The sequence below is a fragment of the Oreochromis niloticus genome, linkage group LG13, assembly GCF_001858045.2.
Source record: "Oreochromis niloticus isolate F11D_XX linkage group LG13, O_niloticus_UMD_NMBU, whole genome shotgun sequence".
NCBI lineage: Eukaryota > Metazoa > Chordata > Actinopteri > Cichliformes > Cichlidae > Oreochromis > Oreochromis niloticus.
Window position 1 is genome coordinate 27,866,163 of NC_031978.2, and position 238,150 is coordinate 28,104,312.

Consider the following 238,150-nt stretch of genomic DNA (forward strand, 5'->3'; position numbering starts at 1 on the left):
CTCGGTATCCAGCTGTAACTGTGGGGTCCAGGGTGCACTGATGCGAACCCCCAAGCCTCCTCTCTGTCTCTCTCCATCTCTGTCCCTGTTGCCTACCTGAATATCTACACGTAACGTTAAACGATCCATTTTGGGGGAAGAGGAAGACAGTTTTGGGGTTGCTTTGCATTACTTTGAATGAAAGAATTACCTTGAACGGTTTTAAATTCATCATTCAGACTGAATGATGAATTTAAAAAATTGCATTTATAAATTTCAGTCCTATAAGTGTCACTATATACCAAGTAGTACTGAAGAAATTTAAAATGAAATATTATGTGAAAAAAAGGACTCTCCGCAGTCCTGTGAAAACTACAGTAGATTACCCCATGATTTATGCAGAACCACAATGATTAACAAAAATTCACAGTAATCATTTTCTTTATGACCCACTATTCTTTACAACATTACTTCAGTTCACTGAGGTTTGTTGCAGCTTTCGTAAAGTCCCGCCACAGCATTTCATACAGGTTGAGGTCTGGACTTTGACCGGAGCATTACAACACCTCAAGTTATTATTCACTTTACAATAGAATAGAATAGAGTAGCCACTTTATTATCATTCACACACATCAGAACACAATTTTGGTGAATTTCTAATTCTAAAGGTATAATATGTATATATATATATATATATATATATATATATATATATATATATACATATGAAGAATCTAGGATATATGCATGTAAGAATATGATGAAAAATGTGTGTATATACATATTATTAGTTAAGAAAACCCAATATTTTCTAATAATTCCAGTTATTCTGCTGTTGATTTGCTGTTTGGGATTGTTGTCCTTTTGCCTGGTTCAGTCTGGCCCAAGCTTTAGCTGTCACACAGAGGGCATCACATTTGACTCTAGAATACTTTGATATACAGAGTGCAGTGATTGCATGGTTCCTATAGTATAGTTTAGTTTAATTTAGTGTCGCTTCATTAAAGACACACACGGGTCCATAACCAAACATCTCCACTTAATATCATTAAAGTGAGTTATTTTCATGTTTTGGTCCCTCCTAAAAATTAATTACATATGATGAATAAAGTCAAAGTTTCCATGGAAACATAAATTGTATTATCAGAACAGCCAAACTGTAATATAAAACTAACAAAAACAATAATGAATTGTGGTCATTAATATGTTGAAAAAATAATTCTTTTGAGTTTGATTCTTGTAGTTTCAAATGCTATTGTTTATTTTGTTATGTTACATATATCTTGTAAGTTTGTGGCATTGCTCATCTACAAAGCTACAGAGTTTAGCCTGAATATACAAACTGTTAATAATTATATCAATTTAAAAACTTCTCCCTACTTGTTTTTATTTACTTTTTTTTTTTTTAATTCAGAGGAGAAGTACTTTGCAAGTTGTCTGAAGGCATTTTGAAGACGTTTTGAGGTAAGTTTGGCACATCTTCTTGGTCAAACAAAGGTACATTAGCTACATGCTAACCCTCAGCATTCACAGACTATAGCTGGCATGTTAGCTTCAAGTGCCTGAAGCTAGGCCAGGTAAGCTAACATAATTGTAACGATGTTTTCGTATCAGCTGCTAAGTTCTGCTGCTACGTGGACTTCAGGCTGTTTGCTTAATCTGTGCGGCACTGAGGCCTGAATGGATCTTGATAAGATTAGCTGACTTGGCAAGGATTCAGAAAACTGATGTGCTGACATAAAACCTGTTAATTACAAATCTGGTGATAACAGCGATTTTTAGTGAATTTCAGAAAAAAACACTTAAGGAAATTTAATGCAAAAACAACTTTAAAGTTTAAAGTTAAAGTAAACTTCAAAGCTGCAGAGCAGAAAACAAGGCTGATTTCAATTTTACCTTAATACAGCTGATTTAATGAGTTAAATTACCTTATTTCAGTGTTCTTCTCAAATAATCACACCAACCACTTTTATCCATGGCTGCAGTCTGCTGCTGTTCTAGTTCCCGTAAGCGTAGGGATAAACCTACTGATGGGCTGGGAGGGGGTTCATGGAACAGTGCTGGTAGCCTCTTTTATTTATTCATTTATTATTAAATTAGCTATTTATTTATTCTATGTAGAAAAATTACACAAAAGGAGACAATGCACTGCAGTAAAACACAAACATCAGTTGGTTATAAACCTGTTTGGTATTCTTTAACAACCCTGGAGATACACTTACACTCCAAACAGAGGACTATCCGGAGCATTACCCGGTGCTCTGAGGTTGTTTTGGCCTTCTGTGAGCAGCTACCCTCGGGCAGTGATTTAAAGCAGGAGTGGGGAAAGTCTCAGAGCCACACGCCAGGCGCACTGCTTCACCTGCGACACCGTGAGCTTTGGTCACAGCGGCAGTCACCTGTGCGTACCCCAAAGACGAGCACAGCTGAGGCGGGCAGCCTGCCTCTCTGTCTCTGGCTGCCTGATTCGTTACTCTTGGTGTTTGACGATGAGATCGGAGTAAAGGTAGAGAACAAACAGAGATAATTTAATAATAACAAAAGTAAAACGCTGAAAAATGTGTGTGTGTAACGCATGAAGAAAACACTTGGTCTGCGTGTATATAGCTTTTTATTTTTTTAGTTGAAGTTTTTCTGTTTTAACTTCTGTTTAAAAGGTGTGCTCTAATCAGAGGTGTGGACTCGAGTCACATGACTTGGACTCGAGTCAGACTCGAGTCATTAATTTTATGACTTTAGACTTGACATGAAAAAAGGTTGTAAGACTTGTGACTTGACTTGGACTTTTACACCAGTGACTTGGGACTTGAATTGGACTTGAACCTGTTTACTTGAAAAGACTTGATATTTTACCCAAATCTAAAATTTAACATACATATTATATAAAAAGTGCGGACCATTAATTCACTTTATTCATTCATTCATTCTTACCACACTCCGTATGTATGTGAGCGTGGGCTGTAGCACAGCCAATCAAATTAACCAGATTTGAAAAAAACAAGAACAAAAACGCTCGAGCCAAAAATGCTCCCAAGAGTAATTTCTTTCGGGTACATAAACTACGAAGTAGTCAACAAAAAACGAAATGCAATATGCAAAACATGCAAGAAGAGAATCACAGACGGAGATGGAACAACTTCCAACTTTGTCCGACATTTGAAGTTGCATAAAGAATGGTAGGTGGTGCTTTTTTTTTTTTTTTTTTTTTGCTACGATGAGACAGCTGACTTAGCTAACTTCATCTTATTAGCAAATGTTCTTCGGGCTACGTTGATGATACTGTTTGGCTTTAACAGGTATGATATGTTTGTCATGCTATTTTAAATCCGGTCCTGCAAGCGCATCCAAGAATAACATGCAACTTGTTAGCTCAGAATTGTCGGTGAATGGTGAGCAGGGTCCGTTTCAGAAAGTGGGTTCTGTAGCTGTACTCAGTCTCTCTCCGTCTCCTCCCCATCATTAACCCCGTAGATTTAACCCAGTTTAGACTGACAAATATTTATTTTACCATCACATCACAATTCAAAATCACTGTGTTTAATTTGCAATTAGTGTATGGTCGTGTTTAACTTTTGCATGTCTGAGCCTGGGAAAAAATTTTTTTTGGGTTAGAAAATCTGGCCCACCTTAGTGTGTAATTGAGTAGTCCTGCTATACATGGCCTTTTTCTTCTGTCATTTATGTCAATACATCAAATAAAATACTTGGATCTTATATTATTAGCTGTTGTTTATTTGCAAAGGTTATTCTCAACAGGGATGCTAGACAAAAACGGCGTTTACTACAGACAGCCTAGCATACGCTCTCCACTTGCGAGTGAAAAAAGAAAAAGAAAAAACACCCCTTCCCTATTGGTGTTAGAGTTTACCATGTCAGCCAATCAAAAAAATGATAAGGCAACATGTGACATTTGGTTGTTTAGGGAGAAGGGGAAGTTTTTAGGAGTGACACCCGCGACGGAAAGCGGGCGAGCGAAAGAAAGAGAGAGAGAGTGTTTTCATATGTGAGACATTAGTGACGTTTAGCGTGTTTGGAGGCTGTAGTTAGTTTGTTGTGTAGTTATTGTTTTGTATTGTGTGTCGGTTAGACTGCTGAATTTCATATTTGATCTAAAAAAGCCGTCAAAGGCAGATTCCAGTGTAAACGCTGTCTCCACATAGAAAACTGGACTGTTGCACCTCCAGTTGTCAGACCTGCAGGGTTTAGGCCTGTGCTGTTCTCCTCTGTCTTATACTGAACACAAACTACATTTTTTGGACTGGCACAAATAATTTGTGTGCCTTCTTATTTGATGCAGCACACTTGATTGTTCTGTAAATAGATTTAAATGGTTATATAAAAAACGCCTGAGGCCTTGGCTGCATTTTTAGGTAAATAGTACCATATAACTTTGTTGTTTGCAAAACTTGTGCATAATTTTTAGAAATGTACAATTTCTATTTGCATTTCAAGTTATGAAAATGATTCGTTAAACATGTAAAAAAATATAACTTTTTTCTACTCGGATTCTGAATTTTTTGTCTGAATTTAGATCAACTGTGCTAATATAGTATACCAAAATGAAAAAAATAACTCAAATTTCAGATATTTGAGGTTGTGCTGTAAATAATGATACCAAACAAGGCAAGAAAAACATATTTTAAAAGTGAAATATAGAAGTAAAATCAAAAGTAGTCAAGAACGGCCAATTATACCCAGGACCCCAGAGGGTTAAAAAACAGACTTGAAAGGACTTGAAATTCAAAGTTTCGGACTTGGGACTTGACTCTGACTTGCTTGACTTTACTTGAGACTTGACTTGTGACTTGAGGATAAAGACTTGGGACTTACTTGAAACTTGCAAAACAATGACTTGGTCCCACCTCTGGCTCTAATCATCCTGCATGTGTATGCGCTATCATTTCTGCATCTCTGCTGAGTTTTTGCATTACCCCGAACACGTGAATAAATGAATTAACTTGAAAACTAAATTCCAGTTTATGGGTTGTCTCTATAGCTGCACATTGGTGCTGAAAATAACATTTAAAATGAAATATGTTAATAATAAATATAAATTCACAAATGATTATATAGATCTTTGGCACATTTAAGGATGGAGACTGTCTCCTTGTGCGTCACTAAAATGCAACTCATCTCTCTCTCTTTAATTTTTTTTAACTGCTAGACATCCAATAATCTCAGTAAAGCGATTTTCCTTTCCTGCCTCAATAATTACGGCAGCCCGGGTATTGTGAAGGCTAAATAACGCGCAGGGTAAAAGCAGCAAATGACCGGCCTGAATTACTGTTTCAGTCTTGTCCTGCTTATGTTAATTATACAGGTTATATAGAAAAATGACTGAGTCACGTTTACACCCAAAGGAGCTGCTCAGTCACAGAAATCCATGCCATGAAGCTTCCAGAGCAGTTTTTCCCTTCTTTTTGTTCTTGTTTTAAAATTAAAAAAATATTGTTACTTATTTCGTTTCTATTTTATTTTATTCATTTATTTTCGTTCTTAATGCCAGAGAAGACGTGGGACTCAACATGAAGTCATCAGCGCGACTTTTACGCACTGTGCGCGCTCGGCTCTCGGTGGCCCCGCTGTGTAACTTACAGGGTCTGCCACTTCACGGCTGAGTCCCGTGGCTCCTAAACGCTTCCACTTAGCAGTAACACCGCTTACAGCTGATCGCGGAATAACTAGGAGCGAACACATTTCATGAACTGACTCGTTGCAAAGGTGGGATCCTGCTACACAACTACGCTCAAGCTCAGCGAGCCCTTCAGAAAGACGCATTCTTCCACAAATGCTTGTCTTGAAAAGTCCAATGATAATAGAATATTACCCAAAACAAAACATAAAAATAATGCTAATAATAAATGAATACCAGTAATTAATGTCAGTTATAATAAACTAAACTCTTATAAAAATAAGAGTTTAGACTGAACATACAAATTGATCACCCTGAGGTAAGGTTAAAGGATTTTTGAGTGTCTTTAGACATGTGGTCTGATTCTCTAGTTGTTTTCAGTACTTGTTTATAGCTGCCATAATATTTCATTGCGATGAATTTAACATATAATATCTTTGAGACAAACAGTGAGTGTCAAGAAATGACAACACTCATGTTTTAAAACTAGAAACCATCACGTACAACAACAGTTATCAGCATAAACAGACACACTATATACATTAACTGGATTTGTATGGTGCATTGTGCTAAACTGGCTCTCCATTAACAAACCTTTGTGAATTTATCAGCCATATTCAAACCAAATTTAAATCAGTGCAGAGATGCACATAGAAGTGTTGAAGTTTTTTCTTATGTAAATTGTTCTTTTGTTCTTGCACATTTTACAGCTTTTACAGCAGAACGCATGCTGTTGTATCCAGAATGATATTTGCCTTTTTTTGAAATAAACAACGCCTTCACGGAAAACTACTGGTTACCCCTGTTGCCTCACAGCAGGGAGGTCCTGGGTTTGAACCCTGGCACCCTTTCTGTGTGGACCTTACACTGACAAAAAAAAATGCTAAGTTAATGTTGACTGTCTGGGCCGAAGACACTCTTGCCGAAGAGATTGTTGATGTCAAGAGTTCCACTTTCTGATTAAATAAAGGTCGATGCCTAAAAAATGTGCACGTTAGCCATGCTCTGTGCTTTAATGCACCTCCCATCATGGATGCTGGCTATTGAACTGCACTGATAACAAGTCAGATGTCCTTCTCCTCTTTTGCACAGAGAATTAAATGTTGATGATATATAAAAAAGGGACTTTTATATTATGATTGGTCAGATCTTATTACAGTTTTCCTCTTCCTTTCTCTTTTAAATTGTTGTTGCACTGTATGATTTTAGCCTTTATCAAAAAAGAACTGTGCTAATGTAACTACTTCTTCTAGAGAACCATGTGTGTTTTCTATACACTGCAGCCTGAAGACCCAGAAATCATAGACATAGACTGTTTATTTATTTAAAATCTTCTGCTCCAATTTTCTTTTTTTAAAAATTTGTTTTGCTGATATGAAATGTAAAAATTGCATAAAATTGTCATTTTTTAAAATATCATTTATATATTTATATAGAGAGCTCATGCTTATTCGAAAAAGTCATACTTTATTTTAGTATTCTGAAAGATTTCTGTACCCATTTTGAATTTTTAAAATGACCTCTGAGACTTCTGTACCTTTAGCATAACTCTACATTTAATTATTATTCAAATTGCAATCCCGTAATTCCCCCTGTAGATTTTTCTTCCAGTATTACGTTACATCAATTATACAGAAAGTAATAAAAGCTTGTATGTGTCTCTTGTGGAAATAAACAGAAAACCTGCAATAACGTAATAATCAATAGTCATAATCGTAGCATTAAGATTGCAGTGAATCGCTCCCCTACGCTGCAATGCACTTTTTTACGGTTTACCTTTTTGGAGGATATGCAATTTAATTGAAGTAATAAGCTGATCAGATGGCTGTTTGTGCAGCTCGCTGTAGGCAGCGGTATCAAACTAAGACTCTTTTCCGTTAGTTGAACAACCTGTAGGCTGATCAGCTGCTTAGCAGACTTTAATCACATCGTCATTGTGTGCAAACTCACCCATGGCGTTTATATTCAAAGACAGATCTGCGTTTCATTTTATTTAAAATAAAAATCGGATTTATTCCAGTTGGTAAAGTTGCTCTGCTCAAAACATTACCTCACACTGGTCATGATGGAAGGTCCCATTACTTTGCAGGACTTTGATAATGGATGTGTGATGGGATTTGGATATAGGACCCACAGATAAAAAAAACTAAGGGGGACTTAAAGGAGCCGGTCTCACACACCGAGACATTGATTCTGCTCCAGGAACAGATAACCACAAAAAAGAAAAACGTCGACGCCTGTATCAGATAACTCACAGAGACTTCAAAGCTGCATTGTGTTTTAATAATGCATACTACAGATCTGCGCACTTTGCTCTCTGGCACCGCGTTTCTTGATTTTAGAAGAATCAATAAAAGCTAGCTGCGTGAAAAATGGCCGAAGACTTAGGCAAACATTTGAGGGGGGATCCCCGTGCATAGTAAGTGCAAGAAGTAATATCTGATTTAGTTTAAAGACAGAAAATAGAGTTTGACGCATAAAGGTTAAAGGTCACTGCATCCACAGCTCAGTAAAGGCCTGGACATGTTAAACAATCTGCCCCCCCTCCCCACACACACACACACCCACCAATTACTGAGGCTACTGTTGGACCAGGACAGTTAATCAAGAAGGTCCCCTTTGTCTTTCCTCTTCTGATAACAGCTGTGCTGGTGTTTTGCATATGAAGAGCAGAGCAAAGACACTGACAAGCTTCAACTCAGACTGCTCTTTTCCAATTCGACAAAAGTGTTTGTTTGTTTTTCAAGATTGTTAATGTTTTGATTAATCATCAGGAGACTGTTTAAAACTAATCACATGACTCCCTGCTGTCATATTCGCATTAAAGACGAGTGGCTTCTAAAGTGGCCTCCTTTAAGTGAAAATATAACATATCTTTCTGCTGCACATTTCAATGCATCCACATTACTGGAATGAAACCACAGAGCACTAACACAAATAAAATATAACACTAACACAATAAAAATATATGCAAAAACACAAACGAATATATAAAAAATATATAACTGTGTATTGATTTATAAATATGTGCACAGAAAAGTTGCAGGCTAATCTTCGTGCTCTACCTTGCTCTGTATGTTTACTGTTTCTTGGGCGGCCATCATGTGCCGACAATCCCAAAACGCAAACAATCACATGCACGTCGTATTTTAATTAACTGGTTTCGACGATCAATCAATTTAGGTGATAATGGGTGGGGGCAGAGTCAAGGGGTGGGGTACTCTGAGTCAGCCATCCAGCTGCCGTGACATCACTGGGATCACCTGTGGAGGCCTCAGGTGACAGCTCATAAAAGGTGACCTGAGGTAAACAGGGGACACTCAGAGATACTTCGAGGGAAAGACGAGTGACCTCCATTCTCAACTGCTGCACATCCAGAGATCCATTCTAGCTGCTGCCATGTGGAACGACTCCTCTAATGGTAAGAGCTGCTCTCCAGGTTTGAAAACTTAGAAAAACTAAACTGTGTGTTTTCAGGTTTTTCTACCTGGGTCAAACAGTCCACCAGGTGCAAACAGCACTAAGTGTGGCGTGCTTTTTGCACGCTCAATCATCCAGGTTGACAATTTTTAAAATCCCAGAAAGTTGAATCTGTTCATTGAGACGCAACATTTCTCATCCAAGTGATATCTGGAGACTGATAGAGTCACTTAGATGAGTGAAGAAACATTTGTCCTGCTGGAAACACTGCATCCGGATGAACAGTCAGCTTCCTGGGACACTGCACAGTGACTCATACCAACAAGATCACAAGAAAACTATTAGCTGGATTACCACATTTTACATCTTTATGTAGCTGCAAAGATAGTACAGCAAGAAAATAGGTTGTATATCCCATCTGATCTGATGGAACAATCTGCTTTCTCTTCTTTGCACAGATGACGCCATTCCTGTGGCCTCCGGCAACGGCTCCTCTCGCACCGCCAGTCGCAGGAAGAGGACCAGCTTCTCCAAAGAACACGTGGAGCTGCTGTGCGCCACCTTCGAGACTGACCCGTACCCTGGAATCACCATCAGAGAGAGCCTGTCCCAGATCACAGGCCTGCCCGAGTCCCGCATCCAGGTAAATATTTGTTAATGAAGGAGCAAGATTAATATAATGATGAAATAAATACAGCTTGTAAGTTTAGATTAGGTTAGGATTCCCTTTTTTTAACATAAAATAACAATACTTTTGACATTATTCGACCTGCGAGCTGGTTAAAGACCCTCATGGACTTTGTACCTCTTCCACTGTTGCTGTGCGGGGACTTGATACCGCGCTCACTGTATGTCTTTATCTGTTGAGATAACACCAGCTGTTTTTATCAGGAGCTTATTTGAGGGAAGAGACACACTGACAGCTGATAGCTTCCGCTTAAAAGAGAAAGACGATTATTAACACAGCATAATAGAGTGCTTTAGCTGTACTGCTTTTAAATCTAAGCTCACGTATTTTTCCTTCATTTCCCGTCCAGGTGTGGTTTCAGAACCGAAGGGCTCGCACCCTAAAATCAAAAGGATCCAGCAAAGCTCAGAGCCCAGCGCAGTGTCCACAGGCTTGCCGCCACACACAGGCCTATGGACCTCAAATGCAGCAGGTGTTGAACAATGGACAGTTTCCTCCTGCCTTCAATGCCACCGGAGCGTATGGACAGTGTGGAGTCTCCTATGGGATTGAACCAGGAGGCTCAATGGGCAGTAACCCCAGCTCAAACCTGTGGGAGTACATGCCTCAGGCAGGCTGCCAAAACGCCACTGGGGTCCAGCATAGCTCACTGCCAGTGCTGGCAGTGCAAGATATTATGTGGGAGCTTGGTGAGGAATGGCTGGGAGGAAATGGACTGGACAATGGTGATCATGTGACTGATGCAAGCCAGATCCTGTTGAGGGGCACAGACAGGACTCCGCACGCACACACACACACTTGAAAAAAAATAATTAAAAATTAAAAAAATATTTGCCTCAACAAAAGGGCACTTTGGGCACCCATCAGGACAGGGGCGGGTGCTCAAGCCCCTTCCGACCCCCCCGGAATATCTATACGTAACGTTAAACGATCCATTTCTGGGGAAGAGGAAGACAGTTTTGGGGTTGCTTTGCACTACTTTGAATGAAAGAATTACCTTGAATGGTTTTAAATTCATCATTCAGACTGAATGATGAATTTAAAAAATTGCATTTATAAATTTCAGTCCTATAAGTGTCACTATATACCAAGTAGTACTGAAGAAATTTAAAATGAAATATTATGTGAAAAAAAGGACTCTCCGCAGTCCTGTGAAAACTACAGTAGATTACCCCATGATTTATGCAGAACCACAATGAATAACAAAAATTCACAGTAATCATTTTCTTTATGACCCACTATTCTTTACAACATTACTTCAGTTCACTGAGGTTTGTTGCAGCTTTCGTAAAGTCCCGCCACAGCATTTCATACAGGTTGAGGTCTGGACTTTGACCGGAGCATTACAACACCTCAAGCTATTATTTACTTTACAATAGAATAGAGTAGCCACTTTATTATCATTCAGAACCTCCACCAGTTAGTGCACATCAGAACACAATTTTGGTGCAGTTATTCTGCTGTTTGTCAGTTTTGGCCGGCGGTCATAGGTTCTGTCCAATAATATGATGCGAGACTGGAGTAAAATACATCCATGGATTGACACTTTATTAAAGAAGCATGATAACAGCACAAGAACACTAACAAAAAAACCCTCCAACTAAACAAAATGGCTTCCTTTTATACTCTACCTTATCAGACACCTCACCTTCACTACTGGAACTTCAACATTATGCACTCCATACTGTACATTAATGCCACTGTTTTGCACATACCAACCTCTGTATATTTTATATATCTTATTTTATTGTTTACTTTATTTCATTTGTAAAACATGTATATACACACTATACACACACACACACACACACACACACGTAGAAAAACATATTTAGTACACACGTTCAGTAATGTATATACCTTTATATATTGTACATATACTTATTACTTTTTAGATAAGCAAGATATAAAAATGGCTAGTTTTACGTTATTGTATTCTTGCACAACTGTGTTGCTTGTGAAGCTCGCACACAAGAATTTCACTCACATGTACTGTACCAGTGTACCTGCACACGTGACGTGACAATAAAAGTGATTTGATTTGATTTAATTTTGAGCATCCGGAATAGCCCAAGTATGGGGTTAACTAATCAACATGAAAACATAACCCTCCACACAAACAAACATGCAATAACATTAAAGCACATCACAAACATATACATATTTCCAACACATACTATAAACAAACCAATAACATAAGCTTCACCCATTACTATATAAATTAAAAACCCTCTTTATCCATACTCCCTAACCTGGCACACTGGTCTGCTCCAAGAGCTCTTAAACAGGTGATTGAGCCGCTTTCAATCTTTTGCTCCACATCCTGCACGAAGCGACCAGGACAGGTGAGTACCTTTATAAGTTCTCATTTCACACACATTTAGGTTATTGACAAATGATTAACTGCAAGCAGCTCTAACTTTGGCTCTTCTCTGACACAGGTAGGATGGCCAGTCCCACTGTCTCTTCACCATTACAAGCTGTCAACTTAATTGTATGTCAAAACCTAATAAAAGAATTCATAAGAACTAATGCATTTTTCTTTATTATACTAATTTAAATTCCCAATCCATCGATTAAATACTAACAATGCAAACAAGGTAATGGAACCTCTGGTCTCCATTACATTTCCTCCCCCCTTCTCCTTAAACTACTGTACTTCAATCTTCATACATACGTGAAAGACAGTCTGCAACACAGTTAGATTTCCCTGGACGATACTGCACTGTGAAATCACAAGGTTGCAATGACAGATACCATCTTGCAACACGCATGTTGGTCTCCTTCATCTTGTGCAGCCACTGAAGGGCACGGTGGTCTGTCTCCAGGGTGAAATGTCTGCCTAGAAGATAGTACCTCAGTGACTCCACTGCCCACTTCATAGCAAGACACTCCTTTTCCACGGTGGAGTATCTAGACTCTCTGTCCTGAAGCTTTCTGCTGAGGAAAACCACTGGGCGCCTCACTCCCTCCACCTCCTGCAGCAGCACGGCTCCTATGCCTACTCCAGAAGCATCTGTCTGCAGTGTGAAAGGCTGAGTGAAATCCGGGCTGTGCAGAACAGAATCACTTGTAATGGCTGACTTAAGGTCAATGAAAGCTCTGTCACCGTCTTCTGTCCACTTGACCTTATTCGGTGCCGACGCTTTTGTCAAATCCGTGAGAGGTGCTGCCCTCTCTGCAAAGTGGGGGATAAATTTACTGTACCAGCCCACTAAGCCTGTAAATGCCCGCACCTTCTTCCTTGTTGTAGGGACTGGATATGCATGGATTGCCTCCATTTTCCCCACCTGAGGCCTCACCTGTCCATGTCCAACCACATATCCAAGGTACTCCACCTGCGGCTGTGCGATCTCACACTTGTGAGGATTGATAGTAAGACCAGCAGATTTGATTAGCTTTAGAACACGTCGCAGGTGAGCCACATGCTGCTCCCAGGTCTGACTAAATATCACAACATCATCTAGGTATGCTGCAGCAAAGTCTGACACATCCCTCAAGACCTGGTCCATCAGCCGCTGAAACGTTGCTGGCGCCCCTTGGAGACCAAACGGCATCACCCTGAACTGAAACAACCCAAACAGGGTTTTGAAGGCCGTCAGTTCCTTTGCCTCTGGAGCTAGGGCCACCTGCCAGTAGCCCTTGCTTAGGTCAAGAGTGGTAATGAACTTACTTCTCCCCACCCTTTCCAAGAGCTCATCAATGCGAGGCATTGGATAGGGGTCAAACTTTGAGACAGAGTTGAGATATCTCAAGTCAATGCAAAACCTCAATGTTCCATCCTTTTTCGGGACCAGAACAATTGGGCTGCACCATTCACTCGCTGATGTTTCAATTATCCCAAGTGACAACATTAGGTCGATTTCTTTCTTCAGCTGTGGCACCAGGCGTTCAGGAATCCTATAGAATTTTCTACGGGGTGGAGCATTATCCCTCAGGTGGACTTTATGTTGTACCAGTTTTGTAAAACCAGGTTTTTCCTAGAACAAATTTGGATCCAGAAGAGCCCTCAAATCCCCCTGCTGGGAGGGCTTAAGATGGGTCAGTGACACTAAACTTGGCCCTGATTTGCCTGTAGGAAAAAACTGTTCTCCCTCCTCTTCATCCTTGACTGCCCGAACAAGACAATGCTGTTTTACCTGCTGCATAGACTGCGTGGTGGGCTGCTGCTGCTGCGTGGTGGGCTGCTGCTGCATGAATTCTTTTAACAAGTTAATATGGAAGACCTGATGTTTCTTCCTCCTGTCAGGCATGTACAGCTCATAGTTAACATTGCTGAGACGTTTTGTAATTTTGTAAGGGCCTTGCCACCTGGCTAGCAGTTTGCTGTCTGTTGTAGGAAGCAACAGCAACACCTGCTGTCCTGGTTGGAATGTCCTTTCCCTGGCCTTCTTATCATACCAGGTTTTCTGCTTGTTTTGAGCCACTTTCATATTTTGCTGTGCCAGTATTGTCATTTGTTCTAGTCTCTCTCTCATTTTCAGCACATAAGCTATTACATTATCTCCATCAGGCTCTGGATTCTCCCATTGTTCTTTCAGCAGGTCGAGTGGACCTCTCACCTGACGGCCATAAAGCAGTTCAAATGGTGAAAATCCTGTAGAGGCCTGTGGCACTTCGCGATAGGCAAACAACAAGTAAGGCAGCCACTGATCCCAGTCTGAGCCAGTCTCTGTTACAAATTTGCGCAGCATGTTCTTTAATGTCTGGTTAAAACGCTCCACCAGTCCATCTGACTGGGGGTGGTAAGGGGTGGTTTTAATACCTTTTATGCCAAATAATCTATATACCTGCTGCAGAAATTTAGACTGGAAATTTGTGCCACAGTCTGTCAGGACCTCTTTAGCTATACCTACTCTAGAAAACAACTGCAGGAGACAATTGGCAACCTGTCTCGCTTTCACTGATCTTAGGGGGAAAGCTTCAGGATAACGAGTGGCATAATCACAAATGACCAAGATGTAACGACTACCTGATGAGCTTCTTTCAAGGGGCCCCACTACATCCATTCCTATTCTTTCGAAAGGTGTATCTATGACAGGCAATGGCTGAAGATGGACACGGGCCACTCCTTTATTTAGGGTGAGTTGACATATCTGACACGACTTACAAAACTGCTGTAGTTGAGTGTACATGCCAGGCCACACAAAACGGCTTGCAATCCTATATAGAGATTTGTGAAAACCAAGATGGCCTGCCCAAGGTACAGAATGACCAAGTTCCATGACTTTGTGTCTTAGTGCCTGTGGTAATGCTATGGCTTCAGTCTTGCCTTTACACTCATAAAGGACACCCTTTCTCAGCACATAGGTTGCATCTGCCAACACATCTACTTTCCCTTGCACCTGTCCATCAACCTCAGACACCTTATCAAACCAGGATTTTAATGATGGATCTGCCTGCTGAAGTGAAGAGATATCTGGTGGGATATCAAGTTCCAGAGGGAGGTTGGGGCTCTGGTCTATTCCCTCTAACCTGGATGAACCCCTAAATTTGTCTCTTCGTCTTTGTGCTCGAGATTTAGCTGGTTTTGCTGGGCTTACTTCTAATTCTTCATCATAGAAAGGTAGCTCTTTCAACGGGTCATTTGCACTCTGAGCTCTTGTGGTGATCAAACTGGGGATTGCACTTTCTGGCTGTGCCTGCAGAATAATGTCTTGCTTCTGTAAGTTGTGATCCTGATCTACCTGAACTGTATGCACATGTCCCGGAACTTCATTAGACACCAAATCTAGCAGTGTAGGTATATCTAAGCCCAATATCACTGCATATGGTAGTCTGGGTGCTAAAGTCACTGGCAGGAGAAATGTCTGGCCACCTACAGTCAGATACACCTCAGCCATGGGATAATCCTTCTCATCACCATGTACACAGCTTATTTTAGTCCTTGTGTCACTCCATAGCTCTCTTGGTACTAGACTAGCCAAAACCACTGACTGAAAGCTCCCTGTATCTAAGAGTGCTTCTTCACGCTGACCATTAACAAGTACAGGTGCTGTTCTTACTGCTTCATGATCAGGACTTGGCAATGTGGGTCTGGGGGCTGAACACAAAAGGGATGGCCTACTTTGTGTTGTTGCTGGGCAGGTATACTGAGTGTGGCCTATTTGGTTACAGTGATAACATCTAACATCTGATTTTGAACCTGAATGTGACTTTTTAGTGTTGTTACTTTTACCAGAAACAAAATGTCTGCTTGCAGGATAACTTCTACTCTGGCCTATACCACCACTCCTTACACCCCCATCAGACTTACTTTGTCCAGTCACGAAGCTGTCCCGGCCAAAGGTGATTCCTCTCGATCCTGTTCTGGCAGAGATGAAGATTTCCGCTAGCTGTGAAGCCTCCTCTGCAGATTTGGGGGCACGTTCCCTGATCCACACCTCCAGATCTGGGTGCACCATCCTCAGAAACTGCTCCAAGATCATCAGTTCAGAAATGTCTTTCACTGTAGATTTTTCAGGTTTTGCCCATTTGTAAAACGTGTCTTTTAATCGCACATAAAGTTCTCTTGGAGTTTCACCGGGGTGAATATCCAGGGCTCGAAACCTTCTGTATGTGTCAGCAGTTATTTCATATTTAGCAAGAATAGCATCTTTTACTTTATCATAGACTTCCGAATCACCAATGTCCATTAGCACATAAGCACTACGTGCTTTACCTGTGAGCAGAGGTACAAGTCGAACAGCCCATTCTTCTCGAGGCCAACGGCAGACTTGAGCCATTCTCTCAAAAGTAGTGAGAAAATGCTCAATATCATCATCTGGAGTGAGTGGCAACAACTTGGGATCCCTCTGGTGAAATGGTTCCTGTCTTGGCAGAGACCACATCTGCTGACCAGTCAGACTAGGCCCCTCATCAGGTTCACCTCCCTCCTCGATTTGGTTGTCCTCTTGTTCCTGCTGCTGTTCTGTCATTTCTTTCACTTGAACTTGAATTTGCTGAAACTGGTGTTGCATACTTTTCCATCTTTGTTCTTGTCGGGCTGATTCTTTGTCCATTCTCTGGTCTCTTGTTGCTTGAGACTGCATCAATGATTTCACCAGAGCTGTCAGTTCATCCAGTCTATCGCCAGGTTTAGCTCCTGCTTTAGCCACTGGATCAGCTGTAGCACCTTCACCATCCTCTGCCACTTCATTACTGTCATTCTTCTTTCCATTTCTCGTCAACATATTTACCTCATTCATTAGAGGCAGCAGTCCTGACACCACTTGTCAGTTTTGGCCGGCGGTCATAGGTTCTGTCCAATAATATGATGCGAGACTGGAGTAAAATACATCCATGGATTGACACTTTATTAAAGAAGCATGATAACAGCACAAGAACACTAACAAAAAAAAACCCTCCAACTAAACAAAATGGCTTCCTTTTATACTCTACCTTATCAGGTGAGCATCCGGAATAGCCCAAGTATGGGGTTAACTAATCAACATGAAAACATAACCCTCCACACAAACAAACATGCAATAACATTAAAGCACATCACAAACATATACATATTTCCAACACATACTATAAACAAACCAATAACATAAGCTTCACCCATTACTATATAAATTAAAAACCCTCTTTATCCATACTCCCTAACCTGGCACACTGGTCTGCTCCAAGAGCTCTTAAACAGGTGATTGAGCCGCTTTCAATCTTTTGCTCCACATCCTGCACGAAGCGACCAGGACAGGTGAGTACCTTTATAAGTTCTCATTTCACACACATTTAGGTAGTGATGGGTAGATGAGGCCTCGTGAAGCGTTTCAGCACATTCCCCAAACTGTATTGATACTGTGTCGACTCAGTGTTGCTGTTTTGCTCCATACTGACACCTGCTGGACCTTAAATATCATTGCAGGCAACTTACTTGAGATTCACAACAGACACTGATTCAATGACCTAGTCATACTTGTACACTGTAAGGTATTGTACTGTCCATGGAATCATTTTATATCTTTTACATTTCAAATATTGTAGACATCTATAAAATATATTGTGAATGACACTAAGTGAAAATTAAAATGAAAGTAATGTGAATGTAATATTACCCATTTGACTCAGAGTTTATTATAAAATTCTATTCAGAAAAATAAGTTTATCCAATCTTTTTGCATTCAGTCTATTGCGTTTTTTTGACACCATTTCCCCAGCTTTGGAAAACTCACAGGGACAGATGAAGCTGGGGTACACAAAAACTGCAAAGCCAGGTGGAAAAGGTTCTGATTAGATGTCTTCCTATTCCCCCAGTACGTTAAAGGATCCTCTGATCTTGGAATGTTCCTCTCCAACACTCTCCACAATGCTAAGGGGTTGGCAGTCCTTTATAATGAAATTCAGGACTGCCTGGTCCAGAACAGTCTTCCTAGATGCTGATTTGAAAATAATAAAACACATATTAATAAAAAAAAAAAAAAAAAGATGATAAAGCTGTTCAGTGTCAATATAGGCCGACCTGTGTTCATTCTCGGTGTGTTTGTCTCCTCATTTTCATGTTTGGCTCTGTAATGCCTATACATTGAGGAGGTGCTTTTGTTTGTGTAAGAAACGCAGAACAGATGCGACATTTAACCTGCATAAAATGAAATAAATAATTTACACTTCAACTCGCATTGCTGTTTTTCCTATTCTGATAGATTACACTGAAACAAAGACAAACTATTACGTTATTTGCAGTTAAAAGATCAAAATGATCCCACACAGCAGAAACATTTCTTTTTCTTTCGGGCTCCGTTTTGTTATGGAGAGATGTGTTTTTTTGTTTGTTTGTTTTTATCTTTGCGAGAGTAATTTCGTGTTTTTTTTTTTTTCTTTTCTTTTTTTTTGTGGCGACTCATTCCGTTGGCAGATGTGGATGCGGTACTTTTTAAACACAGTTTGGCGCGTTGGCAATGAGCGATACAGCAGCTGTATTGATCACGTGACTTTTTCTTAAAGCGACGCACGCACCGATACAGGCATCGCTAGGTGAGCTTGATACATGTGTCGGTGCGTCAGTGTTGCAGGACCTATCACTACATTTAGGTTATTGACAAATGATTAACTGCAAGCAGCTCTAACTTTGGCTCTTCTCTGACACAGGTAGGATGGCCAGTCCCACTGTCTCTTCACCGTTACAAGCTGTCAACTTAATTGTATGTCAAAACCTAATAAAAGAATTCATAAGAACTAATGCGTTTTTCTTTATTATACTAATTTAAATTCCCAATCCATCGATTAAATACTAACAATGCAAACAAGGTAATGGAACCTCTGGTCTCCATTACACTGTTGATTTGCTGTTTGGGATTGTTGTCCTTTTGCTTGGTTCAGTCTGGCCCAAGCTTTAGCTGTCACACAGAGGGCATCACATTTGACTCTAGAATGCTTTGATATACAGAGTGCAGTGATTGCATGGTTCCTATAGTTTAGTTTAATTTAGTGTCGCTTCATTAAAGACACACACGGGTCCATAACCAAACATCTCCACTTAATATCATTAAAGTGAGTTATTTTCATGTTTTGGTCCCTCCTAAAAATTAATTACATATGCTGAATAAAGTCAAAGTTTCCATGGAAACATAAATTATATTATCAGAACAGCCAAACTGTAATATAAAACTAACAAACAATAATGAATTGTGGTCATTAATATGTTGAAAAAATAATTCTTTTGAGTTTGATTCTTGTAGTTTCAAATGCTATTGTTTATTTTGTTATGTTACATATATCTTGTAAGTTTGTGGCATTGCTCATCTACAAAGCTACAGAGTTTAGCCTGAATATACAAACTGTTAATAATTATATCAATTTAAAAACTTCTCCCTACTTGTTTTTATTTACTTATATTTTTTTTTAAATTCAGAGGAGAAGTACTTTGCAAGTTGTCTGAAGGCATTTTGAAGACGTTTTGAGGTAAGTTTGGCACATCTTCTTGGTCAAACAAAGGTACATTAGCTACATGCTAACCCTCAGCATTCACAGACTAGCTGGCATGTTAGCTTCAAGTGCCTGAAGCTAGGCGAGGTATGCTAACATAATTGTAACGATGTTTTCGTATCAGCTGCTAAGTTCTGCTGCTACGTGGACTTCAGACTGTTTGCTTAATCTGTGCAGCACTGAGGCCTGAATGGATCTTGATAAGATTAGCTGACTTGGCAAGGATTCAGAAAACTGATGTGCTGACTTTTAATGAACACTGTCTTGCCATTCTAAATCAGGTTGCTCCTTTCAAAAGCAGTTATTGCTCTCTTAATTCACGCACACCATGGTTAAATAATCAGACTCGTGGTCTTCGACGATCCTATCGAAAAGCAGAGCGTCTGTGGAAGTCCACTGGTCTGACTGTCCATCGTGAGCACTTTAAAGAACTACTTTACCTATATAATGAGTCAGTCAAAGAGGCTAGATCCTCTTACTTCAATAATCTTATAAATCGCCATAAAAATAATTCAAGAATGCTATTTGATACCATCAACAGTATTGTTTCTCCTCCAACCCAGCATGCTCTGTTGCTTTCTGATGATGATTGTAATACTTTCCTAAATTACTTTGTAAATAAGGTGATGGACTTGAAATCCAAAATTTCCTCAAGTACCTCCCCTTATGAAGACACCCCTTGCTGTCTTGGATCATTTACCTCCTTTTCTCCAATCACACTAAATGACTTAATTATAGTTTTAGGTAATATGAAATCCTCATCATGCTCTGTAGATATATTACCTCACTCTGTTCTCTCTGGGTCTATCACCAGCATTGGTCCCACTTTACTATCCATCATCAATTGTTCACTGAGGCAAGGCTGTGTTCCATCTTATTTTAAACATGCTGAGATAACTCCTCTGTTAAAAAAACAGAACCTTGATCCTAGCTCTACTAGTAATTACCGACCTATCTCAAAATTGCCATTTTTAAGTAAATTACTTGAAAAAATTGTTGAAAATCAGTTCAGGTCTCTATTATGTAAACTACACATCCTTGACCCTTTTCAGTCTGGCTTTCAAAAGCAGCACTCTACAGAGACTGCTCTCCTAAGAGTCTGTAATGATCTGTTAATGGCATCTGACGCAGGGAATTGTTCTGTGATCATCTTGCTTGATGTTAGTGCTGCCTTTGACACAATCGATCACAAAATCCTACTTAACAGGCTCAAAGTTCTGGCTGGTATATCTGGCTCTGCCCTAGACTGGTTTTCTTCCTACTTATCAGACAGGACCTTTTCTGTTAGGACTGACAGGTTCACCTCTGACATTGCTGCCCTGACCTGTGGTGTCCCACAGGGTTCAGTTTTAGGTCCATTACTATTTTCTTTTTATATGCTTCCTTTAGCTGGTATCATTCAATCTTTCAGCGACCTGTCTTATCATTTTTATGCTGATGACATTCAGCTCCATATGTCTTTTAAGTCTCACCAGCTGGATAGGCTGTCCACCCTAGTCCAGTGCTTAACCCAGGTTTCTGATTGGCTTTCAAGCAACTACCTTGTCCTAAATACTAACAAGACAGAGACCATGATCATAGCTCCTCCTGAGCTACATTCTAGAATCAGTCAGGTTCTTGCCTCCTTCTGTCCATCTGTCAAGTCAAATATTCGAAATCTCGGAGTAATATTTGACTCTTCTCTGGGCCTCGACTCTCAGGTAAAATCTTTGTCTCGTTCCTGTTTCTATCATTTAAGAAACATATCTAAACTGCGACATATGGTTTCCTCAGCTGAACTGCAAAAACTAATTCATGCATTTGTGTCATCACGCTTAGATTATTGTAATTCCCTGTTTACTAGCTTGGATAAATCATCTCTCTCTCGCCTCCAGGCAATACAAAACGCAGCAGCCAGACTAGTAACTCGTTCTACCAAGCGTGTTCACATCACTCCCATCTTATATTCTTTACATTGGCTCCCAATTGAGTTTAGAATTCGCTTTAAAATTCTTGTTTTAACATACAGAGCACTAAATGGCCAGGCCCCAGATTATTTATCCAAGCTTCTTATAAAATACACTTCTGCTCGTCATCTCCGCTCACAGACTCAGAGTCTCTTAGTTGTTCCCCGTACACGACTTAAGACAAAAGGGGACAGAGCCTTTCAGTCTGTTGCACCAAGGCTGTGGAACAATTTACCACTACAGTTACGTTTGCTTGACTCTGTGGATTGTTTTAAAAAACAGTTAAAAACCTTTCTGTTTAAACAAGCCTTTTGTTGATCTCTTCATATTTTATATTTTTACATTATTTACATGTGATCTTTTATATTGTGTACATTGTCTATTGATTTTATTGTTTATTTATGTACAGCGCTTTGTGATGGTCTCTGTGAAAAGCGCTTAATAAATAAAGTTTACTTACTTACTTACTTACTGACATAAAACCTGTTAATTACAAATCTGGTGATAACAGCGATTTTTTGTGAATTTCGGAAAAAAACACTTAAGGAAATTTAATGCAAAAACAACTTTAAAGTTTAAAGTTAAAGTAAACTTCAAAGCTGCAGAGCAGAAAACAAGGCTGATTTCAATTTTACCTTAATACAGCTGATTTAATGAGTTAAATTACCTTATTTCAGTGTTCTTCTCAAATAATCACACCAACCACTTTTATCCATGGCTGCAGTCTGCTGCTGTTCTAGTTCCCATAAGCGTAGGGATAAACCTACTGATGGGCTGGGAGGGGGTTCATGGATCAGTGCTGGTAGCCTCTTTTATTTATTCATTTATTATTAAATTAGCTATTTATTTATTCTATGTAGAAAAATTACACAAAAGGAGACAATGCACTGCAGTAAAACACAAACATCAGTTGGTTATAAACCTGTTTGGTATTCTTTAACAACCCTGGAGATACACTTACACTCCAAACAGGGGACTATCCGGAGCATTACCCGGTGCTCTGAGGTTGTTTTGGCCTCCTGTGAGCAGCTACCCCCGGGCAGTGATTTAAAGCAGGAGTGGGGAAAGTCTCAGAGCCACACGCCAGGCGCACTGCTTCACCTGCGACACCGTGAGCTTTGGTCACAGCGGCAGTCACCTGTGCGTACCCCAAAGACGAGCACAGCTGAGGCGGGCAGCCTGCCTCTCTGTCTCTGGCTGCCTGATTCGTTACTCTTGGTGTTTGACGATGAGATCGGAGTAAAGGTAGAGAACAAACAGAGATAATTTAATAATAACAAAAGTAAAACGCTGAAAAATGTGTGTGTGTGTGTGTGTAACGCATGAAGAAAACACTTGGTCTGCGTGTATATAGCTTTTTTATTTTTTTTAGTTGAAGTTTTTCTGTTTTAACTTCTGTTTAAAAGGTGTGCTCTAATCATCCTGCATGTGTATGCGCTCTCATTTCTGCATCTCTGCTGAGTTTTTGCATTACCCCGAACACGTGAATAAATGAATTAACTTGAAAACTAAATTCCAGTTTATGGGTTGTCTCTATAGCTGCACATTGGTGCTGAAAATAACATTTAAAATGAAATATGTTAATAATAAATATAAATTCACAAATGATTATATAGATCGTTGGCGCATTTAAGGATGGAGACTGTCTCCTTGTGCGTCACTAAAATGCAACTCATCTCTCTCTCTTTTAATTTTTTTTTAACTGCTAGACATCCAATAATCTCAGTAAAGCGATTTTCCTTTCCTGCCTCAATAATTACGGCAGCCCGGGTATTGTGAAGGCTAAATAACGCGCAGGGTAAAAGCAGCAAATGACCGGCCTGAATTACTGTTTCAGTCTTGTCCTGCTTATGTTAATTATACAGGTTATATAGAAAAATGACTGAGTCACGTTTACACCCAAAGGAGCTGCTCAGTCACAGAAATCCATGCCATGAAGCTTCCAGAGCAGTTTTTTCCCTTCTTTTTTGTTCTTGTTTTAAAATTAAAAAAAATATTGTTACTTATTTCGTTTCTATTTTATTTTATTCATTTATTTTCGTTCTTAATGCCAGAGAAGACGTGGGACTCAACATGAAGTCATCAGCGCGACTTTTACGCACTGTGCGCGCTCGGCTCTCGGTGGCCCCGCTGTGTAACTTACAGGGTCTGCCACTTCACGGCTAAGTCCCGTGGCTCCTAAACGCTTCCACTTAGCAGTAACACCGCTTACAGCTGATCGCGGAATAACTAGGAGCGAACACATTTCATGAACTGACTCGTTGCAAAGGTGGGATCCTGCTACACAACTACGCTCAAGCTCAGCGAGCCCTTCAGAAAGACGCATTCTTCCACAAATGCTTGTCTTGAAAAGTCCAATGATAATAGAATATTACCCAAAACAAAACATAAAAATAATGCTAATAATAAATGAATACCAGTAATTAATGTCAGTTATAATAAACTAAACTCTTATAAAAATAAGAGTTTAGACTGAACATACAAATTGATCACCCTGAGGTAAGGTTAAAGGATTTTTGAGTGTCTTTAGACATGTGGTCTGATTCTCTAGTTGTTTTCAGTACTTGTTTATAGCTGCCATAATATTTCATTGCGATGAATTTAACATATAATATCTTTGAGACAAACAGTGAGTGTCAAGAAATGACAACACTCATGTTTTAAAACTAGAAACCATCACGTACAACAACAGTTATCAGCATAAACAGACACACTATATGCATTAACTGGATTTGTATGGTGCATTGTGCTAAACTGGCTCTCCATTAACAAACCTTTGTGAATTTATCAGCCATATTCAAACCAAATTTAAATCAGTGCAGAGATGCACATAGAAGTGTTGAAGTTTTTTCTTTTGTAAATTGTTCTTTTGTTCTTGCACATTTTACAGCTTTTACAGCAGAACGCATGCTGTTGTATCCAGAATGATATTTGCCTTTTTTTGAAATAAACAACGCCTTCACGGAAAACTACTGGTTACCCCTGTTGCCTCACAGCAGGGAGGTCCTGGGTTTGAACCCTGGCACCCTTTCTGTGTGGACCTTACACTGACAAAAAAAAATGCTAAGTTAATGTTGACTGTCTGGGCCGAAGACACTCTTGCCGAAGAGATTGTTGATGTCAAGAGTTCCACTTTCTGATTAAATAAAGGTCGATGCCTAAAACATGTGCACGTTAGCCATGCTCTGTGCTTTAATGCACCTCCCATCATGGATGCTGGCTATTGAACTGCACTGATAACAAGTCAGATGTCCTTCTCCTCTTTTGCACAGAGAATTAAATGTTGATGATATATAAAAAAGGGACTTTTATATTATGATTGGTCAGATCTTATTACAGTTTTCCTCTTCCTTTCTCTTTTAAATTGTTGTTGCACTGTATGATTTTAGCCTTTATCAAAAAAGAACTGTGCTAATGTAACTACTTCTTCTAGAGAACCATGTGTGTTTTCTATACACTGCAGCCTGAAGACCCAGAAATCATAGACATAGACTGTTTATTTATTTAAAATCTTCTGCTCCAATTTTCTTTTTTCAAAAATTTGTTTTGCTGATATGAAATGTAAAAATTGCATAAAATTGTCATTTTTTAAAATATCATTTATATATTTATATAGAGAGCTCATGCTTATTCGAAAAAGTCATACTTTATTTTAGTATTCTGAAAGATTTCTGTACCCATTTTGAATTTTTAAAATGACCTGTGAGACTTCTGTACCTTTAGCATAACTCTACATTTAATTATTATTCAAATTGCAATCCCGTAATTCCCCCTGTAGATTTTTCTTCCAGTATTACGTTACATCAATTATACAGAAAGTAATAAAAGCTTGTATGTGTCTCTTGTGGAAATAAACAGAAAACCTGCAATAACGTAATAATCAATAGTCATAATCGTAGCATTAAGATTGCAGTGAATCGCTCCCCTACGCTGCAATGCACTTTTTTACGGTTTACCTTTTTGGAGGATATGCAATTTAATTGAAGTAATAAGCTGATCAGATGGCTGTTTGTGCAGCTCGCTGTAGGCAGCGGTATCAAACTAAGACTCTTTTCCATTAGTTGAACAACCTGTAGGCTGATCAGCTGCTTAGCAGACTTTAATCACATCGTCATTGTGTGCAAACTCACCCATGGCGTTTATATTCAAAGACAGATCTGCGTTTCATTTTATTTAAAAATAAAAATCGGATTTATTCCAGTTGGTAAAGTTGCTCTGCTCAAAACATTACCTCACACTGGTCATGATGGAAGGTCCCATTACTTTGCAGGACTTTGATAATGGATGTGTGATGGGATTTGGATATAGGACCCACAGATAAAAAAACTAAGGGGGACTTAAAGGAGCCGGTCTCACACACCGAGACATTGATTCTGCTCCAGGAACAGATAACCACAAAAAAGAAAAACGTCGACGCCTGTATCAGATAACTCACAGAGACTTCAAAGCTGCATTGTGTTTTAATAATGCATACTACAGATCTGCGCACTTTGCTCTCTGGCACCGCGTTTCTTGATTTTAGAAGAATCAATAAAAGCTAGCTGCGTGAAAAATGGCCGAAGACTTAGGCAAACATTTGAGGGGGGATCCCCGTGCATAGTAAGTGCAAGAAGTAATATCTGATTTAGTTTAAAGACAGAAAATAGAGTTTGACACATAAAGGTTAAAGGTCACTGCATCCACAGCTCAGTAAAGGCCTGGACATGTTAAACAATCTGCCCCCCCCCCCCACACACCAATTACTGAGGCTACTGTTGGACCAGGACAGTTAATCAAGAAGGTCCCCTTTGTCTTTCCTCTTCTGATAACAGCTGTGCTGGTGTTTTGCATATGAAGAGCAAAGCAAAGACACTGACAAGCTTCAACTCAGACTGCTCTTTTCCAATTCGACAAAAGTGTTTGTTTGTTTTTCAAGATTGTTAATGTTTTGATTAATCATCAGGAGACTGTTTAAAACTCATCACATGACTCCCTGCTGTCATATTCGCATTAAAGACGAGTGGCTTCTAAAGTGGCCTCCTTTAAGTGAAAATATAACATATCTTTCTGCTGCACATTTCAATGCATCCACATTACTGGAATGAAACCACAGAGCACTAACACAAATAAAATATAACACTAACACAATAAAAATATATACAAAAACACAAACGAATATATAAAAAATATATAACTGTGTATTGATATATAAATATGTGCAGAGAAAAGTTGCAGGCTAATCTTCGTGCTCTACCTTGCTCTGTACATTTACTGTTTCTTGGGCGGCCATCATGTGCCGACAATCCCAAAACGCAAACAATCACATGCACGTCGTATTTTAATTAACTGGTTTCGACGATCAATCAACTTAGGTGATAATGGGTACGTGGGTGGGGGCGGAGTCAAGGGGTGGGGGTACTCTGAGTTAGCCATCCAGCTGCCGTGACGTCACTGGGATCACCTGCGGAGGCCTCAGGTGACAGCTCATAAAAGGTGACCTGAGGTAAACAGGGGACACTCAGAGACACTTCGAGGGAAAGACGAGTGACCTCCATTCTCAACTGCTGCACATCCAGAGATCCATTCTAGCTGCTGCCATGTGGAACGACTCCTCTAATGGTAAGAGCTGCTCTCCAGGTTTGAAAACTTAGAAAAACTAAACTGTGTGTTTTCAGGTTTTTCTACCTGGGTCAAACAGTCCACCAGGTGCAAACAGCACTAAGTGTGGCGTGCTTTTTGCACGCTCAATCATCCAGGTTGACAATTCTTAAAATCCCAGAAAGTTGAATCTGTTCATTGAGACGCAGCATTTCTCATCCAAGTGATATCTGGAGACTGATAGAGTCACTTAGATGAGTGAAGAAACATTTGTTCTGCTGGAAACACTGCATCCGGATGAACAGTCAGCTTCCTGGGACACTACACAGTGACTCATACCAACAAGATCACAAGAACACTATTAGCTGGATTACCACATTTTACATCTTTATGTAGCTGCAAAGATAGTACAGCAAGAAAATAGGTTGTATATCCCGTCTGATCTGATGGAACAATCTGCTTTCTCTTCTTTGCACAGATGACGCCATTCCTGTGGCCTCCGGCAACGGCTCCTCTCGCACCGCCAGTCGCAGGAAGAGGACCAGCTTCTCCAAAGAACACGTGGAGCTGCTGCGCGCCACCTTCGAGATTGACCCGTACCCTGGAATCACCATCAGAGAGAGCCTGTCCCAGACCACAGGCCTGCCCAAGTCCCGCATCCAGGTAAATATTTGTTAATGAAGGAGCAAGATTAATATAATGATGAAATAAATACAGCTTGTAAGTTTAGATTAGGTTAGGATTTCCCTTTTTTTTAACATAAAATAACAATACTTTTGACATTATTCGACCTGCGAGCTGGTTAAAGACCCTCATGGACTTTGTACCTCTTCCACTGTTGCTGTGCGGGGACTTGATACCGCGCTCACTGTATGTCTTTATCTGTTGAGATAACACCAGCTGTTTTTATCAGGAGCTTATTTGAGGGAAGAGACACACTGACAGCTGATAGCTTCCGCTTAAAAGAGAAAGACGATTATTAACACAGCATAATAGAGTGCTTTAGCTGTACTGCTTGTAAATCTAAGCTCACGTATTTTTCCTTCATTTCCCGTCCAGGTGTGGTTTCAGAACCGAAGAGCTCGCACCCTAAAATAAAAAAGATCCAGCAAAGCCCAGTGGCATTTTCACAGCCCAGCGCACAGTCCACAGGCTCGCCGCCACACACAGGCCTTTGCACCTCAAATGCAGCAGGTGTTGAACAATGGACAGTTTCCTCCTGCCTTCAATGCCACCGGAGCGTATGGACAGTGTGGAGTCTCGTATGGGATTCAACCAGGAGGCTCAATGGGCAGTAACCCCAGCTCAAACCTGTGGGAGTACATGCCTCAGCCAGGCTGCCAAAACTCCACTGGGGTGCCTGCGTGGCATCAGCCTCCCATGGAGATGGTAAGCTACAACTCAAGCTCCAGCCAGGCAGCCTCCATGCACCCTAGTTCAGACATACACGAGCTCCTTCAAATATTCAAAGCAGACACTCCTGATTCTGGATACTTCAACAGCAGCCGAGAGAGCAGCCCAACGGGGTACCCGCCAGTGGTCCAGCATAGCTCACTGCCAGTGCTGTCATTGCAAGATATTATGTGGGAGCTGAATGAGGAATGGCTGGGAGGAAATGGACTGGACAACGGAGTCAGTGGCGGTCCTAGACTGTTTGGCGCCCTGGGCGAACACTCCCTCTGCCCCCCCAATTTTTTTTTTTTTGTTTGCCGATGCCCGTGATGCCGCCCCCCACCACGATGCCGCCCCGGGCAACCGCCCGTGTCACCCATATCTAAAAACCACTACTGAACGGAGTCACTGGAGAGGAGCCCCCTTACTTCTGATGGCTATGATGAGTATTTTTAATGGCTCAAGTGTTTGACGTATTTTCAAAATATTTTTTAAAAAGCCATGTTTTTGCAGTAATTACTGCACATTTTTAGGAGTTTTTTTTTTTTTTTTTGATTTTCTTCAAGTTTACTTAAAAAAGAAAAAAAAAAGAAACAAAAATCAGTCGTTATATTGCATAATACTGTTTTCTTGGCTTCCCCTTTCCAAGAATGTACTCTCAGCTAATTCATGACCAGAGATTTGGCTCTGCTCATATCCGCACAGCCGCTGCTGTCCAGATGTGACAGATTTGGTATCAAGCTGGGGAGGAAACTAGGTCACATTCTACAGCCAGTAGATGGTGCCTGTGAGTTGTAAATATGAGAAAAAGGGGATTTTCTTTCTGTGCAGAGACATTATGGAGAGTAATATAAAGACATGTTAAATCCTAATGAATGCTGAAATTAAATTTAATCTGTAATAAGACTTTATGTAAAAAATAATTTTAACAAAAATAATTTATAGATATAGAGATGTTATTGTATAATGTTTCCATTTTGATTGATTAATTTTAAGGATCTGATAACAGAGGATGTTGTTTGCTGTAAAGATTATGAAGCCCTGTGAGGTTAATTATTGGTTTGGGAAACAAAGATGTTGATACAATATATTTGATTCTGTTAAGCTTTGTTCTTATGTTGTATGGCTGACATATAGTGTATGATAATATAGAGAATATACAGTTATAAATATGATTCTGTTATTATGTTCGCATGTTTTGCCAATAAAGTTTATTCTAAATGAACGTTCACATTGCATCCATGACTCAAAACTTACAACATAGTACTGCAACATCATGGTGTCGTGATACAGTGATTCTTATTCTGTAATTTCTACTTTGTTTGTTTGTTTTGCCTTGAATTCAATTAAGTTTTAGTTTATTTTCTACATAATTATTTTTATTTTATATTAGTTTAGTTTTTCAAGTTCAACTTAAGCAAAGATTTTTTTTTTTTTTCACAGCTAGTTTAAGTTTTCAGTTTAGTTCCAGTTAACATAGTGAGTGGATAAAAATATGCACCCAGTTATTTGGGTTTAATTAGAGGCTTTTATATTTATCAGCTCTTTGGCTGTGCTGCCTTTCATTTCTTTTTTTCACCTGTGAGTGTCTTCTTGTTCATGGCAAGGAGGTTAACTTCTTTTCTACAGGGTGGGCCATTTATATGGATACACCGTAATAAAATGGGAATGGTTGGTGATATTAAAGTCCTGTTTGTGGCACATTAGTATATGTGAGGGGGCAAACTCCTCAAGATGGGTGGTGACCATGGTGGCCATTTCGAAGTCGGCCATCTTGGATACAACTTTTGTTTTTTCAATAGGAAGAAGGCCATGTGACACATCAAACTTATTGGTAATGTCACAAGAAAAACAATGGTGTGCTTGGTTTCAACGTAACTTTATTCTTTCATGAGTTATTTACAAGTTTCTGACCACTTATAAAATGTGTTCAATGTGCTGCCCATTGTGTTGGATTGTCAATGCTACCCTCTTCTCCCACTCTTCACACACTGATAGCAACACCACAGGAGAAATGCCAGCACAGGCATCCAGTATCCATAGTTTCAGGTGCTGCACATCTCTTATCTTCACACCATAGACAATTGCCTTCAGATGACCCCAAAGATAAAAGTCTAAGGGGGTCAGATCGGGAGACCTTGGGGGCCATTCAACTGGCCCACGACGACCAATCCACTTTCCAGGAAACTGTTCATCTAGGAATGCTCGGACCTGGCACCCATAATGTGGTGGTGCACCATCTCGCTGGAAAAACTCAGGGAACGTGCCAGCTTCAATGCATAAAGAGGGAAACACATCATCATGTAGCAATTTCAAATATCCAGTGGCCTTGAGGTTTCCATTGATGAAGAATGGACCCACTATCGTTGTACCCCATATACCACACCAAACCATTACTTTTGTTGTTCCAACAGTCTTGGAGGGATCCATCCAGTGTGGGTTAGTGTCAGACCAATAGCGGTGGTTTTGTTTGTTAACTTCACCATTCACATAAAAGTTTGCCTCATCACTGATCAAAATCTTCTGCATGAACTGAGGGTCCTGTTCCAATTTTTGTTTTGCCCATTCTGCAAATTCTGTGCGCCGATCTGGGTCATCCTCGTTGAGATGCTGCAGTAGCTGGAGTTTGTAAGGGTGCCATTTGTGAGTAGCTAATATCCGCCGAAGGGATGTTCGACTAATGCCACTCTGCAGTGACATGCGGCGAGTGCTACGCTGTGGGCTCTTGCTGAATGAAGCTAGGACAGCCACTGATGTTTCTTCATTAGTGACAGTTTTCTTGTGTCCACATTTTGGCAAATCCAACGCTGAACCAGTTTCACGAAACTTAGCAAGCAGTTTGCTAACTGTAGCATGGGAGATGGGTGGTCTCGTAGGGTGTCTTGCATTGAAATCTGCTGCAATGACCCGGTTACTGGGTTCACCAGATATCAACACAATTTCGATCCGCTCCTCACGTGTTAACCTCTTCGACATGTCAATGGCTGTGAACAAAAAGAAACTTGTAAATAACTCATGAAAGAATAAAGTTACGTTGAAACCAAGCACACCATTGTTTTTCTTGTGACATTACCAATAAGTTTGATGTGTCACATGGCCCTCTTCCTATTGAAAAAACAAAAGTTGTATCCAAGATGGCCGACTTCTAAATGGCCACCATGGTCACCACCCATCTTGAGGAGTTTGCCCCCTCACATATACTAATGTGCCACAAACAGGACTTTAATATCACCAACCATTCCCATTTTATTACGGTGTATCCATATAAATGGGCCACCCTGTAATTTAAAATTTTATACGTGATACAAGCAACCATGAAGTACTGAGTCTGGTGAAGGAATCAGTTCACATGGCTGCATTTTTTTAAACAAAAACATAGATATTTGTTGATTATCGTATCACAAGAGGAGATTAGTGTGACCACTTCAGTCAGTCTAAAATACAATCAATCCATCTTTTCCAGACTTATGGTGTTGAACAGATGAGAGAGAAGGGTTTTCTTTTTTTTGTAGAACATGGTGTCAGTGAACTTTGACTATCAGTTTTCCATCAAGTCATCCTTGAATCCAAGTGGAAATTTGTGCCAGATTGCCAGAATTTAGATTGATGCAGCTTTATTTTGCTTTATAAAAATATTCAAACATAAAGGCACTAATGACCAAAAACTCAAAAACTAGGGGCTAAAAACAAGGAAATAAAGCTAGGAAACTGGAAAACAAAGACGGGAACAGAGAGCTAGGAATTACCACAAGCATGGAGGAAATCACACAGCTATGTGGGACAAAGCAACAACAAGCAGAGGAAGACAACGGGCCTAAATACACAGAGGGGTAACGATGGACGTCATGGGGAATGCAGCTGGAACAGATCTAACATAATGAGACAGGGAGGAAGCAAAACTGAATGCACTGAACACGGGACAAGCAACTATCAAAATAAAACAGGAAATACGAGACACACACTAAGACGCGAACTGACTGAATACAGAGAGCAGAGGGAGCGAGAGACACGACTGGAACACAGATGAATAAACACGGAGACAGAACTTATCATACATGATAGACCTGACAGATCAAATACAGGGAACGCAGGAAGAAGACAGAGGCATCAAAGGGGAAATGCAAAAGGAACTAAACAATCTAATCAGAACTCATAAGCACAAGAAAACTAAAAATAAGTCACTCAGAGAAAATAACTAAACTCAGAATATAACTTCAATATTTATATCCTGATGATGTAGAAGTGAATCAAATATTATGGTGGTTAAACGTAGTACTGTTAAGTGCTTTAAATATGCAATATTCCGAATCTCCTCCTCCTGTGATTTCAAAAAGGAGTGTTTATACAGAAGTCTTTGAGGCAATTGTCTGCAGATCTGTGATGAGTTGATGGGCTTTATCTCTAGTTTCACATCTAATTTAATACAACATGAAGTTTATTTTGTAAATTATGTTCCCCCGTTAGAGCCAATCCGGTCAGTAAGTGATGACGTATGAACGCTGCTTCCGGGTCCAAACTACTCTGCATTTATTAAGGCTGTTGTGTTTTTAACATGTTTTAATGCTTTGTATCTTGTTGTATTTAATCTGAGCAAGCCCCTAAAAGAAGTCAGTGATCACTGTCAGCCTCTCTCAGTTTTTATTAGCACTATTCATTTTAAAGCTCAGTTTTTAAAACCTTATGATGTAACTACAGCCCAGGAAACTAGCGAGCTAACTCCCTGCTAGCTTCTAACACCGTTAAATTTCATATATTCTGTTTTCATGGATGTGGATGTTAAACTTAATTGTTACACCTGGTAGAGCAGCAACAGTGATCATTTGATTAAAGATGAAAGAATCTGAACAGTTTGTAACGCTCAGTGATGCCGCAGTGTTCGTTTGACGTTGGGATCTGAAGCGGAGTTTTGGCCCGGAATTCACTAATGATGTCACACTCAAAGATTGGATAAGGACAATAGAGCAGGGCATGCTTGTGGTTGGGCCTTCTCTGTAATTTATACACCACATCCCGTGGTGTATCCCTCAGTTTAGGAGTCAGCGGACAGCAAAACTGCTCCGCTTGAAGCTTCACACTGGGTAATCACTAACTAATGGGTAAACTTACGGTGGCTACATCAATATACAGTCTTTTTGAAACACAACATTTCAGGTTCTCCCTCAGAAACCTCTGGATGTTGCAGTAATATTTAATGTTGACAGCTGAACCCTGGGGGACCAATGCAGGCTACACTGTGAACTGTGCACTATGGATGTCGTTCTCCTGATCTGATGCGGTGGCGAGAGGTTTGGACTTTGTGGACTCAGTGAGGGATTTGAGGGAGACCTCTCTCATCACCCGTGTTAATCATAGATAGCTAAGTAAGATCATGTTGACGGGCTATAAGCTATCTGAAATGTCTTTTCTTGCATTTTGTTTGTTGCTTCTGTAGGAACAGTCCATAGTGCCACATTAATACTTAGCAGTGTCATTTTATATTTTCACAGAAAGCCACTCTGTTTACTTTCCCTGAGCTCCAGTGCCCCTAAAAGCCACTAAAGGTTAACCTGTCCGGTCAAGATAAATTTAATTTCATCATTTTATTGTCTCTGCATGAATGTTCTGTGATTTCCTCTGACCTGATGACCTGAACACATGTTTCTTTATCAAACACGCCATGGAAAAAGCCCAGGATAGTACACAGGATGTCAGGCTCGAGGCTTTGCACTGTTTTTCCTGCAACAGTGAAACGTGCGTATGTTGTTTGTACTGTTTTGGCCTCCTGCCTTCATCCTTAAGATGAGAGGAAGGGAGTTGTCCTTTTGTTAGAGTCTGGCGTGGGTTCCTGTCCCTTAGGATAAAAAAAAGACACACAATAGGCTAAGACGCAGGAGGCAACGTGGCTCTTCAGCCTGTTGTGGTCCCTAAAGATAGATCAGCAGAGGAAATGTTGCAGACTGTTAGTGCCGAGCAGGTGTTCACAAGCACATGATGCATAATAACAAGATGCAGACAGCTGAGAGTAAAGAATACTACCACTGAACCAACATAGGATTGAAAGCAGTTCTCTTTGTGTTTCTCTTTCAACAAATGGGCCCCCTCGAGTCCTCAGCAACAGACTCGGCTTATATGAAGAAGTGATATAAGGTGACCCTGAAATGACCAGCTTTTTAGGTTTTTAAGCTTAGTTCATTTTCTCTATTTGAACTATCCCTCTGTTTTTAGAATAATTTATCATCTTTTTAGCTCATCATTAATTCCCCCATCCCCATCAGACTTTAAGGAATCGCCGGTGCAAAGAACAGTAAGTCTTGGCATGGATATCAGTTGTCTATTCCCCGAAACAGTAGCTGATCATTAAGAAGCTAAGTCATCAGATCATAAGTGATGGGTTCCCAGATTGTTTCAGCTGTCCCCCTATCGGCATGTTTTGAGAGCCAGGAAAGAGCTATTATAAAAATATAATTCAAACTCGAGTCCGTCCTTGTGACTGACAGGATTAAACAGGATGAAATAGCAGTTCTGTCCACTTACACGAGTCATGAGGCCAAGCTAAAAGTTTTTGCCAGTTTGTTTGCATGTTTGGAAATGCCATTTTCCTTCCTTTTACTTAAATAGTCTTGAGAGGTCAGGCCATAAAACATCCTGAAGACGTCATATTATTCCAACAGAGCACTTCACTCTGAGGCTGCAGGTTTACTTGTGGTTCCTTAGAGTTTCTAAAAGTAAAATGGAGGCAGAGCTTTCGGCTATCAGGCTGCTCTCTTGTGGAAGCAGCTCCCAGTTTGGGTTCAGGAGACAGACACCCTCGGTACTTCTAAAATTAGACTTTAAACTTGCCTTTTTGATAAAGTTTATAGTTAGCGCTGGATCAGTGAAATCAGTGGAAATGATGCTTGCATTATATGTCATTAACTTTTGTTTCTTCGTAGTTTTTATCTTCTTTGTATCTCCTTCAGTGACAGACTGCTGCATCCCAGATGCATGAAGGAGGGTTTCCGCAGGTCCTTCCTCCCTGCAGACTGCGAAATCAAAACTGCTCCCAACAAACATAGATGTTTACATCAGCGCTGTAATTTGCGCTAATAGACCAAACAGCTACTACTGTTATAACTTGCACTTTACTTTTCTCAGTGTATATATACTAACTTATTGGAAGTTACATGTCTACTTTTTAATGCACAGCTACAATACACAATCTGCACTTTTCTAATTATTCTAAATATTCTTAACTATTTAAACATCTTTCAGTATCCTGCTCTGTTTGCACACTACAACCTGGGTTTGCCACTTATCTGTACTTTAATTTTAATAACTGTACAGCACTGTTTTGGTAACTATTGTCCATGATGTAAATATGTAAAAATTTTGCGTGTTTCTGTTCTGTGTCCTGTGTCCTATTCTGTTTGTATGTGTGTTTTTGTATATTGTGCTACTGTTACAACCAAATTTCCCCCTGTGGGACAATTAAAGGATTATTCTTTTCTATTCTATCCTATCTGTGCTCCTCCTGTCTTCTCCCTCCCTTCACACACTAGACCTGTTTTATTGCTGGAGGTTTCTTCCTGTTTATAAAGGAGTTCTTCCTCGCCACTGGTGCCAAATGATCATAGGAGACGCCATGACGACGGGTTATCTCTCTAATAATGTTGTCTTTGGAATAAAATATAAAGAGATGAATGTTTTTGTGACATTGCTTTACATAAATAAAATTATATTGAATTGAATTTAGCAGACGGTGCTTTGATACTCAGATTAGGTGTGCAACACAAGTTACCATGGCAATCTATCTGTTCCACGGCAAAAAGTGTATCAACTTGCTAATGTCATGATGGATGACACAGGGATTGTTCCATATCGAATAACAGTCCATGTATTTAGATTCCCCCAAAATGAACAACACCAGGATCACTCAGAATCACATCATCCAGCCTGTTTCATAATCACAACACTGCAAATGTGTCTACGATCAATCTTACTAGATGCTATTGCTATGACTGCCACTGCTCCATGTTTAGAAATGCAAGTGAGAAATGTTGTTGATGTTTGTTTTTCTTGATGAAAAAGCCGAGCTACATATTTCACATGATCCTTTGACAGCTCCCCCACACGCTGAATAAATTTATGAGTCAACCACCAACCATCAGATGTTTCTGTTAATCGGACCTTGTTTGGAAAAAAAATTATGGTGCTAATCATCTGTCTCTGTTTGCTGTAAATGACTGCTTGTTTCTTCTCTTTTACCCTTACAGTTAGAAGTGATTGCTTAACAGAAGCGGTTCCTCTAAACCTAAACTTGGTTCCACTCGGTGGTGTGCAACATCATGAGGTTTAGCATCAGTTTCAGGGTTAGGCTGCTTCCAGACACAGTGATTTCCACTCGTAATCAGCTGAGGTTTTCATGTGATGAGGGTTGTGGCCACATCTGAGGCTGGAAGTGTCTAAGACCAGCGTAACATGGCATGACCTACATTCATGTGAACATACTTATATGAGCAAGCTTGGTTAGTAAGACAGCTATAAACTGTAAAGGCACATATACATTATATGGCCAGAAGTATTTATGCACCCATACAAATCACTAAATTCAGATGTTCCAGTCATGGCCACAGGTGTATAAAATCAAACACCTAGGCATGCAGACTGCTTCTACAAACATTTGCTACCTGGATGCCACCTGTACAAAAAGTTTAGCCATGAAATTTCCTCGCAACTAAATATTCCACATTCAACTGTTAGTGGTATCATAATAAAACAGAAGTGATTGAGATCAACAGCAATTCAGCCCTGCAGCGATAGACCACCTTAAACCACAGAGTAGGGTCAGTGGATGCTGAGGTGCATAGTGAGCGGAACTTTCTGCAGAATCAGTCGCCACAGATCCCAACCTTGATGTGGCCTTAAGATTAGCTCAAGAAAGCTATGACCTCGAAAAACGTATTCATGCTTTCATTATCTCTAGACGGGACTATTGCAACTCTCTTTACGTGGGCCTCCAACACTCTCTCCTTTAGCGTCTGCAGTTAGCTCAAAATGCCGCTGCACGCCTCTTAACTGGTACTAGAATTCAATTCAATTCAATTCAATTCAATTTTATTTATATAGCGCCAAATCACAACAAAAGTCGCCTCAAGGCGCTTTATATTGTACAGTAGATAGCACAATAATAAATAGATACTAGAAGGTATGACCACATCACTCCAGTTCTAGCTAACTTACTCTGGCTCCCCGTTAAATACCGTATTGATTTTAAAACTCTTTTGATCACTTTTAAAATTTTAAATAACCTGGCGCCTAGCTACCTAACTGATCTCCTCCACTTGTCCAACCCCAAGAGAGCACTAAGATCTTTGAGTCAGTCGCTGTTAGCGCAACCAAGGTCTCGGTTAAAGACCAGAGGTGATCGAGCCTTTGCTATATCTGCACCTAGACTCTGGATTAATCCCCCAGCTGATATTCCCACATCTGAGTCTATCCAATCGTTCAAATCGCGCCTAAAAACTCACTTCTTTACTTTGGCTTTTGAATCAAACTAGTTAGACTTTCATCCGGGTTGCTCTGTGCTATGCAAATGTGTTGTTTGTTCCCTGTTTGCTTGTTATGCTCTGTCCCGAATTTTATCTGTCTTGTGGTCGACTGTGAAGCACTTTGATGAACATAGGTCTTTTAAAATGTGATATAGAAATAAACTTTGATTTTATTTTATTTAAACAGATTACCACAGACCACAGGCAGTGGAAACATGACACCAGGTAACATGGCCATGGCCATTCTCTGTCTGGTGATCAGATGAGTCTGGGTTTAGCAGTTGCCAAATGTGCCAAATATAAAGTTTGGTAGAGGGGGATTTATGGTGGTTATTTATGGTATGGGATTGTTTTTCAGGAGTTGTGCTCAGCCTCTTAGTTCCAGTCAAAGGAACTCTTAATATTCCAGCATGCCAAGACATTTTTGACAACTTCATGTTCCCAACTTTGTGGCAACAGTTTGGGGTTGGCCCCTTCCTGTTCCAGCATAACTGTGCACCAGTGCGCAAAGTAAGGTCCATAAAGACACGGATGAGCCAATTTGGTGTAGAAATACTTGACTGGCCTGCACAGAGTCCTGACTGGGCAGACATCATACTAAACTCTTTGGATTAAAAATGGGATGTCACTCAAGTTCATATGTGTGTGAAAGTATACAAGCAAATACTTTTGGCAGTAAAGTTTATGTGTAGATTTCTGCTAAACAAAACGGAAATAATATGCTGGAGCTTCACTCACCAAAACCTAAGCACACATTTCTTAGACTAGTGTACCACAAAGTTCCTCCTTATGATCTATAAGATAATGCCAGAAGGTGCAAACAGCAAAAACACAGTGGAAAATCTTCACTCTGTAGAATTGTTATGAAGGTAGAAATCAGCTCTACATAACAAAACCATTTTATTTTGCAGCAGGCTATAAACATGCTACTTGCTGAATATATGGGAGCCTAAGGGGAATGTCTTAAGTTTTTACTAGTCTGAAGTTGCCATTAGAGGAAGTGCAGTTTTTGGCACTTCCTTATTGGCTTCATTTCTGACTGTTGGAGGTTGCCACTTGAGACTTCTGGCCTCTTTGGTTTTTGTCTGTCTGCGGCATGCGTGCGATCCAAAGCAACACTGTTGTTCCCAGTAATTAATATTTACAGGGCACATATACAGAAGCTCACATCAAGCAATAAAACTGTGACCGTTTCTAAGAATGGCCTCATTTTACTCCTGCTCACCAGACACACACATGCATTCACAGGCGTTAACAGCTCCGATGTTGAGCAAACTGGGGGCCGACAGGCGTGTGAGTGATGGTCCTCAGCTGCCCTGGCAGTTCCAGGGATGGAGCCTAGCCTTCACTAAAAATATGGCCTGTAATTTAACCAAACCCTCCCAGGGAGTCCGAGCGGGCTACGCGCGCTAAATTAGGAGCTCATCTGAGCACTCTGTGATTGCACAGCACCACTCTCTCCTGTCTGCTGCCTCGCCTGCGCTTTACACGTCTCCACTGTGACTGATGTTGGTCAGTCACAGAGAGGGAGCATGTGCTCTTGTGAGTGTTTGTCTGCATGTGCACTATACCGTCTGAAAGATAGTATCAGGAAACTGGATAGGAGATGTGAGAGTGAAGAGTTCTAATATTTATTTGGCTTTATTAAAATAGAACAACAAACCACTGGCCAGCCAGTGGTTTGTTACAGACCGATGTAACACGACACAGCTGACTATGTACATTAAATGCATGTAATCATAATGTCATTTTGTCTGTTGGGAACACGGAGATTTACAGGCTTTATACTGACATGCAGAATTTAACAGTGGAGCATATTTTATTGCAGCCTGCACCTCTAAACTTGGCTCCTTACAGAAATAGAGAGTTGATATCAAATGTCATCCACACAGAAAATAAGGTCAGCAGCTCACTAATGAACTCCCCGGCAGCAAAGTCTTCAGGTACCTGCTAGCACTGACTTACTCTATGGCTTCCTGATCCACTGCATTAACACAATACGTGTCCTTCATGAAACGTCCTTAAAACATAATGGAAGGTTCACATGACCCCCCTCCCCCCCGGCAGGAATATAAAAGCACAGGAGAGGAAAAACATTATAAGCTCATTACAGACCGCAGGCAAAATGAACGATAACACATGGAGCTATTTCATTATTTATCATTTAAATAACTAGTTAACACTTTTATTTGCACTTTTTTCTTCATATTCACATTCAAGTCTGAAGATTATGTTCAAATCTGTCTCCCGTGTGTTTTCAAGGTAACCTGGTTCTCTTTCTGTTGTCTTGTATCGTGATTCCTGGCCTCTACAGGCCAACCTTTAAGAGATTTTTAGGGCTCCACTCACACGCCGCTCCACTTCATCCTCTTCTACGCCATCTTCACCTTACAGCAGCAGCAATGTTTGACACCACTGCTTATGGTACATTCACGCTGCAAGCAAAAGTACCCAAAATCTTTTTCCTGTTTTTTTTTTTTTTTTAATCTAAACAGCGCAGATCCTCTCTCTGAACTTCTGATCTTCTTTGATTCTCTTTTGGCCCACATCCACATGTGTCTTAAGTCAAATACAGACCTCATTCTGAACAATCAGATTACAGTTTATGCAGTTTCTACATCCTTTGCCTTGTCATGAGAAATAAAGGCAGACAAACTATGAAGGCTACAGTTTTTGAATTAGGAATGTGAAGAACAAATCTGTTTTTTCTCCAAAGACACACAGTTAGCAGAGTTAGGTTAACTGGTGATTCTAAATTGCCCATAGGTGTGAATGAGAGTGTGAACGGTGGTCTCCCAGCGTTAGCCCTGCGACAGACTGGCAAGTGTCCATGGTGTACCCACCTCCTCTTGCCTGGCTGGGATAGGTCAGAGTTGAAGGTCAGAGGACAGCTTTTCTGGAAATCACCTAGGATTTTTAAATTCATTCTACAGTTGCATGTTCTAGGAGGCAAACTGTAAATTCGAAATTTTCATTCAAATCTTCTCAATTGCTCAGAAGCATGATTGAAAGCTAAAGTTTGTTTTCATGGTGTCCTGTATCCCCCGTTGCAGTAACTGTTTAAACTGTTTCAGCTGCTGCCCTGACCGGTAATCATCTGTGGGTTTCAGTGGTGACGCGTCCATAAATCAGCACCTCTTCATGAGAGACACGTGTCTCACGTCAGTAAGTGGGACATATCTCAATATGTGGAAAGTGTGCACACGTGGTCACCCAAAACTCACAAACACATTGATGAACATGCCGAACATCAGTCAGCTTCAAACTGCTAAAGATCCATGATGATAAACTACATCGAACTTCATGCACTTGTTCTAATTTTGCAGTATGAAGACGCCATGTAGTAGCTACATCTGGTGGGTGCTTGGCTTGACTGGAGGCTCTAATTAACCTTGTCATTTAAAACCCACTGATATCTACAGGAAGTGAAATCATCACAGTGATTTCACGAATGCTCCCCCTCCCGCCACCATCCCAGCCCAACGCAGGGAGCGTTGCCTCCAATGTAACACCTTCAGCAGGAGTACTACATGTATGAGGTAATTGTTGTTTGGTCATGTGAGCCGCTGCAGCAGCTGTCAAATGTGATGATAGCAGGAGAATCCTCGGCACCGCCCCTTCAGCTGATTGGACGGCTCGTAGTCGCCTAGGGACCATCAACCAAGAGATCAGCTTATAGAGGGAAGAGGTGGGCGGTTATGAAGATTAGTTTTAACAACACACGGAGATTGAAGAATAGAAACTATTGATGTTGTAAAACTTTACAGTAAAGCCTCTGACCTCTGACCTCTGTCTGACTTCTGACATCTCAAGTTTAGCAAACTGGTGTTGTTGTGCTACTGTGACTTGTGCTTATTTGCTGACTCTATTATTATTATTTTTTTCTTTCACACAATCAGTTTCTAGATATGAGACGTTTCCTGCCAAACTGTGACTTTGCTGATTATAAATGTAGATTGTGTTTTCACTTGACGATGGTATCTGGTTTATGTGGTTATATTTTACTGCTGTTCTGCTGCTGCACTGCCTCATCTCACATTTATAAAGTCAGAAATAAAACTAAAGATATGGTGTGAACATGGACTGCAACAGCGCTATCAAATGTGTGGTCTAAGCGAGACGAGCTCTTCAAAACAAACTTGTCTCTTGTTGCCTCTTAAACTTTTAAGATTAAGAAGTCTTTACCTGACTCTGGGATTCCCCTTTGCTTTCTCCAGGTCCTGACTCTTTAAATGCCCACAAAGCAGAGACAAAATATGGAGAGACAAGAAAATAGGCTGCACATGTGCCTGCTCACTCCTTTTCACTTCAAAAAGAGTCGCTCCTTATTAAGATGGCTACGGGCGCACTAATTCAAGGAGACAGCCCACACCTGGCCAACTACATCGCAGAGGTCAAATCTGTGTGCCTCCTTCACTCCTTTCATAAACACATGCCTCCTCCTGTGGCGTCTCCATCTGCAGCTCCCCGGTCCCATCTCACATATCGCTTATTCCGTCCATCCCACACACACACACACACACACACACACACACACACACACACACACACACACAGCAGGACAGTAAGGATGGATCGTCTATTCATCCTCGCAGCCACAAAGTCATGTGAAAAGCAAACAGAGAGAGAGGGAGACGCCTAAATTTAGATGCTGAATGTTGACTTAGACTTAAGTTACACCATTTCTAAACTGACAGGCTGGGCATATTCTTTCATTTTATTAACAAGTGTTCAGTGACACATGCATGTCTGGCCAACATATATCACTACTGTCTTTATTTAAAGATTTATTGATACTTTAAAGGAGGTTTAATGTAATTTTCTTCCATGGACATCCTACTGTGAAGCTTATAAGCCAATAAACTTTGTACCAGCCTTGGACTGAGAAAGATTCAGATGGTGTGTGTGTGTGGAAACTAATGGTAAGTTTGTCTCAAAAGCAGGATATTGTTTTATTTCCTGTAACACCCCCTAACAGAAATCTAATGTTTGCACACAGGATCCTTCTAATGAAGCGTAAATGGCTAATTACTGTGTGATCCAGGCATTCACAGCAGGCGTACTGTACTTTATCCGGAGCCCCTTGGTTTTAAACCCAAGCCCCGCCTCTTCAGTAGGCTAAGCGCACCCACCTTATCCACCAGCGGCACAGTGCGCCAGGGAGCAAGAGCGCAGGCTGCACCGGGGAGCGGGCACGGTGGACATGCAGTACCGGCAGACTGCTTCTCCCATAAAACGCTTCCGATATTGGGTTTAAGGAGACAGCTTATTTGAAAACCGGCTTGGGCCGAGGGGATCTTATTCTTTCTGACAGTCGTACAAAAAAATAAAATTAAAAAAAGGAACTCACTGACATTTGGAAGAACCTGATGGGTGGTGGGGAGGAGGGGAGAACGATGCAGTTCCAGCCCGACTCGGTGAGCCGCGCAGTCCGCCTCCGACGCTGGTGATGCCCGCCGTGCGAGGATCACCGCCCAGCAGCAACAGCAGCAAGAGGAGGAACAGGAGGAGGAGGAGGAGGTCGGGATAACAAGGGCGTCAGGGGCCGATGATGTCGTTGGGAAGGTCGGGATCATGGCAAACGGAACCGGTACTATCATGTTAAAATGCGTCGTGGTCGGAGACGGTGCGGTGGGTAAAACGTGTCTGCTGATGAGCTATGCCAATGACGCCTTTCCAGAGGAGTATGTACCCACGGTCTTTGATCATTATGCAGGTAGGAACACAGTTCTGCTGCTCGCCTTTCTGTCTTTATTATCTCATTATAGCGTGACATGCTGAACTGCTGCCGCTCTGTGCTCACTGATAATTGGCCACATGCGAATCTAACAGAAGAGAGATTTTAGAGACCCCCCCACCCCACCCCACCACCCTTCCTCCAACTGCATTGCATCTGTTGCTATAACCAAAACCACTTGTTTGCCGTCTTCATAGCACAGAGGGGCTGGGACCCCCCCACTCACCAGCACTCCCCACCCTCACCCCTTGCTTCCTCCTCTAAACTGCTCTTTGTCATTTCCTTACAGTGAGCGTCAACGTCGGAGGAAAGCAGTACTTGTTGGGACTGTATGACACAGCTGGTCAGGTAAAGTTTATTTTTTCCTCTGGCTCTGTGCCAAGCACGTCAAGGACACGCACACACGCTCCAGCTCTATCTCGGTCTCCCCATGTGCTCCTGGGACCAATAACTATCCAACAGTGCCTTCGAAACGCCCACAGGCTTCATATTCAGGCCAGACACTAAGCTGCAACAGGTGATGGGTTTCGCACATGGCTTTAACTGCCAGAGTGTGCTGTGGCATGGACAGTGATGGTAGCGAAGGGGTTTCAATAGTTCTATTATGTGGAGAACAGGGCTCCTATGTCCAGTAGTGATGTCACAGGTTTGTTAATAGGGCTGCTTAATGCTTGGGCCTTTTCTTTACAATGTGCCATTCAGTGGGCAAGAGTTAAAACTGTAATACACACACACACACACAAAATAATGTTTCCACTCAGCAGAAGAGCCAGTGTACACACAGATGGAGGAAGCTATGTGAAACACACGGCACACAGAAGCTCACTGAGGTGTGTTTATGGGAAAGACCCTCCATTATTTGTTTTTAGTGTAAAAGTTATCATTTGGTTTTATGACGGTTTCGGTTTGATGTGAACAGCTAAGCGACAGCAGCTAAACAGGAAGCAGTTAGCACATCAACTCTTTACATATTAGTTATGTCAAAATTTGGTGCTTCCATCTTTGGGATTTGACTGTTTGCTTGTTTTCTTAGTCGTATTTCACACTATGACTGGATACGTATGCAAAGTCTTCATCAGTGTTTTTCATTATTGATTATAGGAGATAGTTATCAGCAGATTAGCTGAAAATGAAAATCAAGAACTGAAAAAGAATTATATTCAAACACAATCTGTCTACAGAAACATTTGCAGGTTGGATGCCTGTCTGAAATGTACTGACAGTGTAGTTTGGAGACTACATGAACCTGTGTGCTAGTGAAGCTACTCAGAGTCAGGTGTTCCAGTAAAGGTGATGGGAGGCGTTGGGTTGGAAAAAAGCTGAAAAAGGCTCCAAGAAGAATTTCTAAAGGCCACATTGGCAGGTACTACCAACCTCAAACTAAGCAAAAATTGTGCCTTTGAAACTAAAATAATATTTGTTATTCACTGGGAACTATTAGACCATTCCCAAAAGACTAATCAACAACTAATCAACCAGTTTTAACTGCTAAACGACTTGTCATTTGCTGGCTTTACCAGGAAGTTTGCAGTGGACTTTTATTTTTAAGTAGTTTCACAGTGAACTTTGACTGTTTGTTCTAACAGATTGCCATTTACATTTTCTGGAGAAATTATGCTTCGTCGATGGTAACTTGCAGACTCTACCTTACAGATTTAGGTGGCCCATCTACCTGCAGAGAGCATCTCTTGTCAAACGGGGGCAGTCAAAAATATGTCGTACAGCCGCTCTGTGGGCTGCTCTTGTGCTTTTGTCGGTCCATCAGTCAGCCACTGAAAAGAGCAAAGTTATAAACAGACAAAGAGCTGACGTCAACCTGAGTGTTTAAAAACAACACTGTCGCTGTCTGCGCTTTTCCTGCTGCTTCTCCTGTTCCCGACGAACTCCGCCGCTCCGTCTCTTTTCCGGCCCGCCTGTCGGCCGGTCAGCATTTGCTTGACACGCAGCATTATCCACATCGCGTACTGTGCAGTTGGGTTTTTGGAAGAACTCACAGGAGCACATTTGTGGTGGTTGAAATTCCCCCAAATATCTCCTCAGGTGGGCACAGCCACAGTAGCTTAACTTAAGCCTAGTTTAGTTGCCCAGTGCCTCATCTTTGGTAACATGTTCTTTTATTTTTGTTGTTCAGTGACGTTAGTGTTTGTTAGTGGTCCACTGATCCAACTTTTTCCTCCTCCGATTCAGTACAGATACCTTGGTTTAGAGTATCTGCTGATACACTGTTACATTAATAAGCATTTGATGATCTCTGCACCCTTAATAATGAGATTTGACACTTAAGTATATATGGTTCAGTATGGTTTGATGACAATTAGTGTGGGTTCTGGAATATTCCAAGGGTAGCCCTAGTAAATAATAATGTAGGCATTTATTGAATTGGTAAGAAAATAAAGCACAATAGGCTCAAAATACAACAAAGAAAAAAAAAATATCAACGTTATTCATCTTTATTGAATTGGACAAGGATTAGGCTTTCAGTGTGAGTCCACCTCCTTCCTACATGCACTCATGTCACGTTTGGAGCTGACAAACAGGTTAAGAGAATATTAATGAAGTTGGTGACCAAGTGTTGTTTTATCCCAAGTGCAGTAAAACCTTCCAAATAAGTGTTTTACAAACTGTGACAACAGTGAGAGTGAGCAAGTGATGTCATCATCATCTCTGGTTTTTTAGTTGTGCCAACTAACATGACTGCAGTTTCTCTTTAAACTAAAAACTTTTCCAAAAATATAAATGAAATCTTTTGATGTAACTACAGTGAAATACCTCGAAATACCTCCACACTGCTGAAAATGTGAACGTCTACACCATGACTACTATAAATTCTGTTACTTGCTTTGGTGGTGTTTCCCTCAAGAATCGAGAATCAATTCCTGAAAGCAAGATGTAACTGAAAGCACCAGGTCTTGCTTTAATCATTGTTCATGAATCCGGTTTATGAAAAACCCTGAATAACAAAAACAGTCACTCAACCAACCAGGAGCCAAAATAGCAGATTGCCTAACATTTGAAATAGGCTACTTTGGATGTGCAGTAACATGAGCATGGTGGAGGGAGCATCGTGAGTTAGGCTTTCTTTGCTACCTCAGAGTCTGGATGCCTCACAGTCATTTCGAGAATAAGGATTTAATAATTGTGCCATAAAATTTTAAAGAACAGTGTCAGGGTAGCAGTTAATGTCCTGAATCTTTGGAAAGGTTTGGTGAAAATACAAGATGACAACTGCACGAGTAAATCATCAAGCACAAAAAAATAAGGAAAGTAATGTTTTTAGGATTTACAGAGTCAGTTTTATGACATTACCTAATTAGGATGCCCTGGCATGACCTAGGGAGAGCTGTCCAGTCAAGACATCTAAGCAGTACTGATGAACTCGAAACAGTTTGTTAGCTCTAAAATTCCCCCATCATTGTGAAAGTCTTATTAGCAGCAACAGGAAATGTCTGATCGAGGTTCTCCAAATCGCTAAATTCATGAGATCACTTTCTTTTTCTATAGTCTGCACTTTGGACAGTGTTATTAGCTTAGTCAGATCATGTTTGTGAGTCAGATGACAATCATTATGTGTAATGCGCTCAGAAATCCCAATAATTTCAAATGGCAAAAGCTCTGAATGGGCCTCTCTCGTATCATTTCAGGCATTTCTATGGCTAAAGCAAAGGACTATAGGCACCCTGTAGATTTTAAACCTCCAGTAGTGCTTTAAAGCAAGAGTTTAATCAGTGTGTAACAGATTGGTTTATTTTGTGCATGTGCAAGAACCAGAAGCATGTGGACAACTGCATAGACCTTCCTGTGTAGGGTATGTCTCGTTCATGCTCATAAACAGTTGGCAGCTCAGAATAACCTAGCAATAGTTCAACAGCTGAGCAGTAGAAGAAGCAGCCATGCTTACTGTATATTGCACAACTCATAATACTCAAACACTGGCTGTGCAAATGAGGAGGAAGGAAATGGATTCAGCACTTCTGTAGACACAAGACTAACACACAGTGTGTTTTGGTGAGAAAAACTGAATCCACTCAACTATGATTTTCTTGCAATAAGGCCTTCTGGTCTAACTTCAGCTGCACTGCAGGACAGCGAACAGTCAGTCACCCAAGGTTAACCTCCCCCTACTTACAGCAACCTAAAACTACACTCTTGTCAGAAGCTGAATAGTTATTAACACTTTCGTCGTGACCTGTTCCGACGTGATCCATGCAGCAGAGAGACAAATGCAAAGCTCAGAAAGGTCAGCTTTGGCATATTTAGCTGGTTTCCTTCACAAACCCTGATTTACACATAAATCTGTGAGTGGGAAAAGATCGCAGACAGCCTCCATTTTTCTTCCCTGTCTTAAACAGCTACCTGTGGCTGCGCTATAATTTTCCCCCAAGAAAACAGATGGTAGAAGTGTTACTACTCACTTGTGAAAAGAGGAACACAACCTTTTGTCTATTCTGGCGTGTTTGATAGTGTGTGTGTGTGTGTGTGTGTGTGTGTGTGTGTGTGTCAGAGGAGGGTTTGTTTTCAGCTGATTCAGAGTGTCTCTGAAATGGAGAAGTTCTCCCAGATGTCTGCTGTGGGCGCCGCCGGCCTCCCAGAGTAGAGTTACTGCTCTTGAAAATGTGCCCCCGCCACCCCCTCACGTTTCTCCCGTGCCTCCGCCCCCGACTCGGCTGACCTCTTTATGTGGAGCACAAGGCCAGCTGGTAATGTTTATAGCTTCAGCGTCTGATCAAAGACTCGATGCCCCCAAAGAGAGGAAAGGGGGAGGAAAATAGTGTGTGTGAGACAGAAAGAGGAAGAGAGAGAGACAGATGCGGGAGGCTAATCAAATGTGTGGGGGGTGGGGGTGAAATAGCTTTGGTTAAATTCAGACGCCTCGGTTTCGTTTTCCTTTCCATTTCTCTCTTGTCGATGTAAAACTCGCCCTTCATTACGTCCACCTCTGTCCTGCGCTACACGTGTTCAGTTGGCTTCGATCTCTCTGCAATATTTATATTCCTGGCATTGGCTGAAGCTCCCATAATGCTTCGCTAATTCCCAACGCCTATCAGCAACCTTACGTACGCATTGGGGTCGGCGGTCGCGACTCTGTGCTGTCACGTCGGTGTCACATGTCACTCAGTGCCACATAATCACAGCTCGGCTCTGAGCCCAGTGCCGCTGCGCCGCGTCTGTTGTTGATATTGCTTCCCTGCCAGCTATTGTCTGCGTCTCTACTCCAAGCTCTGCCTATTGAATTATTCCATATGGAAGGTCTGTGAAGTCTGTTTCGCTGCAATGTGTCGAGGGAGCAGAGGGGAAAGTCTTTACTTATTCATTCATTCATTCATTCATTCTCCTGCTGCTGCTGCACTCAAGAAAATCTAGCACCACTGGCGAGGAGGAGCAGGAGGAAACAGGAAGTGGATGCTAAGTGCACTAGAGCCAATGGAAACGACTTTTAAGGACAGGAGCTCAGGAGCTGCGACCCCGAGGGATCCGGGTCTTACTACGCTATTGACTTCCGCTTTGTTGTTGGATTGTTGCTGATTTGCTCAGCATGTCAGATGCACTCTTTACTCAGCTGCACTTCCTGTAAACACTTTTAAACTTCCTGTCCAGGCTTTGGGTACAGTCTGATGAGTCTTTTTTGACTCAGCAACCCAAGGTGACCTAGTGACCCAATAGGGGTGAAAGGATGACAGGTGGGGATGCGGGTGGGGTTTGGAAGAGGGGAAACTGGTTTTACTCAGCCGTGAGCCGGTCACCAGCCAGCTGCTCCAACATAGAGTAACAGGAGTACTGTAGGCACGCCTCAGAAAGAGATTTTACACTTCAGAACAACTCTAGTGCTATTCTCTTGAATGGAGTCAACTAATTTACACACTGACTGACGATTGTGAGTGATTAATCAGTCAGTTTGCAACTAATGGATTCTCTTTTTAATAAAATATCAGAATAGTGAAAAAAGTTCATCACACTTTATAAAAATCCAAGGCTAAATACTGAAATGCTAGACTAGAGCCCGACCGATACAGGATTTTTAGAAGTGCTCTCTGGTGGAAAACTAGATCCAAAATGATCACTCATCACGTGATTGAATGGTGTTTGTTCCATTGCTTTACTTTAGAATTCGTTACATTTAGTTCTAAATGCTGCTGATAAAGTAGACTTGCTTTATTAATATTTACTTTGTTTGCACTGTGGCTCAGAAAGTTTTCCTCGATGATGAACGCGACTGCACGTTCAGGACTTCTTAGCTCTGTCCTGTCTTGTTTCAAATGTCACATCATATGAGGTTGACATAGTTGGAATTTTTGAACCAATGACAATAAAGGTCTCAAATCCTTTTTAGGTTTTTTTTTCTGCCTTTATTGGGATAGTACAGTGGAGAGAAGACAGGAAGGCTGGGAGAGGGGAAGACAGGAAGGCATACAGTAAGTCCCAGCAGGCCTCAGGGTCTGCAATAGCCTTTCATTGTATGGGTTGCTTGCTTTACCCGATGAGCTGTAGCAGCACCCAGAGGTCTTAAATCTTGAAAAAGAAAGTTCTTGTTGACCTTTTGGAAAAATTAGCAAGAGCTGGCTCATTAAATCACTTGGCTATGCTATTGAGACTGGTGCATGAAAAGGTGTTGATAAATGGAAAAAAAAAACACTGGATATTCTCTGTGGCTTTGAAACATGTGCTTGGACTTCGATTGAAATACCAGACTACAGCTTCTGACTTAGCAAAGGGTGTGTAATGCATTTTTCTGCCATTTGGATTGGCCTTTGAAGTCAGCACCAGGATTTACATTTTGAAATGATTTAACTCTCTTCTTGTCTTTCTGAAATGTGCCATGATGTGCAGCACAGCTGGCACCCATCTGGCTTGTTGCTTACAATGCCAAGATGGGTTTTTAGCAGCTTGCACACATGCATATGCCCTCTCTGAAAACAACATGAAAGATGCATAGCACTGATTCCCAGCATATACATAGTGTTGTGATCCCAATACGCCAACTTCTCTGGAGGCCTGCTGTGAGTGAGTAGGTGATGATTTTCAAGTTTAGAATGAAAACATCCATCTGTTTTCTTCTGCTCATCCAGTTCAGGGATGTGGGGATTAAGGATCCTGTCCTAGTTGTCATAGCGCAAGTGGTGTGGTTCACCTAGGACAGGTCACCAGTCACCAGGCTAACACCTGGACGCAGACACAGTTAATCTGACATGCATGTCTTTGGACTGTGGAAGGAAACTGGAGTACCCCAAGGCAGACACAGGGAGATGATGCAGAAAGGCCCATGCAAACCAGAGGGTTTGAATCTTCCTGATGTGGTTTGACAGTGTTAACCACTGCACCACAAAGCTGCTTATAGTGAATATCTGAAACTACAAAATAGAACACCAGACACCTAACCAGTTACAACATATTTGTGTAGTCAAATTATGGGTCCCAGTCAAAATAACACAAAAAACAACTTTGCAATTAGTGGTAATATGGATGGAGTCAGTTATTTTCGCGTACACAGGCGCTTGCACAGTGTTTAGTGTAGGAATCCACTGTTATGTTGTCACGCTTTCCCTTCCCGCCATGCAAATTTTTCCAACTCCCAGAATACCTGACCAGCGTTTGACTGAGGCACGTTGCCTTGAGCATGCTTGTTCCTACTGCAAATTGAGGACATGCTGTTACTCTTGAATTAAACAGCTGGGGCCTGTAGTTTAAGAAAATGATTGTGAAATGGTTGTTTGTGAATATTCGCAGCTGTGGATTCACGTGCATTTAGTCCTCTGGAGAATTTGTTTCCTTTTTTTGCTTTTTTGCAGCAGGAACAAAAACGGTCGAAATCAAAGCCAAACGATACAGAGCAGGATCGATTTATTGTTGATTTTGGTCTTGTGTCGAGGAAAATCTTTTCCATTTTAAAGCCAGTTGGCAAGTAGGACCTGAGATAACCTCCTGTGACATCATCGGGGACTTGACAAAGCTCGATATTAACATACAAGGAAATCATACAAACTGTTTTTACTGGCTGAGTAATGCTAAGATGAGTAAACTCATATTTATAGAGAAAGTCATTGGTATTCCCTTTGGTTCCTTCTCCAAATTTGTTCATTCATTTGAGTGAGTAAGCGCATGGATTAGTGGATTATCCCTTAAGGCCATTACCAAAATGCTCCATTATAAAAACACACTACATCCTGTGGTAAGGGATTTATATAAATTGGACTGTCAGTTTTATATATAAATGTTCATAAAATCTTTGTTGTTTCTTTCTTTGTTGTCTATTCACTGCTGTCATTAACATCTATTAATAGAAATGCTGAACAGCCAACTTTTTGAATGAACTATGACAGGATGCTCTCACTGTACAGACATGAATGGACAGAGTGCATTAGAGCTTCAATCCATGATTAATGATCATTAATCGCCATTAGTGGGAGTAGAAAAAGGCACCACCCCCTCCCTTTTTTTTTCTGTTTTCCTTTACTCTCGAGGTGAAATCTAGTTATTCGAAATGTGCAGCTTGGCAGATCCTAGTCTGAACTTTGTGATCAGAAGCGTCTCTGTATGGGCCTGCTTTCCCACCTGGCAGCCATGTTAGAGCAAGCGTCTCTGACACTGTTGATATAGGCGGTTTATAGAGCCCCGAGGAGGCGATGGAAGTAGAAAGGGAGAAAGATAGAAGAGAGAGAGAGTTGTGGAGATGGAGAGGAGGTGGGAATGACTCACTGATATAGCACTCATATGTCACTGAGTCAACAGAGCGCAGTCACACAGCCGAGCGCTCACAGTGGCTCATTGAAGGCGCTGAGTCTGGCCCTGATGGAAGTGTATGGGCATGTATAGAGAGACGCTGATAGAGTTTAATGTACACATGCACAAGCTGCTCCTGTTCCCTTTTTTTCCCCTCCATCATTCCTTTCCCGCTGATCATAATATTTACGGTACACTCCCGGCTAACTTGGACAGATCGTTGTGCAGCGTGTCTGCGATGCACTCATGAACTGCTGAACTAAACTAATAAAAATGTAGGACTTATTTTTAATGGAAACTTTTATCCAGAGCACCTTCACAGCAGCGATGGTGTAAACAGTTCTGTTCATTAAATCCGGGATTGAGCGCCGGTGACGTGTTGGACGATACACTGTGAAGACTCTGAATGGCTGCCGTGTGCTGAGGAAACTGTACAGAGATGGGTATCAAACAAGCTTCGGGCCTGTTTACAGTAAACTGCTGAGTGGCTTCCACTGGGTCTGCAGCTTGTGAGGAAATCGGATTCATTTGTGCAGGCAAAGGTTACAAACACACAGGAATAAGTACAGGTACAGTGTACTTGGTATCATGTGACACAAGAGGTGTATATATGGGACCAGAAGAGAGCTGCTGGATGATGTGGATGCAAATATTCTTTTTGGTGTCCCAAAGAAAAATAAATAATCTAAATGGACATAGTGTAGGATCTGATGGAGGTGGGCAATGTCCCCACCACCACCACCAAAAGTGAACATGTGAATTTCAGCCAGATATCTAGATCATATTTAGTTGCTATTTCAGAAATGCAGATGCCTATCTTTTTTTTAATAGACATTTCATTTGTTTGTGAACAGAACATCCACAGCCAACACACAGAGTATCAAAAATCTGTTTCTGCCATTAAAAATTAAACAAAAGGGCATCTTTTTCGAGACGTCTCTTCACTAACCTGATAAGATGCCTTTTCATCTTTCAGTTTTTAATCAATATTATCTGGCAAAGTCACCTTCAACATTTTTCAGTCTTTGCTGGCCGGGTAGAATCTCTCTTGTATTACTTTGAAGCAATCATATTGATAATCAAGCGCCTGATCAACTGGGTCCTCACCCTTAATGCAGTTACCTAGTTGCAGTTCAAACTGTTAAATACGTGGCTTTTGATGTGTGATTTTTAAATTGTTTAACTCATATTATTATACAGGGTGTATTTAGTCAAGTTTCAAGTCAAGTTTATTTATAAAGCACATTTAAAAACAACCAAGGCTGACCAAAGTGCTGTACAATAAAATACAAATATAAAATACTATAAAACACAGGTACATAAAATACCTCACTGATAAAACAATAGGTTAAACCTTGCTAAAAGCCAATGAAAAGAGGTGAGTTTTAAGAGCAGTTTTAAAAGTTCCTAGGCTTGTGGAGAATCTGATGTGAGGGGGTAGACTGTTCCACAGTTTGGGTGCAGCCACAGCAAAAGCCCTCTCTCCCCTAGTCTTTAATCTGTACCTGGGAACATCTAAAAGCATCAAGTCTGCTGACCTCAAAGATCTCCTGGGGCAGTAAATGCTAAGAAGCTCTGCCAGGTAAGGAGGTGCAGTACCGTTAAGAACCTTAAAAACCAGCAGTAAAATTTTAAAATCAATCCTAAAAGCAACTGGGAGCCAGTGGAGAGAGCAGAGGACCGGAGTGATGTGGTCTCTCTTTTTGGAACCGGTCAGCAGGCGAGCAGCAGCGTTCTGCACCAGTTGGAGGTGATGCAAACAGGAACGATCTAAACCAGCATAAAGGGAGTTACAGTAGTCCAGCCGTGAAGTAATAAAAGCATGGACCACCCTTTCTAGATCGTTCCTGCACAGGTAGGACTTGACTTTAGCTAAAATCCGTAGGTGATAAAAAGATCCCTTGACTACGGAGCTGATTTGTTTATCAAATTTAAAAGCACTGTCAAAAGTAACACCAAGGCTCTTAATGGAGGAAGTACATTCAGAAGTTAGGGGTCCCATAAAATCAAAGGAAGGGTTGGGGTCTTTAGGAAGCCCAAACACAATGACTTCAGTTTTACTTTCATTTAGATGTAGAAAGTTAAGAGCCATCCAAGTCTTAACGTCAGGAGAATAACAGGAGAATAACGGCTGCAGAGAGTCTTTACAGTCTAACCTCAGAGGGAGGTAGATCTGAATGTCATCAGCAAAAGAGTGGAAGGACACATTATGTTTGCGCAGCACATCGCCCAGAGGGAGCAAATACAGAATAAACAGCAGGGGGCCTAGAATGGAACCCTGAGGTACACCACAAGTTAAAGGAGCTCTGGGAGATGACAGTTCACCAAGGTGAACAGAGAAACTCCTGTTATCCAGGTAGGACTGGAAAAACTTTAAAACAGTACCTTTCAAACCGACACAGTGTTCTTCTTTAAAAGACTAATTCAAAGTGCTTTAATTCTGCAACCCTTCACAGGTAATAATCGAAACACGTACTGTTAGAAAGAGCGGATTCGTGACTTCAACATGGTTAAAAGTTGGTAGCAGTGACTCCAGACATGCTCGCCAAAGTATGAGATGGGGCGATCGTGGCTCAAGAGTTGGGAGCTCGCCTTGTAATTGGAAGGTTGCCGGTTCGAGCCCCGGCTTGGACAGTCTCAGTCGTTGTGTCCTTGGGCAAGACACTTCACCCATTGCCTACTGGTGGTGGTCAGAGGGCCCGGTGGCGCCAGTGTTCGGCAGCCTCGCCTCTGTCAGTGCGCCCCAGGGTGGCTGTGGCTACAACGTAGCTTGCCATCACCAGTGTGTGAATGTGTGTGTGAATGGGTGGATGACTGGATATGTAAAGCGCTTTGGGGTCCTTAGGGACGATTAAGGCGCTATATAAATACAGGCCATTTACCATGAGTCCGGAGGGGGACACCTGTGAATATTCTATGTTTTGTATGTAAAACATTATATTAAGTCATGTATTTTAAAACATTTGGCACATTTCTCTTTCCATTACTTTTAAAGAAATGACCCTTTTAAAATCAGATGTGACCTCCAAGGCTGTAACAGTAACTTAATGTAACTATCAGCTCATCCAGGATGCACTGAATATCTGTCACAGCATCCTACACCAAAACAGTCCATGGGTGTGCCGTTCTTAACAATATCTGAATTGTTACCTGATAACCTGATAACCTAACACTGCTCCCGTTAATTCAATTAAGGTCGCTTCTAGGTCCAGAAAAACCAGGTGGCAACAGGATTAATATTAAAAATCTTGGATTACATGAAAAACCAAAAAATACTTAAAGAAGATCTAAAACAGTTCAACCTACCTGCTGAGGGCCTTAAAAAAGCTATGAGTTGGTGTGCAGGGATGAACGGGTACTGTTTTAAAGACCAAAGCTGCTCACACCAGACATCAGATTTTTTTCATTTTTTGTTACTATTTTTGTATCAAATGAGTCATTATTAATGGATAGGCATGACCTGACAGGTTTATTATATGTTGGCTAACCCAAAGAAGGAAATACCTGACAAGTCATGATACTTAATCATAATAACGCTGAACATGAAGGTAAAAAAATTCAATATTGCAACATCTCAGTGTTGTAGCAGTGCCCAGAATGAGTGCTGCACCTTGATATGCACTAAATGTCTGTAGTGCAGGTTAGTGATGCACTTTGAGGTCGATGTTCTCAGAGTATTTTTTTTAAATCCGGTCAAAATTGAGGCAGCAGACACAGGAATATCCCGATGTCATTTCTTATTATAGGTAAAGCTTATGAAACACTGATAATACAGCTCACCGGCATTTTCTCATTAGTTGCTCGGTATAATGGTTTTTCCTTCAAATCCACATGCCTCTTACTTGTGAAATAAAATGTCTGTTGGAGATAGTTTATTATTAGATAATCCTGATAACAGGATTTAAATTTATTTTTGTCAACCACTGGAAATATCGCTCTAAAGTTAGTTAAGAAATTATACACCTGGACTTCATGTGTAACATGCTATAGCTGACGGTGTGCAAATAATTGCAAAATCTGACAGTTGAGAAACTTTCCATCACATTTTAGTCATGCTCGTGTTTCACTTTTGCCTAAACTGTATAACATATGTGTTGTGCACAAGGTTTAAAGATTATTCTTATTAATTCAGCTCTCAGGTTTGCTACAAGCACCGGATAGTTTGCACTCAGAATGGTTTTATCGGGTCCGGAGGTTCAGATGATGTCAGGTAAGACGACACAGGAAATGTACTTAACTTATTGTGCTGTCGAAACACTCAAGCAGCCATTGAAACAAAACTCAACTCCCCAGAGCGCTCTGAGGCAATTTTTTACACATGAAATAAGGACATCTTGAAAATCAGGTCGGGGTGTTTACCACATTTATGGATGTCTTTTTTTCAGATGTGGCACACGGCAAGAAGCGCTCTGCTTTAATGTTTTGTCACCACTGGAGATGTTCTATGTGTTTTGGTTAATGGAGAAGCCTGAATAGAACCTGCGTGAGGCAGCGTGCATGATGCTAGTGGTTGATAGCTGTTAATCGCACATTGATGCAATCCAAGAATCCCACACGCTTTGTGCTTGGGAAGTTACAGGTTAAATATCAGCAATCTCCAATCTGATTAGCTTTAGGTGTATTTTTATCTGGTATTGCAGAGGAAAGTTCAGGGTTGCAGTACCTGTGTGAACATAGCTTAAGAAAAAAAGCCTCTAAGAGTTGCTTGAAATTCCTGCATGAGCCCCATCTGTGAAATATCGCACTCATTTGGAAGTAAGAGGATGAAGTACTCATAAAGTATTGAATTATATCCACTTGACCTATTCCAGTGAGGCATTGTTGACTAATGTACAACATGAGGACAGGGCTCAAAGATTTGTACGCTTATTTTATCATCTGCTCCAATCCAATAAAAGTCTGTATATCTTAAATCCATTACCCGAGTGACAAAAAAGGAGGACGCCTCTGCCTGGCTGATGTACTGCTGTCTGAGGAGTTTTCTGTCATTCTGCTCATTTGCAAAGTCGTTCCCAGCAGTTTGTAATCGAGTTATAGGCGATTCGGTGATAGCACACTGTGCTGTCTGGTTTTGCAAAGAATTGAACTCGCTGAAGGCATCAAGATTAAAGAGTTTAATTCCAGTGTTTGGTTGTCCTTTTGCAGCATCTTGGTCAGACGTTGTATTCAATCTGCCTTGAATTCAGTGTCGCAGACAATAGAAGTGACAGAACTGAGACTGATTCACTCAGTCAAGTTGGTCTGGTTGAGTCATATCTCCTTACGGGAGATCCATTGATTCCCCATGTCTCTAACCAGTGGCAGAAAAACATGGCATCAGTAGACGTGATATAGGTCATGAATATTTAAATGAGCGCAACTCAGACACTATGTCGAAAAGGGTTCATCTTTGGCGAGGACAAGGGAGCACCTGATCTGGCTCACAAAGGGCAGTGTTGCGTTTGTGAATTGGCCATTTACACCACACATATATCGGCGATGGCAGTGTGTCTGGTTCTCAGCATCTTGTGGTGATGCCTTGTGCTCAGCTCGCATTAAAGGACTGCAAATGTGATATAATAACTCATTCTCTGTCAGAAAGGGAACTCTCACATTAACGTTATCTTCTTGGCATTCTTTTCTTGTTTTAACTCGGACCCTAGTGCACATAACACGGCTCAGGATCCACCTTGGCACTGTGTAGCTCTCTGGTCATCATTCTGAGCTCATCTCTTAATGCTTTAATAATCAATGAGTAACAGTTTCTCTGATGTGAGGAACAGGAGTGAATCATATCTTCTGAATGTTAAGTGGTACTGTTCTGTCTTCTCCCAGGAGGACTACGACCGCCTGAGGCCGTTGTCCTACCCGATGACCGATGTCTTCCTCATCTGCTTCTCTGTGGTCAACCCCGCCAGCTTCCAGAATGTGCGTGAAGAATGGGTGCCCGAGTTGCAGGAGTACGCTCCCAGTGTCCCTTACTTGCTCATCGGCACGCAGGTTGGTTCTGGAAACACGTAACAGACGCTTCCCATTCACCTTCTCAGCTGCTTTGCGCATATGTGGTGGATGTACCTGTGTTTGTCATTTCTGACACACTGGAATGAAATGAGGTTACCAGAGAAGAATACACTGTTGAGTTCATACCTGATGTTTTGGCATAGAGATGAAAAAGAATGAAAAATAATCTCTATTACTTGGACATATTTGAACAAACTTTGATCATTTTCATCCAGTACCAGTCTGATCCTGACTCAAAAAGCTAGATCAAGTACAACAGTGACAACGTGGAAATCGACTTTATATACATACATGGAGGTGGTGCAACTATGCTTTCCTTCATTTTTGCTTCATTGGTGACAATGGTCTCGCTCTCATTCTTATTAAGCTTGGTGGAAGACTTATTTTACTCCTCTTATGGTAACATTATGTACTTTCAACGGCCTGATTAACATTATTTCGCTTCACTTGTCTCCTGTCAGTTCCACTCTACCCACAATGTATGTGTGTGTGAGTGTGTGTGTTTGTTTGTTTGTTTGTGTGTGTGAGAAGATTACAATCAGGGAAAGGGGCATAAGAACAGTGAAAACATGCCTGTCGTCATTAATTCATTAATTGTATTTATTTTTTTAGGTTTTGTTTTATAAAGTTATGTGAGCAAGTGTAAGTCAAGTCTAACGTTATCTTACATAAAGGAATGATTCTCAGTTGCTAACATAAAGATGATTAGCACAAGCGAGATTACATAATTTTAGCGTTAGCATAAATGCTAATAGCAAATGCTGCTGTACATTATCAAACATGCTGGTTACTCAAACACAAATATATATAATATGGAATATAAAAACAGTAAAAAAAACAAACAAACAAACAACAAAGAACAAAAAAACTGGGACACAGTTTTGTGAATTTTACTAGAAAGCTTTGTTAGCATGCTAGTAGCATCCTTGCAGTTAGCTATAGTGACAAAGCAATCTCTCCATTCCTACGTCTGTGGCTGTCAAGTAATCCTCCTGCTGTTCTTCTGTCTCATAATCCGCCTCCTTTGTCTGTGTTTACATTCACACACTGAGCTGCTGCACTTCACATAACCCTCGTGTCTCTTTTCCAAAAGCATCTGATTGACATCTCTGCTGTTGTAACAAGAGCTCAGCTGAGGAGCTGACATATGAGAAATAAAAGAAAATTTCACATTCAGAAGACAGCAGAACTTTTCAATGGTATTAAAAGTTGAAGCAATTATTTTATTAACAGCTCGATTTTTGTAAAACAAATCAGTGATAAAGTTTTCTTTTTTTTACACTATCTTCAGCTTAGAAATTAGCCTATTTGAGTATAAACACCATCCAAACTTTCATTTGTCTGCTTTTGGAGTGTATTAGGTTGGTGATTAAGTCATGAAATACATTATCAATGCATAAAGTTGATGTAAAATGTATAAGCAAACAGTTGCTTGCCTAGGTAACCCTCTAACTTACTTACCATCCTGTCATATGTCGATTAGCTGTATCCTTCACTCTGATTGGTAGTCGCTTCAATCGCTTGCTACAAAGTTGAGAAAAGTTTAACTTGGGAACCGTAGTTTTTGCAGTGTAATGTAACTTGGAAGTAATGAAGTTGAAGTTGATTTGGACTGTAAAACCAAAACACCGAGCTGAAAGATGCTAAAGTGATCAGTAATGCTGAGGGCAGATGTAGATCCGAGTCTGTAAGGGACCATTTTCAAATTCCACGATTATGTTTTTCAGCCACTGACATTATAAAAGTACTAATTAGTGCAGCTTTAAGCCCAGCCACTCATGTAGTCGGGGAGCTGTGAAGCTGAGCCAGAGAACAGAAGAAATAATTTATTAAATAATGGCAAAAATATGGAACGGCCAGTACAAACCTGACCAACGATCTCAGGCTGATTTGTCACATATCGCTTTAGGCGTTTTATGGCCCCGTGTTAAATGTGAGGTTTAAATCTGTTAAAGAAGCAATTAACAGTTTTCTGATTCTTATGAGACAACATTAATCCAGAGCATTAGCTTATTTCTTAAACCTTAAAAGTCACTGCCAATATCGCGTTTGCTTAAAACTGAGGACAGGCTTGTGGATTTTTTTTGGGTTCCCTGGCAACCAAATTCCAGTGCAGCCGAGCCCCAGCAGTGATGAGGATGCTGGAGTGGGTGTCTGATTTATCTTGTGTCAGCTGATGTTTACTGCTCTGTTATCAGTTCCTGTTATAACTCACTCGCCGCTCCACTGCCTGGATGCTGATATGTGCACGCTGCCGCAAATTTCCCCAATCAAGAAATGGGTTAATGATTTAGATTTAGCAGCTGGATTCGTTTATTGTAACAGGTTATTACTGAGATATGGACGGGCTGTAGGTGGAGAGCGTTCAAGCGAGTAAAAGGAGAGTGAAGAAACTTGTGGTTGCCTGTGAAATTGCTTTGCACAAGAGCAGGAAGTGTGGGCCAACATGGCTGTGTTACAAAATGAGAGCTCACGCTGTCAGTTACAGCTTATTCCTATGTATAGAAGCAATGATGAAATCCCTCTGTGTTACGCAAATATGAGCTATTAATAAAATCTATATCATAACAGCAATCGTAATGTTGACTCAGCTAAAAGAAGCATCCCTTATCTTTTTCAGATTGATCTCCGTGATGACCCCAAAACCATTGCCAAACTAAATGACATGAAGGAGAAGCCCATCGCCACCGAGCAAGGACAGAAACTGGCAAAGGAGGTTTGTATGCCGAACTAAAGGGAAGCTTCTATTTTCACTTTCGCTGTTGCAGAATTGAGCTGTCCAGTCCAGTTAGATTCCTGTGTGTTGATTTGACCTAGGAATGTCTCTTTAGAAATTCTTGGAATCAAGATCTTTGCGCATTCTTTGACTTACAATGAATCCAGGAATACATTCCGGACCAACACAGATGTCCAGCAGAGTTCGAGACTCTGCACTATAGATACCAAAGGCGATCTGTGATTAATCACTCCTGTCAGGCAGAGAGCGTGAATAAGGCTCAGGCTTTTGAAACATTACTGCCTAGATTCATTTTAAAGTCGATATCTGTGCCGTTTTGGCAACGTAAGATTTCGATGGGATTCTTGTCTCATGGAGTCATGAAGTTTTCTGAGGCCTCAAGGAAACTTGGAAGATCATATCTGGTCAAATTAGACCCCTTTTCCTCAAAGTGAGCAGCCTTTTACCTTGGGTATTGTTTCCTACGGTTGCTGTTCCATAATCCAACTCAAGATTAGAATTTTTTTTTTTTTTAAAGGGTAAATTTCAAGTATTTTTAAGAAATAGTATATCTAGTCATGTGAAAAAATAACTATTTCCCAATGAAATTGATATTTTTTCTTGTTGTTGTTGTTTTTTAATGTATTTGAAGAAGCAAACGTGATCCTAATTGAAAAAGTACATAGTAAAAATAAATCGCAGTCCAACAATTGATGCAAAACACTTTGAGGGAGTGATAGATTGCAGCTTGTCCTATATAAATAAAGGTCTATTGCTTGCTTTGCTGTTGGGATCCCATCATGCCAACATCTAAAGAACATTTTGAAGCCTTCAGAAGCAAAGTTTGTAAGTCTGGTAAATTATTTAAAGGAGCTCCAAACAGTTGGGGAGAGAAAAGTTAAAAATCATCCCATAGTAAGGAAAAGTAGTATGGATTTCATGACTGGCTACCCTGTTATATTCAAACCAGTAACAGATATTTTGATATAAAAACCAGTCTGATGATATAAAAATTCCATCAGAAGATATAAAGGAAACTCTTGCAGGTCCTTTGTTAACACGTCATGTGCCTTCACAGTTCTACACTGCAGACTCTACAGATTTCACCTGGGAGCAGTGCCACTAACAGTATTTGCTGTTCAAAAAGAGCTTTAAAGCAAAGCTACTGTTAGCTGTTGCAGAGTTCAGGTCTTCTAAAATAACCGTGCTCTGAACGGTCAGATCAAAGGTAAATTTGTCTGGCCACAGTAAAAACACACATTTTTGGTGCAGATCAAAGTCAACATTTTAGAAGAAAAGCTGAAAAATCATGATAGTGAAAATGTTTGAGGTTACTGTGCTTCCTTTGGACAGCACAAAGGAATGGCTCGACAAAAGAAATAAAAGTGTTTATAAATCTTTCATTTGGATCCCCAATGAATGCTAACTTAGCATTCCCCAATGAATGCTAAAAGGCTAGGCCTTTTTTGGCCTAGCCTTTAGGGCTGTTCGATATAACGATATATATCGGATGACGATAGAAAAACGTCTATCGTTTCATTTTACGCTATCGTTTGTTTCGTGGTGTCGCAAAATAAACTGTTTACGGCAATATTTTTTCATCATTTTGATGGTCACTGTAGTGGCTATATTAATTTCCTAAAGTTCTCTCTTTCTCTTATATTTAATATAACCACACTACAGACGGAGAAGCGCTTGTTTTTATGCGTTGTCGTTAGCAACAACGACGGTAAAACCACCTCGTGTCCGCTTGTTTATTTTCCACATAAACCTTTCACAATAAAGCTCAAGATCCTGTTGAGACTTTTCAAAATAAACTCAATCACGTGAAAGATGCAGAGTATTTACGGATGAGAAGCAAAAAAGAGCCGTCAGGTGCTAAAAAATAAACCTTAGACTCAAACGTTAGAACAGGCTTTTCCCCGCAGCACGCTGTGTAATAAATACTCACAAAGAAAACGGCGGCCGTTACAACCTATGTCTAAAAATGTATCGTTTCATGCATCAGTTAAAACACTCGACTCCAGGTACGCGACGCCCAGCTGGAAACACTTCACGCAAGTCGAGCTGCCCGACATTCACAGAATTTACAGAAAATGTTACATTTTTGTGATTTATATCGTTATCGGACGATAGATGTCTTAATATCGGGATATGAGATTTTGGTCATATCGCACAGCCCTACTAGCCTTTTTGTCTAGATGGGAAGGGTCTGAAAGTTTTGGAATATCACTTATATACTTATATCAGTTATATATTTTTTTTAATCTTTAAGATGTTATATATTTCCTATTAAAAATGCTTTTAATAATATAATGGATTGCATTTATATAGCGCTTTTCGAGACCCTCAAAGCCCTTTACAATTCCACTGTTCATTCACTCTCACATTCACACACTGATGGAGGCAAGCTACAGTTGTAGCCACAGCTGCCCTGGGGCAGACTGACAGAAGTGAGGCTGCCATGTCGCGCCATCGGCCCCTCTGGCCATCACCAGTAGGCGGTAGATGAAGTGTCTTGCCCAAGGACACAACGACCAAGACAGACAGAGCTGGGGATCGAACTGGCAACCTTCTGGTTACAAGATGAGCTTCCAACCCCCTGAACCACGGTCGCCATGAAAGCTAAAGGCATCAAGTATATGTTGGCTATCCTACTGAAAAAGCAATTTTCTTACACCTGATTTCTTACACAAATCAGGTGTTTGAAGGGCTTTTTTCCATTTTCATATTGGACATGAAATAATAAATATTTCTGGCTTTAAAGGACTAACTTATTTATTCAGTTATGTGAACATTCATCGGCTGTTTTCTATACTTGAGCAGGCTCCATAAACATTCCTGTACTGGCCCTGCTCACTTGCCATTAGCTTCTAAAGTTACCCACCAATATCAACCATAGCCAAAGCAAATAATATATGATTACACTGCTAGCCTGATACAATTATAGCATTCAGTGTTTCTAGCTAGCAGAGCTGCTGCTGAGCCTCTTCCACTCTTATTACATTTCCTTTTTAATGGATGGGTGTCGTAGCATTGTGGCAGAGGTGATCCAAAAACCCAGACTGGTAAACAGATACTCTTAGACACTTTTATAGCTGTAAAGAAAATATAAATCTTTAAAAAGTGGTGAAAACTGTGCTTCTCTGTTTTCCAGTTACATTCATCTTACAGTTCATACTTTAGGACTGCTGAATATCCAAAGGTACAAAGTTGGCAATTGCATATAAACCATAGAAAAAAGCTGTTAGTAACAAACATGTCAACTTTACCAAGAAGCATGAGAGAAACTGGGTAAGTTATTTGCTACAGTCTGCCAGGTTAATGGTTTAAAATGTATTTTTAATTATCACATAGATGTATTTGAGATCAGGAAGTTAATTTTCTTCTGATCTTTAAGCCAATTACTTGCCAAATAGCTGTATGTCAGTGACCGGACCTCCATTTTCTCTTGGATGAAGCCCATAAGGGTGAAAAGTTGGCATTCGTTGACATCGGCAGAATGAATTGGTGAAGTTCAGATTCATCAACGTTTTCCTGATGTTTTGTGCAAGTGATGTCTTTGTGCCTTTGGGTATTTAACTCTGTGATAGTGCTACAGTTTGGCATATCTACCAATCTACAAGAAAGTGAATAGACACATTTTCCAAACTATTTTAACGTCAGTGCCGTCTGAACATCGCGTTGCTGTGACTGACGATCCCTCTGTTCTCTTTAGATTGGTGCATGTTGCTATGTGGAATGTTCAGCATTGACCCAGAAGGGCCTGAAGACGGTGTTTGACGAGGCCATCATTGCCATCCTGACCCCCAAGAGAAAGAAGGGGTCTCTGAAAAGAAGACTGGGGCCTCGCTGCATTAACTGCTGTCTGATTACGTGATACATATACTCAGAGATCATTCAGCAATCAACCACAAACCAAACCTGAACTGAGAACAAAAGATGGGCAGAAAAATGCACAGACAGCAGCTGAGACAAAAGATAGGACTGAAAGGACAAAACAAGAGCTACTTTGGAGCTCTTTGATGGCCATAACTCTTTCTTGCTGTCCAGCACTGGGGTTAGGGTTGCAGTTTACTACCAAAGGAGCACAAAGCCCAAGTCAGTCTCTTCTTTTAAAAAACGTTTGCCTCAGAAGTACATTCTTTTATAACCATTTTTAATCATTTTTCTGTATAGTGTTGTTGTATGCTGTCATACGGAGAAAAACAAAACAAAAAAACAAAACACAAAATGACATTGAATGACGAATGCTACATTTTAAAGAGCTCATGTTATTTCTGTTTATGGGAGGTAGAGTATTGATTAGTATATTTCTCAATATAAGATCAGATGTGCAAGAGAAAAGACCAGAAATAATGAGCTAATGAAAGAAAGAGAGGCTGGCTTTAGTGACACTGTGACGGTGTCCAGGATACTTTTCTGGACATAAGGGCCCAGTTCTTTTTGTTTAAAACTTCTAAAAGGATCTTTGGCCCAAAAAAAGTCTGTCTCTAGTTATTTGTCGTTTGAGAACCTGCTAATGGAAAACCACACAAGATTGTGTGGGAATAACACCATTCAACAACAGATAAACGCAGTGCGGATGTCAGATTTTGGATCTAGGACTGAGTGATCTTAAAGTTTGAAAGTCTTGTTTTTTGCCTTATGGAAAATGGAAACAATGTTCTATAGTGTGGCATGCCAAAACATTCGGAAAGTTAAGTTGGGAGTCTGATGTCTTAATCAGAGACTGAAGAGGTTTATTATCCATTTTTGAAGTCTATATAATCCAGAGTTTATGAAAAGTCAATCTGTGCAAATAACACTTTATGAGCTTATAAATGTATTTCCTTTATTTTTTTGTTATTCTGCAATAATTCTTTAATCGACATTTAAGAAAGTTCTACAAAGAGAAAAGGAGACGAGGGATCTCATTTCAGAAATGAAACTCTGATTCATATCAACGTCCAAAGACTCCAATGCACACGCTTTTATTGAAGTCCGATAGCTGAGATGACCCAATGCTGTACATCTATTGCACAACATGAAGCACAGATGGTGACACTTTGTTTCCTAGCAAAGCCAAGCACATTTCTCTGCTTTCAGAAACTGACCCCATCCCAGAATAGACCGACTGAACCACAGAAGATGCACATTGCTCTATTGGGCACAAGTATGAGCGTAGCACACCATCTTCAGAGTTTATCAAGTCGACAAAAAGTGGTTGGGATGTTTCTTTGAATGTCCCGAATTTAAATTCTTTAGGAAGTGCACAACTGATCCAAACTTCTGAAGTGGTATGAAGGGTTGAAGAACTAGCTGCACCAGCTGTTAGTTAGTTAGCTGTTGCTAATCCTACTTATAAGTTAGGTCGTTACATTTTGGAGATGTGTTCATTACTACATTAAGTTGCACCACAAAAAGTAGTTGCATACAAGGAAATTTGTTGTCACTAAATATTTGCACCTAATGGCCTAGTAGCTGCAAAATAATGTAAGATATGTCAGCTAACTGAAAAAGCTAATGTTAGCTTCGCTAGCTGACATATTTGACCATATTTCAAAATAATGTTTATTAAGCTAATTATAAGCTGAGGAAAATTATCTGCTACACTTTCAAATAATTTCCAAGTTACAAAATGTTATGCCAATAGCATTAAATGTCAAACATATTGTAAATTAGGTCAGCATAATCACCGATCGGTGCTTGTTTTGATGTAGCAATCACTTAGCCTTCTGAAACTGTTGTTTTAGGCATTTTTGATAAAGTTATGGGATATTATTCAGATCATATCACAACCATTTTACACCAAATGACTAAAGCCTTTTCAAGCTTAGATGATTTTTTTTGTTTTTGTTAAATGGTGCAACTCAGTTCGGCAAATCACCAGTTTGAAGCTAGCACCATTAGCAACTTAGCTAGATATATGAATAGCTGGAACAACCCAATGTGCAGGAGACAGTCTTTCAAAAAGTCTGAATCAAAAAAAATCGTGTTTTAGGCAATAAGGTCCTGAACTGAAAGCCAGAAGAGATTTAAGGAATTTTTGACCAGCAGCCATGGATTATCCCTGTCATTTAAGCGATCTCATAAGGAATCTGTAACCTGTGAATTGCATTACATTTTAAATAGAAATGGAGATAATAATTAAACTTTAGGATCTAGAGCAATTACTCCACCCATTCCCCTCCACAAAACAAAGTGTATGCAACAAAGGTCTCCAGCCAATATGTTTATAGGTATGTAACAACTGGAGGTCGGGACTGAACTTTTCTTGCAAGACAGACATAAAAATGCCAGTGCTTCTTGTTTTTATGCATTTGTTATTAGCTTTTTAAAATCTTTAAAAAGAAAAAAAAAAGATTTTAATCAAAGGTGCCAACTTGCTGTTAACTTTCTGTTCAGAGTCAGATACAATGTTTGATTAAAGCTTTAATGTAAAAGGTGCTCCTCCTCTCTGTCCCAGCCTGCGTTGTTGTAACTGTCTTTTTGAGCAGCAGAGACGACTGCAGGGTGAACAAGCCTTCTATCTACTGGACAGTTTTGCTTGCTTATGTTGTGTGAAGGTCCACCCTCAGGATCCAGGACCTATAAGTGCCACAGCCACCGATGCATTCTCCTGTTGATGCTCCTTTCTTCTCAATAAATGTGTTTACTGTCTTAAAAAGTCAGCTTGGGGGTTTAACTTGGAGTGGGCCAAATGTGATGTGGGATGCATTTGTGAAATAAACCTTTGCTATGCTTATGTTCATAACAGGTTAGATAAGAAGGTCGGGAGTAATAGATATTTTTAAAAAAAACCCCACAGCATTAATGCATTAAAGATTTACAGTGCTGTGAAAATGTATTTGCCCACTTCCTGATTTCTTATATTTTTGCATAACTGTCACACTTACATCTATGAGATCATCAAACAAACTTTAATATTAGAGAAAGGTAACCTGAGTACAAGTTTTACTCTTGTTAAAGTTTTAACGCTTGTTAAATCAGGAGTTATCTCTGATTTATCACATATTTTGTTTGGAAAGTTTAGTTCAGTTTCTCTTAATTAAATTATGATTTTAAAATTGCAATTTGTATTTATGCTCTTTATATTATATTAAAATGAGTTTGCTGATCTGAAACGTGTAAGTGTGACTAATACACAAAAAAAGTTTGCATCTTTTATTTTTGAAACTTTTAAAAAAGGAAATGAATCAGTTTATGTTTAAATCTATTTTTGAGACGATATTAAGATGAATTGATTTATCTCTTGGGCAGGAGCGCCACTCACTGGGTGCAGTCTATATGTTCCTCTCTGTGGAACAATTAACTTCACTTTACATACACAGTTTATTAAAATTTTACTCTGTTTATTTAGTGAGGAAATTTACAGTACCACTGGATGGAAGCAGACTGCTTGTGGCTTTACTGACACACATCAAAGACATGCTTCCCAAATGAGCCAAATAGTAATTTTAGGTGCATAATGTTCCTAAAAGTATAGTACAGCTCAATATCTGCACAAGTCCAACAGCTTAGTCCACTACAAAAAAGAATCAGACAGCAAAAAATGTGAATTTAAAAGCGATTTGGATGTAAGGGTGAAAGTGTCCTCAGACAGCATCATATATGCAAATATAATGTTAGTTAAATGTATCAGTATATGACCATACCTCATAGTGGAACATATTTAATTCATAAACATTTATGATGCTGCTAAAAAATCAATGTTTAATAATTTATTCATACAAACTTCAAACAACACATTTCCATTCATTTTTGTATGAGTTCCTTCACTGTGATATAAACTATTTTATATTGAAACAAAGTTCAGGCACATATGGCTAAAATGTTTTTTTAACACTCTGAAATCGAACATAGCACTTTTTTATAGTTAGTTATTTGCATGTCTCTCATTATTGTGCACATATGGCTAAAATTCAACAGTACACATTAACGCAGTTCAAAATTTCCAAAGCATGATTCCAACTGAAGAAATGAGTTTTTACAAAACTGTAAGTAGAACTGTGTAGATCTCCATATTATAGCTCTGAAGTGGATAAATCACCTTTTATGTCACTCATTATATCGAGGAGCATTTCATCTCAGTAGTTAAGACTCTTTATTACTGTTTGGTGTCACTTTCATACACGTTGACGAAAAAGCCACAGAGTTTCCTTTAATGGCAGAATTACAGCATCCTTGTACACTGCAAAGATGAGCTCATTTAATAATATAAAAAAAGTATTGTTATATTTAAACAGGGGACAGTTATATTACTTTGAGTGTGTAGTACTAAAATAAGCAAAGTAATATTAAAATATTATACTCTATCAACATAACTAGCTCTTTTTAATTTAGTTTAAAGTAACTTTATGCTAGTGTATTTTAGAAAATGTTACAATAAATGAACTACAAAGATCACATGTTGAAAGTCCAACTTTCTTTTTTAAAAAGCAAATATAACTGTACAAAATATTTTCTTTGCTTTTCTGTAAACACATAGAGATTTAGTTTTTGTAACATACCACACATTTACAGGAGCACTGGTTTCATTAAAAACTGAGCTATAGCACTGGACATGAATGCTAACGAGAAATTATTAATCGCCGCAGTGGATTGTTGTCAGCTAAACATTTACATTGTAGTTTCCCACAAAAACACTGTAAACCTCATCACCTCCACAACTGAAACAATTATCACCGCAGTACTTCATAAGGAATTGAAGTCAAATGAGTGTTTATGCTCGCCACTGTAGAAGTTCTCCAAACCTGTTAAAAAATCAAGTATGCATTATTCAATGAGACTGGAGAGCGCTGCTGCCTCACAGCAAGAAGGTCCTGAGTTCAATTCCACCATCAGGCCGGGTCTTTCTGTGTGGAGTTTGCATGTTCTCCCTGTGTTTGCGTAGGTTCTCTCCGGTTACTCCCACAGTCCAAAGACATGCAGTTAGTGGGGATAGGTTCATTGGAAACTCTAAATTGCTCGTAAGTGCGAATAGCCCTGCGACAGACTGGGGACCTGTCCAAGGTGCATCCTAGGCTCCAGACCCCACCCCCCTGGAAGAGAATGGATGGATGGGTGGATGTTGTCATTTATAGCAACATCTTCAAATTCATGAAGCACTGCTGACCAGCTCCAGCATCTCTGCATATAATGCGCTGATCTGGAATATTTAAAGTTTAATTTTGTAGTTTACATGAAGAATTTTATTCACTTATAAAATGTAAAATATAAGATGTGGATGTCTAAATGTAGTTCTCATAGTTAAAATCTGATACTAAGGTCAATTATAGTTTTTTGTTGTTTTTTTGAGCTTTTTTAAAAATCTCACAGACAGAGGATTGCCATGTGGAGGTAAAAAAGCCTTATAAAAGGTTCTAATGCTAACAATGCATGCATTGTTAGTGTGAAGCATGTCTGCTCACATCCCATATGAGTGATTCACATAAACTGGAAACAAGCATGTTTGTTTTTCTAACATCCTGTGATTAAAAAAAAAAAACTCATCTCCTCCTGCTCTAATTTCCTATGACCATATATGGTAATATCATCTCTTGTTTGTGTATTTTCTGTGTATCTGAGTAGTTTGACACATCTATTGGAGTCACCATTCCAAGACGTATTTGATATATTAAGGAGAACAAATCATTCTTCAAAATAAAGAAATGATTTCATTTTCTTCAGCACACATGGACACATTTATACAACTAGAAGCCTAGAAAACACAACCTGGTGTGTTGCCACTGTTAGAGTTCTGGGGTAATGCTACATTCAGGGAAATCTTGTTTCTATTAATGTGAAAGCAAATGTGTTTTTTCTCCTTCTTCCGGAGTAAGACTTGGGTATGATTTTGGTCTCTAACAAATAGATCTCCTCACCTGCTGGTGTTGACATGTGCTCGTCACAGACTTATAACTTTTGATCACGTGTCGTCTGCACCATTAGTGCTGACTGTCACGATGCAGAAAGTCAGCTTATTCTCATTGTCATGTAGAGAGGAAAAACTGATAAAACACTGAATTCTGATTAGAACTTTCAAATGCAGATACACAGCACATTACGAGTGCAGCAAGACTCGTTGGGAGCCTGGAGTTTTCCAAGCTCCAGTCTGCTGCCATGCACCTTCCTCCACCGTCTTCCCTCTGGCCCTCATCACTAACAGACACGATGCTACTCTGACCGGTGAGGTCCCTTTACAGCCACAGAGCTCAGAGCTTCTTTATTGCCCTGCATTGTTGAGTCACCATTTCTCAACAATTAGATATTCGCTCCTCCTTAACCTCCTTCCTCACGCCATATGTGCCATTTCTACAAGCATGAAATGTACCTAATCTGTATTCAATTATTGTTTGAGGTCCACTTTAAAGAGGTAAACAACACAGTAAAAGACTTCCTCTATTTTCTTCATATCACATTATGCATGAAAAAAAGACTTTGAGGATGTTGAAGAGCTGTTTGAAACTAATAAAACATAACTAAAACAGTTTAATAATGAGTTGTCACAACACGTAGAACCTATTAATCTAGTCTTTATTGTAATTTTGCTGTCATTAAATGGACAGTCCTAAAGATCACCTTAAAGTTGACTACTGTTTGATATGAAATGCTGCAGCAAAGCACTGAAAACTGGTGTGAGACCTACATAAAATGATACCCGATCAGCAAATTGCACTATAAAAGTCTGAAAAGTACATTACATATACAGGGAGTGCAGAATTATTAGGCAAATGAGTATTTTGTCCACATCATCCTCTTCATGCATGTTGTCTTACTCCAAGCTGTATAGGCTCGAAAGCCTACTACCAATTAAGCATATTAGGTGATGTGCATCTCTGTAATGAGAAGGGGTGTGGTCTAATGACATCAACACCCTATATCAGGTGTGCATAATTATTAGGCAACTTCCTTTCCTTTGGCAAAATGGGTCAAAAGAAGGACTTGACAGGCTCAGAAAAGTCAAAAATAGTGAGATATCTTGCAGAGGGATGCAGCAGTCTTAAAATTGCAAAGCTTCTGAAGCGTGATCATCGAACAATCAAGCGTTTCATTCAAAATGGTCAACAGGGTCGCAAGAAGCGTGTGGAAAAACCAAGGCGCAAAATAACTGCCCATGAACTGAGAAAAGTCAAGCGTGCAGCTGCCAAGATGCCACTTGCCACCAGTTTGGCCATATTTCAGAGCTGCAACATCACTGGAGTGCCCAAAAGCACAAGGTGTGCAATACTCGGAGACATGGCCAAGGTAAGAAAGGCTGAAAGATGACCACCACTGAACAAGACACACAAGCTGAAACGTCAAGACTGGGCCAAGAAATATCTCAAGACTGATTTTTCTAAGGTTTTATGGACTGATGAAATGAGAGTGAGTCTTGATGGGCCAGATGGATGGGCCCGTGGCTGGATTGGTAAAGGGCAGAGAGCTCCAGTCCGACTCAGACGCCAGCAAGGTGGAGGTGGAGTACTGGTTTGGGCTGGTATCATCAAAGATGAGCTTGTGGGGCCTTTTCGGGTTGAGGATGGAGTCAAGCTCAACTCCCAGTCCTACTGCCAGTTTCTGGAAGACACCTTCTTCAAGCAGTGGTACAGGAAGAAGTCTGCATCCTTCAAGAAAAACATGATTTTCATGCAGGACAATGCTCCATCACACGCGTCCAAGTACTCCACAGCGTGGCTGGCAAGAAAGGGTATAAAAGAAGAAAAACTAATGACATGGCCTCCTTGTTCACCTGATCTGAACCCCATTGAGAACCTGTGGTCCATCATCAAATGTGAGATTTACAAGGAGGGAAAACAGTACACCTCTCTGAACAGTGTCTGGGAGGCTGTGGTTGCTGCTGCACGCAATGTTGATGGTGAACAGATCAAAACACTGACAGAATCCATGGATGGCAGGCTTTTGAGTGTCCTTGCAAAGAAAGGTGGCTGTATTGGGCGCTGATTTGTTTTTGTTTTGTTTTTGAATGTCAGAAATGTATATTTGTGAATGTGGAGATGTTATATTGGTTTCACTGGTAAAAATAAATAATTGAAATGGGTATATATTTGTTTTTTGTTAAGTTGCCTAATAATTATGCACAGTAATAGTCACCTGCACACACAGATATCCCCCTAAAATAGCTAAAACTAAAAACTACTTCCAAAAACATTCAGCTTTGATATTAATGAGTTTTTTGGGTTCATTGTGAACATGGTTGTTGTTCAATAATAAAATTATTCCTCAAAAATACAACTTGCCTAATAATTCTGCACTCCCTGTATAATCAGCACATCTGGGGAAAAGGGACTGTTTTGTTTCTATCCTACTGCCACAAGATGGCAACCCTGCCTTTGTCACCGCGTGACTAATACCCGAGCACTGGATATAAAGAACCATGCAACGCTTTCAGAACAGAGCTGAATTTGAATTTCTTCCCTGAGCTTGTTTAATTATGATTACATGCATTATTTATTTTCTAAAACTCCTGAACTTTATCAGTAAAATGTGTTACAGTTACACAGAATGCAGTGCTTTGTTAATGTATCTCTCTAAACAGACAATAAGATGGCAAAGTGACATCTGACATGGTTAAATAAACTGATGTCTACTGTATCAGTTTGACTGGTCCAAACAATAGATTCGCCCAACTCTAGTCAAACATGCAGTAACTTGCTGGGGGCCGATCATTTCTTTTGACATTTTAATCAAGAGCTCGGTACAAGCCCCACTTCACGAAATGCGATCTGCGCACATCACAAAATCAACCTTAACTGCTTCCCTTAATCACTGTACAAAGAAACAGAACATGAGTCCCCAAACACCAAACCTCTACTTGGTATCACCTCTGATCTATATCCAAATCTATTCCTGTACCCAGTGACTGCCCAGCCTCGAATATTAGCTGTCAGCAGTTATGGCTTAGTAGCTTACTGCAATAAATTAAAGTTTATTATGCCATTTAACTATATTCTCTCAGTGAGTACTTCATCGCTTTTAATTCATGAATAAACCTCACCCCCTGCTTTTTCAGCTACTCATAAATAGTCAGTTCTAATATGGAAATATGTCAGGTCTGAGCTCACATGGATCTGTAATACAGTACTATCACGCCTTTCTTCTTCATAAGAAGCTGAATCACCGTAGTTAGTTATTATCATATCCTTTCTGTGTGGCTTGCTTGCAGCAGCAGCGACCTGTTAGGGAAGGTCCATGTCGACTAAAACAGTGTGAATCAGTCCTGGCTGAAGAATCAGTGCTAATGCAATTCTCTTTCATTTCCTTTCATAAGCGCAAATTGGATCAGTATCTCGGAGATGTAAAAGCTAATGTGCTCAGACGGCTCGTGATTTCCGTGAACTCACAACCCTCGGCTCCAGCGAACTACTACATTACTCACACAACTTCCACTTCCCCTTACGGCTTGTGTCATGCGCTTAGGAATTATCCATCTCCAGGAGATGATCTCATGTGTGGGTGCAAGTGAGTAATTTCTCCTCAGAGACTTTTTAATTGTTCTTTGGAACAGGTTATGAGACGTACTCACTGGTCTACAGCACTCGAGTTCATGGGAGGTGGGCTGTAACAGGTCCTTTAATTCATTTAACGCAAATTTCCCCCACAAGTATGCACTTATTTCTTGCTTGCCGCACACGCTGATGAATTAGGCTACTTTGTAGTGTGCTTTAAAGTCTAATTGTGGTAGGGAAGCTTCGATTGTGGTCAGATGATGGGGGCAAATTATTTTAGGAGTTTGGATCACAAATTCTGCATCTAAAAGCCTTCAAAATATCAGTTTATATTGGGTCTTGGGGTTTCATAACAAATTTTAATTGAAATTAGTACAAACGTCAGACGTTATGCCTTGAATTTTCCAGACACCCTGGAGTTTGAGGGACCTGCCTTGCAAAGCAGCCTTGGGTATGACCAGAATAAGAAGATTATTGGTGAGGCTAAATTAATTATTCTAGTTATTAGATTACATTCTTCACTTATGACTCTGAAAAAAAATTGTTGTGGAATTAAACGGTTTGCCGTTATCCCGTGGTTTCATTCACCCCACAGGCTGCGAGGTGAATGAAGGCCCGCTGGCTGTCTTTTACCCCGTTGATATCAATGTGCCAGTGGACCGGCCTGGCCGGGATACCACCAGCATCACTTCACCTCTCCACGTTTCCAAGTAGCAGCCCCATCCTCCTCTCTCCGTTCATTGGTGACACTTGATGCCCATCATGAGGAGCGAGCCGCGGGGCATTCCCTATCCGCGTGCTTCGTCGGAAGTGGTCGCCTTTTCCCTTTGCTCCATTGGACCGAGTCCCTGTCAGTCGGGATCCCTCACGCTGAGTACAGTCCGCCTCTCCGACTCTGTGTCTGCTCAGACTACCGTCATATTGGTTGCTAGAAGCAGCAACGACCACGGCAGAAAAGAAGACCCCCACCATGATGAAGAACGGGCTTCCACGGCGCTTAACGCACGAATTAGTTTTTTAAATACATTTTAAATTAATAAATTAAAATAGTCGGGATGATACCGTCAAGTATTCGTGTACCTTCAGTGGTTTCAGCCGACACCGTGGTCCGCAAGGGGGATATATGCCTGAGTTCTCTTAATAGCCATTTTTTGCAGACAAAGAGAGCTGTTGAATAGAGCTTTCAGGAGACACACGGGTAAGATATGACATTTAGAAACTAATCTGCACTTGCCGAACTTGGCACGTTTGTCTTCTTAGCTCATCTAATAGTACACAGGACCGTCTGGTTAACTTATAAAAAAAATGTGGAATTTTTTTTTTTTTAAAACAAGCTAAAATGCTAACTCCGCTAGCTGGTTAGTTAGCCAAAGCTAACTAAAACGCTAGAAATTCCCGTTCTGGGGAATGCTAACAATTAGCATTTTTGACAGTTCACAAGCCCGAACAGTACCTTGATTATATCTTTGGCTAACTAAATGACAGATATCTCTAATATTTGCTTCTTTAAGCATTATATTTATATGACTGTAGTCCACGAGTTAGCTCGGCAATTATGAGCCTGGAAAACGTTTTCAGAAGTTACATTTAGAGGTGTCCGGGGGGCTGGATGTGGTTCGTTAGCGGGTTAGCAAGTGAGCTAACTTGGCTGGGACAGGGAAAATGTGGGGCCTCCAGGACCCCAGAGGCCTTCCAGCCAAATCTATGAACCAGCTATGATAACGTTTTAGCGCGATTGTCGGATTTCTGTTGACTTTAATAGCACATGAATCTGTAATGTAGCCAACGATACTATAACGGACCTGTCAAGATTGCATTGAAACGAAGACTGTTTTTGTAATCGTATAACTTAAGGCAGTTAGCATTGCATCTAAACGGATTTGGAAATATGTCTTTGTTATTAATTTGAGATTTTCTTTTTAGATTAAACAAAGTATATATTTATTAAATGATGTATTTTTAACGATGTACTAAGCTCAAACAACTAACAAAGGAACACGGGTGTCGAATAATTGCTGTGGAAACAGCGTTGATTCAGTTCAAGTAGTGCATTATTGAGTATGGATGGAAATGTTGCTTCAAAGGTGTATTTTCACCGAGGAGTTCTTCAGCGTCCGGTTTGTCAGGTTTTAAGCGATGGGGGAAAACAATCGGCGTGCTCATCCGTTTTGATTTTTTCTTATTGTATGGCATGTCCCACAAATCTTCTATAATGTGAGGAGCTACAAATACCTCATTAACTCTGTTCTGGTCTGAGCAGGGGAGGCATCCTCCCTTAATCTTGTCTTCTCTCCAGACCTCTCTTAGATCAGTGTGGTCCCAGGAGAATGGGTGTGTTGGATTGTCGGAGAGGAGAAGTAGCCTAGTTCTGTTTCAGGACGGCTGAAATGACTGTGGACTGGATCACACTTGGTGCAGCCATTGTTGACAGCAGCAAAAGTTAGAAGGTTCAGGAGGACTGTCTCAGTCTTGAATTGGCTTTAATTGCAGACGCATGTCTACATTATGATATGTGTGTGTCGTCTGTTCTTTATCAATTTGAAATATACAAAAGTTCTATAATATTATTTGCTATCACATGAATTGGGTATTTGGACATATGGTGGTCTGTGCTATTCTGTGTTAATTAAATGCACTGACCTGAAAGCTACTGATTGTATGTTTGCAGTTGTTCAGGCAGTGCCAGCATGTCTGGTATGACAGTAGCCACACTAATGAGAACAAGGAACAGATAAGACTGAAGTACAAGTTGGCAGATTTTCAGTTATAGGTGCCAGTTTTCATGAAACAACTCTGAGCATTGTGCTTCTGTGTATCTTAGGGTAATTGTTTGAATTAGTGTCACAGTGGACATAAAACTGTCAGACTAACCAGCAAACTTGTATTCTTTAGTTTTTTGTTTGTTTTTTCTTTTTAGATGTTTGTCAAAGGTGATTTGGAATATGGTGCCAAGTTTATGATATAATCATACTTGTGCATGAAAAGTAGTTGTATGGTTATAGCTTTTGGAAGCCAGGGACTATGTAGTCATAGTTGTTGTAAACTGGAACATTGCAAGGTTTGTGTTTTTGGGTTTTTTTGAACTGATTCGCAAGATAAAGAATAACTCTCACCAGCCCGGATGGAAAAGCTCTTGAGATGTAACTAGGGCTGCCACAAACGATTATTTTGATAGTGGACTAGTCACCGATTATTTTTGCGATTAGTCGACTAATCAGATCATGCATCCATTGGACGTAAAACGTACAGCTTATTGCACCAGCATGCATCTGCTCTTATTTAACTATCATTAGCTTACAGCTTTAAGTGTTTAAGGTATGTGCTAACTAAAAATAAAGACAAGATGATAGTTTATTAAATTTTAATAAATCTGCAGATTGTTTCGGTGGAGTTTAATAAACTCAGCCGTCTGCTCCTTGCTATCTAAAATATAACAGGACACCGGAGTATGTTCTCAGGCATCTCACACTTCTGATAATCAGTTGTTTGCTTGACGTTTATTCAGCTGTGTAAAACTATAACTTTAATCCCAGCCAAACCAATTTACTCAGGAACAAATAAAATACTTAAAAAAGCCAAACAATAACATTTTTAAGTTTAACCTGAGTACTGAAAGACACCGGTGGGTTTGAAAACGATTTGCCCGGAGTCCGGTGTTCTCACCGGCTCTAGTGAGCCTAGAACCCCGGCTAGCTATCGAGCTGGTGGGTAACAGACGTCTCCGAAAACGTCTGAGCGCTTTTGAAAATATGTGGTGTCTTCATAAACTGAGCAGATATTTGAAGTTTACACAGCTACATTCTCGCCTGAAAACATGTTAGACGTTTATTTTGTGACCCAGAAAGAATAATAAGAGTAACATTAAAGCTAACTAGCTGCCGCCATTGCTGGAAACTGAGCAGGGCCGCGCTATGAATTCTGGGACACAGCTTCTTCTTTTGCCTTTAATGGCAGCTGGCATCCTTGTACATGCAGTTCTGTTTCAGTCCGTTATTACACTCTCAAATCCTACTACTTACTCCTGCATCTTTTGTGATCTTACAAAGCTTCAAACGATGCGTCGACTATTAAATTAGTCGTCGACGATTTTGATAGTCGACGTAATCGTGACTAGTCGACTAATCGTGGCAGCCCTAGATGTAACTGATATAATATTAGCCTCACAGTTCCAGTTCAACTTGGAGGACACACAGCAGGGTGGGAGCATGCACTTTTACTTTGGAGTTCAGTGGTTTGTTCATTTTGACAGTACAGTTACAGAATCAAGAAAACTTCTGGCAAATTTAGGTTGTGAGCAGAAAAACCGTTGTGTTCAAACAAAACTTTGGCAAATGAGAGGCTGTTGTTTGCATGTTTTGCTTTCTCAAATTGAATTGGCTGGACACACAGTTCACTTTGAGCCATGTACCTCTTCGAACAAATCTTGGAGTGCCTTTCAACATTTGGCAGTTTAAACATAAAGCACTTTTATAAGCATGATCATTAATATGATGTTTAGTCCCACAATGGGAAAAGTCAAATATGGCTTTAATATCTATTCCTGAAGACACATAAATATAGTATGATTGCAATAATATTGTTGCTTTAAAAAGTTGAATTAGCTGTTTGGAAATTCTTAAAATGATACGTATCCCTCTACTACACTGGAGAATGCAAATCCTATAAAAATGCCAACATTTTTGATTTACATAACTAATACTGATTTTGTGCTACATCAATAAAAGGCTAGTCTCAATGTCTAAAGGAGGCTGTAGGTTTCCACATGTTTGAGCAATGTTTGACCAAGACAGATTTTTACAAATCCTGAGAAACAACCCTTTGAACGTACATGACGTGTTCCACTTAAGTCTGTTGTACTGTTTACTACAGTGTATGTCATCTGATAACTTAAAGTGGAACTTATACTGGTTTATAAAACTGTGTTGCTATGCACAGCATTTGTGATTGGCTGTTACTCTCTTATGAATGTACGCTCATCGGCTACTTTATTAGGGACACCACTGGCTCACTAACACAAATATATTAATCAGCTAGTAACATGGCAGTGAGTTGATGCGTTTAGACATAGGTATGGTCAAGGTGACCTAGTGAAGTTCAAACTGTGCGTCAGAATAGGGAAGAAATGCGCTTTAAGCCACTCTTGTCAGCTGAGAACTGAAAACTGTGGCTACATTCATTTTTATTTTATTTTTTTTTTGACAAACTCACCAAAATTGGACAATAGACGGCTGGAAAATGTTGCCTGGTCTGATGCTTTTCCATTTCTGCTGTGACATTTGGAGGGCAGAGTCACATTTTGGCATAAACAACATAAAAACATGGGTCCATCTTGCTTTATATCAACATTTCAGATGCAGTGGAGTGGGGGATATTTGGGCCCCTTAGTTCCAGCTCGGCATCGTTGAAATGGCACAGTCTTTATGAGTGTTGTTGCTCAGCATGTCTAACCGTTTAAGACCACAGTGTACACATCTTCTCGTTGCTCCTTGCAATAGGATAACACACAATGTCAGAAAGATCAGATCATCTGAAAGTGGTTTCTCGAACATGACAATGACTTCACTGCACTGAAATGGCTGCCACAGTTGCCAGATCTCAGTCCAGTAGAGCACCTTTGGGATGTGGTGGAACGGGAGATTTTCATCCTTGATGTGCACGTGATGATTCTGCAGCGACTGTCTGATGATATCACGTCAACATGGACCGAAATCTCTGGAATGTTTCCAGCACCTTGTTGACGTGAAGGAAAAAGGTCCCAGAAACAACATATGCTTGATTATGCAGACTAGTGGCTGAAGAAAGAACTGACCTTTGGAATTCTCTAGGAGCTGTGACATCTGATTTCATTATCCAAGTAATCTGACAGTTTTTTGTTGTTGTTAAAAACAGTGAAAAATGGCAGTAACAATATCTGATACACAGGCAATGCCATCATTTTCACCTATAAAACATTGCCATGATAGTTCAGATATAAATTCGAACCTCTGTTATGCACAAGTTTGGTTTAGCCTCTGCTGTTCTGACAGTGACAGATTAACTGTGTTTTGTTACTGTGAATAATTCAAACCTAAAAACTGAACTTTAATATACTGTAAGAGCAGCCAAGTCTTTTTAAAAGCCAAACCCTGTCAAATGTTTTTGACTTGGTAACTCAGTGATCAATATGCTAATTTAATCTACTCTCCACTGTTGGCTCAGATAAGATGCACTTACTTGGCACAATAATATTTGTGTGTCTCTGCGATTTTCATATAATGTGGAGATTTGGCATAAAGTGGAATTTTTATGTGCCTTGTTACAAGCGGCAGAGTAAAAGTTGTCACTTACAATGACGTGCACAAAACTAGAAAGCAGTTCACTGACTGCTGTTGGCAATTATTTTGCTGTGTTATAGGGCAATTTAAGTCTGTAGTGCCTTTTTTCTGTGAAGCGCTGATGGGGTGACAATAACCACTGGAAAAAAAGGGAGAAACTGTGGCCAAGAACTGATAAATTGGTTTTTGCAGTGGGCTCGGTGATGGCATGATTTACAGTGGTGGGTTTTCCCCACTGCTGTCACTGTTACGGCAACAAATAGGAATGATCTCGTTTTCAGCGCTTGAGAGTAATGACCATAAACCCTGTGAAAACTGTTGTCGTAGTAAGATGCATTAGAATCAGTTTCACATACATAAAAATAATAATTTTGTAATGTAGTTGTGGCCACAACCAGCACCGCTGAAAAGTTTTCTGAGTGTGAGTCTATTGCAGCAAAGACACTGGCTTCGTTGTTTAGGGCAGAGGAGAGGCTTTAAACCCAGCTTCAAACAAACATTACTAACCAGTTTAGACAATGTCATTTGTATGTTGCTGCTAGTCGTTAGAAATGATGTGTAGTTCATCACTCCATCGCCAGTCAGCAGTAGTTAGACCGCAGAATAATCTTTTTTTTCCTCTTACTGGCACTACCTCTTGAGCGCATTGAATACAGACATCCAGCCGAGCAGAGCATGTAGAAAACTTGATCAGGGTTGTTGTACAGACACTTACAGAGCATGGAGTAGGGATGGGTACTGCAACCAGGTATTAAACAGACCCTAGGGCTAAATTATAAAAGACTGTAGTATCAATAATCTGAAGTTATCATTAATGTTTTGTTTTTGTTACTGGATGCAAAAACCCCCCCAAAACAACACAAAAAACATGTTTATTATTGGTACACGAGGCTTATCTTTCTGAGCTCCTCTGTTAGTTAGTAAGACATAAATCTGCGGTGCATTTTTTTTTCTGTTCCCTATTTAGAAGACAGTTCTCTCTTTCTCTTTTGGAGCCTGCATGCAAGGGGCGGGACACGGGGCAGCTCTGTCCCACACACAGAAAATTAAATGCTCAAAAGTGTGGTTGAACTTTGCCAGAGTTGATGCTGACACTGGTTGTTGCCACAGTTGCAGCGGTCTTTTAATGGCGGAAACACAGTCAGTGTGTTGAAACTTTAGTGAAAGTACATCACATTCAGGTTTTTGACATGCGGTTTTTGACTGTAGCGCTGGTAGCACTCCCACAATTATTCAAATTATCAGTTGTTTCATCTAAAATATGGACCTGGGTTAATGAGTCAAAGTCACTATTAGCAGCCCGACTGTTACGGGTGAGTGTATTCAGTCTGGGATGGTCATCATCTGGACCGTCGCTCCCAATCCCAATAATTTTTTTTCATAATTTGATTGTTATGTTACTCCAAAAAAATCCCAATAAGAATATTAAATTCGTACCTTATTGCTGGTATCACATGTAGTTGGCAGGTGAAAATAGCAATGGGAAAATGCCAAATGGGAAGTGAGCCAAATAAATTAATGACATTTTAAATAGGTTGTCGTGTATACAACTTGGTGCCAGAGCAGTCGAAATATAAACCTAAACTTCTTTTATGCTCAAGTTGGGATTTGCCTTTGCTGTGTTAACAGTGAGTATTTCACTGTTCACTGGTCGGTACAGCTATCAAACTTTGTATGAAAGCAATCCTGTTGCAAAATAAAACAGATTTGATTGCATTATATAGGCCATCTCGCAGCTGAATGTTGTTTACAACAAAGCAGAAAATGGCATCGCATGTTGTCATGTTTCTCGGTTAACAGATTTTAAAACTGATTCAAGTTTATATAGACACAATAAGTCTGTAAATGACACACAGAGCTTGACAACAGACTCACGTGACTGTCTGGGACCTGTTTTGAACAGGACTTAAATCAAACCTTTATTTGTAGTGATTGTGGAGGTTTTATGTGTTACTGATTTTATTTTTATCTTGGCTATTAATAGTTAAAATAACAACACAAATGTTCATTAAAAATAAATTGGCAAAAAAGAATTGGATAAACAAACTATTGACTCCTGCTTCTTTAAAGTTGCCTTTTCTTCTGAGTTTATACAGTAACGCTCATTTCAAAAAGTTATAGTGTTAATAGACTAGATCACAGTATTGTAAGAGGTATGTTTTCTAAACGTTTTTTCTAAAATAATAACCTGATCCATTTTATAAATATTTTTTGGTTTTCTGTTTCCCCAAGCCTCTAATTCAGTGTGCCATTTTTATTGAAATGTCTTTAGTTTGATATAATATTGATGAAGTTTTAGACATTTTTTTTTGGAAGTTTTATAACATATAGTAGTTAGTTGTCATGCTTTGAAGTCTGTTCATACATGGTTACTATATCACCATCATTCATCATAATTTTGGCTTCATTTTTCATTATCCTAGTACCAGTTAATATGTACTTAGTACAGATCGTTGTTGGAAGGAGGACGAACTGACTACCTGTGGAAAAATGGCAGAAAATTACTTTTATTTGATTTCCATTTTCAATAATCATAACCAATTCACTGCACAGATGAGGTGGTGGTATAAAAGTTAACCTCTGCTCGCTTGCATTGTGGAATTTTGATGGCATCTGCTTGAATTTTGAAGGCTGTTTTACCAAAATAGCAAACTTCTTTAGCACTTAGTCTGCAACTTCAGGCTCTTGTTTTAATAAGCTTATCCCATGTCAATAAATAAAAATTGACAAAAATAAATAAATAAAAATAAATGCAGTAGAGTGAAATATATTTCACGAGTAACTAGACTGTTTGTTCTGGGAAAGCACAGTACATTTACAACAAAATGGTGAATGGCCTCAAGGATAGAAATGTATCAGCCAGCTGATTGGTCGAGAATCTCATGGAGCCAGTGTCAAGAGAGGTACACACTTTGAAGCTGGCATCCACCTTAAAGGAGTTGTAGACTGATTTTGTGTTTTTATTGCAGATTAATGTAGACATTACATGGCTATTTATAACCTTTGTCAGGTAGCTATTTTGCATGGACTGGGTTGTGAAATAAAATGGACATATTGAAGTTTATTGCAAATTCTTTGGGTAATGCCAGCTGGGTTGTAAGTTACACAAGTGTTGCAGTTTGTTTTCTGGGGTATAGCAACCAATAGTGGCTGTTAAATGGAGACTCATTGTTCTGTCCTCGTCGTTTTCTTCTGACAAAGCAAATCCATAAGTGGGCCAGGGTCCTAAGTCTGTGATAAACTTAGCGAGCTGCCTTGAGCAAATGTCATGTGCTGAATCTCAGCGTAGTTTGCTTACCTTGCGTAACATTTTCTGTCACAGCTGATAGTGTTGAACCGTGATGTGTTCGTTAGCATTTATAGGTAAACTTTACTCTGCATGCTGGTTGACATGATGTTTCATAATCGTTGGGTAACAGGTTTTAGCCCAGAAGAAGATTGAGTAAACTGACCAAAAACAAGAAAAGAAAGGAAGTTAGGTTTGATGATTCCAGAGAGACTTGAAGACTTTTGTGTTAGTAGCTCATTAAATGCCTGTTCTTTTAAGTATGGTACAATATGGTTTCTGTGCTAATTTCTTGCACTCGTTTCATTCAAAGTTGACTGAAGACAGACTAAAATTAGTTTTAGAAATGGATGATTTGCTGTAATTCCTTTTAGCAACAAAGACCCTAAAGACCCTTGACAGATATATTTAGATTTTCTTATAGAACAATACAATATTTAGCGATTTTAAAATCATGGACAATGTTTGTTTGTTTTTTTCCCCTTTTTTCAGACAAAAATAATGAACATATTTCCCTAAAATGTATCCCTGCTGAGATAATATAATGGAATAATTTTGTCACAATAAGTCATGAATTTGTTGTTTGTGGCATTAAATGTGTTGCTAATAGTGAAGTTGCAGAGTGCTCTGTAGTGGACGAACTGTGCGGCACAAACATGGTTGAAGGGTGTTTCTCCCATCTCTTCTTTACTTTAATTCTCATTTGTCTGTTGTAAATGGGGATACCAGTATATATGCAAATGGCTAATATCTGCACCATCAGGATCTAAACCTAAACACTAGTGTGAAGAAGTGCTAAGCTGTTTGGTTGAAGATACTGTTTTGTTATACGCATCTTTTTGTTTTGCCAGTTGTGTGGACACTAACAAAGCCATGATGTCAAAAAACTCATCAGAAACAGGAAAGGAAATGCTGTAGAAATAGTCAGTTATAAATTCCTTTAGGGCTTTGGCTGCTTCCCTATAGTAACTCTGCTCACTGTAAAATTTGGATTATTAGAATGCACTCTAGTGCTAGAACTTCCAAATCCCTGTCAAAGTCTACTAGTGATAAATCAACCACTTATGTGAGAGTGTATGTGAATATACATGTGCCCTGTCTGCTGCTGTTACAGGGAAGGTTTTTGGTCAGGTCTAGACTGGCTCTGTAATACAGTACATACCAGCAGATCAGCTGTGAGCAGATCCTAGGTTCATTTATAGCTGTGGCCTTGTGTCCCTGCATGTCTGCCTGGCAACTCGTAGCTCTGCTGTTCCAACAGCTCAAGCTCACCCATCTCCCAGACACTCTGGCCCCGTTATACTCTCACCATGTCTAATTACTAGATACACATTAGTCTGGGGAATTTAAATGTAGGGCATTCTTTGTGTAGCTTGTACCTCAGTGTTAAATGTAGGTACCATTGCTGCTGTTGGGATGTTCTCACCTGTGAGTTAATCAGCTTTGTCTTCTCTTATATTCAGGTCCCAGGGGCTCCTATTAATGAAGAAAGTGGGCATCATGTGGAGCAATCTGAAGAGCAGATGCCAGACACTCTTCCACAACAACAGTTCAGGACCCCATGAAAGCAGGATTGAGGCAGACACTGTCCACTGTGTGGTGGATATCGGTCAAGGAGGCAGCTCAGGTGGGGCACAGGCATCAGGAGCCTCCAGCCCGTCACGAAGCCTCCTACCAGTGCCAGTGGTAACAGCAGGGCGCCGTCATCATAATTGTGTGTCGGACATACCTCAGATTGTAGAGATAACTATCGACAAGGACGTTGAAGATGTGCGGGGTGGGTCCGGGGGTGTTCCCTTGGCTCGCAGAGACTCCTACTCCCGTCATGCCCCGTGGGGGGGCAAGAAAAAACACTCATGTTCCACCAAAACCCAAAGCTCTTTGGAGGCAGATAGGCGGTCTGGCCGCCTACGCGGTAGTGGGAACCGTAGGGACAGGCGCTATGGGGTCAGCTCTATCCAGGAGACAAATGACTCTGTATCGGTAGGACGCAGTCTGAACGGTCGGTCTCTGCGCCAGCGGCTAAGTGATACAGTTGGGTTGTGCTTACCCCTGCCTGCTCGCAGGTGCTCACGTTCCTCTAAGAACACAGTCACCTCCAAACGTAAGATTCACCTCACAGAGCTCATGTTGGAGACCTGCCCCTTTCCACCAGGCTCAGACCTTGCTCACAAATGGCACTTGATCAAACAGCACACAGCACCAGTCAGCCCGCATTCCTCTACTGCCCTTCTGGATGCTTTTGACCCAGCCCACCCCTCTCCCGAGGATGAGGAAGAACGTCTGCGCGAGCGCCGCAGGCTCAGCATCGAGGAAGGTGTGGACCCACCACCCAATGCACAGATCCACACCCTGGAGGCCTCAGTGCCAGGATCCTCTCTCTACAAACTGGGACCAAAAATGGCTCCTGGCATGGGAGAGGCCTCTGGGGAAGGCCGGGTCACAGGGGCCGGGAGCTCTTTGGCTGCTGCGTCATCAGGAGCCTGTGGGCAGTTGTTGGGGGCTGCAGCGTCATCCCAGGACTGTGACTCTGAGGAGGATTCAACCACCCTTTGTCTGCAGGCCAGGAGGCCCAAGCAGAGGCATGCTTCAGGGGATGGTCACCTTAGCCGACAACAACCCGGTCCCTGGAAGGTTCATACTCAGATAGACTACATCCATTGTCTGGTGCCAGATCTTTTAGAGATTACAGCTCTGCCCTGTTACTGGGGCGTAATGGACCGCTACGAGGCAGAGGCGCTGTTGGATGGGAGGCCCGAGGGCACCTTCCTGCTGCGTGACTCAGCCCAGGAGGACTACCTCTTCTCTGTTAGCTTCCGCCGTTACAATCGCTCCCTGCACGCACGCATCGAGCAGTGGAACCACAACTTCAGCTTTGATGCTCATGATCCTTGCGTGTTCCACTCTTCCACTGTCACAGGACTGCTGGAGCACTATAAAGACCCCAGCGCCTGCATGTTTTTCGAACCTTTGCTTACAGCGCCTCTTCATCGGACTTTCCCCTTTGGCCTGCAGCACCTGGCACGGGCCGCCATCTGCCGCTGGACCACTTACGATGGTATAGGGTCTCTGCCATTGCCTCCTGCCCTGCAGGACTTCCTCAAGGAGTATCACTATAAACAGAAAGTACGAGTTCGCTGGCTAGAGAGGGAACCGCCACTCAAAGTCAAATAGGGCGGTTTCTCCATTGCCTGTTAGACATGCTGCAGGAGGAATTCATAACTTTAGAAATTCCTCATTAGCAAAATGGAAGCTATACTGATAAGGCTTTCTTACCGGTGGGGGATCGAGTTTAAGTGTATCAAGCTATACAAGATTCATTCTAAACTTTGTTTTAGTTATTACTTACATCACAAAAGTACATATGATTATATTCAGTATAATGCTGTCTGGCAAGCACATGTTTTTGCGTTGAACAGGTTGTTTTGACAGGGAGGGGAGACACAAATATCAGTGCTTTGTGTCTTTTTTTTTTTTTTCTTTCTCCTGCTTTGTGCTAAGTGTCTGCCTGATCCCACAACATCACCCTGCCTGTAGACCTGCCTGCATGCCTCCCCCGTTCATCCTAAATTGCTATTTAGGCTTACATGGCTATGTTGTACAGCTCACTTTGTGCGCTCTTACTTTTCTTCCTTAGCTTGTCAAAGCACCTAGTGGAGCACCTTTACAAGAGAAGGTGTGTGTGTCTGTGTGTGTGTGTGTGTGTGTGTGGGTTGAGAGGGGATCTGGAGGTGCTATTTTGGTATACTGCAGTCAGAGCTTGTCCTATGGATAGAGCTACATAAGTCATGTTCTTTGCCATCTTGTTGCATGCATCAGTGAAGCCAGAGATGAAGGAAAACAAGTGATTTCTAAGGATTATGCGTAAGTCCTAAAGGAACATTAGTTTCTTTTTTAGCAGTATGGTGAGTGATGATTAATAAATCAGTTGACTGTGTGACATTTTAGTAAGCAAGCTAAACTTGTCAGCTTTATTCCACCTGTGTGGCATTGCTTTGGAAACATGACAGATTGTGAGGAAATCTTGTCATTGGTGCAGTTGTGAAAGCAGCCTGTCACTTCCTCACTGACCATAGGCAGTTTGGCATGTGGACACATGCATTCAAGTTCAGTTCTTCCTTTCTTCCTTCCGTTTTATAGATGCCTCCTTAAGCTCACGATCCATTTGTTGCATCGGCAATATCTGTATATTCAATGTATAAATAAAAATTCAAATGTATAAATAAATCTCAATACATGAATTCTATATATGTGATTACATTTAAAACATTAGTGCAGCTAGGCCTGGGTTCTTTTGGTTACAATAAAGAATCCTAACAAATGTGTTTCATAGGAAACAGCTGTGTGAAGACCGTATCTCTTTAAGCAAGTCGATTTACAGTGTAGTGAGGCAGTAATGAGCCTTGTTCAGGATTGGGCTGTGTCATGAGACACTTCATATAGTCATAGATGAATGAAGAGGATTTCAAAAGCTCAGCAAGAATCTTCTAAAATAGGAAAGAACAACTCCCAGGATTAGACTGCAGTGCTACTTTTTCTCTCTGTTCATTGTCATAATTACAGTATTAAATGATGAGAACCCTCAACTCTTGAGAGGCGGGCATATCCTCATTTTAGTTATCTAGCCTGTCATTTCCATAATGTCTCATTAAGTATAACCTGTGTGCCTCATACATATCCAGTAATATGTTACTTTATTTTCCAAACAAGAGTGGGAGGTGCCTCAGCACGATCCACCCGGCTCGCATCAAATAAAACTGAAGATGGTCATAATGAAGAGTTGAAGGAGCACTAAGCTCAATATTTATTGTGCACATTAAAGATTTTATAATGGATAACATTTTAGTGGTGCTATGTTGATTAAGCTCTTGCAGATTATTGAAATAATGGTGTGCATTAGTCACATCTGTTCTGACTCTGTCCACGCATTAGCCGTTCTTTATTGTTGGGTCCAGAGTCAGTTGTGCTGCTGTAGCATGTTTCAGTTTAGATAGCCAACCTGTCACATGTATATTTTTTTCATCCTCCGCTTGTCAGACAGCTGTAATGAGTGAGCCAGAAGCTTAACTCTCTACTGTGAGCATGTTGAATGATCTAACTAAGCTATCAGTATTAAAATCAGTTCATCAGCACAAGTATTTGTTCAGTCTCCCGAGTAGTTGTAAATATGTAATAACTGGCTTTTAAATAACTGACATAAGTTGAAATTTTAATAAAATGTATAGATGACTGAAGAAGGAGGAGATGGGTGGAGACTGAGTAGCTTCATTGGGATGTAATCCTTCACATTAATGTTTCAAACTAAAATATTTAAACTGAGATACAGATGAGATCATGATCACTGAGCTACTCTGTTGAGTTCTCAAACTGTTTTAGTTTGTTTTCTCATGTCAGCCCACTCAGCTGTTAAAAGATGTAGTTCCCATCAGTAAGGATGAATCATGAACAAATATATCATTTATTTCTTATATCTGCATCTGTGACCAAAGCTCTTGCACAAACCTGCATGTGTTAACTAGTAGATTAAAGCTTATGTAGTGTTAGACTTTAACTAGTTTAGATTTTGGTTTTACAAACAATTAATGGCTAGTTCCCTACTACACTATGTAAGACTTAGAGCTACACCATCAACTCGCTACCAAATACCTTTCCTCTGCTAAACAGTCGTCCAGTTTCTATGGATTTATCAGGTGATGATTTTTCTGCAAGTGGTAACACGATTGGTTAAAGGACTTCACCAACCAGTATTAGCTTTTTTTGGCTATTTTGTGAACTGATCAAAGTTTTACTTCTTGTTTACTCAAAAGTTGTAGTACTCTTCTAACAGCACTGCAGGTCTCTTTGTATGTTAATCACTAGTGTTAGCTGAAGTGGCAGGCGTGACCCTTAGGAGTGGAATAAGGCTGACACTGAGTTTTCTTGCATGTGCACTTCTATGTTTGAGGTATTTTAGCTTCCACACTGAACTGTACAAATGAAACCCCCCAAACTAAGCATATGTCAGACCATCTTTCTCACTGTCTTGTCGCTCACGCTGCAGCCTAGCAATGGCACACAGCTGCTACAGTACAAGTGCTGCATCCTATATGCAGACACAGATCAAAGGCCAGCGTTGCCATTCTAGAGCCATCGTTCACTGTGCTGTAAGGTCCAGTCTGTGTTGCTTTTTCTTTATTATTATTCTAATATACAAACTGTTCCCTCGCCGTCCAGCCACATCGCTGACATCACTGTGAAGATGGTGTCCCGTTTAGGCTGAGGTGAACAATAGGGAGGGAGGAGAAGATATGTAGCTGGCTTGCTGAGTCCTGGCTTCCTGTTGCTGCAACAGCATGCTCACAGAAAGGACAAGGGATTTGTCTAAATAAATAGCACTTTAATTGTGTATTTGTTTTATGCAGAGCAGCCCGCAAGTGTTGGGACAGTGACATGTTTGTTTAGTGTTTTTCCCCCTGTCTTTAGTCCAGCATATTGGATTTAATCAAGCTGAGGAACAGATAAGTGTGTGGTTGGAGTTGTTGGCCGTTTAGTCGACTTCTCAGAACAAAATTTACAAGTAGGGTCATCAGAGTCAGTCTTTTGCAACTAATCCCTGCTGAATTGAGTGATTGCCTTCACTCTTATGTTGAGGATCACTGTTTGTCTGCGTTGATCCAAAACAGAGGAATTGCACTATCCACACCCCCGCAGGGATTTGAGTACTCCAAAACCTACTGAGAAATTTGAATATTTTTCATAATTTTTATACCATTTTGCCGAATTAAAGATCCAAAACAACTGAAAATGTTCCACTGTCCAAATTCTTGTGGACCGTACCGTGTGTGTGTGTGTGTGTGTGTGTGTGTGTGTGTGTGTGTGTGTGTGTGTGTGTGTGTGTGTGTTAGCTGAAGATGGCGAGACTTGGGTGAGTGTTACGAGGGGTGGGGGGAGCCGGTGCTCCTAAAATATTTCACAGGTGTTGTAGGGTGTGTTGATGGGAGTCTCCGCCTCGCTGAAGACTCGTGCGTTTGTGTGTGGATGTATGTTAGCATACGGACAGAGCCACACAGGGAGAGTTTCCCGCGGAGAGACGGGCAGAGTTGAATGTGAGGGGTGACGACAGTGACTCCTATGAACAACGCCTCTCTGCCCCTGTTCTCCCCTCGCCTCCCCACTTTTTCTCAGGCAGGCCCATTGCAAGGAGAGTCCCAGGACCCTCTCAACCCAGTTTTCCCCATGGGAAATATCTGACATTAACCGTAGCACGTTTGCCATATAACCTGTAGATTTAGGTGGGAAAAAAACCAACGTATGAATGATGGATTTGTGTAATAGCCTGATGAAAAGACATTTTATTCTTCAGTGGTGCATACACTGTCTGGAACACACACAGATTTGCACACACTATCAACACTTCTAACAAATGCACTACCCCAGGTATTCACACACCCTCCCTCCCCCCTTAAGCCAGGGATGTATAAACATGGACCACATTTAGCCAGCGCCACGTTTCTGTGCAACACCCCACCCACACACACACACACACAAAAAGGGAAGGTAAAGCTGTGTGTGTATATTCTGTGTTCTTAAGACAAACAAAATACCACAAAAAAAGCTTAACATTTCTTTAGTATGACACTATTGGGCTGCACTATGAGAGCCTTGTGTGTGGAGGCAAACCACAAACTCTGCTCTAGACGAGAGATGGTTGTCTCCTTAGCTGTCCCTTAAAATAATAGCAATACCCCTGGATGTAGGACATATAAACCAACCACCACCACGGTACGACTCATGGTATCAGATCCTAGAATAAAAGAGAGAAAAACAAAAATAAGAGATATTTAATTTTTTCATGTTCCCATATATAAATATATATATATTTTAGAAAGCTGGGTTAAGTGCTTTATGCAAACAGAAGTATGAAAGAATTATTATTTTTCCTTATTACTGCTCCCTAATATGCAATGGAGTGTAGTGTAACAATGGTTGCAATCCTCTGTCACTTTAATGCTGTATGTGCACATTGGTTGCTGGGTGGATGTGGGTGCCGAGGCAACAGGACTTGACAATGATGGGAACTAATGGTTGTCACTCTGCAGCACCGGGATGTTCCCAGACTGCCCTATTCGTTTTGGCCAATCACAGAAAGCCCTTTAAATCCAGGGCCACAGCCGCTGCCGCGGGGCTGACCAAACTGTCATCAGACGAATATCGCCATTCTGTTCTTTTCTGCTTTTCCTCACCTGTTTCTTTTCTTTCTTTCTTCTGCTGTCAGGTAGAATTTGGAGCGTGTAAATGGCATAATCATGTTCACATTTCACTGTCTGTTCTGTGTATCTGCATCACCATTCAAAGAGGAAAAAAAAAAAGTTGTTTTCCAGTATAACCTGTTCATTTTTAAGAGCCGTATGATGCGACACTTGTAGCTGTCACTCTTGGTGCTTGGCTTATGCTTCATTGTCTTAATATTCCAAATAAAACTGTTAAGTGTAATCCACACTGGCCCATGATATAATGTGTATGTATTTTTTTCCCCTTTATTATTCCATCATACATGTCCGTATTAGCCAAAAGTAGAGTTACTACAGTTTAGTTTGGTAGTTTTGAGTGGGGGAAAAATAAGACCATCTTAGTGGGGGACGTGTTGGCCCACCTGCCAAATCCTTCTTTGTACACTCGTACAGGACGCCATCCATGGATGCAGAAACCTCAGACTTTCCCTTATTACTCACTTATTCGAGGCAGACTGTGTGGATGCCCCTGCATTTTATAGGCTGACGTGTTAATCATAGCTCACATCTTGCCCAGTTACATTTTATGTTCTGGTCTCTTGGTATGGATGGTATGTCAGTCTGTTACACAGGAACCAATCAAAATCTCAGTTTTGGGCATGACTTGGGCAATACAACTTTCATTCAATTTAACAAAATATTCTGTCTCAGAGAGAACGGCAAGTAGAAGATGAGCCAGGTAGCAAAATGTAAATAAGAAATAACTTGTGTTTAGACGCCACCAGTTTTCACAAAGTGCGCTTTATTGAAGTTTTCTGAAGTGAATTATTAAAAAACACAAAACATCCAACACATTAGTGTTTAACTCTGACAGAGTCATTAAATTGGTTTAGCTTTGCTACTGAAGCTGTAATATAAAACCATGGTATTGATACTGAAAGTCTCTCGTAGGAAAAAAAAATATGACGAACAAGCAAAAAGCTCATCTTATGTGTTGATAATTGTGCACATAGATCAAAGTGTGAGATGCGTGATTCTGTAGAAAACAGCTGTCTGTCCCTGAGAGCTGAGAAATGCTTTAAAGAAAAACACAAACTTGTATCCAAAGTTGTTTCCAAAACTTTGCTGAAAATCCTTTTAGGACAAGCATTACCATGTTTTACTTTTGACTTGATGACATGGAATTTAAAAGTCTTTACAGATGAATGCGCTCATATTCTGCATGTTGTTTCACCTTGAAGAGGGTGTTTTACTAAGGTGAGCACGTTTATACAACACCAACCAGGAAGACTGGGACTTCAGTCTGGACCCCAAAAAGAGGCAATGAGTATTTAAGTTGTGGGTATTTTTGGAGGGTATAAATTATATATAGTTTGTAGCTCTGTGCTTTGGGCTCACCTTTGGAGCACAGCCTCTGCACGATGCCCGCGGCCTACCTTCCCCACTGTGCCCAGCAGAAGCTATGCAGACAGACACAGCCAAGCTGCCTGGAACTTCACAGTTAAGTATTTGTTCATTTGAAATGAAGTATAAATAGCATGAGGGTTATCAGTTTCAAGTTGGCTACCCAACGCTTATGCATAATTGAAGCTCACCCAGGAGGAGAGACAGGATGAGGGCAAACTACCGTACATCTCAAGCAAGTCTCAGCTGACTCAAAGGACGAGCGACCAAACTGAGTAACAAACTCATAAAACTTGCTGCAATGCTGTCAAAACATATCCTCCCTTCTTCAGCCCTCTGGCACGACCAAAATAGACACCAGGCAATAAGTCTGCAGCAATAAGCTGTGGAATCTGGACTTAGATATGGGTCACTGACAAGGGGAGGGATGATGGGCATGAAAGTGCAGATGATGAAGGTCTTGTGAGTTTATCAGCGGGCCAAACCTTAAAGATTTCATCTCTGTGTGGCCCGGTCAGTTCCGTCTGAGACGCCGCCTCCTTATCAGCCCGGTGTGCCGGCCTCCGCTGCGCACACAGCTCTATCTCTGCCGGCGCATTGAGCTGCAATAAGCAGTTGTTGTTGGCACTGACATCAAGAGACACGTCAAGGGTGAGAACCACCACACTGCAATCAAGATTTAAAGGGTTTCCTTTTTCTTTTTTTACAGTTCTTTCTTTTTTTCTTTATTTGTGCAGAACGGGCTGCTGTTCTCAGCTGAAAATAGTTTTTTCATTTGAAAATAAGGGTTGAAACGTTGACAATAGTACTTTTTGTTTTTTGGTAGGACACACTTGAACGATGTGCATGAGTCAAAAGTGGAAAATGTTTTAGTGTAGCAACAGTTTACATTTGGCTAATACACCTACTTTTTTGCAAAGTCTTGATGGCTACCATATTCATATATGAAACCACAGCCAGGTTTTTTCCCTTTTATTTGGACATTGGTTGCTTTTTCATTCATTTTCACTCCAGATGTTTTCATTTGCTTGTCTGAAAAAAGAGACAGAAGCAAGGCAGGACAAAACAGACCATTACATGGAATAAAAATTGTTTACGCCTGCCATGGCTCTGCTCAAATTGTAATATATTTGTTAATGAGGTCAGTGTTATGTGTATTTCTAGCTTTTACTGTACCAGTAATACCTAACAGCCCCACTTTCTGAAATTATCTGCAATGCGTGGGGAAAAACTTTCCTCCTCTTACATTCTCTCGGGCTCAACTGACTCCTGTTTCACTCGTGAACTAGTTAGGCTTTTCATTTCCTCCACTTCTCGTGCTCAGTGAGCCCACTTTTCTCCTCACACATACAGTGCTAAGTCCAGAGCTCAACACAGATACAGGCCACATGGCTCGCTGCATGCTATCTGCACGCAAACTGCAATAGCACTGGCAAAAAGAAGACTGTGACGAAGAAGAGGAGCAAGACATAGGATGGGGAGTGAGTAAGAGACACTGCTGCTGCTTTCCCAGCTCTGGACTGCCGCCAAGTCTCTGGCGGCAAAGTAAGCGTTGACCTCCAGTTAACCTTGCGCAAATGCACACGCACAGATGGACACGCGCGCACACACGAGGCTCACATCCATATTTCATAGCAGAAATATATCCGCCCGACAGTATTTTACACCCACTGTGGAGCTCACCTCCCAGTGGCTGACGGGGCTGAGGAGGGCTGGGCCTGTAGGCTGCTCCTCTTCCACAAGCCGAGCCAAGAGCAACAGGGCCAATCGCACAATCATCTGGAGCAGAAGAGTCGAGGCGGCTGCAGGGGCTTAGAGAGGAAGTTCAACCAGTCCCATTTTTCAGCCTCTGCTTTGCCTTTCCACACTTTAATCTGATAATCAATAACTCTGACTGCATCTGATAGTACTAGATGTTCAATAGAAAATCTTCCAAGCAGCATAGAGGCAGATTTACCCTTTGACCTCTCCTCAGCCCTGGAAAGTTGACCTGCCACCTGTCCATTATCTTCAAGCCAAAGGTCTGGGTTTTGCTCAACATAATCTGATTAAAACCAAACCACGATTAACATTCTTTAACACCCCTTTTCTTCATCAGTGCCTCCACCCCTCAGTTCAGGAGAAGCTGGACCACATGTGAACAGTTATTTTTTTGTTCTCTGGCAGAGGCCCTGGAAAATTCAGTGGGCATGTCCTGTTAATTCCTCTGTCTTTCCCTCCTCCTTTTCTCTTTCTCATTCCCCCTTAAAGCCTCCCAGATCCGCTCCTCATTCCTTTTTGTATATGTGTGCATGCCATATATATATACATATATAAAGAGGATATATACATATATAAATTCTGAAACTATCCTGTTCACAGAGCAGGGGTTTAGCCTGCTCAATCCAACCTCGTCTTTCTCTGGCTCTCTGCTTTTATTTCTACCACTTTTCTTCTCGCCTGCTCCCCTGTGTCCTTCTCCTCCGGTGCAGTGTATTATTGCCGCTTGGCTGGCCTCTGCGTAAACCCTGGGCTCGTTTAGCAGCCCTGCTTACTCTCACCCCTCGGCTCAACGAGCCTCCAGAAAGTTCTCCTCGCTCAGAGCACTGGCATCGGGAGACAGAATCCATGTATGTGTTTATGAAGTTCTGACAAATTCCTTCCTCCGTACTCCCTCTCTTGCTTTGCAGTCTTGACATGCGAGCATTATATTTAATCCTTCATTCCTCGCGCAGGCAGAGGCAGTGTGGTGGAGGAGCTATGGGGCCTGGAGCTGGAGCCATGGCCTCTGCGGTGGCTGGTGCACCATTATGGAGGCAGCAGGACAGGCGAGCGATGGTTCCGATAGGTCTTGTGGTAGAGCTATGGGATATGTGGTGAAGCTGTATTTTCTTATGGCTTAGTATTGCCTGGGTCATTGGCATTGAGAATACTGGTTACTCTGTAATTAATTGAAGTATAAATATGGTACTACCCTTTACTGGGTATTGGGTTCTCCAGTGAATGAAAGAAAAATGAAAAGGATTCAACGTAGCACAGAATTATATTTTCAGGACCCTGAAAAAAACAAAACAAAACAAAGAAATTGTAGAATTATTACTGCTCAGTGTCAAACACACACAAAATCAGAATTCCCTATTATGGTTAGATCTGCAACTTTTTTCATCTTGTTGTCAGTCTTGCAGTAGGACTGCTATCTGTGACCTGCTGCTACAAAGACTTTATGCTCGACGTCTCTGAAGAAATGTCTTTTATCCTGTCTTCCTTCTCTCACCCCAACTGGTCGCAGCAGATGGCCCCGCCCCTCCCTGAGCCTGGTTCTGCTGGAGGTTTCTTCCTGTTAAAAGGCAGTTTTTCCTTCCCACTGTCGCCAAAGTGCTTGCTCATAGTAAGAAAATAGCCTGTACTATAGCCAATATTTAGTCCTAATCAGTCTATGGAATGGATATTATTTGCTTCTCAATGCACTACAAAGACAGTATATCATGTCGCATCATCGGTTGTTTTTTTTAGTACACTGTCAGTAGATTGTTATTCTTTAGAAAATATTGTTCTAAAAAATGAATGCACTCTGCACACTTTCACACTCAGTCATCTGATGCATTACAAGTGTTACAATATTGATGGGACACAATTACACAACTTGCACATGTATTTGGTTCTTGAGGGCTTGCTGCAATCACATACAGTATTTAATAATTACAGCCACATGAATGCCGGAGCACAAACGACTTAAACAATGAAAAGCATCGCTGTCTCTGTCCTCGAGACAAAACGTCAAAAAAAGAAACAAACAAGAAGAAAAGAATGAGAGGAAAACGAGGAAGGAGAGTGAGAATCGAGGCTGCTGTGCGGTTTCCTTTTTGAGTTGGCTTTCCCAGAAGAGTGAATCAGCGAAGGGTGACCACAAGGAGCCCAGAGCCTTTTGATCTGGGCCCCGGGGTCTCTTCTAGGATTATTGGAGAAGTCTCTCAGTTTCCCAGTGACTCACACAGCTGTTGTCACACCACTGGGCACCAGTTATACGACCGCAACCCACCCAGGTTGTGCAAGGTTCACTTGATTTGTTAATGTGTTGACATATTTTCACTGGCAGATCTGGCCTGGTTTCTACATATGCTGTTTACATGCTGCTGACGTCTGTTCTGTTTCGTCTGGCAACTGTCACACATGTAACTCTGCTTCAGGAGTATAAACATAATATATGAGCTTCTGCCGTGCCGAGGGATTGTTTTGGACCAGCTCAAACGGATCCACTATAGATGATAATAGTGTTTAGTTTTATCTACATAATTTAAATTCTTTGTCTTTTTAAGAAAATGCTGACTGGCCAGTCCTCCTGACAAAGCTGAGCCAATTTCTTTAGCTAGAATCTCCTTTATTTTTTATCAACTTTGCTTCTCTGGGATTTTTACTGCCATTTCTTGTAATCTTTGTTTCACTAGAAAATCTTGGAGCGCTTCAGTCTTTTCCCTGCAAGACTCAGCTTCACATCGTGCATGCAAACTGCCCAAAACAACCACAGCTCATTGAGCAACTCGGATGGTGTTGTCGCTCATTGGGTAACCTGCTCTGGGGCATCGCTCTATGGTTAACCTTTGATTTCTGGTCACATCAAATCCTGTCTTATTCTTAAATAGTGTGACATTTACTTGGTGCTATAAGAGAAATCCAGATGTTATGCTGGTTCGCTCAAGCTTTACTTTGTAAACAGTAGTAGTTTTTGTAATTATGATGGATTGTTCCAATGCCTTCCAGATTATCAGAGACATCTATGGAAATCGATGAGATGGAGGAAAAGAAAATATTTGGGCGCATTCATATTAAGCTTTTGAAACTTTTATCTGGTTGAACTGTTGAGGCTATACTTGAAGTATAGACTAATGAAATTCAAGTTATGGCTCTCTCAACATTTTTAAAGATGGGGGCTTCAAAATAAAAGCTGTTTAAAAGATGACAACTTTTATTTTAAAGACTTTGTTGTTACACCTGACAATAATGACTTAGAACAATAAATCACCAAGTTAGTGTCAGTCCAGTGACGCCTGGCACTGATCGACATGACACATAACATGTTTCTTTATTATCATCTAAACACACAGTATAAGCTTATTTAGAGTGAGCTCCATATGAGTTACTTTGTCCTACTTCCAGAGATTCATGTGGATTAATCCGTAAAATAGTCCCCAACAGTTACACTACTTTTCTCATTAGAGGAACAAAAAACTGGGAAAGTATAGACAACACAAATATATAGACAGCACCACTGAGTTTGGTCTTTTGAGAGGATTTGTTAACAGTGAAGAAAATGTAGGAAAACAAAAAAAAGTCCTTTTTTTAACCCATATTTCGTTGGTGCTTATGTGAGGGAACAAACAATGGAGTAATAACATACAATTACATCATATTTTTTCAGCTTTATGGTTCGGCATTGATTCATTGCAGTCAGACTTTACCAGTTTAGCCCTAAATGTAGTGTTCTTGACATTTGGATAAACTCTCTGCTAATTTACAATTTGGCTGATGCTGCCATGGTGTCCCAGTATCACAGCAAAGACTGAGGAGTATAATATCATTAAAATAAAAAGAACTTAAAGGGAACTGAATATGTTTCCCCTGTTATCTGCTATGTAAATATATCTGCTACAGCGGTAGATGTTTATATTAAACTTGGTCAAAGTTTCGAACAATGAGGCCAGCAGGTAATCCCAACTAGCCAAACCCTCAGGCTTCAGGCTGTTCTCTCATTCTGACAGATTATCTTCTGTTTGATCTGATGATGTCACTGAGACTGAATATCTGTAATATGGTCATCTCAGGCACACAGGCTGTGACCACAGAAACCCCACTTACCCTTATCTAAGTTTTTTGTTCATAAACACAAGAAAGCTTGCTTAAAGAAAGTTTGCTTGAGTCTGAGCTACAACAGCTTGTTTAAGACCAAGGATGAAATCTGGGGCTTTGGGGTCCCGTATGAGGTAAATAGGGACTACAGTCAACAGCAAATTATGTGAAGCTAGTAAAATCCAAGAATAAGAAATAAAGTGTTAAAAACTAACAGATTAAGTCCCCTTTAAGTACAACAACAACACCATGAATTCTTTGTTAAAGTAGACTTTGTGCACTTACATCAGTACCCATACTACATATCCCTATACACAATTCAATTCATCTATCCAACTCTTCCACTTATCCTTATCAGGGTTGTAGGGAGGCTGGATCCTATCCCAGCTACCATAGGGCGAGTGGCATGGTTCATCTGGACAGGGCTAACACAGAGAGACAGAACACCAGTCACATTTACGTTCACACCTATGGGCAGTTTAAATCACCAGCCAACCTAACCCCACTAACTACATGTCTTTGGACTGTGGGGGGAAGCTGAAGTACCCAGAGAGAAACCATGCAAACTCCACACAGAAAGACACAATTGAATTCAATTCATTTCAATGCATTTCAATACAGTTTTATTACCGTATTTCTCAGACCCTAAGGCGAACCGGATTATAAGGCGCATTAAGCGAATCAAAACAGTCAGATAAGTCAAACTTTACTCAGCTCATTCTTCTTGCTTCCTCCTCTTCCGTATCATTGATTCATTAATGTTGAATTCTCTCACAGCTGCTCTATTTCCATGTTGTTGCAGTATATTAATGACTAACCTCGTATTGTGGATGGATTACCTCAGTTGTTCTCTTGACTGAAGTTTGGTCCGTTTACAGCATCCTGCCATTAGATTGCATTTGTCCCTAACCATGGGGAACCCTCACATTAACTTTTATTGAGTGGAAAAAAGTTAGCGTTCATCCTCCAGCTTCACTGTGTTTATGTTATGCTAACATAGCTGTGTCGCTAGCGATCATGTAGTACATCATTATATACCAGCTAGCCCAACTTCAGTAACCCTACAAACGTCACTGCTGTTTCGTTTTCTGTCTTCATTTATGTTGGGAGTGATAGCAGAGCTGTACGTTTGAATTTGTTTCAGAAATCTCTCAGTAAGAACATGCTATATCATGTTTAGATGGAAACTAGCGAGCTAACTTCCTGCTAACTTCCTGCTAAATTTAATAAATTCTGTCTTCGTGGATGCCTGGATGTTAAACTTAATTGTTACACCTGGTAAAGCAGCATCACTCTCAGTGATGCCGCAGTGTTCATTGGACTTTGGGACCTGAAGCAGACGGAGTTTTGGACCCAGATTACTCCGCGAGGCTCCTGACTGTGGTAGCCGCAATGCTCCAACAATCCATCAAGCGGTGCAGCTTCGTAGCTTACCAAAGTCGTACTAAAACATTTTTGGACAGATTTTTGAGCGCCGTGTACCACATAAAATCGGTTCGAGGTCAGTAAGCACAACCAGAATTCTACATAAGGTGCACCGGATTATAAGGCACACTGTCGATTTTTGAGAAAATTAAAGGATTTTAAGTGCGCTTTATAGTGCAACAAATACAGTAATATAGTGCCAATGTACAACAGCAGCTGGCTGGGATCGAATTTTGAGTGTGAGGAAAATGTTCAGGTTCCATTGTTTCCGTAATGCTCTCTCCTGCATTAAGAGACTGCAAACCTCTGTCAAGATGGAAGAAGCTGAAAATCCCCACATAACGTGATGTGACAGATAAATATGGAATATATGCATGCACAGATGTAGCCAGTTATATTACTACACCAACACTTGCCAGGTATTTCACTGCATTCTACTGAGTCGCTGCTGATCTGCACTTCTCCTACATTTTCCCTCAACATCTGTCACACTGCCTTCTTGCTGAATGTATATTTGTAGAGTGATAGCGCGTAGACTGCTGTCCAAACTTTGTCTTGTGGACGTCTTTGCACTGCATGTGAGGTCTTTGTGCCATATGGTCCATAATAACATCCTGTATGATCTGTCTCTATACAAAACCTGGAGACAGATTTCTGTGGTTTAGGTTAGGTTACTACTTCTAACACCAGAGGCAGATTTTGGATGTTAGAAGTCCTGAAAACACAAAAGTTGAGAACTTGTTTTGCAACCCTTGTTTTCCTTATGTTGGCTGGAAGATTTCAGAATGAAATGTAGTGTCTCGAAAGCTGAGTGAAAACACAGACGCTTCACTGGGGAAGCGCCTTGCCTGGGCGTACGAGGAACAGTGTGACGGTGGAAGAAGAGCAGTCTGTTTGAGTCTGCTTGTGGTCAAAAGCAAAGCAAGCCCTGCAACAGGAAATGACAGAACTTTGTTCATAGGCTAAAAATATAATACCCGTTGTTAAGGGAGAATAGAGCTAGAGAGGCAGCGGAGTACAGCAAATATTATTTCAATTAAACCGTAGGCCCAAAACCACGGCTTTCTTTTCAGAGAGAAAAAAACCCAGGTGGTTGCCAGGGGGGAAAAGTAAAGTGAGGAGAGGGAGAGGTGAGGAGTTGAAGCTTTCACAAACTGAGACAAAGGTTGGGTTTTGGTGATGGCGGTGGCTCTGGGTGGGGCGAGGGGCTTTTTGAGTAAAATTCCTGTGAAGTTATGCCACAGCGACTGAGTCAGGGACGACATTTTGCTTTTTTTTGAGGGGGGGGCGTCTTTTCGCAATGGCTTCCTCCGCCTCTTTCCCTGAATTTACACTTGTTGCCAAGACAAAGAGGAGGGGGAATGGAGGCCTGTAATGTTGGCATCAAACTGACACTAACATCACTGCAGTTCGCTTCCCCCCCACTCACACACATGCGTGCATACACACTGGCACGCTCAGCACACCCTGGCACTCGGCGGTGCCGAGCTAAGAATGGAGCACTCCTTCGGCTCACGCAATGTGGTGTGGCTGAAATTTCCTGCAATAAAAACGTGATTGGGAAGATACCCATTAAAATGTGTGAGGAAAGAGGAAAGAGCCGAGTGGCTGCCAGCTACGAAAGAATGAGGAGGCAAACAAGAGGAGGAGGAGGAGAAGGAGGGCGGCAGCAGAGCTTGATGGAAGAGAAATGCTGGAGCACGAGGGATGAGGGAGGGATATTTTCTTTGCTGACCACTGGCTACCCTGCCACTCTTTGGTGAAAAAACAAAAAAACATTTTGGCTCCTTTTGCCTTCTCTCGCGCTCCTCTCTTTTTTTCAAATCCTGTTTTCATTTAGCACATGGCAGCGCTCCCTCAAACTCTTGAGTTTCCCAAACCAAAAGCTATTTCCTGATTCACTCCCTCTCTCATATAATTATTCTTCTGGACCGTGTTTCTCGCTTCTTTTTTCAGGCCTTCTTTTCCAGCACGGCCTGTTCTGTGCTCAGGGTGACATCACAGCCTCAATGGGGCAAAGGTTGCCCAGCTCGTACTCTGAAGGGCAAAAGTCAGGGCTGCTCTCACTCGTTCGCACATACTTAATTCCCGATACATCGCAAATTACACGTAGACCTGATGTGGTTTTATGAAACACTTTCGCTGGAACATAATGACATTTGCCTCAATCATGTGTCATTTAAGGTTAGGAGCTTCATTTTAGCCTGGCATGCAAAGTTTTATCACATGGTTACATGTTAACAGTCACATGGTTAATATGTTAAGGGCCCTTGTTAAAGACTGCGGTATTCACCCCATAAATGACCACATTGTTCCAGTTCATGCACACACAAACACACACAAACACACACACTGAGGCTTTTTATTCTATTCTGAATTACTCATAATGTGCCCCCAAATTTGCAGTAAAACTGCGACTCGGTCGGAATTAGGAGTGCAGTTAAGCCACTGAACCTGCACTGTGTGTGTTTTCTAAGCCCCTCTGCCTGTCTGGTGGTGTTGACAGTGTAAAGTTGGGTGCACACCCACCTCTCATATTCTCTCCCTCCCAGCTGTGTGCTTCTGTCCTCTTTCCAGCTGTTTGGGTGTGGCTGCTGCTGCTGGCACCACGAGAAAGCCCCACAAACACAGGGAAGTTATACTCATTTAGTGACTGCTAGAGAAAAGGCTGTGAGAGGAAAGAGAGGCTGAAGATACTGTATATTAATGGATTGCATTTCAAAATATCATGATTGATTATTATAGTTTTGTATTAGCAAAGGGTCAAATGACTACAGTGATGTTAATTTGTAGCTATTAACGTACAGAAAATTAATATGAAACTATAAACTGTACATAAAAGATGTATGTAAGCACCATTAAGTCATCCAGTGTTTTGCAAAGTGAAAGTTTTAGCATTATGGCCAGGGTTAAAGTTGGCTGGAACAATCTAACACCTTCAGTTAATGAGCAATTAAATCACACTGGTGGATTAGGCAACACTGCTGAGTGACTCAAGTTTTCGTGTGCTGCAGCCTGGCGGTCCTCCCAACTGACGGCATGGAGATACTTGCTCAGTAATAAGAAAATACTGGCATCCCACAGTCCTGCTTACACCCTCAACACATCCTTTTTTCTTCTCATCCCTGCATTCACGTTGCTGATGTCATTAAAGTTTTGGTCCTGGTGCTTCAGCATTTAGCTAATGCTACTGAAAAGTAGCGAGCAGTTTTTGAAGTGGTAGGTCATTTAAAATGTCACTTTTGAAACGGCTCCGCAGGTGATCGCCAAGAACAAACGACTTCTGTGCAGTTTGCTAAGCTATGTGTCTGCAAGCCGAATGTACAGTTATACAGGAGAGAAAAAAACATTAATGTGTGATGGTGACAGATGAAGAAAGGTGTAAAAAAGAAGACAGAAGAGAAAGAGGAGCTTATTTTCAAAGACAAGGACTGCTCAGCAAGTACAGTTTGATACAATGAACATTTTAAGTGTGTTGATGCGCTTATGTTTTTTTGTATTGTGAAACTTCTTGCAAAGCAAGCTGACTTATAATTTTGTCATTGTCATTCAAAGGCTGCATGAAAGTGCAGTAAGCAATTTAGTACATTTTAGTACAGGCCAAACTGGTCAGTACAGTGAAGCTTACAGTACTACACATGTTAGACTGGGACAGGGCAGATTGTGGTGTTCATGGTTAATTTTAGGCTACATCAAGTGAAATCAATTGAAATTTTACATGAGTTTTATTCTATCTAGGGCCTGAAAAGCAACCAAGATTACTCATTTTTAATCCACTTATGTGTAAACCCACAAAAATTTTGTATGACAAGATAAGATAAGATGACCTTTATTAGTCCCACACGTGGGAAATTTGTTTTGTCACAGCAGGAAGTGGACAGTGCAAAAGTTATGAAGCAAAAATTAGAATAAAATAAAATAAGAATAAATACAGTACACAACTGTACAGAATAGAATAAAATAAAATACTATATACAATAAGATAAAAATAGAATACAAATGCTATATACAACTGAGTAAAAAATACAACGATGCCAGGAAGATTATTGCACTTAGTGTTATTGCACATGTGTGTGTTTGATCAGTTAAAGTCTTTGTTGTGGAGTCTGACAGCAGTGGGGAGGAAAGACCTGCGAAATCTCTCCGTCCCGCACCGTGGGTGCCGCAGTCTCCCACTGAAGGAGCTGCTCAGTGCTGTCACAGTCTCCTGCATGGGGTGGGAGATGTTGTCCAACAGGGATGACAGCTTAGCCGCCATTCTCCTGTCACTCACCACCTCCACTGGGTCCAGAGGGCATCCCAGAACAGAGCTGGCCCTGCGGATCAGCCTGTTCAGTCTCTTCCTGTCCCCAGCAGAGATGCTGCCACCCCAGCAGACCACACCGTAAAAGATGGCTGAGGCCACCACAGAGTCATAGAAGGTCTTCAGGAGTGGGCCCTCCACTCCAAACGACCTGAGTCTCCGCAGCAGGTACAGTCTGCTCTGCCCTTTCCTGTAGAGGGCGTCTGAGTTATGAGTCCAGTTTGTTGTTCAGATGAACACCAAGGTACCTGTAGCTGTCCACAGTCTCAATGTCCATACCTTGGATGTTCAGTGGTTGCAGTGGAGGATGTTTGTGCCTGCGGAGCACCTTTGTTAAGCCTTGTGCAGATGCAGTATAGCTGATCTCTAACTTTTAGGTGCTAAGAGCATCACAGGAAAGTTAGCTAGCTAATGTGACTTCACTAATATTTCCTCCTGCTCTGGCAGCTCTCTGTCAAATGTGTACAAATAAAAAGCTTGTTATAAGTGAACTTCTTTAAATCAGTCCACTTTCAAGGGTTAAAGGAAATGAAAGGGTAATAGGAAACCCCTTAGGTGTGGTTTAGGAGTTTCACCAGAAGTCAAAACATCCTTTACAAAGTTGTTCAGTTAAGCTAGTCAGCTAATAGCATCATTATTCTAGCGCACCTTCCTTAAATGTTTTTTTTAATCAACAAAACAACAATAATTTTCATTGCCAATGTTTCCTTTTTCAGTTTCAGTTTTAACTTTTTAATGCCAAACTCAAATGGAACTATTCTGCCCTATTCACAGGCTGTATCTTTCCCCAATGCTCTGACTTGTTTCACCTGCCAAATCTCACTTTAACCCCTGATTATGGCAGCAGCTATCCTTTTTGTAGCCGGATGTGAGGGTGAAGTTATCAGAATGTTACCATAGAGACGTTAGATATGTTTGTTTTTTCCAACAGTGAAGTGGGATGCAAACACTGGACTCTATAGTAACTCACTTTTGGAGCCAGTCTAAAATGAGTCACTGGAGGAAATGCAGATTGTGGCACTTGGCTTTATTTTTTAGGCCCGGAGGTGAACACCTAAGCTCCAGCTCCTCTTCATTGTGCAGTTAGCATTAGCTCTACACAATTTTTCCGCTTCACTTCCCATCACCAAGCAAACGGGAAGCTAATTTCTGGTGAACATGGTGGAGATTTAAGCAAATAAAGAGTCAAGCGCAGCTAAAAGGAGAGCAAATATTAGACTTGAGTTCTTCAGGTTGTCATAAATGCATTTCTAATGTTGCTCTCCGCCTGACTGATGTTTTAACCAGCAATTCAAAGCCTCCCTTCTATACAAAGAGCTTCTAAAAATATTTGTTAGAAAAATTTAGTTGCTTATCTTGCTATCACAACAAAATTCAAGCATACATGTGCTATAGAGTATCATGGATAGAACAGAATATTTAAGACACATCATACCTGTAGTTACAGTTTGACAGCAATACTTTTGTCCTCTGAAATTAACTCCAGACTAGCTGTCATGTCCAGTTAAACTTTGGTGGTCTTTTTATAGTCACAGACATCAGCAGCAGAGCTAGTCAGAATTTCTTTACCTCATATTGGGTGGTCAACGTTTAGAGTCCAAAATGCCGGAAGCCATCCAGCTCATTCAGTTTTATACGATTCTCCTCTGGCAGAGTGAAAACTGTAGTACAAAAGATTAGTGGTATGATTCGCAGTCAGCTGGGACGCTGTGTGTCAAATAAATGCCTTTGGTGGGTGTTCCCTTTTTTTTATTATTATTGTTATAACTATACTGTGTTCTTTCTTTATTTGTGGAATTGCCAAATCCCTTCACACTGTCCATACAGCCAGTGTTTTCTGTTTCTTGTGTTTTATATGAATGATATTGATAGTTTGTGAGGTTGGCTTCTAGTACTGGAAAGGCTGTAAAACTGGCTAGCGTAGCACTCAGATCTTTTGGTTAACTTGTTAGATGTAGGAGACCTTACTGACTTTGACGGGGGCCACGTTTTTAGAGCCGAGTGACCGAGCTTTCCTGTATCTGTAAGGCCTGAGAGGTGCTCCCAGTGACCAGTGGTTTCTATCAATCAAGACAAACTATGGCCCAGCAAAGTGGAACTTGTACATCATAAATAATCTGTTGTGGATCAAGACAGGGAACCTACAGAGCTGTAGGTGTCTCAGTTAGAAGGAGCAGCAGTATATTATTCATAATGCTTTGATTTATCAGTGTATCTGCCTTTGATTTTTTGGGTTCACTTCAGTCAAAAACTAATGGAAATGGACCTTGACAGTAAAAGTATTCCTGTCTCAGATTCCTGTGCATCAGATGATGATTTGTTAAAAAGCACATATCTGATCCGCAGCCTTTAAAAGCCCTCTAGCTTTCCTCCTCATGTTTTCACTTATGGCGCTGCTAAGAATAGCCTGCAGACCAGACTACAATATGCACTGTAATAGCAGCAGAAATCCAACACTCGATCAGAGGTCACACAGTGTGCAAGCGAGCGCTGGTCCCACTTGAGAGGGCACATGTAGTCTGTGAGACAAACTATAGTCTACACATACGTTAAGTTAGAAAACATGCATGTCTACATGAGGATAAGCACTCAAGCCATTAGAGTGTATGGTGAGCAGGGCAGTCAGCTCGGTGGTGACGATATATCTGGGAGATATATAAGGGCTGCTTGCAACCTCTCTCTGATGACAAAGGCTGCAAGCAGCTCTTGCAGACCAGCCTCCGTCGTCATGGTTACACTCGCACACCCTGCTTTGAAAAGCAAGTTGTTGCACAAGAGAAAGCACTTGATACTCATCAAATAAAATATTTAGAAACAAAGTTGCACAAGAGAAATTGTTGTGGGATGAGTTCTTTAGAAGTCAGAAATGATCCTATTAGCAATATTTTGGAATAACTAAAAAGATCTCCAGGATGTGGCCATGAACTGTATACAAAAGATGGTTGTAGCCATCATGATGTCACCCGCCACAGCATTTCAACTGGGTTGAGGTCTGGAGTTTGACTGGGCTGTTGCAAAATCTTGATTCTTCTCTTTTTCAGCCAATCTGCTGTACGCTTGCTAGTGTGGTCAGGATCATTGTGCTGTTGCTTGACCCAGTTTTGGCCAAACTGTAGCAGCTGGACCGATGGTCTCACATATGACTCCGACTACAAGGTTTAAAGGTCCCGTGGGTGCAAGACGAGCGGAAATGATCGCCCCTCCACCATCATGATGACATTTTATATGAGGTGTTTGTTCTGATAAGCTCTGTTTGGTTTTCTCCAAACATGGCGCTGTGCATTATTGCCAAACATCCCCATTTTTTTAGTCTGGCTGAAGGAAATTAACATGTTGAGTGGGTAGTTGACGCTCAGGGTTTTTTGCAGTTTCCTGAGCGCTGCACCGTCTGACCTTGTCATGAATTTGCTTAGACATTCGGTCCTTGGGAAGATTCTGTCACTGTGTTAATAAGTAGAAAAAATAACAAAAAAAGTGTCATAAACACCTGAAAGCTTCTGCTTTTATAGAGATGCTCACACTTGTTGATGATCAAAGAGACATTTGACTTAACTTTTCACAGGACTAAAAAATTTTCATGTGCCTGTACTTGTGTAGATGTTTTTACACAAAAGGTAAAGTGCAAACAGCATCCAGGACAGAAGCATTTGCATTTACATTTGAGCTTTTAGGGCCAGCGTATTTTCTCCTTTAAATATGTACCTTTGGCAGCTGTTGTTGGTTGCCCACTTTCAGAAAGATTACTGCACCTTTTTTCGGGGTAAAGGAAGAACAACATGCATAGCAGCTGTTGCTAACACAGCAAATGGTCTGTTATAATAGTAACTAAGTAATAATATCACATCAATCTGTCACACGATAATCTGATATAAGTAGGTTTCATTACCCTACATCTTTGCCATAGCTCAGAGCTGAGAGAGCTGATGCCCAATCCTGTTTAGGTTGCAAAGTGAAGCCATGAGACGTGTTATGAGGAAACCAAGGTGGAGGGAGCGATGTAGAAAGAAGATAATTATACCATGCCACTCTCTACCTCCTCCAGGCCATTTCCTCCCCCATAGTGGTGAATAAGGGCAAGAAAGAGGTGGCAGGGGTGGGGGCAGAGTATCATGCTTGAGGTCGAGAGCGCCTTTGAGCACAAGAGGCCTGTGGAGCCAATAAAAGGCTGTCGTGGAGGAAAGAGGACACCACCTAGGGAGTCTGGAGCAGGAGGAGGCATCCAGACAACAACTCTGCAAATCTACAGGCCCTCCTCGCCAAACAGCTGAACCTCGAAAACCTCACACAGGGCAGGCTGCCACACGCCACCATTATCTCAATCACTCTACAATAAAGCTGACATTTCCATGGAAGCGTGACAGACGGAGCGAAAAGAGAAAAGAAGATGGAGAGAGACAGCCTAAAAGTGCTTCATTCTTATTATGTTTGAGTTTGTTTGTCAAAGCTGTATTGTATAACTTTCTGAATGGGACATCACTGCAGCGGCCAGGACGGCCGGTCCGGAACAAACCTGGCTCATTTGGCTTTATATTTGAAGCTGGGAAAGACGAGAATCCCAAGGCGAAGGGTAATGTGACGTCCTGGATGAGTTGAGTATCATTAGAGAACATACAGTACTGCTGCGAGCACTTGAGCACTAAGAGGGTGGTGCTGCGTGCCACACCATCTGCTGAGTCATAATGGGTTCCCACTTCACCCTGCAGAGTGGCTCAGTGGTCAGAAAGACAGGCTAATTCCCAAAATGGTTCAGGTTGTAAATGTCTGGTTAGGAACAGCCAAGTAATAATTACTTGAGTAACCACGTGCACTTTCCAAGTGTAACATGCTGTAAATCAGCCTGCATAAAATAGAATATGAAGAAATTTTACACTGAGAGGCTGTCAGAGAACAGGACTGCGAGTTCTGAACGTGTCTGATGAGGCTGCAATGATGAGAAAACAAGACTGGAATGACTTAGATTCTACTTGGGAGGCATAAAGACTGGAAAGTTTGGCCTTTGGATAGTGCCAAGAGGAAAGGCCAAGTATATGTCCAAAAGAAAATTGAATAAAATCAGCTTTATTTCGTTAGCTTTATGGCTGCATGCGAGCATTTGTGTGGGATGAAAGGTAGTGTTCATGCATTTTCCCATGGAAAATGTATCGGTACTGGACACCTCATGATGGCCTGCAAAACAACGAGCTAACTCTAAACAGTTACAGCAGAAGTGATAGTAGAAGGACATTTAAACCTAAAACACAAATGAATTCATTTTGTGTCCAGATGTGTGAAGATTTAATTTGAAGTCATAATGTACATACCTAGCGACCGGTTGGTGACCCCCTGACAACCCGTGTTGCCAACTCCTCAGTAAGGAAAATCGCTATTGGCTGTCCTAAAAGTCGCTAGAAGTTGCTAAATGATGTCATCGCTTAATTTGCAAAATTGGTCATGCTTGTAACCTAGCTATAGGAAAGAAAAACATCGTGGAAGAGACATAAAGTGAAACACCCTTAATGCATTTAGAATGTATTCAGAGCTACAAATTAAATTCTTTTAGCAATTATAGTATTTTTTAAATGTCACAATTCCAACCCTCCCCCTTTATCTGGGCTTGGGACCGGCAAAAGTGACCTGAAATAGGCACTCTAGTGGAGTTACTTTTTTGTGTGTGTGTTTTTTAAGTAGTTTTAAACCTTGTGATCCACAAAAAGTAAGAATAAAAGAAGAACTGAATGCATTACAGTCAGGACGGGAGCAGCGGCTTCACTAATGCGCAATTCATTTGCAGTTTGGATGCATAGGTGTGAACATCTCCTGCTCTGACAGCAGCTGCTTGCCATAGCTGGGGGCGACTGCTGTGTGAGGACTATCCACCGCCTGTGAGCGCTTTGACACGGGCGAGGTGCCCACAGCAGCACCTGCTGCTTGTTGAGTGTAAGAGCGATACGTGCTTTCACGTCAGAAAGTCGTCATAAACTTCTAGTAACACCAGAAAAAGTCGCCAAAATTGTCGCTAGTCGCTTTTTAGAAAAAAAAATCGCTAAGGGGTTCTGAAAACTCAAAGTCGCTAAGTTGGCAACACTGCTGACAACCACTGCTTAGCGGTTGCTGGAGGTTACAAAGAGTTATAAAGCGTTTCACTGAAATCGTCCTTGCAGTTGCTTTGTCGTTAGCAGATTGCTGCAGTTGCCTGTAGTTTGCATGGAATAAGTGAATATAGTTGCAGACTGGTCTGCAAACATTTGGCAACTACTCGTGGTAGTGAAACTGAGAAAAGTGCGATCCAAACTGGAGACGGAAAATGTTGAGTTTCAACTTTTCTGTCTTTTGAAACGTGTTGGTTTCAGCTGTAAATGTGAACATTCTCTGTTTCTGTTTTGTCACTACTCGTGACACTATTGCTGGTTAGCAAATATTTGTAGACATGTTACAATCTTCAGTGCAAACTACTGTGGTAATCTGCTACCAACCACAGCAGTCACAGGACGGTTCTCGGTGCCTGACCCTCTTTGCGACAGACTACACACGCGATTACTGATTGTTTGTTTGTTTATTTGTCTTTGTTAGCTTCATTTTGTTATTTTTGTTTGTATTTTTTTTACATGGCTGCAGGTCTGTGGTTGTTTCACATGGGGGAAAAACGATGGAGTGTTTCTCAACTAGCTGGGGGGATAAAAGCTGTTCTTCTCACCCTACAGTACTGTATGTTTCTCTGTCTGTCCTCACACAGCTGGGCCCACACTGCTCTGGATGGATGAGGGGGTTGAGGGGGGCTGAGAGCGAGATGGGGTGGGGGGGTTGAGTTACATTCCTTCCATCGGGGCTGTGCGTCTGCCAACCAGGTCACTCCCAGTTCAGTCCCGGGAAATTGGGAGGGAAGAATTTCCTCTGTGCTGTCCATGCTGGACACGAGCACAGCCACACAGAGGCCTGTATGCACTGGGGGCACATGTGTGCATGCATGTGTAATGTTTGAAACTGAGCACCCGGTATAATATGACTTGCATGTTATATTCTTAACCAGCAGGACACACGCACATGTATGTGGTAAGTGCGGACATGTTTGGACTGTATCAGATTGTGTAGGCACGTGTGTACTCTCCTTCAACCATAGCGCCATCATTTTTCTGAATAAGTTCTGCGTTGATCGGATTGATGACCTCCCACGACCTCCGTTTTGACACGAGCTCAAGACAAGTTGTTGTATATTTACTGTTCTTTCCTATTAGGAATCCCTGCATCTCATCTCCTGTTCCCCACTTTCACACGATGCACAACAACACACAGATGATAGATACTCCCAAAAGATTCCAAGTCGTCTGGCACAAGCTGCAGCCCAATAATAGAAAGATGGAAAGATAAACTTACGGGAACAGAAAAGGGGGTGAAGTTTGTTCTTTGCTTGCTATTGGTTTGTGCTGCGTTAAGCCCGTGTTGTAACAGGTCAGCAGGGACAGCGGTGTTCAATATTGCATTTGCTGTGACATGAAAAAGGCATGAATCACGTTAACGTGCGCAAACAAAAAGCGACATGTTTGCAGATAAAACGCTACGCACTGACACAGGCCTCCATAGTGTTCACAAGCCATTACACACACATGCTCCCAGTTACACATCATCTGCAATTTGTCAAGACTGTCACCTTCTAGTGAATCATCCTCGCGTATTATTCTAATCCACTGCTTTTGTGGACTTTTTGGGATATCTGCAGTTTACGTTTGAACTTAAGCTCAAGAATGAAGCTTTTTTAAAAAATTTAGCCTACCGTCACAGTTAAAGACTGTATATAAAGGACGGACCTGAAAAGTGAAGCCAGGCCAGAGGGGCCTTAAACCTGCATTCTTTTAATGGTCAGCAGGGGGCGACTCGTCTATAAATCTGTGCCATAGTTATTACTTGATTTATGATCTCAGTAAATATTTTGCACATAGTGTTATGGTCTCAATTGCCAGATTTCCAAACACAAAATCTCATTCATGTGGTAAATTCTGCACTGATTTAGAGGAAAATGGACAGTAAAGCAGAGCGTGTTACTCTGTGACTGAAGCTGTTATGCTGAGCGACGCTGTGTCTCTGACGTGTTTCTCAGTTAAAGCCAAAGTTCACTCGTTCAGTATTCTGCTTTGCTAAAACAGACTCCAAAGAATTGCCACTTCAGTTTTTGTCGGGTTTTCTAAGCCTGTTTTCCAGAAGACAAAACAGCAAGACCAAATTGAATTAGAGAGGAAACCTTGACACCCTTGGAGTGCTCAGAGTAGAAAAGTGCTATGTAAGTATCACTTACCCTTATTTCAGCTGCTGCAGAGTGCCCGGACAAACTCACAACCTGTTTAACACTAAACACAAAGTAACAGATCCCAGAGGATGACAGTCAATATTAGAACGTCACAACAACAAAATATCCAAGTGAACTGTACACAGAGAGAATATGTTGTGTCTGGAGCTTTAAACCACAGGTTACCACAAATGAAATTAACAATCAGCCAATGTTACATTAAGCGAGCTAAGATATTTAATAGAAAGGTTAGTGGAAGATCAGCACAAAGCTGCAGAAGAAATACATTTTTTTGAAGGCAGTTCTTTTGAAGGAACTTTAGTGTCATCTGATTCTTTAAAGCAGTGCTTTTGTTCTGTCAGTGGTAGATATTATCGTTGTTCACGTAAAACCCGCGTTAGCTGTTTCACGTTTTTGGCCTCAGTATAAACAAGCCGTGAGCACAAGATTAACAGTTTTAACTGGATATGTGGAACCTGTCAGCAGACGCTGGCTTATTTCCACATCCAGCCTTTGGTTCCACTTCTAGTTAAAAGTTATTTTTAGTGGCTTAAATGAAGTTTGTGAAGCTCGGCATCTGGGACGAAGAAGAAGACCTATGATAACTTCCCCCTTTCTCTGAAATATGGCTTGGAGTTTGTGATATGGATGCTCTGTGCATTAAACCATCCCAGGAGTTTATTTTTCTCCATTATCTTTAAACAAAAAAGAAGAAGAAGATGGATTTTAAGAACGTTTTCCACATTTCAAGGAATTATATTTATTAAGAAGATAAAAGGAAGTGCAACTGCAAATAAAACACACAGACAGGCTTGGGGTTTTTTTCTGGAGGGGTTTGTGGCTGGGTTGTCTGGAACAGGAAACATGTGAGCTCTGAAGAGGCTTGGCAGATGTGCATGCACAAATACACACACACACACACATAATGCAGGCAGGATGGAAGCTCTTCCTGGACACACAGGATTTGGCCCTGGCAGACGGCATGTCACAAGGAATCAAATTATATATTAATACGCTGAGAACCCAGAACAAGGCGAGGGACTTTCTCAAGGAAAAGTTGGTTCAGACGATCATGCAGGCCTTGCTTATACAGTGAGCCAATTCAATCACTCTACATTGTCTGTTACACTTTCCTGGCAGGGATCCCGGTCCCAGGCAGGACTACGATCTGCTGCATCACACACATGTAGAGTCCAGCGTTTGAACTTTTGATTTATTGGTTCTTGGGAATCGCACGTATGGCTCAGGCCAAATGGCATCTTATAACATTACACAAGGAGAGGGCCTGCTTAGAATGTACTCTTAATGTAAAAGTGTAGTCTAATAGGGGCTCTTGCATAAGCTACTTAACACGTACAGCCAGTGGACATGTATATACGGCGCACACGCACAAGCAAATAGCATTGTTCAACAAATATAGCGCGTGATGAATTGCCGTCTCGTTGGAGCGCTGATAAAAAGCCAGCTGCTGCACTCCAACTATGTGAGCTGTCTTCTTGCTGCCCTGTCATGACTCAGTGCTGAGTGGGACATTAGTGGGTCTCTTCCTGGTATCAGGGCCATTCCTCTACACTGGGCCTGGACTCAGTTTAGCATCATGGGAATTTCTGAGAGCAGCTGGGGGTCCCGGGAGGTTATGCTGGAGTTCAGCTGAGTTAATCCAGCTGACGGGGTGCTCTTTCAGTCGGGAGACAGTGAACCGAAGGCTGGAGGTGACCACGGAGGGGTCGGGTTTATGGAGGATCCCCAGTCCCCCACCCCCCAACAGGCATCGCATAAATCCATATGAAAAAATGTTTATAATTCATGTTCAGTCTTTGCCTCAACCTGACATAACAGTGCCGCCTGGTGGTCACATAGAGCAAAGCTTTTCACCTCTTTTGTTTTTATTCCACATGTTCAACTTTCATTCTGTATATTTATTTCATATATCTTCAGCTTTTTTTGCATATACATTTTTCTATATTTTCAGCTTTTATTAGATCTTTTTGCATATATTCACATTTTTATTCCACATGTTCATCCTTCATTCAACATATTTAAAGTTTGGATTTTACATTATTTCCCAGATTTGGGTCTATATATTCATCTTTCACATATTTTCAGTTTTCTTCCCATAAATTCAGTTTTTTTTGTATATATTGATATTTCATTCCAAATATTAAAATTTCATTCTGTGTATTTAAAGTTTTGATTTTTATATCTTCAACTTTTTTGCTAAAGACTTAATGGCTTTTCATGTATTCAGGTTGTTATCCTAAATACTCAACTTTTATGCCATATGTTCATGTTCTTTTGCATATGTTGACAATTTTATCCATATATTCGAGTTTTTATTTTATATCATCTCTATATATGATACATTTCTTGCCACTTTCTACTGAAATTTGCATTCTTTACGTTCAACTTTCTTTGCATATATTCAAGTCTTTGCAATGGTGCACTGCAAAACTGTAGATGAGCAGTCCCGTGATGGTACAGGGAACCAAATCAGTGGGTCTGAAAAGAATTCATCTGATGACCTGAACTTGAAACGCATGAAGCTACTAGAACACAACTGATTAGTTTCTGTGCTGGACCAGCAGAAACATATGGTGCCTTTCACTCAACCGGCCCACCAACACAGGTGAAGGTAAAACAGATGGGTGGGACATGTGACTTTAAGTTTAGCTGTGTCTGTGTGAGGAGGGATCAGAAGTGAAGCGATGGCCCAGGTGAAGGTAGCGGGCGACAGTGTGAGGATCCACCAGGACAGCACGGATCTTTACTCCGACATGGCTACTGTCAGCTCCAGTGCAGGTGAGTCAAATAACAACCTAATGACCCCGTTCTTGTGTTCTTCCACAGCATCTACATTAAATTACTTCTAATTTTATTGACACACGAGTTGCACATTGTATATTTTCAGCTTTGTTATAAAGAGTTAGCAAAACCACTTTATGTAAAGAAGTGGTGTTATGTTAATTGCCTTTATTATACTGTCATCCTGCTGATTTGGTTTACTTTGCAACCTCTGGATTACCTTCTTAGCTTTTAAGGCAGTATTTTCTATGTTTACCGTTGATAGATTATTTAATCAGCTGCGATGCTTTGTTGGTCTCGTACTCTTTAATAAACAGAGTATAGCAGTGTTGGAAAGTGATGAACACACAATATAAAAGTTTAAAGCTTTGGAAAAATAAACTGTTATATAAAACCTCCCTACTTTCAGCTTCTCTGATTTTCACAGCGGGGCAGCTCCGCATGTTTGATTTGGCAGATTTTTTCCCCCGCTGGTTGCCCTTCCTGACACAATCCCTCAACCCCCCCGCAAGTTACCAAGTTTGCTCATGTAATCATAATAATTGCCTCTGCCACTCGACATCCAGCTGTTTTATAATGTCATCTGATACCAGCAGACCAAGTCGACTCATTTTAAGGAGATGAGTCCCTTTGCTGGCGATTGTGGTAATAATCTTGGACAAATCCTCCAGTTTCTGGTGTCTGTTTCTCACGAGCTTGTGTTTGCCAGCTAAAGCTCTCTGGCTCTCAGGTTGCCTGATGGCAGTGGGAACCAGAAAGTCGGGTAATCCCTCCTTTTTTTGAGACAGTCATTGGTGAATTGCTGCTTTTTCAGTTAAGGCCGCATTTTTTGTGTCATGTTGAGGAAGTGAAGAAATAAGAGCTGGGGAATTTCTCCCTAAAAAAGGATCCACGCAACCCCTTTCCCTTTCCTTTCTCACTCCTGAAAACAGATATAGGAGATTCGGTGAGGAAGGGGACATTGTGCGAGACCTCCGTGGCTGTAGGCTTCAATAGACGAAGCAGAGCATACCCCTCCCCAGCCAGGAGACGCCACCGCACCACCTTCAGCCACAAACAGCTGGAGCAGCTGGAAGTGGCGTTTGGACAAAATCAGTATCCTGACATCTACTACAGAGAGGAGCTGGCTCGAATCACTAAACTCAATGAGGCTCGCATACAGGTGGGACGGTCTTCACATTAGATTTCTCTGACAACTGTGGCTTCTTAGGAGTTGGGGTGTGCAACTTAAAGTTCAAAACAGAAACAGGACAGGGTGTTTTAGGCACAAATGACCCTCTCTTTGTTGTAACAGTGAAGAAAAGCACACCTCCAGTTAATAACATTAAGATTTGCTCTGCTTCAGTGGTAATAGTGCCCCAGCAGTAAGCCAATGAAATCTGTTCTAGCAGCCTGAACCTGCAGCAGTGCATAGACGTCAGTCATTTCCCACAGTGACCTGTTACTGTTAAACACCTCTGATTATGAATTATTATTACTAGCAAACCCTTTGTCTTGGCTTTGGTGTTGGGTCAATAAACAATAACTGTCAAAAAAGTACTTTTTCCTACTTTTGATCAATAAAAATGTGGCACATATTTCGAGCTTATCTTATTACTGCATATCATTTATTATGTCAGCACAGCGTTCTATTCTCACACTCAGTGTATACTGATATTGATTTTGATAACCTGATCAATAATCAGCGGCCGCTCAGCTACAAAATGTGACAAAAAAACATGTGCGCTGACCGTTAAAATATGCAGTGTAACAAATATGCACAAACTAAACGAGCGTCGAATGCACACTAAACATCAATGACCGCACGGCATGTGCAGTCGTAAGGTTGCTGTTTGGTGCTCAGTTGAACTGTCAAATGCACAAATATATATGATTGTGGGATTTGTATAAAATATTTGCAGATATTTGGGCTCCCAGTGCCCTATGCAGTGTTTATGCAAAGTTTCATTAACTCTGGCCCATCAAGATAGAGAACATGGGAACATGGGAATATACAAACATACGTACATATGCAATCATTATTGTCAAATGACATAATTTAAGAACTCAAAACTGCTAATAAAACAGTTCAACAAAAGAGCTGGTCTACATCTGCAAGCCACTTTGCAACCCACCTTCTCTTTAGCTCCTTTTGCTCACTCTGTATCTCACTAAATCAGTAACAAATCACTGATACCTTTTGCTTTGGGAGGACCTGGGACAGTTACAAATATAAGGGACCCTGACCTCTGTGGCATATCATTGTTGGCTGAATGCTTCAGATTTTTGTCCCAAAGTTGTACTGCAGGAATGCTGCTTGCAAAATAATGATCAATGATCCTGATTTGGTGCAGTCTAGTTCACTGGTGGCCCTATTTGTTGCTGAACTCACCATGCTTTGTATTTAAAAGCCTCGACTAACCCATCTTTGTCTCAGCAGGTGTGGTTTCAGAACAGGAGAGCCAAACAGCGTAAGCAGGAGAGGGCCTCGCAGAAGGTTCTCCCAGTGGGCGTGATGCCAGGCCACAGGGCGCTTCTGGGAGGCGTGCACATCCAGCCGTCCAGCATGGCTCGGCAGTACTACCCCCAGCCCCTGCCCCACATCCCTCGCCTCTCTCCCATGTTGCCCTCAGGGGCATACAGCCGCCACCCGCCGCCAGGTAGCCAGTGCCCATGTCCCGGCGCCTCCACTCAGCCAACCTCCCAGCGGCAGCATGATGACTGGTACGGCTCACTGAGGAGCAACCTCACCTCGCCCATGTTCTCGCTCACCTCCATGCCGCCTCTGGATCCCACCTCTCACTGGAGCTAAGAAGCACCAGATGTTTCCACACAGAATACTAAGAAAGCCTCTTTTTCATCTTCACAGTTACACACATCCTGTTTGCTCTCTCACTGCTGCATTTTCAAGCTAGTCTGTAAAATAAAATTTATCTTCTTAGCCACACCCGAGCTTCCCCAGTCCCTTGGAAACGACTGATGTCTATTGGATTTGTAGAAATGCATTAAAAGGTTCTTTGAACATTAAGGATACTTTTTTTTACTTTGCAAAAAAAGGTTAGCTCAAGGAGCACACACAAGAATTTGTTTTTAATTTTCTAAACCTTTCAGCTTCATTGATGGCCTTCATAGTTCCCTAATACACCTACTGGTAACATTATCACAACCTAAAGTTGGGACGTTAAATGAAATGTAAATAAAAACAGAATGCAATGATTTTCAAATCCCTGTTTGAATTTGACAAATTCAGGTAATCTGGCTTCTTCCCACAGTTTAAATACAGTTAGTGGGGTTAGGTGAGTCTAAGTTACCCATAGGTGTAAATGGTTGTCTGTCTCTCTGTGTTGGCCTTGTGATAGACTGGTGATTTGTCCTGCTTCTCACCCTGTGACAGCTGGGATAAGTGGAAGAGGATGGATGGAGTTTAAAACTACGCTGAATGCAACAATGATGGTTCATGAGATTTGCGAATCAATGGATTCTGTTTTTTTCCCACCTTTTTGGGAGGTGGGTTTCTACATCATTACATCTAAACAATTTCCATTATTAGCAAATACAGTATGTGTTAGTAGACCACAAACACACACTGGTTTTCATATCTTAGTGCATTGGTCTCAAACTCCAGTCCTCGAGGGCTGGTGTCCTGCAACTTTTCCATGTGTCCCTGTTGCAACACACATGAATACAATTCATTCATTCAAGACTCTATAGAACTTGCCTGCATGCTGAGGTGGCAATTCAGCCATTTGATTCATGTTACAGCAGCTCATGAGTGAATGAACATGGTGCAATAAAAGTACTGTTAGAAGTACATTTTTCACTTACATTTACAACACTTACATTTACCTAATTTTACTTAAGTAGAGTTAGGGGTTGCTACTAATTGTATTCAGGTGTGTTGCAACACATGGACACATGGAAAAGTTGCAGGACACCGTCCCTCGAGGACTGGAGTTTGAGACCCCTGTCTTAGTGAGAACATTTCATTGGCATAATGCTTTCCCTAGCCCAGGGGCTGGGCAACCTAAGGCCTCAAGGGCCGGTGTCCTGCAGGTTTTAGATGTGTCCTTGATCCAGCTGATTCAAATGGCTAAATTACCTCCATAACATGTCTTATTGTTCTCCAGAGGCCTGGTCATGAACTAATCATTTGATTCAGGTGTGCTGACCCAGGGTGAGATCTAAAGCCTGCAGGACACCAGCCTTCGAGACCTGGAGTTGCCCACCCCTGCCCCAGCCGCTTACCCTAACCATCAAAAATGAATGCCTAACCCTAACCCTCAACCTAAACCTAACCATAACCTAACTGTAACACTAAAACCACATTTTGAGCCTAAAAAATGTTTTCAAACTCGTGTGGACGGGCACTTTGTCCCCATAACTGATTGTTGGTCCCCACAAGCATAGTAACATGCCAATTTTCTGTCCTCACAAATGTCTAAACATGTACACACACACATGCACACACACAAATCCTTAATAACCTTGTGTGAACTGGACTCCTCCACTTGCACTTCCTTTGGATTCTGTTCTGAGGCATTAGAAAATGATGGGAGCTGTGTCTTATCCACTAGTCTTTGTTTAAGGACAACGCAATAACAGAAAGGAAAATAAAGATCCAAAAAGTGCTTGCAGTGGTGGTAAGACGGTATCATGTGAAGCCAAAGCTCAGGAGTAACTTGTTCCTTTAGTCTATAAAGCACGTACGCACTGTTCTCCAGCAAGATGTTGGTGTTAGAACACACTGCCCTCTGCAGCTTTGACATGAAATGTAATATTTATTTACGATATGAAGACGTGCTTGTTGTCCCCATAAAGGAGGTGGAGTTCCCGCAGTATGTCTATATAAATCGTTTTATGTCCTGATAAAATTAGAATTTTGTCCTACATAGAAACTGTGGACAGACCTTCTGGATCTGATAATTGAAGCCACTGCAAAACACTTTCAAGCTGCATTCTTTCTAGTGGTCAGCAGAGGGCGAACCCTCTGTTTGGAAGTCTGCCTTCTATTGTATCTGCTTTTCCCAAAAGTGACCAACAACAAATAACACAGACAGCACCACATGAAAAAAGTGTGCAGAATACAGTCTTCTTTTAATATTTCACATCACAGAGACAACACAGTCGCATCTGTTATGCTTTTTAAATATTTGCACTCAGAACAACCTGAATTGACCGAAGAGTTAATACTAGATGGCAAAAATATAGAGAAGTCATCAACGTGTGGCAAAAAAATAAAACTACTTCAGAAGAAATCACAGATGAATTGAACAGACCTAACCTGACATATTATACTCACGTCTGTTTTAAAGGCAGCTAAAGTCTGAAGCAAACGTGCTGTGTTCAAGTGCTTTCCTGAAAGCCCGTAAAACAGAGTCCGCTTTAAAAACTAACGGCGGTGTGCGTTTAGTCTAGCTTATCCAGTGATGAAGAATCTGCAACACGCCGCTGCTTTACATTCACTCTGCGAGGACAGGTGTGTGTCGAGCTCCTGCTGACTCGGCGATTATCATGTCGGCTCATTTTTTTGTAGTTTTAATAATCACCGAGACGACAGTGAGAAGGTGTCACAACTGAAACACAGACAGTATTTCTGCTACTGTAACCTGCAGCCTTGGGCTTCACATCAAACATAGTGACTGTGCACGTGATCAAGTCAAGGTCACTTTCTGTTGTCATGGGAACCATTCTCACACAAACAGCAAATTAAACAGATTGACAGGAGGAACCATTTGGCCCGCTGTGTTCAGCATGAGCGTGCTTGTAAATGAGTGTGTCCATCTGAAGCAGAACTACTTCACATAAATGTCACATAAATACACTTTTACAGTGTTGGATGTTCTTCGCTGTATATTAAAGTATATTAATATTATATTAAAGTAAAGCTCAGGTTTCACATTGATCTAAACGCTTCATTTACCTTTTTTATTTTCAGTATGATGTCGATGAGAGCAGATATCCTTAATGTGGTCTGTGCAGTGGCCAATCAAAGTTCAATAAGGCATATTTTGAACTCTGAATAACACAAAGCCACTCTCGAGAGTCCCAGAATAAAAATATAGAACTGGAAATGAGTAGAACAGTTCCCCTTTAATGTGAGAACACTCTATTTACAGACTGTTGTGCTGCCAGAGAATCAAAGTGTAGCACCACTAAAAGAAAACACTCTACCCAAGCTTTTGTACATGTAAAGGATCAGTTCACCCAAAATCAAAGGCAGCTTTGCTTAGAGTGCAGTATTCAGAATACAGTGAAGTCCAAGCTTCACTGTGGAAACCGGAAGTTACAGGCGGTTAACCAGGCCTCAGTTAACCACCTGCTTGTTGTACCATAATCACTTCCTGTTCCTTTGTTTATTTATTATTTTTACACATTAAAAAAACGTCTTGAGGAAAAGCAAAAGTATAAAGAAGTTTAAAAGAAGGGAATAAAGAACCAATACTGTTTTACCTGTCAGCTGATACCAATCCACACACTCAGAGTACTGCTCCTTCAATCGTTCGGGGCTGTGTGTGAATGAGGCCACCTTAAAACTCCCCAGCTGCACATATGCAGCTCCAAAAACAGGGGATTCAGATCTGAAAGTATACTGCTAAGGGTTAACTGGAAAAATACCAATTTAGGTGAACTGACCCTTCAAAATGGCATCCACACACACACACACACACACACACAAAGTCCTACTGAAGTGGAAGCATCCACCATCCTGTGTTCCACCCTTTTTGTCGTTTATCAGATTACTGCTGATTCAGCTTGGAAAAATCATCCGTCAGAAGTTTCGTGAATGAACGATACTCCTGACCGATAATCTGTAAGAAAGAAAACAAAGACGGTCTTCTAAAAAGTGGTGCGGCTTCTCCGTTTTGGCTCCAGGTACGCTCACCCTCCGCCCTCTCTGCTGATTCCTTGCTGTCGTCGTGGACGGGAAGCAACAGAAAGACGCTCTACTCCAGCGATTTGGCGAACTCTGCGTAATCTATGTAGCCGTCATTGTTTTTGTCATCGTCCCTCAGAACGTCATCGATGAGAGCAATGAGTTCCTCCTCTTTCATTGGCTGGCTGTTCTCTCCTCTCTCCTAAACAGAGACGAGCAGAGCAGCAAAAACGATTGGACCTTTTTGTGCGCATGTATCGCGTGGTGAAAATGTGTCACAACAACATTTTTAATCACAGCGACAGAAATGTGTAAAGGAGCAGAAAACGTCTCAGCTAACAAAAATGTTTTTGATCGCTCTGGTGTCACGTTGCAAGAACTCCTTGTTTCCTTAAGAGCTGATGGATCCGCATTGTCACCGATTTTGTCCCAGACACCCTTCCTGACACCTTCCTGAACATTTAAAAAGTTAGCGGGATAGCAAAACCTACCAGCTAATTAAATCCAGTAACGGGCTTAATGGGAGACAGTGTCAATAAAAGATTCAGAGAAGTCTCGGCGCACAAGGGACAAGGCCAAAAATCTGTACTGATTAGCTGTGACCTTTGAACTCTCAGTGTGTACTGCATTAAAAACAGACACAGAGAAGCTTGCTGCCTCCTCTGAGTCTATTTAAGTTGCAATTTAAATCTCTCCCTTTTTAATTATTAGTGTTTCTGTCAGCACACGGGTCAGACACCAGCATCCATGGTGGTGTCTGTGAAGGCCAAAGGCACAACTTGGTGGCAAGTTGTGCCTTTGGTGAGAAGACCTTATTTGTGCAAGACAATTCCTAACAGCATGACTCCCATATAAAGAAGTCCTGGAGCTTAAAGGCCGCCTGCAGTACTGACCTGTCACCCACTGAAACATCTGGTGCGGTATGAAACAAAAAAAAAAAAAAAAAAAAGATAAGAAGAGACCCTGAACTGCAGACATGCTGATATTCTATATCAAAAAAAACCAAAAACAACCAGTGTCTCAGTCCCATCTGCACAATAAGAAGGGTATGAGAAAGTGGGAAAGTAACCGTTATGTATCCTTTTAATGCCAACTATGACAAAAAAAACGTGCTCACACATGAATTCTCACCTCTCTGTGTACATGTGAGATTGCTGTGGCAAGCTCCAGCCCATCCAGCAGGTTGTTCCCATCATAATCGTGCATTTTGAAATAGTGCAGCTGGAGCTCCTGGGGCGTCATGTCTTTCTCTGGTTTGTCTATGACGCCCTCTAAATGCTCCATGATGTGGCTGCCACCAGAGGAACAACAAACAAACACAGCTACTGATTAGACAGAACCCAAAGTTCACCTCGTCCTGAGTCGTGTATCTGCACAGCCATGTCACTCACTCTTTGTCTTGCACCATGTTTCTGTCCAGGCGATGTTGGCTGGCTGCACTTTCTACGATCTGCTGCTGATGGTGGTGGTGGTCTGGATTCATCTGAGCGGGAACGCACAGAAAACAGCAGGACAACAAGAGGAGCAGACCCCCCCACTGCACACTACACCTGCTGCTCCTCATTCTGCTGCGGAAAGGCAAAGGCAGACAGTCAGCAAGTTCAGGAACACAGCTCTTGAAAATCTGTGTTGGACATCACCTTCTGCTCACTTACTACTCAAATGTCCTCAGTTTAGCACCTAACTTACATTCAACATACACATTTGAGTGTCCTTCTTCCGGATTCCCATGTTTATCTTGATCAAACTACATTCAGACCTATTTTATAAGTTTGATATCTGGCTCTATAAGGCAACAGCAAGGTACTACAAATCAGTACCATATGTTTATTGATCATTTTAACAAAAAACACCACAGACACACAGTGCATAATTACATGGACCGCACTAATAGGGATGTTTCTGCAGTAAGCTGTGAGATTACATTGCTATGCTAAGTCCGTTAAATAGCCACATTAAAAGAGGAATGTATGACCGTTAGCTTGAGAGCTATTATAAGATAAATACAGGAACAACCTGCATTTCAGGGATACGCTGAAATAACAGAATTTCATGGGTCATGACTTGGTGTAACTGGTAAAAAAAAAATATATATATATATATACTTACGTTTAAATAATTTCAATCTTCACCTGTATCCGCGAACAATTGAGTAGTTGTGCGTAGTTTGCTGGCTTTAATGATCAATCTGAGCTTTCGCGGACTGAGCGGCTTTCCGTAGCTTCACTTTGACACGACAGCTCATTGTGATTGGCTGCAGCTATCCGAGAGCGCTCAACTGGGGCAAGATGATTCCCTCTACGTATTCTGAATTTTTCGTCTTTCTCTGCTTAAACTAGTTAAAATTAGTTTTATGATTGTGTTGTAGGGTACAGTAAGATTCGAATAGGCTTGCTATACAGTAATAAGGCTCAAACTAAACCTTATAGAATATTCCGTATAGAATAATTTTATATATTTCTAGTACTTTCCGTTTTCACGAACTAGCGTTTTGATCATTTGACAGAATTTATGAATTCACGTGACAGACGTGCTGTTGAATCACCTTTAGCGGTAATAACTTGAAGGTTTTTGGTAAACTTTTAGTTTTTTGTATGACTTTACAAGCCGCTCTCATCATCGTGGAGGAATTTTGGCCCCAAAAAGTTGATTCTGTACATCTGGACGTAGCGTTTTCAGTGGGAGAAACGTTTCGTCACTCATCACTCAGTGACTTCTTCAATCTCAGCTAACTGCAGGTTTCCCCAACCTTATAAATAGTACATTTGCATAATGACTGAAACCAGCCTACTGAATGAACAAAGAGCTGTGAGGTCATTTCCTTGATCATTTCAACCTTTTGGGATTTACCTGGATGACTGAACGTGCATCAAGAATTTGGTTCATTGGGCTTTGCTGGCATTCGTTCATGCACAGCTCTCTCAAGGTCCCAGCACAGCCTTTCAGTCAAGTTTCAATCTGGACTTTGATCCAAACCGTCGCCATTGTGCGTGACACTATGAGGTGTTTGTGCTCTTATCCTGTGTTTGTTTTTGGCCAAACATCTCCAGTTTAGTCTTGTCTCTCTTAAGTTCCTCAGAAGCAGTAAGGATGTACTTTTCCCCCCCACAAGACTGTATGTATCGATGTTGTCTTCCCTAATAAAACATTACACGATAGATGGATTTTTAAAAAAAAAACTCAGTAAAGATTTCCTGTCACAGAGGCAGGCATATTTTCTCTAATGTTGGGTGTTTTTCACATCTCAAATATGAATATGCTTAATGACAAGTTTATGGAATCAGTGAATCTTTTAAGCCAAACCTAATTATTCCCATCCCATACAGCATTTGTGATCTCAGCCAATAGCAACACAGCGTCTATTCCTCTCCTGTTGTGCCATGTGCATGCAGGGGTCACCACGGGAGAAAGATCCACATTGTTTCATTTCCTGACACATCCTTTGCCAGCTAAGGACTGGTGTTGCGCCAAGAAAAAGGTGATTTTCAGTATTTAAACTCTTATAACTGACTTGTTGACCGATAACCCATCAAATAGGGTTATGTCAAGAATCATATAAAGTCATTTTAAGCCACAAGCAACTTTTCTTACCAGAAGGTAGAAGCTGCAATCAGTTTTTGGCAAAGTGAGTTTTATATAGTATTGCTTTATCCAGCTAAAAAGACACATCAACATTAAAAATGTATTTTCTAAAGAGTAATATGGCCAGGAGGGCAGTAGAAATTGCAACAGATATAATGTAATAGCTCTCAAGAGATATTTTAAGTGGCCAAAAAGCACTAGATTGAATATAATGTAATTAGAATAAGGCTGGATCATAAAGATACTAGCAAAACAGGTCATTTCTTTCCTTTCCATGTATAACCCCTTCATAAATCCTGTTGACGACAGTCTTTTTTACCAACATAAGAAAAGACATTACACATAAAAAAAACATACTGTCTTTTTTGGCGCAACACCTCCTGAAGGAGTATACACTAGCTTGTGACCCTCTGATGTTGGGCTTTTCTTTGTGTCTGTCTCTTCCTTGAATAGAACCAGCAAACCTCACATCAAATTTTGTGACCCACCAAACCATGGAGCCACTCTAGAATTTGGGGTTGGCGAAAATTCCCACCAGGGTTCAGAGAGGCCTGGAGAATCCAATGATACGTTCCAGATATTTACATATGTAAAAGTATTCCTACCATAAAGGTATAAATATCCATGAACACACACATACACGCCTCCACTTAAAGAGCCCCACTCTTTTATGCTCATACGAAGCCTACGCCCGTGGTGGCGGACCTATCTTATCGGGTCACTTTGAGGTGAGACTTTCCCTACGTCAGCAGGGGGCGTGACCGGTCAGCCGTGAGGTCTGTCAGCACAGCACGGTGTGGTGGACACAACAAGAGGGACGAGCGTCGTTTATGTCAAGCAAATGTCAACTTTCCAGAGAGAAAATGAAGCAGCTAAGTCTCTGTTCAGGAGGCTTGAGGTTTTATTTTAATGTCATAAAGTAGCTGATAGATCCTGAGTAGTCAGTGACCCTCCTTTCCCCTGTATGTGCACCCTGTGCTGTGGTTTCATGGGTAAATGCTCACTGTGTGATTCCCCCCAACGCCCCCTTAGTTGTATTTTACATCACATTCCGGAGCTTGAGCTTGATAAAGCGCAATTACACCTCACAGCGCAATAGCTGTCAGATGTACTGATCCTGCGTCAGTGAACCAAGGATTTACCATCAGATTTTGTTTTTCAGTCATTTATTAAATGAACACTATTAAAAAAACAACAACAAAAAAAACACAATATGTATCTGTACTGTATATCCTGCCTCGGCTGGGTTGCCCACTTTGCTGCAGCATTCTCTGCATTGCTGTTTCTTAAGCTCTACCTGATCCAGTTAAAGTGTTGACGGCAAGAGATTAGGGACATGGGTTTAAAGAGGACTTCCTTCCCTTCAAACAGCTACAGATCAAGCCCTCTCCAAATGCCACAATCATTTGAAGTTGAGAAAAAAAAAAAAAGCTTCAGACAGAAAAGCAGGAATGTGAATGTTATAATAAACACGAGCAATAATTCCCGCACTAACAGAGTGTGCAGGTTCTTGGGGCTTCCTACAGATATGTAATGTAAAAGCAATTAAACCCATGTTAACGCCTGCATGTATTTCTCTGGACTTTGCTGCTGTTGACTTTCTGTGCCCGTAATAACCCACACCCCACCCTCCACCCTCCACCAGCCTCCCTCCGCACTCAGTGATTACACATTTATTTCTCCTGGTCCTAGTCTGCAGTTACTCCCATCGTGACCGGGGAGTACAGTCACCACCGGGACAGAGCGGCGATGGCATCCCGGATCTCCTTCACTCAGGCCCGGCTGGAAGCGGAGCTGGAGCGCTACCGGGCCGAGTGCCAGTGGGACAAGATGCCGGCGATAGTTGAGCAGATGCAGGCTGCGCGGATCCACGAAGACGGTGAGTTGATGGTGGTATGCACCTGGGGTTTTTTTTAAGTTCAGGTGGCTGTTGTCACTTCCTGGCTGTTTTTTTTAACCGTTCATTGATCAGTACACTGTAAAAAAAAAAAAAAAGTTTTTAAGTTTCGGGAAGTTGCTTCCACGGGGGAAGCGGTAAGAAGCCCTTCTCTCAAACAATTAAAAGTACTGAGGATTTGTAGTAATATCCACCAGCTTTAGTTCTAATAATTTGCACAAAACACTCACTGAGTGTTGATCAAGCATGGACATTTTTTGCAGTGTTTTTTGCGCACAGGTTGGACCTTGATCTCTCAACACTGGCTTCCCCTTGTTGAAGTTTTTCTAAGCAAATCTATTCAATCGTTGATATTACAGCAATACATTTCCTATGTGTCCCAGTGTGATGTGCAGAGAGGGTCACACTGGGCAGTAGGATGGCCTCAATGAAAGTTTACAGTAGACACACTGAAAGGGTATATAAATAATTAAAGGAACTGAGTGGCCTTCTGCGTGCAAGATGAGCAGTATTGCCTGCATGCAAAACAAGATTTTTCCAACAGGTTATTAACTGCCTGCCTCTACCCTTGAAATCACTTGACATTGTACACGTGCACAAAGAAATGCAAACATGCATATTGTTTCTGTGCCTCATAAAGCATTCATTTGGTAGATCACTAATGCACCTGCCTCCAACCCTCACCTTAGCAGAGTAAATATGGGCTGAGGTTCTGGCTGATAGTGCAGACCAGCAGTTTCTCCTTGCCTGCACACGCGCTCATGTGTTAAATTAATGTGGTATTGCTGTGAGCATGCATGACTCACACTGTAGCTGATCTGTCAGGGACTGTGTGTGGAAAGGTTTTTCTTTTTAGATTAGAGATAGAGGAACTTTGTTTCAAGTAAAGCAATAAGCTGTTAAACTTCCAACCAACTGTAAAACTGTAAAAAAGCAGTAATAGGTGGTGTACTCTGCGTTCAAGTTTCAAATGTTTTTCTTTGAGGAACTTGCTGTAGGTGATGTTGTGTGGAAGATGTAACAGTCTGATTTTATCTCACTCAAACAGAAAGGACAGATGGGGTAATGCACTACTTAAAAACAGCAGATATCTTTTAGGATAGCTACTTGGATAAGGTATATAAGGAAGACGGAGATTTGGAGCTTTTAGTAAAATACGGGAAGTACAGTATATTCTACTGTGTAATGAATGTATCTATTTATTTATCTTTATTGGTGAATAAAAAAAAATGATGTGACCATTAATTTTCTTCCTTACAGGTATCACACGTATCCTTAAAGCTACTTTTTGTAAAAACCGTTTGTAAAACGTAATAAAAGCTTTCACCACAAGGTGTCTCCATTTTACCAGAAAGTTGTAGTGTAGCATTATATTCATCTGTGTACATCTGAAATTATTGCATATTAGAGCATTGAAATGTTGCTTCTAACTAATCTAATGTTTCAGTCTCAATTTAAAAATTTCTTTCTTAATCAAAAAAAAAAAATCTGTGTTCTTCAACTACTAAAACAGGCCTCATAGTAACACAGTGTCTGTAGAAATGTTGAGCTAGCACTAGCTTGAACAATGCTGCAATGAGTCATGTTAGACTCAGGGCAGACTGGACATTTTACTAACTTGACGCAAAATCTTTTACTTCAAAGTGGCATTATGCAAGAGTAAAGCCATCTTTATTTCAATTAATATTACTGCAACACGTCTTGGACAGCATAGCCGTTTTCTCTTAACATTGCGTTGACTGGTTTAGTTAATTACAGAAGGTTTTAAAATGTTTTCAGTCAGCGGTTTTTACAACATACCTTTTTGCTTCTCAACAAAGGCACTGCAGCCAGTGCACTTCTTCCCTTGTAACATGTCTCTATGTCATGTCTGTATATTGTGCAGAAGATATCCAGTACTTTTGGTAAATGGTCTTTAAAACCAGCAATCTCATTTTGTGGGCACATGGGGGCAGCAGAAACAAAACTTTTGGCAGGTGGGCGTAGCTACCTTTGGACATGGTCATGGACGTGAGGCTTCTGAAGTTTCGTTTTGAATTCTCAATATTAGCATTTTCACCATTACAGTTTGGTTTAAAAATTCTGGATGTGATGAGGGAAGGGATGTTGGATCTTGTAAACTAAGCTGGAAAGTCTGTACTCGGGTCAAATTAGAAAGCTGTTTACCCACAGAGGTTTAGCTTAGAGGAACATAAGTTGTTTTGCAAAACAGGTGGCCTTCAGACATAGCAGAGTGGAAGGCACTTCTGACAGCTAACATCTTAGCAAACATTTAGAGTGGTGTTTCTGTCCACCTTAATGTTAGTGTAGTGCGTGTTGTCTGTTTAGTCCGTTTTGGTCTGCACTGACTTCTAAAGTGGTTATCTGGCTGCTAAGCAACCAAATGCTCTACCACTTTAACTAACTAGCTAGTTGCTATACTTTATCTGCTTTAAGTCACTCTTAGCGTATTATTAGCATATCTAGCTAACCATTAGCTAACCAGTAGTGGTTGAAAATTTGCAACTACCGCCACTTTAAAATGAAAGAAACAGGTTACTAAAACACAATGAACAATGAACAAAGTAATTTAGTTTGAAAATATATTTAGAGCAACTTCAATGTTTCAAACAATCTTGAATGAGCTTCTTTTTTTTTAGAAAAAAAAGGAAAAAAGAAAAGAAAAACAACAATGAATGCTAGCTCCCAGAGGGAGATGTCTGACAGGGACAAAGTGGGGACAGAACAGGCCAAATCAATGCTGTGAGTTTTTCATAAAAGAACGAGCAATGGGTTGAAAACATCCGGGAATTAGAACTAAAAAAGCAAACTCTCTTTGTGTTTATCACTATGAGTGACCTCTTTCATAAAGAGATCCATGTGCTACTATGAAAATATTGAAACCAGCATTATTACTTACACTTCAAACAAAATAAAGCTCATCAGTAATAGCAAGAAACGCTTTGATCCTATTCACAGGAGGTTCAAATGTTTATTGAAATCCAAGGAAATTGCTGACTAAAGGGGAGGTGATTAGTAGGAAATGATAAGGCTGCTCCTAAAATGAAAAAAGAGAAAATCAGATAATCAGAGCAATGATGATATTCAAGAGAACTGAGTGTGAGCAAACTCCAGAGTAAATTTGATCTTTCTACTTGATAAGTCTTGAAGTGAAACCAGAATGTTTTTGTTTTTTATCTCAGTCCTTTGTGACGTTACTACAACACTGATTCTTGCCAAAGTCTAGGCTCCAACTTGACGGTGCAGTTATTACATTGCTCTTGATGTGGCCACGGGCTGAGACACGTCCTGGTGTTTAGCCCCCACCTTCCCCTCGCAGACATCTTCAGCCTTGACTGTGCTGATAAACCAAACTTGCAAATATGTCAAGTATATCGGGGCATAAACACTGCGTGCAGAGCTGGCAGTGGTAAACACATATGCACAGTGAAAAAGCCAAACAGGAAAGCTTTAATCGAGTGTGTGTGTGTACACAGACACTGAGGTTTACTACTGGACTGTAACTGAGTCCAAGGCTCCATCTGAAGCGGGTTGTTTTACTACACATGCAAACTTTAATTCACTGTAGGTGGATGCAAAGTTTATCTGCTGATGCCGAGGTTAAAGTTCTTTAGGAAAAATATTAGGAGAAATGGAAACTGTAGCTTCTAAACAGACTTAAGGACTCAGGCATGTTTGAACTGCTGTCCCTGGGAATTGCTGTTTTGAATGGACTGAGGGAGGTTTGCTTTGGCTACAGAAACAAATGACCTGTGACCTTTAGCTCAGACCTTCAGCATACTCAGCTCACTGTGAACTTTTTCGATGCCGCCCCCCCTCCTTTAGATGATTACGGGACGCTGCTGATGGCCGAGGCGCTGCTGGAGGAGTGCCTGCTGGAAAACATGGATCTGCTACGCAGGTCCAAACCTTTGGTGGACAAAACCCAGCCCAAACTGTGCAAGGCCAAAGGACACCTCAACACCATCCTTAGCCGAGGCCGTCTAACAGTTAGTCTCATCTAACTTACTTCTTATATCTGAGTTTTAGACTTTGCTCTGCTTTTTAAAAAACGACTTCCTTCATTTAATCAAACAAAGCCCTAAAGCCATTGTTTCACAGAGCACTGACAGCTTCTATAAATTGCATCCTTTTCCGTGGCTTCTTCATGTTCAGCATTTCTTTATATTGCTGTCCTGCAGCCCAGGTACTTGAACGAGGCTCTGCTGCTGATGGCCAAAGTGCACTATGTGCAGGGACGCTACCGGGACGCCCAGGGAATGTGTGCCAGGGTGGGGCTGGAGGAGCTGACGCAGGATGACCAGCCGACCTACCACCTCCGCCTGCTGGCTGAGGCGTTCGTGATTAAAGGTAAAGAATGTTTTTCTTTCCTTTTTCTAAAAGTTTAATTGGTTGGTTCTTGATAGCAAAGAAAAGAAAACAAACTAACTTTGAAGAGAAAACACAGATAAACACTGCAGCAAATCCAATCTGTTGCATGTGCAGTAGGGAGTGTGTAGTTTTCTGTGCATGCTCTCTCCTCAGTTTTAACTGAATATAGTGGGTTACATAATCTTTCTGCACTTCCTGTCCTGTATGACAATCTGCTGGGTGACTTTGTTTCTTTAAGCTGCCATGACCGACCATCATTTTTGCAGGTACACCAAAAAGAAAAAAATCCTACACGGTGTCTTAAATGTATTTAAGTTAAGAGGAGTGAGCTTTAATCTTCGTACTCACATGATAGTGGCTGCATTCACGTTTTTTTAAGCTTCGAGGCTGAAAGGTCAGTGAAAAAACAAAATCTCTGACAACACGGCGCACTCACAGCACCAGAGGAGAACGAGGAGACAGCAGGAAGCAGGAGGGCTCGTGGGAAATGTCATGGGAAGAAACTAACTTAGTTTGGACCAGGACTTTAGGTCTTCCTGATCATTTTCATTTAATTTTAAAGGACGTTGGCAGTAGCTCCTTTGGGATCAGGGGGCTACAGGGCGGGTAGCTCAGGTGTGTTCCACTTCATCCTGCAGATGCCCCTCATCTGCAAAAGCATTTAGGTATGTGTCTAAGTAACAATTCATATGAACACAAGGACACGAGGTTTCCCAATGCATTTCGCTGTGAGGCGACAGCGAGTGCGTGTGATTCGCCTCACCTTCCTGTGATTTTGACTTGTGGCCGATCAGCTTGTACCGCAAGAAGCAGTAGCAGCCATGCTACTGGTTCTACACTATGTCACTGACTGACAGCTGGTGGCAGCAGCGCACCAACAGCAGAAGACCGCTAGCTACCAAGTTCAGAGTCTGGGCCAAGGACACGTAAAAATAATGAAGTCTCTTTAGACCTTAATTGATTTGTTCGCACTCAGCAGCAATAACATTTCTTTTAATTTAGAAACAGGATCATTACTTAAAAATATACCTGACAGAAGCCATTAAAACTTTTCCTCTTACAAACACTAGAGTCTACACAGCTCCACTTTAACGCTCCACTAACTGCAGGGACTCCTCTCTCCACTCCTGAATGTGGGATTTTAATGCCAACTGATTGTAAGTGTCACTGGAGCCTGGCTGTGCCCACAGTCTTTGTGTGAAAGAGTGACGATATGTCCTTATTAATGAAGCCTGTCCCAGTGAGCTCCATAAACCTCTAAAATCCTTGGAGGCACAGTTAGTATAAAAATGTCAGGCAGGAGAAATTTGACTGCTTGTTAATACTGCCAGGTATGAGTGCTGAGACAGACCCGTGGTGATTTTAAAGAATACTTGCGAGGTGGAAAGCATACATTATATATTGCAATCTCAATGTTTTCACACGACAGGGCGTTCTAGCAGCGTCGCATCTGTGCAGTGGTCTCACTCTAACCCTATCAACATGAAATATAATGCACTTCATAACACAGCTGACAGTGTTTCAGTATGGCTTCTGGATGTCTGCTACACCGCTGCACGGTTTACATTTACAGCACATCTCCTGCTTGTCAGCCTGGACCTTCAGTAAGCAAAAGCAGCTCTAAGAACTGGCAGGTTTCCTTGAAAAACACCAGCAGCAAGGCTGAACTACTCTCTTCATACATTTCCTTAATGATCCTGTAACTAATCCCTCTGATAGGAGCTGTTACAGCCTTAAAATCACAATGACCTTTTATGGGGTTTAGTGGAAATGGAAGGGAGGCAACGGGCCAGACTGTGGATTCAAATGTAGCACGACTGGAAAACATCAGCTTGATTGGGCATGGTGCTACTATTGTGTTTTAACCTTAAAGATCCTGATGAAGCGGTGCATTTTCTTTCTATGTGTCTGTTCTGTCGCACAGACACCTCCATGGAGCAGATTGGGAATAAGCTAACAACGTAAAGCTCGTCTGCAAGCGGATTTCCCACCTCTGGTCTTTGTCTTGACACGTTTTTTGTACAGATGCTTCTTTAAAAGCACAACAATCATGAGTCATACGTGAAGGGAGAATTTACAGTTAGTCACAATCACAAGCTGTCTCAAGCCCAAACATGAACGCCCCCCCTCCCTCCATCACTTTTTATTTTGGAGTCATTTTAAAAATATGCTCTTTCCAGTCAGATACAGCCTTAAGTGGTTTTTTTTTTTTTTTGGTCTAATGTGACTCACTGAATACCAGCATCATTAAAGGTCACAGATCACATTCACAGAACATTACACTGGAGGCCTGGATAATCTTGTTTCACTCACCATAATCATCATCATTATGCGGCTACACTCCCTGTTTCCTGACGATCGGACGTGACCTCACGCTCAGCAAACTGGAGAGAATATGTTGCAATAACTGTCAGATTTCTTTTGATTGCTTTGAAGCCCACTGAAGGATGGTCATGGCAAACACTTTTAACGTAGATCAGATCCTGCGGGGGCTGCTTGTCTCCTCCCCGCGCTTTTCCCAGCGTTGCTTTGGAAATTAAGTCAGATGTGAATACTTGGATGGTGACGTCTCCTTATTTGATTTAGCTTGGCGTCTGGCCTGAGACTGCTGCCCGTCACAGGCCTCCTGCGGTCTAGAGAAGTTCCTGCTCCCCCCCCCACTTGTTTGTACAAATAAGTGCACTAGCAGACATCATCTGGACAGCACGGGCCTGTTAACGGCCTGTTCTGTACTCGTGCATCAGAAATGCAATTATAAGTAGAAAAAGCAAACAAACAAAACAAAAGCACAGCGTTAAGTTCAATTTTTATGTATTTTGCACAAACCTTTACATTTTAAGGTGAAAGCCCCCCCACAAAACCAAATGAGCACGTACTTTTAAAAGGAAGAAACCTCTGGGTGAACCAGCCATCTACCTTGACTGGCTAAGGGGGATTAGGGGAAAACGTAGACAGGTTCATGAATATAGAAACGCAGAAAGAAACTAACCCTAACCCTCCACTGGAAGACAATCAAAGCCCTAAAGGTGATGCCTTTGTTTGTATAACTGAAAATGACCATGCAGACAGGATTACCATAGTTATTAGATGCTCATCCTGAAGGAGACGCTAACATTTGTACCGATTTTCCATCCAAGAACTGCTGAGATATTTCACTTGAAATCACAAATATTAACCTTGAGAGATGCTCGAGGAAAAGTCATGGGATCATCTAAGATCAGGATTCATCCTCTGGGACTAGTAAATATTGTCAGAGCCGTCCAATGCACGCTGAAACATCTGAGTCTCATGTTAACAGACTAAAGTTATTAGTATTTTCAGATCTATCTCGATGAAGCCTGTCAGAGCAACTGAGCATTGTAAGTGCAGACCGAATAACAATGAATGGACAAACAGTTGAAGCAGTAAAGTCTGAGTTATCGCCACTTTCAGTCTATTTTGTGAGGCTCAGCCTCCGTATTTCACATAATACGTCACAACATTTACCCCTGACTGCCACATTTTGAAAAACCCTGTTTGAAATGTTGTTATTAGTAATACTAATGATCTGTTTTATCAGGTAAACTGGCCTCTTCCACCCACAGCTCCTGTATTACATCTTCAGCTTAACCTGACCAGCTTAAAACTAAAGCAGTTACATTTTTAATGGTAGCTTTTGTTAGTTTGTTTGCTTAGTTAGTCGCTGAGAGCAGGTGCTCGTAAAAACCGACCACGCCATGGTCTCTCTCCGTGCGTTTCAGGTCTGTCTCTGGATCACCAGACGCTGTCTGCCGTGTCCCGTGTTCGTCTTTCTGAGAGAGAGGAGGAGTCCCTGTCCTGTTACCTCAGGGCCTGTGACGCAGCTCTGTCCTACCTGCAGGAGCTCGATAAGGTGGGCTTTCTATACCCGTGTGAGAGCATAATCACGTGTGTGACCCTGTTACTGCTGTGTTTGGTTTGGCATTTTACTCCACTGTTTCCAACACAAACATGTGATGTTTGATAGTGTTTAATGGTTCTGTATCTGTCACTATGAATACTGAGTTGTTGTAATAATCTTTTGACAGAAACTTTAAATTTCATATGGGGTTAATAATGTCTGTTTTATCTCTGTGTTTTCAGGTTGTAACAACGCCCCACATCAAGTCAGCCAAAACCATTTTACTTCATTCACCCAGTGATATTGAACTGGGCTACTTCCTGCAGGCTGCATTACAGAGTGCTTACCTTTGTCTGCTGCATAGGGGGTGAGGGTAGCAACCATAACAACCATATTATTTTTGAAAAGCAAAAATAGACCAGGCAACATCTTTAGACATGCTCACATGTGACAGTATAATTCCAACATCTTTGATAAGAATAGAAGTCAGATGATTTCAATTTTGTTATAATTATATTTGCATAATTATTAAATAGAATTAGTTACTTGTGTAGCTGCAGATTGGATGCTTGTTTTGTGCACTGCAGAGTTTTATTGTTGAGTCCTCCTTTCATCACAAGACTCGCTCTGTGGAGTAGAGGGCTGTGTGCTCTGTCATTTAGCTTGTGTTAGAGTGAAGAGGAGAAGAAGAAATCAAGCCGAAGCTTTCCAGCACCACTTGACCTTAGTGCACCACAGGTGCATTTTTACTCGTGATCAATAGGTGGCAGTGTTGCTCTTAGACATAGAAAAGCAAGGAGTGTTTGAATGGTCACATAGGAACACCATCTCTGTAAAAACTATAATATTATATCTAACTCATTCATCCACTGTCCATAAATGAGGTCGCTGTGAGTAAAGAAGAGCTCAAGTGTTTTGTTTCAGTCAAAGAAAAACTTTTGTATTGATTACAAAAACAAACGTCCTGTAGGACTTTATCTCTGTAACACTGTGATACTAGATCGCCTAACTTCTTCTTCTTCTCCACATTTATTTTTGTTTAATGTTACACTTTCACACCTACACATCACACTGATATACGCTTACTGTGTTTGTGTGTGTGTGTGTGTGTGTGTGTGTGTGTGTTAGTCATCTTGCACAGGGTGCTCACCAGCTGCGTAGAGTGCTGAGGGTGGTGGAGTCACGAGGGTCTCAGAATTTCAGAAAGGTGGGCCACCTCTCACACACACACATGCACACACGCACACACACACACACGCACACACACACATGCACACACGCACACATGCACACATGCACACACACACACACACACACATGCACACACACACACATGCACACACACACACACACACACACACACACACATGCACATACATGCACACACGCACACTGCTTGAGATGAATAAAGATTGTTTTGAACTGAGAATCATACAAAGTTAAACCATGAAAGCTGAAAAACAGCATAAATACAGGACTCAAAGTATCAGTATTGCACACCTGCATTAATACAGCATCTGCTTGTGGCTCCATCCTAGTCTGCAGCAAGAAAACTAGCAGAAGTGTTGCTGAGCTCTGTGAGCGAGGACAGCTACTGGCCCCCGCTGGGCCCCCCACCCTCAGCCTGGCTTCACAGAGAAGGAGCCGCCGCCTCCAAAGACGCCATCTACCCCACTGTTAAACCACCACAACGCTACAGCACAGAATGGTTTGTACACTCTGTTTTTTTTGTTTTCATTTCAGTATTTTTGGTTTTCGGCTCCATTTTCTGTTTCAGTCTGCTCTAGTCTAATCGTGCTAAATGCAACTGCTTGAGTCATGCTAAGTATTTAGCTTGGGTAAAGCTATATATGATTGCTATGATGGTGTTAGTTACTTCACCGTATCAGCTGTCAATAGTGGACAAAGATTATCTCACTAAGGACTGTCTCTTTAGTACTTTGAGCCCACGAGTATCTCTTATGTCTAAATTACTCTCCTGTTAAGACCATGGTTCTTACTGCAGTTTGACCCGAGTGTTGACCTGCTGCATGACGACCTACACTAACTCCCATGTCCACTAACTTAGCAACACTAAGATGAATTTCCCTTCCATCCATTTTCTTAACCGCTGATCCAATTTCAGGATCTGGGAGGGCTGGAGTCTATCCCAGCTGCCATTTGGAGGGAGGTGGGGTACATCCTGGGCTGGTTGCCAGTCCATGAGAGACAAATGTGAAACAGGAAAATACTAAAGTTTTATGGTTGGACACCATTAAGATGGCCCCCAAAACAATATTGTTCTTAATAATGTGATGCCTTTGATGGGATTTTGCTATTTTTGTCTCTTCTGTAAACACAACATGTCCATCAGTCATGGGTTCCCTCCTTTGTTACTTTCCCAGAGGCTGCTCTATTTTCTCTTTTCTGGGGCTGGGAGGGACGGTCTATATTCTTAACAGATTGTGAGATAAATTGCTTTTTGTGTTACTTAACAAAATTAACCTGATTTGTAACAAAACATAAGCATCAGAGTTAAAGAAGAACTATTACTTGTCAATAGTTTAGCTGAAGGTTGAACTTTTAAGTGGGTTCTGTCTGGAGAAACAGAAAAATCACATGGTCTTTCAGGTCGTCTGTGTGGTCTGAAGCTGACCTCGGGTGGTTTTCACTGCGCCTGTGGTTCAGCTCTGTCCTGGAGAAACCACTAGAATGCCACTAGAGGTCATCACATCCCAGGCTTAATTAACACTGGCTGAATACCTGCTTTAGAGGAGGTTAAAGGGCTCAGAGCGAAGCTACACTTCAGTTCATTCATTAGTTCATTTCTGACACCAGAAAGCAGGCTGCTGTTTTATCTGTGCTACAGGGCGGTTCTTCAGACATAATGCTTATATAACATAACATGTCAGTGTAGCGTAACGGCAGAAGGCAGAACAATCCCTTGGCCAGTCCCAACAGGACAAACTGGTTATGTGCGACAGCACAACAATGATCACCACATAGTTGCCTAGTTTCTGCCCTCTTTGCACAGGAATCCTGTGCTTGTTGCTCGGGCCCTGCAAGCCATACTTAGTCACCGCAACATGACTAAGCTAGCCCACACTATCATAAGTGAAGATCTAAATCCATGTCTGAGATTTGAAGGAGAGAGGAGGAACAGGAGATTTCAGGCTGTGCTTCGGCATTGTTCGTGGCTTTTGTCATCAGTTGCCTCCTGAAAAGGCCTCTGTGGTGTCTGGTAAACGTGTCCTTTAAAAGGACACGAAGTTGATGAGAGGGGCAAAGAAAGTGATGAATGGAAGGAAAAAAGTGTAAGACCCAAAGAGTGTGTGTTTGAGAGAGAGAAAGCGAGAGACATCTGAGATACTACTGTATAGTGATATATCCAGGGTGGTCTGTATTGTGTTACAGCTCCGCAGGTGAGACAGAAACTTGACACTCACACCAGTGTACCTTTGGACGTGTGTGTGTATGTGTGTGAGTGAGAGAGAGGGATAAAATTCCCATTCTTGGTACTATTTCCTGCTTTCTGTGTCCTGGCAGTTGCTTCTGTCCTCAGGACGTGGTGGAGGAGGCCATTTTGCTGCTACTCATCACAGAATCCATGGTGAGATACTCTCTCTCACACACACACACAAACCACAACACACACACACGCTCATTTTCATATCTTTGTGGGGACACCTAATTGACATAATGCTAACCATCCAAAATGAATGCCTAAACCTAACTGTGACCTAACTGTAACCCCGACACTAAAACCACATTTTGAGTCAAACTCATGGGGACCGGGATTTTGTCCCCATTAGGGCTGTTGGTCCCCATAAGCTTGGTAAAATTCCAATTTTTGGTCCTCACAAAGATATGTAAACATGCACACACACACACACACATCCACCTTTCCTTGCTAAGTCTTCCTCGTCTTCCTCATCCCGCGTCTCTCTTTATCCAGGCCAGCGGTGACGCGGTGATCAGTCGTCTGCCGGATCAGGCTGAGGCTCGCCAGACCAGCCTGCAGGACGCCACCTCAGTCTATGACCTGCTCACCATCGGCATGGTCAGGAGGGGGCAGTACGCCATGCTCTCTGAGGTGTTCTGACACACGCGCGCACGCAAACTGTAAAGACGCACACTATGCTGGAGGTCTAAGGGGAGGCGAGCATAAGAGGGAGAGATGAGATGTGTTAGTGAGAGCTTTGCCTTTGCCAAACTTTTTAATGAATGTCCTTATCACTTGGAGCACAGGGATTATGTGTCTTTTTCTCTCACTGCCTCTCAGTCTCTTCTTCATCTCTCACCATCCCCCACACTGCCTGTTCTTTTCTACTTCTTCCTCCTTTTCTGGCTTCGAATTCCTCCTCCATTTTCTCACTTTTTTTGTTTTTTTTAAACTGTTACCCCGCCCCAGTGTGACTTTCTACCCAGATGTGGGAAGTTTAAGAGGCGGAGGTTAGCGGGGTTGTCTCAAATTAGGTTTGTCCACAAGTCTCACTGATTCATATATAGCATATGGGAGACCACACACACACATACTCATACACACTGAGGTCGTTCCACCTACACCAGTGGATCAATTTGCTGATGTATGAGGCCTGCATGGGCCATTTATTTAAAATCAGGTGTCAGCCAGTCAATACATTCCCTCTTTGACGTCATGAATAAGACTGATTGCATCCTTACTGTAGCATCAGTCAGTCCGTGATGTCTCTGTGATAAGAAATCATATTTTAATTTCATACCAGGAATTCATATTATTGTCATGCTTTCCCTTCATATTCAAGGAAAATGAAAGGTTGGGTTTAAAATAAGCAAAGACATGTCTATCAAAGTAGAATCAGGCTCTCATTCAAGAGGCAAGTAGTAATAGGAATATAAACGTTATCTTTCTGTTCAGAATCGTCGCTTTCCAATCTTGTATTCATAAACTGTAAAGATTTATTTTTGTCTTACCACTGATGCAATAATGCACTTGGATGAGCACGCGATTTAAAAAAACATAAAACTGTAGAGCTAGTTTACTCTTGTACGCATTCCAGTTCAGTTCAATACCCTTCCTGTCAGTGGAAGTCAGAGTCAAAGGTCACGGTTCTCATTTTGTGCACAGAATGTTTGTCTGAAGCACAAACTGTCACAGTCCTGGGTCGTGTGACCCAGTGTTTTTCAGTTTTCTTATATTTTGATATTCATTGTTTATGTGCTCATGTCTATTTTGCCTAGGTTGCCTTGTTATATTATATTATCAGATTCCCCTTGTGTCTTCATCCCCTGTGTTTAAGTCCCCTTCGGCGTTCATGTGTTTCATGTCTGTGTGGCTCATGTTATCAAGTTCGTGTCATGTCTGTGTCCCGTCATGTTTCCTGTTTTATTTTGAAAGTCTTGTTTATATGTTCATCGTGCTTAGTGCTGCTTTTCCCTGTGGCGTCATGTTGTTAATTTTTGTCAGCTGTTTCTCCATATGTTTCCACTTCCCCTGATCACCTCCTGTGTGTATTTAGTCTGTGTGTTTTCATTCTGTCTTTGCCAGGTCGTCTGTGTTACCTCCCTCATGTCTTCTCATAGTTCTCATAGTCTTCATAGTTCTCAGAGTTGAGTCACAGTTTTCATAGGTTTTAGTTTTCCCAGTTTATGTTCTACTTTAGTTTCGCTACTGTCCTTGTTGCTTTGTTTTGCCTTCTTGTAATCAGCCATGATAAAGGCTTAAGTCAAGCTCCGCCTCCCTTTGTGTCTGCGTTTGGGTCCACAATTCACAGCTCACACAATCTGCTCCCGCAGATTGTGACAGTAATCTGAGTTGAAAAGTTCTACCCTTTGCGTGTCTCCAAAGAGTATTTCAGTCTTGAGCTGTGGAGGAGAGGAAAAAGGCAAATGTTGTACTAAATAACTGGAAATAAAGTATCTGAATTTCAGGAGCGGGACCACGCCTCCAAACACGCTCCTTCCGGTTTTCATCTATATATGTTCCCCCAGTTCTACAAGCAGTTCGTTCTCATTTACGTGCCCCTCCCTCCCCTTTTAAATTCTTTAACTTCTTCATTTCTATTTAGTGCATGGGGATCTGCCAGGCCCAGGAGCCATGGCCAGTCCCCTTCGAGACCTTCCCCAAACCGCAGCTCAATTCACGTCCAAGCCATTCACCTTTATCTACTAAAACGCTATCAAACCTCAAATGAGGTCGTGGGCCCAGCAAGTGAAACTGAATGACATCCCTTTACTCTGTCAAGTATGTGCCGCAGCTCCATCTTAGTTTTATATAAGGTCTAACGTGTTTTTCCTGTTTACAGCACTGTTATGTCTCCTAATGTCCACTGTGAGTAGTAGCAGAAACACTTTCATTATAACATAAGCACCTGACTGAAAAACTTTAAAAGGACTATTGGTAATAAACTTAATTAAACTTTAGTAAATTTTATTTTTAAAATTTAAACTCTAGTAATTAATAAGTCACAGTAATCACTGGCGATGTATTAATTTATGTTTGTTTATGTCAGTGTTTCAAACAGGAAATAATCATTTTATGATGGACTAGTGACCTGGGAGTATCCCACCCTCCAAACATTGTCATTAACCCAGTCATGTAGTTTTGGCCTGATTATGAAACCAAGCATTAACTGTAGTTTCCAGAATCAGTGTTGTATAATTTAAACCTCCCACCTGCCTACTTGTGCACTCTGTAAAGGTACACCATGTAAAATCTCACCGATAGAAGCTTGAAGACTGCAGTCAGCTGAATTCGGTTTTCTTGCCCCTCCCAGTTCAAGTGCATAATCCTGGTGGTTGCTGTAATCCAAACAACTTCGGTCATTATTCATCTATAGTGAGTGTCGGTTGTTAGACAGCTGTTTATCCCACTTTTAAATATGACTCTGTCTGATGACAGTGATGCTAAAGAGAGTTACTGAGGATATTCTGAACTTTTCTATCAGTAAGAGCTGCTGTTTTAGCCGCTGTTAGCTGCTGTTTAGCCGCTGTTAGCCGCTGTCAGTGAAACCTTCTTTGAAGTTAATTGAACATTGTTGGACTCTTAGTGATGTTTAGTAAATAAACTCATACGATGTGGGAATGTAATCAAGCTATTTATCAGAAGGAAAGCACGATTTTTAGGATACTCAAGCCTAATATTAGCCTGCATATTGTTAGCTTTTAACCAACTGTTGTTCTTGTTTAGCCAGCCTGACAAGCTCTAGGAGTAACTACAACAATATAGGGAATAAATAGACATGTTATTGCATGTTCCCTGCCTTCAGGCATAAGGTGAATTTCATGTGGTGGCTTGAAGTGAGGAGGAAAAGGATGAAGTGAAGGTGGAGGAAGACATAATGAGAAAACGATGATGAAAACATAGATGTGCATTTACTAGATGGTCATTATAGTTTAAAAGATTTAAAAGCTATTTGTGATCTTTATAAGGTGTAGTTACGTAAGTGGTTGGAAGTTGCTGTTGGAAGACATCATTTCACAGTAATGAATGAGTACAATTTTCTTTTTTTCTATTACATAATTCAGAAAATTACTTACTATATCCTTAAAACAAGTGGCATCCATGCAAACACTGTTCATAGGTGGTTCTTAAACCAGTTTTTAGGAAAAGTTCTCAATTAATAATATCAACTAATTCCTTCAATTTTCTTAAACACATATTTCTCAGCTGACACATCTATCACAGGGCTAATTGTCATTCCATTGTTTGTTAATAATGCAAAACTGTAGGCATTTAGTCCAGTTGATACAACAGTTATATATGGTGCAGCTCAAAGTACTGTACAGTAGGAGACTTAACGCACTTGTATCTTTTAACCTCTGTTTCCTGTATTACAATTTGACTGAACCTTACTTCGAGCTCTACACATTAACCCTTCTAAACAGAGGTTAAATAGGGATTTGTAATGGTTTGGGGCCTGATTTAGCTGGGTTAACAAGGGTCAGCAATACTGCTATGTAGCAGCAGAGACAGTTGCAGCTTCATATAGCTTCATAAAGACCTGCAGTGAACCATTACATTTCTTACATGCTTCAGTTCATGTTAGAAAATACAGAGCCCATTCACGACTACAATTAGCTACATATTCCACACTCTCTTATTCAATTAAATCCTACAGAGGTTGGTATTGTGTGCCTTTGCTCTATTCAGCATGGCATCTTTGTCTGCATGTTACTTTGTGTGCAGCCTTTCTAATAAGTGCACATTATTTAATCCTACTACTTGGCAGACCTTTTTTCTTGATTTAGCTCGCTTCTGCATGACTGACAACATCTGACTGAGCGGCGCTCCACGCCATCCTGTGCTTGTCCACACACACATCACTCACATCATTATGTACTGAAACAGCACAGAGTGGGTGGTGAGCGCTGACTGACAATCGATTTTGAGCGAGAGGAATGTGGCTACGAACAGTGGCCATTCAGTTTTGTGACTGTAAAGGAAAACAAAAAGCTTAATGTCCGCACCGAACTGTCCACTCTTATCGGTGCACCCTACTTGTACAAAGTTTCAAAACTTAAACATGTTTGTGTATTTGCATTTCTCCTCGCAGTGTCTGGAACGAGCCATGAAGTTTTCATTCAACGAGTTTCACCTGTGGCACCAGCTGGGCCTGTCACTCATGGCCGCCCGGAAAGTGAGCTCATTTCTTCGTTTAAATCAAACACTACGTCACACCCAAACGAGATATCTATCTTTTATCTATCTATTCTATCTATCTAGGTATTCATGGCAATGAAATGTAATCTTAAAAAGGCACATTTTTTAAATGGGAGTCCTCAGAATACCTCACAGTGCACTTTCAGTCTCTAAGTGTCTGTGTCTGTGTGTGTGTGCGCACAGAGCCATGTGTGTGACAGAAAAATTGATGTGGATTGCATGATAAAGTGACTGCAGATCAATGGTGAGATCTAGAAATAGGCTGCTCCCTAGAAGGAGAGGGACCGCCTCAGTGTTGTTGGATCTGCTTCTATTTAGGGCCAGCGGGCATGCACGTGCACATGTGCTCACGCATGTGCGCGTGCACGTGGTCCATTAATGATTGACCTACATGTATTAAGTGACCGTGTGTCTAAATGGGTCTATTAGGGCTGTGTGAGGACAGTTGATGTATGTTTGATACAGTCGCTCAAAAGCGATCCATGTCATCTGTGGCTGCATTATAAGTGGCTGCTGTTTGCTCATTAATCATAATTTGTCACTGACATTTCCGTGTGTGTGTGTGTGTGTGTGTGTGTGTGTATGTGCGTTTCAGGGGATTGGTGCTGTATCTGTATTTAAAGAGTGTGCCAGGATGAGACCAGAAGACCCTTCGTTGCCCCTGTTGGCTGCTAAAGTCTGCATTGATCAGCTGCATTGGGTAATTACACACGAAACATCTACTTGCAAAAAAGGGGAAAAAAAGCACAAACTTCAACTTAAATACTTTCAAATTATTTCTGGCTAATTTGGCTTTTTGCAGCTGCTACTTGTGGAAGCATGATTGGTCTGCAGCACATTCAGGCAAAGAGCTTTACTTAACAGATGTCTATGCATTGTTCTGATCAGTTGATAGAAAAATCTATTCAATGCTTAAATAAAGGAAAGAGAACTTAAAAAAATGGTTGAAAAATGCTTTGATTAGAATGCTGATGATTTCCTTTGTTGGCATGACATATACTTTTAGGGGCAGATCTGTAAGACTTAGGCAGTTATAATTATTATATTTTTAAAAAATGTTTTATGTTCTTTGATTTTTGCTGCGATGTTTGGACTAAATTTCCCAGGCATACATGTTGTGGTGTAAATTTTCTATGTATGCATTTCTGTAGGTGGAGCTGTTTTCCTTGTCTGTTTTGCAGTGTGCTGGAAATAATGCCATTAACTATAAAGAAGTGACACAGAGATGCAGAGTAGCAAATATATCCTCATACATCCTCCTGGGATGTATCCGGGATGTCCAATATAAACATCAAAAGAAATTCGCATTAATGAAACACAAAGTTTGACTGATTTATTGTTACACTGACTGTTCTCTCATTTCGGTCCTACTGTTTGATCTTTTTGTTTTGCAGATCACATCTACACATGGCAATAAAAGTAAAACATGACATACACCATGCTGTTATTTAAATATCAAAACCAATGCAAAATTCAAAAGCAGCAAACTAAGTGAAAAATCAAATACAACCATATTGAACCCATAGGAATGAAAAGGGTAATTAGCAGCAATTGCTCATTTGGACCATTCAGGTGTGTATTAACTCAATACCAAGGAGGAATCTGCAGAGAAATTGCAAGAAACCCGTCGACATCATAAACTCTACAGTTACAATGTTAAAGTTCATGACAGTAAAACTGGAAAAAGATTGAAAAAGTATGGCTTGCTTGGAAGTGTTGCCAGGAGAAAGACATGGCAGCACAGCTCAGCTTTGTGTTGCATCTGGACAAACCACATGACGTCTGGAACAGAAGTCTTTTGGACAGTCTAGGTCAGAGGTGTCCAACTCAAATCCTAGAGAACTACTGTCCTGCAGCTTTTAGATGTATCTTTACTCCAACACAGCTGAATCAAATGATTGGATTACCTCTTCATGCTATCAAGTTAGGAAAAGGCCTGGTAACAAGCTATTCATTTCATTCAGATGTGTCGGAACAAAGATGCATCTAAAAGCTGCAGGAGAGTAGCTCTTGAGATAGAATTATTATTTGGGTTTAAAAATCAAGGTTTCTATATTCACCTGTGATTGTAACTGTGATGATTATTTTTGCCATAATGAAGCAGCCCTGTTTGCCACATGACAACAGCTCTCCACGACTTTCACGTCTCTTCTTAAAACGGATTTAGAAATTACATTCATACATACTAATTATCTCTTTTCGATGAAGTCATGCACGCAGCCCTGCATCTGCCCTCAAAGCTTAACATTTACTTTACATCTGGTAACATCTGCATGTCAGCACTGTCACGGTAAGTATATTAGCAGTCTGGTATTAGCATTTAGCTCAAGGCAAGGAGCAGCTAGCGTGATTGAGTGTTATTTCTTGATAATGTGAACGCTCATAACTGACAGAGATGCTGACAGCATAAAAGGCTTGTCACACAACCAGCCTGCAAAACAGTATGCAAAAGTGTGGGAAGCCACAAGCAAATGATGTAGTTCATTAGTTTTAAAATTAAACAATGTGCGGTAAACACAGCAGGAAACAAATCTTAGTGTACCGTTGCTTTATGTTAAACTTCAGAAATAGAAGATCAAGTTCAGAGGTCTAAGAGAGAGAAAGAGAGACAACTAGGAGGCCTTTCATTGTTGATCTTCTCCATATTTTGAGCCTGACCTGTTTAAGATCTTCTCCCAAATTTTTACTGACGTTCACGTCGGGAATCTATAGGGACTACTCGGAAAACTTGAGCTTGCGTTTCTTGTTTGTGCATCAGAGCTGCGTTGTGAAATGGTGCACTACCATGCTCATGTCAGTTAAACCTTCTTTTAGCTAATTTGCAGTCATATGGGGGTTTTGCGTTGCCTTTCTATCCAGCAGGCATGTAAATTTGTTCTTCCAGAGCTTGCCTTTCTTTTCACAGTTGTCCTTAACTGACGTTTCTTAATGCCATTTTGGAAAGTGGGAATTACAAGCTGGAAGCCATTTGATATCATTTTATAGTTTTCCACTGCTTTGTGGGTGTCAGTTAAAAACATTTTTACATCCTCAGTCAGAAGCTTGAAACAGCCCATGGCTTAGTGCTACCAAAAGGTTTGAGTAGTTGGAAAACAGAACAGCTTTGCTTTTTTAACAATTATAAAACTAAGATTATTGGGATAAAATGACTTTTTGTTGTTAGTTTTTTTGCTGCAGAGCTCTAGCTTTGTTGCAAAAACATCACTCGACCCAATTGGCAGACCTTCCAACAAGCCATACTTCTTCAGTCTTTTTCTAATTGTACTGCAGTTTTCATGCACGTTCTCGGTTTCAGCTAGAATATAACATAAAGTCGAGTCACAGAATTGTATACTGCATCTAATGTGCTGATCAGAAGTTGTATATTTGGGATTGATGCTGGGGTCAGTCAGACAGTTACACACTACTACTGTGAATCCCGGGCCAGCTTGGATACTCCTTCAGTTCATGATCTCAGCAGGAGAGAGAAAATAACACCAACAGTGGTATTTAGTGTAGAGGGAGAGAGGGAGTTGGAGAGAGAAAGAGAGATTAGAAAAGTGGAGCTAACAGAGGCAAATGGAGAGAGCACATCTGTCAGTGGCTGGAGATCATGGCAGGCTGGAAACACTAAGGAGCTTACAGCCATAATCACAATGGGACACTATGGTCGTAGTGCAGTGTGGCATTACATAAATGTGCCACAGTTATCCACCATCAGCTCCACTGGACAGTCTGGGCTGATATTTACTGCAGCCAACAACATTATTTATTTTAACATTTTTTGCTCTTTTTGTTGGTTTTTCGTAGGTTTTTTGTAGGCATATATGAAATCCCCAAACCAGTGACATCACCGTGAACTGTGGGACTCTTGATCTCACACGTAAAGCTGCTTTTCTAAATTCCTGAAGAGCAGTTTTTGCAGATTCAAGGTTTTCGACCGACAATGGCGACGTGTTCTTTCTCCACACTGTTCAAGGGGAGGAGAAAAAAAAACAAAAACATAATCTTCCTAAAACGTGCACATACAGGGTCCGCGTGTAAACGGCTGGTCTATTGTGCGCAGGCTTTAAACGAGCGAGGGCTGGATTCAGAGAAAGGGAGAGAGAACAGAGGAGGAGGATGAAGGGAGGAGGAGGACATGAAGCGGAGGGAGGGTATCGGAGCAGTTTGCTTGCTGTTGCATTGGTGTGCTGTCAAAGGCATTACCCCCCCACCTCCACCCACGCCCATCTACCCACCTGCCCGCCCGCCACCAGCCATACCTCACACGGAGTGACACACTTTTTCCTCAGCTCAGAGCACCTCGGCTCGGCTGAGCCGCACACCGCCTGCAGTCTACTGCTGCGTGTGTGGGCGAGCGTGTGTGTCCTTCAGCAAACTCTGCGCTGTCCTTCAAGCAAATCTGTTCGGACTGTCCTCGCACTAAACTCACGTCCCTACCCACTGCATCGCAGACACATTTTGCTGGACAGACTGGCAAAGTTTTCAGCTCACATTACAGTACCGCACAATTCACGCAGCAAATATAGATTTTTTAAAAAATTTTTATCAGTTTTATAAGTCTTATCCATCATGCTCACCCATGAGGGAGGCATGTGATTGATCCCAGCTTCGCAACCAGAGTCTCAAAGAGCTATCCTCAGCCACAAAAAGAACAAGAAGTCAACTGAGTCGACTGTAACAGATGGTATGGCTTCTACAGAGCACTGATCTCCACATCACAGAGTCAGCTGGGGATTACGCAAAGAGATCGAAGACAAAGAGACAGTTCTGCGCGATGCTTCGAACAGCCCAATCTCCATGTAGCTTATTGTTGCACCAAAAATTGATTCAATTTGGGTGTTTTTCCTCGTCCCTCTGTTGCATATTCATCCCAGGTTAATGTGTTTATGTGTGTATGCAGATCAAGGAGGCAGAGGCTCTGTCCCAGAGTGTGGTGTCTATGGGGGAGGAAGCAGGAGAATTTCTGCCTAAAGCCTACCTGGCTCTGGGACTCTGCTGCAGTCTGCAGGCCTCTGATGGTAAATCTAACCACACAATCTGAAAAAATATATGGAGAATATCCTGTCCAAAATAAAAACAATACCACTGGTCATTTGTTTGGAGAAAAGCAGCAGTTTGTGGTCATGCACAGAAGAAGGCAGCCAGCTACAAAACCTTGTAATGAGTTCAGGGCTGATGTTGGGTTCACTTGATTTCCAGTGGACACAGTCTAAATTCTGTCTGCTCCCAGCAGGAAATAGCTTAGTCGACAAGTGTTAACTAGATCTTACTGTCTATGGGACTTTTTATTCTGGGTCTATGAGAGTAGCATTGCCTGATTGCCTGGTTTTCTTTTTTCAAACTGCTCCCCAAAAAAGGAACCGAGCAACAGGTGTGTAGGGAAACTATGTCCACAGCCAGAGCTGTGCCTTGAGATGAGTAAATAAGGGATATCTGCTCTCATTGACCTCATACAAAATAGAGCGTTGGAGCAATCTAAAGCCTGAGCGTCAATCAGCATAATGCAAAACTGTAAGTGAAGTGTAGGTGAAGGCAGCCAGCTAGAAAACCTTGTGATGAGTCTGGGCTGTTGCATAGGACACAATTTACCGTATTTTTCGGACCATAAGGCGCACCGGATTATAAGGCGCATTAAGTGAAACAAAACAATCAGATAATCAAACTTTACTCAACTCATTCTTCTTGCTTCCTCCACTTCCGTATCATTGATTCATTAATGTTGAATTCTCTCACAGCTGCTCTATTCCCATGTTGTTGCAGTATATTAATGACTAACCTCGTATTGTGGATGGATTATCTCAGTTGTTGTCCTGACTGAAGTTTGGTCCGTTTACAGCATCCTGCCATGTAATTGCATTTGTCTCTAACCACCGGCAACCCTGACATTAACTTTTATTGAGTGGCAAAAACTTAGCGTTCATCCTCCAGCTTCACTGTTTATGTTATGCTAACATAGCTATGTTGCTAGCGATCACGTAGCACAGTGGTTCCCAAACTTTTTTTGCCAGGCCCCCCTTTTTTACAAGAAAAATATTCACTTTGGGAACCTCTGACGTAGCACATCATTATGTACCAGCTAGCCCAACTTCAGTAACCCTACAAACGTCCCTGCTGTTTAGTTTTCTGTCTTCATTTATGTTGGAAGTGATAGAAGAGCTGTACATTTTAATTTTTTCAGAAATCTCTCAGTCAGAACATGCTATATCATGTTTAGATGGAAACTAGCGAGCTAACTCCCTGCTAACACCGTTAAATTTCATAAATTCTGTTTTCATGGATGCCTGGATGTTAAACTTAATTGTTACACCTGGTAAAGCAGCAACGCTGATCAATTTTTTAAAGATGAAAGAATTTAGACAGTTTTTAACTCTCAGTGTGTCGCAGTGTTCATTTGACTTTGGGACCTGAAGCAGAGTTTTGGATGCAGATTACTCCTCGAGGCTCCTGACTATGGCAGCCGTAATGCTCCAACAATCCATCAAGCGGTGCGGCTTCGTAGGCGTACTAAAACATTTTTCGACAGATATTTGAGCACCGTGTACCACATAAAATCGGTTCAAGGTCAGTAAGCACAACCAGAAATCATGCATGCGGTGCGCCGGATTACAAAGCGCACTGTCAATTTTGAGAAAATTAAAAGATTTTAAGTGCGCCTTATTAGTCCGAAAAATATGGTAGGTCTTATTTCTGGCTAATAGGAAATAGTTTAGTCAACAGCAACAATGATGGACTGTCTAAGCTACTTGTCAAGACACAGGCCTTCATATAACTGCCCCTTATTCCAACTCTTGTTTTAACTTGCTTGAACCGTGGTCCATCATCAGCTTTTATTTTTATCTGAAATTGTAAATTTCCCATTTTTCCCGCAGCTTCTCTGACCACAGACCGAAACGACTTCAACAAAAAGGCACTAAATGCTTTGAAAAAGTAAGTCAGGCTTGTTTCATTCTCTAGCACGTGTTTCAGCCACGCAAGCGAGCCACACAGTTCAACAGTCCACCCTCACTGAGCTATTTGTCTTCCCTCTACAGAGCTCATTCACTGGACCCTCAGGATGCGCAGATTGCCATGTACCTGGCTCTGCAACTGGCCATCGTACGCCAGGTAAAAGCAAGCCAATGGAATCAATACTGAAGCTTTTTGTTTTTCTTTTTTGACAAACTCGTTTTTCCTTTTTCCTTTTGACAAATATGGTGTTTATCTGGCAGGTATCAGCAGCTATGGAGCCCCTTCAGGCAGCTTTATCTCTCTGTGGGGATGACTTACACTCCCTCCACCTGCTCACCCTGCTGCTCAGTGCCCAGAAACACCACCGTCATGCTCTGGACACCCTTAATCTGGCCCTCGGCCAGCACCCTGACAACTTCAAGTAAAACCTACTACGCCATCCCACACACACATACACACACACACATACACACACATGTGCGCAACAGAAAATGTTGGTGGACTGAGGATAATTCAATCGATTGCTGTACTTCTAACACTTTGGAGATTGTTTTTTAAGTGTGTGTGTGTAAGAGTAGCTCCAGAGAGTGGTGCAGCCAGGTTCTATCCTAACACCAGTCCTCTCCGTAGGGATAGGGTGTCTGCTCCACTACACAAGAGGCCAAGCACACACACACACACACACAAACACACACATACACACTTGAAGCCTTATTTAGACGTGCCAGAGTGGAAGTCTGCATTGCGGTACCGATGCCCCTCATACACCCTTACCCTTTTAACACTGCAGCTCTGACCCAGACCTAAGCGCTGCTGTCCTGGCTGAGCTGAGACGTCCTAACACATAAACCCACCTGTCCACTACACTAAGCACACACACTTTGACAATTAAAGTGAACTCATTTTGGGCAGGAGGAATGTAGTGATGTGAAAGGACATGTTGCAGGTTTAAGGGCTTAAACCTTTGACCTTTGGCTTCAGGGCTGGTATTTCTAACCATTTCTTCACCTTTATGCAGAATCACATTTGACCAAGACTTGTAAAGTATACCAGAGTTAACAGATTAAGTATTGTAGTAGGCAAAGTACGCAAGATCATAAGTATGAGAAAGTGATAAGAAAGATTTTTAATTAGAATCCGGTTTGATTGGAACGCATTTGAAGCAGGTTAGTTGCAGCATGAGCCCATAGCTCTGGTTTCTTTCCTAACAGTATTCCACTCACATAATTCTAGTCATCCGGCACAAAAACATCTAAAAAAAAAACATGCTCATTAGCAGTGGAAAAAGCTCTATTGTATCTGACATTGACAACATTAACTATCAAGGCCAATTATTTCACACTAACAATAATTTGGAAGCATGTTGCATCATCTTTCTGATGTGTTTTCTCTCTATCTCAAAGCCCAGTCAAGCATTACAGAGTACAGCCATTTGGGGTCAGTGTTGGCCTCCACGGTTGCAGAGCAGACAGATGGGGTGCATCCATAGATCAGGAGGGAGAGGAAATGCAGACAAGAAAAAAAACAACAAAACTGATCAAACAGCGAAAGGAAGGAAGGACACGAGAGCCTGACAGAAGGAGAAAAACACACAGAGTGGGAGGATCCAGGAAAGACACTGATGATTACAGAATTGATTTACCGATCTGTACTGTAGGTACAGTCAGTAGCTCGCATGCGTTCTCTCACTGTCTCGATGCACAATCACACACTCTTAGACACACACACCTCCTTCGCAGAGACACTTGACTGCTTTGACCCATTTAAGAGCTCTTTTCCGGGCTCAGCCAATCACATCACTCTCTGCACCAGGAATCCCCATTGCCCCGGTAACCATGAGGTCATATGGATAGAGCAGGCAGCATCGGTTGTTGTTTCCAAACTGTTGTTACAGATCACTACCAAGACACCGAGTCAGAAAAAAAAGAAAGAAAAAAGGAAACAGATCTTTTTATTGGTAGTTTGCTGAAAGGAACAAATGAATCATTAATCAAGGTGTACCAGCTGTATTATTTTTTATTACCTGTAAGATTTATTCATCTGTAATACTAGTAATAATTTTACTGTCAAGTCAGTAATACATATTGAAACTAAGCCATCAGATTAGTGGAGAGAGAGGCATACAGTAGCGATGTGAATAGGCTGGCTCTACTTGCTTAAGCCCAAACTATTAGCCAATCAATAATCATGAAGCGCATAATAGCTTACAAAACATTATAGCTAAAGTGATAGCTGGACTAAGTTGGACTACAAAGATAAAGTTATGAGCAGGGCAGTGGTGAATATGTTTTTTGCATTAGCTTTATATTGAAAGATTTTCTAGTGTCAGTGTGTTCCCTTCTGCATCTCCCTCAGCTGCTCTCTTAAAAGCTGTTTTAGCAGCAGCAGCTAGCAACTAATTAGCTTTGTGATATCCTCTCTCTTATCCTATTTTTATTCACAGCAGCTGTTTTTAGGTTTTTTTTTAAATGATGTATATAAAGCCAGTCAAATGAAGTGGAGCATTTTGGCAGCTTAAGAACAAGTAGGTGGAGACCAAAAACAGCCAAAAGAAAAGTCACCAGAAGTGCAACTCAAAATGCTAGTTGCTAGCTGCTAGTATCTGCCTCAATCGGTTAATTTTAACTATTCAAAATTCAGTCTATGAAATAATGACAACCTTGTAATTTCCCTTTTCCCTCTTTTTAGCTTTCTTTCTCACCCTTAGCCAGCTAGCCTTTACATAATAAATTAGTGAAGAAAGCCAGATAAATTTAGTTTCACTGTTAGCTATATAGTTAGCAAGTTGTAACTCGGTGGTGTTATTGAGTTGTGTGCATATGTACAGGCAAGAATAGCTTTTCCTAACAAATTAACTAAACTTCTATGCAGATGACACTGTTGTGTGACTGTGTGGCCGTAGTCAGACAGCAACTCATTTCTTTACAAAGTTAGCTTTTTAGCTCACTGACTGAGCCATCTCAGGTTTTTAATAGGCACACCAGTATTAAACCTCAAATTTATATAGTAATGCATCAATGTCTCCACCTGAACCAACAGAGTATGCTTGTTTCCATGCAGACAGAGAGGAATAGTCAAATATTATGAAGGTCTTTTGCAAACACTGTATCACTGAACTTGCAATGCAACGCAACCAGCCACTGCAAAAAGAAACATGGTCCTAAATCCATCCTAGAACATTCTGGACCATCTGGACTGAGGCCCATTTGCAGACCTCAGAGTCAGAGAATAAAAGATCCAAAGACTTGGTGTGAAAGGATGTGTTTTCTCAGTAACGAGCTCATTGAATATCATTTGCTTTGAATACGTGAGCGAGCATCTGAGATCAAAGCTCGCATTCCGCGACAGTCGTGCATGTGTGTGTTTTGTGTGTGTACTTGTCTGCTGTGGAGGGGGCGAAGAGGATGCGACCGTGTGTTTGAGATCGTAATCTTGCTCACGCATGTTTGTGTGTCATTGCATGTGTGCATGCATGTGTGTGATTCTTGTTTGCCACTGCCTCTCTGCACCACAGCAAACTGTCAGCTCACTGTAGCATACACAATTTCTCCTTCCTCCGTTTTCTCCCACATCCTCTACCCCCGGCTTCTGTCGTCTTCTCTCTCTCCATCTCATCCTATCTCCTTCTTTCTTTCTCTTCCTTTTCTTGTCTCTCATTTTTTTTATCTTTCAGTCTCCATTTCTCCCTTTTCTTTGAAATTTTAATCACTCAGTAAAGAGGCATGCATTTCAATGTGAAATGGGATTCTGCTACAGATTGAGAGAGCTGAGGCAATACAGGGGCGAGAGGGGAGGGTTGTATGTGTGCATGTGTGTGTATGAGAGGGAGAGAGAGGAGTAGAGACAGTGATTGTGGTCTCACAGTTTGTACTAAAGAGAATGATTAATCCCAGCCTTTGATTCTGCATTCATCTAACGGGATGTTGCAGCAGGAGCGTGTACTGCTACGTGTGTGTGTGTGTGTGTGTGTGTGTGTGTGTGTGTGTGTGTGTGTGTGCGTGTTGGTGTGTGTGTGTGATTCTGCACAAGCATGTGTTAGCCTGCACATGCAGGCCTGGATTACTGTGTGCTCTGAGCAAGCATGTCTGCCCAGGGTCTTGCGTGTTATTCTCTATGGATGTGCATACTGTATATCTGTATACTCATTATATACTCGAGTGTGACGCACACGTGCACTTTTCTGTGTGTGCGTGCACCCATCTGCCTGTAGAGTATCCGCACTCTGATCTGTGGGAGTGCAGAATGAGTAATACTGTACATGTACCACTTTTTCTAAGGAACATTATTAGCTATTTTTATATGGAGTTTACGCTGGCGCTCACCGCTCTTAGCCAGCCACCACTGAGCTCTTACTCTGAGCTACACTACTCACTGCTATGCATCCTCAAACACTCCACTCTGCACACACCAGGCTCACTCCCAGGAGGCTGGAAATGACAGCCTTTGTAATTTCATGTGCAGTTTTGAATGTTGTAATCTTGATGAAATCTGTCTGTTGTGGAGCTGTGAGGGAGAGCACCGACTGTAATAGAGGAAAAGGCTCTATCCTTGGATGACTTAGATCAGTTGATATTTCTTTTTTATGTTCACAGTGAATTAATCATGCAAAAACACGCTGTAGAATGAATATATGACTTTACTGTTAATGCTATATTAGAAGCCCTATATCAGTGACGGTGAGATCTTTTCCTAATTTTACCAGTTTCATACCCCGATGTCCCCGTTTTCTGATTGCTACAAGACTGAAAATGTCTCAAGTCTTTTTCAACCTTTCCGTTGTAACAGTTTGCTTCACTTTGCTGTTTTTCATATGACGTTCATCATGTTTGATGCTACTGAAGCCTTTCACTAACTGAAAGGGCAAAACACATCCCTTTTTAAGCCTTTAATCTGAAGGTATACAATATTTTGTCAAAAATCATCAAGTGAAAGCTATTGGAATTAACTAGTAAATGATGACAATATTTGTACATAAAAGATGCAAGTAATGAGAATAATTGAGCTTCTCCCATCATTTGAACTCCAGCTTTTATCAAAAGTAGTGCAGCCCAGTGAAATTTAGCACTACAAACATTATTCAAAAGCCTTTCAACACTTTCCAGAGGTCCGAAAACTCGCGTTTGATTATTTGTTACGGTAGCAGAATATAGTTAGAGACTGGCATCTAGGGAATGATGATGGTCTGACCTAGCCATGAAGCCTACAGGTGGATGCCGGGGTGGTGGACGGGTTGAAAGAGCAAGCAGCGATGCAGGGCAGTAGCGGCAGCATTGACATATCAGAGGGAAAGATGGGAAATTCACAGCTTAAATAGACCAGCAAATCGGGATGGTGTGTTTGCCATATTGCATGAGGGGAGCGAGGCGTGTAATGCACCATCCGCTGTCTCCCAAAAATATTTTTTTGATGCAACATTGCGCCCGACAACGTCTGCAAACAGCTCGCATATAGTGGGAACTCAAGAGCTGAACTCATAGTGTTTATGCAGAGGAACACTTGGAGCTCTACAAATAAGATTTAGTTGATAGAAAATGACAACCATGTTCTTGAAGACGTTAGGATGTTGTGGGTGGCTATGGCTCCAGAGGTGGAGCAGGGTATCTACTAGTTTGAGGGTTGTTGGTTTAATTCCTGGTTGTTCTAGTGTGCATGCCAAAGTATTCTTGAAGAAGATATTGAACTCTGAGTTGCTCCTGATGCAATCATCAAAGTGTGAATGTTAGACAGAAAACACTTAAATATAGGGAAAAATTCTTGGGTTAATGAGACATGTTGTATAAAGCACTTTAGGTGCTTCAGTACAATGGGAAAGCGTTATATTGATGTGAACCAGTCCTTTTAATATTCTAAAAGATGCAGGATATTAAAGCAGCAAGAGACGTTTCGTTTTAGTTTTATCATTCATCTGATTATATTGTATCCATGTTTTCATGTTGTTTAGGCCAAATTGTGACGCTACCATCATAATGTTGCAACAGAGCAACATTTTTCCAGTTTAGGTGAGCCCGTGTATATTGTAGCCTCAGCTGACAGGAGAGGTACCCGCTGTGCTCTTCTGCTGCTGTAGCTTGCCTGCTTTAAGGTTTCATCTCTTGTGTGTTCAGAGATGCATGCCTTGGTTGTGGCGATTGGTTGTTTGAGCCCCTGTTTCCATCCTATTAACTTGAAGCACTCTGGCCAATGTTCCCTTGGATCTCTGGTATCAACAAGGCATTTTCACCATTCCCTGTAAAGCTTAGAGATGGTTATGTGGGAAAATCCAAATAGATCAGCAGTTCCTGAAATACTCAGACCTGCCCGTCTGGTACCAACACTTAAATCACCTTTGGCTGATTAGAGAGTGGTCAGTGAGTGTGCACAATATACAATAACTTGAACTTCATTAAATTGAACAAGGGATTCAGAACAACAGGGTATCTTTGCTGATTTCAAAGCACTTTTTTAGTTATGTAGCTACATTAACCATATTAATGGCCTCCTATGAACTTGTCTTTCAGTTTCAGAAGAAACTTCCAAATTTATTTCTTTGCAAGCTCTTATTTTGAAATTACCATGAAGGAGTAGGTTTCATTAATGACAAGTTGAAACTGACTGGAAGAAAAAAGCAAGATTAGTATAATTTATCTAAGAATGAGTATGAAATTTATATTATTTGTTGTACAAACATTACACAATATAAGTTTTACATACTCATTTGAAACTCAGCAGCTTTATTAGAAAATAATTACAAACTTTCAGGTTACGCGGTTCTTTGTTCACGTGAGATACACCCACACACACACACTTTGTCACATCTTAACACTTAGATGGGTTTACATCATCACAAGGCTTCTAAACGCTTTGTCACACCAGTAACGGGGAGTCTAGAGAGATGCACACAATCACACGTACACACTCTGGTGGACTCCTACTGGCAGGCGTATCCTCAACTCAGCGTCCCTCAGCAGCACTTGTCATCTGCATGTCAGCAAATCCAACCCCGTTCCTCCCACACTCGTACATTTTTTTTCTTTTCAAAAATCCCTCCATCATCGCTTCACACCCTCCACACACACTCCCTTCTCCCAGCCGTGCACTGACCCGTGAGTCAGTAACGAGGCGCATTTCAACAAGAGTTTTCTCCCCTGACACGATCCCCTTTCACTCAGCCATTGATCCTCACCTTCCCTCCATCACTTCATCCATCTCTTCTTCATCCCACCGCCTCCCCCCTCCAGACTCCCCCCCTCCCCTTGACAGGAGAGCACAGAATAATTGGAGGAGCCTTCAACAGAGGCAGTGGACAGCTTGGCGTCAGATGTGGCAAACACCATAGTCTCTCTGCCTCTTTCCCTCTCTCCTTCCTCACACTCATGGATGAGTGATGCCCATGACAGACCCCATCCTCTGAGAGCCCCTTCTGGCAATTACTACACACACACACACACACACACACAAACACTCACACACACAGAGAGACATACACACTTTCACATCAGAGACTCCCACATCACTTAACCAGTTGTCTTCAACTAAAAGGGCCGAGCGGAAACACTCTACAGCCTGCTCTCATCAGCCTCTCAACACACACACAACTCTTAGAGGTTGTTGTTGATGACTATCTTTACTCTCTCTGCTTCTGTTGATCCATATGTGCATTATTCTACATGCAATATGTTTACAGGCTCTAAGCTCCCAGCAACTGCACTAGCACAAACACCCAATCACATAACTGTATGCTTGCATGCAAATTTATGTCTTGTGATGTGTTTTCTAACTCTTGTAACCAAATAAGGTTAAAGTCTGTTGCAGGGGATAATAGCTGGTAGCTTTTACATCCCCTCCAATCTTTTATGTAACAATAAGAACTGGTTCAAGGCTTTCAAGGCTTTCAATCTCTTGCACTCAGTTTACAGTTTAACATGCATATGAGTTAATCTTATATGAACAGATGTTCTGGTTATAATACTTTGCAAAACTGTTCAAATTTAAACAAAAATGCATTGTGGCTGTTTCTTGTTCCAGTTTGCTGTTCACAAAGGTAAAGCTTGAAGAGGTGTTGCTCGGCCCGGCTACAGCCCTGCATACCTGTGAGGAGATGTTGCAACACTGGCAGAACCGCTATGATGTCAGCCGCTCCAGGTGAGCATGCACAAGAGAGATAAGCATTGGTGCTACTTTGTTTATCGTGCGCTGCAGAATGTGCATTACCTTTCAGCTCAAATAGTTTCTGTGCTGTTGTGCACGATGAGGCTGGGAGGGGGCGGCTGTCTCTGCTGCGGTGTTATTCAGTGTGTGTGTGTGTGTGTGTGTGTTCACGCATTAATGCTTTTTCTGATATAATGTTCTACCTGTGACCTGAGTGGTTTTGAGATGTTGACCTTTTTCATGTTTTGAATACCAGAACTGACATACAGCAAAGCTCTTTATTACCCTTCATAATAACTGAACACTAAAGGCACTGCCAAAACCAATACAAAAATTATATTCATTTATATTCAATTATAAATAAAGCCTGGTAGAATGATTACAGACAAAAATATTTTCTCTTTAAAAAATTTCCCATATAACTCTTTATTTTCACGTAATTCCTGAAGGAACTAGGAGGATGAACAATAAATACACACTATGAACATTTTTAATCAGAGTTTAGCATGAAGTCAGTTAAACATATGGGATAATTATCTGGTCAGTTCAGCAGCGGAATCAGTTTTAGCTGCTTCATGCCATTGCTCAAGAGCTCTCAAGACCATGGAGAAGATTCCAGGACAGCTGGACAGGGCCGCAGGAGGTCCTTACACCACCAGCGGGACTGGTATCTGCTCTTTTGTTTAGGGAAGAACAGGATGAGCACTGCCAGAGCTACAAAATGATCTCCAACAGGTCACTGGATGTCTCGGATGGTGAATTGCCATAGAATACCAGAATTGGCGGTTGCTAGTGCCACCACTGGCACCCTGAGCACATGTGACAGATGTGAAAGGGCCTGGCGAAAATTATGCTGCCTGTAACATCGTTCACCAAGACCGGTTTGGTGGTGGGCCAGTGAAGGTCTGTAGAGGCGTATCCGAGGAGAGACACACAGGCCTCTACAGGGTAGGCAACAGCACTCTGACTGCCATTAGGTATTGGGATAAAATGCTGGTGTGGTGGGTCCTGTGTTCCTTTTGGTGCACATCAATTCCCGGACTCATGTGACGAGAGTATGCAGGCAGCTCCTGGAGCATGAAGGAATTGATACCACGACTGTCCCCGCGCTCACCTGACCAACATTTGGACAAAAAGTGGAGCACTAAGTTAAAGCATCAGCTAATGCTAGCTAGTTTGCTAAGCCAGGTACCTCCATAGACTCTATTTATGTATTACACAAACAAAATTATACCTAATAATAACTACTAAATGTTAGACATATTAGAATTTCACTGACCAGAACACAAGCAAAATAATTTAGATGGTCCATACCTCACATCAGGCGATAATCATTGCATCAAGTACATTCGAGTGGTCCACTTCAATGACTCAAAGTAGCTGATGAATTTGCTGATGATGACTGAGAGTTTTATGACTGACTCTCAGTCAGAGCTTCCACACTAAACTCCTTGTAGACCACTTGAATAAATGGCATGCTGGAACTTCAGGAAGTGCAGTTTCTGCTACGATAATAAGTATAATGCTCGACATCACACTGGTTACACTGTGAACCTCTGCATGCAAGCGTGCATTAGCGTTGCTGCTACACACTTAGCTCGCTAGCTCATGTTTCATTGGCTTTTTTGTCTCTTTCTAACTTGATACAGAGAAAAGATGCAGGAAGAAAGAACTGAGAAAGCTAATAAACTTTAATGTGCAATTTTTGAAAGACTGCATTTATTAAGGAAAAATGTTGTACAACTATGTATTTTTAAAAAGGGACAAATACTTTTCAGAACAATGTAATTTAAGCTAGCCTAGCCATTCAAAAGGTTTAAGAATATGTATATATATATATATTCATAACCCATTCTCTGATTTAAAATACTGATTTTAGAGTTGACCATTTCCTGACTTATTTGTCCTTTATGCTGCCTTCATGTTAAAAGTGAGTCATTGATATTTTTTAGCTTTAGCATAACCTTTAGCATAGCAAAATGCTAAAAGCAGAAGGAGGACCTGGCTATCCCACACCTTTGCTTTTCCTTTTCATTATTAGCAAGCGAGCTATAATACACAAATTATGTGTATGTGTATATGTGTAAGCCAGTTTATTTAAGATGGACTTGATATTTAATTTCAGTCACAGGTGGAATCTCACGGATAAAAACAAAAACAGTACATGTGAATGTCCTCTCTGATGTGTTGCAGCGAGACAGATGACAGCAGCAGTATACCGATGCCTGAGAGGACAGAGGTCAGCCCCAGCGGCAGGAAACCCTCCATCCACCTCACCCTGCCTGACTTCCAGGACACCTCCACTGGTCTGTTCTCTCGCTTGCTCAAATCTTTTAGAGCGGACATGTCACTGTGCATATTTGGATTGCAACATGCCGAATTGATTAGTTTAAGTTAAACACATCCTGCTCTCTCTATGGCTTTGGGTAAATAGCAGTGAGAAAGGTGAATTTGTAGGTCAGTCTAAATCCCCCAGCTTTTGACCTATTCTGGATTAAAAGCCCTGTTTGCCTGTCTGCAACCCAGTTCCGGAAACCAGATGTGCTGTTTAAATATCAGTGATGTGACTCACACCTGTGTTTAGAGCAGGATCTGCAACCTGCACATTTAGTGTTCAGGGATTTGGGACATTATAGTTACTGGCTTTGAAATATTTTACTTTTTTTTCTCTACGGAAGAAAACACAGTTTCCGTCTGCTTCTCATCCATGCTAACATATGCATATTCATTGTTCAGGTTGTAAATCACCACTTTAGTGTTTAGTTGGTTTAATGTGCAAGATGAGGAAACATTTGCAGGACTAACAGCTCCCATTTCTTTCCTATGATCCTACTTCAGGTTCGCTGAGTCCTTCATCAGTTGCACTATCCCGTCTTGAAGCGGCTCTGTCCGAGGTGTCAGACCTCAGCTCTACCCGTCGCCACGGGCCCACCTACATTTGGACCATCCTGGAACGCATTTGGCTGCAGGCTGGTATGAGAGCGCACACTTGAATGAAAATGATATTTCAGAAATTATTGTGGTTGGGATCTTTTGGGATTTGAACCTCTTTTCATCCTCATCTGAGATACAAGGTCAGCCCGTATCATGGAACCATGTTGGGGTCCATGTGCTTTAATTTACTGGTGAACTAAAACTGAATTAAAGACAAGCCCTGCATTAACTTTGCTGGACAAATGAATCAGATTCAATGTTTTACTCTAGTGATATGAAGCCTAACAGTAAGAAACCATTTCAGTTATCCAGCTTTTTATTTATAAAAGCTTTGAAGTAGACAACGAGGCTACAACTCAGCAAAGCATGACAGTGTTTTCATGAGCAGCACCTGTCTGCTAAAGCAACATGCTATCACGTTAGCTGATAGATTACCTTGTTCACCCTGCCGGTTCAGTATACTGGCATGCTAATGTTTATCAGTAAGCACTAAAGCCAGTCTGCAGCTCATATCATGAGTTTGCTAACAACCGATTAAAAAAAGATTCTGACACAATGACAAACCTAAATTAAAAGCTTGAGTTTACTAAAGCCTTTTCCATTAGTACCTACTCACCCAATGTGAGTGGTTGTTGTTTTAGTAATGCGTCCGAGCGTCCCGTGACGTAATTAGTATGAGCCACGAACGCTACAACAAAGGTGGATGTCGATGCAACAGTATACCTGCTGGTCGGTCTGCGTCTTTTCGTCAGACTCGGGGACCACGGCGTTGTTGGTGGTTTTGATTTTAGTGAAGGAGACGCTCTCATGACTCATTGAGTGATTCCCCGACCAGCCAATCGCTGGCATGCAGTCTGATGACCTCACATTTTAGTACCTGCTCAGATCGCTTAGAACCCTGGCCGAGCAGGTACTATTTTAGTATCTGGTACCAGGTACTATTATCTAACGGAAAACCCTGAAAACCGTAACGAACCGTGCCGAGTCAATCCGAATAGGTACTAATGGAAAAGGGGCTTTTAAGCAACGTGAATGACTGAAGCAAATTACTGGTAAACTGTTTGATAGTTATTGAAAACCTAAAACTTACATTGTTGACTTCATGCTGAGGCAAATATCCTGTGGCAACCATAAAAAAATCTGTGGTAGTCCTTTCAGTGAAATTTCAACTTCGACCAATCTCATAGATCTGCCTCGCTTTCTCTAGATGATATTGGCAACAGAGAACGATCACATCCACGTCAAACATGTGGAGATTTTAGTTCCTTTATGCTACTATGCACTGTAAAAGGAGCATTTGAGTTGTAGTTGACATAATGTAGTGTTATGAATAAGTATCCATGATGCTCTGTTAATTTAGAGCAGCTTGTGGCATAAATCATACAGTGTGTGGCAGTCTAATAAGTTATCTAAGCACTGTGCGTAGGTCTTTCTGGTGATGTCACAGAGCAGGGAACCAGTACCTGATACCACACCAGGGCTTACTCTTCAAAATAAAACAGGAAGTAACTGGAAATGGCAACTGAGTTAACTCACTCAGACACCAAATGCAAATGTGTCTCTACAGTAATTGCCTCAATAGCTATTGAAACATTCAACTATGTGTCAGCGATGACCTCACCAAAGAAATCCAGGTCAACCCTACAGTAAATACAAATACAATCTCCGCTGGCAGCTTTTAATGAATGTGCGACGTGCGATGTTACAGTGAATGAAAGCTGTGCAGCCTCACTGTCTTCCAACGCCTTACTGACCTGTTTATCAGCTCAGATGAGTTTCAGTCGCTCAAGGGAGTGAGACATTGCTTGTGCGCTCGGTTCATTGTGAGCGTGCGTTTTTGTTTCGGGCACAATAGCCACTGAAATTCTCAGAGAATATTAATTTTGCTACATGCGAAAGCCTGGAGAATGCAGCGTTACAGTATAGCAGAAGAGAATATCTATTTGCAGGCTTGTTGGTGTTTAAAATGAAATAGCTGAATAATTGACACTGAGGTGTCTCAGTGCTTAAATACATTTGGCCACTGCTCTGTTAAGGAGACAATGCCCAGTTATCCATCTCGCTGTTGTCTCCACCCTTCTTCAGCCTGCCTGAGGAAGTTCACATAAAAGAGCAGAGCATTAGCAGGAAATGAAGGCCGAGGATCTGTTGCACTTGGCTTGAGTGGATGAGCCATGAGAGGCAAGAATGGAAATGCACACAGCGAAGATGCCTTCGCTGTATTCAATGCTTTACGACACAAGAGGGGTTGAATGGAGCCAAGCGGTCACGTCCCCCGTGGCTTTGTGTAATCTGAAGGTTATTTTCTATGTGTAACCTCCAAGCCTCTGCTGAGAGCAGTGTGTGTGAGAAACCAAGGGTGTGGCCCCTGGCTCAAGGCTGGACACCAATCCCCCCCCTTCATTCTTTCATAGCATTCCTCTTCTCATCGGTCACTTCCTCTCCTTATCTCACATTCTCTTTGGCCAAACAGAAAAAAACACACACACACAGCTCTTTAAAAGGAATACATTTAGCAGTATGTGAGACTCACATACTTAGCTCTAAACATATAAATATTCTCTGTGCATGCAGGCACTGATCTAACAGTTTTTTCCTATGAGCAGCAGGAGAAAGTCTTACATAACTGCTCACTGAAACCTTTTCCCCCAAAATGAAGCCATGAAAAGGAACCCTGAGGCAGCTGAAAAGGGTTTTTGGTTTTTTTTCCCATTTTTTTGTTTTCTCATCTCGCAGAGGTAGCATGCGTGCACTAAGTATTTCCCATCTGTGCATCTCTGAGACACAGGTAAACAAACAAAACATCCGCTACCAAACACACACATGGGTTCTCTGCACTCGGGAGCAGACGGCTCTCTCCATGTATTTGCACAACAGCCCTCTCTGTAACACGGGCGCACAATGCTGTCAGTGTTTTAGAGCTGAAGGGTTTCCTTCTCAGGGTTTCTCTGCCTGTTGACCCAATGTCCTCTCGCGTAAATGATTGACAGGTCCCGCTGAAGCGTCCGGTCCGCACATTGGTCTGCTCCAGCTGAGGGGGCAGGTCCTGTGGTCAGCTCTTATTTTTGAGGTCTTATTGGAGAATAAAGTGCTTGTGGGCGTGATTCTGACTTTGTGTGTGTGTAAACATTTGTGTGTGGGGTTTGTCCTCATCTTCCCAGCAGCAAAGAAAGGAGGCAGGCAGCTTTAATATGTGATGGCCATATTAGGCAACAGCTTCATGACTTTCAGCCACTACATCGCTCCGACTCTCACTTTCATGGTTTGTGTGTGTGTTTGTGTGTGTGTGTGTGGTTGTGTGTAGTATTTGAGCACTGCACAGATATTATTTTTACATGATGCTGCTGAACTCACAGCAAAGTTCATCTCAGTCACTGTCACAGGGTTACTCAGGGCATTAATACTCTTATTCTCCTCTTTTTCTTTCTCTGGCTCTTCATCTTTGCGTCATCACTTCCTTTCTTTTATCGTTTTCCTTCCTCTGTCATTCTGTCCTTTTTCTTTCCCCCCTCCACATCTTTTCCTCTCTTGACCTTTCCACCTCCTTTCTTTACTTCTCTCTCCGTGTCATCCTGCAGGAGAGCTGTTCATGGCAGACAGTCGGCTAAAGGAGGCTCAGTTCTGTATAGCCGAGGCCAGCTCGCTCTTCCCCAACTCTCACTCTGTGCTGCTGCAGCGGGGCCGCCTGGCCGAGCTCCGGGGCCACCTGGACGAAGCCAAAGGCCTGTATGACGAGGCCCTGGCCATGCATCCTACAGGAGAACGGATACTGGTGCACACGGTGAGAGACAGCAGATGCTTTAGAGGCTGCACAATCAAGTTAGAACTTATGTAACACTCTGCTCTTTCAAGTGTCACACATGCAAACATGGTGTTCAGTATCCTCTCTCACACACACATGCACACAAACACATGAATGGCTACAGTGACATGTTTAAATTCTATAATTGAGTAAATTAAATCAAAACTGATGTAATTTGCAAGCAGAACATGTGCAAACACTTATTTGATGTCTGCTAAAAACACACATACACATATATTAATGAAATATTTGCAGTGCTTTTAGTTGACTGAGCTAAGTTATATGAAAGTGTACTTCACGCGAGATCTTTTAAATTTGGACTTGCTGTGGATTAGCTCACACGCTCTGACTCAGATAGCGTAGGGCTGTTTAATGAAGTTAAACGTTTTCCCAAATTCACCAAGTTAAATTACGTCACAGTTAAATTGCATCAGCTGCCTTCAGCCTTCATAAACACGCCTCCCAAAGAGTAGAAAAACACTTTCCTCGCAACAACAACAGCAATACGTGTAGATAAAAGTACATTTGAGAGGACTTTTGTCGGTCAGACTAAACCATGTCCCACTGTGGCCACATGTTCTTATATACACAGTAGCAACATGGCAGTGTGCGCACACATTTTTAATTTGGTATTTAAACCATTTTTTAAATTATTATATAGATTTTAATCCATCTGATCAAACAACTAAAGACAGGACTCAAGACACAGATGAATTTGAGCTCTTAGCACTTTTATATTCAGTTACTATATTAAACTATATTACCAAAAGTAATCACTCACCCATCCAAATCACTGAATTCTTGTTTTCCAGTCACATCCATGGCTGACCTCATCAATGTGCTTCTGGGAGAACGGTCAAAAATTTCCATAAACACTCGTGGAAAGCCTTCCCAGATTAATCTGTTATATCACATTTCGACATCATTTTAAACCCTATAGATTATGAATGTGACGTCACTCAAGCTCATATGTGTGAATGCAGACAAGTGAATACTTTTGCCAATATAGCAAACTGTTCTATTGGATATGCTATTATACCCTATTTATAGTGTTTTATTGTATCGATTGATATGCTTTTATTCTCATGTGAAGCACTTTGAAAAAACTTCCTGTTTTAAAAAGCACTATATAAATAAATTTTACTTTACTTTACTTACTTTACTATAGTGTAAATAAGATAGCCATAGCGTGTGAAAGTAAAGCGGCTGCGGACTTACTTTAAACCTGCAAACCAGCAGGGGCGACTGCTCTGAATGCAAAAATGAAGACAGATTCTGTTGTGATTTCTCACAGGATGCGATTTGCACATTGTGTGAGAGCTGTCTGCCATACTGGACGTGGTACAATCACTGGCTGATAGAGAAGAATGTGTATTTGGTTGGCAGTGGTTTCTAGAGGTTGCTGGTTCTCACTTGGTGAAATTGGATTTAAACAAGGTGCTCCACCCAAAAAAACCCAAAAAACTCTACAGTGATTGCTTTGGTTGCTAACAGATTGCCACAGTTGGCTGCGTTTGTCTGCAAAATCTTGCAAACTACTAGGTGAGCGGTAGTACAACTTAAAAAAGTGTGGCACAAATCAGAAATGGAGAAGGTTCACTTTCAAAGTAAAAGTTTTGCTCCACAGATACAGTCATGTTTAAGAAGTTTTACTTTGGAGGTGAACAGTCTCCATTTCTGGTTTGTGTTGCACTTTTCACAGTTTCATTAGCGCTCGGAGAGTAGCTGGACAGTGTTTGTAGACAAGGACTTTGCTTCCATTCAAACTACAACCACAGCATTATGCTAGCAAGCAAAGCAATAACGAGGATGTTATCACCAGCCCGTGCAGGAACACACATTTCTCCCTAGTGACAGACGGTTGCCAGGAGGAACACTGACCGTCTCTGTGATTATGGGACTTCCTAGTGACTCCCATCAACCTGCAGCAACCACTTGCAATCGTTCAAGGAATTTTCCCCTCATGATGGGTGCTTGCCACATACTCGTGGACCTGTCTGTGCAACACGTTCTCACTCCTAAAGTGTAGGATTTTACACTAGGTGACAAATCGTTGATATATTACGCTTCCGGGCACCCAACATGTCCTTATATTACGAGATCGGAAAAATGAGGAAACATGAGAAGCATTTGGAATGAATCTACACGTTTGTTCATTTTACTTAAATCGCTTTGGAAAACACTATCTAACTATCATTATAGAATGGTTAATGTTAGGGATAAGGTTAGGGCTGGAATACATGGCTGGAACGAGTAGAGTCATTCTACTGGATTTCATCCATAACCAGGCGTGTAGCATAAGAACGCGGAAGGTCACCTTTTGTGTTCGCCTCTGTAGTAGGAACGGGCTGGTCTGTAGGCCAGTATGACTAGCTTTTTCTTTTCATTTGAGCTTAAATTGTCGCCATGATTGTCACACGTCAGAAATGGCGGAAGAGTAACGTCACGTGGTTAGAGGTTATGCGTCTGCAAAACCTAAGTAGGAATATGTGTGAAAGCAGCCCTCAGCTTCATCTATGACCTCAGAACACTTTTCTGACGAGTTTATGGTCTCATAGGCACAGCTTGAAGCTTCACAGCAGGACTTTGCAAACCAGTGGGTGATGTTGCACCCTTTATCATAAAGGCTATAATTTTAACAGATGCTTATTAGCTGCTAATATTAGCAAAGGCAGCTTCTTTGCTCTTTTGGAAGCAAAACAAATCCATCATTTTTCAAATGGCTGTAGATGATATTAGCCTGAGAAACTTAGTTGTACTGCAAGTTAATTTGGATTTTTCTTTTTTAACTAAGCACATGTTTTAAAGTTTGCGATTTGCTGCTACTAGTACTTATACTGTTATAAGTATAGTACACTTATACTGCCTCATACTGTTCATACTGTAATCATGTAGCCTTTCTCTCCTCTGTGGCGTGCTGTACTGTGTCATTGTCAGTACTCTGAGTGCTTCAGTCCTGTTTATCGCGGTGCGTTGCTGTCGTCCTCTGAGACGTGCCAATTTGTTGCAGGCAAACCTGAAATTTCAGAAAATAGAAGCAAACAAATTTCGCTCCATCACCAGCAAATGAAAAATAGCGCTTAAAGACTCGCTCTCTCTTTCCTGATCACTCCCCCACATTTCTTTCATCCCAGCAGATCCTCTTTCTCTCTCACTGCCGCACTGTAAAGATCCTCTCTCGCCCACTTCCACCCACTCCCTCGCTTCTCTCTCGCTCTCTCTCGCTCTCTCAGTCTGTCTTCCAGATGATCCACAGGATTAACCACAGCTCCTCTGACCTCTGAACTGACTCTGTTGTCACAGTGAACGAACCAGAGAGGGATATTCCTCAAATCCAAGACGCAGCACTCGACACTCACACACACACACTCACACATAATGACTGTGGTCTCCATAGTGACCAGAGAGATGTGCTGGCTGATATCACTTTAGCCTTCTTGTGACCACATAAGGCTAGTGCTTTTGCTCCGACAGCGCACTTTTGGATGCATGTGCGTGTGTCTGTGTGCGTAGAAGTGCAGTCCCACTGGGTTAGACAGAGGTACGCATCTCTTCCATATTTGGCCTGTGGGAGAACCAATCCCAGGGGGTGAGAAGTTGAAACAAAGCCAGCTGGCAGCGTCCTACTCTGGGTCTCTTACAGGACAGATGTGTTCTCAGTCTGAGTGTTTGAGTACGTGTACGCATGTGCATGTGTTTAGGCATGACTGTGTTTGTGTATGCCAGCCTTCCTCCATGGATTTGGAGCACATGTGGACTACTTGGGCTTCTTTTTTTTTGAGTAAGCTATATGTGTACACTTGGACAAAGGCACACATTGTAATAGGCACAAATTGACCCAAATACAAAAATTCAGCTTGTAGAACGCTAAAGTTTGTGGACTATACTATGTTAGGCATGCTAATGTAGGGTTGCAGTAAATAACTGCATTCTTGCATTGTTATGGAGCCTATGTGGGACAGTGTGTGGGACATTTTATTTGGAGCTTCGCCCATATTTGTGACTTGCATCAGCCGGCCAGAAATCGGCCTACAGTTACTCTGTGGTGCTGTGTGGCTCTGCGTTCATCCATTTATTTTTATACAGTATCTACTGTGGACATTTTGTGTGCCAGTGGCCCATTTTCTGCTGTGCCTTAAGGGGAATTCTTAAGATATTCTTGGTAGATATTCTTACACCTCAGTTATTATTCTGCAAAAGTACCTACTGTACTTTCCATGAATGTCCTTAAGATGTTTTCATGGTAACTATACTTTAAAGATGTAGCCTTTCTGTGGCTCAACAGTTAATCTGATCTGATATTTATTGTGGAAATGCAGTTTCATTATGAGTATGTTTGCAAGTGGTTTCAGTGGGCTTATCATGCGAGCCCACGGTGTACTGCACTGTCTACATAGCTTCCACTAGAAGATCAGGGATCTTTCTTAAGGTCATTTAAGCTGCATATAAACTGTAAAAGATACGTTGCTTCCAGATTTAAGAGTGAAGCCAGTGCATAACTGCCTTAAACATGTAATGTTTCTTACATCCAGTAGGGGGAGACTCATCGGATTGCAAGAAGCAGAGTATGTTTAGAAGTCAACAGAAAAACTGCTGCTGACTCGATCTATCCCCTCAGTAAACACTTCCTTGCTAGTTTCACGTCTTATTTAAAACAACGTGATGTTAATTTTGTAAGCTATAGTCTGCTTTTAAGTTAAAAAGTGTGACAAAGCTCAGAAGCTAGTGTCACCATTCAGCAGTCTTCTTGAAATGCTGCAGGCGTGGTCTAAATAGCTTTCATTTCAAAGTCACTGACATTAAACTGTTAGCTTCAATACAGTTCAGTTTAGTTCAGTTTTATAGCTATAAAGCCAAATCACAACAACAGTTGCCCCAAGGGGCTTTAAATTTTAAGGTAATGACCCTACAATAATAGAGTGAAAATAATCAGACGACCCTCTATGAGCAAGCACTTTGGAGACGAACCTCCAGCAGAACCAGGAGCAGAGAAAGGTCTAAGTCTCCTAACAGCCTGTGAGGTTTCCACTGTGGGTTCTTGTCCTGCCTAATTGAATCCTACAGCAAGGCTTTGTGAGTCACATTTCCTCTTCAAGGAATACTTTTGTGAAAAAAAGTTATACTGTTAGGTTTAGCAAAGAGCATCAGGCCCAATCCACATGCCTGCGCATTAAACCAGAATTGAAAGGTGATTAGGTCTGATTAGCCAAATCATCCAAAAACCACCAAAAGAAACATTTTGTTTGGCACGAGTCCTTTCTGAGGTATAACACAGCATCGTGTAGATTTTCCACTCTACCCATGTTAGACGGGGAAAGGGACATGTGAGTAAGAGAAACCCATTACTGGAATCCATGCAGAAGCTCACCAACCCATGCAATGTGGCTACCATCTTCCCTTATTCACCCGCACACCGCTTTACTCACTGCACTTCATGTTAGCATCAGCTGTGTCCACATGGTTTCTCTGTAAGAGAGGGAAAGAAACGAAGCCATCAGACAGTGACTCACTGCTCTGGTCAGCTGCTGGTTTTGGAGTATTTTTGGATGGATGGAGGGTGCAGTAGTGAGGGAAACCAGTATATGACTATAGTATGGTGTTTGTAAGTGTGCAAGTGTGTGCGTGTGAGACCGGGATTTTCAGTTTAATTTCTCGGTCGCTGCAGTCCACTGGCTACAACTAAGCATGCATTACGTTTGCCTATCATGGGAGTAGCTATTACACATTTGTCTGTTTGTGCTGTTAACCTCATTATGGTAAGCATTTGGTCGACTTGTGCGTATGTGTGGCATGTGCGCGTGTGTGTTTGTGTTCTGACAGTTAGCTGATCCTGAAACATGGCCCAGCCTTGCTTCCGGCGTGGTATGCAATGAATCTGACCCACTCCCATCATCCTCCACATCTCATCTCTCCTGCTCTGTAGTGGAGCCCGCTCTGAGTCAGCCGCACACAAACGCACACTTTACTTTCGGCCCTCTCCAACGAACCCATATTCGTACACAGCTTCACATATGCATGCATACTCTCAAGGACGAAGGCTTTGCGCTCAATGAATTAATCGCGTTCCAATTGTCAAATGCCCCCCCCCATGCCTGTCTCACTCGCTCGCACTCTCTCTCCTCTCTGTGTGTGGGAGGGGGTGGTTGTCAGCTGATTAGATAATGCAAATACATTATTTATATCACTTTGCTCGTTCTCGCCGCTTTATGGGATTGCCTAGCAACCAGGGAAATTTATTCTATTGAGCACGACCTCTGATAACCATGGAGAGAGAGAGAGTCTGACTGTATGTGAGAGAGAGTGAGAAGATGAAAAATATCGTGGGGTGGGTGGGTTGGTGGTGGTGGTTGGTGGGGGGAGGGGTGCAAACAGAAAGACGATTGGGAGTTGGCTGGTGCCTCCGTTGCTATGTATGGCTCATCTGGGCTCACTTATTTTTTCCTTTTTCTTTGACGCCTCTCCTTTTTCCCCCTTCCCTCTCTCTCTCTCTCTCTGTGTTCATTGTTCTCAGTTTAGCTCGTTCTTGCTCACTCACACTTCTTTCCTTCCTCTCTTTCTTCCTTTTCCTTACTTCTGAGGCTCCAGTATCAACTCTGTCCTTCATTCTTTTCCTCTTTCCACGTCGGTGTGTGTGTGTTCGTGCAAGTTTGTGCGTCGGACTTTGTTCCAGTATATATTTATATAGGTGATGTAATGTGCTGTAAAGTGAGGATGTACTTGAAGGAGTCAACCGTAGCTGCACTGTATGTGCTGTTTTTTTCCCAAACACACGGTATTTTCCATGCAAACGTGCCATCCAGGTGCGTGAAGTCATATCACCCCAACAAAAGTGAAAGTAATTAATTAAAATGTTTTAATCTCGGTAGGAGGAGTGTGTGTTATGTACTAAATTCTCCTGGACATCCTATATTAACCAGCGATGCCAAACAGATCAGGATGGGACAGCAGGCCTTTTGTACACTTTGAGGAATTATTATTCCCTTTCTGTTTGAGAGCTAGGAACAGGAATATTACCACTCGACTATATGAATGCTGAATATAAAATCACAGCCAGTCAGTATATGATTTATCATGACACACATGAACCTTTTGGCAGTTTCTTGAGTCAGAATATTTTCCACAGTTCTCGTATGTTTTGTCTTCATGAGTCTGATGTTCCATTTGAAGTCACATTTCCTCTTCAAGGAATGAAATAAGTTATACTGTTAGGTTTAGATAAGAGCATTGGGCCTTTTGACGGTTTCTTGAGTATCACGTCAGATACTCAAAGCACAACAGAAAATAGTCCAGCTCAGATGCGTTTACACTACAGGAAGGTGCCTGGACAGAGAGGAGGAGTATTGGCGAACTTTTTGCACAACAGCACAATCTCACATCGAATAGATTATAGTGAGCTGGGAAGTTGAAGACCATCTTTTGTCCGATCCAACTAGACATCTGCATCTCTGTCAGGTATCGCCGTTGAAAAGTTCCCTAATTATTGGACTATATGTTGTATTAAAGACTAACGTATCTCGAGACAGCCTGGGTTAAGTACCCACTGTGGAGGTCCTGGTGGGACTAAATACCTTCTAACCCTTTCGTACCTTTTGCCTTCAAAATATAAAGAGATATAATGGCCGGCCAGCAGTTGGCAATACAATGTCACCCCTGTTTTGGACGTTTGAAGCTGTACATGTTCATTCTATGTTGGTTTGCCAAGTGGTGGATGACTCTGAGCAAGCTGATGGGATCTGCATTGAAAGAGTTTCATATTTCACTGAAGTCATAGTTCTCCACACATCTGGACTCTACCTTCGGTTCATTTCTCCACGTGTTGTTCTTGGTTGGTTTACTGTTTATTTGGTTGGTTTTTTAAGGGTAACATTAAGAGCTCTTGGATACCAGCATTAATATATTTTTTAATGATAGGTGCCCGCGCTACATTCACCATTCACCATCTCATCTCACCATCTCATCAATCCATGCACGGATTGTCCCGTGCGAGGGCTGCACGGCATCACCGCGTCAGCGTGGTTAGCTTGTTAACGCGTTAGCACCATGCAGCCCCATGCACGGAGTGATCCACGTTAACGAGCTAACGGAAATTTGCCGTGTTAATGCGGTTATGGCGTTAACGTCATTTTAACGAGATTAACGCTGACAGCACTACTTAATATTAATCCAATAGCAGTCAAAGACAGGTCGAGCCAACATGGCATAGGTAAATACAGTAACTTTGGCTCACTGTATCCATACCTGCCCATCCAGACTGATTAAAAGTTCAAGTAAAGTCTCTGGTCTTGGTTGAATGCGAGGGCATTATGCCACGACTTGTTTGTGTGTACTTGATGTGTATAGATCAGATGGTTTTGAGTGCTATACCAAACTGTAGGATCATTTAATTCTCTCTAGATCAAGTCCATATATCCACTTGTACCTTAACTTCTAATTTCCTGGATTGTCTGGACAGTCACAGCTCTGTAGGCGGCACGGCTGACAACAGCAGATTGCAAATCCAAATTTAGAGTTCATCTGTCTCTCCGCTGTCTCAAAGACGTTGATTTTTTTATTGCTTTTTTTAAAACTGTGAAAATATTCATATGATCATCTTATCACAAAATGATTTTGTGTTTATGCCTTTTAAGTATGTGACCATTATTCTGCCTCCACAAACCTTTTTAATCTATGTTTGGCTTAAGAGTTGGGCTGCGTTGCATCCAAGTAGTTTGTATGCAAACTACGATGACTACGGACAATTGAGGCAGAAAAAGTTTCTAGTAATGAAGAAGTTATCGAATGAATATTATTCTAAATAAATCTCCGGGGAGCCTGCTTAGCTATAGTTGGTATGCTACAGTATTACAAAGTCCTCTTTTTGTCTTTGTACTGTATGGAATATGAATAATATAATAATGCTGACACCAAAGAACAAGAACTCATTTCCCCAATGCTAATCAATTCCTTAATCAAATCTCTGTTGGGTGTGCTTGTTTGCGACATCCAGGAAGGCTTTTTTCCCTTCTCTTCAGTCTGGTCGAAGGACGTTCACTTAATTAAATGTTGTTTGTAGTTTGAAGCATTTCAAAAGTTTGCTTAAAAAAAATTGGCTTGAAAGACTGATGAAAACACCAGTGCCCACTCTTAGAGTTTGGCTCAGCTCAGTTCGGTTGTGCTTAAACGGCATGAAAAGAAACAAACCTGTGCTGCCAAGCTCACTGAGATCAGCTTTAGGTAAAACTGGAGACAGATGGCTGGGAGTAATTAAAGACCAACTATTAGATACCAGTTTTCTCCACGTAATGCCAGAAACATTTGATGGCAATTGAAATGCTTTTGAATTTGTTTGTTCTCTCTCCCACTCCCTCACAATATATTATTTGTACTGGCTGAATTTCTAATGAAATTTGATCCAAAGACACACATACACACACATGCACACCAATGACACTGGGCAACAATGGCTTAACCATCAGCATTTTTCACTGTGTTTCCCTCAGACAAGTGGACAGCAGGAGTGTCGGCCCTTTGATTAGTGGATGTCCTGTGTCTGGATTCCTCCTTTTGTAATAATTGAAACGCTTTCTCACATTCAGCAAGAATCTGTCCTCTTCTTCTTTCTCTAAAATGATTTCTCAGTTTAGTAATTTCAGAAACATGCATTTGCTTTCCTTCCAAGGACATTAATTTCAGTCTCATATCTGTGCATTCATTGCCAAAGAAGATGTTGCAAAATGCTTTCTTAAAATCTTGTCTGGTCAGTAGTGAACAGTCACACTGAGGAATATAGTTGTTGGAGACTGTGGTGCAACCAGAACCGCTGCCAGCAAGTACAATGGCCATGTGATCTTGTTGGCTTGCTTCAAAGATGGGGACCAGGTTTGTAAATAATTGCAGCCAGTTGGCGTCTTCAAAGCATGTTTGGTGTGTCAAGATGAAGATAAAATATGATGTCAGTCTACTATCAGTCTGCTACCGGTCTGCAATCAAATGGGACCAATTACCTGTTTATGGTAATGCAGGATTCACTGTGATAAATTGGCAGAAATTGCACATCTAATCGGTTATGACTTCAGAGGTTTAAAACTTAAATTTAGAATTTAAACTTAATTTTAAAACTTAAAAAAGAAAAATGACAGTGATTTAACTCCAGGGTGAAATATGAGCTTTGCTAAAAGTCAGCAACTAGCAAAGAGATGCATCACAGCTGAGTTGCACTCATTGTCACCAATTAATTCAGAGTGATGCCAATGCGTTGACAATCTGTCTAAATGTATAAATTAAATAGCAATTATTTCCAAAATGTGGTTCCAGTAAGTCTGAGTCAGATTGCAGTTCTTTGGCAACAAGTTGCCTCCCATCAAAATACCTGTTCAGTTACCTTATTAATCCAAAGTGGTCACCATTTGTCATTTATTCCATGTCTGGTCAACCTCTGTGCAGTAAGTTTGCCACTGTAACTGTTTACAATCAGTCACAGGAAGAAACCATTTCAGACACTGATTTTCTTACTTGTCGCAGGTGGCTGTTGTTTTTATTCTACTGTGACTGAGACATAACTGCTAACACTGTTGTGAGCCAGATGCTGGTGCTAATCATCTCTTGAGTTTGTGCCAGTCACATTCTGTTTTGTTCTCAAGAAACGTTATCGTTTCCTTCACTAGAAAAAGAGGGGCGCCAACTAATTGCTAGTAACTGTCAATTAGCAAGCTCTAGTTTTGATTTGGCCTTCTGGTCCTGAAATCACATCCATGTGCTTTTTGGATGGCTCAATATCCTAAGTGTGAACGTTGTTCTTTCCCCTTCTGTGCTCGTCTGTTTTGAAAATAAAGGCTTTACCAGACTTGTTATCAGAGCTACTGCTGCAGTAAATATACATTTTACCCCAACGACCGGAGGTTTCCAGTCGATTGCCTTGTTTCTAGGCCTGTTTACTACAGCAGTGAGAACACTCTGCTTACTACAGCCTTAGTTAAATGATTGTCAGTAAAAAATTAATGTGCAATACATGAATTTAACTGAGCTTACGTTCTTCCTATATATTGTTATTCTGACTTGAGGGGAATTGGAGTTCATATTTCATTTATTCCATGAATGCACTATAAACCATCAGCATGATATGTGCTAAATGTTGAGTGGATGGGGCACATAATTGTTATGCTTTTCCTTAAAAAAAACAACAGAGACGGGATGCAATTGGTCAATTTGCTCAAAAGTGGAAATTCAACTTCTCACTTTTACAAGCAAATCCACCATTATGTTGTGTCTGGATCTTAATGTTGTCAGTATATTTATTAATCATGTTGACTGTTCATCCTAACTACTGTTCCCTGCTGTAGCCAGAGTCGCTACACAGGACTGTCCTTGGTGCACAGATAAACTGTCAACAAGCAGCTTAGAAGCATAACTTCCTCTAAATCGCCTCATACCCCTAAGTTAGCCATTTCCCATCTGCTATTCTGAGTTTACCACATTCCACAAGCAGCTCTTTTTATCTTACTTAAAGAAGAAAAAACAGTTTTTCAGTGTTTTACAAGAAACACCGAAATTTACTGGAAGCCAGTGTCTGTCAGTTAAATACGGAAATGGCTTCCTGTAAAACACAGTACTGTATATTAAGTACAGTACTGTTGAGTTAACTGACCTATAAACATCAACTTTTCCATAGGTAACAGCCTAAATGATATAGGGTACAGATGGTACAGATGACTGTTGGTGTGTGTGTGTGTGTGTGTGTGTGTGTTAGTCCACTAGCAAACTGTTAATGCCAAAAAAATGTTGGAACAATGTAGCCAATGTGAGTTTGGAGACAAGGGCACAGATAGTGAGATGTGGAAACTAGTGACCAAACCAGCAGCAAGGACTGCATCATACATCCCTGCACATGTGTGCACTGATGCACACATTTGTACACACTTTTACAAGCTTGGAGACCTGTGTGCACATCCTGCGTTTCTACGTACCAACAGTTTTGTTGTTTTTCCATGTTTTCCACCCAGCAGAAGTGAGAAAAAGGAAAACAGAGGAAAGAAGGAAGGCAGAGTGTGCACTCTTATTGAAAGTTGCATCAGAGCCCCTAGACAGCTTTGTGAATTTCAGCCCAATTAATCTCAAGCTTGTGAGCAGAGACTGCATAACAAGACTCGTCTGTCTGACCTCAGGCCATCTCAGAGTATGTGCGTGCATGCGTGTGTGTGTTTGTGTATGTGTGTCTGTGTGTGTGTGTGTAACAGATAGTCAGAGTAAGTCAAGGGATGATTGTGCAAGACTTGTTCCCTGTTGTCACCTTGAGTATGCATGTGACACTGGAGCTTGTGTGCGCGCCTTTAGACGATGCTTATATGTGAGGCAGATTTGACTCTGTGCTGTTGGTCAGTTGCATGAGGTTGTGTTGTGCCAGACTCCCCATGGAGCTGTGCTACAAAGCAACAAAACCTATGTAGCGCTATGATCTTTAACATTGTGACAACAGTTATCATCCACAGTGTTCTTCTCTTTTGCAAATACATTTTTTAAATATATGCACATCAGTGGTAATGACCTTACAGATTACCAAAAATGCCAGCTATAGCTCATTCTTTCCTCTCCTCAGCTTTTTGTAAAGGAAAACCGTGGATTGTTTATGAACATACTGTATATATACTATATAGAGTGTGTTCATAAAGTGCAAAACCAGTGGGTGAATGCATACCTACCACACTTCCTGGTCTAGCCTCAGGTAATAGTCACCCCCCACTGCAAATGAGCTTTTTGGGAAAATAAAGTTCTGTACAGGACCGTACCAATGTCTTTGAATGTTCTGGACAGTTTAGTACATCTGTGTAAACTTAAAAATTTGCATTTGCCAAAGTTTGGAACTTTTGAAGCTTAAAGAGTTTTTCCTTATCATTGTTATATTTCCTTAATTTTACATAACTACATGACCGCCCAGTATTAAATAATAGGGATTATTCTCAACAGTGAATCATACAAAGCTACTGTAGTAGAGTCCAAAAAATGTGGAGTTGTAAATAAGCAAAAAAGGGACATTTAAGATGACTAATGTCAGCGATTGCCAGTAATGGCCATAACATTGTTCTGAATACATGAAACAGAGAATCTGATATAGGCTGGTCTCTAGGTTTTTGGTAAAAAGTCTTTTGTTGAGGCTTTGATAATATTTGTAATGAGTAAAACCCACAAGAGACCAGTGGAGGATGCATTTACCAGTGGTTTCACTTGGAGTGCACGACTTCTTGTGTGTAGTGAGACGTAAGCATGACTAACATCAGTGGTATGTGGCTTGACCTCGATTTTTAAAAAGTATGTTAAATATATTTACAAAATAAAAACTACAGCTGAATTGAAAGACTTGAAAACTGTGTGACATGGTTAACCATCAGTATTTACAGGTGGATTAAAAAGATTACTGAAAAATGAAGGTGGTGTATTAACAAAACAGCTGGTTTGATCTTGTACATTCAGTCAAGCAAGTGATTTATGTTAATGTTAAAGTGTTGGTGGAGTCTTTTGGCTTAGGTAGATAGTAAGAACAAACTCATCTGTTGCATTGATAAATCACAGACATTGCCACACAATGGCCAGACGGTAACTGATCTCGACAGTGAAAGCAAAGCTAACAGCAGCTTGTCTAGCATGCTCGTCTCGCATCAGTTTCCTGCCAAAAACCAGACGTTTATCCATATTGTGCATGTGCAAACAACCAGAAAAGGCTGCCGCTCTCCTTTTATTGGGACCTGGATACGGCCTGTGGGTGAGACCATAGTGAAACGGAGTTAATCTTGCTTCCAGAGACAATAGCCAACAAGATAGCAGTTATTTCAAGGATGGATGCAGACCACTCTTTAACATGCAAGGAGAAAGATTCCTTTTACAATGGCACATTAATGGTCTGTTATGAGCTCTCATGGGATGCCACTGGCTAACAGTGGTGGTAAGCAAATACCCCCAGTGCTATATGCTAGCTGCATTGTAAACCTTTATCTTTCCCTGTAACCTTTTACCTACAAAATCTATCACATATGCATTCAGAGGATGCGCAGTTTTTCTAAGACATCGTTTAGCATGGGAGATGATTAGTAAAATCATACTTGGTAGAGCAATGTCATTATAGTGGTAATACTTAATAACTCATGAATTAAACCTTTCCAGGCAACTTTCACATCAGTGAGGAAGTTTTTTTTTTTTTTTAATGCTGCTTATGGGAAAAAATTAAAATTTTTGTCTAACAGTTATTGTAGTGTTGGAGATGAGTGTCCTTCAAAGGGTGGATTGGCTATCTCTTAGAGATGGGGAGAGGAGCTCGGTCCTTTAAGAGCCGCTGCCTCTCCACATCGAAAGGAGCCAGCCAACTTGGATAAGTTGGGGGGTTGAGTCTACTGGATGCCTCCTAGGCAAGGTGTTCTGAACATGTCCTACCAGGATCAAGCCCCAAGGCAGACCCATGACTTGCTGGAGAAATTATACCTCTCAACTAGCTTGGGAACAACTCTTGTTCCCCTGTATTAACTGGAAGAGGTAGCTGGGCTGAAGAAAGTCTGGGTTCAAACCAAGATAAGCGTTAGAGGATGGATGGATAGAGTTATTGTGACATTTACTCACCCAGTAAAACACAGTATTCCGGGAACATGTGACTGTTGTAATAATAATAAAGAGGTTCAAATGAGCCCGCAATAATTCTGAGATTTCTCACAGACTTCGATTATTGGTGTTGGGTTTGCTATAAAAAAAAGGTACACAGATGCTAAACAATACAGGTTTTATTATTTCCTAATGAAAATATTTTAATTGATAATTATGTTATGACAAACCCAGTCATTCAAAAAGTGACAGTCTGCGTTGGCAAATCATCTGCAGGAAGAGCAAGTAACTCGCATCTACTTAAAGGATCCCTTCAGGCAGTCTCTCTCGCTAACCCTAAGCCCGCTATCAGTTTTCATCAGCGTATGTGTGCGCTTGTGCACGTGTTACTGTGTGCACACTAACATACTGCATCATCTTTCTGCAGAAGGTCGCTCCTAATCTCATCATTTGTGGATTTTCTCCCTTCAGCTGTACAATCCCAGCTGAATACAACTCTTGTGTTTCCGTTTTTGTTTTTTGTCATCCTGACTCGTCTGCAGGACAGCAGGCATTCTAATCCAAGATTTGGGTTTTTAGCAAAAAGCCACCATCTGCTAGCTTGATCTTATCATGCCATAAAAACGTTTTGATGGTAGATATTTAGAGTAAAAACATAATATGAGCAACTAGGTACTAAAATTAAATGTACAATCTCCATTCTGTGAACATTAGAGTATGCCAAAGGTCAGCTTTTATCCTCCAACTTTTTGAAAGTGATTATTATTCAGTTTTAACATGTCACACTCAGCTAGCTTAAAATAAAAATGTTAATAAGTTTACTCGTTAGTTCCTTTTTTCCCAAAGGTTTTAGAGAAATCCAGTTTTTGTTTTCTAAGCAGGACAATTCTTTCTGTGCATAGAGAATTTTTCATTTTTGAAAATAACTTATGAAGTGTGACATTAATGCACATAAATGTAAAACTATTTTTTCCTGCACGTCTCCATCATTCTGTTCATTTAGGGCCGTCTGCTGGTGAAAACTGGGCGTGTCCACCTAGGCGAGAAGGTTCTGCGTGATGCGGTTCAGATCCACAGCACCTCCCACGAAGCGTGGAGTGGACTGGGTGAGGCTCTTCAGTCTCGGGATTCCAACCAGGCCCCCGACTGCTTCTTGACAGCCCTGGAGTTGGAGGCCTCCAGTCCCGTCCGGCCCTTCACTGTCATCCCCAGAGAGCTCTGAAACGATGGCCTTGCAGTGGCCTGGAGGTTTGGGTTGGGGTGAAGATGTTGGCTTTTTGTCAAAATGCTAAAATCTAATGATAAGCTGAAGAAAGACAATGGAAAAATGAGCTTTAAATCAATAGTTAGTTTTGGGAAATGGGTCTGTTTTCTTACCATTGGGGAGACGAACAGACTGATATCACTCATGTATTTATGAAATTTGAAGACAAAACAAGATTAAATAGTATCTAGGTCCCCAACTAGTTGGTAAGTGGTTGCTGGAAGTTGCTGGTGGTCATGAGCATAAAATTGGTGGCAAAGAGGTAAATTATGCATGGAAAACCTCGATTTGACTGATTTGGTTGCTATCAGGTTGCCACAGTCAAGTTTGTAGTTTGCAAACTTGTCTGCAAACACTTGCGGAGTGGAAGTGAAACTGAGAAGTGCAACACAAACAGGAGATCGAGACTGCCTGAATTCAAAGTAAAAGTTGTGTCTTTCATGCAAATTACAAACAACCTGGACAATATAATGATGGCAATCAGGTTTTTGGTGCAGCAGCCTCCAGCAGCCACTTGCCAACTGGGGCTTTGCAGGACTATATTAATTATGAACTGTGGGAAAATTAAGACTTTTTTTCAACCAAATGAAAAAAAAAAGTTGACCAAGTAAGTGCACTTGGTCTGGAGACTTTGTCTAAAACAAATTCAAAGACCTCCAGCATAACCAGTCTCAGGGAGGGTGCTAGTCTACTGCACTGAAAAATGGTTGAAGGTCACCAGATCCAGCAACAACTACATGTCATATCCCAAAGTTTTAAACTGCGGGCTGGTTCCACAGGAGAGGAGAGGCCTGTCTAATTTCTTGTTTGTTAATTTTTGTGTAGTGGTCTAATTTTAATTGTACTAACGTGTGTTCAAAATTGAAACTGGTCTAACCCTACAGACCAGTCTAAAATACTTCTGTGGAACCAGCTGTTGGCATGAAGGCCTGTTGGTGTACCCATCCCTGTGAGCTGCAGTGTGCTGCAGGTCACTAAATTGAAATCCACGTATTTGTTGCTTAAAGATAGAAGTTCTCATTTTCTGAAAAATATTTATTTTTATTTATTTTGCTGTTTTGGACTGAACTAGGCGAGCTGTCTCCCCAAGTTTAATATTTTTCTTCAGCTAATGTGACTTCAGGTTTAAGGGACAGAGGTTTGAGTGGTATTTATTTACTCATCTAACTACATTTTCCAAAATTTTATCCATTCCTTCATCAAATATATTTTAAAGAACAAAGCGTTTAACAAATCACTTTTACCTCAACTTGAAAAAGTAATTAATGTCAGCAACTTTCTTTGTCTCTTTGATAATTATCAGTTTAATTGCTCTATAGTACCTATGTGAACATTGCTAGCTTCTAACACCACCAATTGTATTAATGCAGTTTGTGCGGATAAAGAAAGAGAGGGCTTTAGGTCTTTGCAGATAAACAAAGGCTGTATAGAAAGTTAATATTCTAGCATAAGTAGCGTTCTGTTGTAAATCTCCTATGGAGTCTATGGAGGGATATTTTTAATGATCATAATCACCGGGTTCATAAATTCAGAGATGTGCTGGTTACATCTTGACATAAAAAGCATGTTGTTGTGTTCTGATACATGTGGCAGTGCAGATAGGTGGATAATGTACATGCTGTTTATCACAGCAGCAGCTCAGCTTCATTATTATTTGGACCTTTGATGTATTTTTGATGATGGCCTTGACTGGTGTAGCTTTTTATGCACACATGCAAGCACAAACACTCCCTCCTGCTCATCTTCAAGAGAACCAGCATGAACACGTCATTCCATATGGCATCATTATATGTGTGTACATGAAGTATTTTAATACATGTGTATCTGCTCCCTCTGAATGATCCCTCTGGGATGTTAGCAGTCCATCTTCTGTTTGTACGGTACAGTAGGCCCTCATCCATGCACATATGCATGTGTGTGTGTGTTTTTTGGGGGGTGGGGGACTTGACTCATCTGTTCATAATGCCGTCCATTATAAACAACAATGGCTTTTAAAAATCACTGCTGGATTTTGTATCTTCACCTGCCTTGTCACTTGTGACTAATGGGCATCACTTCCGAGTGCCTAACCACATAAATGTGAGCAGTGGGACTGGGCTGCTGGCTTATGTAATACTGCCAGCACAGTTTTCTGCCTCCAAACTCCCTCCTCCTTTCCCTCCCTCTTTCTATTGCTCTCTCTCGCTCTCTCTCGCTCCCTCTAACCCTCTATGTCTCTTGCCCTCTCCCAGCTTGGCTGATGTGATGTGATGTGGCTTCGTTGCCTAGCAGCCATCCCCTTGTTTGAGTAACTGGGGAAGTGGAGAGAGATCTGGTCCTCTGAACAGCATACATATACAGTGGGAAGACACAAACAGTCACTACACACACATACACACACATACACACACATACACGACGTGTGGTTTTACAAGTTTGACAGTGTCTGTTTGATGTCTGCTGCTACCATGTGAGAAATGAACCAGCTATAATCAATGTCTCGGGCTGGTGTAAATTGATTTGTGTTATGGGAAGAGTCCCTGGCTTTGCTTTTAGAGAAAAAAAAGCCGTCTGTTCTTCTCCCTCCCTGCAGTGTTGCAAGCACCAATCTCTACCTTCCCTGTATTCTTTTTTTAAAAAGAACCGCCCACGCTCCAATCGCTCTCGGCATGAAAATCCCTCATTCATCAATACTTCGATTTTTGGACATGGAGATTATCTATCACTGTCGCCTCTTTTCTGCCATCAGAATAGTCTATTTTTACTTTTTCTCCCTCCTCACTCACTGACTCTCCCTTGTTCCGTCCTCTCCTCATTAGCACCATGTGAGACACCTACACAGGGGCTTCGGGAGATGAATGGTCTAATCCTCAAGGGGAAGGAGTGAAGTATTACATGGTGCACAAAGATACACACATACTCTGACAATGAGAGACATGCGATGAAGTCATTTTGAGGTACAGCACAAGTATATATGCTTAAACATGTAGTATACACACACATGTACACGCATTCATATTTAGACTGTCACTGTGATGCCACCCGTGCACATCACTCTGGTGTCACTGTCATACCTGAGCAACAAACCCTCCACACCTCATGATAAACAAACGTACAATGAACTGCGGTGACCGCTTTGGGGGAGGTTTCTATGCAAGCGTGGTATTCAGGTCATCAATGTGGATGCCAACCCGGCAGGGGCACATGGAGGGCACGGGCTGGGTGGTGCTGCTGCTGCGGGGCGCCAACAAGGAAACCGTAAACCATCACTGTGATGACCAAACAAGGCTGGGGAGTCATGGATGGGTGAGGGGTGTGATGGAGGTTATAAGGATCAGATGTGGTTTCATAATCTCATTTATTAATAAAATGACAGATGCGTCGGAGTTGATCCCCAAGGGGAAAATGTGTTCAAGCATTTTCAGTGTTCATGTGTTGACATAAGAATGTATTCAAAATGCTGTAAAAATCATTTGTAAAATAAAAAAGTAAAATGTTTTGATGATTGAGACGATTTTTCAGTTAAAAAAACAAACAAAAAAACTCAATAAATGTTTGCCAGTAGTTTTACTATGAGTTACATTATGGTGCTGTTAATAGCTTCAAATTAACATCAGCCTGAATCGATATACTGTAGGCTATAATGAAAATGTATCATCATAAAATCCATGAGTGTCATTTTCAAAGGTTGGCTAAAAGATTTATCTAACATTTCTTCTCATGACTACGTGCTTTCTGCAGACTTACTGTTCTAGCTAGTAGGCAGTTAGCTTAACCTAGCATAAAGTTTAAGCTAACAGAGGATTTTTTTTCTAAAGGTAAGTAAATCTGTTTACTCTCACTTCAGAAGGTCTATATTTAACACAATGTGTAAAGTCCAAAGTTGTGGAATTTATGCCATTTTTTTAAATAATGCAAAATAGATTTTTGTACTAAGCTATGCTAGCCTTAAATTTACATTTAAAAAACGTATAGCAGAGCTATATTTACTTTAGTGCCATTCCACAATTCTGACTCCTATGTTACAAATCCCAGTGTTACAGCCTGAAAAAAAAAGTTTACAGGTTGGTATACAAGACATTTTTTGCCACTGCTGATAGACGGATGCCAACCAGTGTTGCCAACTCCTCAGTAAGGAAAATCACTATTGGTTGTCCTAAAAGTCGCTAGAAGTCGCTAAATGACGTCATCGCCTAATTTGCATAATTGGTCATGCTAATGTAATTGTAACTGGACAACTGTAATTGTTGCTGGAGAGAGAAATAACATCGTGGAAGAGACATAAATTGAGTAAAAAACGTCCTAAATGCATTTAGAGTTTATTTAGAACTACAAATTAAATTTCTTTTAGCAATTATTGTTTTTTTAATGTCACAATTCCAACCCTGCTCCTTCACCCGGGCTTGGACCAGCAAAAGTGACCCGAAATAGGCACTCTGGTGGAGTTCCTTTGTGTGTGTGTGTGTGTGTTTATAAGTAGTTTTAAACCTTGTGATCCACAAAACAGCATAAGAGTAAAAGAAGAACTGACTGCGTTACAGTCAGTGCGGGAGCAGCGGCTTCGCTCATGCACGATTCATTTGCAGTTTGGACGCATAGGTGTGAACATCTCCTGCCCTGATAGCAGCTGGGGGAGGACTATCCTCCACCCGTGAGTGATTTGGAACGGGCGAGGTGCCCACGGCAGCACCCGCTGCTTGTTGAGAGTAAAAGCGATAAGTGCTTTCGCGTCAAAAAGTCGTCATAAATAAGTCTCCAATAACACCAGAAAAAGTCGCCAGATTTGTCGCTAGTCGCTTTTTAGAATAAAAGTCTCTAAGGGGGTTTGAAAACTCGCTAAATATAGCGACAAAGTCGCTAAGTTGGCAACACTGATGCCAACACTGCTAGCTAGCTATGGATAAAAGTTGCTAACCTTTCTAGCATTAATAACTTAGCCCTCCACCTTTCTGTGTGAATATGGTCAGTTGTAGCTCTGACAGAATCTACATGCACCATCTAAAATCCTTTGCCAGACACTAGAATATCTGATATACCTGCTTATTGATATAAAATAGTGTTATATTACTCTCACATTGTTGCCACCCTGCTGCCAGCCTCATTTTTCGGACATGTTCAGGCACTCAATTTTATGAGGCTGAAATTTTTGAGCAAGCAGGCCCAATAACACCACAGTAAACAGCAGCCTGGCCAGCAGTTTGTTCTCTTCCATCAATCAGCAGATCCAAACTTGATAGCCCTCCAGCGCTGTTGGTCCACGTTCCATACACTGTGCGCCAGTGCCAGCACCATTACCCACTTAAACAATGACCCTCTTGTTCACTAACAGTCGCTCATTGGAGCTGATTAAATTTTTAAATGTCATTTAATAGAAGTGTAATGTACCTCCTGTGTGTCTGTCAGCAGCTTGAGATGGGCGGTGAAAGGATACGTAGTTAACCTCCCGGTGTGTCGGACCGCCTGCTAAATTCCTTGGTCGTCACCCTTAGTGTAGGGCTGTGGTGCTGAAAGTGAATGAGCCTGAAGCCCTCTGAACATAAACCTGCAAATCTCCATGTCTATCCTCACTCCTGGTGTTTCAAGGTGATGTGTTATACAGATGGAGCAAGATGGAGCTAGTACTGCAGGGCCATTTTAGCTCAACGCAATGTCAGTGAACAAACAATGGCTGCACTGTTCAAGGGTTTATTTGTTTGAAGAACTTTAGCTGGGACTTAACAAACCAATAACAAGTCCCACACCAGTGCTGGATTAGAGTATTTTTAAGTAACCTCACATTCTTTGAAAATTCCAGTGGTCTGCCTTCGTCATCACTCCGAAGTCGGGTCACATTTTCTCAGCATGTTGTTTAGTGTTAGCTGTTAATTTGACATCCTCAACTCTGGCCCAACAGTGGAGCTGAGTAGCACGGTCAAATCTTGCTGTAAGCTGCCAAAAACACAGATTTATTCCAGACATTCACCGATGCGCTGCATTGCTTCCCAAATGTCGACCGGATCTCATTAAGCTGTTCCCAGAAAGAGGAGTCGATGTTTGGGCTGCTTGTACGACTTACCCTGGCACCAGATGTTCTTGTACCCATTAAATGAGAGAACTCCACTGTGCCAGCGCAACTGAAATCATGCTTAAAACATCTTTGCCGCCACATGAAAAACTAGCAGAGATAAGAAACAAAAAGAAGGACAGTGTGTGTGTGTGGCAAGATTTGTTGTGTTACTTTGACGTTTTTACTCGTCATAGATTAAGAAAAATTGATATGTTGGATTGTGTTGATTCCCCACGGAGCCTTTAAGAAATGAGTGCGTGTGCACGTGCTCGCAGGTTTGCGCATCAGTTTGCAAAGCGCATTTTTAAAAAGCAAAGGATCACAAGCAGGTGTGCATTAGCTGCATTGCACGGATGTGCGAGTGTTTATTTTAATGCACCGTGCATCTACGAGGGTGAGCTTGATTGACAACAGAAGAGCGGGTGCCTGGCCGTGCCTGTGGTCAAGGCAGGCTGTGGGAGGTGGAGGGTGTTAAGTCGTCAGTATGAGGCATATGTCAGAGATCAGTGCTGGACTGTGGAGATCATTGAGATGAGAAGGGAGGAAGGGCACAAGGGGTTGACGGCGTCAGAGATTACTGGCGGCTTGGTGCCTTGACCGCAGACCATTCTGGCTGTTTGTCATACACAAACAAACACGCACACATATCTGTCCTACTGTATCTTCCTCACAAGTGCTGAATGTGGAGGTCCAGCTCTCCAGAGAGTGTATGCAAAGCCCCGTGTTAATAAGATTGCCTTCCACTCTGAGTGGTAGTGTATCCTCTTTTGTCTCTGGAATAATGACAGGGGGAATAAGAGACTGGCCCTTCAACCTCATCAAGCTTTTAAGTGTCGGCAACTGAAGGAAAACAGAGCGTGTGTGTGGGAGGGCTTTAACTGTTGTCTAAGTAGATGTGCTATGATAGTGCTGCACAAGACTTCCATGACCACCGTCCCAAATACTCATGTCAAGACATAAAGATTCAGCCGGATGCCTCAGAAGTAGCTCGTAACCTCTTCCACAGCAGCTGGCTGAATTGTCAGTGGTGTTTTTTGTTACCTTGCAGATGTTTATTGTCTGCTTGGAATAACAATGTGAAAAATCACTGTGGAAATCCTCTATTTTAACACACTGCACCAAACCTAGTGAATTAGTCCCACTTCATGGACTACAGTAGTGAAAGATGCATTTAAATGGGTGATTTTTTAGCATCATTCGGTCGTTCGGTAAAACAATAAGCTGTAAATGCAACGATTAGATACAATCAGCTGTACTAAATTGATATTGTAAGTTCAATTCAATTCAGTTTTATTTGCAGAGAGCAAAATTCCTTCAATGATCTTTGTATTGTAAAATAAAGGCCCTATAATATTAGAGAGGAAACCCCAACAATTGCACGACCATCTATGAGCAACCACTTGGTGACAGTGGGAAGGAAAAACTTCCTTTTAACAGGAAGAAACCTCCAGCAGATCGAGGCTCAGGCAGGGGCGGCCATCTGCCGTGACCAGTTGGTAAACAGGGATACCCATGGAACTCTAATGGGCTAGACCAGTGGTCCCCAACCGGTTTTTGCACCACGGACCGGTTTATGTCCGACAATATTTTCACGGACTGGCCTTTAAGGTGTTGTGGATAAATACAACAAAATAAACCAATACCAGTACCAAACAAAAAAAAGATTTATTCATAATACACGGGAAAAGACCCAGGGAAACCGAGTTAACAATAAAAACAATAAAAAAATACCGATGAAAACCCTGAAAACCATAAATTCCACACCCAAGCCTCAACTCTCTCGGCCCGGTACCAAACAACTGACGGACTGGCACCAGTCCGTGGCCCAGGGGTTGGGGACCGCTGGTCTAGTTGGTCTACAACGACTCTTTGTAGTTTTTTTTACCTGCTGAAAGTTTCCCTGTGAATATATAAGCTAGATAAACAGCCTGTAAGTCTGCTGTTTGGGCCTACGCATAAGAACGAAGCAAAGAGCTGAAAAGCCCTAAAATATTTCACAGAAATGGAGGAAGATGTGATTGCGTATGGGAGTATAGGTGAGTGCAGGTTCAGTGTTCAACTAGCAAAGGGATGAGGGTATGCTTTTTTTTAAAAAGTGAGGTAACTACTGGTGCTCAAACACTTAATAGGTAATTTACAGATTCTGGCCGATTTTCTTGTCTGTGAATCAGCTTTAACATAACTGTTCTTCGTCCTTACAATATTACTGTATGCGTTGTACTTAACACAACACTCAAATATCTTAATAAAGTGGGCTTTAATCCCTGGATCTCATTAACAGAGTCTGGCTGGACCGAAGAGCTGAGTACACCTCAGTTCCCTCAACAACTCTACAATAAAGCAGTGCATGCATGCTCAGCAAAAGTCCTGTCTGGGTAAATAACAGTGTCCAGATTCCTAACAGTAACAGCTTGTTTGTTATATCTGTGCCTATGCCCTATTGCATGGTAATCTACAACAGCATTATGTTCACTTAGAGGCAATTCCTATCTGCGCTGCTCTCCGTGTCCCAGCCTTGTTTGTTTCATGAAAGAAAGAGCGAGTATGTGGAGTAGGTAGCGATAAGAATAGCTGTTTTATTGTGTGCCACTGCCTTGGCCTCTAATACCGAATGTGTTATCTGAGGGTGCAGCATGCCACACTAAGCTATGTGCATGTGACGCATGGCTGAGCAGCATTCCTCCTCCTGAGTGCATCGCAGGGCAGAGATAGTAGGAAGGCAAAGGCAGCCTGACTGCCAACAGAGAGGGAAAGAGGAGCAAGAGAGGGAAGAGAGATGAAGGGAGGGCGCAATACTGGGAACATGTAGTTAAGTGGAATGAAGTACCCTTTGTTGCAGATAAGATCATTCTGCTTCCCTGGCCGGCGTCACTAAAGCAATTTGAGCACGACGAATGTAGCTGATTATGTTGTTGGCAGACCACAAAATCCCTCACTGACATGCAGATAAACGTTGCTCCAAGTAATACAAGACCAAAGGTTTTCCCTCTTTCATGCAGCCATGATTTTACTTTTATCTTATATTTAAAAAACAGGATTATGTCCCATATGGAAAAGAAATAGTAAAAACTTATAAAAGACTTGCATAAGTCTTTTATAAGTAATGAGAAAGTGGCCACTTTCATGAGGAAATCATATACACCTTATATGATTCACTATATGAAGTGGCCACTTTCTCATTACTTTCATATATTGTTTTAGTAAGTATCCAAAACATACAAGTTTCATTTATATAATTTTTCAAGGGATCTTATATCTGTTTTCACTCTTGTATGCTTTTCATACAAGTTTCACACAAGACAGATACAAACTTTATAAGATGTATATATATATCTTTTCCATATGGGGTGACTTCACTCTGTAAGTTGAAACAGTGAGTAAATGCAGGGATCCTTGTATCATGGAAAATTAAGACGGCTCCTTAACATCTTTGTGCAAACGACTTCCTGAAAGGATCGTAGGCCCCCGGTCCTGGAGTGTTCTGTGAAATACACAAGTAACTGTAATTACTTTTCAATTTATAATATATAGTCAGTTTGTAGTCATTTAGTCTTTCTAGTATGAATTCAAAGAATATATTCTAAATGCTGTAACCTTTGATTGCTAACAAACAGGAGACTATAACCAAAGACACAAACATAAAGTGTAACCAATATGGGGTCTAAGCTTAAACACATCTCAGTATTTAATATCCAAGTACTCCAAATACTAGGAAAGGAATGCCATTCATTCAGAAGATATCGCCTCAGTTGGTGTTTGGTGCAGAGTGGTTTCTACCACATTGGTCTAAAAATTACCCATGGGTGTTCAGCTGAAAGCCAAATCATACGATTCACACCATTAGCTTTCTTATAAGATCGTTCAGTGAGACTCTACGGCCCATGGATGGAGGCATTGTCTTTCTGAAAGAGAGCACTTTCAAAAATGTTCACAGTATATCCGGTCTTTAAGTCTGACGTCATTAGCCGTCTCTGGGCCCAAACTCTGCTGCAAGTCCCAAAGTATTACAGCTCAGTAATTCTGCAGTGCTATCACTTCTGACATAAATGAAGACAGGAAACTAAACAGCAGTGATGTTTGTTGGGTTACTGAAGTTGGGCTAGCTGGTATATAATGATGTGCTACGTGATCGCTAGCGACACAGTTATGTTAGCATAACATAAACACAGTGAAGCTGGAGGATGAACGCTAACTTTTTCCACTCAATAAAAGTTAACGTGAGGGTTCCCCATGGTTAGGGACAAATGCAATCGCATGGCAGGATGCTGTAAACGGACCAAACTTCAGTCAAGAGAACAACTGAGATAATCCATCCACAATACGAGGTTAGTCATTAATATACTGCTGCATGGGCTGGGCTGTAGTGACATCATAAGGTTTTAAAAACTGAGCTTAAAAATGATTAGCGGTAATAAAAACTGAGAGAGGCCGACAGTGATCACTGACTGATTTTAGGGGCTTGTTGAGATTAAATAGAACAAGATACAAAGCATTCAAACATGTTAAAAACACAACAGCCTTATTAAACGCAGAGTAGTTTGGGCCCAGAAGCAGGGTTCATACATCATCACTTAACAACTGGATAGATTATAAATTAGAACAATTTTGTATTAATTCCCAATACAAAAGGCATGTCTATGAGTATTATAATGTATGGATGTTACTACAGGTTGAACCCTAATGTATCTGTAATAATCAATAGGCTACATCTACTCTGATGAAACAATCTGATAGAAATAGTTGCTCTTTTATTCTATATTCTGTTCTATGCGCACTGTTACAATGGTCCACACTTATATGCAATAAATATGCTCAAAGTTTCAAATAATGAGCTCAGAATATGAATGAGTAATACCTGCAAGCCAAAACTGTGCAATGCATTAAATTGTTGGCCATATTTCCTAAATGCAGCTGTTATTTTAGGCACTTTCCTTACTGAAACACTAACCAGTTGATCACTCTTGACTAAATATCCTGCCATCTGTGCCTCAACCCTCTATCGAAGTCACTTAGGACTTTTCCTCCTGCAGTCTTATGCAAAATTAGAATTGTCCGCGCCTGCTAGACTGGCTGTTCATTGTTTCACTTTGCATCTGCTTTCTCTTTTAATCTGTCTCCAGTCCGTGTTATCCGTGCTCCATTCCATTTGGATAAATTCAGCGTGTGTTTGATTTCTTTATCCTGTTACATAATCTTGTGATGTTATAGTTTATTTACAGGAGTTATCTAAATCCCGTTTAATAACTAATCCCTTTAAAATCAGATGAATTTCCATTAAAAGCATGTAAAAATATGATCATCATTTAAACAAATTGAAAAAGCACCCAATAAAAATGTTCAAATGCAGCTAATGTAAAAGAAAGAAAGAAATTCATAGTCCTAAATTAGTAATTACGGCATGTAGAAAAACACAAGAAATGTAAATAAGACTCACTGTGTGCACACTGTGTAGCCGTGGCAACGTGGATTTGAAACAGGAAGTGATGGCTTTAGCTGGTTTGGTCTGTGGGTTGTAGTGGCATGGAGCAGGGCCATCTTTCTGAAGGAAAGAGCAGTAAAATATTGATGTATCTAGCTGTGTGATTAACCTCCAGGGTGCTTACCCACCAAGCCTAGAGCAAAACTGTCAAAGACTGTAAATAGAAGATGGATGTAGCCACCGTGTGGCACCAAGATGGCGATGGCCAAAATGCTTAACTTAAAGCTCCGGAACAGGAAGCTTCACCAACTAAAGGGTGACATCGGCCATTTCTATCTTTTATATACAGTTCACAGGTTCATGGTGCACTACTATTGCACACCATGTCCTCTATCGTTTTTAATTCCTTGGCTCTTGGATGTTTGCTCATGAAAACCTATTGTTGTCTCAGTCTGATACTCAATCATCTGAAGGATGTGCTAACCATGTACACCACTTCTATTTTGAGGTCTCATGTTCTTACATTTAAGACATACAATATATCAATTCAGTCCTGACTTTTTAACCTTTGCCAGCAGATGTGTGGTGCACAGATTAGCGTGTTGCATCACAGCAGTACTGTTACTGGTTCAAGCCCTGACTGGAGCCTCTCTGCATGGATGTCCTACCTGTACCTGTGTGGGTTTCCTCTGACTTCTTCCCACGTTCTAAAGATATGTTAGGTTAACTGGTGAGTGCATATGAGATAAAGTGTAATAAAGCACAGTATGAACTTATGGCATTGGTCACACGTGGCTTGTAGTCTAAAGAGCTTTGAGTGGTCGCTACAACAAGACAAGCACTTATGTGCATTTCATCACAGGTACGTTCAGGCTAGTTTCTGTCAGAACTCGGTCAGTCCTTCTCCCTCTCTGTGCCTTTCACTTCTCCTTTCCCGTTACCCACTAACACACATACTGGTCATCACCAGCGGCGTGCCATGCAGAAATAGCATCACCCCTCCTCCGCTCTCCTCCCCAGACATAAGACTGTCGTCCTGTCCCTGAACACAGGACGGGCCTTTTATTTTCCATCCCTCCTTGATTCTGACAGAAGAAGACAGGATAGTGCTTTTTTCCCTCTACCCTGCTCCTTGCAGCAGTGGCTACTACCATTACAGGCCATTTGATTCCAGTTGCCAGCTCACTTGATCCTCGGCACCCTGCCTGCCAGCGCCTCAGCACGCCTGCCTGATGCTAACAGAGGTGCTAATGCAGGTGTATTTCATGGGAGTCAGCGGGCAGCTGTGAAACTCTTGTGCATGTGTGTTTGGGCCAAAGCACTTGGCCTACTTTCCTGCTGCAGTACAGCGTGTAAGAAAGGTTCTCCTGGGCGACGTAGGTACCTGGCACATTCTGCAAATGTCTGTGACACTTTTAAACTTTGACTTCTTTTTCCACCGGTGCCTTGATATTCATTAAAGTTTTAAACCTTTCTAAGATTAGGTGAAATGAAAAAAAGAAAGAAATGTCTCTAACAATTTTTCTTAAGCAAAGTTTTTATAGAACTTTGAGGTTTTCAGTTGTGTAGTTGAAGGTATCACTACTTTATGGGAAAAGTGCAAATGAAAAATAATAACAGCTCCACCCACTGGGTAGATAGTTCTCAAATATGTTCAGCAGATTAGCAAAGACATGAGATTTCCTCCTCTGGGGGTCTTAAATGAATGCCACTGCCAGCTGTACAGTAGGCCACATTAAAACAGCTAACAATAGAGAACATCCACATCAGAGTATGTGCAATTTTTACATGAATTCACATGAGTTTAAATCTCAGCTCGTGCAGTCAAATCAGAAGCACAACATATAAATCTAAGACACAAAGTTTCACCAGGAAGGAGAAATTAAGTCAAATCAAACTAAATAACTAAATAAAATTAATATACGTCCATGTAAGGAAGTCAGATTCATGTTACTCTGAGTTACAAGTGCAGAGAAATTTCAAATTCCCGCGCTGGGCCACCCCGACGTTTTCATCACATACCATTAAGACTCCTCAGCTTTGATCTTCTAATGTTTCCCACCTGCGGCTGCTTAACCTTTGACAAAAAATCTTGTCTTCGAGTTGCTTTGACACCAGCGATGGCAGAAAACTGCTCCCAGCTCTGCAGTAATAACACCCTCGGGATTTCTTAGCGCCTTTCCTTCTCTGTCAACACTCAGCAGCTGCCAGCGCAGCTCAAATATCCATCGGCTACCAGCAGCGATGCTGCAATATGAACCAAAGCTGACTGGTCAACCAGAGCAGTGCCATAACAAGCCCTCAAATGGGGGAAAACGATACAGTCAGACCGCCCCTGGGATCGGTTTTCTTCGACCCTTGCGGTTGTCATAACTGTCTTGTGCACATTAGGTCATAGCTTGTAATCAAAACCTATTGAAAGTGTATTGTAATGAAGCCTTTTTGTGGACAATGGAAAGACTGAATGGTGTTAATAATTGGTCCTGGCGATCAGATCCTACTTACAGGCAGAAAGCTGATCCGCTGCACAGTCGAGCGAAACATCACATGCCTGCGAGAACAGGAGATAAGAGAAGGAAGGGGGCAAAAGAGCAAATAACAATGAGGAGAAAAAGTGAGGGAAGAAATGGATAAGGAAGTTTGTGATCGACGGCAGAGGAAAGGAGAGAGCAGACTGGGTGATTGCTCCTCCATCTTTGGAGGTGAGAGAGGGAAGCAGAAAGCCGGATGAGGAGGAAGAATTTGGCGATCAAGGGATGATTCATGGCTTGTCTGCGCCGCTGTGATCTGAAAGTTAAAGAGTGGCTGTTTGTCGAGCGCTTACTTGCAGGGGATCTTCTCCACTGGTGTCGCTGTCACATTGTAGTCACACGGCGAAGTGTTTATGTGCTGGCAGAAGGAGAAAAAGAAGATAAAGATGTTTTTTTAAATATATACGAAAGTATCACCCTGAGTTTGTTTCTGTTTTTTGAGGGGGGCACCTACTGTGCTTTAAGTAAAGTATGGATGATAGCTGGTTACATCCAAACAGACTTCCACAACGGAGCAGTTAATAAATATTGCTGAAGTAAATTACACCCCTAGGCTACTGAAAGCAGAAGTCTATCATTTAAAAGTTTCTGTTCATAATGACTTCAGTCTCTATGGGGAGGTTGCCAGGTTTGACTCCAGGGCCTGAAACCTATACCTGCTAAACCATACTGCTAGTATATGTGGCTGTAAAATAAAAGATTTTTCCCTTTTTTATTGTTTTAACAAATAACCATTTATTCCACCACACATCAATAACTTTGAGTTGCTGTATTTCTTTTTAGTTTCATAAGAGCCAGATTAGTTTGATCCTATTTTCTAGTGCTGCATGGCACGAAGTGAATTCAGATATGTGAAAGAGAACGTTTTCACTGTACTATATGTGATCCTATGGAAAGCTAAGTAAAGCCTTGCTGCTTCTGTTGGATATTAATGGGGCTGGTAATGTGGTCTAATGTCTAATCAGATGCATTTGATTGATTGATCATTAACAAATGCGAGCATCTCTAGTTTGTTCAGTCAGTTTGCTCGTCTGGAGCATACATCTGTGTGTTAACTGCAAATTCAGGGTCAGACTGTGCAATGCTCAGAGAAACTGCATAAAACAAAGGGTTGCCTAGAGAAGCCCTCTTCTCTATAAAGAGAACATGGCACCATGGCTTAGCTTTGCAAAGTTGTGCCCGAAACTACAATATTTCAGGAGCAGTATCCTCTGGACAGACAAGACCAAAGCAGCGATTTTTAGTTATAGTGGACAGCTCTGTGTTTGGCAAATCCAAACAGAACATATCAGCACAAACACCTGATACCAAGTGTCAAGGACAATGGTGGAAGGCTGGTTATTTGGGCTTGTTTCGCAGCCACAGGACCTGGGAACCTTGTACTCGTTGAGTCAGCCATGAACTCCTCTGTAGAGTGCTCTGCAGTCAAATGTCAGGCCATCTGTCCAACAGCTCAAGATTGGCCCAAACTGAGTCATGCAACAGGACAATGATCCTACACACAGCAGCAAATCTGCAACAGGATGTGTTAAAATGTCTCACATTCTAAACTGAAATCCTGTGGCAGGACCTTAAGAGAGCTGTGCATAAACTAATGCCTGTAAGAAACTGATAGTCATAAAGAACCCCCCCCACACACACACACACGCACACACACACACTTTGATATGTTGACGTCATACTGGTTTCTTTAAGCTATGTCAGTGATTAAATGTTACGTATAATTTCTTTATGCTGAAAGAAAGGGGAACAATTTAGAGGTGCAGCTGGTTTTACTGGTTAGTAGGTAGTAACTGGAGCCACCTAATTTTGAACTGGGCTGTACCTGACCTATGAGGTAAACTGGGTTTCACAGTTGGGCTTTTCTCATTGCATCAGCTTTTAGGACCCCAAACCTTTGTTGTGCTAACTCAAGTAAAGAAACTTCATAATTAGCAGCTACTGCTTAGTTACATATTGCTTCTGTCTCAAGTGAAAGCAAAACTAGAAAGCAAAAACTACGCAAACTTTAATATGACAAAAGGATCAGTAAATGAGTCTCAGTGCTACCTTGTCTCTAATTCCAAGGGTGAAAATGTCGGGTCGGGGGCAGTTCTTGAAAGAGTAGGATGCCTGGTGCATCAGGACTTCCTGGGTGGAGTCGGTATATTCATACGCTCCAGGTAGCAGCAGATCCCCCTTACGCACACCCAGCATCTGAGTTTTTCTGCCCACACCTTTGAAGCCGTAAGTTTTTTTCACAGGGTTCAGGTCAGCCTCCTCAACGAAGTCTCGGACGTGGTAGGTTCCCGGGATGGGTGTGTCCTGGAAGAGTGGGAGCATGGGGAATCTGTGACCCACATTTCTTAATTTCATAACTATTTTACAACAATTCAAAGTCTGACATTTTGGAACAATACAAGAGCAATGCTGCAGTAAGTTCATGGATGGGTGACCTCATGAGAGACAGCTGCTGAATTCCACTGAAGATGCCAGTTTCACTCAATTTCCAGCAACCAGAATGATCGAAATCATTGAGTAGTTGGAGGGTAATATTAATGTTATTATTTTCTGATGCCTGTCGTTGTGATGTGTCATTTTACTCATGCATGTCATTGGCATGTGGGTTTTGGGCTATGGTGAAGCCCACACTTGGTTTCAGAGAGTCCGTGAAACCAAACAGCAGTGCGACACCTACTCTCAGTGTTCCCAGCCACCAGCTCCCCCGGCCACACAGCTCCACCGTGTCATCACCCTGCAGATAGGGATGAGGCACAGGTCACACCAGACTGCTTCTGCTATGATGACATCGCTATGCCAACAATGTGTTGATTCGTCTCCCACCTTGTCCTCATGCAACCACACACAGAGTTATAAGGGTTTTAAAGATAAAGCCTCACCTTATCTGTCCTGTGACCACTCCAGGACATGTCACCGGCTTCAGAGGCGACTTTGTTTCATCGTCCTGTGCCGCGCTCACTGTCGTTCACTATCTGCTTAATGGGAGATCCAGTGACACCTGACCACCATTAAAACAGGGACCGTTACTATAGCAGCAACTCCACTATCGATCAATTTTTCAACAAGCTGGCCTCGCAAAGGGAGCTAAATTTAGATTGGCTAGTTTGGCTGAGAGCAAGACACAACCGTGAACCAGCATCGAGGTGCTGTAGGTGCTGCAGGTGGTTATGTGGTTGTCACTGTCTGCATCCCATCCATCCATCCATCATCTTTCATTGTCCGGTTTCCATAATCATAGGGATGGCAGTATTCATGTGATATATGGAGGAATACTGTGAATTTAATGAGAATACACAGAAAACAAAGCAAGACTGCATCTCTTCTTCATCACTGTCTGCAGGCAAACTGTGTGTGTGTGTCTGTGCATGCGCTTACACCTGAGATCCTACTCCAGGATGAACTCTTCTTCCCTCTTTATTTCAGTACAGCAAAATTCAAGACCGCCAGCTGAAGCGAAAATCTCACTCTGGGAACAGAAAGCGCTACACTCGGCCCGGTTGCCAGGCTACATGCAGCACATGGTTGGAAGGAGCCAAGAATTCATGCTTCCGCTGCTTGTCAAGGAAGTCTCATGTGACACCACAGCGTACTAGGAGACATACACACATCTTCACCTTGACTCCCTCATGTACAGTCATCTCCAGTTCGGACAAGGCACGAGTGCAGGAGACAGCTTCAGACTAGTGTCGCATGTGCGGCGTAATTAACAACTTTTTTATAAGCAGGCTGCGATGACACTTCATCTGTGAGGGTAATTTTTTTTCTTTTTTTTTTAAAGTCTTGTGATAATTGGTTTTAACACGACGAGAGTTTCTCGTGTGATCGATTCACACCTGAAATCGCCGCAGTGGCTCGTGGTGTTCCTTTTCGTTCTGTGCCTTGGAACTGAAGCTGGTGCCGCGTGAAAGCAAGAACCCACTCATTTGTGTCACTGCGCATGACACGAGACGAAGCAGAGTCAGATCGGGGGTAGTGCAGTTACCTTTTCTGTGTGCTAGCTGTTACCTCGGTGCTTTTTGTAATGCTCTAAATGTTTAAATGTGCTTCCACAAGGGAGCTCTGAGTATGCATGACTGGCCAAGCTACAAACAACTGCAGCCTGCACTGCTCCCGGGGGGGCAGTCAGAACCATCACATAACTTCACACATAAGACAAGTTTCATCCAGTTCAGCATTATGATAAAAGCTACAACACTCGGAAAAAAAATAATTATGGAAACACCACACTTGGTGGATGTTCATTCAACTTTTACAGCAAATGAACAAATCACCAGTACAGTGCTGTGAAAAAGTCTTGACTCAGCCTTCATTTGTTTATATTTTGCTGAGAAAATGACAAATAGGTGCAAATTTAAATAGAAATTCCATGTATGAGGCAAAAAAAGAGTTTGTACAATTCTAATTAGCTTAAAAGTCCATATTTGGTATGACCACCTTTATTCTTTAACTGTAGACACTCAGCGCTGTACCTTCCTCCTGACATCTTCCAGACATGTTCATGATGATTTGAACCAGAGATTCTACATTTGGATTCATCACTCCATAAGACGTGTTACTACTGATTTTCACTCTAGTTATTGTGTAATTTGGTGATGCAGCCTTTTTCTCCCTGTTACCTTTCTTTGAGAATGATCTTCCGACAGCCACCCACTCCACTGAGGCCATTTCTGATGAGGCCTCAGTGAAACATGGATGGATCAACCAGAACACCAGACACAGGTCTCGGGTCTGTGTCAAGTCTTTGCCGGGTTTCTATTTCCTAAGCAAGTGACTTTCAGATACTTTCCACATGCTATTGATTTTGAAGCCTGCCACTTCTTGTCCTCCACTTCTCTAGGTTTCTCAGTTTTACAAGGACACACTTCACAACAAGTTTTCAGCTTGTTGGTGCAAAATAGCTACTTTATGCCTATCAAACATATTTTTGACATTTTTCATAGATTAAAGGTACAAGTCTGGATCATTGGAAGTAAAATATAAATACATGAGTGGTTCCAGACGTTTGCTCAGTACCATATGACACTAAAATACTTGTACTAAACATTCAGGCTTTCAGGTACATGCGTCAAGCAAACTCAGATTATTTTGTTTCGTCATATACATGGTTAGTATAAAATCAAGAACAAGATCATCCCTAGTAATGAAAAAGAGCTTCAGACTACATCACACCAAAACTTCAGTCTGTGGAATGAGAATGGGTCCTAAATTAAATTGTACGTTCGGGGGTTTTTTAGCTTTGTTTTCTGACCTGACACTTTCCCCATCTACCTGCATGTGTTACTTTTACAACCTTCATTATAAAAGATTGGGACCTGATCCAAATTTTAGACAGCTGACTGAGAACACCCAGCATCTTCTGTCAGTCTTTGGTTGGATTCCCTACTTGAAGTCATCTGATCCTATCATTTAACCTGTCAGCTCTCCTGTTTGGAGCATGCTTCCTTTTAGTCAACCAGGTGCTGCAGCTCATTAAAGTCTGCATATTCTCTTTTAAGCTAACACGTATTTGCATATTTAGATTTGTGCAGATATTCATATTAGAAATGCAAATTACAAGGTGATTCCTTGTTCCCTACCACCACTTGATTTAACAATTTGTTTTCAGCTATTTAAAAAAAAAAAAAAAAAAGTGTAAACAAATTTCACACAGGAGGCAGCACAGAGGTCCACAATAGAGCTTTATTTTGTCATTCATCAAAATAACAAACTTAGTATCTCTGCAAGCTACTGTAACAAACTCATCAGAAATAAAACAGAAAATAAGAGTCCCACACAGGTACACCTATTTACACCATGGTTTCTGATACATGTTCAGTCACCCACATCTTATGATTGGGGGCAAACGCCACGCAAGACATGAGGCAGTCAGGTCCTACATGGTGCTGTGCTGGCTCTAACACACACGGCCTATGCAGTCAGATGGGTGAGCCGGACAGTACAAGGCTAATCTAATTTCGAGTACCATTGTGTGTACTTCAAAATAGAAGCCTTTGATCCCACTCAGTGCTTTTATTTTAATGACAATGCACATCTGATGTGAGCTTTTCTGAACATTAAGAGGCATTGGCTGATGCTCCTCAGTGCTGTGGGAGAGGGGGTTAACAGGGGGACTTAATTGGTAAACATCTCATGTATGCCAAGCAACACGGGGAGAAATTTAAAAAAAAAAAAAAAAAAAAAAAAAAAGCTATCAAAACTGGAGCATCCTGTCTTCAATACAAAATGGGAATTATTACAGGGTATACAAACTCAACAATCCATAACTGAAAACAAGACAATTTTCAAATATGGGTGATAGTAAATTTTATTGGAAAAAAAAAAAAAAAAAAAAAACCCAAAAAAATATACAACTTGGAATGGATTACTTGACCCTATGGCCATTTAAAAAGAAAAAGAAGAGTAGTGAGTAAAACATTAAAAAGCATGGTAAAATTAGTCATTTTTCTGGTATATAGAACAGCAGATACAAAAAGAGTTTGTACGAGTACCTAGGAGATACACCCGTGTCATTTTTTTGCAGTAGTGCAATGCTGAGATTTCCATATATACTTTGTCCGTAGTCCATGCAGAGTTTCAACTTCTCTACATCGTTTCCATGCCAACAGTGTTGCCAAGTGACAACCAGCTGACAGGTTTCCAATGTCACCATGCGTGGAGGGGGCCCCGAGCACATAACAGGAAAATTCCAAGTTCTCCAGCTTCCAGGGGCCTCCACGGCATCTGGTTGTATGACCGTTCTGTCACTCCAAAACACCATGACAGCAAAAGAAAGGGACATGGGGACAAGAGCCTATGCAGTTTACATGCAGTTCCTTTGGACAGCAGAAGGGGCAGGGATAATAGGGGCTATTAAGATTTTACAGATAAATTACACAAAGAAAAAAGGCAAATTTATATACGAAATCTGTACAAGGCCTTCACTTCGCCGTCATCATTTGTACGAACTCTGCAGGGTTGAAGAGAAAAAAATAATAAAATTTTTAATTTAATTTTAAAAGTCGCCCAAAATGTTTACAAAAAAAAAATATATAGATTAGAGAACCAGTACCAACCTTCATAGTTGACCTGTCCATCCCCATCAATGTCTGCTTCTCTGATCATTTCATCCACCTCTTCATCAGTCAACTTCTCACCAAGGTTTGTCATCACATGGCGCAGCTCAGCAGCACTGATGTAGCCATTCCCATCCTGAGAAATCAGGTCAGTCAGTGAGCTCCCCCTTCTTACAAACTACAGTGCATATGTACACTAGAACTGCAGGGTGCATTTACCTTGTCAAAGACACGGAATGCTTCTCTGATCTCCTCCTCACTGTCTGTGTCCTTCATCTTCCTGGCCATCATGGTCAGAAACTCTGGGAAGTCTATCGTTCCATTTCCTAAAGAAAAAAAAAAGTTTAAAAGCAGCACATTTGAGCTACTGACATCCAGCACAGTGACCGTGTAAACAGCTGGCAGCTTTTGAGGTTTGATTGAGTTCTCACCATCAGCATCCACTTCATTGATCATGTCCTGCAGCTCCGCCTCTGTGGGATTCTGGCCCAGAGAGCGCATGACAGTGCCCAGCTCTTTGGTAGTGATGGTACCATCTCCATCCTTGTCAAAGAGTGAGAAGGCCTCCTTGAATTCTAGTTGCAACAAAGAGAGTGGGCTTTTTAGTGAGGGAAAAGCCACACCTGTAAAGCAATCTGCAACAACTGGCAAGACACCACAACATCACAAAGCCCACTTTTAAGAGCAAGCTCATAATTTTATCTTTAAACGTCCGTATAAATCAACTCCGACATACTGATGAGACCCTCACGAGTTCCAACTACAAGTTTACGGCTAAACAAGAGCAGCGACCACAAGGCCGAGCAGCAGAGGGCAAAGTTGGGCTACATCAACGACAAATGACAGCCCTGTGCAGCTTTGGTGGAGCCCTGAGGGATGACGAACAATGACACACTCATCAAGCTTGATGAGGCCAACGGGCAATGTGTAGTGGCGTGCAGCAGCTTGTCAGTGTCATGAAAGCTATGAACCTGCCCTGCCATTTCCAGGGTCAAACACATAGGGCAACACCCTTTTTTGTTCTGACAGAGAAGGCCTGCTGTGCACAGCAGGAATATCAACAGGGACTGATTTCCATGGGGCAAGCCACAGGTCATGCGGGAAGGTATGAGGAAGCCACTAAGTCGTATGAATCATCATTACAGACTTTACAGGCCTGCATTATTTACATTACACCTTATTGTAGCATACCAGCGCACCAAGCCCAGTTTACTACCACAAATGTTCTTGTAGCACTCCCATTTCATGAGTAAGTAACTCACACCATATGCAAGCATGTAAAGGTGAGCACCAACAGCTCACCAGAACGCACAGCTCTTTTAGATTACATCATTTATTACATGGCAACCATGAAAATGCAAAGTTTTCCATGAGGGAGTCCTTAAGCGCTCCAGTGCCAGTAAGCAACAGCGGTTTCTTTCATTCCAGTTTTATGACCAGCAGGTTGCTCTGTGGAACGCCTTAAAAGGCAAAAGTATAAATCCACTGCAATGGGATGCAAAGATCCATAAGGCAGGCCACTTGCAGTTATGAGGAAAAGTAGAAGATCAATGCAGCCATGTCTTACCAGCAATCTGCTCTTCTGTAAGTTGATCAGCCTGCAACATACAGGAACAAAAACAGTTTTTAGTATGCCAGACAAAAAAAAAAAAAAAAAAAAAAAAAAAAGTGTAAAAAAAAAAAAAAGTATATACGCCCCCCTCACGTTGCTTTCCTGCTTAAAAAAAAAGCCCCCCAAAAAACCAATGCGGGTTTACGTGGATTCTCTCAAATTTACAGCCGCTTTTTGGCACAGCTGCTACAGCTGACGAAAATTATGTTGCTACACAGGAATATTTAGTACTACCAGTAAATTTGCACAAAGGCATTTTGTTGACGGCAAACAATCACTTTTTGACCTACAGAAGAAGAAGAAGATCGCCACACATTGGCAACTGTGCGAAATATTGGAGCGATCTTCGCAGACCCCCAAATTTGCGGTATATAATGAATGACGTACAATTTGGCGGTAAATGTCAGCTAGGCAGAGCCGCGCTTAGCTAGCTACCATTACATGCCGGTTCATCTACCCAAGACAACGCCATACACGTTTAGCACAATGAGTGACTAATAAAGCAACTTCCACAAGTAATACCACGTTTGGCAAATAGTCACAATACAGCTTACTCGGTTAAAGGGTACTACTAGGTGGGACACTAGATAGAACGCAGCTGAACTGCCATAAAAAGCAACGTTATTGGGACACTCACCGCACATGCACCATTTTAAGTGTAAATGCGCAAACGGTGCTCAAAAGACGTTATACTTTCACTCAGACTAAACAGTAGCTTCCTCAGACAGGTTAGTTTTACCTAGCTACTGACAAGAAGACGTTTACTCGGCTAGCAATGCGGTAGTTAGAGCGGGCATTTTTGAGTTACGTTTTATTTCCGTTCATTCCGACCGGGAAAAAAAACAACGGGTTAGAGGTTTACGAACGGATCCAACCTGCAAATTAAAGCCAGTCTTAGTTCCCTTACCATTTCGATGTAGATGTAGTGGCTGGTTCACGACAAATTCGTAATAAACCTAAGCCGAATAAGCTTCGAAAACCCAGCACTCTCTATGAACACACTGAAACAGAAGCAACTGGACTCGCCTTTAACGGCTGTTCTAAACTCCTCCTCTTTTTTAAATATCAATCCGCCAACTCGCCTCTTCTACAGGTCCCTAATTATTTTTTTTTAATTATCGCAATGGCTATCTAGACAGTAAGAACAAGAAACAAGTTAAACATTCATGTATGAATGCTGTGAAGGTTTCGACTCTGATATTTAAAATCACACCGCGTATCCCCTGCGGTCTACATAACGGCGGATTAATACTTTCTGCTACTGCGTGATGGGGCACAAGATGTAGACGAAAGAAATCGCGCTTTCTGATTGGTGTGTTTGTACCTGCAATGCGTCACTCCCATGGTCTGCGCTGCCGCTGCATCTTATCCATAGACATCCCAGTCAGTGCCACAGGCACAGCAGACAAGCTTGTTGCATAGTGTGTATACATATGGGCAACATCTTCAGAGAGGCACAATAACACAATTCTGATAAGTAATTAGCTACCAGTAAGAAAAATTATTACTTGTAAATGAGCTAGCACTGACCCAGTTTGTGCTTCTATTTATTCTATTACTGCAGTTTTCTCATTTCTGATTGCATTACTTATGTTTTATTAGTGTGCTGATAGCCATGCTGTTTTAAATGGCTGTTACAAGGTTGCCCCAGACTGATCCTGTGTTCCTCCTTTCTGCTGTGCAAGTGTTCATCACTTTGAATTTTATGCATAATTAGATGCAGCGTCAGGGATGGAGTGTTTGGGTCTAATCGTTAGCTGTTACAGCTCGTGCATGTGTGCGAGTGCGTGCACTGTGCACATTTAGATGTGTAATATGTGAGTGGGTCTGTTGCTGTCAGATGATGCTCGGGTCTCGTGCTGCTGCTGGTGTGGATGGGAGTATCTGATAGCCTGATTGCTTATGCCTGACTGCTCTCCTGTCTCCCAGTGACCACCTGTCTCTGCCCTGGCCCCATGGGAGACGGCGAGGAAGAAGGTGGAGGAGGGTGGACAGAGATGTGTGAGGAGAAAGATTTGAAGAACAACTCTGGGAATGTACTAGAATCTCCAATGTGCCTAAACAGCCTCAACCCCCTGCCTTTCTCCCAGTTCTTCATATTATTAGATACGAATGTCACACTATAAGCATAAGCAGAATTTGTCACATTTATATGGAAGAAATGATGACCCAGAGTGCTTTCCGCTTCCATCTGGGCTGTTTACAGAAGTGCTGTTGATTGTGCCCTGTGAGCCGCTGAGCAGCCTCAGAATGAGCCGGCCAAGCCCTCTCTACAGTTTCAAAACAAAAAGTAACTAATCTGAATCGTACTGGATTCTTTTCATTTACCTGTTTTGTTATTTTCCCGTATTGAGGTTTTTGTCACTGTGCAGATTACGCAATGCCAGAGGTGGCGGCACAGAAGCCTAAATCGGTCACAAGAACCAGTTAAGCTGATGCATGTGCGATGACTGTACACGGAGGTGTATGAATTCACTTTGCGTCTCCTTAAAAACCCTTGGCAAACAGGACAATGTGGACTTTTATGCACTTTTGTCAATGCCGCAGACATTTAACTGCTTTTCAGCTCACACGTTATTAAGGAACGTCAATGGGGAATTGCTCTAATAAGACCTTTTTAGACACAATGGTACACTGTTGGGCCATAGATATTTCAAAAACATAATAGGTTTCCACTTCGGCCTCCTGCCCTGGTTTCTATAGCTACACTTTATCTAACGTGCAGTATCGGCTGTTTGATTGGTTGATGACGTGACTTTCTATGCCCCCCCAGGTCTCAGAGGACCTTGTTCCGGGTCAAAGGTATGTACAGGCTGGATTTTAATAAGGATTGGGCATACTGGAACTAAAGTGGTGTTACTTAATGGTCTATAAAACTTGAAACCAGGCTCCATGATGTAAGCCAAGGAGGCTTTAAAATGAACACTAGGCTTAACATGGAACACTATACAGTATTTGTTGCAGGCCTGTTTTGGCATTATGGATGATGGGTATCATGTTAACTCCGGGGTATTATTTTATTTATTATTTATTTAGTCGCTCAGATTAGTCACAATGCTCAAACCACTGCAGGGCACTAGCACATATTACGTCTCCCCTCTTCTTATCAGCTCTGTGAATATGTAACTGCCTCACATATTGCTTTCTTATCAAACGCTGCCCAGCCCAGAGCTTGTTTTCTTTTTATAATACTGCAATTTTCATTACTGTACTGAAGGGGTCAAAGTTCGCTTTAGTTCAGTGGAAATGAGCTCAAAGTCAGCCCTCCATCTTCATTAATACATTGCCTCCCCCAACACGTTAATGCTCCTTCCTACTGACAGCAGTTAGCTTTAGAGTGGGTGGATCGATCCAGATATCGATGGTATGGATACCAATGCTGCTACTGGTACTGGAATGATACCAGTACAATAGGATGATACTTTGTTTCTATCCTCTAAATTCAGTATGTAGCCCACTGAATTGTGTTAAATTAACTATTTTATTAGAAATGCTATTTATAGCCTAAACAACAGAAGCTGACCCAAAGTGCTTTAAGAGACAGCCATTTACATCCTACATGCCAGTCCTGTGACACACTGGTGATCTCTCTAGACTGTACTCTGCCTCTCGCCCTATGGTAGCTGGCATAGGCTCTCAAACAAATTAGCTTCCAAGCAAGTTGTGCGAGGACTTTGAGAGATGTGGACCGCGGGTGTCAAATATGAGACGATGTTTACCTATGTAACCGAAAGACGCAGGTGCCATTTTTAATGGATGAGGATTTGTAATGCACCTGCTGCTCCAGTGCCAAGTGAGAGGATCGCCTTTCATGGCAGAGAATGGCTGTTAGCCGTGTGTCAAGCCAGTAGTGAAAAGAGTTTTTACATCGTGTCAGCAACGTGCACATGCGGCGCTGCACCTGTTTGCTTTGGAGAGCGTGTTAGAACATCTGAATGCAACTGCTTATGTATACATGCAGGGATGGTCAAACAGCAGGGGGGAAGGGTGTGTCTTGTGCTTGTATGTATTTTATTTTACCTTCTTATGAGAAGAAAATTCAAGGGGAAAACAAGTATCTCCACAAGGTGTCTGAAATAGCTTCACTGTTCCTTAGCACTGATTCTCACAGTATGTGGCTCTCTGCTGGAGGGATGGAGCACCATTTTTGCATAAGGCGTCACATCTTTTAGTGTTTTGGTGAATTCTCTCCTAGAATGGGAGGCAGAGCCTTCACCTTTCAGGCCTCTCTTCTGTGGTGCCAGCTACTTTTAAGATTAGGCTTAAACTTTCCTTTTTGATAAAACGTAGTTAGCGCTGGAGCAATGACTCTGAACCCTCACTAAGTTAAGTCTAGGCTTCTGATGATATAACGAGTGATTCTTCCTGACTCACCTTTTATTGCTCACTATGCATATCCACCACTTTGCACTTAATCATTAGTTACTATTAATCTCTGGCTCTCTTTCACAGTGTATCTTCTGTCCCGTCTTCCTCCCCTCACCCCCAACCAGTTGGCAGATGGCTGCCCCTCCCATTATTGTAGGGTCTTTATCTTACAATATAAAGTGCCTTGAAGTGACTGCCATGATTTGATGCCATACAAATAAAACGGAACTGAACTGCATGAAGATCTCACTGGGTGTTCAAGCGGGTTGAGATCTGTAAAGATCATGACATATGGGAGGGACCACTGTTAGCAGGATAGAAAGAGAAAAAGGTGACTACTTGGAATATCTCTCTATTGTTTTACAACATATCCCTCTAATTAAAACCCTCCCATGCCATAGGTACATGTCACTGTACTCTGACCCCTTGTTAGGAACAAGGGTTTGGGTTTTTCCTTTATTCTGTCACCTGTCAGTACATCTGACCAGCCTCTGCAAATACTTCCTGATTACTAGCAATAGCTCCCAGCACACAGTGGCCAGACATCTGGTCCATTCAGTAACGCTGGAAACCACTCCCTGTCAGCAAGAATGGCTTTATAGCCATTCAATAAGGGTATTAGCCATATAAGGTCTAACAACAGGCTAGCCGCTCATGAGTCAATCCCATAGGGCACTCTGGCCTACCTGTTACTGAGAAAAGACTTGTTTTCCAAAATTACATCATGAGGCAGAAATGATTAATGGCTTCAAATCGTATAAGAGGATTTGGTCTGGGCCTGCGATTCCCTGCCTATTTCAATCATGTTGTGATGAAATGGATATAGTGTTAAGCATGCACTTAGTTTCCTACCCCCCCTTCCCGAAACGTGTTGCTGTTTGTGAAGCCTGGCACTAAATCAAGTGGAATGCACCCCCCTCCCCCCAAAAAACAAAACCTGCACATGCTAGTAGTTTTATTTGATAGGATCTGAAGGACAAAACCACTTACTGGCTGTCACTACAGTCACTACTGTTTGTCTTTACTCGCTGGCTTTTTATTTTCCCTCCTGCAATTCCCCCACCCGCCCGCCCAAACGCAAACTCTTTCCTTGACTCTGTCTAACTCTGTCCTTCTTCCTTCCACCCTTTCTCTCACTGGCTTGCCTCCAGGTTGTCTGCTGCAGAGTTCAAACACTGCAGCCTTCAGCAGCACATGAAACAGCACTGCTTGGAACCATCCAGAAATGTGGCACTACAAAGCTCCGATGCCAAGGTGAATTCATCCTCACCGGGTGCTACCCGTGCCTTTGCACAGGGGTCGCAGGGGTCAGGAGCTCAGCTTGTTGTCTGTGCTTCTTTCTTTCCAGAAGTTCCCCGTACAAATGTTCTGTGTAGTGTGGGTGTAATCTCAGTTTACTCTCTCAGTCAGCTCTGTAGAAAGTGAAACCAGAGGAGCATCACAGAGGTTAGGCAGGGGCATTTTTGTGCACGAGCACCTTCTCTGGTGTGCAAAAGAAGTAACGGGGTAGAGAGTTGCAGCAGCTCTCGCGTCCTTGACCCTTGCTGGAGTGCGGGCCAAGTCTGTCTCCGCAGTGGCAGGGACCTGCAGGGCTGCCTCGCTCCGTGCCCCCTCTCAGATGATCTCATTCTGCAGGGGGTAGCTCTCTCCGCTGCATGCTGCGGCCGCTTCCAGATGAAGGCTGCAGAGCAGGTGTCAGGCTGTCTGTGTGTGCGTTTATGTGAAGCTGTGGGAGTGCTGTTTCTGCTCAGACCCAGCTCGTAAACAAATGTGATTGAGCCAGTTTGTGTGGAAAGTCTCAGCTCTGACCCCTGGTGGCAGGAGCAGGAATTGCATGATGCGTTGTGAAAGGAATACTAATTAAATGCAATTCTGGAAAATAACTGTCTATTTCGCCAAGTGCTGTATAAAAATATAAGTATGAGATTACATTTAATTTCCATTAAGATGAAAAGATATAGTTAATAAACAGTCAGAAAGTGAGCATTAAGCCTGTAAGTACTTATTTTATTTCAAGTACACTTTGTGGACAATACTTTGGAACTTTTCCTGAAGGTTTTTACAAAACTTTATGTACATGCAGTTTTACAGAGTAAATCTTCTTTCAGTTCAACACATTAACTAACAAGCATACTAATCTTTTAACTGCCGATTGGTTGAGTAGGTGTGGTTCTTTGTTACAGGCAGCAAAGATTAAACTGATACAGGACTGTTGTGGTTGTTTAAACTGCCCACTTGTTTAAATAACATAAAACCCATGTCCCCAAAGCCTGACACCCTTATTACCATCCATGGCATAAAATACATACTCAGCTAAAATTTAGACTTTTTTGACCAGCACTATCCTGCTTATATGCTAATACATAATGAGTTCTTTTACTCTGAAATTACACTCATAGAATTCAAATTTAACTTACTTCCATGAACACTGTGAATGAAGAAAAGCTCATTTTCACTTCTCCTAACTGTGCAGACAGGCTGGACAGAGTACTTCTTCCACCACAGTTCAGATGCTTATTGATAACTTAATGACATCTCCTAATTAACTGCTTTAATTAGCTTTGAATGATGCACTAATTGTAATTATTTCAATCTTATGTGTATTTGGCAACTATAATGGCTAATGTCCTCTTTTCCCACAAAGTCCTTGATTTGAGAATGTGAGCAACCCGCCTATATTACCTTTAAATGTTTAAGGAAACGCTTCTTTTCACTTATTGTTTTTCCTGTCTTCCTTCTCTCACCCCAACTGGTCACGGCAGAGAGCCGCCCTTCCCTGAGCCTGGTTCTGCTGGAGGTTTCTTCCTGTTAAAAGGGAGTTTTTCCTTCCCACTGTCGCCAAAGTGCTTGCTCATAGGGGACATATGATTGTTGGGTTTTTCTCTGTATGTATTATTGTAGGGTCTACCTTACAATATAAAGCGCCTTGAGGCAACAATGTTGTATAAATAAAACTGAATTGAATAGTTGAATTCTTTTAGCATGATCCAGCTGTCAGCACCTTCAATATGACTCGTATCAGCTGGCAAGAGGATGTTTGCACATCTGTACTATCCTTAGCCAAACAATCATTTTGTATCCAGCATTATAAAGTGACATGGTTGATGCAATATCAAAATTCATTGCATCCACCCTTTCTGCTCTTGAAACAATATCAGTAAACCACACAGTTGCTAAAGTGGCATTTTATTTAGACTTAGAAATAGTTCTTACTTGCAGAGTCTGGGAGGTTTTATGACTGACAGCTTCCAGCTGCAGCACTGAATCACTCTTGCTTTGTTAAATTTATCGGGACACAGTCAATCAATAAACAATAAAGGGTGTCACTTTCACAGCAGATAAATGCCTTTTAAAAAACAGCGACATCTACTTTTCATGGATTGAAGTCTCGGCAGAATAATAACACAAATTGAATTTATTGTGTTTTACTGGGTATGAGTGCTGCTGGTTTTGCCAGTAGGGATTAATTTTACTTAATTTATTGTGAACAGATCCTGACATCAGGTATTCTGACAAATGCTAATGTTGCTATCAAACAAGCCATTGGCGTTGGGTCAGCTGGAAACCAAGGACCACTGCAGTGGTTTACTTTTCATCAGCGTCTCCAGCCAAGAGGTTGTCGAATTCTGCTGGGTAAGACTCTGACTCTAAACTGTTGTTCAGGCGGAAAAAACGCTTCCAGTTCGAACTTGGCACATCTTTCACTGGATCAATGGAGAGGATTGGAAATAACTGTCTTTTAAAGTCACTCGGGTTTGATTACTTGTTTGTGATGGGATAAATCAAAATCAGTCATCTCAACATTTTTAAACACCTAATGATTAGCCACAACATTAAAACCACTGTTAGGGGAAGTGACAGCCCCCTGGCGTCCCTGGGGCGTGAATTAGTGATGTTTATCATACCGGACTAATTCACGATAATTTTACACAAGGTTTCCTTTGGCATGGATGCATTGATGCATGTAGCATAAGAGACACTGAGGATGCCCCTAAACAGCTCACAGCCGCAATGATCCACTGCTGAAGTCCCACCACTCGACACCACAGGACACCTCATCAAGAGGTCCCATGTCGACGCGCTGATGGCTGAGAGGTGATCTGGGGCACGAGGGTGGCATAATTTTGTACTGTATGTGGTTTTAATGTTGTGGTTGATAAGATGCAAATGTGCGTGTGATGTATGTGGCTGTAACCGTGTGCTATCTATGGCGCTGCCTTGGTATGTAGTTGTCTAGGACTCGAGGGCTGCAGTGAGTCATGTACTGCAGAGCCGGGTCTGAATAGTTGAAGGGTGGAGGGTTGTACTGCTCCGGGATGTAGTTTGGATACAGGTGGGGGATTCTGGAAGAAAACACACAGGCCAGTCATATTGAAGAAGTAAACATGAAATCACAGCAGTCTACAGGTCACGATTCTGTATTCATTTGTGCATTTTTCCAGATATGGAGATGGTGCCAGAGTCTTGGATTAAATGGGTCCATATGTAGTACAGCCTGGCTCCAGCACTGACCTCTATCAATAGCAGGTGTTCTCTGTAGATTCTACTGTATTTTCTTTTAATCTGATTAATACCCATCCATGTTTCCATGCAATAGACAATAATTTGAGTCAAATTTATGGAAATGTTTGGATGGGCAGCAGTTGTTGTGGAATACTCACTGACTCATGCATATTCATGCAGGCTCCAGCCCAGTTATCCCAAGTGTGGAAAGAGGTTGAAATCTGGGGCTAAAGCTGATTAAAAACATGAAACACACATCCCAAATGGCTCTCTAGCTTCAACGTCGTCTGATTAGCCATTCACTGGTGTCTGATGGTATATAATTACAGTTGTTCTTTGTGCAAATATGTATATCCTCACTGATAATGAGGTACAGGCTGTGGAACCTGCTGTACCATGAGTCATTCTGTGAATAACAGACCCAAAACAAAAACACATATCTTGCCAAGTGATTCTTTGTAATGCTGCCAATTGAATGTGCAAACCTCCTCAGACCCTTTGTTTGTTTCTCTTTATTAGAGTTAATTTTGTGATATTGCTCAGTCTAAACTGCAGTCAGAGTGTTGAAATTTTATCTCCAGAGCCAATTTTATAAGATATTTGATGCAGCCTGATGGAAAGAGTGAAAAGAAGGAAATAAAACTATAGCTGCTCTATCATAAGGACTACTATCATATTATTAAGGAATCCAAGTATCTGTTTTTCTCTGAAAACATGATAACTACCTCCCTGGATTTTTATTGTTTACTTTACTTCAATCTCAGATCTGCTTGTACCGTCCCCTCCCTGTCTCTTGGTAAATGGCAAATGGACTATATTGCACTTTTCTACTCTCCCGGAGTATTCAAAGTACACAAATACACACATATATATGTTGTATATATGAATTAGAACATGTGTGACTCTAATTCACACACATTCACGCTCCGACGGACACATCGGAGAGCAACTTGGGGTTAGTATCTTGCCCAAGGATATTTGGCATGCAGACTGGGGAAGCCAAGGATCGAACCACCAACCTTCCAGTCAGTAGCTGATCTGCTCTACCACCTGAGCCACAGCCACAGGGTTTTCAGAAAACCAACAGCAAGCCACTCTAATACCTCATTTGGGTGCTCTACGTCCGTGCGGAAGTCATAAACAGATCTGCTGCTGTGCACTTTTTAACGCACACACACACACAGAGATATATATTTAATATTTATCTGGATATATGAGGTCATCTAAAGGGCCATATAAAAAACATATATAATATAAAAAGCTTAAACTATAAGGTAGGGCTGGGCCATATCATGCCGTTCATGGTAATACCGGTATAATGTTGGGCAATGATAAGAAAATGAAATATCGTGATAGAATATGGGTAAAACGCGCAAGCGCAGCGCCTTTGTTTTCAAACGCACATGGCGGAAAAAGCACGGCGGTGACGGAGAATGAGAAGGGCGAAAGCGGATCGTTGAATGAAATGGATGAACCAGAACTGGTTTGTAAAAATGCTGCAACTTCAGTGGTGTGGAACTGGTTTAGCTTTCGTCAGTCAGATACACAACAAAGCACTATTTTTGGTAGAGCATGCTAGCGGGCCGTCGTTATTACCGTGTTTTTTGGAAAATACGGCACACTTAAAATCAATCCTTTGATTTTTCCGAAAATCGACAGTGTCCCTTATAATCCCGTGTGCCTTATGTATGAATTCTGGTTGTGTTTACTGACCTCGAAACGATTTTATGTGGTACACGGCGCTCGAAAATCTGTCAAATGTTTTAGTACGACTTTGCTAAACTACGAACCCGCACCGCTTGATGGATTGTCGGAGCATTACGGCTATCGTAGGCAGGCGCCTCGCGGAGTGATACGTACTATGCTTCAACATAATATTACCGTATTGTGTGTGTATAACCTCTTTTTAAGTTTTATGGATATTATACATGGTTATGGTGAGGATCAGGGGCGGATCTAGAAGGGTGGCATGGGGTGGCAAGTGCCACCCTAAAATGATCCCTTGCCACCCCAAGTGCCACCTCAGTTTTGCATATGACAGTGTTGTTTATTAAAATAAGATAGAATTAACAGTTTGAGCGTAGTTACAGTCAACACTGAATATAAATGCTAAAACTGAATATATTGCATAGTGTTCCCCCCCTCCACCATTAACAAATGGTTCAGCCCATAGCAGGACCGGCTTTTTTCTTGTTTTCAGTAGCAAGCGATGCTTATGATTGTGCCAGAGCACATTTTGAACAACATCATGGGAATTTTGGATTTTACACAGGTGGTTGGATGTTACACTCTGGAAATGGAAGGAAGGTGAGTGTTATTAACCCTCTGTGGTCCACGGACACGCTGCACCTCCAAATCACATGACTGATGTAAGCTGACATAGCAACAAGCTGCAGCCACGCCGTCTCTATTTCAGCCCATATTGAAAGTCCAGATTTCAAAGTTTTTAAATTTTAATTACAGGCCAGTAAATCCTGATTTATGATAATATTTATAAGCCACGCTTTTTTCTAAATACTGTCGTCACATTTTTGTGTGTGTGTGTGTTTTAAGCGTTTTCTAATGACAGCGCAAAAACAGTAAAGAAAGGAAAGAAAGCCACCTCTTTCCTATCGGTGGAAAAATGCACCATGTCGACGAATTTAAAAAAAAGTCAACACGTGGGATTTGGTTGTTTAGGAAGAGGGGAGAGTTTTGGGAGTGACGGTAACGGCAGCGAGACAGAGCGAGCGAGGGAGAGCGAGAGAGAGAGAGAGAGAGAGAGTTTTTAGATGTGGGAGATTTGTGACGTTTAGTGTGGAGTGTATACTTAGTGTGTTGTGTTGTTTTGTGTAGTTGTTCTGTTGTGTAGTCGTTTTGTTTTGTGTGTCAGTGAGGGCACTAATGAATGTCACTAAGGCACATTTGCAACGTAAACACTGTCACTAAGTAGAAAACCAGCGGAGTGATACACCTGCTGTTGTCAGGCCTGCAGGTTTGTCCCTGTGCTGTTCTGTCTTTTGGTGGACAAACTGGGTTTTTTTTACTGGCACACATCATTTGTGGGGCATCTTATTGCGAAACCTGATTGTTCTCTGATTTTAGTTTTAGTAATATTTTTAAATGGTTGTAGAAAATGAAAAAAACGGCAGGTGTATTGGCTGCATTTTTAGAGAAATAGTTGTATATGTTTACAAAATGTACATTTTATATTTGCATTTCAAGTTATAAAGATTTACTCTGTTTTTTTTTTACAGTAAAAAAATACTTCTAGGATTTTAAGTTCTTTGTGTGATTTCAGATCAGTAACACTAATGCAGTATGTCAGTGAAAAAAACAACTAAATTCAGTTGAGCTGAAAAGAATGATACCAAACAAACAAGGGGAAAAAAATAAAATGAAACAATCTGAGGGTGAAATACAAACGTAAACTCAAAAGGAGTCAAAAATGGGCAGTTGTATTTCAGACCTCAGAGGGTTAATCCAACAAATCATGAAAAATTAGGTTTAAATTTTTGTTCATGACAGTGCAGATTTCTGACATTTTGTGTAGTTTAAGCTGTAACAATGTGATTGTTTTCTAACAAAAAACAGTGTGAAACTTAACTTAGACTTGTGTTTGTAAATGAACCGCCCCATGTTGTGTAGCTTTCTGGATTTTATACTTATTGGGCCACATATTCATTTATTATACAGGCTATACAGTACATAAAATCAAAACTCACACGTTTTATGTAACTAAAGTGTTTAATTATGTGGGCTACAGACGATAATTAAGTTATAGACTGTAATGTGTATACTTACTGCATTTGAATCATTTTAACCATATGTAACCACCTGCATATGTGTTTGAAAAAAAAAGGCTTTGATTTTGCCACCCCATTTGATTTCTTTGCCACCCTCATGCCACCCTAAGAAAATTTCTCTAGATCTGCCCCTGGTGAGGATATGTCGGCCAATTTCCACTGGAAATGCCTTTTGGTTAAACTGTCAGCAAGGAATTTGCATTTGCACTGTTAAATTTTTATATAACTTTAATGCACATAAAAAACAGCTGCTTGTTTAAGTGAAAATACATTGATGGGTTTTTTTTGCAATAATAAAATTGTGGAGTTGTAAAGTATTTTGTCTAGTGTTAATTATATCGTCAGTTATATCGTTATCGCAAATTTTCAAATGTATATCGTGATAAATATTTTTGGTCATATCGCCCTGCTCTACTATAAGGCACACTGAAAATCCTTTAATGTTCTCAAAAATCAACAGTGCGCCTTATGTATTAATTCTTGTTGTGCTTACTGACCTCGAACTGATTTTATCTGGTACACGGCGCTCAAAAATCTGTCAAAATCTTTTAGTACGACTTTGGTAAGCTACGAAGCTGCACCGCTTGATACATTGTTGGAGCATTACACCTCCAGAAGCCTTGCAGAGTAAAACCTACTGTGCTTCAACATGATATTATGGTGTGTGTATAAGGACCCCAAAATGGCACCTGTTAAGAGACACTTACGGGCCGAAATCGCCCAACTGTTAACTCAGACACTGAAGATGAAGAATTTGATGGATTTGTGGAAGAGGAATGAACTGAAAAAGTGAGTGTATTGTTCTGTATTTTTTTGTGTTACAACTAACAATGTTGAGAGTTATTTTGAATGAGTTGAATAACGTTTGACTTATCTGACAGGTTTTTTTTTCGCTTTATGAGCCTTATAATCCGGTGCGCCCTAGTGTCCAAAAAATACGGTGTAAATTGTAACTTTCTTGCTTTCTTTGCATTCTTTCCTGCAGCGCTCTGTGAACCAGAATCTCTAAAGGCCACCTTCAGTCACCAAGTTATCTCATCTGAAACCTTGGCCCTTTCCAATTCTCAAGTACGCGAGTCCATACTCGCGTTCTCGGCGAGTCCAGGCTTGTCGAGAACGCGAGCACGGACTCGCGATTTGTACAATTGGAACACCAGCGTACTTGATGATGTCACAGGTGTGGAGTTTTTACTGCCGTCCGCTCTTAATTTAACTGTGAATAATATGTTATGAAGCTTCACTTTAATCTCAGCCAAACCGATTTACTCAGGAACAAATAAAACACTGAAAAAAGCCAAACAATAATAAAAAACATTTTTAAGTTATCTAAGAGACTTATATATCATGTTTAACCTGAGTAGCGAAAGATCGTTGGGGGGTTCAAAACGATGTGCCGCGAGTCCGCTGTTCTCGCCGGCTCTAGTGATCCTCGACCTCCTGGTCTGCTATGGAGCTGGCGGGTAACAGACGTCTCCGAAAACATCGGAGCACGTTTGGAAATATATGATATCTTGATAAATTTAGCAGATATTTGAAGCTTACACAGCTACATTCTCGCTTGAAAACAACTTAAAAGTTTATTTTGTGACCCAGAAAGAGTGATCTTTAAAAGTTTTAAGCTGTGCTCCTCCGCCATTGCTGCGTTTGGGTTTGGGACGAAATGCATTCTGGGATATTTAGCTGTACCAAGTACACACAAGTCACCACCGATGCATGCTTGATAAAACAGGCGGAGCGAGAACACATCCGGGAATTTTTCGTGTTCTCGGCTTGATGCGTACTTTGGAACAGTAATCTCTGACTGATGACGTATCACAAGTACACGAGAACGCAAGTACACACAAGTACGCATATTGAGACAGGCCTGTAGACTGTATGTCAATTAGGATACTTCTGTCAGTACACACCCATACAGCAACCAATGCTTTAGAAATACAGAAAGTTGTACAACTTTTATAAATGACAATTTCAGCACTTGAGCATGATTGTAACTGCAATCTAGCAATAAATAAATAAATAAACGAAAACACGTTTGGGAATTTGAAGTCATTTCCAGTTCATTGAGATTAAAAAACTAAAGTAAATATTTTAGATAAAAAAACACAACCTAAAAGTCAGTTGCATGAATTAAAGACAAAGCACGCTCATTAAGAAAGCACAAATAATGTGTGTGTTCCTCACAGCTCTAATTCCCTGCACCTGCGCACCAGTTTTCTTATTTTGGCTGCTCATAAAGACGGGGACGGGGTTATCTGTCTCACCATAGCTCTAGCATCCTCCTCCGTCACACCAACTCCTCCTTCACTACATCTACAAATCTTCACTGTGGTCTTCCCTTTCTCTTCGTGCTTCCCTTTCATCTGTTGCTTTGGATCACTGACCCCAGTTATTTAAACGAATCCATCTTTACTACCTCTACTCCTTGCACGTTCACTGTTACATGACTTTAGATACTGCCGCGCTCTTATTCACACACATGTATTCAGTCTTGTTTCCACTGCCTTTCACTTCAGTGCATACCTCCAGCTCTTCATGCTCTCTTCCACGTGCGCCCTACTCCCAAATTACAACGTGATCTGTGAACATCATAATCCACGGACACACCTTCCTGACCTCATGCCTTCATTAGTCTAACAGTGACCACTCTAAAGCCTGTGCCCCCAGTGCCCAACACCTACATCTAACATCAACATGTAACAATATTTGATACTTGATATACTGGGTATATTTTCAGTACCAAATTATACACAGAGCTAGCAGCTAGCAGTTTCCCCATTAAATGCCTTCATGCTAAGCTACGTTCCTGCTCTCTGTAACTTCATATTTACCACACAGATATAAACTTAGTAACCTTCTCAGGTAAGTCAGCACACAAGAAAAAAACGTTTAAACTATTCCTTTAAAACAGGGGGGTCAAACATAAGACCTGGGGTTAGATTTAGCCCACAAAAGACTCCAACTGGAAAATGTTAAAAAGGGTATAGATGTTGGACTTCTGTGTTTTGATAAGTTTTTCAGCTTTTCCTACTGATCAAGAACTCCCACGTGGTCATTCATACTGCACTAAAGTAACTAAAGAATAGGTTAAAAAACAAACAAAGAAAAAAATAATTCTGTGAATTAGCAAAAAACTAGCAACCAAACTTTTCCTGTAATTTTATACATCTATTTCAGACACAATTCCTCCATTTACTACAGCAACATTACTCTAGTACGTAGAAAAACTGAGACGTGCTGTGGAAACCTCTCTTTCATTAAAATGAAGTTGTCTCAGTAATTCATTGTGTACATAGATAAAGGGTCATTTCACTGGTCGGGCCCGCTTGCATGTGGTCCACCACGTAAAATGAGTTTGACATCCCTGCTTTAAAACATTGCAATAGCTGATTGAGTTCACGGTGCTGTTTTAGACATTTTGCTGAAAGCCAACATTATGTCTAAGTATAAATAAAACCTGAAAGATTTGTTCCGCCAATGGATGTTCTCCCCTCATCAATACTCTGGTTTACGCTTGATTGTACCCGTAACTATTCCTCAGTGTTACCCAAGTGCAGTTTCATAACTCGGCCCAAAGCTGTTAGTAGGAAGTGTCTTTGTTTAATATAGCAGTAGAGTGGGCAGTCTGTACTCCAACTGAGAAGTTAAATAGGAGGACGACGGTGCTGCAGCAGCAGAACAGCAGACAGGATTTAAAGCCTTCAAGTTGCTGCAGAAGATTGTCTCTGGGCAGACCTACTTGACTACTGTACCTTGAAATGCACAGTGTGTAACTGTGTTTGTGCGCAAGCAATGTATGTGCGTGTTGGCCCAGTCACTCCCTGCAGCAGTACATCTTTTGATGACCTGCAATAAACCTGGTTTCACCCTGCCCAAAGGAGCTGCTGACCCACCTGAAAGCATGTTTTATATTTATTCATTAGAGTTTTAGTGCCCCACGAAGGTCTGGCTAATTTGTAGGCTTTGTCTCAGCATGGCTTTTCTGAGCCTGTAAAACTCATTACAGACCAGAACACATGATGCATGGTGCTCACTGTGCGCCAGGAGACAACAGTGTCATATGAATGAAAAAAAAGAAACACACTGGAAATTAACACTGGTGTTCTTGGATCATAAAGGGCAGTGAGTTCATGGATCATTAATTCCTAGCTATCAAAATGTGGCGTTAGTGACTGAAAAACATTAACTTTTATATTTCAGTTTGCATTCATGTTATGTATGAATTTAAAACTGTATGTAAGCTCGTGTCACTCACTCTCCAGTAACAGTCTTCTTGCGGCAGCAGAAGAAGCAGGCCAGAACAGCCAGGAGCAGTAGCAGCAGCAGAGGGATGCAGATGCCCAGAACCAGCCCCAGGACCAGGTTTATCTCTGTGTCATTCACTTCGCCGCTGTCTGTCATAGATCAGCCACTAATGAGCCAAATAACACACTTTGTCTCGTCTTTACAGGCCCGTGATCTCTCAGCCTCACACACATCACTTACAACCAAAACACCTCAGTAAAAGTACGATGAGGGAGATTTCTATCAAACAATGGTTGCTATGCAACCTGAGCAGCGTTTTGAATGTTATACCATCCGATTTAACAGCCACTCACTTCAACTCTAAAAAACTAATTTGGTAACTTGATGTAAAACCAGGACGGACACAAGATGAATACAGTGCACGCTCACCTATGATGCAGGACTGGTTTTTATCCACTTCAGTCCCGTTGCAAATACACCTGTAGCCACCGTAGGTGTTGATGCACAGAGCAGGATGGGCACACGTATGCTCGTTACTATTACACTCATCCACGTCTGTAGGCAGGGAAACAGTCTTACTAACACTTTAAAGAGAGCTGTTATGCTTCTGCTAATAAAATACACACAAATACACGCATAAATATCCAAATAATGACATCAGAGTATGTATGTGTCATCCATGCAACACCATTTATGCTAATGTCTTTAATGCTGAACTCCAGTGGAGTAGATTTTTTTGTGATTAACAGTTAAAAATAATCTTTATTTATCTTGTACCATGTCTCCGTGCAGCTGTGTGCCTTTAAACCAACTTTCTTCTGATTAACTTTCCCTCACAAACAGAAGGTTTGAACGGTGGATGGGTGCGGCTTCTCTGCTTACAGCCACATTATTGACATCTTACAGAAACAAGTGGGCAAAAACCTTTAAGAAACTTGGAATTTAGAGCGGTCTGAAGCCTGAACTCTTGCATACTCTGATGTCATTACTTGAAACTTTGGCTGTGTTGATAATCGGCATCCACACTAGTAAGAGCGCATATACAGATAAAAGATATTTTACCATTAACTTCTATGGCATGGATGCCATAGTGGCTGCTGACTCTGGTCAGGTAGTCTGTGATGTACCAGTGGGGGGTGTCACTGGACACTTTGATTCGATATTCAAGCACATCCGGCGTGAATCCCTGATTGATCTCGGTGAGGTTATAATACTTGTTTGTAAAACCTTTGGTTAACATGTCATCCAACTGAGAAAAAAAGACATTATCACTGTAAACTACTGATAAACCTGTATTACTGTTACAGATGAACATGTTACCAGACATCTCTGATGAGCAAACACACCTGTTGGATCCCACCAGCTGGGTTCTTTTTCCAGACCACAGAGACATTGAACATGTTATAGCCTGTCAGCAGAAACAGCAGCTTTAAGCATCTTTGCTATAATAAAAGCGGATGTTTTCCATAAAACACCAGAGGAACAGGTGAGCTGTGATGAAGCTACAGGGGAAACCATATGGGAGCGCTTACCTGGGGGATTGGGAGAGTCACCTGCAGAGAAACACATCAGCTGAGTTATAATAAACCAGCAGGTATGCTCTGCTGTAGAGCACAACTACAGTTTTTACATATGCAGAGATTACAGCAACTTCAATTTTTGCATTTCTGAGTGTGGAGGAGATTGTAATACTCCATCACTCTTAAGAGAGTTTCATCAATAGGCTGTACATAAATGATGGAAGTAGGCACCATGAGTTACAAGTGAGCATATTTAGGAAGTGTCATGGTCTTAATCCAGTTGGATTCCTGTTTTGATTCCTTAATTCGGCAGCACAGTGCAGTATGTAGAGCACTATATTTCCAAGATTAGGTTTAAAACTTTCCCTTTTCATAAAGCATAGAGTTAGATCAGGTGACCTTGAATCCTCATTTAGTTACGCTGCAATAGGCCTATTCTGCCGGGTGTTTCCTCTTCACTCACCTCTTTTCTTTTGGTGTTTATATATCACTATGCATTTAACCATTAGTTATTATTAATCTCTGACTCTTCAACAGTGAGTCTTTTATCCTGTCTTCCTTCCCTTCACCCTCAAACAGTCGCAGCAGATGGCCCCGCCCCTCCCTGAGCCTGGTTCTGCTAGAGGTTTCTTCCTGTTAAAAGGGAGTTTTTCCTTCTCACTGTCGCCAAAGTGCTTGCTCATAGGGAACATATGATTGTTGGATTTTTCTCTGTATGTATTATTGTAGGGTCTACCTTACAATATAAAGCGCCTTGAGGCAACAATGTTGTGATTTGGCGCTGTATAAATAAAACTGAATTGAATAGTTGAATTCTTCTAGCACCATCCAGCTGTCAGCAGCTTCAATATGACTCGTATCAGCTGGCAAGAGGATGTTTGCACATCTGTACTATCCTTAGCCAAACAATCATTTTGTACCCAGCATTATAAAGTGACATGGTCTTTCTCATAGAGGGTTGTCTGATTGTTGGAGTTTACTCTCGAATATTGTAGGGTCTTTACTGTATAATATAAAGCACCTTGGGGCAACTGCTGTTGTTTTGATTTGCCCCTATATAAATATAACTGAATTGAATTGAACTGAATAGCAAATATGTCCTGGATTTAAACCCTCTGTTGTCTTTATTACATGTGGAGTTCACATGTTCTAGCTTCCTATGCACAGTCCAATGACATGTATGTTAGCTACATCTGTAGATGTGAATGTGAGCATGAATGCTTATTTGTCTCTTGTGATAGCTGACAGACTGGTGACCTCCCCTAGCTGGGATAGGTTCCAAGTAAAAGACGCTAAATGGTTTGGATTCATTTGCTGTTCTAGCGTTGCTGAAGCTTTTTGAATCTTGAGTGTGCATTTATTTGATTTCCTGCTGTAACTTTAGAGGTATTCTAGTAACTACAGTGGAAGCTATGTGTTGAACACCTGTTGAAGTTTCCATAGTTTAAATAAAGTTTAAAAGGGTTAGTTATCAAAAAGAGGAAGTACTCTTTGTCACTAACTAGTCATTAACCAACTCACTCGCTAAGTAAAAACTTCTCCACATGAAACTGGGTAAGATCTCTTAGGACATACATAGAAAAACCTATTTAGTTTTTTGTTTTTTCTTAAGGCAAATTTTGCTTATAGGTTAAATAAGTGCCTTGTGTCTGCCTCTACACTTATAAGTGTAGATATTAACTACAAGGCCTAAGTGTAGTAGTAACGTGTGGGGCTTGCTATTTATGCACAAAATTGTTTATTCCTCACATTACATAACTCTGAAATCAGACTCACTCTAATGCATTTATGGATATTTAGACTTTGACACAATAGTCCACTACATGTGAGGGTGAACGTACCACATCCTTCAGCATCCTTGGAGTTTTTATATCTGCAGATGCATTCATAGGTACCAATCTTGTTCTTACACTCATACTTGGCATTTTCACAAGCCATAATCTCCACGCACTCGTCTTTATCTACAATACAGACACAAAGAATGAAGTGAAAACATTTTAAAAAGCTGCATTATTATTCATGCTCGAGTGCTGAGTGCTCACTACCTGTGCAGTTGTGTCCATCTCCATTAAAGCCTTCCATACATGTGCAGGTGTAGCTCTGTTTTGTGCTGTTGCAATAAGCATATTTGTGGCAGGGGAAGGGAAAAGGAGGGATGCACATGTCTGGGAAAACGTACAGGGTGAAATTATGGGGTCAGTCATGGTGGTTTTTAGAAGGTGATAATGTGATGACAAGTAAAGAAAGATCTACATACTACTTTCAAAGCACTTGTATCCTTTTTTCCCATTAGTGAAAGTGTTATCTGGACATTCACCGCAGGTGAACTGGCCAGACTCTGACCGGCACTGCACTCCTCGGAAACAGGGTTTGCCTCGACATAAATCTGTGGTGTTCCCACAGAATTTCCCACTGAATCCCTTTGGACACAGACACCCCACCACCTGGAAGGATAGGCACATTTTAGATCACACATAGCGTTCCTATTTCCCCACAAAGCTGCCCTCTCCCTTTAAATAAACTAACTTTCTTCAGATTGGTTGCCCTTTCCTTAAGAAGGTCCAAACCACAGACTGTAAATAAAACACAGTTGTGGCCACTGTGAGGTTGCCCACTGGTTTCTGGTAGAGATGGACGTATCGGTCCGATACTGACGTAAATTATTGGATCGGATATCGGAGAGAAATAAAAAATGTAATCCGATCCATTAAATATCAAAAAAGCACCTCACAAAACTTGCGACATGGCGTAACTCGGCTCATAACCATAGCACGTAGGAGCAGTATGCGTCAGGTGATTGAGCGGCTGTGTGTATTTGTAGCCTCGCTACCAAAGCAGCATTTCATCTCCAACGAAGTTATCCCATAGAGAAGTAAAGCAAGTGTGTAAGTTCATCTCTGAATGTTTGTAAAGCATTCCCACGTTAAGCTTAACAACCGATATATGGAACAACTGCCTCTCTCTCTTGCTGCTACTTCAATCGTGAAACTGATTAATGATCAGCTGATCGGCTTTTCTGTGTGAGTCCGTCTCTCTTCTTTGTTTTTGGCCCACTTTGCACCAGAAAGAGGAAACCAGCGGCTGAACAACAGCAGCACGTTTAAGCTTGATAAGCTGTTGTTAGAATTTATTTAATATTACTTTCTACACCAGGATCTTTTTCTACGCAGCTGAGGGCTGGTAGCTGTGCAGGGGCGGATCTAGCAAAGTTTAGCCAGGGGGGCCAATAGGGCATTAACAGGGAAAAGGGGGCACAAAGACATACTTTTCTTTCTTATTCTCATTTAAAATGTCTAGCTTTTAATAAATAATTATCTGAATCTTACACCCAAAGTTTTAATCTGATGTAAAATGTATAGAAGTCCTGTATATAGTAACTGTTAAGTCTAATATACCCTAGTAAGCTATAGTACTTTTTCCTTTGGGAAGATACCATCTGTGCAGTCTGGAATTCTGTTGAAGAAAGATGTTGAATCTATTTAATTATTCTTGAAAAATAATTTATTTCTGTGCATTTTTTTTTTCACACTGCATCAAATTAAAGTCGATTAAGCATCACGAGGCGGAGGGTGGGGGGTGGTTCCCTATTTTTTTTTTTGCTGGGAGTTTGCAACCCTATTAGTTAGGTTGCTTAATATTTCTGCTAAGTACTCTTTAAAATACCAGAATAGGGAGGATGGAGTAGGTTTAAGTTTATTAGATTGATCAGTTTTGCTGAACTATGAAATACTTTGGGTACAGTGTATTTTTTACACACAGGTATAACAGAATAGCTTTAGTGTTGTTGTTTATTTAAACTTGAGTATGAACTTGCAGCAAGATATTTAAAAAAAACCGTGTTATTGATTAAAAAACACACTATATCGGATTCATATCGGTATCGGCAGATAGCCAAATTTATGATATCGGTATCGGTATCGGACATAAAAAAGTGGTATCGTGCCATCTCTAGTTTCTGGACTGGACTGGACATTTTGAAGGAGGTATTTTGTCTTTTCAGGGGAAAAAACAACCTAGAAGACAGTGTAGTGCTAAGCTATCAGCTAACTAGCGAGCATGGTTAGCAAGCTCCATAAAGTGTATGGCTCTATTGCACAGGTCCAAATTCCTGCTAAACCATTTAGAATTTGATCAGAACCAAAGCACTAACTTTTTGGAAAGTCTGTATCAAACATCAAGACATGTTAGTGGTCAGTTATTAATGCTAAAAGGCATCAACAGCAGAAACATAGTCGAAGTGTCCAGTTGAGTGACTTAAGTTAGCGGAGGTATTAACAGACAGCTATTAGCTACAGTTGCCTGTGTTGTGACACCTCCTAGTCAAAGTAGTCAAAGTAGTCATACATCTAACTTAGTCTTAACTCTTACCTGAGTAACAGAAATATCAATTTTTTAAAAAGACAGTTGTTATAAAGGGGAAACTATCCGTGAAGGCCACACACAGTCGTGCAAAAAAGAATGTATGTGGTAAATACATGCTAACTGCTAGGAATTAAAAGGCTAAGTATCAGTAAGTATCTTTAATATGACCATTCACCACTGTAACAGTATATATACAAACAAAAGCAAGGAAAAGAAAATAGTTCCCCTTTAATTTTGTATTTAAAAAGCCAATATCAAAAAACTGCATACAGATTTAAATGGTTTGGCTTATATTTGTTTGTTTCTATAGTGAGGATATAAATATATATATTTTTGTTCTTTAGGGATGATTAATGTTCAGTATACTATGAGCTCTTGTCATAGCTGCCACTACATCATCTTCTGTTACACCTGCTCATTGCTGTTCAAGGTTGACACTGGCACAAAGCTGCAATTTTGTAAACAGAAGTCATGAATGCCATGACAAGAAATGCTGCAGTTAGATGAAAGTATCAGCTCAACTGAGACAATAGAGCACCTGAAACTTTCCCTGCAGATGGTTTTCAGCGATGCTGTCATACTGGCAGGTTCCTCCGTTGAGGCAGTTGCAGACACGCAGGATGGGAGTGAACAGGGAGCTGCTCAGTTTGTCACTGACCTTGATGCTCAGCTGGACAGGCTGGGTGCTTAGAGGGGTCCACGTCAGCTGGCCATTACCTGGACAGGAGAACACAAGAGGCTGTAAAAACCTACATCACTGAAACAGCATTTCATATTTTTCCATGTTTTGTGTATTTTGTGTCCTTGTGCTCGTCACTCTCAGCATTACAGTCTACTGACTCAGCTCTGAAATGTCCCATCTGCTGACAGACTGCACTGCTGGCTACAGCGGCAGCCTCTCCATCCCTCTAACAAATGTCAACAGTAACGTCATCTGTAACAGCAACAAATGGAGCGAGGCACGGAGAGTCTGAGTAGGTGTCTCACCGCTGTCGATCGAAGCTTGTGGAGGCCTGGGTAAGAGCAGCGAATAAGTGATGCTGTCTCTGTTGGCATCCTCAGCCATGATCTGAACGCTGACCTGGGATTTGACCTGAGAGCGGATCACTGTGGGCTGTGTCACTATGGGAGGCATGTTACCTGCCAGATCACAAAAAGGTTGTATCTAATTATTACAGGTCAGTGATAAAAATGCACCATTTTCTTTTACAGACGAGTACAGACAAGTTCACCTTTGATCAGGGCCAGATTTTGAAATTCTGTCTCAGCCTTCAGAGTCTCCTGGCCCAGTTCAGGGACACTGGTTGCTACTGTGTCATGGACACATTGCATGCTGCTTTTACAGGTTCTTGTCAGCTCTTCAATCTCAACAGGACTGAGGCTTTTCAGCAGGTTCTCAATGGGGGTGACCACCAGTGAATTATTAGGAGTTTGAGAGGACAATAGGCTCTCTGGGCCTGGGACTGCCCCTAAACACACACAGACACATGATTAAAATGATACTGTATCGTTTAAAAGTACACATACACCAGCAAAATAAGCATAATGTGTTCTATGCTTCATCTTCTGTTATCTTTGGGCCAGAAATTTTGATGTTTATGCAACACAGCGCTTAAATCTGTCATGAATTTACTAAATTCTTTTAGGATACAACAAACTATTCTTCCTGTGGTATCGTTTGGCTTTTTAGCCAGCTAGCTCGCAAGCAAGGGGAAATATTGAGTCAGTCCACAAGCGATGTTAAGCATAAATCAGTTAAATTGTTTTAAAACTTTAAGTAAGTCCTTAGAAAAGTTTCTAGAACCCCTGCTCCAATAAATCAGAATCTGTAGTTTGGTATTAAGGATAATGGTTTAGCAACAGAAAACTCAAAAGGCAGCACAGCTCAAGTGTATAAATAAAAACAGTACCACAAGCTTTAGTCATAGATTTTTGCCACCTAGTGGCAGGATGGCACCTTACACTTAGATTAGCATTCACTTGGAGTTGTGCTTCAGACAAATTGATGAACATCAAATAAAAACACTCCTCTTAGAAATGATTTGTATTAAGCTAATCCTAAAAATGCCCCAACCGGTCTTTATAAAAACAGCAATGATCCACTCACAGGACAAACCAAAGGGATGCAGTTTTTCCTCTGCAGGGGTGCTGACATCTGTCGAGCGAATGACCTTGCCATTGGACATGAGGAAATCATCAGAGGGGTTGGCACTCCAGAGGCCCATGAGACCCACGGTGCGGTTGAAGAAGGTCTCAGGAACCTCCACTATGGCGCACAGCTGATTGCTGCCCACGCTTCGCCACACCACCACGTGGAGGCCGTTGGCGTACACAGCCGCGCAGCGGTTCAGTTCAGTACAGCGCACTGCAAAGTTATTCTTACTGGCATGTACAAGACCTGAAATGACAGCAAACATATATGCGTCACATAGTTAAGACTGTAATCTTTGTTTATAATAGCTTTTAAATCTGTAATACTTCACACACGTGCCTAGGTTAAAGTTTGATGATTTACTGTTATATAATTGTTACATGCTTTTTAAAAGGGATCTATTATCAGAATCAGAATCAGAATCGTGTTTATTGGCCAAGTATATGTGCAGACAAATACAAGGAATTTGGTTCCGGTAGATGGTGGCTCTCGAGCACAGCAATGTAAATCACACACAGACACACACAGACACACACACACATGCACCCACACACACACACGTATCTACTTTTACTGCTTTTCCTCCTTTTTAGTCATGTATACACTGTTACAATGATGGATGATTGTATTAAATGTGTTGAAAATTTCAAATAATGAGGTAATAACCAGGAAATCCCTCTTCAGTGATGGTGAATAAGCCTTATTTGGTCATCTCAGGCACACACTCACACAGACTCCTCCCCCAGCAGCGGTGAATGCAAAGCTTCTCTAGTATACTTTGAAATTAAAAATATACACTTAGTCCCCTTAAGATGTGTGTGGTGATCATTACCAACGGTGACTGGGACTTCAACGTCATCCACCAAAACTCGCAGTCCGCTGTCCTGCTCTGAACTCCTCCATTCAATCTGAAAATGGTAAATGGTTATCTAGAGCTTGGTTCATCCATGGAATATCAACAATATCAGCTAATATCTATTTAAGCCTGCATGCATCTTGCAACGAAAGAAGCATAGGAACAATATGGAGTTAAGATTTCAGATAAATTCATTACTGCCTAAAGATTTTGAGACTGAACCTCATGTACCTGCCACAACAGAGATGATCGCACATGTTCAGTCAAATTGATATAGATCTATTTGCAGCAGATTTCTACTCTTTTATGAAAAATAAAGAAAATGTAATCATCTTATTACTTCACGAAAGTTAGAGGATTACTGCCATGTGCATTTTATAATGAAGTGGAGATGATAAGCTTAGCTTAGAAAATCTCGCTTAAGCTAAAAATCCATCTCCTGAGCTAACTCCCAGAAGTGAATATGTGTACTTCCCTAAATGGAACTATTCCTTTAGTGCACACAGACTTTCTCGCTCTTATCCTGACCTTGCCAATGCCTTGGTAGAAGGCAGCCATGCGCACCACCGCTGGGACTTCAGTGATCCTGTTTGCGTCTGGGTGTAGCCTGTCAATCTGTCCTTGCAGGGTGAAGATATTAGAGCCGGTGGCAGATGAGAGACGCAATATCACAAACTCTCCCAGGGCCTTGAAGGAGTACGTTCTCCCATCAAAGGTGATGAAATGGAGGCTGCCATACACCATTGCTGCAGGGGGGGAAATGAGAAATTAAGAAGTTTTTCACATCTTACTGTCAGGGGCTGGGCCTATGACCCAGTGTTTTGATTTTTTTTTATGTTAGATTGCAATAATGTTACTTTCTTGTGTTATTATTTAGTTAGGGTTTAATTGAGTTTTATTCTAGTTTTTATTTCATCCATGTCTCTGTGTTTATAAGTCTTTTCCTGTCTTCTGTCTGTCTTGTCCTCTATAACGTGTAGTTATGCCCGTGCTTTTGTCTCCCTTATCTGTTCCCATGTGTCTCTCTTTTTGTTCTGTTTCCCCAGTGAGTCATTTGTTTGTGTTTCCATGTCTATTGTCAAGCTTGTGTTGTCATGTCTACATTCCATTATAATCCTGTTGTGTGTGTGTCTGTTTTCCTCCCTTTATGTCATGTCAGGTGTTTAGGTACGTCATGATTCTCTTCAGGTCATGCTCATGTTCATGTTTATTCTCAAAGCTTCCCGTATGCTCCTGCCATGTCTTTTTTTCATAGTCATCACAGTCTAGTTTTTCATACTTTAGGTTTTAGTTTCAGTTTTCGCCACTGTTCATTTTTTGCCTTTTGTATTCATGTTTTTTGGCAAAATAAATGAGTCGCCTTTTGTTAAAGTTCATCTCTCCACTTGGGTCCACATCAAAAACACACCGGCTTCTCAGTCGTGACACTTACTTATCCAGACAGATAGATATGTATTAGTTTTTCTTAAAATGGAGCAGCCCCTCACCTATACCCTGTGTCACCTTCTTGGATTGGGTGAAGCCGTCAGGTCTAGTCCAGCTGTAACCTTGACAGCGGTCCAGCGGCCTCTTGTCGAGGTAAAAGTGGCAAAGTGGAGACTCAATACAACACCACTGAAAGGGCAGGAGATCTTCATCTGAAGAGAGAAGTTTAATGAAATAATATTATTTCATCAAGTGGCCGTGACAAGTTTGTACATTACATTAATATGTTAGTAGTTATACTAGTTTTGTGGCTGATGTGACCAAAAAAAATCCTGTATTACCAATATGTTTCTGTATGCTGTCTCCAGAGAAGTAGCGTTCATTGTATCCAGCTAGCAGGGCACCATCAGGTTCATACACACACCTCTTCCCTGAGCCATATATATTGGTGAGGACTGAGCGGAAGGTCTGCCCCTGTGCACTCCCCCACCGCTGACCCCTCAGCCTCACCACAGTTGGACTAGGCACAGATGTATCCTGCATAAATGAAAGATCCTCCAGAACCTGGTTCCGTGTACAGGGACAGGCAGGCAGCCCTTTTGTCCACTCATCAGGATCAGGCTCCATCACTGCCCACTCCTGGCACCTGAAGCCGGGATCTACGTCTGACCCCGTCGGCCCTGTCAAATCATACACCAGCTGACCTAAGTTCCCCATGGTTCCTTTCACTTGCTGAGGCCTGTATCTTCCCCCAGGGCCAAAGAGGTTTTCAGGAGGGACTGGGATTTCCTTGATGGACAGCTTTCCATTTGTGTAGCCGATAAGAGCATCGTGGTATTTTCTCTGACCTGGGTCCCATTTCATCTCCCCGTATCGCAGGAGGGCAAAGGAACGTGCTCCATCTGTGGTCAGGATACACTGGAAAGTGTTGCTCTAAAAATAACAAACATTATCTTTAACAAACATTAAGTCAACATGTTGCAACAATAAGTAAATCTAATGAATTCAATCACTTATTCAAAGTGGCTAATAAATGTATATTTTTGTTTTGATGTACTTTGCTTCTAGTATTGTCAGTACAAAAGAGCAACATTGATCTAGGATGAAGACAGGTGGCAGCAGATATCACTGCACTCTGCATTCAAGGCCTTCAGGGTAACACAGCCCCAAGGTGGCACCAGAGCTAAACAAAACAGCATGTTCCAGGACTCAGGACCGAATGGCTTTCTTTCAGCTCACTGTTCAAAAGGCTCACGTTGCATAAAAGAATAACACTTAAATGAGGTCAATCTGACAAGTAACCAGTTACACTCCCTGCTCAATCAAACCTTTTACTGAAACTGGTACATAAGAGCCTGAATCAGAGGTTCAGATCATAAACTGGTCATTAACTTTTCTTATGGAGCATTTTATCCAGTAAACACTATGAATATGAACATATATAGCACAGTATTATAGTAAAAAACACACACACGAAAAAAAAAGTTACTGCATTTTTGTGAGATGGAGTTTGGTAGTTTTGACAATAAAGCAAAACTTTTACAAACATCATTAACATCAAAACCTAAACTACTGATTATGACCATATGTTTGTGTGTTATATCCATATAAAACAAGAATCCAAGCAACGTTGGCTGACACTCACCTCTGAGAAGTTGACCTTCTGGAAGGAGACAGGCATCACATTGTGCCACGTGATTTTCAGGATCCAGGCAGGGGTAAAAGCTGGCTTGTTTTTCAGGCGCTCAAATTTTGTTACTTCCTCAGCCGTACGATTAACCACTACCTGGGAGTAGACATCTGACAGATTCCGTGTGTGGTATTCCTAACATTTAACAAGAAAGACAGTATTAAAATAAAGCAAGTACACCATGGTGAGCTTGCTCTGTAAACTGTAAAAAATAGGTTGTTCTTTGTCTTCGTTTTTGGTTTTATTTTATTGTTTCAACCAAACAAAATCATGTAAAATGAACTTCAAGAGTCATTTTGATCCTATAGCTCAACAATGACATCTGATGGCATTCAACCTGATAGAGGAGCCGTCCTTTCCCTTGGGTGAGATCTGCATCATCCCAGAACACAGCTAACAAAGTCAAGTTCATGTCGTCAGGGAAACCACTGGCGAAAGGAGACGGGAGGAGATACTGCTCATTCTCAACAACAGATTGAAACTGGACAAGCCCATTATCAGAAAACTAAGAAAACAAAACGGAGAGACAATATCAGACACACATTAAAATACCAATCTTCTCCTATGAAACTCGATATTTATGGCTAATTTTACTGTATAATAACATGCCATCCTCAGTATATTTACTTTATTATAGAGAGCTGAGTGCATGAACTCCTGCTGTAAACCTTTAAGTAAAATCTACATTATTTGCATATTTTGTGGCTAATACCCTGCTGCAATCAGTGCATTATGTGTATGCATAATTCAACAAATGTATAAGTCAGAAAATGTCATTCTCATTTCTGAAATGTGTTTTTTCTATTATATTACTGCATTTGCATCACAATTTAAACATTTCTCAATAGTTGCTGCAACTTTGAAGGAACATTTTACAACATTATAATAAATTGGGCACTTTTGTTCTAGTATTTGTAGAGAAGTGTAGTAAGAACTCACATAAATCCTGTCGTACAATTTCCCCATGAAGGGGAAGCCCATTGGTGGTGTGATATATGGAGAATTTCCATCTTCTGTGTCTATGTTTACTACATTATCCCCGACATCATCTCCATAGGGAAACAGATTGCCCTCTGTGGGGGGAATAACAGAAAATTAATAAGTTACAAATTAATTTGAACTGTATTTCAACAGACAATCATCAACTAAACACATCAGTTTGCTAAAAACATGTGCAATTAGTTTATGCGTCATTAACAGCAATCCAACTGAGCTTTACTGCTACCACAACATGCTGTGAGCTAGACTATTGTCCTTTTTGCTAATATGACGGGCTGAAAACTTTCTTGATGCATACTTAGTCATCCAGGTAAGGCAATCGCAGAAAGTTGATATTTTTTAATCTGAATGTAGTGTTTGTCACTCATCCAAGTCTCCATTGAGGACTGAAGAAGTCACTTGGATGAGTGACGAAATGTTTCTACCACTGAAAACACTACGTTCAGCTAGCAGCCTAAGCTACACTGGGTTAGATAAATATATTTAGTAGTGCTGTCAGCGTTAATCTCGTTAAAATGACATTAACGCCATAACCGCAAATCTCCGTTAGCGAAATCTGCCGCTCGTGGGCAAGCTCGTTAACAAGGCGCTAACACCGCTAACTTCCTAACGGAGATTTGCCACATTAATTTGCCACGTTATGGCGTTAACATCATTTTAACGAGATTAACGTTGACAGCACTAATATTTAACCATCCTTAGTGGTAATATAAGGAAGATCCACAACCATCGACTGAAAACGTGTACGTAAAGGTAAGGTTTTCTTATTTCTTTGTTTTTTGTTTTCGTTTTGTTTTCTCATTTTGCAGCAAAGTTAGCTTAATCAGTAAGGCAACGCAGGTATACTAACAAACGCCTTATAAGTTACACAATATATTTCAATTAAGTTACATGAATACCCTTCAAATTAATTTCAAGAAGCTTAGCATTATTTGCAGATTGTTTTTGAAGTGATAATGTTGTTTCAAATAGAATTTGCAAATTTAGCTTGCCAGAAGGACTTGCTAATAGATGCTTGTAGCACTGTGAAAACCTTGTTTTGCTCAACATCAAAAATGCACAATTTGACCAAAAGAAAGTTTTGAGAGCATAAAATAAGATAATATTCACATTCCACACACAAACACTGGTTTATAATTATTAAGGTGATTAACTAAGACATAGCCAACCCGTCAGAGCTATCCTTCTGCATAATGTGCTGTTTCTCAGACAGGAGCAGGTATGAGACCCTGGTAGGTTAATACAGGATGATTCCTTAGGACATGGATGGAGTGACACACACTCATTCAAGTCTGCACATCCTTCTTTTCCATGACCGTTATCATTGGTGGGCTTCCAGCCGTGATTGCACGAGCATTTAAAACCTCCTACATTGTTGATACATGTGGCAGCAGAGTGACAATCCCCATTCATGACATTGCATTCATTAATATCCACACACAGTGGCCCCAAACTCATAAACCCTGGCATACATATACAAACAAATAAGCCTGGGGTGTTGTGACAGTGAGCAAGAGGGTGGCATGGTTTCCTCAAGACAGCGCATTCATCCACATCTCTGCACCAGGAGCCATTCCCATTGAAACCTGTTGGGCAGTGGCATGAAAAGGATCCGGGTGTGTTCAAGCAACGTGCCACTGGGTGACAAGGTGACTCCTTGCATTCATCGGTGTCAGCACATGCCAGCTTCTCTTCATGATATCCCAATGGACAAGAGCAGTTGTATGATCCAGGCAGGTTTTTGCAAACTTGGTCAAAGCGGCAGGCGTTGGTGTCTTTGCATTCATCTATATCCTCACAGCCTGAGCTAATGGGTTTGTACCCCGGAGAGCACTGACAGAAGAAGGACCCTATGGTGTTGTTACAAAATGAGTGCTCAGGACACTGGCTGTTTTCTGGTTCCTGACACTCATCCACGTCCTGACACTCAGTACCATTCAGTATGAACCCTTCATTACAGGGGCAGTCATAAGACCCATGGCTGTTGACGCATTTGGAATGGGGCTGGCACACTGAAGAGTTTGAGCACTCATCCACATCTACACATTCCGTATTGTTACTCCAGAATCCTTCGACACATTCACAGTAATATGAGCCAATAGCATTGACACACGTTCCATTGGTGCAAAGCTCCCCTAGTTCTTTGTTACTACATTCATCAATGTCCACACACAAGTTATCAATGCTAGAAAATCCTCTGTCACAAGGACACAGGTAACTGCCGTTGGTGTTGATACACCTACTATGTTCGGGACAGGTAATGTTATCTAGGCATTCATTGATCTCCTCGCAGACTGTGCTATTTCCTTGGTAACCTTCCCAGCATTTACAAAAGGAAGATCCAACTGTGTTTAAGCAGTT

The 238,150-nt window shown here is 41.3% G+C and overlaps 9 protein-coding genes and 3 long non-coding RNA genes across 19 annotated transcripts; 6 read left to right on the forward strand and 6 right to left on the reverse strand.

Annotated features, from left to right (window-relative positions):
- Positions 1-706: 706 nt before the first annotated feature.
- Positions 707-7,290, forward strand: LOC112842016 (uncharacterized). Its single transcript, XR_003213572.1, has 2 exons — positions 707-1,443; positions 6,322-7,290. It is a non-coding gene; the product is annotated as an uncharacterized LOC112842016 (long non-coding RNA).
- A 12,012-nt stretch (positions 7,291-19,302) lies between these two features.
- Positions 19,303-25,897, forward strand: LOC112842017 (uncharacterized). The gene is made up of 2 exons (XR_003213573.1): positions 19,303-19,601; positions 24,462-25,897. It is a non-coding gene; the product is annotated as an uncharacterized LOC112842017 (long non-coding RNA).
- A 17,281-nt stretch (positions 25,898-43,178) lies between these two features.
- rhoq (ras homolog family member Q) lies at positions 43,179-67,867 on the forward strand. Its single transcript, XM_003452326.5, has 5 exons — positions 43,179-43,762; positions 44,073-44,131; positions 58,313-58,477; positions 61,119-61,214; positions 64,933-67,867. Exons 1-5 carry the CDS (start codon positions 43,621-43,623, stop codon positions 65,092-65,094), a joined length of 624 nt encoding a protein of 207 aa, XP_003452374.1. The 5' UTR covers positions 43,179-43,620; the 3' UTR covers positions 65,095-67,867.
- On the reverse strand, positions 58,504-61,109 carry LOC112842050 (uncharacterized). Its single transcript, XR_003213639.1, has 3 exons — positions 60,366-61,109; positions 59,960-60,022; positions 58,504-59,638 (listed from the first exon to the last, which is right to left on the reverse strand). It is a non-coding gene; the product is annotated as an uncharacterized LOC112842050 (long non-coding RNA).
- A 7,404-nt stretch (positions 67,868-75,271) lies between the features above and the next one.
- socs5b (suppressor of cytokine signaling 5b) lies at positions 75,272-92,712 on the forward strand. Its single transcript, XM_013275781.3, has 2 exons — positions 75,272-75,821; positions 85,687-92,712. Exon 2 carries the CDS (start codon positions 85,706-85,708, stop codon positions 87,395-87,397), a length of 1,692 nt encoding a protein of 563 aa, XP_013131235.1. The 5' UTR covers positions 75,272-75,821; positions 85,687-85,705; the 3' UTR covers positions 87,398-92,712.
- Positions 92,713-116,052: 23,340 nt separating this feature from the next.
- prop1 (PROP paired-like homeobox 1) lies at positions 116,053-119,588 on the forward strand. The gene is made up of 3 exons (XM_003452324.5): positions 116,053-116,444; positions 117,380-117,609; positions 118,867-119,588. The coding sequence occupies exons 1-3, from the start codon at positions 116,351-116,353 to the stop codon at positions 119,236-119,238; spliced, it is 696 nt and encodes a 231-aa protein (XP_003452372.1). The 5' UTR covers positions 116,053-116,350; the 3' UTR covers positions 119,239-119,588.
- A 1,913-nt stretch (positions 119,589-121,501) lies between these two features.
- On the reverse strand, positions 121,502-125,568 carry mcfd2 (multiple coagulation factor deficiency 2, ER cargo receptor complex subunit). Of its 2 annotated transcripts, none has more exons than XM_003452323.5 (4): positions 125,410-125,568; positions 124,692-124,868; positions 124,432-124,591; positions 121,502-123,502 (listed from the first exon to the last, which is right to left on the reverse strand). In XM_003452323.5, exons 2-4 carry the CDS (start codon positions 124,862-124,864, stop codon positions 123,371-123,373), a joined length of 465 nt encoding a protein of 154 aa, XP_003452371.1. In that variant the 5' UTR covers positions 124,865-124,868; positions 125,410-125,568; the 3' UTR covers positions 121,502-123,370. The 2 variants fall into 2 exon arrangements, with proteins under 2 accessions (XP_003452371.1, XP_005457132.1); XM_005457075.4 differs by having other exon boundaries at positions 124,692-124,865; positions 125,410-125,551.
- A 2,449-nt stretch (positions 125,569-128,017) lies between these two features.
- On the forward strand, positions 128,018-186,725 carry ttc7a (tetratricopeptide repeat domain 7A). Its single transcript, XM_025897469.1, has 20 exons — positions 128,018-128,761; positions 132,605-132,768; positions 132,961-133,129; positions 136,891-137,021; positions 137,252-137,376; positions 138,138-138,216; positions 138,548-138,717; positions 140,535-140,598; positions 140,944-141,081; positions 145,523-145,606; positions 146,225-146,329; positions 150,515-150,632; positions 152,484-152,541; positions 152,646-152,718; positions 152,823-152,983; positions 160,567-160,683; positions 162,883-162,995; positions 163,528-163,662; positions 167,202-167,404; positions 182,988-186,725. Exons 1-20 carry the CDS (start codon positions 128,632-128,634, stop codon positions 183,204-183,206), a joined length of 2,556 nt encoding a protein of 851 aa, XP_025753254.1. The 5' UTR covers positions 128,018-128,631; the 3' UTR covers positions 183,207-186,725.
- A 5,788-nt stretch (positions 186,726-192,513) lies between these two features.
- stpg4 (sperm-tail PG-rich repeat containing 4) lies at positions 192,514-201,291 on the reverse strand. 7 transcript variants are annotated; one of them, XM_025897568.1, is made up of 9 exons: positions 200,599-201,291; positions 200,350-200,432; positions 200,103-200,221; positions 199,901-199,957; positions 199,273-199,527; positions 197,517-197,581; positions 197,198-197,243; positions 194,708-194,808; positions 192,514-192,754 (listed from the first exon to the last, which is right to left on the reverse strand). In XM_025897568.1, exons 3-9 carry the CDS (start codon positions 200,130-200,132, stop codon positions 192,682-192,684), a joined length of 627 nt encoding a protein of 208 aa, XP_025753353.1. In that variant the 5' UTR covers positions 200,133-200,221; positions 200,350-200,432; positions 200,599-201,291; the 3' UTR covers positions 192,514-192,681. The 7 variants fall into 7 exon arrangements, with proteins under 7 accessions (XP_025753353.1, XP_025753351.1, XP_025753352.1 ...); XM_025897566.1 differs by having other exon boundaries at positions 200,350-200,495; XM_025897567.1 differs by having other exon boundaries at positions 200,103-200,432.
- A 1,591-nt stretch (positions 201,292-202,882) lies between these two features.
- Positions 202,883-206,930, reverse strand: calm2a (calmodulin 2a (phosphorylase kinase, delta)). The gene is made up of 6 exons (XM_003452322.5): positions 206,795-206,930; positions 205,843-205,873; positions 204,707-204,850; positions 204,495-204,601; positions 204,276-204,411; positions 202,883-204,169 (listed from the first exon to the last, which is right to left on the reverse strand). The coding sequence occupies exons 1-6, from the start codon at positions 206,795-206,797 to the stop codon at positions 204,141-204,143; spliced, it is 450 nt and encodes a 149-aa protein (XP_003452370.1). The 5' UTR covers positions 206,798-206,930; the 3' UTR covers positions 202,883-204,140.
- A 6,270-nt stretch (positions 206,931-213,200) lies between these two features.
- On the reverse strand, positions 213,201-233,751 carry si:ch73-105b23.6 (mucin-like protein). The gene is made up of 17 exons (XM_019366258.2): positions 233,442-233,751; positions 233,163-233,312; positions 232,204-232,421; positions 231,652-231,727; positions 230,775-231,065; positions 229,900-230,136; positions 229,655-229,807; positions 229,206-229,384; positions 226,563-226,749; positions 226,351-226,470; positions 226,147-226,266; positions 224,318-224,338; positions 224,132-224,193; positions 223,848-224,034; positions 223,215-223,340; positions 222,796-222,934; positions 213,201-214,598 (listed from the first exon to the last, which is right to left on the reverse strand). Exons 1-17 carry the CDS (start codon positions 233,725-233,727, stop codon positions 214,457-214,459), a joined length of 2,694 nt encoding a protein of 897 aa, XP_019221803.1. The 5' UTR covers positions 233,728-233,751; the 3' UTR covers positions 213,201-214,456.
- An 8-nt stretch (positions 233,752-233,759) lies between these two features.
- On the reverse strand, positions 233,760-237,079 carry LOC112842015 (mucin-4-like). The gene is made up of 6 exons (XM_025897751.1): positions 236,959-237,079; positions 235,730-235,863; positions 235,128-235,295; positions 234,746-234,925; positions 233,830-234,033; positions 233,760-233,780 (listed from the first exon to the last, which is right to left on the reverse strand). The coding sequence occupies exons 2-6, from the start codon at positions 235,769-235,771 to the stop codon at positions 233,760-233,762; spliced, it is 615 nt and encodes a 204-aa protein (XP_025753536.1). The 5' UTR covers positions 235,772-235,863; positions 236,959-237,079.
- Between the last annotated feature and the right edge of the window lie 1,071 nt (positions 237,080-238,150).

Coding starts and splice junctions, on each gene's coding strand:
- socs5b (XM_013275781.3), top strand. CDS start 85,706: ATGAAGAAAGTGGGCATCATGTGGAGCAATCTGAAGAGCAGATGCCAG.
- rhoq (XM_003452326.5), top strand. CDS start 43,621: ATGGCAAACGGAACCGGTACTATCATGTTAAAATGCGTCGTGGTCGGA. Junction 43,763..44,072: donor GGTCTTTGATCATTATGCAG/GTAGGAACACAG, acceptor ATTTCCTTACAG/TGAGCGTCAACGTCGGAGGA. Junction 58,478..61,118: donor ACTTGCTCATCGGCACGCAG/GTTGGTTCTGGA, acceptor TATCTTTTTCAG/ATTGATCTCCGTGATGACCC.
- ttc7a (XM_025897469.1), top strand. CDS start 128,632: ATGGCATCCCGGATCTCCTTCACTCAGGCCCGGCTGGAAGCGGAGCTG. Junction 138,217..138,547: donor GGTCTCAGAATTTCAGAAAG/GTGGGCCACCTC, acceptor GCTCCATCCTAG/TCTGCAGCAAGAAAACTAGC. Junction 167,405..182,987: donor AACGGATACTGGTGCACACG/GTGAGAGACAGC, acceptor CTGTTCATTTAG/GGCCGTCTGCTGGTGAAAAC.
- stpg4 (XM_025897568.1), bottom strand. CDS start 200,132: ATGTCCTGGAGTGGTCACAGGACAGATAAG. Junction 199,528..199,900: donor GGTGGCTGGGAACACTGAGA/GTAGGTGTCGCA, acceptor CCACTCTTCCAG/GACACACCCATCCCGGGAAC. Junction 192,755..194,707: donor GGCTACACAGTGTGCACACA/GTGAGTCTTATT, acceptor TGTATTTCACAG/AACACTCCAGGACCGGGGGC.
- calm2a (XM_003452322.5), bottom strand. Junction 204,412..204,494: donor CATTCCGTGTCTTTGACAAG/GTAAATGCACCC, acceptor CTGATTTCTCAG/GATGGGAATGGCTACATCAG. Junction 204,170..204,275: donor TGGACAGGTCAACTATGAAG/GTTGGTACTGGT, acceptor TCAACCCTGCAG/AGTTCGTACAAATGATGACG.
- mcfd2 (XM_003452323.5), bottom strand. CDS start 124,864: ATGAGGAGCAGCAGGTGTAGTGTGCAGTGGGGGGGTCTGCTCCTCTTG. Junction 124,592..124,691: donor AACATGGTGCAAGACAAAGA/GTGAGTGACATG, acceptor CTCTGGTGGCAG/CCACATCATGGAGCATTTAG. Junction 123,503..124,431: donor TCTCACATGTACACAGAGAG/GTGAGAATTCAT, acceptor GTCTCTGTTTAG/GAGAGAGGAGAGAACAGCCA.
- LOC112842015 (XM_025897751.1), bottom strand. CDS start 235,771: ATGGGCTTCCCCTTCATGGGGAAATTGTACGACAGGATTTAT. Junction 235,296..235,729: donor AATTGTACGACAGGATTTAT/GTGAGTTCTTAC, acceptor TTGTTTTCTTAG/TTTTCTGATAATGGGCTTGT. Junction 234,034..234,745: donor AGAAGGTCAACTTCTCAGAG/GTGAGTGTCAGC, acceptor TGTTATTTTTAG/AGCAACACTTTCCAGTGTAT.
- si:ch73-105b23.6 (XM_019366258.2), bottom strand. CDS start 233,727: ATGGAGCCTGATCCTGATGAGTGGACAAAAGGGCTGCCTGCCTGTCCC. Junction 231,728..232,203: donor TCTACCAAGGCATTGGCAAG/GTCAGGATAAGA, acceptor TACCATTTTCAG/ATTGAATGGAGGAGTTCAGA. Junction 224,194..224,317: donor TGACTCTCCCAATCCCCCAG/GTAAGCGCTCCC, acceptor TTCTGCTGACAG/GCTATAACATGTTCAATGTC.
- prop1 (XM_003452324.5), top strand. CDS start 116,351: ATGGCCCAGGTGAAGGTAGCGGGCGACAGTGTGAGGATCCACCAGGAC. Junction 116,445..117,379: donor TACTGTCAGCTCCAGTGCAG/GTGAGTCAAATA, acceptor TCCTGAAAACAG/ATATAGGAGATTCGGTGAGG. Junction 117,610..118,866: donor TCAATGAGGCTCGCATACAG/GTGGGACGGTCT, acceptor TTGTCTCAGCAG/GTGTGGTTTCAGAACAGGAG.